Source organism: Myxine glutinosa, chromosome 8, assembly GCF_964187855.1.
Source record: "Myxine glutinosa chromosome 8, kmMyxGlut1.1, whole genome shotgun sequence".
NCBI classification, from domain to species: domain Eukaryota; kingdom Metazoa; phylum Chordata; class Myxini; order Myxiniformes; family Myxinidae; genus Myxine; species Myxine glutinosa.
This window is the reverse complement of record NC_136268.1, coordinates 120,732,389-120,976,642: the sequence shown is the minus strand read 5'-3', so window position 1 is coordinate 120,976,642 and position 244,254 is coordinate 120,732,389. Positions and strand designations below refer to the sequence as shown.

Sequence of the window (244,254 nt, the reverse complement as noted above, 5' to 3'; positions counted from 1 at the left end):
CCGCGTCTTATTCAATCTCCCGATTATTTATTCAATGCAAATGAGACGCCCTGCTCGTACTGTGGAGTTTCTACTATTTCTCACAGTTATATATATAGATATATATATATATATATATATTTATATACACACACAAGAAAAGTACAGTACAGTGAAAGAAAGTACAGTGAAAGTGGAAGAGAGGAAAGTACAGTGAGCTGGAGGCAGAGTGCCGGGAGAAGGGTTGGCGAGTTTCGTGTCAGCCATTTGAGGTGGGGTGCAGAGGGTATATTGGCAATTCCTTTTCTGCATTTCTTGCTCGGCTGGGTGTGTGGGACAGGAAGAAGGAGGATGTGTGACAAGGTGGCCCAGGTTGCCTTGAAAGGCTCATTTTGGATATGGAGGAAGTTTATGGAGGCACGTTGAATGGTGTGGGTTGGTTGTGTGGGGTTTTTTTTTTTTTTTTTTGTTACTATTATTATTTCTTATTTTGTGTATATGAGTGAGTGAGTGGGTGAGGGTGTGTGTTTTTGCATGAATTAATTTTTGCATGAGTGTGTGTTTTTGTATGTTCAGTGGTGTGTGTTGTAAGCGTAGGTGGTTGGTTGGTGTTGTATGTGTGTGTATGAATGATCTGGTGTGTTTTGTTGGTGAGTGGTGAAGGGTATAAAGGCGAGTGTTTGAGTGTTCCACCATGTTTGTTTGATGCTGTGGATTCTGAATGTGGAGGTGTTGGTGTAGTCTGCGTTCGCACTGGCTGGGGGTGGGGGTATGTATGCATCCAGGTGTAGTTGCTGCATGTGGATGTGTACGTGCCCCTGCTGGTCCACCTTAGCTGACCGTATCGAGGTTGAAGGGCCGAAACGGGATGATGCTGAGGACCTCGACTGAGGACCCGGTCAGTGCGGCACACTTGGGACCAGGTGTGTTTTGAACTTATGTTATGTATATATATATATCCAGTGACTCCAATTGTTCCTTTGCCCTTTGGTGTCAATAGAAAGCCCCTCCAAATAATCATTCGTTTTACTCCCACAAGGGCCGTGACTTTTTATTCAGAAAAGAAACCCCACGTCCCTTTTCTTCCAGGCTCTAGGCAGGGGGATCTTCAACCTCAATCGAAATGCAGACTATATTAATAATGAATTAAAGCAAGTCAAACATGCCTTCCAACCACTCCAGTGATAAATGTCCTCGAACCTGAGTGGCTTTTTGAGCCAAGCGCCGTGTTTCCTGAATCCAGGCAAAAGGTAGAAGTTTTGCATCGTTATACAAACAAGTCCAAGCCACGCTGTTTCAACATTAGAGGAGGTACAAGTCCATCACACAACCGGGCTTTTGTTTTATTCATGCAATCGATTCAGAAACCAGAATTAAGAGAAAATATTTTACAATTCATCCGGGATTGTAGTTGCCAGCTTAAACTAAGAGTGGGCTTTAAATGGGTCATTTTTTGTTTTGCTTTGGTGACAGTTTTTTTGTATTCCATTTGACCTATCTCAACATGAAATGACAAAATTTTCGGCCTGGGGTCCAAGAAAACAGTGTGCAGGGCAAAAATCCAAAATGGCCGCCGTTTTCCCTGAAAAATCACATTTTTAGCCATAACTTTGTCATTTCTGGGTCTTTTTACTTGGTTGTGGTGTCTAACCCTATGTTTATGGGGTCAGGCAATCCATTTATGCAATTAGAAGTCGTGTCAAACCTTCAGATGTTGAGTTAAGACATATTTTTGCTGTATGTTTTGAGTTAAGACATATTTTTGATGTTTTCGATGTTGAGTAATCATATTTTTATTAAGACATAAGTTATATTGTCTATTTTTGACACTACAATTTTTGCCCTGTACACTTTTTTCTTGGACCCCAGGCCGAAAATTTTGTCATTTCATGTTGAGATAGGTCAAATGGAATACAAAAAACTGTCACCTAAGAAGAATAACAATAAAAGTATTTTTGACCCCCGTATAGCCCACTCTTACTTAAACCGTGACGTTACACTCATGGTGTTGCAAAGTTAAAATCCCACTCACAATATCTTAACGCTTTGTGAGTGCTGCAGCAAGGGGGGGTTTTCCCAATCCAGTGTGAGTCAATAACATGGTTGAAAAGTGACTTTTAAGATTCTCATCATTGCACACAAAGTACACTAAAGGTGCGCCCAGCTGCCAAAAGACCGACTCGCAATGCCAACCAATTTGGTGCGACATCAAAGGAAATACCTCAAATCCTTTTTGTCTTTGACATAAAGGTCCATGTGAGCATTCTGCCTGGTTTCCATATTTGGTAATTTTGGCACAGGATCTTATATATACGAATTAAATAATTGTCCCAGGCGTTCACCTCGTTTGGACACGGATATAAACCACACGGTGATTTTTAATGTTGCGGTTCACTTTCATAAGATGGCAGACCAAAGGTTTCTGGAATGAATTCAGTCAATGAGGTGAGCACTTGAGTGGCTCCTTTTTGAAAGGCGTGATCCAGCTGGGAATCTGGAACCATCACGACCTGTGCGACAATGATTATGGAAGGGAGTTTATGAACAATTATGAACAGTGGAACTTATACAAACATAACATTCCCAATGCATCTCTATCTGTTTATTATTATTATTTATTATTATTATTATTTTTTACAGAGACCTAATCAGCTCATATAGGAGTAATGTGGTTGATATTTGTATACCTGCATTCCAGCAGCTTTAGCTCCTCCCACACCATTTGGTGCATCTTCAAACACCAGGCACTGCAAAATGAATAAAAGTACTTCATTGTCCGAGCTATTTCCTGCTGATGCCTTTGATATATCATTTAATGTGAAATAGACGTCTCCCTCCCTGCCACCTCCTCCCCTTCAAAACAAGGCCCGAGCTAACCCGGGCCAACACAGGTTGGAAGCATTTGTATGGGCAACCTCTTGAATCGAGCAGGGCCGCTGAATGGTAAGGGACTTTCAAGAAGATGGCATTGGTGGGACTTCCGAATGCAAAAATAATGCGTCGCAGCACATTTCGGGAACATTGGCTCTGGGGCTTGGAAACTTGTCAGGAACAAACAAGCAAACTCACATATACATATCTAACACTTGTAAAAATCCTTGTGACCCACTGCACACTGCGCCTTTTGTTTAGGTCGGGAATCAAAATGCCTCACGCCCTTCGTAATGGAATACTACGTGTCCATAAATGTCCATGGTAATGCTCTGGAAACCTCACCTTCCCTGGCTGGGCTGGTGGGATGAACCGCGATGCTGCCTTGAGGAATATGTCTGGTGCGGGTTTGCCGTGGCCTTCAACGAGTTCATCGCTCGTCACAACCACCTGCATGTGGTTGAAGAGACTTGCATGTTGCTCTCTCTTGCGCTGAAGACTTTCCCGAGATGAACCAGTCGCCACTGCCAAAGGCACTCCATGTGCAGCTAAATGTGTGACCAACCTCTCCACACCTGCACAAATATGACATTAGACCAACCGAAGTAGGAAATGTTACAAGTACAAGATTCAAGTAAGAGGCACTCATTTCGAATCCCCATAAATAAATAAAAAATACTAACAGCAGGAATCATAATGGACACAAATTATAGGCAGACGTGTGCAATAACGGAACTGGATTTGTTGGCATTGAGGAAGCAACAGTTGGGGAGGATCAATGATTGTAAAGCAGGTGATTGGGTGCTGGGAGATACGTGACAGGGCGGCAGTATTGAAGGTATGGGAAAGATATTTGAAGGAGCTGTTGAACCGGGAAGGAAGCAACGGCATGTTAGAGCTGCCGTGGGTTAATGGCGATCGCAGAGGTGATGGTGCTGACAGCATTAAAGGGGTTGAAGAAGGGAAGAGTGCCAGGCATTGATGAGGTGCGTACAGAGATGCTAGTTGCTGCAGGAGAAGCCGGAGTCAGTTGGATGAAGAAGTTGTTGAATGTATGAATGAGAGAGGATTTTATTCCAGAGGAATGAGAGAGGATGTACAAGGGAACGAAGCGAAGAGTTTTGGTTGGTCCTGAAATGGAGTTCAGTGTGAACATCATTTTGAAGCAGGAAAGCTCCCTCAGCCCACTCGTGTTTATAATGGTGATGGAGCTGGTAAGCCGGAGGGTAAATATGAAAGGTATTCTGGGGATTACGTTGCATGCGGTTGATCTGGCTGTTTTGGTGGAGAATAAACCGGAGATGCAGCAGGAAGTACTGGGGAGTAGAAGGAGGCGTTCTGGAAGCATCGACTGAAAATGAGTATGGAGAAAACTGAGGTGATGTGGGTTGGGCAGCAGAGAAAGGAAATTAACACCAGGTCAGAGAGGAAGGAGATCAGACATTAAATAAGTTTGAGTACCTGAGAGGGAGTAATGGCAGATTGAAAAATATCAAGGAAATTGAAAGGGAAGGTTCTGATGTCATGTGTAATACGCCAGCCTACCTTTAACAGTCTCTAAATGGTGGCACTGACGGAGAGGCTGCAACCGAGGCTGCAGTTCTCCGAGAACAATTGGGTCAGGAGGATTGCGAGAGGGTAGAAAGGAGGATGGATGAACTAAGGCAGGGGATTGGGGTGCAGGTGAGCTTGACGGGAGATTGGTAAAATGCCGGCTGAAATGGATTGGGCACTTGGTGTGCATGGACGAAGAGAGAATGGCAAAGAGAGCGGATAGGTTGAGGGAGCAAGGTCGAGGGAAAACAGGTAGACTGCGGTTGAGAAGATTGGTTGAGGAGTGATATCAATAAGGTGGGGTGGTTGGAGAGAGTTGCCTGAGGTCAGGTGGAAGTAGAGGAAAATTGTGGTTGAGGCAGGGCAGAAGCTTGGCACCAATGGACCTCACCCCAAGTTTTAAAGGGAAGAGAAGGAGAAGAAGAAGAAGCAGAGGATCACATTCCACCAAAATAATCCAACTTATTTTATCAGGTTCAATTATTTTTCAAATACCATATCCCATCCCTCAGATCGGCAGTCTGCAGCCTCCTCACTCTCTGCAGACCTGGACAATATCACAAACTGGTCAAACAAGTGGAACATGTCTTTCAATCTGAAACAAATCTCACACTCTCACTTTGCCTCTCCGAAAAGACCGTCTGGACGACCTTCCCATCTACTTTCTCAACAATCCTCTTGAAGAAGTTCTGTCACTCAAGCTTTTGGGTCTCACTATCTGCCATGATCTGTGCTGGGAAAACCACATTTCCAAGCTGGCCTCCAAAGCCAGTCGGTGACTGGGCATCCTCCGTCGTGCGAAGTCCTTACTTGGCACTTCTGAGCTCCTCGCCACATAAAAGGCTTTCATCCGCAGCTCAATGGAGTACTGCTCTCCCCTCTGGGTCGGTGCTCCTGCCTCACACCGAGTCGTCTTCACGCTGTTGAAACCAAAGCTTTCAGAATCATTGGAATCTCCCGCGATGAAGCTGATTCTGAGGGCCTCTCTCTCTCTCTCTCTCTCACCGCAGGCAGGTTGGTGGTCTTTCTGTCTTCTCCCGACTCCTCTCCGGCCTTGCTCCACCAGCTGTCTGTGCTCTGTCCCCCAAATATTCCTGCAGGTCGCACAAGAACTGCCAGCAACCCTCTTCTGGTGTAACTATAAAAATCAAGACTATCTGCTCAACTTCACTCCTTCGTTCCTCTTTTCTCCCACCTCTGGAACAAACTCTCCCACACTCTCTTCAATCCCTCTCCTCCCTCCAGGTCTTTAAAACAGTTGTTCACCACCATCTCTAATCTTCCCCCAACCAAAACCTTGATCTTTTCTACCCCGTTAAAACACCCCTAATCCACTTTTTAAATCCCCAACTTATTTCCTGAAATTCCTTGAAGTGTTCATTTGCTTTATACTGTGTACCCCTCCCTCCTTCCCCAGCCTTCCCTCTTCCACAGATCTACAGAAATCCCTGTTCTCTTTTGTTGTTGTGCTTGTGTGCTTCCCTCTCTCCCCCTCTTGTCTCCCGTTCCCTTCTTTGTATATTTTATGTGTCCGTGCATGTTTTCATGTTCAATGTGTTCGCTCTTACACGAGCCTCGATTCTGTAAACAAAAACAACAACTCCACAGTAAACGGGTGGTGGATTATTACAACAACCGACGACGGTTACCCGGCATCAATTGGGCAGAAGGGAAGCGCTCATGGAGACGACGAGCGCTCTCAACCAGCAGCTCCTCTGGATCCAATGGCAGGCCAACACGCCGACAGATAATGGCCGTGGCATCTCCGGCTGGGAGGCCCATGACGCTCGCTTTCACCGCCCACGTGTACTCCTTTCCGTATTCGCCGCATATTCCCTGGAATACCTCGGTGTAGATCCTCTCCGTGTCTGCAACGAGCCACAGCCAGTTTGCCAAAGATTGCCCAAGCACTTTTGTGAAAGTCCACGCTAGAAATAACAAGGAAAAATTTAAAACGACTACTGCAAATGAGTTTAAATATCTTGGGTCCATGGTAACATCTGCTGGGAAAACAAAACCCAAAAAACAGCGTGACAATAAGAAAGGTATGAACTGTGGCAGGTAACACTCTAAAGTCACTTTTGTGGAAAGCAAGATACATATAAGGAAAGTTACGAATACAGATATTCCATGCAATAGTTACACCAATTTTTATATATGCATCATCCACAAGGATCCCCTTACAAAAACAAGAGGAAGACTTTAACAGCACTCGGTAGAGCGTATACCTCCGCCAGGTTGAACAGTTTATGTTTTGTATCCACTGATAGGCCGGATCTGGATCAGGACCTGAACCAAAATCTAATCGGCTTGTTCTTGTTACTTAAACAACTCATCCACCAAGCTTTGTCATAACTCTTCCATAACTTTTTGAGACATCCTGCTATATATCGTTTTTGGCTGTATAACTCAATGGTGAAGAATCACTTAGAAATTAATAAATTAATCGCAGTACCGCTGTAATGACATCAGACGTAATCACATCACCCTGTCATGTGACCAGATCCTCAGCTCTGATTGGTATACGTTTGAGGAGACATACATACATACATGCATACATACAGACGGACAAATACTGTTCTAGACGGCTTTGCCTTATGGCCAATGCCGTAACAATAGCACCACTGGACCTGTAGCTTATCTGCGCCCTGGCCTCATGTTGTAACCCAAAATCGGCAGCGTTCTGACTGGTGGGTCTGGAGAAGATTTTAGACGGAATTTTTTAAGTCCGCCATTTTGACGTACTTAGTTACGTGACCGGAATGAGCTTTGCAATCCCTGTCACCAGTCAGGAGTGGAACGTTGCTGACAAAGTTCAGCTGGAGAAGTTGACAAAGAAGACGGATGGACGGTGCACAATGACAATACCTTATCTGGAATTCCAATTCAAGCTCAGCTCATAATATACTGAGGCAGGAGGAGCAGCAGAGCGTAGAAGGCCAGTGGGGAGACCAAGAAACAGATGGAAAGAAACAGTGGAGAAGGATCTCGTGGAAGTATGGAATCATTGTGGAAGAAGCACATCTAATCCAAGATAGGAAAGGGTGGAAAGATGTAGATTGGGACTTTTGCTACATAGATGAAGCTTTTGGGAGATATGGAGGACAATGTCTTTTAGGACCAATTTATTGCATGGAATGTGCTTTCTGTTCCTTCATGACTTCTCCAGATACCTCTAGGACCTAACCACGAGTAAGAATTGGGGGGCAGGGTGTGGAGGTCGCGGGAGAGGTGTGGAGGTCGCGGGAGAGGTGTGGAGGTCGAGGGAGAGGTGTGGAGGTCGTCAAAGGTGTTAACCCGGTGGGCAGAGACAACAATCTCTGCAACAATGGTCGAGTTGGTTAAATGAAGCATCAGTTCAACATTAAAGTGAATAATCGTGGAAATGAAAAGGACTTTCATTTACCTAGTGAAAAGTCAGACTAGTTTTAGGCCTTTTAAACATAACACGAATGTAAGTAGGTCTACGTGGGCGTGCTGGGGGCCATGTTGAACGCAGTTTTTGTGATTCTTTCATTGTCAGAAAGTTTTTGGTCATAAATATATTCATAATGAAGAGAGAATTGTGGTTCGTGGGAATCAGTGGGAATCATGGGGTTATTGGATTCAATGAAACCCATCATTTAATTAATAATTGGCAAACTTTCCTTCCATATTTCCCTTCATTCCCACTACTATGTATTGTTGCGAATATGGAATTTGGCCTCCATATCCGCTTGTAAATATTCCCCTATTTTCTCCAATACTCCCCAACTTTCCCCGATCCCCCATTCCCTAGTCCCATTGCATGTAAATAACAATCAGTAGAGCCGACCTTCCCCTTATTCCCCCATTAAATGTCGTGCCCAGGTCCACCGCACCACAGGTAGACAACTTTCGGACATTTTCCTAGTTATTCTTATTCTATGTCAGTTAAGGCCTCGTTTCCATTAATTATGACTCTTCGTTGCACCAGAATGTGATTATATGGCATCAGTAGTGAGTTTAGGACCTTTCCCATACCTCCTCCCATCTTCTTCCCCAAACAACAACAATAACAACAACTACAACAACAATTACAACAACAACAGAGGAGATGGCGGCGGAGCGGGGGAGGATGCGTCCTCACACCGGCTCGATTAGCTCCAGACCATGCGCTCCACGGGGTTACCCCGAAGGGGCTGGCTGTCAGCTCCTCGTCAGGGGCGGAGCCAGTAACCCCCCCCGCACGCACCCAATGAGAAGCAACGTGCCGATTCCACGAGGCGGAGCTAACGAGCCGAGGGCGTGTCACTCCCCGCCGGATATACGCAGCCGCTTGCCGGATGTGACGTGAGATGCGCCTCAGCTTGGAGAGAGAAGCCACCGCCACCCCCAGCGCGACGATACCTCCCCGCATCTTTGGACCGGACCGGACCGTACTGGACCCTGCTTTGAGCCAAGAGTGCACCTTGAGCCATCGATACCCGCTGTCCTTTTCATCAACCCCCGTGTGAGTCAGCCTTGTCCCGTTTGTCTGTAGTCTGTCCGGGGTTAATATAAGAGTGTGTCTAAGTGCCTGTCTTTCTGTGATTATAACTCTAGCCCCTGTAATCTGACCTTTCCGTACGAATATAATCTCCTCCGGAGGTCTTGAGAACTGAACCCTTGGTGTCGTATTGTGTTATTGTAATCCAGCCGGGTGTCTTCTTTTTCTTATTGAGCCAGCGTAACGCGACTAGTCAACGTTCGGGCACAATCGGGTAACTTGTGCAGACGTGGTCATACCATAAAACCGCTCGGTAAATAACATCCAAGCCACGTCTGTAACAGTATTATACTGGAACTTTAACATAGAATGTAAATACATGTAATACTGAAAAAGGCTGGGAGACCGAATTAATAACGTAGAATTACTCTCACTTTGTCTCTCCGAAAAGACCGTCTGGACAACCCTCCCATCGACTTTCTGAACAAGCCTCTCCATGAAGTTCTGTCACTCAAGCTTTTGGGTCTCACTATCTGCCATGATCTTTCCTGGGAAAACCACATTTCCAAGCTGGGCCCCAAAGCCAGTCGCCGACTGGGCATCCTCCGTCGTGTGAAGTCCTTCCTTGGCACACCTGAGCTCCTCACCACATACAAGGCTTTTATCTGCAGCTCAATGGAATACTGCTCTCCCCTCTGGGCCGGTGCTCCTGCCTCACACCTCACTCGGCTTCACGCGGTTGAAACCAAAGCATTCCAAATCATTGGAATCTCTCGCGATGAAGCTAACTCCGAGGGCCTTTCACTCACTCACCGCAGGCAGGTTGGTGGTCTTTCTGTCTTCTACCGACTCCTCTCCGGCCTTGCTCCCCCAGCTCTCTCTGGGCTCTGTCTCCCAAATATTCTGACAGGTCGCACAAGATCTGCCAGCAACCCTCTTATGGTGAAACTGCCAAAATCAAGACTCTCTGCTCACCTTCACTCCTCTTTTGTCCTGCCTCAGGAACAAACTCCATCACTCTCTTCAATCCCACTCCTCCCTCCAGGTCTTTAAAACAGCTGCTCACCACCATCTCTTATCTTCCCCCATCCAAAACCTTGATCTTTTCTACCCCCGTTAATAAACCCCAAATCCACTTTTTCCAAATTCCGACTTCTTTCCTGAAAGTCCTTGTACTTGTAGTGTCCATCTTGTTCCCCCGCCCTTCCCCCGCCCCTCCGCCCTCCCCCAACCCCTCTCTCCCTCCACAGATCTACCACTGTCCCTGTTCTCTACTGTTGTTGTGCTTTCCCCTCTCTCCCCCTATTCTCTCCCGCTCCCTTTATTACGTTTCTACGTGTTAGCTGTTACGAGAGCCTCGACTTAGTAGCTATACAAAAAAAATAGTGGATTTAGAGCAAAGCTTTTCCACAGAGTTTTCAAATGAAAACGAATCCAGGCACATCCGGGTTCTCCTAGCTCGGTTGCCCGGAATAGTGATGGCAGACAAGCTTTTTAATGTGGCTATCTGACTAATTGTACGCGCTGAATGGGGAGCGCGCACTCTACCTGGTGGGCCTAAGTCAATGATTCAGGTACATCATTACGCAAGTGAATAAACCACAGGTATTGCTGTTATTTAATGTATAAAAGGCCTACCTAGTAACAGACCGTCCACGTCGAAGATAACATGCGTCACCGGTTCAAACATAGAGATTCGATTGATTTTTTTACTGTATCTTCTCTCATACGAACACCACCGCATTCACTCATTCAAATTTCCTTCCTTCTCATTCATAATACCGGTGTATTCTTCTTTCTTCAATCTATGTCTTATTCTGACATTACGAATTGCAGCACTTTGTCCTGTTCCTCGCTGGACTATCTCCGCTTGGCTCGTTCAATTCCGGCTTCTTCATTTAATTTCGGTGTGAAATTAAATATAAATTATCTTGCTTGCGGTTATGACGTTATGACGCAAGGCGATATGACGCGACACGCAAGGCGATATGGCGCGACACGCAAGGCGATATGACGCGACGACGCAAGGCGATATGGCGCGATGACGCAAGGCGATATGACGCGACACGCAAGGCGATATAGCGCGATGACGCAAGGCGATATGGCGCGATGACGCAAGGCGATATGGCGCGATGACGCTACTTTTCAATACCGGTACATATCTTTTCTCTTTTTTCATCAGGATATTTGGAGAACGTTTTCTTTAGCATAATCATCATCATCATCATCGGGTCGACCGAAGTCAGATATTTATCATCTGACGGATATATCAGCCATGTGGATGAAGACGCACCACTGAGTTACTTCCGGTTAGCGACGGCCGCCGCCATTTTATCGCGGTGAAAGAAACACCCCAGCAACGAGATGGACGCCACTGCTTGCTGTGATTCTGTTCGTAATTTTTGTCATGTAGTCAGCCCAGATATCGTCCAATTGTCGAGAAAATTAGCCTGGTGTTGCCTTAACGGTTACGGTGGCCGGCTGAGGATCTTAGGGTCTTGAGTTCGAGCCCGTGTCTTGCTGTTAAATAACAAAAGGCAAAGGGGTGTGTGCAACAACCAATGAACTAGCACCTGCGAAGAGCGCTCGCCAAGCGGATTAAGCACTCAAGCAAGCACGTTAGTTTGGTAGATTGTGTTAGTTTGGCGGATAGTGTTAGAGTGGTGGATGTGTTAGTTTGGCAGATAGTGTTAGTTTGGCGGATATGTTAGAGTGGTGGATGTGTTAGTTTGGTAGATTGTGTTAGTTTGGCGGATATGTTAGAGTGGTGGATGTGTTAGTTTGGCGGATGTGTTAGTTTGGCGGATGTGTTAGTTTGGCGGATATGTTAGAGTGGTGGATGTGTTAGTTTGGCGGATGTGTTAGTTTGGCGGATGTGTTAGTTTGGCGGATGTGTTAGTTTGGCGGATGTGTTAGTTTGGCAGATAGTGTTAGTTTGGCGGATGTGTTAGTTTGGCGGATGTGTTAGTTTGGCGGATGTGTTAGTTTGGCGGATGTGTTAGTTTGGCGGATGTGTTAGTTTGGCAGATAGTGTTAGTTTGGCGGATGTGTTAGTTTGGCGGATGTGTTAGTTTCGCGGATGTGTTAGTTTGGCGGATGTGTTAGTTTGGCAGATAGTGTTAGTTTCGCGGATGTGTTAGTTTGGCGGATGTGTTAGTTTGGAGGATGTGTTAGTTTCGCGGATGTGTTAGTTTGGCGGATGTGTTAGTTTGGCGGATGTGTTTGTTTCGCGGATGTGTTTGTTTGGCGGATGTGTTAGTTTGGCGGATGTGTTAGTTTGGCGGATGTGTTAGAGTGGTGGATGTGTTAGTTTGGCGGATGTGTTAGTTTGGCGGATGTGTTTGTTTGGCGGATGTGTTAGTTTGGCGGATGTGTTAGTTTGGCGGATGTGTTTGTTTGGCGGATGTGTTAGTTTGGCGGATGTGTTAGTTTGGCGGATGTGTTAGTTTGGCGGATGTGTTAGTTTCGCGGATGTGTTAGTTTGGCGGATGTGTTAGTTTGGCGGATGTGTTTGTTTGGCGGATGTGTTTGTTTGGCGGATGTGTTAGTTTGGCGGATGTGTTAGTTTGGCGGATGTGTTAGTTTGGCGGATGTGTTAGTTTGGCGGATGTGTTAGTTTGGCGGATGTGTTAGTTTGGCGGATGTGTTAGTTTGGCGGATGTGTTAGTTTGGCGGATGTGTTTGTTTGGCGGATGTGTTAGTTTGGCGGATGTGTTAGTTTGGCGGATGTGTTAGTTTGGCGGATGTGTTAGTTTGGCAGATAGTGTTAGTTTGGCGGATGTGTTAGTTTGGAGGATGTGTTTGTTTGGCGGATGTGTTAGTTTGGCGGATGTGTTAGTTTGGCGGATGTGTTAGTTTGGCGGATGTGTTTGTTTGGTGGATTTGTTAGTTTGGCGGATGTGTTAGTTTGGCAGATGTGTTAGTTTCGCGGATGTGTTAGTTTGGCGGATGTGTTAGTTTGGCAGATAGTGTTAGTTTGGCGGATGTGTTAGTTTGGCGGATGTGTTAGTTTGGCGGATGTGTTAGTTTCGCGGATGTGTTAGTTTCGCGGATGTGTTAGTTTTTCGGATGTGTTAGTTTGGCGCATGTCTTTGTTTGGGAGATGTGTTAGTTTGGCGGATGTGTTGGTTTGGCGGATGTTTTTTTTTTTTTTTTTTTTTTGTATACAAGATCGAGGCTCGTGAAAGAGCGAACATTAATCACACAGAAATACAAACCGACACATAAAACATATTACATCGGGAGCGGTAGACAAGATGGGGAGAGAGGGGGAAGGACACAAACACAACATTTGAGAGCAGGGACCGAGAGACATCGAGAGATCTGTGAGAGGGAGAGGGCTTGGGGGGGGGGGGCATGGGAAGGTGGGGGGTGGTAGAGGTATAACACATATGGACTGCCTGGACTTCCAGGAAAGAAGTTGGAATTTCAAACAAGGTGGATCTGGGGTGAATTAGCAGGGGGTAGAAAAGATCAAGGTTTTGGATGGGGGAAGATAAGAGATGGTGGTGAACAGCTGTTTTAAAGACCTGGAGGGAGGAGTGGGATTGAAGGGAGTGAGGGAGTTTGTTCCAGAGGCGGGAGAAAAGAGGAATGAAAGAGTGAAGGTGAGCAGTGAGCCGAGATTTCAGCAGTTTAACCATCAGAGGGTTGCTGGCAGATCTTGTGCGTCCTGTAGGAATATTTGGGGGACAGAGCACAGAGAGTGCTGGGGTTGCAAGGCCGGAGAGGAGTCGGTAGAAGACAGAAAGACCACCTACCTGCCTGCGGTGAGTGAGTGAAAGGCCCTCAGAGATAGCTTCATCGCGGGAGATTCCAATAATTCTGAAAGCTTTGGTTTCAACAGCGTGAAGCCGAGCAAGGTGTGAGGCAGGAGCACCGGCCCATAGGGGAGAACAGTATTCCATTGAGCTGCGGATGAAAGCCTTGTATATGGTGAGGAGCTCAGGTGTGCCGAGGAAGGACTTCGCACGACGGAGGATGCCCAGTCGGCGACTGGCTTTGGAGGCCAGCTTGGAAATGTGGTTTTCCCAAGAAAGATCATGGCAGATAGTGAGACCCAAAAGCTTGAGCGACAGAACTTCCTGGAGAGGATTGTTGAGAAAGTAGATGGGAGGGTTGTCCAGTCGATCTTTTTGGAGAGACATAGTAAGAGTGTGAGATTTGTCAGGATTGAAAGACATGTTCCACTTGTTTGACCAGTCTGTGATTTTGTCCAAGTCTTCAGAGAGTGAGGAGGCTGCAGACTGCCGATCTGAGGGAAGAGGAATGGAGCGGCAGAGAGTGGAGTCATCAGCAAAGAGATAGAGAGGATTTTCAAGAGAGTCAGAGAGATCATTGATGAAGACCAGAAAAAGCACAGGGCCCAGAACACTGCCTTGGGGAACTCCAGCCTGAACAGGAAGAGGAGATGAGAGAAACCCATTCAGGGCCACACGTTGACGACGACCAGAGAGGAAGTCCGCCAGCCATGCGTGGAGATTTCCATGGATACCAAAGGAGGAGAGTTTGGTGAGCAGAGGGGGGTGCCAGACCGTATCGAAGGCACGTGATATGTCGAGGGAGACAGCTCTAATTTCCTGTTTGGCATTGAGGACCTCCATCCATTGTTGAGACAGCAGAAGCAGCATGTCCAGAGTCGAGTGACCTGGTCTGAAACCAAATTGATGATCAGATATCAAGCCATTGGAGAAGAGGAAAGATTTCATATCTGAAGAAATGATGGATTCCATGACTTTGCTGATCATTGGGAGAAGGCTGATTGGTCTGTAGTTGCTAGGATCTGTTTTTGCACCTTTTTTGTGCAAAGCGGTGATGTTGGCTGATTTCCAAGCAGATGGCAGTTGACCTTGAGCAAAATAGAGGGTGAAGAGAACAGAGAGAGGGTGAGATAGAGCGGCAGAGCAGGATTTTAGGACCCGTGGGCTGATGCCGTCGGGTCCAGTTGCAGAATCAGAGTCGAGGGTTGACAGAAACTTTTCCACCTTGTCAGGAGGAAAGGACACGGAGTCCAGGAGCAGCTGGGTACGAGTGGGTATGGTGGGTACAGAGAGGGATGGGTTTGGGACACAAGATCTAGAGGCAAACACAGAGTTGAGGCATTCAGCTTTTTCACGTGCGGAGTCAGCTGTGTAGCCGTTTGAGGTAAGGGAGGGGATGGAGGGGGAACAAACACCAGAAACGGATTTGACCAGACGCCACCAGGATTTGGAAGAGGGAGACAGATAAGAGAGTTCGGTCTTGAGAACGGAGAGATATTGTTTCCTGGCTCTCCTGAGGGTGGACACACACTTGTTTCGGGCTTTGTGAAAGGAAATGAGATTTCCTTCCGTTGGATTTGCTTTCCAAGAGACAAAGGCAAGTTGTTTCTGGGCAACATCCTCACCACAAGATTCCGTGTACCATGGACGGGAGGAAGGGTATGACAACTGAAGACGAGATGGGATAAATCTGTGCATGAGAGAGAGCAATTTACTTTGGAAGAATTCCCAGGATGAGTTGATGTCAGAGGCAGTAGAGATGGGAGACCAGTCCAGATGATTGATGGCTGCTTGAAGACCGTGCCAGTTGGCCTGAGTGAAATTCCAGACTCGCCGACGCTGAGCAGGCTCCCTGAGAATGGACAGAGAGATGTCCACTTTAACAAGGACATGATCAGATGATCCGATTGGAGCAGAAGAAGAGCAGCAGACATTTTCACGGAAGTTAGTCATAACCAAGTCCAGAAGAGAAGATGTTCCGTTGACTGAGATCCGGGTCGGGAAATTGACAGATTGTGTCAGTCCCAGTGAGTCGCAGAAGTCCTTTGCTGAGGAGCCATGGCTGGTGAGAGAGGTACCTACACCCAGCCAACTGGCATGATGACAGTTGAAATCACCACATATGAGGAAGAGAGAGTTGCGATGAGTAGATAGAAGTTGGTCCATATTATCAGACAGCGAGATGTAGATGGAGTCATCACTGTTTGGTGGACGGTACAACACACATATGAACAAGAGTTGGGAGCGAAGGGGAAGCCGTAGCCAGAGGTATTCATGGGGGTGAGGTGGAGAGAGTGCAGTGCAGGGCGAGTGAGGAGGAGAGTTTTTGATAAAGATAGCAACCCCACCTCCAGGACGAGGCTCAGGTCTATCATACCGGAGGAGGGAGTAACCCGGGAGAGATACTAAGGAATCAGAGATATCATGAAGGAGGAAAGTTTCTGTTAAGCAGATCACGTCTGGTTTGACAGAAGCAACCTGTATGGAGAGATCAGTTAAGTTTGAACGAAGGCCCCGGATGTTTGAGGTCCATACCGTTAATGAAGATGAAGGGGGAGAATCGGATACAGAACAGGGGGGAGGAGGGGTAGGGTAAGATGTGGAAGAGGTGGAAGAGGTAGGGAGAGCTGTTGAAGGTGTGTCAGAGATTTCAGAATAGCTCGGAGAAAGGGAAGGATGGAGCGGACAAAAGGTTTGATGGTGATTGGGTGAGGCACAATGAGGTGTTATTTGAGGAGGGGGAAGAGCGAGGCTGAAGGTTGGGGGAGATGGAGGTGAGAGCTGGAAGGGGGAAGAAGCGGGGAGGATGCTTTGAGGAGGGGGAGTGAGGGGGGGGGGAAATTGAGAAGAAATGAGGGTGGGGAGATTTGAAGGGGAGGGGCGAGGGGGGAGTTTGGAAGGGAAGGGACAAGGGGAGGGATTTGAAAGGGATGGGATATGGGGGAGATTTGGAGGGGAGGGGTGAGGGAGGAGTCTAGGAGGGGAGGGCCGAGGGGGAGTCTTCGAGGGGAGGGTTGAGGGGGTAGTTTAGGATGGAGGGGGCAAGGGGGAGATTTGAAAGGGATGGGTGATGGGGAGGATTAGGAGGGGAGGGGAAAGGGGGAAGATCTGAAAGGGATGGGTGATGGGGAAGATTTGGAGGGGAGGGGTGATGGGGAAGATTTGGAGAGGAGGGGTGATGGGGAAGATTTGTAGGGGAGGGGTTATGGGGAAGATTTGGAGGGGAGGGGTGAGATTTGATTTTAGAAAGTGTACGATTAATGGGAAACGAACATTTATTGCAAAATGAGTTTCTTGTGACCTTCGAGTTAAAAATTCGTTTAAGGACGCTGAATGGAGGATGGAGTGCAGGAGAGTTTAGGGAATGTAGAAAAAAGGCACTATAGGAGATGGAATTTTTTTTGGGGATGAATAGATTTGGTGAGCAAGTCGAAAGCAGCCTTTTAAAGAAGAAGAAGAAAAAGGTGTTATAATATATGACGGAATACATAACTTGAGGGGAAAGTGTAAACATTGAAGGTTAATAACAGTGAAAACTATCTGGGGAAATGGGGGAGAAACACGTGGTCGAAGAACGAACGAACTATTAAGAATGAATAAACGAATGAGAACAGAGAAGGAAATGTTTTTGTTTTTTTTGTTTTTTTGTTGAGATTTACACAAGGAAGTAGGCTATGGGGTGAAAAGACTGGGAAAACAGAGAACGAAAGTTATTGGATCACAAAGGACGGACCGCTGAGAGAAAAACAAAGCCTCAAGGTTGTACACTGTACAAGGCCTCAAGACACGACACGAATTAACACTATTTTCAATAAAGGTATGAAAGATTTGCACCGAAAATCTTCCTCGGGACACAATACACGTACACACACCATAAAATAAATAGTTATAACGAAAATACAAATGGGAACAATTACTTAACTTCGATTTCAAATCGCTCGCGACGCGGCAAAGGCCTTGCTCGCGACGTGGCAAACAGACGATTAATTTATGAAAGATAAACACCGAGAAACTTCCAAGGTGCACACTATAACTTCACACACCGAAAGATAAATACAGTTTCGACAAAATACAATTGTGAACAGACTTAATTTTGAAAACGTGGAGACCGTGTGGAGCTTCGAGAATCGCTACCGCCGTCTCCAAGATCTCGCGAGATCCATGTTGGTTTGGCGGATGTGTTAGTTTGGTGGATGTGTTAGTTTGGCCGATGTGTTAGTTTGGCGGATGTGTTAGTTTGGCGGATGTCTTTGTTTGGCGGATGTGTTAGTTTGGCGGATGTGTTAGTTTGGCCGATGTGTTAGTTTGGCGGATGTTTTTTTTTTTTTTTTTTTTTGTATACAAGATCGAGGCTCGTGAAAGAGCGAACATTAATCACACAGAAATACAAACCGACACATAAAACATATTACATCGGGAGCGGTAGACAAGATGGGGAGAGAGGGGGAAGGACACAAACACAACATTTGAGAGCAGGGACCGAGAGACATCGAGAGATCTGTGAGAGGGAGAGGGCTTGGGGGGGGGGGGGCATGGGAAGGTGGGGGGTGGTAGAGGTATAACACATATGGACTGCCTGGACTTCCAGGAAAGAAGTTGGAATTTCAAACAAGGTGGATCTGGGGTGAATTAGCGGGGGGTAGAAAAGATCAAGGTTTTGGATGGGGGAAGATAAGAGATGGTGGTGAACAGCTGTTTTAAAGACCTGGAGGGAGGAGTGGGATTGAAGGGAGTGAGGGAGTTTGTTCCAGAGGCGGGAGAAAAGAGGAATGAAAGAGTGAAGGTGAGCAGAGAGCCGAGATTTCAGCAGTTTAACCATCAGAGGGTTGCTGGCAGATCTTGTGCGACCTGTAGGAATATTTGGGGGACAGAGCACAGAGAGTGCTGGGGGTGCAAGGCCGGAGAGGAGTCGGTAGAAGACAGAAAGACCACCTACCTGCCTGCGGTGAGTGAGTGAAAGGCCCTCAGAGATAGCTTCATCGCGGGAGATTCCAATAATTCTGAAAGCTTTGGTTTCAACAGCGTGAAGCCGAGCTAGGTGTGAGGCAGGAGCACCGGCCCATAGGGGAGAACAGTATTCCATTGAGCTGCGGATGAAAGCCTTGTATATGGTGAGGAGCTCAGGTGTGCCGAGGAAGGACTTCGCACGACGGAGGATGCCCAGTCGGCGACTGGCTTTGGAGGCCAGCTTGGAAATGTGGTTTTCCCAAGAAAGATCATGGCAGATAGTGAGACCCAAAAGCTTGAGCGACAGAACTTCCTGGAGAGGATTGTTGAGAAAGTAGATGGGAGGGTTGTCCAGTCGATCTTTTTGGAGAGACATAGTAAGAGTGTGAGATTTGTCAGGATTGAAAGACATGTTCCACTTGTTTGACCAGTCTGTGATTTTGTCCAAGTCTTCAGAGAGTGAGGAGGCTGCAGACTGCCGATCTGAGGGAAGAGGAATGGAGCGGCAGAGAGTGGAGTCATCAGCAAAGAGATAGAGAGGATTTTCAAGAGAGTCAGAGAGATCATTGATGAAGACCAGAAAAAGCACAGGGCCCAGAACACTGCCTTGGGGAACTCCAGCCTGAACAGGAAGAGGAGATGAGAGAAACCCATTCAGGGCCACACGTTGACGACGACCAGAGAGGAAGTCCGCCAGCCATGCGTGGAGATTTCCATGGATACCAAAGGAGGAGAGTTTGGTGAGCAGAGCGGGGTGCCAGACCGTATCGAAGGCACGTGATATGTCGAGGGAGACAGCTCTAATTTCCTGTTTGGCATTGAGGACCTCCATCCATTGTTGAGACAGCAGAAGCAGCATGTCCAGAGTCGAGTGACCTGGTCTGAAACCAAATTGATGATCAGATATCAAGCCATTGGAGAAGAGGAAAGATTTCATATCTGAAGAAATGATGGATTCCATGACTTTGCTGATCATTGGGAGAAGGCTGATTGGTCTGTAGTTGCTAGGATCTGTTTTTGCACCTTTTTTGTGCAAAGCGGTGATGTTGGCTGATTTCCAAGCAGATGGCAGTTGACCTTGAGCAAAATAGAGGGTGAAGAGAACAGAGAGAGGGTGAGATAGAGCGGCAGAGCAGGATTTTAGGACCCGTGGGCTGATGCCGTCGGGTCCAGTTGCAGAATCAGAGTCGAGGGTTGACAGAAACTTTTCCACCTTGTCAGGAGGAAAGGACACGGAGTCCAGGAGCAGCTGGGTACGAGTGGGTATGGTGGGTACAGAGAGGGATGGGTTTGGGACACAAGATTTAGAGGCAAACACAGAGTTGAGGCATTCAGCTTTTTCACGTGCGGAGTCAGCTGTGTAGCCGTTTGAGGTAAGGGAGGGGATGGAGGGGGAACAAACACCAGAAACGGATTTGACCAGACGCCACCAGGATTTGGAAGAGGGAGACAGATAAGAGAGTTCGGTTTTGAGAACGGAGAGATATTGTTTCCTGGCTCTCCTGAGGGTGGACACACACTTGTTTCGGGCTTTGTGAAAGGAAATGAGATTTCCTTCCGTTGGATTTGCTTTCCAAGAGACAAAGGCAAGTTGTTTCTGGGCAACATCCTCACCACAAGATTCCGTGTACCATGGACGGGAGGAAGGGTATGACAACTGAAGACGAGATGGGATAAATCTGTGCATGAGAGAAAGCAATTTACTTTGGAAGAATTCCCAGGATGAGTTGATGTCAGAGGCAGTAGAGATGGGAGACCAGTCCAGATGATTGATGGCTGCTTGAAGACCGTGCCAGTTGGCCTGAGTGAAATTCCAGACTCGTCGACGCTGAGCAGGCTCCCTGAGAATGGTCAGAGAGATGTCCACTTTAACAAGGACATGATCAGATGATCCGATTGGAGCAGAAGAAGAGCAGCAGACATTTTCACGGAAGTTAGTCATAACCAAGTCCAGAAGAGAAGATGTTCCGTTGACTGAGATCCGGGTCGGGAAATTGACAGATTGTGTCAGTCCCAGTGAGTCGCAGAAGTCCTTTGCTGAGGAGCCATGGCTGGTGAGAGAGGTACCTACACCCAGCCAACTGGCATGATGACAGTTGAAATCACCACATATGAGGAAGAGAGAGTTGCGATGAGTAGATAGAAGTTGGTCCATATTATCAGACAGCGAGATGTAGATGGAGTCATCACTGTTTGGTGGACGGTACAACACACATATGAACAAGAGGTGGGAGCGAAGGGGAAGCCGTAGCCAGAGGTATTCCTGGGGGTGAGGTGGAGAGAGTGCAGTGCAGGGCGAGTGAGGAGGAGAGTTTTTGATAAAGATAGCAACCCCACCTCCAGGACGAGGCTCAGGTCTATCATACCGGAGGAGGGAGTAACCCGGGAGAGGTACTAAGGAATCAGAGATATCATGAAGGAGGAAAGTTTCTGTTAAGCAGATCACGTCTGGTTTGACAGAAGCAACCTGTATGGAGAGATCAGTTAAGTTTGAACGAAGGCCCCGGATGTTTGAGGTCCATACCGTTAATGAAGATGAAGGGGGAGAATCGGATACAGAACAGGGGGGAGGAGGGGTAGGGTAAGATGTGGAAGAGGTGGAAGAGGTAGGGAGAGCTGTTGAAGGTGTGTCAGAGATTTCAGAATAGCTCGGAGAAAGGGAAGGATGGAGCGGACAAAAGGTTTGATGGTGATTGGGTGAGGCACAATGAGGTGTTATTTGAGGAGGGGGAAGAGCGAGGCTGAAGGTTGGGGGAGATGGAGGTGAGAGCTGGAAGGGGGAAGAAGCGGGGAGGATGCTTTGAGGAGGGGGAGTGAGAGGGGGGAAATTGAGAAGAAATGAGGGTGGGGAGATTTGAAGGGGAGGGGCGAGGGGGGAGTTTGGAAGGGAAGGAACAAGGGGAGGGATTTGAAAGGGATGGGATATGGGGGAGATTTGGAGGGGAGGGGTGAGGGAGGAGTCTAGGAGGGGAGGGCCGAGGGGGAGTCTTCGAGGGGAGGGTTGAGGGGGTAGTTTAGGATGGAGGGGGCAAGGGGGAGATTTGAAAGGGATGGGTGATGGGGAGGATTAGGAGGGGAGGGGAAAGGGGGAAGATCTGAAAGGGATGGGTGATGGGGAAGATTTGGAGGGGAGGGGTGATGGGGAAGATTTGGAGAGGAGGGGTGATGGGGAAGATTTGTAGGGGAGGGGTTATGGGGAAGATTTGGAGGGGAGGGGTGAGATTTGATTTTAGAAAGTGTACGATTAATGGGAAACGAACATTTATTGCAAAATGAGTTTCTTGTGACCTTCGAGTTAAAAATTCGTTTAAGGACGCTGAATGGAGGATGGAGTGCAGGAGAGTTTAGGGAATGTAGAAAAAAGGCACTATAGGAGATGGAATTTTTTTTGGGGATGAATAGATTTGGTGAGCAAGTCGAAAGCAGCCTTTTAAAGAAGAAGAAGAAAAAGGTGTTATAATATATGACGGAATACATAACTTGAGGGGAAAGTGTAAACATTGAAGGTTAATAACAGTGAAAACTATCTGGGGAAATGGGGGAGAAACACGTGGTCGAAGAACGAACGAACTATTAAGAATGAATAAACGAATGAGAACAGAGAAGGAAATGTTTTTTGTTTTTTGTTTTTTTGTTGAGATTTACACAAGGAAGTAGTAGGCTATGGGGTGAAAAGACTGGGAAAACAGAGAACGAAAGTTATTGGATCACAAACGACGGACCGCTGAGAGAAAAACAAAGCCTCAAGGTTGTACACTGTACAAGGCCTCAAGACACGACACGAATTAACACTATTTTCAATAAAGGTATGAAAGATTTGCACCGAAAATCTTCCTCGGGACACAATACACGTACACACACCATAAAATAAATAGTTATAACGAAAATACAAATGGGAACAATTACTTAACTTCGATTTCAAATCGCTGGCGACGCGGCAAAGGCCTTGCTCGTGACGTGGCAAACAGACGATTAATTTATGAAAGATAAACACCGAGAAACTTCCAAGGTGCACACTATAACTTCACACACCGAAAGATAAATACAGTTTCGACAAAATACAATTGTGAACAGACTTAATTTTGAAAACGTGGAGACCGTGTGGAGCTTCGAGAATCGCTACCGCCGTCTCCAAGATCTCGCGAGATCCATGTTGGTTTGGCGGATGTGTTAGTTTGGCGGATGTGTTAGTTTGGCCGATGTGTTAGTTTGGCGGATGTGTTAGTTTGGCGGATGTCTTTGTTTGGCGCATGTGTTAGTTTGGCGGATGTCTTAGTTTGGCGCATGTGTTTGTTTGGCGGATGTGTTAGTTTGGCGGATGTGTTAGTTTGGCGGATGTGTTAGTTTGGCGGATGTGTTAGTTTGGCGGATGTGTTCGTTTGGTGGATGTCTCAGTTTGGCGCATGTGTTTGTTTGGCGGATGTGTTAGTTTGGCGGATGTGTTTGTTTTGCGGATGTGTTCGTTTGGCGGATGTCTTTGTTTGGCGCATGTGTTAGTTTGGCGGATGTCTTAGTTTTGCGCATATGTTTGTTTGGCAGGTGTGTTAGTTTGGCGTATATGTTTGTTTGGCAGATGTGTTTGTTTGGCGGATGTGTTTGTTTGACGGATGTGTTTGGCGGATGTGTTTGTTTGGCGGATGTGCTTGTTTTGTGCATATGTTTGTTTGGCAGGTGTGTTAGTTTGGCGTGTGTGTTTGTTTGGCGGATGTGTTTGTTTGGCGCATGTGTTTGTTTGGCGCATGTGTTTGTTTGGCGCATGTGTTTGTTTGGCGGATGTGTTTGTTTGGCGGATGTGTTTGTTTGGCGGATGTGTTTGGTTGGCAGATGTGCTTGTTTTGCGCATATGTTTGTTTGGCAGGTGTGTTAGTTTGGCGTATGTGTTTGTTTGGCGGATGCCTTAGTTTGGCGCATGTGTTTGTTTGGCACATGTGTTTGTTTGGCGCATGTGTTTGTTTGGCGCATGTGTTTGTTTGGCGGATGTCTTAGTTTGGCGGATGTCTTAGTTTGGCGCATGTGTTTGTTTGGCGGATGTGTTAGTTTGGCGGATGTGTTAGTTTGGCGGATGTGTTAGTTTGGCGGATGTGTTTGTTTGGCGGATGTGTTTGTTTGGCGGATGTGTTAGTTTTGCGCATATGTTTGTTTGGTTGTTGAAAAGGGACGGCTGGCTTGGCAAGCGATGGCAAGCTGATTGCTAATGGAACACAGCCCAGGCCCAGGTGGATAGACTCAACCTGCTTCCGCGGTCGGCAAAATGAGAACCAGCTTCTACTCTAAATGCATTTGGTGTGTGTTGTGTTGTGTTGTGTGTCATTCTTTTTGTGTCAATTAATTACGTACTATTCAAATGTACACTTTAACTCTTTAGACTGCTGAGACCCCTTCAACCTTTAAAAGACCCTTTAACACCCGTAAGATCCTCAAGTCCCAGAGGACCCAAAAGTCCCAGAGGATCCAACAGACCCCAAATCTGACCCTGATGACCCAGAAGACACAAAAGACCCAAACTCTGAGGACACAAAAGACCCAGAGGACCCACAAGACTCTGAAGATCCAAAAGGCCCCCGACTTCAGGAGGCAGGTATGCTACAATGCAGTGAAGACCAATGGACCAAGGGGCCACCTAGTGCTGGAATCGGGGTCCCCGAATCAGCGGAATAGTCGCGCTCCCAGCAATAATGGAACTAGCAGCCAGAGGCTGCATACAAAAAAGTTTTGGCAAAATGTCCAGTTTTCCATCAGTTATTAGCTTATTACACACAGAATCCCAAGCGGGACAGACTCATCGAGGATGTCGAAAGGTCCCACAGAAAAGCACTTCTGTTGCTTTGCAGCAGCAGCAACTACTTGAGAGACATCTGGTGGAGTTGGACGACAAGTCGTTTCATCTTCAGCAGAAGGTCTATCTACCGAAGAAGATGTGACCTCATTTGACGGGCTGAACCTCTGACACTTTCCAAGCTGAGAAATATACAGAATTGTGGATTAAGGAGGGTCACCACATCACTGAGGACAACCCTACATGAAAGACCGGGAAGGAGGACACCGTCTCCCACCATATCAATCGGTTTTGTTAGAATGATCCAGTATCTTGGCGAAATGGGTGAGTATATAAAAGCAATTTTAATTTGTTGTCTGACTTTGGTCAATAAAAATGTCAAACCTTGATTTAAGTGGTAATACATTTTGAATCTGTACATGTATTTAGTTCCAAGATTATTTTTTCATTCCTTTTATTTTCAGTGTGAGAAATGTATTTTTCAGTTATGTAAAGTTTGTAAGCTATAAAACTCAGAAATAACAAAACAAAACTCCATGGTGTCTGTCAATTTAATTCCCCCCACTGGAAAATTTTACAAACCTCACCCTGGAACAACCATTGTGCATTTGGGTGAGGAGGCGAGAGGGGATGGAGGGAAGTTGAATAATTAAGATGACAAGTGGAGTAAGAATTAAAGTATGAAATGCACATTTCAATAACACTAGCATAGTACCCACCCTCGGGTAGGTATACTATACATCACTTATATTAGGAGTAGCCTGGTGTTGCCTTAGCGGCTAGGGTGCGGCTCGGGATACTAGGATCCTGGGTTCGAATCCAGCTCGATCGCTGAATTAACACCAAGGGTTTTTTTTTGTTTGTTTTTTGTTGTTTGTTTGTTTGCTTTTTTTGTTACTTGCCGGAAAAAATTTTCCGGCAAGTATGTTGATCTGTTCGTTACTTGCCGGAAAAAATTTTCCGGCAAGTATGTTGATCTGTTCGTTTGTCTGTCTGTTTGTCTGTCTGTCTGTCTGTCTGTCTGTCTGTCTGTCTGTTTGCAGCACTGCGTCTACACCGTTGCACGGCGAATCGCCAAACTTTGCACACATATTGGTCTTGCCCTGGAATAGACTGTGCCCAATTGATGACGTCATCGGTGACGTGGTTCGGCCGCCATCTTGGAAAAACTGAAAAACCTTGCACCTCTATATCTCCGAAAGTACTGAACAGAAAAAATTGAGACATGGCTCATTGTAAAGAACTCTCCATGGGGAATAAAATATGTAAATGATGACGTCATCAGTCACGTGGTTCGGTCGCCATCTTGGAAAAACGGCAAAACGTTGCGCCACTATATCTCCAAAAGTGCTGAACAGAAAAAATTGAGACATGGCTCATTGTAAAGAACTCTCCATGGGGAATAAAATATGTTAATGATGACGTCATATGTCACGTGGTCGGCCGCCATCTTGGAAAAACGGCAAAAATTTGCACCACTATATCTCCAAAAGTGCTGAACAGAAAAAATTGAGACATGGCTCATTGTAAAGAACTCTCCATGGGGAATAAAATATGTTAATGATGACGTCATCAGTCGCGTGGTCGGCCGCCATCTTGGAAAAACCGAAAAACCTAGCACCTCCATATCTCCGAAAGTGCTGAATAGAAAAAATTGAGACATGGCTCATTGTCAAGAACTCTCCATGTGGAATAAAATATGTTAATGATGACGTCATCGGTCACGTGGTGCGGCCGCCATCTTGGAAAAACGGGAAAAAAATACACCTCCATATCTCCGAAAGTGCTGAATAGAAAAAATTGAGACATGGCTCATTGGAAAGAACTCTCCAGGGGGAATAAAATAAGTTAATGATGACGTCATCGGTCACGTGGTTCGGCCGCCATCTTGGAAAATCCGAAAAACGTTGCACCTCTATCTCCAAAAGTGCTGAACAGAAAAAATTGAGACATGGCTCATTGGAAAGAACTCTCCAGGGGGAATAAAATATGTTAATGATGTCGTCATCGGTCACGTGGTTCGGCCGCCATCTTGGAAAATCCGAAAAACGTTGCACCTCTATCTCCAAAAGTGCTGAACAGAAAAAATTGAGACATGGCTCATTGTAAAGAACTCTCCGTGGGGAATAAAATATGTTAATGATGATGTCATCGGTCAGGTGGTTCAGCCGCCATATTTGTCCTAAATGGCCGATAAAAAAGTAAATTCCGGCAAGTCCTCGGTCTCTGACCGATTTTTCATTTGTTACTTGCCGGAAAAATTTTCCGGCAAGTATGTTGATCTGTTCGTTACTTGCCGGAAAAATTTTCCGGCAAGTATGTTGATCTGTTCGTTTGTTTGTCTGTCTGTCTGTTTGTCTGTCTGTTTGTCTGTCTGTTTGTCTGTTTGCAGCACTGCGTCTACACCGTTGCACGGAGAATCGCCAAACTTTGCACACATAATGGTCTTGCCCTCTAATATACTGTGCCTCAATGATGACGTCATCAGTGACGTGGTTCGGCCGCCATCTTGGATAAACCGAATAAATTTGCACCTCTATATCTCCGAAAGTACTGAACAGAAAAAATTGAGACATGGCTCATTGTAAAGAACTCTCCATGGGGAATAAAATATGTTAATGATGACGTCATCAGTCACGTGGTCGGCCGCCATCTTGGAAAAACCGAAAAACTTAGCACCTCCATATCTCCGAAAGTGCTGAATAGAAAAAATTGAGACAAGGCTCATTGTAAAGAACTCTCCATGGGGAATAAAATATGTTAATGATGACGTCATCAGTCACGTGGTCGGCCGCCATCTTGGAAAAACGGCAAAACTTTGCACCACAAAATCTCCAAAAGTGCTGAACAGAAAAAATTGAGACATGGCTCATTGTAAAGAAATCTCCATGGGGAATAAAATATGTTAATGATGACCTCATTGGTCACGTGGTTCGGCCGCCATATTTGTCCTAAATGGCCGATAAAAAAGGACATTCCGGCAAGTCCTCGGTCTCTGACCGATTTTTCATTTGTCTGTTTGTCTGTTTGTCTGTTTGTCTGTCTGTTTGTCTGTCTGTTTGCAGCACTGCGTCTACACCGTTGCACGGAGAATCGCCAAACTTTGCACACATATTGGTCTTGCCCTGGAATAGACTGTGCCCAATTGATGACGTCATCGGTGACGTGGTTCGGCCGCCATCTTGGAAAAACCGAAAAAATTTGCACCTCTATATCTCCGAAAGTACTGAACAGAAAAAATTGAGACATGGCTCATTGTAAAGAACTCTCCATGGGGAATAAAATATGTTAATGATGACGTCATCAGTCACGTGGTCGGCCACCATCTTGGAAAAACAGCAAAACTTTGCACCACTATATCTCCAAAAGTGCTGAACAGAAAAAATTGAGACATGGCTCATTGTAAAGAACTCTCCATGGGGAATAAAATATGTTAATGATGATGTCATATGTCACGTGGTCGGCCGCCATTTTGGAAAAACGGCAAAACTTTGCACCACTATATCTCCAAAAGTGCTGAACAGAAAAAATTGAGACATGGCTCATTGTAAAGAACTCTCCATGGGGAATAAAATATGTTAATGATGACGTCATCAGTCACGTGGTCGGCCGCCATCTTGGAAAAACGGCAAAACTTTGCACCACGAAATCTCCAAAAGTGCTGAACAGAAAAAATTGAGACATGGCTCATTGTAAAGAACTCTCCATGGGGAATAAAATATGTTAATGATGATGTCATATGTCACGTGGTCGGCCGCCATCTTGGAAAAACGGCAAAACTTTGCACCACTATATCTCCAAAAGTGCTGAACAGAAAAAATTGAGACATGGCTCATTGTAAAGAACTCTCCATGGGGAATAAAATATGTTAATGATGATGTCATATGTCACGTGGTCGGCCGCCATCTTGGAAAAACGGCAAAACTTTGCACCACTATATCTCCAAAAGTGCTGAACAGAAAAAATTGACATGGCTCATTGTAAAGAACTCTCCATGGGGAATAAAATTTGTTAATGATGACGTCATATGTCACGTGGTTCGGCCGCCATCTTGGAAAAACCGAAAAACTTAGCACCTCTATGTGTCCAAAAGTGCTGAATAGAAAAAATTGAGACATGCCTCATTGTAAAGAACTCTCCATGGGGAATAAAATATGTTAATGATGACGTCATCGGTCACGTGGTTCGGCCGCCATATTTGTCCTAAATGGCGGATAAAAAAGTACATTCCGGCAAGTCCTCGGTCTCTGACCGATTTTTCATCTGTTTGTCTGTCTGTTTGTCTGTTTGTCTGTCTGTCTGTCTGTTTGCAGCACTGCGTCTACACCGTTGCACGTAGAATCGCCAAACTTTGCACACTTATTGGTCTTGCCCTGGAATAGACTGTGCCCAATTGATGACGTCATCGGTGACGTGGTTCGGCCGCCATCTTGGAAAAACCGAAAAACTTTGCACCTCTATATCTCCGAAAGTACTGAACAGAAAAAATTGAGACATGGCTCATTGTAAAGAACTCTCCATGGGGAATAAAATATGTTAATGATGACGTCATATGTCACGTGGTCGGCCGCCATCTTGGAAAAACGGCAAAACTTTGCACCACGAAATCTCCAAAAGTGCTGAACAGAAAAAATTGAGACATGGCTCATTGTAAAGAACTCTCCATGGGGAATAAAATATGTTAATGATGATGTCATATGTCACGTGGTCGGCCGCCATCTTGGAAAAACGGCAAAACTTTGCACCACTATATCTCCAAAAGTGCTGAACAGAAAAAATTGAGACATGGCTCATTGTAAAGAACTCTCCATGGGGAATAAAATATGTTAATGATGATATCATCGGTCACGTGGTTCGGCCGCCATATTTGTTCTAAATGGCCGATAAAAAGTACATTCCGGCAAGTCCTCGGTCTCTGACCGATTTTTCAACTGTTTGTCTGTCTGTTTGTCTGTCTGTCTGTTTGCAGCACTGCGTCTACACCGTTGCACGTAGAATCGCCAAACTTTGCACACATATTGGTCTTGCCCTGGAATAGACTGTGCCCAATTGATGACGTCATCGGTGACGTGGTTCGGCCGCCATCTTGGAAAAACCGAAAAACTTTGTACTTCTATATCTCCGAAAGTACTGAACAGAAAAAATTGAGACATGGCTCATTGTAAAGAACTCTAGATGGGGAATAAAATATGTTAATGATGACGTCATTGGTCACGTGGTTCGGCCGCCATCTTGGAAAAACCCGAAAATTTTCTATATGTAGAATCTTTCTATACGTAGAATAGCCAAACTTTGCACACTTATTTGTCTTGCCCTCTAATATACTGTGCCCAAATGATGACGTCATCGGTCACGTGGTTCGGCCGCCATCTTGGAAAAAATTTGCACCTCCATATCTCCGAAAGTGCTGAATAGAGAAAATTGAGACATGGCTCATTGTAAAGAACTGTCCATGGGGAATAAAATATGTTAATGATGACGTCATCAGTCACGTGGTTCGGCGGCCATCTTGGAAAAACCGAAAAAAATTTGCACCTCTATATCTCCGAAAGTACTGAACAGAAAAAATTGAGACATGGCTCATTGTAAAGAACTCTCCATGGGGAATAAAATATGTTAATGATGACGTCATCAGTCACGTGGTCGGCCGCCATCTTGGAAAAACGGCAAAACTTTGCACCACGAAATCTCCAAAAGTGCTGAACAGAAAAAATTGAGACATGGCTCATTGTAAAGAACTCTCCATGGGGAATAAAATATGTTAATGATGATGTCATATGTCACGTGGTCGGCCGCCATCTTGGAACAACGGCAAAACTTTGCACCACTATATCTCCAAAAGTGCTGAACAGAAAAAATTGAGACATGGCTCATTGTAAAGAACTCTCCATGGGGAATAAAATTTGTTAATGATGACGTCATATGTCACGTGGTTCGGCCGCCATCTTGGAAAAACCGAAAAACTTAGCACCTCTATGTGTCCAAAAGTGCTGAATAGAAAAAATTGAGACATGCCTCATTGTAAAGAACTCTCCATGGGGAATAAAATATGTTAATGATGACGTCATCGGTCACGTGGTTCGGCCGCCATATTTGTCCTAAATGGCGGATAAAAAAGTACATTCCGGCAAGTCCTCGGTCTCTGACCGATTTTTCATCTGTCTGTTTGTCTGTCTGTTTGCAGCACTGCGTCTACACCGTTGCACGGAGAATCGCCAAACTTTGCACACATATTGGTCTTGCCCTGGAATAGACTGTGCCCAATTGGTGACGTCATCGGTGACGTGGTTCGGCCGCCATCTTGGAAAAACCGAAAAACTTTGCACTTCTATATCTCCGAAAGTACTCAACAGAAAAAATTGAGACATGGCTCATTGTAAAGAACTCTCCATGGGGAATAAAATATGTTAATGATGACATCATCAGTCACGTGGTCGGCCGCCATCTTGGAAAAACGGCAAAACTTTGCACCACGAAATCTCCAAAAGTGCTGAACAGAAAAAATTGAGACATGGCTCATTGTAAAGAACTCTCCATGCGGAATAAAATATGTTAATGATGACGTCATCAGTCACGTGGTCGGCCGCCATCTTGGAAAAACCGAAAAACTTAGCACCTCCATATCTCCGAAAGTCCTGAATAGAAAAATTTGAGACTTGGCTCATTGGAAAGAACTCTCCATGGGGAATAAAATATGTTAATGATGACGTCACTGGTCACGTGGTTCAGCCGCCATATTTGTCCTAAATGGCCAATAAAAAAGTAAATTCCGGCAAGTCCTCGGTCTCTGACCGATTTTTCATCTGTTTGTCTGTCTGTTTGTCTGTCTGTCTGTCTGTTTGCAGCACTGCGTCTACACCGTTGCACGTAGAATCGCCAAACTTTGCACACATATTGGTCTTGCCCTGGAATAGACTGTGCCCAATTGATGACGTCATCGGTGACGTGGTTCGGCCGCCATCTTGGAAAAACCGAAAAACTTTGCACCTCTATATCTCCGAAAGTACTGAACAGAAAAAATTGAGACATGGCTCATTGTAAAGAACTCTCCATGGGGAATAAAATATGTAAATGATGACGTCATCAGTCACGTGGTTCGGTCGCCATCTTGGAAAAACGGCAAAACGTTGCACCACTATATCCCCAAAAGTGCTGAACAGAAAAAATTGAGACATGGCTCATTGTAAAGAACTCTCCATGGGGAATAAAATATGTTAATGATGACGTCATATGTCACGTGGTCGGCCGCCATCTTGGAAAAACGGCAAAACTTTGCACCACTATATCTCCAAAAGTGCTGAACAGAAAAAATTGAGACATGGCTCATTGTAAAGAACTCTCCATGGGGAATAAAATATGTTAATGATGACGTCATCAGTCACGTGGTCGGCCGCCATCTTGGAAAAACGGCAAAACTTTGCACCACGAAATCTCCAAAAGTGCTGAACAGAAAAAATTGAGACATGGCTCATTGTAAAGAACTCTCCATGGGGAATAAAATATGTTAATGATGATGTCATATGTCACGTGGTCGGCCGCCATCTTGGAAAAACGGCAAAACTTTTGCACCACTATATCTCCAAAAGTGCTGAACAGAAGAAATTGAGAAATGGCTCATTGTAAAGAACTCTCCATGGGGAATAAAATTTGTTAATGATGACGTCATATGTCACGTGGTTCGGCCGCCATCTTGGAAAAACCGAAAAACCTAGCACCTCCATATCTCTGAAAGTGCTGAATAGAAAAAATTGAGACATGACTCATTGTAAAGAACTCTCCATGGGGAATAAAATATGTTAATAATGACGTCATCGGTCACGTGGTTTAGCGGCCATCTTGGAAAAACCTAGCACCTCCATGTCTCCGAAAGTGCTGAATAGAAAAAATTGAGACATGGCTCATTGTAATGAACTCTCCATGGGGAATAAAATATGTTAATAATGACGTCATCGGTCACGTGGGTTAGCCGCCATCTTGGAAAAACCTAGCACCTCAATATCTCCGAAAGTGCTGAATAGAAAAAATTGAGACATGACTCATTGTAAAGAACTCTCCATGGGGAATAATATATGTTAATGATGACGTCATCGGTCACATGGTTCGGCCGCCATATTTGTCCTAAATGGCCGATAAAAAAGTACATTCCGGCAAGTCCTCGGTCTCTGACCGATTTTTCATTACTTGCCGGAAAAATTTTCCGGCAAGTATGTTGATCTGTTCGTTTGTTACTTGCCGGAAAAATTTTCCGGCAAGTATGTTGATCTGTTCGTTTGTTACTTGCCGGAAAAGATTCCGGCAAGTATGTTGATCTGTTCGTTTGTTTGTCTGTTTGTCTGTTTGTCTGTTTGTCTGTCTGTCTGTCTGTTTGCAGCACTGCGTCTACACCGTTGCACTTAGAATCGCCAAACTTTGCACACATATTGGTCTTGCCCTGGAATAGACTGTGCCCAATTGATGACGTCATCGGTGACGTGGTTCGGCCGCCATCTTGGAAAAACCGAAAAACTTTGCACCTCTATATCTCCGAAAGTACTGAACAGAAAAAATTGAGACATGGCTCATTGTAAAGAACTCTCCATGGGGAAAACAATCTGTTAATGATGACGTCATATGTCACGTGGTCGGCTGCCATCTTGGAAAAACGGCAAAACTTTGCACCACTATATCTCCAAAAGAGCAGAACAGAAAAAATTGAGACATGGCTCATTGTAAAGAACTCTCCATGGGGAATAAAATATGTTAATGATGACGTCATCAGTCACGTGGTCGGCCGCCATCTTGGAAAAACGGCAAAACTTTGTACCACGAAAGCTCCAAAAGTGCTGAACAGAAAAAATTGAGACATGGCTCATTGGAAAGAACTCTCCATGGGAATAAAATATGTTAATGATGACGTCATATGTCACGTGGTCGGCCGCCATCTTGGAAAAACGGCAAAACTTTGCACCACTATATCGCCAAAAGTGCTGAACAGAAAAAATTGAGACATGGCTCATTGTAAAGAACTCCACATGGGGAATAAAATATGTTAATGATGACGTCATCAGTCACGTGGTCGGCCGCCATCTTGGAAAAACGGCAAAACTTTGCACTACAAAATCTCCAAAAGTGCTGAACAGAAAAAATTGAGACATGGCTCATTGTAAAAAACTCTCCATGGGGAATAAAATATGTTAATGATGTCATATGTCACGTGGTCGGCCGCCATCTTGGAAAAAAGGCAAAACTTTGCACCACTATATCTCCAAAAGTGCTGAACAGAAAAAATTGAGACATGGCTCATTGTAAAGAACTCTCCATGGGGAATAAAATATGTTAATGATGATGTCATATGTCACGTGGTCGGCCGCCATCTTGGAAAAACGGCAAAAACTTTGCACCACTATATCTCCAAAAGTGCAGAATGGAAAAAATTGAGACATGGCTCATTGTAAAGACCTCTCCATGGGGAATAAAATTTGTTAATGATGACATCATATGTCACGTGGTTCGGCCGCCATATTGGAAAAACCGAAACCTCCACATCTCCGAAAGTGCTGAATAGAAAAAATTGAGACATGGCTCATTGAAAAGAACTCTCCATGGGGAATAAAATATGTTAATGATGACGTCATCGGTCACGTGGTTCGGCCGCCATATTTGTCCTAAATGGCCAATAAAAAAGTACATTCCGGCAAGTCCTCGGTCTCTGACCGATTTTTCATTTGTCTGTTTGTCTGTCTGTTTGTCTGTCTGTTTGTCTGTCTGTCTGTTTGCAGCACTGCATCTACACTGTTGCACGTAGAATCGCCAAACTTTGCACACATATTGGTCTTGCCCTGGAATAGACTGTGCCCAATTGATGACGTCATCGGTGACGTGGTTCGGCCGCCATCTTGGAAAAACCGAAAAACTTTGCACCTCTATATCTCCGAAAGTACTGAACAGAAAAAATTGAGACATGGCTCATTGTAAAGAACTCTCCATGGGGAATAAAATATGTTAATGATGACATCATATGTCACGTGGTCGGCCGCCATCTTGGAAAAACGGCAAAACTTTGCACTACTATATCTCCAAAAGTGCTGAACAGAAAAAATTGAGACATGGCTCATTGTAAAGAACTCCATGGGGAATAAAATATATTAATGATGACGTCATATGTCACGTGGTCGGCCGCCATCTTGGAAAAACGGTAAAACTTTGCACCACTATATCTCCAAAAGTGCTGAACAGAAAAAATTGAGACATGGCTCATTGTAAAGAACTCTCCATGGGGAATAAAATATGTTAATGATGACGTCATATGTCACGTGGTTCGGCCGCCATCTTGGGAAAAAATTGCACCTCCATATCTGAAAGTGCTGAATAGAAAAAATTGAGACATGGCTCGTTGTAAAGAACTCTCCATGGGGAATAAAATATGTTAATGATGACATCATCGGTCACGTGTTTCGGCCGCCATATTTGTCCTAAATGGCCGATAAAAAAGTACATTCCGGCAAGTCCTCGGTCTCTGACCGATTTTTCATCTGTTTGTCTGTCTGTTTGTCTGTTTGTCTGTCTGTCTGTCTGTTTGCAGCACTGCGTCTACACCGTTGCACGTAGAATCGCCAAACTTTGCACACTTATTGGTCTTGCCCTGGAATAGACTGTGCCCAATTGATGACGTCATCGGTGACGTGGTTCGGCCGCCATCTTGGAAAAACCGAAAAACTTTGCACCTCTATATCTCCGAAAGTACTGAACAGAAAAAATTGAGACATGGCTCATTGTAAAGAACTCTCCATGGGGAATAAAATATGTTAATGATGACGTCATATGTCACGTGGTCGGCCGCCATCTTGGAAAAACGGCAAAACTTTGCACCACGAAATCTCCAAAAGTGCTGAACAGAAAAAATTGAGACATGGCTCATTGTAAAGAACTCTCCATGGGGAATAAAATATGTTAATGATGATGTCATATGTCACGTGGTCGGCCGCCATCTTGGAAAAACGGCAAAACTTTGCACCACTATATCTCCAAAAGTGCTGAACAGAAAAAATTGAGACATGGCTCATTGTAAAGAACTCTCCATGGGGAATAAAATATGTTAATGATGATATCATCGGTCACGTGGTTCGGCCGCCATATTTGTTCTAAATGGCCGATAAAAAGTACATTCCGGCAAGTCCTCGGTCTCTGACCGATTTTTCAACTGTTTGTCTGTCTGTTTGTCTGTCTGTCTGTTTGCAGCACTGCGTCTACACCGTTGCACGTAGAATCGCCAAACTTTGCACACATATTGGTCTTGCCCTGGAATAGACTGTGCCCAATTGATGACGTCATCGGTGACGTGGTTCGGCCGCCATCTTGGAAAAACCGAAAAACTTTGTACTTCTATATCTCCGAAAGTACTGAACAGAAAAAATTGAGACATGGCTCATTGTAAAGAACTCTAGATGGGGAATAAAATATGTTAATGATGACGTCATTGGTCACGTGGTTCGGCCGCCATCTTGGAAAAACCCGAAAATTTTCTATATGTAGAATCTTTCTATACGTAGAATAGCCAAACTTTGCACACTTATTTGTCTTGCCCTCTAATATACTGTGCCCAAATGATGACGTCATCGGTCACGTGGTTCGGCCGCCATCTTGGAAAAAATTTGCACCTCCATATCTCCGAAAGTGCTGAATAGAGAAAATTGAGACATGGCTCATTGTAAAGAACTGTCCATGGGGAATAAAATATGTTAATGATGACGTCATCAGTCACGTGGTTCGGCGGCCATCTTGGAAAAACCGAAAAAAATTTGCATCTCTATATCTCCGAAAGTACTGAACAGAAAAAATTGAGACATGGCTCATTGTAAAGAACTCTCCATGGGGAATAAAATATGTTAATGATGACGTCATCAGTCACGTGGTCGGCCGCCATCTTGGAAAAACGGCAAAACTTTGCACCACGAAATCTCCAAAAGTGCTGAACAGAAAAAATTGAGACATGGCTCATTGTAAAGAACTCTCCATGGGGAATAAAATATGTTAATGATGATGTCATATGTCACGTGGTCGGCCGCCATCTTGGAACAACGGCAAAACTTTGCACCACTATATCTCCAAAAGTGCTGAACAGAAAAAATTGAGACATGGCTCATTGTAAAGAACTCTCCATGGGGAATAAAATTTGTTAATGATGACGTCATATGTCACGTGGTTCGGCCGCCATCTTGGAAAAACCGAAAAACTTAGCACCTCTATGTGTCCAAAAGTGCTGAATAGAAAAAATTGAGACATGCCTCATTGTAAAGAACTCTCCATGGGGAATAAAATATGTTAATGATGACGTCATCGGTCACGTGGTTCGGCCGCCATATTTGTCCTAAATGGCGGATAAAAAAGTACATTCCGGCAAGTCCTCGGTCTCTGACCGATTTTTCATTACTTGCCGGAAAAATTTTTCCGGCAAGTATGTTGATCTGTTCGTTTGTCTGTCTGTTTGTCTGTCTGTCTGTCTGTCTGTCTGTCTGTCTGTCTGTTTGCAGCACTGCGTCTACACCGTTGCACGGCGAATCGCCAAACTTTGCACACATATTGGTCTTGCCCTGGAATAGACTGTGCCCAATTGATGACGTCATCGGTGACGTGGTTCGGCCGCCATCTTGGAAAAACTGAAAAACCTTGCACCTCTATATCTCCGAAAGTACTGAACAGAAAAAATTGAGACATGGCTCATTGTAAAGAACTCTCCATGGGGAATAAAATATGTAAATGATGACGTCATCAGTCACGTGGTTCGGTCGCCATCTTGGAAAAACGGCAAAACGTTGCGCCACTATATCTCCAAAAGTGCTGAACAGAAAAAATTGAGACATGGCTCATTGTAAAGAACTCTCCATGGGGAATAAAATATGTTAATGATGACGTCATATGTCACGTGGTCGGCCGCCATCTTGGAAAAACGGCAAAACTTTGCACCACTATATCTCCAAAAGTGCTGAACAGAAAAAATTGAGACATGGCTCATTGTAAAGAACTCTCCATGGGGAATAAAATATGTTAATGATGACGTCATCAGTCGCGTGGTCGGCCGCCATCTTGGAAAAACCGAAAAACCTAGCACCTCCATATCTCCGAAAGTGCTGAATAGAAAAAATTGAGACATGGCTCATTGTCAAGAACTCTCCATGTGGAATAAAATATGTTAATGATGACGTCATCGGTCACGTGGTGCGGCCGCCATCTTGGAAAAACGGGAAAAAAATACACCTCCATATCTCCGAAAGTGCTGAATAGAAAAAATTGAGACATGGCTCATTGGAAAGAACTCTCCAGGGGGAATAAAATAAGTTAATGATGACGTCATCGGTCACGTGGTTCGGCCGCCATCTTGGAAAATCCGAAAAACGTTGCACCTCTATCTCCAAAAGTGCTGAACAGAAAAAATTGAGACATGGCTCATTGTAAAGAACTCTCCGTGGGGAATAAAATATGTTAATGATGATGTCATCGGTCAGGTGGTTCAGCCGCCATATTTGTCCTAAATGGCCGATAAAAAAGTAAATTCCGGCAAGTCCTCGGTCTCTGACCGATTTTTCATCTGTCTGTTTGTCTGTTTGTCTGTCTGTCTGTTTGCAGCACTGCGTCTACACCGTTGCACGGAGAATCGCCAAACTTTGCACACATATTCGTCTTGCCCTGGAATAGACTGTGCCCAATTGATGACGTCATCGGTGACGTGGTTCGGCCGCCATCTTGGAAAAACCGAAAAACTTTGCACCTCTATATCTCCGAAAGTACTGAACAGAAAAAATTGAGACATGGCTCATTGTAAAGAACTCTCCATGGGGAATAAAATATGTAAATGATGACGTCATCAGTCACGTGGTTCGGTCGCCATCTTGGAAAAACGGCAAAACGTTGCGCCACTATATCTCCAAAAGTGCTGAACAGAAAAAATTGCGACATGGCTCATTGTAAAGAACTCCATGGGGAATAAAATATGTTAATGATGACGTCATATGTCACGTGGTCGGCCGCCATCTTGGAAAAACGGCAAAACTTTGCACCACTATATCTCCAAAAGTGCTGAACAGAAAAAATTGAGACATGGCTCATTGTAAAGAACTCTCCATGGGGAATAAAATATGTTAATGATGACGTCATCAGTCACGTGGTCGGCCGCCATCTCGGAAAAACCGAAAAACTTAGCACCTCCATATCTCCGAAAGTGCTGAATAGAAAAAATTGAGACATGGCTCATTGTAAAGAACTCTCCATGGGGAACAAAATATGTTAATGATGATGTCATCGGTCACGTGGTTCGGCCGCCATCTTGGAAAAACCGAAAAACTCTGCACCTCCACATCTCCAAAAGTCCTGAATAGAAAAAATTGAGGTATGGCTCATTGTAAAGAACTCTCCATGGGGAATAAAATATGTTAATGATGACGTCATCGGTCACGTGGTTCGGCCGCCATATTTGTCCTAAATGGCCGATAAAAAAGTACATTCCGGCAAGTCCTCGGTCTCTGACCGATTTTTCATTACTTGCCGGAAAAAATTTTCCGGCAAGTATGTTGATCTGTTCGTTTGTTTGTCTGTCTGTCTGTTTGTCTGTCTGTTTGTCTGTCTGTTTGTCTGTTTGCAGCACTGCGTCTACACCGTTGCACGGAGAATCGCCAAACTTTGCACACATAATGGTCTTGCCCTCTAATATACTGTGCCTCAATGATGACGTCATCAGTGACGTGGTTCGGCCGCCATCTTGGAAAAACCGAATAAATTTGCACCTCTATATCTCCGAAAGTACTGAACAGAAAAAATTGAGACATGGCTCATTGTAAAGAACTCTCCATGGGGAATAAAATATGTTAATGATGACGTCATATGTCACGTGGTCGGCCGCCATCTTGGAAAAACGGCAAAAATTTGCACCACTATATCTCCAAAAGTGCTGAACAGAAAAAATTGAGACATGGCTCATTGTAAAGAACTCTCCATGGGGAATAAAATATGTAAATGATGACGTCATCAGTCACGTGGTTCGGTCGCCATCTTGGAAAAACGGCAAATCGTTGCGCCACTATATCTCCAAAAGTGCTGAACAGAAAAAATTGAGACATGGCTCATTGGAAAGAACTCTCCATGGGGAATAAAATATGTTAATGATGACGTCATATGTCACGTGGTCGGCCGCCATCTTGGAAAAACGGCAAAACTTTGCACCACTATATCTCCAAAAGTGCTGAACAGAATAATTGAGACATGGCTCATTGTAAAGAACTCTCCATGGGGAATAAAATATGTTAATGATGACGTCATCAGTCACGTGGTCGGCCGCCATCTTGGAAAAACGGCAAAACTTTGCACCACAAAATCTCCAAAAGTGCTGAACAGAAAAAATTGAGACATGGCTCATTGTAAAGAACTCTCCATGGGGAATAAAATATGTTAATGATGACGCCATCGGTCACGTGGTTCGGCCGCCATCTTGGAAAAATGGGAAAACTTTGCACCACTATATCTCCAAAAGTGCAGAATGGAAAAAATTGAGACATGGCTCATTGTAAAGAACTCTCAATGGGGAATAAAATATGTTAATGATGACGTCATATGTCACGTGGTTCGGCCGCCATCTTGGAAAAACCGAAAAATTGTGCACCTCCATATCTCTGAAAGTGCTGAATAGAAAAAATTGAGACATGGCTCATTGTAAAGAACTCTCCATGGGGAATAAAATATGTTAATGATGACATCATAGGTCACGTGGTTCGGCTGCCATCTTGGAAAAACCGAAAAACGTAGCACCTCCATATCTCCAAAAGTGCTGAATAGAAAAAGTTGAGACATGGCTCTTTGTGAAGAACTCTCCATGGGGAATAATATATGTTAATGATGACGTCATCTATCACGTGGTTCGGACGCCATATTTGTCTTAAATGGCCGATAAAAGAGTACATTCCGGCAAGTCCTCGGTCTCTGACCGATTTTTCATTTGTCTGTTTGTCTGTTTGTCTGTTTGTCTGTTTGCAGCACTGCGTCTACACCGTTGCACGGAGAATCGCCAAACTTTGCACACATATTGGTCTTGCCCTGGAATAGACTGTGCCCAATTGATGACGTCATCGGTGACGTGGTTCGGCCGCCATCTTGGAAAAACCGAAAAACTTTGCACCTCTATATCTCCGAAAGTACTGTACAGAAAAAATTGAGACATGGCTCATTGTAAAGAACTCTCCATGGGGAATAAAATATGTTTATGATGACGTCATATGTCACGTGGTCGGCCGCCATCTTGGAAAAACGGCAAAACTTTGCACCGCTATATCTCCAAAAGTGCTGAACAGAAAAAATTGAGACATGGCTCATTGTAAAGAACTCTCCATGGGTAATAAAATATGTTAATGATGACGTCATCAGTCACGTGGTTCGGCCGCCATCTTGGAAAATGGCAAAATTTTGCACCACTATATCTCCAAAAGTGCTGAACAGAAAAAATTGAGCTCATTGTAAAGAACTCTCCATGGGGAATAAAATGTTAGTGATGACGTCATTGGTCACGTGGTTTGGCCGCCATCTTGGAAAAAGTTTGCAACTCTATATCTCCGAAAGTGCTGAACAGAAAAAATTGAGACATGGCTCATTGTAAAGAACTCTCCATGGGGAATAAAATATGTTAATGATGACGTCATCAGTCACGTGGTTCGGCCGCCATCTTGGAAAAACCTAAAAACTTTGCACCTCCATATCTCTGAAAGTACTGAATAGAAAAAATTGAGACATGGCTCATTGTAAAGAACTCTTGATGGGGAATAAAATATGTTAATGATGACGTCATCAGTTACGTAGTTCGGCCGCCATCTTGGAAAAACCGAAAAACCTACCACCTCCATTTCTCCCAAAGTGCTGAATAGAAAAAATTGAGATGTGACTCATTGTAAAGAACTCTCCATGGGGAATAAAATATGTTAATGATGACGTCATAGGTAACGTGGTTCGGCCGCCATCTTGGAAAAACCGAAAAACGTTGCACCTCCATATCTCCAAAAATGCTCAATATAAAAAATTGAGACATGGCTCATTGTAAAGAACTCTCCATGGGGAATAAAATATGTTCATGATGACATCATCGGTCACGTGGTTCGGCCGCCATATTTGTCCTAAATGGCCGATAAAAAAGTAAATTCCGGCAAGTCCTCGGTCTCTGACCGATTTTTCATCTGTTTGTCTGTCTGTTTGCAGCACTGCGTCTACACCGTTGAACGGAGAATCGCCAAACTTTGCACACATATTCGTCTTGCCCTGGAATAGACTGTGCCCAATTTATGACGTCATCGGTCACGTGTTTCGGCCGCCATCTTGGAAAAACCGAAAAACTTTGCACCTCCATATCTCTGGAAGTGCTGAATAGAAAAAATTGAGACATGGGTCATTGTAAAGAACTCTCCATGGGGAATAAAATATGTTAATGATGACGTCATATGTCACGTGGTCGGCCGCCATCTTGGAAAAACGGCAAAACTTTGCTCCACTATATCTCCAAAAGTACTGAACAGAAAAAATTGAGACATGGCTCATTGTAAAGAACTCTCCATGGGGACTAAAACATGTTAATGATGACGTCATCGGTCACGTGGTGCGGCCGCCATCTTGGGAAAACGGAAAAAAAATTCACCTCCATATCTCCGAAAGTGCTGAATAGAAAAAATTGAGACATGGCTCATTGGAAAGAACTCTCCAGGGGGAATAAAATATGTTAATGATGACGTCATCAGTCACGTGGTTCTGCCGCCATCTTGGAAAATCCGAAAAACTTTGCACCTCCATATCTCCGAAGGTGCTGAATAGAAAAAATTGAGACATGGCTCATTGGAAAGAACTCTCCATGGGGAATAAAATATGTTAATGATGACGTCATCGGTCACGTGGTTCGGCCGCCATCTTGGAAAATCCGAAAAACGTTGCACCTCTATCTCCAAAAGTGCTGAACAGAAAAAATTGAGACATGGCTCATTGTAAAGAACTCTCCGTGGGGAATAAAATATGTTAATGATGACGTCATATGTCACGTGGTTCGGCCGCCATCTTGGAAAAAAATTGCACCTCCATATCTCTGAAAGTGCTGAATAGAAAAAATTGAGACATCGCTCATTGAAAAGAACTCTCCATGGGGAATAAAATAAGTTAATGATGACGTCATCTATCACGTGTTTCGGCCGCCATATTTGTCCTAGATGGCCGATAAAAAAGTACATTCCGGCAAGTCCTCGGTCTCTGACCGATTTTTCATTACTTGCCGGAAAAGATTCCGGCAAGTATGTTGATCTGTTCCTTTGTCTGTTTGTCTGTCTGTCTGTTTGTCTGTTTGCAGCACTACGTCTACACCGTTGCACGTAGAATCACCAAACTTTGCACACGTATTTGTCTTGCCCTCTAATATACTGTGCCCAAATGATGACGTCATCGGTCACGTGGTTCGGCCGCCATCTTGGAAAAACCGAAAAATTTTGCACCTCGATATCTCAAAGTGCTGAACAGAAAAAATTGAGACATGGCTCATTGTAAAGAACTCTCCATGGGGAATAAAATATGTTAATGATGACGTCATCAGTCACGTGGTTCGGCCGCCATCTTGGGAAAACCGAAAAACGTTGCACCACTATATCTCCAAAAGTGCTGAACAGAAAAAATTGAGCCATGGCTCATTGTAAAGAACTCTCCATTGGGAATAAAACATGTTAATGATGACGTCATAGGTCACGTGGTTCGGCCGCCATCTTGGAAAAACGGCAAAACTTTGCACCACTATATCTCTGAATGTACTGAACAGAAAAAATTGAGACATGGCTCATTGTAAAGAACTCTCCATGGGGAATAAAATATGTTAATGATGATGTCATTGGTCACGTGGTTCGGCCGCCATATTTGTCCTAAATGGCCAATAAAAAAGTACATTCCGGCAAGTCCTCGGTCTCTGACCGATTTTTCATTTGTCTGTTTGTCTGTCTGTCTGTCTGTCTGTCTGTTTGTCTGTCTGTTTGCAGCACTGCGTCTACACCGTTGCACGTAGAATCGCCAAACTTTGCACACATATTGGTCTTGCCCTGGAAAAGACTGTGCCCAATTGATGACGTCATCGGTGACGTGGTTCGGCCGCCATCTTGGAAAAACCGAAAAATTTTGCACTTCTATATCTCCGAAAGTACTGAACAGAAAAAATTGAGACATGGCTCATTGTAAAGAACTCTCCATGGGGAATAAAATATGTTAATGATGACATCATCAGTCACGTGGTCGGCCGCCATCTTGGAAAAACGGCAAAACTTTGCACCACGAAATCTCCAAAAGTGCTGAACAGAAAAAATTGAGACATGGCTCATTGTAAAGAACTCTCGATGGGGAATAAAATATGTTAATGATGACATCATCAGTCACGTGGTCGGCCGCCATCTTGGAAAAACGGCAAAACTTTGCACCACGAAATCTCCAAAAGTGCTGAACAGAAAAAATTGAGACATGGCTCATTGTAAAGAACTCTCCATGGGGAATAATATATGTTAATGATGACGTCATCGGTCACGTGGTTCGGCCGCCATATTTGTCCTAAATGGCCGATAAAAAAGTACATTCCGGCAAGTCCTCGGTCTCTGACCGATTTTTCATTACTTGCCGGAAAAAATTTTCCGGCAAGTATGTTGATCTGTTCGTTTGTCTGTTTGTCTGTCTGTCTGTCTGTCTGTCTGTTTGTCTGTCTGTTTGCAGCACTGCGTCTACACCGTTGCACGTAGAATCGCCAAACTTTGCACACATATTGGTCTTGCCCTGGAAAAGACTGTGCCCAATTGATGACGTCATCGGTGACGTGGTTCGGCCGCCATCTTGGAAAAACCGAAAAACTTTGCACTTCTATATCTCCGAAAGTACTGAACAGAAAAAATTGAGACATGGCTCATTGTAAAGAACTCTCCATGGGGAATAAAATATGTTAATGATGACATCATCAGTCACGTGGTCGGCCGCCATCTTGGAAAAACGGCAAAACTTTGCACCACGAAATCTCCAAAAGTGCTGAACAGAAAAAATTGAGACATGGCTCATTGTAAAGAACTCTCGATGGGGAATAAAATATGTTAATGATGACATCATCAGTCACGTGGTCGGCCGCCATCTTGGAAAAACGGCAAAACTTTGCACCACGAAATCTCCAAAAGTGCTGAACAGAAAAAATTGAGACATGGCTCATTGTAAAGAACTCTCCATGGGGAATAATATATGTTAATGATGACGTCATCGGTCACGTGGTTCGGCCGCCATATTTGTCCTAAATGGCCGATAAAAAAGTACATTCCGGCAAGTCCTCGGTCTCTGACCGATTTTTCATTTGTTTGTTTGTTTGTTTGTTTTTGTGTACAGGATCGAGGCTCGTGAGAGAGCTAACATTTATCACACAAAAAATCAAACAGACACACAAAACATATAATAAGGGAAGCGGTAGACAAGAGGGGGAGAGAAGGGGAAGCACAAACACAACATTTGAGAGCAGGGACATCGGGAGATCTGTGAGAGGGAGGGAGCTTGGGGGAGGAGGCGTGGGAAGGGGGGGAGGGGTGGGAGAAGTATAAAACACAAGGATAGTGCAAGGACTTCCAGGAAAGAAGTTGGTATTTCAAAAACGTGGACCTGGGGTGAAATTAGCGGGGGTAGAAAAGATCAAGTTTTTGGATGGGGGAAGATAAGAGATGGTGGTGAACACCTGCTTTAAAGACCTGGAGGGAGGAGTGGGATTGAAGAGAGTGAGGGAGTTTGTTCCAGAGGCGGGAGAAAAGAGGAATGAAGGAGTGAAGGTGAATAGAGAGTCTTTATTTTGGCAGTTTCACCAGAAGAGGGATGCAGGCAGGTCTTGTGCGACTTGTCGGAATATTTGAGGGACAGAGCACAGACAGAGCTGGGGGAGTGAGGCTGGAGAAGAGTCGGTAGAAGACAGAAAGACCACCAACCTGCCTGCGGTGAGTGAGTGAGTGAAAGGTCCTCAGAATCAGCTTCATCGCGGGAGATTCCAATGAATCTGAAGCTTTTGTTTCTACAGTGTGAAGCCGAGCTAGGTGTGAGGCAGGAGCACCGGCCCAGAGGGGAGAGCAGTATTCCATTGAGCTGCGGATGAAAGCCTTGTTTGTGGTGAGGAGCTCAAGTGTGCCAAGGAAGGACTCAGCCTGTCGTCCTTCCGAGGTCGGCAAATTGAGTACCAGTTCACTGGTAATTCCCTGTGTGTTGCAAGAGGCTACTAACAGGGTTGGCGGCAGGATGAGCATCCGGCCATAAAACATTGCTTCAAAAAGGAGACCAAGGTGCCCGGAAAAGGCCAGCCCCTGTGGGGAAAAATGGCCTCCAAAGGTGGTTCAATTATATTTTGAGTGAGTATACGTAACATCTTTGAAAATACATAACAGGGGGAATCTCTGAACGTTTCTTTGGTTGGAGTATAGTTTTGAATCCGACTATGATGGCCATTTTTGTTAACATAATGAAGCAGCTCTCTTAATTAATCGCCAAGCGGCTTACAAAGTGGATGACACGGAACAAATGGCTTGGAAAGCGATAGAAAGCCACTTGCTAACCGAACACACCAGTGGCGAGTTAATTTTTATGACCTGAAAGATAATGATGAGATATGATGTATTGAAAGAGGATGGAAATGAATGATGTGACGTTAATAAGATTTGTCTCTGGTACAATGTCTAAGATGTAGATGGTGCGACAACTTTTGGGATGACCCTCGCACATATATATATTTCTTTCCTTCCACACTTTGGAGGAAGCAGTTTTAAACCATTCATTCCCCACTAATACTTTTTAAATTCCCAAGTTCACTTGTACTGCCCAATGTTTAACGCAAGAGGGCACTGTTGACCATAAGTTGCACAAATTACACTGGAGCACAAAAATTGGAAAATGTAAGAGCTTCAACTACCCAATATCATTGTGAGATGATTTCAACCATTGAATTTGATTAGGAAGCCTAGTCTGCAAAGACTTGAATACCACACGAATGCCTCCTAGTTTGGAGGTGATGTGTTAGTGTAATTTATGCACATGACGTCAGTGTCATGTCATAAGGTTAGTGTGCTTCCTTAGTTAAATTTAATATTCCTGACTGCAAACCCCCTAATTGTTGTTGAGCAGGGCAGAGACAATGTGTCAGCGTGGTAGGCGACACTCGTTGCTTACAGGTTGTGCAGCAATTTCTGGGGTGAGACTCAATCTGTGCCTTACTTCCGAGTCAAGTTAGGGGGTTCAACCTGTGTATATTAATGGCTTAGATTGGTCACAAATAAACAATTTGTTGTATGTTGTCCTGGTGTGCTAGCGGCTAGGGTGCCGGCTTAGGATCCTCAGATCCTGGGTTCTGAATCCCGGTCGATCGCTGAATTAACGCCAGGGGGGTTGACTCAGCCTGTCATCCTTCCGAGGTCGGCTAATTGAGTACCAGTTCACTGGTAATTCCCTGTTTGTCGTTAAAGGTGGCAAAAAGGGTTGGCGTCAGGAAGGGCATCCGGCCGTAAAACATTGCTTCAAAAAGGGGACCAAAAAAACAACAACAACCACGGTTCCCGATAAATGCCAACCCCCGCTTTGCAGGGAAAAATGGCCTCTAAAGGTGGTTATTTTTATATATATATATATATAGTATGTTGTCCTGATGAGGAAAAATAAGCCCTCATCGGGACGGCATGGTGTTGAGTTTGTAGGGACTCACTCCTATGGAGGAGGGGTCCAAATGTATGACCATGCATTCTGGCCCTTTGGGGTCAGGATGCATGTGTTTTGATTGACCATGTCCTTCAGCCTGTTAGTGGCCTGCTCAACCGTGGGAGGGTTGAGGTGCATGTGTATGCCAATGGGACAGTCTTGATGGATGGTGTGCCTTGGCCGTGGGGTCAAGGTGCATGTCCAAGGCTGTTTAAATGTTTGATTTTTTACCTTTTTTATAATAAAAATGGCAGGCCTCATAAGGCCATGAAGACATGACATCTAAACACCATCAAGCAGAATTGCTATATTTAGGAGACTTCAATGTACACCACAGGGAGTTGTTGAAATCATCTCACATGGATGTTTGGTAGTTGAAGCTCTTACATTTTCCAGTTTTTGTTCTCCAGTGTAATTTGAGGAATTTATGGTCAACAGTGCCTTCTTGCAATAAAGTGCCTTTGAGCGAAAAAGTTATTAGAGCATGGAATGAAGGTATTGGAAAGGGTGTTGGAGAGGAGGATAAGGAAGAAAGTGAAGATCGACGAAATGCAGTTTGAATTTATGCCAGGAAGAGGAACGACAGACACGATTTTTATTGTAAGGCAGTTGCAGGAGAAGTATATGGAGAAGAGGAAGACGTTCTTTCTTCGGTTTGATGATCTGGAGAAAGCATTCGATAGGGTTCCACGTGAAGTAGTGACATGGGCATTGAGGAAGTTAGGAGTGGAGGAATGGTTGATCAGAGAAGTGATGGCAATGTACGAGAGCATGCGCATAGTTGTAAGGACGAAGGACGGGAACAGTGGTGAGTTTGAGATGAAGGTGGAAGTGCAGCAGGGGTCGGTACTAAGTCCACTACTATTTGTAGCTGTGATGGAGGTGCTGGCTCGGAACGTAAAGGAGGGTTTACCATGGGAGTTCTTGTATGCAGATGATCTGGTGTTGATTGCGGAAAGTATGGATGGACTGAAGGAGAAGATGAACAAGTGGAAGGAATGTATGGAGACAAAAGGTCTGAAGGTGAATATCAGAAAAACGAAGGTGATGGCAAGTGGTAAAGCATGTGGTGAGGTGGAAAGAACTGGGAAGTGGCCGTGTGCTGTGTGCAGGAAGGGTGGCGGAGTGAACTTCATTCAATGTACAATGTGCACTGTGTGGGTCCATCGAAAATGTAGTGGTCTGAGAGGGTCATTAACCAGTGTGGCAGCCACATTCAAGTGTAAGGTGTGCACAGAGGGAGCTGCAGATGGAGGAAATGTTGAGTTGGATCTTGGAGACGGCATGAAGCTGTAAGGTGTGAAAACATTTTACTACCTAGGAGACATGCTGAATGGAGAAGGTAGATCAGACTCGGCAACGGTTGTTGGAGTGAGGTGTGCATGGAAGAAGTTTTGGGAACTGAGTGAGGGAACTGAAGAACTGAGTGGGGGAACTGCGTGCTGACGAGGAGGGGAGTGTGGTTGAAACTGAAGGGAAAGGTGTATGCCACATGTGTGAGAAGCGTTATGATTTATGGAAGCGAGACATGGGTAATGAACGTAGAGCAGCAACAAAGGCTGGAAAGGGTGGAAATGCGAATGTTTCAGTGGATGTGTGGAGTATAGTTGAGAGAGAGGAAGACAAATGATGAATTGCGAAAGATGATGGGAATAGAGCCTGTGATGGATGCTGTGAAGAGAAACAGGTTGAGATGGTTTGGTCATGTGTTGAGGAAGGATGAAAGTGACTGGTTGAGAAGAGTGATGGAAATGAATGTAGAAGGAAGTAGAGGATGGGGTGGAGCAAGAAAGACTTGGCTAAAGGTGTTGGAAGAAGAAATGCGGGCAAGGGGGTTAACAAGGAGAGATGCAGAAAATAGGGCAGAATGGAGAAGATCGTCATGGGGCCCGCAAGGCTAACCCCCGCTCTAGCTGGGAAAATGGCTTTAAAATGCCTGTTGTTGTGTTGTTGTAGTGCCTTCTTGCGTTAAACAATAGGCAGTACAAGTGAACTTCGGAATTAAAAAAAGTATTTGTGGAGAAGGAATGGTTTAAAACTGCGGTTTAAAACTGTTTAAAACATGGCCTGAAAACCCATCGGACCTGTTTCCTGCGTCTCAGACTCCGACATTATGGGGGAGGGATTTCGAACGCTCGGGATGGGGGAGGTTCCAGCCCTACCCTTGTTAAAATCTACCCCCGACCCGCTTCCATGTCCCTCAGAACCCTCCATCTGCTCCTCGATTTGATGCACCTCTGCCATTCCATGCTGATGAGCAGTTTTCCCGCACGCGCTAAATTTACCTCAGAAAAAAAAAGAATTTCAATGTAGCTGCCTTGTCGCCTAAAAATTAAATTTCACTGTAGAGCTGCCTTGCGCTCTTTCCCAACACCAATCAACTAGAAATTTGGACACCCCGGTCACTACGATCACCTCCCCCCTGAGAGAAAAAAGACCGTGCAATTTGCACTCAGCGGGTGTCGCACTCGCACTACCTGACACCAGTTTGTTTTTTTCAGAGGGTTCAACTGTTGTCGAGGTATCAGAAAGTTCGTATCCTACTCCCGAACACCAGTTGTTGCGTCGCTGGGGATTAAGATCCCTGAGCTGACGGATAGCTGAGACAAGCTTTGACTCTGAGGCGTACTCCCAAACTGGAGGCAGTGACACGTGCGGGAAGGTTTGAGGCCTTATCTGATCGGAACCACACGGGGTTAATCGAAACCCACAAACACATAGACAGGACAGCAAAATCCACAATATAAGAAAAGTAAGATTCGACAAATAATGATTTAATGAAAATAAATGCAAATAACAATGAAAGGTAAAAACTAAAATTCCTAATTGAGACATATCTGCTCAGACTTGCATACAAACAAGGGGAAAAGATAATGAAAGAAAATCAATAATGTTTTGGTAATCAGCCAGTACTCAGCTTTGTTTCTCCAAATGGCTGGTAAGGCTTGCTGGTTGTCGCCTTGAACCACCGAGCGGGAAACGCACAAAATGGTGCTGAGTCATGCCCGTAGCCTGCCGCCAGCTTGAAGGAAGCAGGCAGGATCCCTCTTTGTTTGCACTTGCGTCCCCTTCCTTCTCCACAGAGCACCACCACTAACCAACACCTCCTCCTTCCACGTTACAAAAGTCTGAAAGCCCCGACACGTCTCCTCACCAGCGCACCTGGGACAACAGTGTCCACTCAAGACGAAAGCCAGAACGCGAGAGAGACCAAGATGGTGAGACTCGTCTTTTTTTTTTTTCTTCAGCTTTCGAATGTTCCACGCTGACGTCACACTCTGTACAATCACCGAGCTCCACCAATCATCCCATCGGGCCTCCACCAATCATGAAGGCCGGTGCGTGGCCTCCTTGTTTTGAGTCATCGGGGGGTGGAGTCCAGTCATCGTTCGGGAATGTTCAGATAACGTTGGGGTCGTGAGGCTGGATCTACGTGCCAATCGGAAAATGTGCTGGGTGTTGGTTAGCCCTGGCGGCGTTGTGAGCGAATGAGTCCATTTGTTATAGTTGTTGTTTGGTTGGCTTTTTAATTGTAAGAAAGACTGAGGGAAGATCACAGGGGAAAATTACACACGGGAATTATCCTTAAGCCCTACCTAATTAGCATAGCTCCACCCCTCATATGGAAACACATATACGATCTTCGACGGACAGACGGCCTACTTATGTACATCGTGATGGTTCTTCGCCGCATACGGACCATTATAATCTGCACGATTCCATCTCGACTACAGTATTTCATTGTTTAAATATTGTTTAAATTTCACTACATAAATATATATTGTTGCGGATCCCAGTTCTGTCGACATACTAAGGGGGGTGGGGGGGATGAAGATCCCATTCCCCCCACATCACCGGGTCCACGGGGTCGTCGATCGCGACTAAACTTGCGGTCGACGAGCTGCTAAGCAACTTCAAATGCCAATCCCCAAACCACGGGTGAAGGGTTATTGGTCACTACCCAAATACCTCGAGACCACGTGGTTAGAAAGACCGGCAAATGAATCCCCTTTCACTATTTCACACCTTATTCCAATCGAGTGCGCTGAGCGGTTTTATTGCACTGGTGTGAATCACGGTTATGCTGCGTGATTCATGGGCCTCATTAAAGAGTCGAATTTGGTTCGGACTATGCTGGGCCAATGGGGGAAAAGACGTCCACGAACAGGTTGAAAGGAAATGAAATGTACACGTCTTTTATTTAAAATTCACAGAAAAAGGACAAGAGGCAGACTTATCAATTCTAACCTATCTAAATCCCGACAGGCGCTAGCACACACACACTGGGAATGAATCACACAGGTTAAACTTGTACCGAGCAACGTGCAGCCATGGACTTTGGTTCGCCAGCTTCTGCGCGCAGCTCCCGGGCCGTTCAGGACACGCAGCTTGAAGAAGATCTGCAGGACGAGCCGCCGCATCAAAGTCAGCACGAACGACGGTCCAGGTCGGGGAACGATTCAGCACAGGCGACGACCCAGCTCGGATGAAGCACCACGAGGAACGAAGGTCGAGCGCAGGAAGGACAAAGCAGCACGGAGGACAGCCAGCTCGAAGGACCACAACGAGAGGGCAGCGAGAGAGAGCAGAGAGAACTCTAAGTCCGATGGGCACTGGTTTATATCAGGTGGAAAAGCTCCCTAGAATGTTCCACAGGCTCCCATTGGCCGAGGCAATACTGGTAGTTTGCTGGCGAAGTTTTCTAGGGAAGTGTCCACGACCTGATTGGTTGTTTGCGTGTCCACGATCTCTCATTGGTTGTTTGCGTGTCCACGACCTCTCATTGGCTGCTTGCTGGTGACGTGTCCACGCCCTCTCATTGGTTATGTGCTGGTGACGTGGGCGGTTCTTTTAGCCATGCCTACCACAGTCCCGGTTGATCACGTGGACTGTGCTTGTAGCCACGCCTCCTTGCACATGAATCAACGTCTTCCTTCAACTATACAAAGGTTTGAAATCCTGCCTAAACTCAACGCATATTTGCTTTAATTACTACACAATGGGAAGGGAGCTAATCTTTACATTTAATAAGAAATAACTGACTAGTGCAGGCTACATGTTGTCGTGTAATTAACTATAGGGGGAGGTAATCCTCATGTAATTAACTAATTAATTATTTATTGCAAAACCACAACTATATATATATATATATATACACGCACACACTGTATAAAGTATATATATAAATATATATGTATACGTATTTAACAATTGAAATCTAATAATGAAGATTAGGTATATGAGGAACACATTTTTGGACAGGTTTGGCCCTGCAGTAAGTATCACCAAAGCTTTAAAAAAAAAATGTTTTGACTATATTTAGTATTTAGCAATCATGGCAGTACAATTAGGACAACATCTTACGCCATTGGTCAAAATATTGCTTGGCCAGCGCTGTATTTTTAAACATGTTTCTCAGATTTCTTAGAAACACGCATTTCTTAGGGGATTTCCAAGGAGTAAAAAGAAAGAAAAAAACAAACAAACAAAGCAAATAGCAAGTTAGGTGAAACATTCATGCAACAGGGGGAAAATGATGCACAATTGTATTTTTGAAATCTTCAATCCAAAAGAAACAAACTAGAAAGCAGATTTTAAAATGTTGGGAAATGAAATGTGGGTGTGGGGTATGAGATGTTTTCAATATATAAAAAAGGAGTAACATGGCATCACAATCCTGTCTGTGATGTGTGAAGATTGGAGACAAATATTGAGTTTATCTTACGGTAGTTCATGAAATCCTCATCAGCAACTCCCTCTCAACCAATAAATAACTGTCACAGTGGAGCTGGTATGTGAGCATCGGGCTGCGATATTATATGCAAATGATAACCAGATTTTATGCTACTATATGGACAAAATAATGAATCATGAATCCTCTGGTGTGCCAATGACCTCGTGAAATAGCTACGGAATAGTGGCCTGACATTGGAAGCAGTGTAAGAATGGCAGTAAACTCATCACTTTTACAACTGAGTTAAAATGGGCTGCATTCCAAAGTGGTCAAAAGTCCCTTGCACTATCTTTGTTGTGAAAGGTCAGACATCATTTTACAGTACTTTGCTATTGACTGTCAATCCAATCCGATATGTACCATTTTACTGTGAATGAACATGTGCTAAATTTTACTATGAGAGAACATGTGGAGGTAATCTCAGTGCATTCCAAAAGTCCACAACAAGTGTGTGTCTCTCAGGTATGCCAGAAAACAACATCTGTCCAACTTAAAAAATGTACTTTCAAACCTGTGTCCCTCATCTAAAACTTGGTGGTGCCTTGATAAGTCTGCCTCTGGTATATGTTCCCCTTTCATCCCTTCCCTCTCTTCAAATGGCATTACAGCAGACTCCGATTGTGAGAAGGCCGAATGACTCAATTCTGTGTTTGCTTCCAAATCTTGTGTCCCAAACCCTCACTCTTCGTACCCATCCTTCCCTGTCGTACCCAACTGCTCCTGCACTCTGTGTTTTTTGCATCTGAGAAGGTGGAGAAGGTTATTTCAATTCTCGATTCTGAATCTGCTTCTGGACCGGACGGCCTCGGCTCACATGTCCTAAAAAACTGCACTGCTGCTCTTGTACATCCTCTCTCTGCCCTTTGCACCCTATCATTTGCACTAGTTCATCTTTCATCTGTCTGGAAATCTGCCAATTTCACTGCACTCCATAAACAGGTGAAAAAGGAGATCCCCTCAACTCCAGACCTATCAGGTTACTTCCAAACATCAGCGAGGTCATGGAATCCATTATCATAGTTGATATGAAATCTTTCCTTTTCTCTGTCAACCTCATCTCAGATTACCAATTTAGTTTCAGACCAGGTCGCTCCACTTTGGACATGGTGCTCCAACTCACCCAACAATGGATGGAGGCCCTCAATGTCAGACCTGAAATTAGGGACATCTCTCTGCACAGACAGTGGTCTGCAAAAGTATTTACACACCCCCCTCCAAAATTTTCACATTTTGATGCCACCTGAGCTTATTTCATGGTGCTTTCAAATCAAACTTGATAGAGAGTTTTCACAAACTACTCCAAAGTGATCAAGCGAAAAAATGTAGATGAAATGTGAATAAGTTAGATTAACAGAGAAAATCAGATGATTTTCAGTTGCATAAGTATTCAAAACCTTTTCCTAATTGACCCTGAATCACTTTTGGAGCAAATCATTTATTTGAAAGGTTACAAAATACGTGTAATAGGTTTCACCTGTGTCTAATCAGTGGTTTAAATGAAAAATTAATCTTCCCCACTTATCTAACGAGTTTTAAGGTGCAACTCACTTGGTCAATCAACAAGGCAAACATGAAGACCAAAGAGCTTCCCAAAGAAGCCAAACATAAAGTGGTGGAGAAGCACCGTTTCGGAGAGGGTTATAAGAAGATTGCAAAGTCCCTCATTACCACTTTGAGTACGGTTACATCTATCATTACGAAGAGTAAGACGCATCATACCACCCAGGATCTACCCAGATCAAGTCACCCATCCAAACTCAGCAGCCGAGCAAGCAGGAAACTGGTTTGGGATGTCACTGTAAATCCATCAATAACTTAGAAAGACCTGCAAATGCAAGTGTTTTATTTTTTTTAAATTATTATTACCAGTGAACGTAGCTGACACCTGTTCCAATGACATCTGTTCCAGTGAAATGACACCTGTTTCAATGGCTTTTTCCTGTAAAGGAAAAGATTTTTCCCAATGCATTTGTTACAAAGAACAGCCTTTTCCCATATAAATGTTTGTAATGCAGTAATCCCTGGTGTTGGGCTAGTGGCTAGGGTGCCGGCTTAGGATACCTAGGATCCTGGGTTCGAATCCCGGTCGATCGCTGAATTAACGCCAGGGGGGTTGACTCAGCCTGTCATCCTTCCGAGGTCGGCTAATTGAGTACCAGTTCACTGGTAATTCCCTGCTTGTCGTAAAAGGCGACAAAAAGGGTTGGCGTCAGGAAGGGCATCCGGCCGTAAAACATTGCTTCAAAAAGGGGACCAAAAAACAACAACAACCACGGTTCCCGAAAAAGGCCAACCCCTGCTTGCGGGGAAAAATGGCCTCTAAAGGTGGTTATATATAATGCAGTACATTTTGTCACAAAGGAAAGTCTCCATTACAGTAAAATTGGGGTAGACATTGATTCTGCCTCACCAATATTAAACCATCTTATGCTCACATTTTTTTCCTTTCTATGCAGAGTCGAGGCTTGTGGAAGAGCTAGAACTCAGAAGGGATCAGGCCACAAGATAAAATGAACAGCAGAAAGAGAAGAGGGAAATGCTAACAGCAGGGCCGATTTAGAAAATTGATGGAAACGGACAAACTGTGGATGCAGATTACAGTGAGGGGCAAGGGAGAACGCAACGGGTGGACAAGATGGATACGGAAGTGAAATTTGGGAATGAGGGGATAGAGTGGTGGGAGGGGTCGGGGGTTACAGCGGAAAAAAAATAATGGTTTTGGATTGGGGACAATCTCATTGTGCTGAACAGCTTTCTTGAAGACCTTGGGGGGAGAATGAGATTGAAGAGTGTGTGGAAGTTGATTCCACAGGTGGAAAAAAATATGAACAAATGAGTGTAGGTGAGCAGTGATTCTGGATTTTGCGAATTTCTCAAGGAGCTCTCAAGGAGAATTTCTCAAGGCTGGTGGACCATGTGTGTCCTGCATATACTTGTGGGGACAAAGCTGGGAGAGGGCAGAGGGTACAAGACCAGAAATGAGGCAGAAGTTGGCAATAAGACCACCGACCTGTCGACATGGCAAAGTGATAGGTCCATAGACCCATAGATTCATCATGAGAGATTCCAGTGATCTTGAAGGCCTTGGTTTCCATGGCATCAAGCTGAGAAACATGTGAGACAGGGGAGCTAACCCAGAGGGGAAAGCACGACTCCATCAAGCTGCGGATGAAAGCCTTGGAGGTGAATGGGAGCTCAGGTGTGCCAAGGAAGGACTTTGCATGATGGAGGATGCCCAGCTTGCTACTGGCTTTGGAGGCAAACTTTGAAATGTCGTTTGTCCAGGAAAGATCATGGCTGATAGTGAAACCCAGGAGTTTGAATGACTGAACTTATTTGAGAGGATTCTTGAGAAAGTAGATGAGAGGAGTTTGCCACATGGGCCTTTCGGAGAGAGAGCGAGAGAGGGAGAGTGTGGGCAAATGGTGGAATCATGAGCAAAGAGATAGCGAATTTTCCAGTCAGAGAGATCATTGATGAAGATTAGGAATCTTCTTCTTCATTTGAATGCAACACAAGGCTGTGGGGTAGCATCATTGGCTGAGGGTGTGGCTATGCCTCTGATGCAATGCAATCTGCAGATTAGGGCAGGAATTTGGCCATCGTGCTGGCGATGGCTCTATTACTCTTCGCAAAGGACACCAGGGGATATTTAACGTCCACCAACGAATGCTGGCAGACGGGACGCCCATTTAACGTGCATCTGGACGACGGCATACACATTGATGAATCACCCTGCCTGTAAAACACCAACATGACAGTTATAGGTGGGTTTGGGATTAGAACCCAGGCTAGACAGCTTAGAGGGGAATGTGCGTACCTCCAAGCCATCCTGTCAGCCAGGATTAGGAAAAGGACTGGGCCTAGAACACTGCCCAGGGGCACTCCAGCCTTGACAAGGGAGAGGAGGTGAAAGGATTCTGTTGAGAAGCACAAGTTGGCTTTGAGAGGAGAGGAAACTAAACCATGTGTGGAGTTGGCCTTGGATGCCATAGGCAGAGCTTGGAGAGCAAGGCAGGATGTGATACTCTGTCAAAAGCATGAGATATGTCCGGAGAGACGACTCTAATCTCATGTGTGACATTGAGGGCCTCCATCCATTGTTGGTCTTGTAGGAGCAGCAAGGCCAAGGTGGGGTGACCTGGACTAAACCCACATTAGTTATCTGAGATGAGGCTGTTGGAGAATCTTATAAACATTTGGCATCTTATTTTATCATTTCACATCTTCTAAGGTATCACTTGCCATATTATCAACCTGAGATTTAACGATATCCTTGTGTGAAAACAGGCTTCCCATATCATAGTCAGATACGCGGGGCATGGAAAATGATCCCAGAAGGAGAAACTCGCCATTGCCAAAGAAACACCAACCTCAAAAATGTTCGTACAGTTTTTACAATCACAATTATTTATTCTCCTTACTCATTATGTATAGTTGTATAATGAAAAATAAATAAATAAAACATTGGAGTGTCTCATCAAGCGAAACACTCCAGCAACCTAAAAATTGGTTTAATGTTCAACAAATTATGTTTGCTTTTCATAAATAGTGAAATAATTTTTCGTTTTGTGGGAACTCTGCAAGGCTGCACTTATTGTGTACTTCATCATACACATGGTTTGGTTTACACTAATTGGAGAAAAACAAACACCATTATTGAGCGTTTGTGAGCTCAGCTTCAAGAAGGTATCTATATAATAATACCGTAAGGACTCGACTTTGTTATCCCTTTTACGCTGCACCCAGTGACCCGATGCCCACGGCACTAATGCATTTTCCATCTAAGAACCGCGCTCTTTGTTTATCACGTACAGCCATACTCGAAAAATCTGAATTCGCCGACTTTGGGACCCAAAAGCATCCGATTATCGGCCGATACGACGCCATCTTACGACACCATCGTATTGGCGTCTGCTGGGCGAAGGCGATGCGAGCCGTCCGCTGATTCGACAGTCGAGTGGTGTGATGGGTGGTGTGAACCAAATGGTCTTTATATTCCCTTGAACATTTTAAATTAGGATATATAAGGAAACGTCTTTATCGTCATTTTAATGAAGTTAAATGGAGTGACGTTGCGATACTCGGGGTGCGTTGCATAAATCCTCGTAACTCAGAGAGGTGTAGCAGGTGGCGAGACGTAAGGAAGCTTTTTTATTCCCTTGAACATTTGAAATTAGGATATATAAGGAAACGTCTTTATCGTCATTTTAATAAAGTTAAATGGAGTGACGTTGCGATACTCGGGGTGCGTTGCATAAATCCTCGTAACTCAGAGAGGTGTAGCAGGTGGCGAGACGTAAGGAAGCTTAAAGATAACGAGCTGAAAACAGACGAACGATATCCCTTCCGTGGATGTTCCACGGGTTTCACGTCTTTATCGTCATTTTAATAAAGTTAAATGGAGTGACGTTGCGATCAGTGAGTTGTATACGAAGAGATAAAAGGATGGCATTGACTTCGAGACGGTACGTGATAGTTGGCTGCGGCTGGCTGATGCCACGTTTTTTTTTTCTAAGTGCCATGGATGCTGATGGACATAATAAAGGTATCGGCTGATCTCTCATCGTAATATTACCCGATGGAAATGAACTGTTTCTTTGTTTGTCATTTCCTGTGCAATAATGTCAAATTGATAAGTCAGACATCCTTTTCTATGGACAGCTGCTCTCCTTTTCGATGGCATCGTCTATTGATATGCATGTTCTTCTTTCATATAATTTTACACATTCACAATCAGTATTTCAACTCTTGCAGACATTGGAAAGGAAGTTGACTCACAGGCCAACTCTCTGGCTCAATCACAGGCCGACGCACAGGCGATGTAATTGTGAGTAGCATTTTTGCACAAGTGAAAATTGATCTTTCTTCCTAACTCTTACTCAGACAAGCAAATCCCCTATGCCATCCATAATGGTACACTCTATCCATACACCACATCCTCCCTTCCGTGGATGTTCCACGGGTTTCGGCTAGTAGAAAGTAATTCTCAACTCTTGACCTACAAGGCTTGGTTAAGTGTGAGCGCAAAGGCATGAAATGTGATAGTAAAGTACGGTATTTGCACAAGTTGGTGTAACAACTGAAACCCTAGAGTAAGATACCTGTGTGACACCTCTCCTTTTTAAAATTTATCTGCGACATGTCTGCAGGTTTACAAGAGCTTTGCGTTGCTGTTGTTGTTGTTGTTGTTGTTTTTGCGCTTCTTGTTGGGAGTCGATATTAGAAATTTCCCCCATTGGTTGGACAGCTTCCACACCACACCCACATCTATCACTTTGACTCCACCCACCACAGCACCGAGATGAAATGATATGGCCGCCAGTTTGTGGTGCCTGTGTTTTTCTTTTTCACAGGGCAGGTGTACGCATCTAGTGCTGTAGTTGAGTGCGATGTGGGTTACCACTCGTTGCTTTTAGCTACGGCTCCCGGATAGCTCTTTGAGCAAAAAGAAGGCTGGCTGAGTGTGTAAGCCCTTTCTTCCGGTACATAGCCTCTACCCTTGCCAAGACTTTCAGACTACCTCCTAGTGGTGCACCATGGTAACAGTGGTCTTGAGGGCACTGGCTAAATGCCTGGAGGATGTCGGAGTAGGTTGGTATCCTGGAGGTGTAGTGTGCATGGCCCTCCATGTGAGGACTTGCTGTGACGCTCACTAATCCAACCAGGGTAGGTGTAGATCTTCATCCTTCGTAGGCAGTTCACCTATGAGAAGGAAACTCTGATTGTAAATCCCCCTGCTGCCTTGCGGGGTATGTCTCTTTCGACAAAGGCACAGCTGATTCTGTTGTGGCATCAGGAAGGGCATCTGGCCCCAAAAACATGCCTCAAATATACCTTTTGGCGAAGCGGCCATTATGTGAATCACGACTTACATATGCAAGCATGGAAACCCGTAAAATGATGACGATGATTCTGATATGGGCCTGGTCCTATACCTACACTGCTAGGAAGAGGAATGGCAAACCATTTTTGAGAAGGTGGTACTAATTTTCCTTACCTTGGAAGGATGACAGACTGAGTCAACCCACCTGTTGTTATCTACCAGCCCGACAGGAGCTCAAACTCAAGACCCTGAGATCTTAAGCCAACACCAAGCTTAATTACTGGGCTGAAGGTAGATTATCCAGTTGCGGTCCAAGCAAAAAGACATGGGTACAGGAGACCATGGGTACATGAGACCTTGGGTACAGGAGACCTTGGGTACAGAAGACCATGGGTACAGAAGACCATGTGTACAGAAGACCATGTGTACAGGAGACCATGGGTACAGGAGACCAACATTGATTCAGACTTTACATTGGGCAGTTACTGGGGTTTGTTTTTAAAAGTTGCTTACAATGGAGTTTGACTTGGGCTTCATTCAAGAGCAAAATCATTGGTGAGCTGAGTGGCATATATGTGCTAATCACCAGGCTCAGGTGTTACCACCTCAGGTGCAGTGCATTCTGACACTCACTCTTCATTTATTTTCAGATCTTTGCTATCGGATGCTAAAATAAATGTGGGAGTTGCAAAGGTCACCTGGGGGTTAATTAAGGGTCAAATATGATAGTGGCACATGCTAAAGGTAGGCCACATAGTGTTTTGGGAATTAAGGAATCTGCAAATCCAGGTGCATCCTTTAAAGGAAACCGATATAAAGCGGAGCAGGGGAATAGAAAGTGAGTGAAGGAAAGGTGAACAGGTCTACGGTTAATCAGAACACGAATCGCTGGTGGCACGCAAGATGAATGGCTTTGCATTAAATTAATTTCTGCACAACGATGTTTCGCCCGGATGGAAAATGGACCAGAGCACCAACACGTACCACATGAGGTGGCAAGTTCAATAATTTTTTTTTAAAGACCTACATGTACGTACATTGTAAGACCTACATGTACGTACATTGTATGTTAACCAAATGTCATAACAGCAGCACATGGGTATCTTAAGGGTAGTAATACCGCACTTCCTGACCCCTCTCCCTTTCCAGAAACTGATCCCAAATTTGGGTGGATGGGGGTACTGTTCATTGGATATTTTCATTAAGCTGGATACGTCTATAGGACAGGGGAAGTCCTATATCTGTTTAGATGTTTGTTTGTGAACAGGAAATCCTAAAAAGTTGTGGACAGATTCGGACACAATGTGGTTGACAGGTTGGGTAATCGGGTATGCGACAAGGACGAAATTATTCGATTTTGGTGAAGATCCGGATCCGCACTAGAGAATTTATTTTAAGTGATTCTCACCATTGATAGATTGTGGTCTACCCCGCATTATGGGCTGGTTGTCACGATCCAGCTCATCACTGAACTGCAGTAATGACGTTTAGTGAAGTTGGCATGCTGAAGCCCCATCACAGTCAATCCCGATAAAGACATGTACATTTAACGTAGTTGGGACTATGTTGCTATTCCATCCTTTCTTTTCCAATCATAATCTTCTGTCTGATGTCCACTTTTCCCTCGGTATCCAATTGTACAATAAATGCTCGCTACTTCCAGATTCTCAATTGATCTATGCAAGTCAGCTGCTGCCAAATTAATTGATGATTGCAAAGTTCCTATATGACGTAGGTTCATCGTGGTGTGCTGCTCCTTTTGGTGCTCAAGAGATAACGGTCAGCCCACTAGAGGCTATATTATTTGCCCCGTTGGACTTATTATGGATTTGGTCCGTCCATCTATCCGTGCGTGCGTCCACAACCATATCTCAGAGATTATAGACGGATTTTGTTCATCCTTGGCACAAAGATAACAAGAAAAAGAGCAATCAGAGATTGCAAACCCTCATCAGGATGCATCTTCAGTGGTTTTTAAGGCTTTTGTGTTAAAACAAATATGGCGGCCGAACCACGTGACCGATGACGTCATCATTGTTTTTTTCGAAATTAATTTATTCCTAGATTATGCTCAAGAAATTTCATCTTGATCGGATGAAGTTTTGTACTTGTCGAATTATGACATCATAATGGAGGCACCTATGACATCGTCATTAACATATTTTATTCCCCATGGAGAGTTCTTTACAATGAGCCATGTCTCAATTTTTTCTATTCAACGCTTTCCGAGATATAGAGGCGCAAACTTTTTCGATTTTTCCAAGATGGCGGCCGAACCACGTGACCGATGGCGTCATCATTATTATTTTTTCTCCTCCAGTTTACGCTGACATGGCGCTGAAGAAATTTCATCTTGATTGGATGCAGTTTTGTACTTCTCGAATTATGACGTCATAATGGAGGCACCTATGACATCATCATTAACATGTTTTATTCCCCATGGAGAGTTCTTTACAATGAGCCATGTCTCATTTTTTTCTATTCAGCTTTCGGAGATATAGAGGTGCAAAGTTTTTGGTTTTTCAAGATGGCGGCCGAACCACGTGACCGATGACGTCATCATTATCATTTAAAAAATTATACAGGTGCAGTTGCACCTATGTTGAAAATTTCCTGCCAATCGGACCAACAGTTGCAGAGAAAATCATATTTATTCTGTGCAGACAAACAGACAAACAAACTCAAATGGAATACCCTCTCCTCTGGCGAGGGTAACAAGAAAAAGAGCAATCATGGATTGCAAACCCTCGCCAGGATGTATTTTCATTGGTTTTCAAGGCTTTCGTGTTAAAACAAATATGGCGGCCGAAACACGTGACTGATGACGTCGTCATTATTATTTTTTTTCTTCACCAATTTATTCCTAGATTATGCTCAAGAAATTTCATCTTGATCGGATGTTTTGTACTTGTCGAATTATGACGTCATAATGGCGGCACCTATGACATCATCATTAACATATTTTATTCCCCATGGAGAGTTCTTTACAAAAAGCCATGTCTCAATTTTTTCTATTCGGCGCTTTCGGAGATATCGAGGCGCAAATTTTTTCGGTTTTACCAAGATGGCGGCTGAACCACGTCACCGATGACGTCATAATTATCATTAAAAAAATTATACAGGTGGAGTTGCACCTTCGGTGAAAATTTCCTGTCGATCGGACCAACGGTTGCAGAGAAAACCATATTTATTCTGTGCGGACAAACAGACAAACGGACTCAAATGCAATATCCTCTCCTCGGGCGAGGGTAACCAGAACGGCACTCAGCAGAGAGCATACCTCCCCCAGGTGAACAGTTTACGTTTTGTATCCCAGAGTAGAGCAGAAAATCACAATACAGAATCAGATTTAATCTAAATCATCCGTCCACAACTTTTTGAAATATCCTGCTATGTATCGTTTTTGGCCCTATCCCCCAATGGTGAAGAATTACTTAAAAAATTATACTAGCCGGATCCGAATCCGGATCTTCACCAAAATTGAAAATCGAATCGTCCTTGTGAGACACTCAACCGGTCCACCAAGTTTCGTTCAAATCCGTCCATAACTTTTTGAGATATCCTGCTATGTATCGTTTTTGGCCCGATCTCCCAATGGTGAAGAATCACTTTAAAAATTCTAGTAGCCGGATCCGAATCCGGATCTTCGCCAAAATCTAATAATTTCGTCATTGTGACATACTCTACATCTCTGCCAAATTTCGCCCGAATCCGTCAACAACTTTTTGAGATATTTTGTTCACAAACAGAAAAACAGACAGACAGACAGGGATGAAAACATAACCTCCATACACATTTTGTGGCGAAGGTAATGAATGATGGCTTACATACGCACTTCATTTTCGTTCGAGATTAGATCCGATATGGCCGACTGGTGGCCATTTTGTTACTTAAATGTACCCCCAACCATTTATTGAGCATGCATGGTCTGATTTTGTTCAAACTTGGCACAAACACAGTACATGAGGCATACACGTGCACCTCGCTTTATTCTCTCTGTGGGTTCCTCGAAGACCCCAATTCTCTATATGTAAATGTGTATCACATCTAGTATTACAAATCATTGATTAATTAATTGGAATGATACATTGTGCATAGTGATACATGGACAGTACATAAACCGAGGGAGATGCACAGTTGTTTGCATAAACTCCCAAGAGGTTGCAAGGTGAATATGAGGATAACCTGGCAATGGAATTGTTCTTCATTCCACAGCCAGAACAAGCACCCCTGCTTTCAGGAGATAATTCCTCCCCCAAGCGATCCCTCCAGTAACAGTTTAAAAGTAAATTCCATTCCCAGAAAATGTGATGAGCCAAAAAAAACAAAAAACAAACAAAAAAAAAAACATTTTTTTTGCTTCTGTTGTTTTTGAAGGATTGACGTAGGATCGTGAATGGTGATCGTCGCGATTCCTCGAGAAGGGAAGTTGGCAGGGCTGTGATAATACACGAGGGATCGGTCTATTAAGTGTGCAGTGAAGATTCTCAGCAGGGTCTTGCTGAACAGAATCACTCACGATAATGCCCTGATGATACCATTTTTGGATGAGGATGCAATGATCAGATTTTCAAGTTTGAGAAGATCTACAAAATGGCTAAGGATCTATTATGTGCGCTTTGTAGATTTCAAACAGGCATAGGATTCTGTATGGATGATGATGGTGCGAGTCGTCGCTTTCGACGAATCTCTTCCCTTCGTTGGCGTGCTCACTAAGCATTGTGCATTGAGAGATGTCTGTATAGTCCAATGCGGGACCTTATATAGTCCGGCAGATATGTGAAGAATTGTGGTAGAATTGTGCCTTTGATGATACAAGCATGAAACTTGGCACACAGTTAGGGCATACCCTTACAGTGAAATTTGGATGTAGGGGCATTCCAGATTTCTCCTTGGCCCAAAATGGCGGCCATTTTACAAAATGGCGGCTAAGAAGGACATATTTACCTATTATTTCAGACTTGTCATTTGTGCTGCTATTGAAACACAATGTAATGAGCATATTATAAATTGTCATGTACATGAGTAGTGTAATAATGTTGCTTCTGGGACACCTCCGTTTAACATGTGAAATCCCTATCTAATGTCATTTACCCCCTTGTCTTTTTCAAAAATCATAAACACCTCTATTTCTCCCACCCTCATCTTTATGAACCTTTTGTCTGTAGTACCTATCCTTAATGTTGTTCATTAGACCACTCAAACACTACAAATATTTGTTTTCTCTTATAGACCTATCATCCTTCTTCTACATATCATCTGGCAGATTAATCTTTGACCCACTCAAACATTGACCCATTCACTTCCATATTAATTCTTTCCCTCCCTCATTGCCCCTAAACACCTATATTTCTCTCACCCTGTTCTTTACGAACCTTCTAACCTTTTGACATGTTATCCTTATTCATTAGACCACTTAAACACCTGTGATCCTTCTGACCTCATGGACCTTTTAACCTTTTACTCTTAATATCATCTGGTGAATATAACCCACTCAAACAACGACCCTACAAATATTTGTTTATGCGTGGGAAATAATTTAATTCTCCTACAACTCTCTTCACCATCTAATATATTAACAAAAAATATGTTTGAGTTTGGTTCTTTATTAAGATATTTTAACTGAGCTAAGATAAAATGGTAAACCTCCCTCAATGTTCTTGCTTGAGCGCCTCCAGTGCCACATACCATTTTTAAATTAAAGTATATATTTTCCTGACAACCATCAAAGTTTTCCGTCCACTCAAAAATATTTCCATCTTTTTTACCCAATTCACCGGTATTTAAATTAATTCTCTTATTTGTTTTGTGAACTTTTTTACCAGTTGCCTTTTCAATTATACCTATTTGATATTTTTCACATTCATTATGTTTTCCATTTATATACCAAGGTTGATTACACCTCCACTCTTTAGTCTGGTTGATACTTGGTTCTATCATTTATATAATAGTAAAAAAGGCGGCGGTAGCCCGTTAAAATCCCCAACCCCCCCCCTTTTTAACTTATCACTTATATATATCTTATCACTTATATATATCTTATCACTTATGTATATCTTATCACTTATATATATATCTTATCACTTATATACTTATATAACCATAAGGGAGACTATCAATTCCATTTTCTAAAATAAACCTCTTATCATCAAAAGCCCCCAATGCTTTCTTATTTATCTCTTCTGAATATAATTGATGTTTATAACTTCTTATTCCATTAATCTTTCTAAACTCTTCTTTCTTTGTTGTTAAACAGTTATAATAATCCTTAAAGTTTATTGTTTCTTTAATAACATTTTTCTTTACACCTTTTAACTTCTTATCAGTCTTTTCAACGTTATTCACAATGTATTTATAAGCATAAGCCTTTGACCTCAATCCCACAAATTCACTCATAACATTTCCTCCTAATTCATCCTTGAACTTTCCAATCACCTTTTTATTTTTAGAAGAGAACAACTCACTCTCTGGACTGTAATTACTCGTGTCATAGATATTAATGTCTCTTTTCATGTCTGAATAAACATCGTTGGTATTAATTTTCAAAATAAAACTATCTGTATCCATATAAAGTAGATTAACATCATTTTGATATTTCTTCCTCAAGTTATTATAAAAGTAATCATACATTAATGACTTTGATAAATCAAGAATTGTTGTTCCAATATAAATAGGTTTGTTCATTTCAATACTCTCTTTAATCAAATGGATCGCACAAAAGTTCTCAGTAAAGACCTCAGCTCGAGTAAAACTCGGTCTATTAATTAATTTTGATGCTTGTTCCCAAGATGTTGATAGTCTGATATTTTGTCTTTTCCTCACATTCTCCATAGTCTTACCAAAGACCGCATTATTCATCAATTTATAAAAGTCTTTCTCAAAATCTGTTTTTGACTCTGTTCTTCTTTGTGTATTAAAATCAATGTACCCCTTTAACCAATGACTTTGATTGAACTTTAGAACCCTATGGATCTTCTCTACTCTTAGACCTTTTGATAAATATTGTCGCAAATTTCTTTGGTGTAGAACATAATTTTTCTTGTTATATAATGTAGTAAGTAATTTTTCTGTTGATTCACCTATATCAAACGATCGTTGATAATCACTCAACCATTCTTTCTTTGGACTTGCTTTCTCACAAGCAAATGGGAGATCTTTGTGTAGGTTATGGAGTTCCTCTGGATATTTTAAATCAATTTCAAAATAATAACCAACTTTTTCTTCATCCAATTCTTTTTGTGTAGAGATACATACATCTTGTAAAACGTTTTTGTAGTCTTTTTCCTTTACCCATCTAAGTTTTCCATAAGGAAGAGCCTGAGACATTGCCCAGCCATACAGGTTGTTCGCGTCATAGTACATCAAGTAAGAACTCTCTTTCGTTGGATCATAATTTGGAAGATATTTGTTATTTGCTTTTGCGTATCTACTCGAGCAGACTTGTGAAATTCCACCTCTTTTTGCCTTTTCAATCATCAAAAGCATATCAACATCGGTTATCAAATCCAAATCTTGTTTTGTCATTTTCAACATCGCACTCCAGACCAATCCAGGTGCTGTGTAGTAGTGAGCAGGATCCAATCCATATCCAGTGCGACAAACAGATCTAAAGGCTTCAAATACATCGGCCAATAAAAGCACATCAGTTTTGAGATACAAATCGTGATACTCGCCAAGATTCTTGATGTTATATTTTTCCCAAACATTTTGTGCGTGTACATAATCTTTATCAGATATATGACTATTATTTAATTTGTTATAGAAATTTTCTTTTGAAGGAAGTTGTGTTTCATTGAATCTCTCAAATGAGTCCATATAGTCATAGGGGTAAATTCCCTTTTGTGTTAGAAAATCTTTATCTAAAAAATACTCTGAAAGACATGGAAACTCTTTTAGATTTTGAACCAAGTTAACCAATGGACTTGCCATGAATTTAAATGTATCAAGAAATCTGATATGAGTAATAGGAGATGTGTGAATTGTTTTTGTGAATGAAATGTATTTCTGATCCGTGTTTGGAATTGCTGAGATACTTCCAGAAGTCTTTGAGAGTTCCTTGATAAATAGATGTGTATCATAATGAGCGTTGTTATGAAGAAAGACAGGAATGAAAGAGGGGAGTTGATAATTAATATTACAACTTTGATGAGCCGGACCTCTATATTTACCAGTGAGATGACAATGGTCTCTAACCTTTAGACCTTTACCAATTTTCTCCTCACAAATATGACAGACATTGTTTTTTATAAATTCCCTTTTTTCTTTACTTGTTAAGGACATTGGTTTATTGGTTTCTCTCATTATCTTGGTTAATCGAACACAGTCTTTTTCTAGTCGTTTCACAAACTCCTCTGGGGTATTTGAGCCTCTATACATCTCTAACTTGTTATATTTATCACCAACAGATGATTTGATATAATAACAAAAACCACAAGGAGTATGTTTTTGATATTTATTTGTGTATGATTCTTTTGGATCTTGAGAAGCAGTATCAATTTTTTCTAAAATACTTTCAAAATCAGCATATATAACAAATGGATGTTTGATCTTTTTATTTTCATCTTTGAATGTGATCTTTGAGCCTTCTTTAGGCATATTGATTACCGTTGATTTATGTTCGCCACAATAATTTGAATGTTTATCTAATCTTTCTTGTGAATTGAAGAAGTTAAGACAACGCAAACAAATATATATTTTATTTGTTCTCTTACAGACTTGTGGTTTTATTAATTTAGCAATATCTTTGATGTATGTATAATGTGAATTTTCGTCTGAATTAAAATATAGAAGATTAATATGAGTTTGTTTACAATTGTCAGAAAGCTTTAAAACCTGAATGTTGTTTGTTTCTGTTAGACCATAAACATTAACTGATAAATTATTCATCTTTTCAAATTTAGGAATATCATTTAAAGTCATCGGAAACTTTAGATCTTTCGTATTTAATGTATTCTCATATTTTTTATAATGAGATACTCTTTCATCATGAAAATGTGGAGGATGTAAGTGTGCTAAAATAGACCAGAGAAAACATTTATTGTCTTTATTTTTGATATTGATAACTGCTTTTCTATTTTTGATAACACTGGGTAAATCAATGTAAGAAGAAGCTTTTAGAGGATCTGATTTAAGAATATGAATGTCTATGTAAATAATTTTTCCTATATTGAATCCACTTCCTACGATTGAATTATCCACATCTTGCTCTTGTTTAATAAGTTCATCATAGACTCCTGATGTTTTAAAATCTTGATATGAAGATATAAAGTGTGGCTCAGTTCTCATGTATGGTGCATCTATAACTCCTTCATCCTTTGTCATTTCTAATTTTACTCCCATATAAAATTTAAGTGGTTTCATTTCCTTTAGTGTTTTTTCAATCAACGTTTGAACAGCAGGTTTAACTATTTCTACAGCATCAACTATAGACTCTGGTTCAGGAGGTTTGAAGTTAAAGACTCTTATTTTAATATGTCCTTTGAATGCTCCATCAGAGTTTTTAGTTGTGATAAAATTTGATAAATGTAGATTTGTTTTAAGATGTATTTTGAAGCCTTTCTTGAGGATATTTTTATTACATGTAGAACAGTGTTTTGTTTCAGGTGGAAGAGGGGAAAGTTTGTTTAAAATGTTGTATGTATGTTTTGCGGTGAGAATATGTTGTTTATAATATTTTACTTCCTTCTCGCAAGTATCACAATAAACCATATTTATAGCGTGAGAAAACGTGGTGTTTTATATATATCACTGTGCTTAAAATAAAACACTTTTGAGCTTTACAGCTCCGTTTTATATATATCGCTGTGCTTAAACTAAAACACTTTTTCACTCAGAATCATCTAAGTCATAACTATCACATGAATACTCAGAATCATACTCAGAGTCATCAATAAAGCTACTCTCATAACTATCATTTGAGCACAAACTATTAGTATCATAACTATCATCTGTGTTCAATGAAATACTATCATCACCATCGTCCAAGTTCAATGAAATACTATCATCACTATCGTCTGAGTTCAATGAAATAGTAAAATCTTCACTGCTGTATTGACTCATATTTAATTAGCAAGAAAAATATTCCCATCAATATCTATATACTTTCTTTCATTAACAGATTCAATCTCTACAATTTTTATATCAAAAGTTATCTTTAAATAATCTCTAACTATCATAGAACGAAATGACATTTCACCAGAAATATTAACATCATTCATTTTACTTAGATCTACACCCTTTGGATTATTAAAGAAAATACAAATGTCTCCTCTAGAATTATTAATGGTCTTATCATTCTTTTTCAAAGTATCGTGGTCAATCACTTTTTCAAGCTTTGAATAAATTGCCAGGAGTAGAGGAGAAACTTTTGTTAGATTTACTTTAATGGATGTCTTTCCAGGTATAGTTAGAGCTCTTCCTTTAAATGAAATAGAGGGGCTCATGTTATTTTCCATAACTGGTTTTACCCAAAAATTTCCATATTTATCTTTGTTCAATTTAACATCTTTGACATATTTTTCTATATCTTCCACCGAAGTAGAGATTGATTGAAATTTGTCTTTTGTGCTTTGAAACATTGTATTTATTAATGAATAAACTTGCGTTTAGTTTAAGTAAAAATTTACCACATAAATATGATAAGTTCTGAAGGATATTTAGAATTTCCAGACTCTCCATATGATAAATTAGAGAATTGTCCGGCTTGTGATAGAGTGGGGCTTAATGATGAGGATTCATATAAACAATGTATTTTCTGTGATTTAATTTTAATTAATGATAATAAGAAATATAAAAAAATATATAACTCTTTTAAATTAGAACCAAAAATGAATTACTTTACAAGATTAATAAGAGAGATGAATGTTAAGTATTGTGATGATAATACACCATTTCTTTCAAGGGAAGAGACTAATTGTATTGAGGAAATGTATAAGGGTTTAATGATATTTATTATTCAAAATAATTTTAATGGAAATGTTAATACAAGATACTATATAAATAAAATAATGGATTATTTTGAAATTAAACCTGAACTCAGGATAAAATATAGAGTTTCTCAAATAGCTCAAAAAAAGTTGGATAACTTGTTTTCCAAATATATAAATGAATGATTTTTTACCCGTTTGGGAAAATAAGATAAAATTTAATAACCATAAAAACATTCCAAATTCATTGAGATGTCTAATAGTTGGTTCAAGCGGATGTGGAAAAACCTGTTTACTTTTAAAGATGCTCCTTGGTTCTAATTTTTTAGATTATGATAATTTAATAATTTTTACAAAGTCAAGTTTTCAACCCGAGTATCAACTACTCTCACAGGGTTTTAATGCGGGTCTTAAAAAGGAAGACATTATCGGTTTATTTAAACTTCAAAACAAACTAAATGATTATAATATTGATGATATAATACAATTATTTTGTGATACACAGAAATCAAAATCGAAACCCATAACTTGTATTCTCAGTGATAATACGGATGATATACCTTCACCTCAAGATTTAGATAAATCAAAAAAGAACCTTGTCATCTTTGATGATTGTGTTAATGAGAGAAACCAAACAGTAATGGATAGCTACTATACAAGAGGGAGACATTCTTCTTGTAATTGTATATATCTTAGTCAATCATATTTTCAACTCCCTCGACGCTCAATAAGAAACAATGCCAATACTTTTATTTTATTTAAGTTAAATTCAATAGATGTAAATAATTTTTGGAGAGATAATTGCTCTACGTTATGTAGTAAAAAAGAATTTGAAAATTATATGAAACACACGATTGGAAAATATAAATATATTGTTGTGAAACAAGATGAGATACTAAATGATATTTTTCAATAAATAAATACAGAAAATGAATACTGAAGAAAGAGAAAGAAAGTTTAAGGAACATCAACAATTAGTTTCAAAAGTTGTTAAACAACAGGAAGAGATAAAGAAGAAACGGAGACAGAAACTAACTGGTGAAGAAGCCTTTGAAAGAAAACAAGAGAAATTCTTTAAACCACTTTTGAAAACTCAACACCCTACAGTTCCCACGGTAGAATTTACTCCGAAAAAACTTCAAATGCTCAAAGATTTTAGTCAGATAACAAAACAAGAACTTGGTGAATTAGAATATGATGACGAGGGATTATTTCGGAAACTTGAGCAGGTAAATCAACCCCCTAATTATGTTGTGGAAGCTCTTCAAAACAATGAATATTCTGCGGGTTCAAAAACCAGAGCAGGTCTCATTCCAACAGAAGAACCAGCAGTGTTTCATCTTGTGGAAGAAAAGGTATTGATATTTAATGATGAATTGATGTTCTTGAGTTCTACTCAACCAAATGTTAAATTAACTCCAAGATTAATGTTTCTTCTAACAAACCCCGGATTCAGCGGTTCAAAATATTTTGAGGAACCACTTGATATGGAAAGAGAGGAAGATAGGGTATATATTGAGTTGTTAAATACACTTGATTATGGAGTTTCTGTTGCTGGTAAAAGTAAGAAGAATGAGAAGGAGAAACATATTATTGATGCTTTAAGTAAGCTTGGTTCGGGTGTTAGTTTTCTTCCAAATGACCCATCACAATTAGTTAATAGGCTATTATTGTTATTAGGTAGTAAGAAGGCTGGAAACAACAATTGTTTTAATGAATCCTCAGCCATTTTAGATCAGTTGATGAACATGAAAATAATTAATAAATGTCAATACAAAGATATTTTATTAGATATTAAATAAGATGAGAAGCACAATTCTTAGTTTTAATTTCACAACGAGCGATTACACAGCTTCATTCCCTTACCCACTACAACTTGACCCCCTTACCTCATATGAGGCATCTTTGTTGTCAATGGAAACTTACAATACCCTTTTTAATATCACAGAGAAAAACAACAAGTTTAGTTATAATCCAGGCACTGCCTACAAAACTATAACTGTTTCACCTGGAGCTTACGAGATTTCTCAAATATCTTCAGAAGTCTCTCGCCTTATGAAAGAAAAAGGTGATGAACCAAAAAATATTGTAATAGATATTCAAACACACACTTCAAAATCAACTATTAAACTGAAAAATAATTATAAAGTTGATTTCACGATTGAAAATTCGTTCAGAGAGCTATTGGGTTTCTCTTCAAAAAAGATTGAAAATAACGGGACGTTTTACAGTGATAATGTTATCCAAATATCCTCCGGTATAAATTCAGTATTAATTCATTGTGATTTGATTGATGGTGCTTATAACGATGGAATAAGAACAAATACAATATTTTCATTCAGTGCATACTCAACCCCGATTGGTTATAAATTTAATATGGAACCAAAAAATCTTGTCTATTTACCTGTGTCAGGAAAAACCATATACAGAGTAAATTTTAGGATAACCGACCAAGATAATCGTATGATATCCTTTAATGATGAAATTATATCCATCAGAATTCACCTACGTGAAGTTTTTCAATAAATAAATAATGGTTATTGTAAGAAAACACGAGTTGGGAAAATATAAAATAATTACAGGGGAGGGCATGTTCCTTTCACCAGACTATACAAGGTATGTGGGTAAAGGATACTATAAACCTAAGAGACAACGGGGTGTGGGTCATCAATTTCGAAATAAAGGAGATGGGATAATTGATACTCTAATGGGTATTGGTTCAACCATTCTTAAACATAAAGACCTAATTGGTTCAACTGCTTCTCTCATGGGAAATGTAGCAGGTGTTGTAAAGAGTATAAAAGATGCTCAAAAGGAGTCCCATAAATTACAAGCAATCAAAGAAATTAAAAAAGGTAAAACTCAACTATCTTCACAAGAACGACAAAAAATCATTAAAATACTTGGGTCAGGGTTTCAACAATTTTAATACTATATAAATACAAGTATGGAAGCGATTGATAGTATCTATGATTTGGATGATACGATTATCATTTCAAACTCTACTAAAAAGGAAGACTATTTTAAGGTAAATGCTATTACAGGAACCGACTGGAATTCAAACGGAACAAAAAGTTTTGAAATAAATAATCAACAAACTTACTTGAATATAGCTGATAGTTTCTTGCTGTGTAAATTTAAATTCACTAAGGCTGCGAATAATACTAATGCTACACTCGTAAATGATTTCTTCTGGAAAATGTTTGACAGTGTTCGCCTGTATATTGGAACACAAGAGGTTGAAGCGGTTGATTATGTCTCTGCTACATCTGAAATGATGAAATTTACACTATATTCGTTTGGTGATAGAATGGGTAAGGGAGCTGTTGAAGGCTTTATTCCTGATATGTCAACGGGAACAAACACAGACCCTGGTTATAGTCAAAGGAAGTCAATGTATAATGATGACGCAAAAGCTGAGAATAGTTTTACCGTAGCAGTACCTCTTAAAGGTATATTTGGATTTTGTGATTATGATAAAGTTTTGTATGGTCTTAAAATTAGATTTCAACTACAAAGGAATGATAATGTAAATAGATTGCTTTTTGGGGCTGAAAATGCTTTTGGCGACAATAATAAATTTGTTATTAATGATTTGTGTTGGTATATCAATGAATATACTCCTAATCTTAAAACGGAGGAGATGTTAAATAGAAGACTTAACTCAAAGAAACCGCTAAATGTATCATACCTTAAAAGAAGATGTCAACACGTTAAACTGGAACACACTACCTACACTTGGAATTTGGGTGTTCTTGAAGGAAAGCCACGATACCTATGGCTCATTTTTAAAAAACCAGATGGAGAGGAGGGTACTAATAAGAATAATGCGCTGAGTGATAATGCTAAGGTGAAACAACTTCGGGTTTCTCTTGATGGCACATTTTATCCGCGAGATAGATTGGAAATTGATTGGGAAAAAAATGATTATGCGGAAGCCTACAAGTCCTACCAAAAAGTGTGTGAAAGTAATGGTAATAATGATCCTATTTTGGATATGGTTGCATTTAAAGGTTTATATACAATCTATGCAATTGACCTGAGTTCTCAAAAGGAAACTATAAAGTCTAATCGAGTGGATACTTCTCTATACATTGAAAGAGGGGAGAATGAAGAAGTTGATGCTTATTGTTTGCTTTTGGAGGAAACAGAATTACAGATTAATACAGATAATGGTGTTATGATTAATATCACATAGGTTTTTTCTCATAAATAAATGGTAGGGGTATATGTTAATCAAATCAATCTTAATAAATTAACATCTTGTATTCAAAATCAAAAGCCTTGTATTATTAATGTTAATACAATTCAAAGAAAAGGAGCTGTAAGAATTGATGTTTTACTCACACACACACAAGTAAAAACACTAAATGATGTTGGATCACTTAAAATTAAAATGACGAAACCTATGTTAAAGAAATATTCAATAGACGAGTCAAGAGGAGGATTTTTCCCGTTTCTAATTCCTTTATTTGCTGGTTTAAGTGCGGCGGGAGCATTGACTGGTGGTATTTCAGCAGCGGTAAAAACTGCTAACGAAAGGAAGGCACAACTAAAAGCTCAAAAAGAATTGGAAAGACATAACAAGGAGTTGGAGAAACAAATTAGTGGAAGTGGTGTAATTGTAGATTTTGCTCAAAAACTTGAAAGTCTACCTGATAAAGCTAGATTGTTGGTTGGTGATATGCTTTCCTCTATCGCTCAAGCGGGTGTTAAACTAACTAAACGGGGTAATGGATTGTATCTTTCTCATAAATAAATGGATAAATGGTTTAAACAATTTGGAAAGAATACAACGTCAAATATAGAACTAGCCAAGTATTGTAAAACACTAAAAATTGATAATGTGGTAATCTGTATGAGAGATGAATTAATACATATAAATAAGAATACAAAGAATATTATTATGAATTTAGACACACAGAATGGTTCTCATTGGGTTTGTATTCATAATAGTCAGGATAAATATTATTTTGATAGTTATGGTATGCCACCACCTGTTGAAGTAATACAATTCTTACAGAATGGTGTTTATCAAACATTTCAAGTTCAAGAAATTAATTCTAAATGTTGTGGTCAATTATGTTTATATGTATTATTTCAACTCAACAATAATGAAAATTTTTATGATATCATTTTTAATCTAATATAAATGACTTATGTTGGAAAAGATGGTTCTATCTTTGGAAAATCCTCTCAGGATATTGATTTATCAAATTATTATACAAAGGCACAGGCTGAACGACAAAAATATAGTGTAAGTAAAAATATTAATATGAAGAATACTTATAAATTAATCAATTATCCAAACCCTACAGATGCGAATGACTTAATTAGATTAAGTGATTTATCACAATATATATTTTTAAAGAAAACAGCACGTTTTGTGAAAGAAGTAAAATTTACAACCACAACACCTGGTTATACTGACCATACACCTTTCCTCATTGAATTTAACTACCTGCTTACAATTGAATTTTATAAAGAAGGACATTTAGTTAATATGCGAATTAATAAATGGGGGTATGATATGCCTGATTTAGGGTATAATTGGTCTTTTTCAATAAACATAGAAGACCTACATGATTTAAATCAGTCTCGTAAAGAAGAATATTATCCACTTGGTGAGGATAAGGATTTATGTGGAAGTACAATTAGTAAACAACAAATACGTGATTTTAAGAAAAGAAAAATATATGATAGTATAGCGATGGTTCGCATGACAAAGAAGGAAGGTAATGAGATAAGGATAGAAAGCCGAGGAATACAAACCGATTTGGTAGTGGGAAGATGGGGTGGTATTACCTGTCATAATATTAATCTCACATATATTTCTGATACATAAATGGCAGGAAGAAGACTACAAGAGAATTATAATTTTTGTATTCAAGGATACCTACAAGAAAAGGGTGCTCGGTATTACATACCTTATGATTTGGAGCATATACATGGGAATTTTGTCATTAAAAACTGGCCTTATACTGATATTGTTAAACCCACAAATAGAGACTTGTTTAAAATATTAAATAAAAATGAACTTCTCAAAGTTATGAAATATAAAACTCTTTTAGAAATCGTCAACAAATCTTATTGGTATCCTATTATGAGAAAAATAATTATAGATACAAGAATATCTCAAAATCCAGATGAGTATATGTATAATATTCTTTGGGGTTCAAACTCAAGGGTAGCAAGGGATGAGGAAGGAGTTGAAGAAGAGAAGGAGGAAAGAGAGAAAAAGGAGAAGGAGGAAAGGGAGAGGGAGGAGAAGGAGGAGAGGGAGAAAAAGGAGGAGAAGGAGGAGAGGGAGAAAAATGAGAAGGAGGAAAGGGAGAAAAGGGAGAAGGAGGAGAGGGAGAAAATGGAGGAGGAGGAGAGGGAGCAAAGAGAGAGGGAGGAAAAATATAAAAAGATGGAAATCATTGAGATTCATAAAAGATTGAGTGTATTAAAGCAAATAAATCAATCTCAACGCACCGAAGAGGAAATTAAAGAATTAACAACTCTTATGAAGATAATGGTTTCAAAAATAAGAACGTCAATGTCTTCAATTTCAGGGAGGAGATTTAAACGAGAAAGTGGTGAAGAAGAAGAAGAAGAAGAAGGAAAAGATTATGTGATTGATGATGTTGGTGTCATTGACTTTAGTTAGTTTTTATTTGTAAATAAATGGAGGAGAGAGTGAAGGCATTCCTTAGGATTCTTTATGTTTTAAAAATAAAGATTGAAATGTATATGTTGAAAACCAAAAAGGTTTTGATACTCTGTCGGAATTTTTCTGATAAATAAATATGAGTTATTGTCTCAAATGTAAAAAGAAAACTAAATCTAAAAATATCTCTTATGTTAAAGCTAAAAATAATAGAGTTTATCAAAAAGGAATATGTCAAGTATGTGGCTCTAAAAAGTGCCAATTCATCTCTCCTAAAAGAGGAGGAGACATACAAAAGTTTCTGTCAGGAAGTAAATTTACAACAACTGGAATTCCAGGGGAATTACACCTTCCAGGGTATTCTTTCTGTGGTCCAGGAACAAACTTGGATAAAAGATTAGATGAGGCTGACAATCCTAAACCTTGGTCTAAACCTACAAATAGGGTTGACGAAGTGTGTATGAAGCATGATATTGCTTATGGGAAAACCACTACGTTGACTGAAAAACATAAAGCCGACAGCGAAATGTTGTATAATTTGTCTTTGATACAAAATCCAACGTTGAGAGAGAAAGTTGATAGGTTTATTGTGAGAAATTTGATAAATGCTAAATTGAAACTTGGTCTTGGTTATTCCTCAAAAAACTATTAGGCTCTAATGATGTCATCAAGACTGAGGAGCTTTTGGCTGAAGAATTACACAAACCTATAATCACAAAGTTTAAAAGAAGGAAGGTTTATTCTAAATACACTGACCACATATGGTCCGCTGATTTAATTGAATTGAATAATGACAGGGGATACAGGTATGCTTTAACCGTTATTGATTTGAGGAGTAGATTTGCCTGGGTTGTCCCTTTAAAAAATAAAAGGGGTGATACTTTAATGTTAGCCTTTAAGCTAATATTTGATCGGGATAAAAGGAAACCAAAGAAGTTATGGACTGATGAGGGAACAGAGTTCTATAACAAAATATTCATGAAATTTCTTAAGGGGAAGGGTATTAAATTATACAGCACCTTTAATGAAGGAAAGGCAGTTGTTATTGAGCGTTTTAATCGTACTTTAAAAGAGAAATTATATAAAAAATTCACACAACTCGGTTCTCAAAAATGGGTGTATTTAATTCAGGATATTGTAGATAATTACAATAATACAGTTCATTCATCAACACAATCAAAACCATCAGAAACATTTACAAAATTAGAATATGAAAAGGAGATTAATTTGAGAAAGCCCAAGTTTAAAGTTGGTGATATTGTAAGAATATACAAATGGAAAAGTCATTTTGAGAAAGGTTATACACAAAAATGGACTCGTGAATTATTTAAAATCATTGATGTAATGGATACAGTCCCTTGGACCTACAAATTATATGATTTAAATGGAGAAGAAATCTTGGGTTCATTTTACTCACAAGAATTACAAAAAGCACAAGTAAGCAGATAATACCCTTGAAAATAATAAATAAATAAATAAAATGTAATGGGGATACGTTTTTAAATCTGTGAACCCCAAACACAGAATCCCACAACTTTTTAGTTGGGGCTTAACTTTTGTGTGTGTATAATGGGGATACGTTTTTAAATCTGTGAACCCCAAACACAGAATCCCACAACTTTTTAGTTGGGGCTTAACTTTTGTGTGTGTATAATGGGGATACGTTTTTAAATCTGTGAACCCCAAACACAGAATCCCACAACTTTTTAGTTGGGGCTTAACTTTTGTGTGTGTATAATGGGGATACGTTTTTAAATCTGTGAACCCCAAACACAGAATCCCACAACTTTTTAGTTGGGGCTTAACTTTTGTGTGTGTATAATGGGGATACGTTTTTAAATCTGTGAACCCCAAACACAGAATCCCACAACTTTTTAGTTGGGGCTTAACTTTTGTGTGTGTATAATGGGGATACGTTTTTAAATCTGTGAACCCCAAACACAGAATCCCACAACTTTTTAGTTGGGGCTTAACTTTTGTGTGTGTATAATGGGGATACGTTTTTAAATCTGTGAACCCCAAACACAGAATCCCACAACTTTTTAGTTGGGGCTTAACTTTTGTGTGTGTGTGTATGTGCAAGTGAGTCATAATAATATACAAACCCTAACCCAACCCAAGCCCTAACCCAACCCCATCCCTAACCCAAACCCATCCCTAACCCAACCCATCCCTAACCCAACCCCATCCCTAACCCAACCCCATCCCTAACCCAACCCCATCCCTAACCCAACCCCATCCCTAACCCAACCCCATCCCTAACCCAACCCCAACCCTAACCCAACCCCATCCCTAACCCAACCCCATCCCTAACCCAACCCATCCCTAACCCTCACATTCAAAATCCCAACCCTAACCCAATCCCATCCCTAACCCAACCCCAACCCTAACCCTCACATTCAAAATCCCAACCCTAACCCAACCCATCCCTAACCCAACCCCATCCCTAACCCAACCCCATCCCTAACCCAACCCCAACCCTAACCCTCACATTCAAAATCCCAACCCTAACCCAACCCCATCCCTAACCCTCACATTCAAAATCCCACCCAAACCCTAACATAATCTTTCTTTTCTTCTTTTTTAAATACGTATTTCTTTTTTTTTTTTTCCTCTTCCTCCAATTCTGTCTTTCAAGGCTTTTAAGTTTGAAGAAGTAGAAATGGGAAGAAAGAATTTTCCAGCATTTTCTTCCTCGAACTTTCTTGATATTGCTTAAATCAAGCGTCATTAAATAAAGAACATTGTTCATTGCTTTAGAATCCAAAGAGTCTCCAAGAGGAACCCCACAGGTAGAGTCTCCAAAATAAAACCAACTTTCCAAGTTCCCAAGGTATAACCACATTCCTGTTGAGCCTCCAAGATAGGTATCACATTCCGAGTCATCAAAACAAAACCCCCATTCCGAGTCTCCAAAAATATAACCATCTTTCCAAGTCCCCAAGGTAAAACCACAATTTTCAGAAATATTGGGGGTTTCCGTGATAAGTCTCACATAGTATAACTGCGGACCATCAGGGAAAACTTCCCTTTCCCAATTTTTTAGGGTTTCTATGATGTGTCTCACATAGTATAACTGCGGACCATCAGGGAGAATTCCCATTTCACAATTTTTTAGGGTTTCTATGATGTGTCTCACATAGTATAACTGCGGACCATCAGGGAGAACTCTCCTTGCCCAATTTTTTAGGGTTTCTATGATGTGTCTCACATAGTATAACTGCGGACCATCAGGGAGAACTCTCCTTGCCCAATTTTTTAGGGTTTCTATGATGTGTCTCACATAGTATAACTGCGGACCATCAGGGAGAACTCTCCTTGCCCAATTTTTTAGGGTTTCTATGATGTGTCTCACATAGTATAACTGCGGACCATCAGGGAGAACTCTCCTTTCCCAATTTTCAGAAATTTGTGGGTCTCCAATGTATGACTTGTATTCTGGCTCATCAAGGTAGAACTTGTTCAGTGGGTTTTGTTTTGATAACTCACAACAAGTATCATCATGGTAAAACTCTTTTTCAGGATTTTGTGGATCTCCAAGGTATAACTCTTTGGCTGGGTCATCAAGGTAGAACTCGTTCTGGGGGTCTTGGTTGTTCAAAATGTCTTCAAACAAAAAAATAACTTCATCCCAAGTTGTGTTAAAAGCAGAATTTTCATTTCGTATCTCAGATACAATTTCCTGTGAAAGAAAACAATGTATTAATTTAATACAATATTTTTTATTTGTATAAATCAAGCTCTATGAATATTAAAATAAACTTTGTTAACTCTTACACGAGTCTCATCTTAAAAAAAAAAAAAAAAAAAAAAAAAAAAAAAATTAAATAAATAAATAAATAAATAAACAAACTTACCTCCATTGATAAGAGGTTCGAGTCCAGTTCATCAATCTGAAGGTTGAGTTCTACACAGGTAGTAGGACTCCATGGAATAGCAAAGTTATCCCATTCCATTTCGGCATAGTAGTCCATTCTCAAGTGAAGCAGAAAGCGTGTTTGAAAAAGCCTGTGTGGTCGGTGCCTTTTATAAGGACTGGGTGTGTCTTCCTGTGGAAATTCCCTGGGCGTGTCTTAACTGGAAATGATGTGATGGAAATTCCCTGAAAATGATGTAATGTATTACCTGGAAATGATACAATGCTGAAGAGTTTATAAAGTGGGTGGGACTTAGCAAAAGTGGGAGGAGCTTAGCAAAAGTGGGCGGGGCTTGGTAAAAAGTGGGCGTGGCTTAACAAAAAGTGGGCGGGCTTAGTAAAAAATGGGCGTGGTTTACCAAAAAGTGGGCGGAGCTTACCAAAAAATGGTATGTGGCACTGGAGGCGCTCAAACAAGAACATTGAGGGAGGTTTACCATTTTATCTTAGCTCAGTTAAAATATCTTAATAAAGAACCAAACTCAAACATATTTTTTGTTAATATATTAGATGGTGAAGAGAGTTGTAGGAGAATTAAATTATTTCCCACGCATAAACAAATATTTGTAGGGTCGTTGTTTGAGTGGGTTATATTCACCAGATGATATTAAGAGTAAAAGGTTAAAAGGTCCATGAGGTCAGAAGGATCACAGGTGTTTAAGTGGTCTAATGAATAAGGATAACATGTCAAAAGGTTAGAAGGTTCGTAAAGAACAGGGTGAGAGAAATATAGGTGTTTAGGGGCAATGAGGGAGGGAAAGAATTAATATGGAAGTGAATGGGTCAATGTTTGAGTGGGTCAAAGATTAATCTGCCAGATGATATGTAGAAGAAGGATGATAGGTCTATAAGAGAAAACAAATATTTGTAGTGTTTGAGTGGTCTAATGAACAACATTAAGGATAGGTACTACAGACAAAAGGTTCATAAAGATGAGGGTGGGAGAAATAGAGGTGTTTATGATTTTTGAAAAAGACAAGGGGGTAAATGACATTAGATAGGGATTTCACATGTTAAACGGAGGTGTCCCAGAAGCAACATTATTACACTACTTACATGCTATGCAATACCTTCATACTGGGTTCAAAATTGGAATCTACGGTGGCCTATAAGGGGCAGAACAAATGGTTTACCATTGCAATAGACAGGACTGGTCTAGCGGTTTAATTATTTAACTTTGCATGACTATCTGATTTCTCCTGGGTGTAATTTTGGTTCAATACCTTTATATGAACAACTTTGATGTAGCTTTATGAACTTTCCTATCATAGACTAGGTGACTATAAGGAACAATGCAAGGCTAGTGAAAAGTTACGAAAGCGAATTACTATATTTATGATAATAATGTATGTATTTCTTTTTCAGATGATAACTCGACTGCACTGCACCTTCGCTCATTGACTGTAGTAGCTACCTAGATTTGGTTCCCAATTTGTATATTGATTGGATGGTGGTGGTGGATAATGCTTAATTGACAATGGCCAACAAAAATTTCAAGCTATTAGACCCCCAAAGCCCTAGTACATCTGGAACAAACATGCCTTATCTGACAGATTGGGAGAAGTGTGTGTTATGTCAGGAGGTCACCGATGAGGCCCTTGCCTGTCCAGCTGATTCCAAGCGAACCACAGGGTCCGGATACCAAACTCTTGCAGATTATCTCCTCACCTTCAGCCAGATGGGCTGCCTGCCAAAATCTCTAGAACTGTCCCGCCTGGACGATGGTGAAGGTATCCAGTCAACCTTCCAGAGCCACAAGGCTAAGTGGCATGATTCATGCAGACTGAAATACAACAAAACTGAACTGCATCGGGCACAAAAAAGAGAAACGTCTAGTGAAGAAACCGCAAGTGTCTCAAGAAAGTACACCCGTCACAGAGTACATGTAGACCACACACAGCCACAGCCTGAAAAGTGTTTCTTTTGTGACAAACCAGCGGGTACTAATTCTCTGCGAAAAGCTTCCACCTTCGACCTCGATAAACATGTCAGGACAGCTGCCCTGAAACTAGGAGATCAGGCACTTCTTGCTAAACTGAGTGCAGGTGACCTTATAGCACAAGATGCACAGTACCACGTGAAGTGTCTGGTGTCACTTTATAACAAAGCAAGGGCCACAAGCACAACACTGAATGAACAAGATGATATCAATCACGGTATAGCACTTGGAGAGCTAGTGTCCTACATCGATGATGCCCGCACAGATGCTCTTGTGACACCAGTGTTCAAGCTGGTAGACCTAGCAAGACTATACACCACCAGGCTGGAACAGCTTGGAACAGTCTTGACCAGGCGTGTCCACTCCACCAAACTCAAAGATCGAATCATGACATATTTTCCAGACATAGAGGAGCACATGTCCGGTCGAGATATTCTGCTTGCTTTCAACCAGGATGTTGGCTCAGCCCTTCAGAAGGCATGTGATCACGACACTGACAGTGATGGAGTTTGTCTTGCTAGAGCCGCAAATATAGTTCGTAGAGACATGTTGAAAATGAACTCAACATTTAGTGGTTCATTTGAAGCCCACTGCCAAGAACATTCGGTACCTAATTCGCTTGTATCACTAGTTTCTATGATCTTGAATGGTCCTAACATCCAAGAGCAGTCAAGCCACTCGTCGGTATCAACACCTACTCTCACAATCTCACAACTCCTTATGTTCAACAGTTACTCACGCCGCAGAGAGAGTAGCAGTACTACCACGTCCACGAGGCACAGTCACAATCGGGAGACTCCCCTGCCTGTGTACCTGGGCACCCTTATCCACACAAAGACTCGAAAAAGAGACCTGGTTGATACTATGTTCAACCTGGGTCTCTCGATCTCCTATGACAGGGTGCTTAGCATCTCCACGGACTTGGGGAACAGAATCTGCCGTTTCTTCCAAAATGAGGGTACAGTTTGCCCCCCTGAGCTAAAAAGTGACCTCTTCACAACTGGGGCAGTGGATAACATTGATCATAACCCCAGTTCAACAAGTGCCCACGACTCCTTCCATGGCACTGGCATTTCACTTTTCCAGCACCCAAATAGCGATAGCCGTGGAGTTCAACGGGTAAACCCAGATGACACATCAACAACAGATGCACACCTGCCACAGTCATACACCATCGTACCTCCTGTTGTTCTGGGTAAATGTGACCCACCTGTACCCAAGCTAGCGGGTCCCAACAAAAGCAACTGCCAACTCATCCCTGAAGCAATGCAGATTGAGTACAGGTAACTGATTATTGTGTTTGAACTGTGGACAGTTATATGTGTACCTAAATAACCAAGACTTGTTAACTTGTGTGGACTTGTTTGTTCTTAATTGTGTTCATTATCTTGCATTTTGACAGGTGGCTGGAGCAGATGGAGAAGACAGTGCTATCTGACACACCACTTAAGGGAGACGAGACAGTATCATGGGCTGGATACCATGCCAGCAAGCAGTCTATTCCAGAAGAACCAGAGTGTAGTGTGGCCTTAACTTCATTGCTGCCTCTCTTCTATGACCAGGCAAAATCTGTGGCAATGATTCGTCACTCCATGGATGTCATCAAGAAAGCAATCGATATTCTGAATCCAGGTCAGATCCCTGTAATCACACTTGATCAGCCACTGTACACACTTGCCAAACAGATCCAATGGAGATGGCCAGAAACACACGGAGAAGATCACTTCGTCATGGTCTTTGGTGGACTCCATATTGAGATGGCAGCATGGAAAACCCTCGGTGACCTTCTGGATAGCAGTGGGTGGACAGGCGTTCTGATGCTTGCAGGGGTTGCTACAAGTGGTACTGCTGATTCCTTCCTGAAAGTGACCCATGTGACACGCACACGACGAGCACACCAAGTCACAGCCAGTACTCTCTATCTTCTCCTGAAGGAAGCCTACAGCCAGTACACCAGTGGACTAGATGAGGGACAGGATACGATACCACTAGATGACTGGTGCGGTGAACAAGCCAATGCAAGTCCACAGTTTCAGTTCTGGTTCCTAATTATGCAGCTAGAACTGGCAGTCCTGATCTATGTGAGATCCGTCCGTGAAGGAAACTTCCAACTGTACACTGATGCTCTGACCAAGCTTGTACCATGGTTCTTCGCCTTGGGACATACAAACTATGCCAGGTGGATCCCAGTTCACTTGCGCGACATGGTGACACTTGCAACAAAGCATCCAACTGTATACGCACAGTTTCTGGCAGGAAACTTCACCATGAAGAAGACTACACGTGCATTCTCTGCCATAGCCTTAGACCAGGCACACGAGCAAAATAATGCATTGGTGAAAGGTGATGGAGGGGCTGTAGGTCTTACGGAGAATGCTGCAGCTTTGCGCCGATGGATGGTGTCTGGTCCAGAGATGGCCAAACTGATCTATAAGTTCGAGGCCACAACAGAAAAAAGAATTAGGAAAACTGAACTAAAACACCATGAACAGACAAAGCACACGCAGGTAGCCTTTGCTCGAGATGTGAGAGCACTCACCCGTGTCATAGGAGAGATGGGGAACCCATTCTGTGACGACAGCAAAGATCTCTTGGTGCTAGACAGCAGAGACCTGGCAGACCCAGCAGTCATCAACACCCTTTACCAGATCGAGAAGCTGGGAAAAGAACAGTATGACACATATGTGAACGAGAGGCTTGTACATCAGACAAAGCCTATCACTGACCCAATAAAAAGAAACAATCTCCCTCTCTTCAGCCGACCCCCAGTCAGAGAGAAGTCAAGAACAGAGTTGAAGGTGGTATCTCTGAAGAATGACTGCGTTCTGTTCTCCAGGCTGTTTATTGCATCCCAGACACGGAATGGAGATCTTGATGAATTATTTGCACATGAAAACCAAGCTTGTCCCCCTGCATTGTCACAAATGGGCAAAATCCGGCTTGGAACCAAGTCTGATCTGGTTGGGTGCTTAGAAGATCTGATCACCTCACGGGAAAATGATGATGTAAGCCCCCCTGTTGAAGTCATGATCCTGGATGGAGCAGCCATCGTGAACATGCTGGCACCTCGTAATGCGAAGACCTTCTCTGAGTATGCATCACTAGTATTCTTGCCATACATCACATCTCAGATACAAAATAAGAGCAGGGTTGATATTATCTGGGATGAATATTTCCCAGACAGTTTGAAAGCCGACACCAGGAAGACGAGGGGTAAAGGCACCAGGAGACGAGTTGAGCCATCTAGTTCCATCCCTCGAAACTGGCAGGCCTTCCTTCGCATAGACGAGAACAAGGTGGAGTTGTTTGACTTTCTAGCAACGAGGATAGCAAACATTGAGACTGACAAGCAAATCGTCACCACAAACCACAAAGAAGTTTTTTGTACACAGCCACGAGATGTTACTGGTCTTTCCCCGTGTAGTCACGAGGAGGCAGATACAAGGATACTACTCCATGTCCAAGATGCAGTCAGACAGGGCTATACCAAGGTGTCAATCCGCACAGTGGACACAGATGTTTTGATCCTTGCAGTGGCAGCAACTGGATATCTTGACATCGATGAACTCTGGGTTGCTTTTGGCACAGGGAAGAATTTCAGGCACTTGGCAGCTCACGAGATGGCTGTGGCACTGGGAGCAAACAAGTGCCGAGGGTTGCCATTCTTCCACGCCTTCACTGGGTGTGACACCGTGTCCTGCTTCGGCGGAAGGGGGAAGAAAACAGCATGGGAAACATGGAAAGCCTATGATGAGGTCACCTCAGCTTTCTGCGCACTGGCTGCCACACCAACCATTTCAACTGCAAATGACAACATGGATCCACTGGAGCGTTTTGTTGTTCTGCTCTACGATCGAACAAGCAGCCAGGAACATGTTAACGATGCCCGCAAGCATCTCTTCACCCAGACTGGTAGATCAATAGAGGCTATCCCACCAACGCAAGAAGCCCTCAGACAACACATCAAGAGAGCTGCCTACCAAGCCGGCTTTTGTTGGGGCCAGATGATGATTTGCGCACCTGAGCTCCCATCGCCAAGTGAATGGGGTTGGAAACAGAGTAATAACGGCTGGGGGATATATTGGACAACCCTCACAGAGGCAACTGAGGCATGCCAACAATTGATTAGATGTGGATGCAAGAAGGGTTGCAGGAAACAGTGCAAGTGTGTTAAGGCCGCACTCCAGTGCTCAGCTCTGTGTCACTGTGCAGGGGAGTGCACACGATAGTATACAGGAGGAATAACACACCTGTTACATATACACAAACATGTGGAAGACTGTTTTGTAGACTGTTTTATAGTGAAAGTCACTTCCACAGCGTTAATGTGGCATTTTCACTTCATTTCCATTGTGTTTCTGGAGTTTGCTCAAAATAGCTCAAAAAGTAATTATTTTTGTAAAGAATAAGGACCAAATAAATGTTATGTGAGTTTGTTGACATTTAATTATGATCTTACAACCTGTTTACGTGAAAAAAACATCATAGGTGTGCTTGAGCAATAAGTAAATCTAGTTTTATAGACATCGGTACTGTGTATCTTATTATCCGTAAACGGCCATTTTTAAAATGGCCGCCATTTTGTCCCTAGGAAAAGATTTGAATGCCCCTATATCCAAAAATCTTCCTAGTAGTATGCTCTATCAGTGTTCAAAATTTCATGCTTGTATCACCAAAAGCACAATTTTTTCACATATCTGCTGGGCTAATAGCACTTTCTTTGATCAGGTACATCAGAAGTTGTATAGTCCACAATGCTGTATAGTCCACAGCATCTACCACACACATCACAGGTATAGACTAGTCCTTGCGGAGATGGGACGTTGGCAGGTTTTCCTTTCTTACCTCTGCTGTCTCTCGATAGCAAGTCTCCCACATTCAAAGTGCTCCAGGCCTTTGTGGCAAATGTTCCACCAAGCTGACCTGTTTGTGGCCTGATGTTCCCAGGTGACAACTGATATGGTACAAGACTTGCGTATAGACTTAAGACGTCCTTATAGCACTTTCTTTGTCTACCAATGTGACTGTTTACCAAATTTAAGTTGTCCATAGAAAAACACTCTTGGGATTCTATGGTCAACCAGCGAAGTTGGTCTCGCATCAGGAAATACAGAAGCTGAATCCTCTGTATGGAGGGAAGGACTTTTGAAGGTGCTCGAGCAATATGGTATTCCACAGATTTTAAGTGATCAGGTACATCAGAAGTTTGTATGAGGATATAGAGGCCTGTGAATTGGGGGAGTGACTTCACAATGGTTTTTGGTGAAGACTGGAGTAAGGCCAGAATAAATCCTTTCTTCCAGATTCTTTAATGTCTTATATTGGACAACATGTTTCATATAGTTGATAGAGAAAATCTAGTAGGGGAAGCAGTCCAGATTGAAGATCAGAAACTATTGGTCTTGGAATATGCTGATGATGTGGTTTTGCTGGCTGTGACGGTTACAGGACTTGCAACATTCCTCAGAAGGATAAGATGTTGTTCGAATGTTGGTGACAGAACATATTGTACATTTTATCATTGCATTCAAACTCTAATCCATTCCTCTTGGATGGTGTCAATTGGGCAAATAGGTCTGCTGCTACCCCGCTCCATGGCCTTGCAGACGATGGTGATGAGACTCGGTTGGAATGATCAGACAGGACAACAGAAGGTAGCTCATCTGGAACTAATGCTTGGACAAAGACAATTTTTGTCCTGTGATCTCATGAGCCACAATGTGATGAATTCCACCGAACTGGCCTTGGTCTGGTTGGTTTGGTTTCCAGTCATCAGGAGCTCAATTCCTCGACTTTGTTTCCATACACCTCGGGAGCGACGAACGCTCGGAGGATTTATACCAGCGACTCGCTGCATCCATTGAAGATTTCAATCAGCGACTAACTGTATTCATCGATGAAGTGCTTTCTACAGCACCTTGCTGAGATTGCTTCTGCAGATGTTGTTAAAGTCATGAGGTCAGTTGTGCCAAAGCCACCTCTTGAATCTTTCCAAACCCCAGTAGCAGATGTATCGACCTTCATCACAGCCAAATAGACCTACTGTCAAATGACCACCTCCATCCTGTCTCTTGTGCAAGGAGGCAGGTCATTGTGATGGTCATTTCCTAAATCGTAGTTAGTTTATCTCAGCTTCGGGCAAATCATTCTACTCAAGGGCTCATCGGATCGGTGGCATGGATGGCCACGATGAGCACTTGCCACTTGTGGACACTACTTCCAGCCACCTGTCTGTTTCCGCAAGGCGTGTGTATACCATCTTACTTGCGTTACGAGCTATTTACCCATCCTCGGGTGGATACAGAAGGGGAATTTCAAGTGGAGTACAATCTTTGCTGAAACTAAATTGATAGAGCCATAATTTCTGGATTTAAGGTAGTTTGCCACCTGTATGTGGCAAGAGGACCTTTACAACAATAACTACATTGTACTCCATATTCTATCCAATTGCACTTTTATCAGCCTGGTCATTGTAAATAAAAACATACACATCACCTTCGTTCAACTTGTGCTATTTACCTTCTGCTCAACATCTGGTAACCTTCCAGGTAGCATCCCGAGACCAACATTGGATTACAGTGTATTGGAGAACTCTGGTTCATAATGTAGGGCATTGGTGAATGTCTAGAAGCTCTTCATTGCGGGTGTTTGCCACCACATCCCATTTCACAAATCTTTGGAAGGTTCTTGCCTAAAATCCTGCTTTTTATGGATTTTTTCCAAAAGAAAACCAAAGGCACTGCACGTCCAGGTTGATGATGTAAAATTTATGTTCCTCATTGTAAAGTTTGTCTATTGTTTTTTTTATGAAAGACTCCTGGGCCTGAAGCAATACAGCCTCGGAAGTTTGTGAATTAACTCAGAATTCTATCGTTTTTATATGCAAAGTTTCATCTCAAAATCGGCCTTACGTTGGACCAAGCTAACAAAACAATGTTGGGCCAACGTTGGGGCATCGTCAGCCCAGTTTTTGGGGCAACGTCAAAAAACAACGCTAGGCCAACGTAATTTTGTCCCGGCGGCCACAACGGTGGATCGATATTGGAAGGGAGCACTGGCCAAACGTTGGACCGACATTAAACAGATGTTGGTCAGACGTTGGAATGAAGTGTTGGCCCAACGTTGGGACAACGTTAATCCGACTTTGGAAGGGAACGTTGGGCCAACGTCAGATAATAGACGTCACGTTTACAACCAATAAACAATGTCGCCCTGACGTCGGAAAATAGACGTCATGTTTACAACCAATAAACAATGTCAGGCTGACGTCGGAAAATAGATGTCACCTTTATAACAAATAAACGTCAGGCCAACGTCCGAAAATATACGTCACGTTTATAACCAATACACAATGTTAGGCTGACGTTGGAAAATAGATGTCATGTTTAAAACCAATAAACAACGTTGCCCAAAGTTGGAAAATAGACGTCACGTTTACAACCAATAAACAACGTTGGGACAATGTCAGAAAATAGACGTCGCGTTTACAACTGATAAACGTCAGGCCAACCTTCGTAAATTCACGTCACATTTACAAGCAATAAACAAAGTCTCCTTGATCCCTTGACATTTACAAGCAATAAACAAAGTCTCCTTGTCGTCGGAAAATAGATGTCACGTTTACAACTGATAAACAACGTCTTGACTGATAAACAACGTCTCCCTCACTCCCTTCAATCCCACTCCTCCCTCCAGGTCTTTAAAACAGATGTTCACCACCATCTCTTATCTTCCCCCATCCAAAACCTTGATCTTTTCTACCCCCGCTAATTCACCCCAGATACCTTGTTTGAAATTCCAACTTCTTTCCTGGAAGTCCTGGCAGTGTCCATATGTTTTATACCTCTCCCACCGCCCCCTTCTCATGCCCCCCCCCCCACCCAAAGCCCTCGCCCTCTCTCAGATCTCTCGATGTCTCCATGTCTCTCGGTCCCTGCTCTCAAATGTTGTGTTTGTGTCCTTCCCCCTCTCTCCCCATATTGTCTACCGCTCCCGATGTTATATGTTTTATGTGTCGGTTTGTCTTTCTGTGTGATTAATGTTCGCTCTTTCACGAGCCTCGATCTTGTATACAAAAAAAAAAAAAAAAAAAAAAAAAAAAAACCGTCAGACCGACGTCGGAAAATAGACGTCAGGTTTACAACCGATAAACAACGTCGCCCTGACGTCAACAATTCGCTTTGGACCAATCGACCAAATGCCAATTTTGGCCCATCATTTTTGCGTTAGCTGGGTAGCTCAGAGGTAGCACATTCCCCATTGATTTATTTAATCTGGATTTGATTCCCAGCCCGATAACTGTAAACTGTCTTCCTCAGAAGTTGCCCTCAACTTATTGTACTGTCCTTCTGAAGGGTTATTGTCCCCCGTCGCACCACGGAGCGATGCGTCCCCTCCGTCCGTTTTCCCCTCCGTCCATGCATGCGTCTGTGCGTGCGTGCGTGCGGGCGTGCGTGCAAACGTGCGTGCGAATGTGCATGCGTGCGTGCATGCGTAAGCGAAGGACCGAATTCTAATTTAGTGAGCGGGTGCAACCAACGTCAAAATCCAAGATGGCCGCCGCCATGTATGTCTGACGCCATGTATGTCTGAACCTTGTGAGCGAAATATCTTGAAAAAGAAACGAACTACTAACTTCTAATCTGGTGTGTGGGTGTATCTACGCATAAGGGAGAACGCTATTGAAAATTGGGTCGTCACGTCACAAATCCAAGATGGCCGCCTTGCGTCTGCCACTTTGTCAACTCACATCACTTCACCGACGGGGGACCTAGGCGTAACGCTTGTTAAACCTCATTTCATTTGCTCGTGGATGCGTATAAGATACTCATTCACCTGTTGAGAATAGTAAAACCACAGCTACATTCAAAATTCATGCTCTGATCAACAGGGGGCATAAGCAGCACATCCATTTCACATTGATGTAAACGAACAGTCAGGTGAAGCATACACAAAAATGAACGAATCCTTCAAATGACCTGAACATACTTGTGTGCGTTGTTTGACGACAAGCATTTTCTCATGGTGAGAAAGGTATGTGGCAGGGATATTTGTCAAATCTGAAGCAGACTGTTCTTACTCAGAACCACAGGGAACTCCTGAGCAGAGTGCTTGGAGCCAAGAGGTTGATAATGGGTCAAAGAGCACAGGTGAACTTCACCGTGGTAATGATGAGTAAATAGAGGCCCAGATGGCTAACCATCTGGCTCATCACAGGGAGATCCAAAGAAAGAAAAAAAAGGTGCAAATGGCTGCCCATAAGATTGAAGATTCAAAGCTGATGTGGTGTCAGAACTTGCACCAGTGTGATGGCCTGAGAGTGGATTGCTAATTTCTGTTGGAGGAAAGGATGGTCAGCTTGACTTCCTTCTACAAACCTTACAATTTAGGCATCATTAGTTAGTCTGAATTCCTTGGCAGAGTTTATTGGGATTTTGGGTTTTTACAGGTTTTTGCAGGTACAGTTAATTTCCCCTCTCTGATATATCATTGTGGTGCTTGGCTGTACCTAAAATAATAATTAAAAAACTAGAGCGGCACTCAGTGGAGCGCATAACTCCGCCAGGCTGAACAGTTTACGTTTGGTATCCCAATGATAGGTTGGATCTGCCTCCGGACATGAACCAAAATATAATCACCTTAAGTTAATCCGACACACCCAACACGCCCACCAAGTTGCTTTGGAATCAGTCCACAACTTTTTCATTTATCGTGCTATATATAGTTTTTGGCCCAATCTCTCAATGGTGAAGAATCACTTTAAAAGTTCTCATATCCAGATCCAGATAAGGATCTTTACCAAAATAGAATCTAGAGTAGACCAATATGTCTCCTTTCCATCGCATTCTTCTCAAGGAGACCAATTATATGTCTTTTTCCATTATGGCCTGTCCTTGTCACACAGCCAACCTGTCCAAGTTTTGTCCAAATCCATCCATAACTTTTTGACTTATCCTGCTCACAGTCAGACAGATAAACTTGGCTGAAAACACAACCTACCTCCACCTTCGGTCTTGACTTCTTTCTTTGTGCGAATATATTTTGCTCCATCTTCTTGACTCTCAATGGTTTTCCACTTTTTATATGCATACCTTTTCTTTGCTATTACTTCTTGTGCAATGGAACTTCACAGCCTCGTCTCGCTCCCATATTGCCGTTTACCCGTATTAACTCCACATACAGCATTTTGATCATACTTTTTCATGCCTCTCTCAAGTCTTCCCCTTAATTACCAATCGCATTTGAATTCACTGTATCTTTTTATTTTGGAGGCTTCTCCTTTATAATTTGGTCCTTAAGTTTAGATACTGATATTTGTGGGTTCCTTTTTTTTCTTCTTACACTTGCATTTATTCATCATTTTCAAGTCTGCTGTAATGAATCTTTGTTTGAGGTTTCCCCAGGAATGACTCTTGACATCAACTACTTTCCTCTGACCCTTTGGTACGAACAATAAATCATTCCTGCTCTTCGATTCACCACTCCCAGGTCACTAGATGCTTCTTCCTCTTTCTAAAATCTGTATCGAGTAACTGTGCCGATATATGGAAATTATAAAGTGATGTGTGGACTTTATGGAGGATGATTTACACCTGCATTTCTGTTGTGGTCATATTTGTTTTGTGAAGGCAAGCATTATTGAGCAGTCATGCCATGTTGCAGCACACTTGGCTGTTGGCTGTGTTGGCTGTGGCCAAACGTTGGACCGACATTAAACAGATGTTGGTCAGACGTTGGAAGGAAGTGTTGCCCCAACGTTGGGCCAACGTTAATCCGACTTTGGAAGGGAACGTTGGGTCAACGTCAGATAATAGACCAAATGGACCAATAATTACAACCAATAAACAATGTCAGGCTGACGTCGGAAAATAGATGTCACCTTTACAACGGTCTGACTTCATTGCATAACCAGTCACTGAAGGTCTGTGTATTGATGGTTTTGCCTTGTTCAATAAATCCAGTGAATTAAACCGTCAGGCCAGAAAACACGAGTGGGAACCAAGATGTCTCCTTTCCATTGTGGCTTGTTTTGACCCTGGCATGGAATGACTGACCATCATCGCATGGTGTGAGTAGTGAGTCCTGAGCATCGAAGACATGCACAATTTCGTATCGACCCTGGGTTGAAAAGTTCTCCAACATCTGAGGACAGTCTTTGCTCTAATATCCTCTGCTGTGATGTAACTGTTCATGTTGCTGTCCCGGAGATAACAGATTAACGTTCATGTCTCATACAACATTGCACAAAGGCACGTGAGAAATGTCTCTCCAGAAAGAGAGCTTTAGAGAATATGAGTTCACGGAGGAAACTTTCATTATTGGAGTTCTTCACCTTACTGCTTACTGGTATTTACTGCCAGGCATGCAAAACATTCGGGTAAAAGTCAGAGAGTGAGGACACGCCCACCAGTTGCAGCTGCAGCTCCATCAAGACAAGCTCTCTGTTGTAGCCAAACATGGCAACTTGCTTCAACAAGCAGCCTGCAGTATATATCCAGGGCAAGGCCTCAAGGAACGGGAAACAATAAGCAGGGTCATTGTGTTACGAAATGCCATCACTCGACATGCACTGTTGGTAAGTCCATGGCTTTTTGCCATTGAAAGGTGAAAAACTACCGGTCTAAGGCAATGTTTACCCCCTTTTGTAGAAGAAATGAAGCAGGCATTTTTTTAAATTATAGACAGCAGTACTGCAGAGGAGACAAGGCATTCATCTTGTGCCACAGCAAATAGGCTATCAAATTGTTACTTATCAAGGCACGACCTCTAAAGGACAGAGTGCTGCATTTACTGGGTTTGTTTTAAATTTTGTAGGTCATACCATCATAATTTTAAACCACAAAATCAGGGGTGCCAGAGGTCGATCCAGACCTTTGGTTTAGGATTGGGTACTGGGAAAGGTGTTTTAATCCACCTTCACACTAGGTTAAATGTTAAATGGGTGAATGCTGTAGCTGTCTTATGTTAGAGTGCTGCTCGAGATTATCGAGTGGTCTATCTGAGGATTTTTTGTATACATAGACGAGGCTCGTGGAAGAACTAGTACTAGCTAGTACTCTGAACAGATAAGGATGCAACAGGCCAATAGGAACAATTCAGAGAGGGGGAGAACACCAACAGCAGAGCTGAGGTCCAATATAGACGCAGAGTTGGATATGGGGAGGAATAAGGGCAGGAGGGGATGCATGGGGTGGACAAGATGGATACAGAAGGAAACTCAAGAGGGAATTTTGAAGCAGGAGGGATAAGAGTGGGGATTGCGGGGGGATGGGGAGTGATGTGGAAATAGGATGGCGGTTAACGAGGATATAAAATATCATGGTTCTGAATTGGGACGATCTGAGATGGTGGAGAGTAGCTGTCTGGAAGTTTTGGAGGGAGGAATGAGATTGAAGAGAATGTGGAAGTTGTTGTTGTTGTTGTATAGCCCTGGACAGTTCTCTTGGACAAGCCTGCAGCCTGAAAACAGCTGATCGATCGATCTCTCAGGAGTGACCCAGAGCTCCCCCACATTCAAGATGGTGTAACTCCGCCTTCACAAAGTTAGGGCCACAACAGAGTGAGAGAGTGAAAGAGAGAAAGAAAGAGAGAGAGAGAGTGAAAGAGGGAGGGAAAGAGGGAGAAAAGGAGAGAAAGAGAGAGAGAAAGAGTGAGAGACAAGAGGGGAAAGAGCCTGTCCAGGTGGACTAATCGGCACTCTGTGAACACGCTGCCCTGACAAATCCAGGCATCACGGAAGAATGGGGAAGATTTGGCCCTCGATTTGCGTTGGGGATTACAACCACCATGAAAAGGCATCCCCGATAGTAGAATTTGGAAGTTGGATCCACAGGTGGGAAAAAAAGGAACAAATGAGTGGAGGAAAGTAGTGATCCTGGATTTAGGTAGTTTCACCAAAAGGGGGTTGATGGTGTACTATCTCTGCTCTACAGAAGCCTGGGGGACAAAGCACAGAAAGACCAGAGGGTGCAAGACCAGAAGGGTGGCAGAAAAGACCGCCAACCTGCCTGCGGTGAGAGAGTGAAAGGCCCTCAAAATCAGCATCATCGTGGGAGATACCATTGATTCTAAAAGCTTTGGTGTCTACAGCATAAAGCCAAGCTAGGTGTGAGGCAGGAGCACCAGGCCAGAGTGGAGAGCAGTATTCCATCGAGCTGTGGATGAAAGCCTTGTATGTGTGGCTGGATGTGGTTCTGCACTATTTATATCAAAATTGGATTCAAAATAGAATTAAAACCACCACTGGCAGCATGATTGAAGCTGTAGTCGTTGCAGAAAATGAAAGGATTTGATAAAAAGTCCACTAACCATAATTATATTGCCCGGTGCATAGATAATTACAATGACAATGTGTTATACATAATCCTCACAGAAGCGAAATATGCAACAAATTCCTAAAAAATGGGAGGAAACACACATGTGTACCAAAACAAATTACCAGCTCTTCCAAAAGTCATGTTACTGGAAAAATAAAAACCAAGTGCCCTTCAGTTGTTGCTGCCAATCTGCCATGCACTCTTCGGTGGCAAACGATTTCTGCATACATCTGGGGAGGATATATTTTTTTCACTAAGCTAACTAACTGCACAGGAACAGGATTTACGCAAGGAACTGCACCCACCATTAATATTTAGGCTTGTAAGTTGATAATCACGTGAGATAAGAGGATAAGGTGAATCAGAAGGCATCTCAAATTCAACTCACTCTTTGCTCGAACAACGTAGAGTTCTCAGAAACTGGAAAAGCGTCAGATTTTGTCACAATATTCTGAGCCCCATAAATAAATGAAGTTCGATTGGAAAAAGAATCAAGAATTTTTTACTCCATTTTTACCTCCACCACCGAAGGTGGACTTTGTGCATAGAAGGTGGATCGCGGTTATGTTTTCACCTCTGTCTGTTTGCCTGTGAGCAGGATATCTCAAAGTTGTGGTTGGATTCAGATTCAATTTGGTGGACGACAGGTTATGTGTGTGACATGCAAGAATTGATTCCATTTTGGGGAAGATTCAGATCCGGATACAATAAAAAAAATTAATTTCTAAAGTGATTTTTCACCATGGAGTAAAAGGCCAAAAACGATATATACCACGATATCTCAAAAACGTGTGGACGGATTATGACAAAAGTTGGTGGATGAGTTGAGTAGGTGACAAGAACAAGCGGATTCGATTTTGGCTCAGCTCAAGATCCAGATCTGGCCTATCGGTGGCATGCAAAACCAAAATGTAAACTGTTTTGTCTGGCGGAGATTTGGTGGAAACTTATGGAGATTTGATGAAGGATTTAGGGCAATCCACCTCACAACAGACTCAGCTGTTACTTTGCTGTCCAACTTAGACTAGACCCGTGAGCTGCAATTTGTCATATGCAGGATTCGAGTGCTGCTCGAGGTTGAGCGAGTGTTTCTTTTTCGTTTGGGTGCTGTGGAGCCCTCGTCATCTCCTTCAAGCTTTACATTATTGACAGTATTTGCATTGGAAACCTGTTGTTGAGTCGCGTCTCAGATAACCTATCCGCTAAGTTTTTGTTTTTGGGCAAGACTTCTTCAGATGGACATATTGGTCACACTCATGACAGACTAAGGATTCCGCAGAGGCAAACATACATTTTGTAAGTATCCCCTTCGATGTTGTTGGGCAATACTGCACTTAGCGATGTGATGTCTCTTTTCTCTCTTCTCTTTTTAGAGAGAGAGGGAGAGAGGGAGAGAGGGAGAGAGGGAGAGAAGGAGAGAGGGAGAGAGAGAGGGAGAGAGAGAGGGAGAGAGAGAGAGAGAGAGAGAGAGAGAGAGAGAGAGAGAGATAGATAGATAGATATGAGTAGAGGAATGATGGACTAAAATTATTTTGCACAGTTTGTGTATTATGTGTGATAATCCTCTTCGTTGTACAAAATAATGTACTTTGCCGTAAAGAGTACTACTACATGATTTTCTACTTTTGTCAATTCTTTTTTTTATATTACTACGACAGCGTCATAGTTATTTGAGATGAAATAGAACCCATGAAGAACCACCTTTGGAGGCCATTTCCCCCCGCAGAGCAGGTGTTCGCCTTTTTCGGGCACCGTGGTCCCCTTTTTGAAGCAATGTTTTATGGCCGGATGCCCTTCCTGTCGCCAAACCTGGTGGTCGCCTCTTGCGACACACAGAGAATTACCAGTGAGCTGGTACTCAATTTGCCGACCTCGGAAGGATGACAGGCCGAGTCAACCCCCCTGGTGTTAATTCAGCGATCAACCGCGATTCGAACCCAGGATCCCAAGCCGGCACCCTAACCGCTAAGGCAACACCAGGCTCGAAATAAAACCCATGCAAAGAGGAAATTTCTAAATAGCCTCTGTTGCTAATGATGTGATCTGTTACCAAAATGGAAGCAAAATGGGTCAATAACCTGGCGGGGCCCTCATGGTGTCTGAACTAACTATATCTGTGCAACAAATACTTGAGGATATATCACGTTGGTGAATGTAATTTCAGTTTGTCCCCCTAATATTGACATTGTGGCTGCAGTTGCTAAATCTGATAAAATGATTTTCTTGTGTTCCATTTTATGTTGGCCCAACTAGTTGAAACAAGAGCGATGTTTTCGACTGCGAAAATGTCAAAACCATCCATTCATTCATTCACTGCAATAACAGCTTCCAGTGTCCTTGTAAAGTAACTGGAATTGCAGTCACTTTATGTTTTACCCTTGTAGTCCCTATTTAGCGAAGCCACATGGATAGTCTTAACTAAATGGCATTTTTACAGACCTTTTCTGCCCAGGTGCCGACTTTGCGTGGCAGGCAAAGGGTTAAAGAGTCGTGGATGATGAATGCTTTTCAATCCACTCTAGAGTGGGTTCGACCCCTTTCCGGGCTACACGCCATCCGTCAAAGCCTGACCCCCGTCTCACTGCCACCCCTCCACCTGACATCGCCCCATCTTGAGCTCTTGCGCAAGGTGACTTTGCAGGGAACGCTGCTCGCTCGCAGCCCTTCTGGTGCATGTTGTTGCAAATGTGATTTTTTTGATTTTTTTTGCACATTGATCCAACAAACTGTTTTTGTTTAGTGGTTGATATTGGTGAGAGTGGAGCTTCGTGGAACAGGGTGTTCCAATTCACCGCACAGTGCCTCTTTTATCATTGTGTGCAGCCATTAACACCAGCAGGGTAGGGCATGCAACACTGCTTGCTACCAGCTTGCTATGATACATTTAGCATCATTTGAGTTGCAAGATATTTAATCATGTCAGTCTTGAATGGATTCGTTCATAAGTGTAGCATTGAATTTGTTGCAAAAAGTGACAAACCAAGCCATGCTTATTCAGGAGGATTTTTTTTAACCTGCGCCACCGAAGATGGGCGGAGGTTATGTATTCACTGGTTTGTCTGTTTCTGAGCGGGGTATTTCAAAAAGTTATTAACGGATTCGGATGAAACTTGGTGGAAGGGTTTGGGTGTGTGACAATGATGAATTATTTACATTTTGGTGAAGATCCTGATCAGGATTCCGATACTAGAATTTCCAAAGTGATTCTTCACCATTGAGAGATATGCCCAAAAACGATATATAGCACGATATCTCAAAAAGTTGAAAACGGATTCGGATGAAACTTGGTGGAAGAGTTGGGTAGGTACCAAGAACAAGCCGATAAGATTTTGGTTCAGGTACACATGCAGTTCTTGCCCAGCAGTAGCTACCGTTATCGTTAAAACATACAGTCACGTGAAAAAGTAAGTACACCCGTGTAAAGTTTTGACTTTTTCAACATATTTCAACATACAGCTATTTGATCTTCATTTCAACAATATTGAGAGATAAAGGTGATATAATATAACAAATATGATGAAACATTGACATTTTGTAGTCCATTGTATAATTTAAAAAAACAAAAATGCACATTTCACATGTGGAAAAAGTAAGTACACCCCTACATTTATCACTACTTCAAATACCTAAAATTAGAATCAGGTGCACCAGCTCAGGTGGAAATGATTAGAACAATCGTTAGAGAAGATCTTGGAGGAACCTGTCTTATTTAACCCTCAGACATTTAGTTTGGTTTGCTCTTTGTTGTTGAAGTGTGCGGCGTCACCATGCCGAGATCAACAGAGCTCTCTGAGGCCTTCATAAGGAAGGTTATAGATGCCTACGAGTCTGGGAAGGGATTTAAAAAGATCTCCAAACAATTTGAAATCAATCATTCGACTGTCTGGAAGATCATCTACAAGTGGAGGAGATTCCAAGCAACTGCCAACTTGTTCAGACAAGGCCGCCCCAGCAAGTTCAGCCTGAGAGCAGACCGCAAAATGCTGATAGAAGTCTCGAAGAACCCCAAATGTCATCACGGGACCTACAGGTAGCTCTTGCCACTGTTGATGACAAAGTGCACGAGTCTACCATTAGAAAGAGGCTGCACAAATTTGATCTACATGGGAGGTGTGCCAGGAGGAAACCTTTGCTGTCCAGAAAGAACATCAGGGCAAGACTAAAGTTTGCCAATGAACACCTAGGCAAAGACAAGCACTTCTGGAACAATGTGCTCTGGACAGATGAGTCAATGGTAGAGCTATTTGGCCACAGTACCAGAAGACATCTTTGGTGAAAACCAAAGACAGCATTTGACCACAAGAACCTGATACCAACTGTAAAGCATGGTGGTGGAAATATTATGGTTTGGGGCAGCTTTGCTGCATCAGGGCCTGGGCAGCTCACCATCATCGAATCCACGATGAATTCTTCATTGCACCAGAGGGTGCTTGAGGATAATGTGAGGCCATCTGTCGGAGAGTTGAAGCTCAACCAAAGGTGGACCTTGCAACATGATAATGACCCTAAACATACCAGTAAATTCACCAAGGAATGGATGAAAAGAAAGAAATGGAGGCTCCTGGAGTGGCCAAGTCCAAGTCCAGATCTAAATCCCATTGAGATGTTGTGGGGGATTTGAAACGAGCTGTGCATGCAATAAACCCCTCAAACATCGCACAGCTGAAAGAATTCTGCATGGAGGAGTGGGCAAAAAATTCTCCCAGTCGATGTCAGAGACTGGTAGACAGTTATAAGAAACGCCTACTTGAGGTTGTTTCTGCCAAAGGGGGCAATACCACCTATTAGAGCCAAGGGTGTACTTACTTTTTCCACATGCGGAATTTGCATTTATGTTTATTTAAATTATACAATGGACTACAAAATGTAAATGTTTCATGATATTTGTTATATTATATCACCTTTGTCTATCAATATTGTTGAAATGAAGATCAAATAGTTGTATGTTGAAATATGTTGAAAAAGTCAAAACTTTACATGGGGTGTACTTACTTTTTCACGTGACTGTAGATTCGGACTACTTAAGGTCGTATTTCCTTGCACATTATGAATGTCTAATTTCTGTAATTTCTGAAGAATAGCAGTTGAAACTCTGATGTCCATTGTTTTCCATTGGCCACAACATCATTTTACAACAAAACTCTCATACGATCCTAAACTAAGTATACAAAAAAACAAAAAAAACAAGACAGTTCTACTGATTCTTAACACTATTCAAGAAAACTAGTATCATTTCAGTCAAAGTGCAGCATGTAGTTCCGCAACGAGACGTTCGGTGGCAATAGTGTTGCATATAGCACTGCAGAAAAATAATGACAAAGCACTTCTGATTACTCATTGTACACAATATTTGTCACCATTGTGTATCAAAGCCACATTTACGAAACTGCATTCAGAGCATTTTTGCTATTTGTTGTGAAAGATGTTTCCATGGAGATTGAGTGATGTTGCATGCTTCGCATCTGTGCAAGACATCAGTGGAATGACTTGTGCTCTGCTTTTAATTTGCTACATCAGCTCGATTGTGCGTCCATTAAATATCACATCAACCAACACTCAAAAGAAAATGGAAGTCATCATTTTACAACATATTCCATACATTTTGAAAGAAGAACACTTCCGTGGTCATGGCTACAGCATTATGCAAAAGTTTTCAGTGAAGAACAAGGAACTCTGATTACAACCCAAGAACCAACAAATAATTTTCGACCGACAAATAATTTTAATTATTTCTTGCAATGAAATGAACACCCTTGTACGAGTGTCAAAATGCAAAATGAAACTGGAATGGCACTCAATAGAGAGCATATCTTCACCTGGTTGGCCATATCACTCAATGGTGAAGAATCATTAAAAAAATTAAATAACTCATATCCAAATCCATATTCAGATCTTCACCAAAATCAAATCTATTCTTCCTTGTCACTCAAACAACCTGTCCACCAAGTTTCGTCAAAATCGGTCCATAATTTTTTGAGATATCCCGCAATGTATCATTTTTGGCCCTATCTCCCAATGGTGAAGAATCACTGAAAAAAAAAAAATTTATCATATCCGAATCCAAAATCAGATCTTCACCAAAATCGAATATATTTGTCCTTGTTGGACACCCAACCGGTCCACAAAGTTTCGTCCAAATCCATCCACAACTTTTTGAGATATCCTGCTGTGTTTCGTTTTTGGCCCGATCTCCCAATAGTGAAGAATCATTTTAAAAAATTATACTAACCGGATCCGAATCCAGATCTTCACAAAAATCTAATCATTTCGTCCTTGTCACATACTCTACATCTCGGCCAAATTTCGTCCGAATCCGTCCACAAATTTTTGAGATATTTTGTTCAGAAACAGACAAACAGACAGGAGTGAAAACATAACCTCCATCCATCTTCGGTGGTGGAGGTAAAAATAAATAAAAACAAGCGTTACGCCTAGGTCCCCCGTCGGTGAAGTGATGTGAGTTGACAAAGTGGAAGACGCAAGGCGGCCATCTTGGATTTTGACGTGGCGACCCAATTTTCAATAGCGTTCTTCCTTATGCGTAGGTACACCCACACACCAAATTAAAAGTTAGTTGTTCGTTTATTTTTCAAGATATTTCGCTCACAAGGTTCAGACATATATATGGTGGTGGCCATCTTGGATTTTGACGTGGCGACCCAATTTTCAAAAGCGTTCTTCCTTATGCGTAGGTACACACACACACCAGATTAAAAGTTAGTTGTTCGTTTATTTTTCAAGATATTTCGCTCACAAGGTTCAGACATATATATGGTGGTGGCCATCTTGGATTTTGAGGTGGCGACCCAATTTTCAATAGCGTTCTTCCTTATGCCTAGATACACCCACATACCATATTAGAAGTTAGTAGTTCATTTATTTTTCAAGATATTCCACTCACAAAGTTCCGACATATATATGGTGGCGGCCATCTTGGATTTTGACGTGGCGACCCAATTTTCAATAACGTTCTTCCTTATGCGCAGATACACCCACACACCAGATTAAAAGTTAGTAGTTCATTTATTTTTCTAGATATTCCACTCACAAAGTTCAGACATATATATGGTGGCGGCCATCTTGGATTTTGACGTGGCGACCCAATTTTCAATAGGGTTCTTTCTTATGCCTACATACACCCACACACCGGATTAGAAGTTGGTACTTCGCTTATTTTTCAAGATATTCCGCTCACAATGTTCAGACATACATGGCATCAGACATACATGGCGGCGGCCATCTTGGATTTTGACGTGGGTTGCACCCACACACCAAATTAGAATTCGGTCCTTTGCTTACGCACGCACGCACGGACGCGTGCACGCACGTTCGCACGCACACCCGCACGCACGGACGCAGGGGAAAACCATAGTCCCCCTTTCGCTCCGCGGTGCGACGGGGGACAATTAGAAATGGGCTGTTCACTCCTATCATGACAATTATACAGTATATTGCACCCGGAACAACACCTAATTAAATATATTATGCATCAGCGTTACTCTTGCTAAATGCACAAACACAGCTGCTGGCAAATGTCCATTAGGCTGGCTGCCCTCTGCAAATGATGCGAAGTGTCACCTTCATCAGGCTCTGAGAGGCGGCGACCAAGTGGCATCCCTGCTCCATTGGCGCTCCATGCTATTGCCCGGTGTGCGCTGTTTCTCGTCCGGATGGCATTTAAACGTGGATCCTGGTTGGAATCTCGCTCCGTTCCCCATCGACGGAACGCCGCTCGGCGGGGCAATCGAACGAACCTGCACTTGTCAGCTTTTCGCACTATGAAAGGCTGATGTTGGATGAAAAGACAAGCGATCCGTTTAATAAACATGCAGCTTATTCGGCTTGAAGCATAAACACAATCGCATTGTCTGTCTGAAAATAGGAGGAGCACTTTTACATGAAACGCATTCCATTTTTCAAAGACAAATCACGTAACGGACTTCTGAGAGCTAAATTGCACTTGAAAGTAGAATGGCACTCAGTAGAGAGCATACCTCCACCTGTTTGGCCATACCACTCAAAGGTGAAGAATCACTTTTAAAATTATACTAGCTGGTTCCGGATCTTCACCAAAATTGAATCGATTCTTCCTTGTCACACACACAACCTCTCCAACAAGTTTCATCCAAATCCGTCCATAACATTTTAAGATATCCTGCTGTTTCGTTTTTGGCCCCATCACTCAATCGTGAAGAATCACTGAGAAAATTCTACTAGCCGGATCCGAATCCGAATCTTCACCAACATCGAATCTATTTGTCCTTGTCAGACACCCAACCTGTCCACCAAGTTTCGTCAAAATCCGTCAACAACGTTTTGAAATATCCTGCTATGTATGGTTATGGCCCCATCTCCCAATGGTGAAGAATAACTTAAAGAATTAAATAATTCTCATATCCGAATCCGTATTCAGATCTTCACCAAAATCAAATCGAATCGTCCTTTTCAGACACCCAACCGGTCCACCAGGTTTCGTCAAAATCCATCCACAACTTTTTGAGATATCCTGCTATGTATCGTTTTTGGCCCTATCTCCCAATGGTGAAGAATCACTTAAAAATCTACCAGTCGGATCCGAATCCCGATCTTTACCAAAATCTAAGCATTTCGTCCTTGTGACATACGGTACATCTCTGCCAAATTCTGTCCGAATCCGTTCACAACTTTTTGAGATATTTTGTTCACAAACGGACAGACAGACAGGGGTGAAAACTTCACCTCCATCCACCTTTGGTGTCGGAGGTAACAAGCATCAAAGTGCTGTAATTACATATTGGTAGAGTCGCTGCACTCGTATATCACACATCAAATTCGGAATCTATTCAACTCAGAGATATAAGGAAAATGTTTGCGTTCACGATACATAATTATACCGACTGCATCATCTGTACTTTATCCGCTGTATTGTGACGCGGTCGCCTGGAAATCTCTTCCAGGTAAAGTGACCCAGAGTAGGCCACCACAGAGCAGGAAGCCAATGAAATATGGAAACAAGTGAGTCGGAGTTTATAGGGTTAACAGTAAGCCTGGTGATGGCTTAACGGTTAAGGTGTCTGGCTTGAGATCTTATAGGATCTTGAGTTTTAGCCCCTGTCGTGCAGTGATGCAATGATTCCAGCAATGATGCAACCAGCAGCCATAGGCGGCATCCAAAACAGCAACAACACCAACAAAGGTTAACAGTTTGAGCTCTGGGTGGAAGATGCAAAATGGCGTCGGAGAGTTCTCTGACAATTGAGCTCGACCGATATTCTATCTCATTATTCCCAGGTGTTCTCCCCAACCAGCTTCCAGCGGGAGCTCGGTCTCGGACAAGTTGCAGAAATATACGGCTTACTACTCTTCAGCCATGCACCTTAAAGCCGTTCAGGTGTATATTATGTGAACCAGGTAGATTTGTAACGGGGCTGCCAATTTGCCTCAAAGCCAAAGACGCTCGTGTTTGGGAAATGGAATGCCACATTGAACCTGTCTTACACGGATGGCAAAACACCCATGTGTGCTTTTAATGATAAGTGAAATGTTTTTTTCTGGTGTCAGGCCCACCATGCTTAGCTTCCTTGAGGGTATACGGTCCAATAGTAAGTCATTAAAATAGTATGGAGGAATATTTTGCAAAGGATGCCAATTGAAAGCTGAGTGTTGTACTGCACTACTTAAATATTCAGTTTCAAACGTGTCACCAAAATGTGGGTTGAACTCTCATTTCAGTTGCTCTCATCATAACCAAGTTCAGGATAAAAAATTTAGTGCTTCTAAAAACATCTCCTTACTTTGATTGTTTCTGCTCTGCATGACTTGGTTTTAGCTGTAACGTTGAGAATTTATCAATTCACAATAATGTATGAAAATAATACTAGTACATGTGGAAGTGTAAAATTTATCAAATCAAGTGATTTCTATGAGCTCCAACCTGCTCTCCTCGTGTGCAAGTGTTTTTTGTGGTTTCCATGCAGAAGTTGGGATTTCCTTCAGGAGGCGAATAATCTCCGACACTCTGACCAAGTTCGTTTGCTCGAGAAAAGTAAATTCTTAGTGGAGGCAATGGTGGACCACATATTGTCATGGCAAAATCATTTTATGACTGAGGGTAATATGATTACAGATAGGGTGTTTTTTGGAAATAATGTAATGTTAGATCGAGTATGTCTTACTGAAGTTCCATAAGCAAATTGAAGCAAAAGGTATTGTTTTCTTGGTAAATAATTAAATAATACAGCTAGTTCCACAATGTCTGACCAGCTGTCTGAAGTAATTAGCATCCACTGAACTGCTTTCAAAATCCCATTGTGTTTGGTAAACTAGTAAATAATTGACTCAGTACGAGGTCGAAGCTATGCAAAATACATGGTAATTATTTTGCAGAGTTGAACAATGGGAGTGGATAAGTCGCTCTGCGCTGGCTGATGGAGGATAAGCTAAATCCTATAAAAAATCCATGTAAGCTAGCTCTCTCTGGCTCTCTGATCCAATATCTTCTCAGTAAAGATCTTTTTTGTGGGATTGCAGTATATAGGTTCATACCTCTTATATATGATTTTGACTTATGAGGGAAAAGATGAGTTTGCAGATTGAAAAAGGATGTGGTTGTCATAGCTACTGAGTGACCTATTGATTAAATAAGGACTTTTTAATTGCATGCCTGTTTTGAAGTTTTAACATGACTTATTAAAACTCATGTTACTAGTGTGTTAATTTGCAATATTGTGTGATAACCCTTGCATCAAACAATAAATGAATTACAGATAAAACCACAGAATAGTAAATCATTTGGTATAGTTTTAATAATAAAGGCACTGTAATTATTTAATTATGACTAAGGATAATATTGTTAAAGATGTGCTTTGAAATAAAGTAAGTGGTCTTTGTTCTTGTCGTGTCGAAAATGAGTAAAAGATATATCCACTTCGCTGAGAATGACCTTCAAATGTTATTGAAGTCTTCATACAGGATTAGAGGGAAGCTGGCTCCGAAATGTCTGGCAGGAGACAATGGGAAAACAGAAAACCGCATTAAAGAATTTGAAATGCAGACCTGCTCTCAGCGGGGAGTACTCTCATCTCAATATTTCACTCGACCGATCACATTGTATCCCCCGATCCTTGCTCCCTCCCACCCAAACTTTGCCCAACCAATCCTACTGCTCTCCTCCCCTCTATTCGCTCTTCCCCCTCCACTTTCTCCTCCCTTCTCAAACTTGTATAAAAATCAGGACTGATGTCCAAATAGTAGGATTATCACTGGATTTGTAAGATGTTGGTTTGTTATACTTTAGGATTTTCACTAGGTTTGTAATGCTGTAAATGTTGTACTTAGGATGTTTTACTTGGCTGGTCGATTCTGTATGGTTACACTGTATGTTGACTGTATACTGTGCATGCTACTGTATCTCTATGATGTTTCCTTTTATGTACATCTCTACTGTACCAGGATTTCACTTGGGACCTTCTGTGAATTTTGCAATGTAATTTGTGAATTGTAATATGCTCTTCTATGGTTTGATAAAGGTTATTGTTTCTTGCTGTGTATTTCCTTGCAGACAGAAAGTGTTGTCCTCCTCGGGAATTAAAATGTGTGATTCTCTTCTGACAAGTTTATGGACATTGAATTTTTGGTTCATCTATTACATACTACTGTAGAAAATATCCCTATCCTACCCTACTGCAAAGCCGCAATGAGCCGGCGAAGCCACGGCCTCTTGCCACTATTTTACCCATCACTATGGCATCAGTACATTAGGTAGTTGGTAGTAGGTAGGTGCAGTAGGTACCGTACATAGTTCAAAATGACACTATTTGCATTCTGGATGAGATTAAAATTGATAAAATTTCCTTCTTGATTAATTCGGTGAATTCCGTCTCAACTTCGGATATTTCCGGCCGTGAAAAACTATCCCCTACAGCCGCGAGATTTCTAAAAAAATAATTATTCGTCAATTTTAGAATATTTGATGCCGTTTTCAGCCTCCGAAATGCGGTAATAAGCTTTTTTGAAATATTTTTTCAAATGCTCGAGTCTCATTGGTTCCGGTGTTTGGTGACGATTTTCGTTGAAGATAACCAGGGCCCTTGTGGGCCCGGGGAACGAGGTTGGTCTTAAAGTATTTTAATTACAAATTAGAGGTGCATAAGATTGTCAATCAAAAAAAGACGGGTGAAACAAACTCCTATTGAACTTTTTCGCAATTTTTTATGCATACTTCCGCATCCGCAAGATGGCGGCCTCCATGGAGCGATTTTGTTTTTGAAATATTTTTTCACATGTTCGAATCTCATTGGTTCCGGTGCTTGGTGACGATTTTCGTTGAAGATAACCAGGGCCCTTGCGGGCCCGGGGAACGAGGTTGGTCTTAAAGTATTTTAATTACAAATTAGAGGTGCATAAGATTGTGAAACAAACTCCGATTGAACCTTTTCGCAATTTTTTATGCATACTTCTGCATCCGCAAGATGGCGGCCTACATGGAGCGATTTGGTGCGTCAAAGGTTCGAAATTCTCAAAGGATTCAACAAAATCTGGCTTTTCAACATAATACGTACGCGTTCATCTAGCAACCGTTGTCGAGTCTGATCCACCTTCTCCATTCAGCATGTCTCCTCGGTAGCAAAGTGTTTTCACACCTTCCAGCTTCACGCCGTCTCCAAGATCCGACTCAACATTTCCTCCATCTGCAGCTCCCTCTGTGCACACCATCTGCAGCTCTGGAACAGGACATAACAGAACAACGAAAAAAAAAACAGTGGAAAGGAGGGTTAGGGGCACACACCCCAGAGTGTGGAGTTGTCATCCTCTTAAAGACTTAATCAGCAGGGTATAGGGACAAAATAGAGGGAAACCTGGAGGAATAAAGGACATTGGGGTGAACGAGAGCAAGGGCAGGGCGAACAAGTTGGATACAGGTGCAAGTTCCCAATCACAGATGTAGAAGGGAAAACTGTGGGAGAAGCAGAAATGGAACAAAATTTACAAGGATGGTGAGGGAGCAGGAAGAAACTTTATAATCTGGAAAACCAGCAAGTGGTGGCCTTGAAGAGGGTTAATGAGGGTAGAAAAGGTCATGGGTGTGGATGGGGTTGACCTAAGATGGTGATGAACAGCTGCCTTTAAGCCCTGGAGAGAATAATGACATTGACCAGACGGAGGGAGTTTGTTCCATATGTGGGAGGAAAAAAGAGGACGAATAAGTGGAGATGAGCAGTGAGTCTGGGGACACTGCTCTGGGGCACGTCAGCCTTGACAGAGAGAGGAGGTGATCATATTGAGAGCCACTCATTGGCTACGAGAGTGGAGGAAGTCAGTATTCCATGAGAGAAGGTTACCTTGGATGGCAAAGGCAGAGATTTGGAGAGCTAGGTGGGGTTCGAGAATATATCAAATGCTTGAGATGTGTTCAGAGAGACTAGCCTTATCTCATGTCTGAGATTGAGACCTCCATCCATTGTTGGGGGAACAGAAGCAGCATGTCCAGAGTAGAGTGACTTGGGTCTGAATCTGAACTGATGGTCTGAGATCAGGCCGCTAGAGAAAAGGAAGGATTTGATTTCAACTGCGATGGAGGAATCGATGACTGACCTTGCTGATGATTGGAAGCTAACTGGTCTGTAGTTAAGAGGGTCTGTTTTTGCACATTTCAATGTAATAAAGTGATGATGGCTGACTTCCAAGTGGATGGAAGATAACCTAGGGCAAATTATATTGTGAACACAGTAGAAAGTAGAAGTGCAAGAGTGGATGAGCAGGTTTTTAAGACGCATGTGCTGATCTGTGTCTTGGCCGTGTCCGGGCCAGTTGCAGAATCATGATCTGGACACGTGTCCGGGCCAGTTGCAGAATCAGACTCGAGAGTTGCCAGAAATTTCTCAACCTTATCAGGTGAGCAAGGCACATGTTCCAGGAGCAGTTGCATGCGACTTGGTCAGGTGGGTGCAGAGAACGATGGGTTGAAGACACAAGATTTGGAAGCAAATGCAAAATTAAGACATTCCACATTCTTTTGAGTAGAGTCAGTTGGGTGCCATTTGAAGGTGATGGGAGGGATGGATGGGGAGCATACCTTAGAGACAGACGTAAGAGGATGTCACCAGGTCTTTGAGAAAGGAGAGATGTTTGAAGGTTCAGCCTCGAGGTTGGCAATGTGTTGTTTTCTGGCACTCCTGAGAGTAGACATACACCTGTCGCAGGCTTTGTGGAATGATCTGAGATTGCCTTCCAGGAAGAGAAGGCAAGTTGTTTCAAGGCAACTACGTTACTGCAGGATTTGATCTCGGTGTAGCATCGGTGAGAGGATGGGTATAACTGCATACGAGATGGGATGAATCTGCGCATAAGAGAGAGAGCAGATTTATATGGAAGAATTCCCAGTGGCAGGCACAGAGATGCCAATTTTCTGGCTGTGTTCATTAGCATAAGCAGAAATGTTTTTCTGTTTGGGCTTAGCAAATGCAGCCCAAGCTGATGGTCAAAAAGCTTCCTTAGCCCTCGCCTACCTCTTCGGAGATTAAAAGCACGGTGATGAGTTTTTCTTGAGCCGATCGTTTTCTCCACATTTGCCCATAAAAGCTTTTTAATTCCCCACATAGCTCATGAGACTGACATGATGTAGCCAATGTTAGGCTGTAAATCAATCCCAGGCCTCTTCCACAAAGTTGCAGTGGAAACACAGCATGTGAAAGGTCATTCATGGGTGACTACTGATAGTCCCTCCTCCTTATTGTTAAATTTTGAAACACTTAAATACTTTTAATCAACTGACGCGTTTGTTCGACAGGTGAATCTGATTCTGTGCAATTTTTTTTATTTCATGAGGATGAACCATTAACAAGACTAATTAAACAGTAGCTTGTGATATTTAACTTGGAAATAGTTTGAAAGTGGTTTTTGAGGATAGATGAAAGTGAATTGGTCATCATCTTTTGACTATTTTACAAACAAGAGTACTATGATTGAGATATTAATTGTTTTAGTTGTGTCTTCATGGTTTATATAATTTTAATCTTGTACAAGCAAGCATTGATGTATGACAGGATGGTGTGATGGCATTTAATTTTAAGCCGTCTATAGTCACCACAAAATAAACCATCAATTGAATGGACAGTACGCTGGGAGTCCAGTCCGCTAGTATTGGGTTGTAGATGGTAAAATCCCACGGTGTCTTTTGCAAAGAGAAGGCGAGATATTCTAGGCATCCTGAAAAAATGAATAATTCTTGCCCAAATCAGTTTCAGTCAAATACTAGTCCTGCTAGCCAGCCAGTTTGTGAAAGACTTGGCTCAAAAAACTTTCACCTGCGAACCACACAAGGTCAGATGAACTGCGGCCATTCATTCAGAAAGACAGACAGACAAACTGAGTCAAGTAATGAATGACTGCAGAGACTCCATTGTAAAAGTCTCACAAACATAGAATACCATTCTCTTAAAAAGGAAAATATAACTACCATATCAAACAAACTATCAGTTTGTGGGTTTGTACAGATGTCTGTCCCTCTTCATCAGGGTAGGTTTAAAGGCCAATGTTTTAACACTATGGTGTGTTCACTACGGTCTATTTTTGAGGATAAAACAAAGTCGAAGCACATTTTCCATAAAAGAGTAATTATGTCTCTTCTTTAGGAATTGTAGGTGGTGGCTTGAAAACCAAGGCTCAATGGCGGTGTACAGAAGCTTAAAAACAACAAACAATAAATACAAGGCACAGGGAGCTGAAATTCATTGCACGTTATGTGCAGCGTCCGGAGTAAAACGAGTGTTTATTTACATCGCATGATGTGTCATAAATAAAGAAGATTATAAGCACATCCGCCACTATAGGCCGAGGCTTCAGACTTTGGCACGATGGCATGGCTGTCCTGTCAAATGAACTGTTTCGACTCATCATTTTTGAGGGGCTTTTTCGGAGTGTATTATATAAAAACAGTGTATATTACAGAGTTGTCTCATAATTACCTCCGCCAGTGTAGGTAGATGGGGGTTATGTTTTCACCCCTGCCTATTTGTCTGTTTGTTATGATGAAAATTTTACATTTTCGTCATATGTCGGTCTCTCTCGTTTGTTTGTTTTTCTGTGTGTGCGATAACTGGCGGATGCTTTCATCTATTTTTGTCAAACTTTACCAGAGGATTCCGAAAGACAAAAGTGAGGCTGTCAATGTTTTTTGACTATATAGGTCAAAGTTCAAGGTCAAAGGTCAAGGTTCTCTCGTTCGTCGATATCTCGACCATCCTTTGAGCTAGGAAGTGGAAATTTGGGCTCAATAGTGAACAAGTTCCCGCCTCTGGAACAAACCCCCTCACTCTCTTCAATCACACTCCTCCCTCCAGGTCTTTAAAACAGCTGTTCACCACCATCTCTTATCTTCCCCCATCCAAAACCTTCATCTTTTCTACCCCCGCTAATTTCACCCCAGATCCACTTTTTTGAAATACCAACTTCTTTCCTGGAAGTCCTTGCAGTGTCCTTGTCTTTTATACTTCTCCCACCCCCCCACCCCCCAACGACCCATCCCCCCAAGCCCTCTCACAGATCTCCCGATGTCCCTGCTCTCAAATGTTGTGTTTGTGCTTCCCCTTCTCTCCCCATCTTGTCTACCGCTACCCTTATTAAATGTTTTGTGTGTCTGTTTGATTTTTTGTGTGATCAATGCTAGCTCTTTCACAAGCCTCGATCCTGTATACAAAAAAAGAAAAAGAAAAAAAGTGCTTTGGCAAAAACAGTATTTATTTATTTTTTGATTAATCAATTAATTGATTCATTACTTGATTATTATCAATTTATTAAGTACTTATATATTTTCTTTCACATCTGGGCAATATCCCAAGCACCTTTTGAGCTGGGAAGCTGATATTTGGACAAAACAGTGACCAAGTGATTTGGCTGTAAAGGGTATTTTTCATATATTGATTAATCAATTCATTGATTAATTATTTAATTTTTCTTTGAATTACATTATTCATTACTTTTCCAAAAGTTACAGATTCGGATAAAACGTGGTGGTTTAGGCATGCTATTAGCTTCTTGATTAAGGAATTAATTATTTCACGATTATTATTTATTCATTTAAATTATTAATTGCTTATTTATTTTCTTTCTCATCTGGGCAAAATTTCAGGCAAATTTTGAGCAAGGATGCTGATATTTGGACACAACAGTAATCACTGCCGTAATAATATCCACTATAATATTATCTGCCGTAATAATAACTGCAGTAATAATATCTACCGTAATAATATCTGCCATAATAATATCTGCCATAATAATATCTGCCGTAATAATATCTGCCGTAATAATATCTGCCGTAATAAAGTCTGCCGTAATAATCTCTGCCATAATAAACTCTGCAATAATAAACTCTGCCGTGAAAATCTCTGCCGTAATAAACTCTGCCGTAATAAACTCTGCCGTAATAAACTCTGCCGTAATAAACTCTGCCGTAATAAACTCTGCCCTAATAAACTCTGCCGTAATAAACTCTGCCGTAATAAACTCTGCCGTAATAAACTCTGCTGTAATAAACTCTGCCATAATAAACTCTGCTGTAATAAACTCTGCCGTAATAAACTCTGCCATCAAAAACTCTGCCATAATAAACCCTGCCGTAATAAACTCTGCCGTAATAAACTCTGCCACAATAAACTCTGCCGTAATAAACTCTGCCGTAATAAACACTGCTGTAATAAACTCTGCAATAATAAACTCTGCCGTAATAAACTCTGCTGTAATAAACTCTGCCACAATAAACTCTACTGTAATAAACTCTGCTGTAATAAACTCTGCCGTAATAAACTCTACCCTAATAAACTCTGCCATGAAAATCTCTGCCATAATAAACTGTTCCGTAATAAACTCTGTCATAATAAACTCTGCCACAATAAACTCTGCCATAATAAACACTGCCATAATAAACTCTGCTGTAATAAACTCTGCCATAATAAACTCTGCTGTAATAAACTCTGCCGTAATAAACTCTGCCATAATAAACTCTGCCATGAAAATCTCTGCTGTAATAAACTCTGCCATAATAAACAATGCCATAATAAACTCTGCCATAATAAACTCTGCCATAATAAACTCTGCCATAATAAACTCTGCTGTAATAAACTCTGCCACAATAAACTCTGCTGCAATAAACTCTGCTGTAATAAACTCTGCAGTAATAAATTCTGCTGTATTATACTCTGCCGTAATAAAGTCTGCCATCATAAACTCTGCCATAATAAACTCTGCCGTAATAAACTCTGCCACAATAAACTCTGCTGTAATAAACTCTGCCGTAATAAACTCTGCCGTAATAAACTCTGCCGTAATAAACTCTGCTGTAATAAACTCTGCAATAATAAACTCTGCCATAATAAACTCTGCCATAATAAACTCTGCCACAATAAACCCTGCTGAAATAAACTCTGCTGTAATAAACTCTGCTGTAATAAACTCCACCGTAATAAGCTCTGCCATGAAAATCTCTGCCGTAATAAACTCTTCCGTAATAAACTCTGCCATAATAAACTCTGCCACAATAAACTCTGCCACAATAAACTCTGCCATAATAAACTCTGCTGCAATAAACTCTGCCGTAATTAACTCTGCCATAATAAACTATGCCACAATAAACTCTGCCGTAATAAACTCTGCCGTAATAAACTCTGCCACAATGAACTCTGCTGTAATAAACTCTGGTGTAATAAACTCTGCCATAATAAACTCTACCGTAATAAGCTCTGCCATGAAAATCTCTGCCGTAATAAACTCTTCTGTAATAAACTCTGCCATAATAAACTCTGCCATAATAAACTCTGCTGTAATAAACTCTGCTGTAATAAACTCTGCCATGAAAATCTCTGCCGTAATAAACTCTGCCATAATAAACTATGCCATAATAAACTCTGCAATAATAAACTCTGCCATAATAAACTCTGCCATAATAAACTCTGCCACAATAAACTCTGCCATAATAAACTCTGCTGCAATAAACTCTGCCGTAATTAACTCTGCCATAATAAACTATGCCACAATAAACTCTGCCGTAATAAATTCTGCTGTAATATACTCTGCCGTAATAAACTCTGCTGTAATAAACTCTGCCGTAATAAACTCTGCAACAATAAACTCTGCCGTAATAAACTCTCCCATAATAAATTCTGCCATAATAAACTCTGCCATAATAAACTCTGTCCTTCATAAACTCTGCCGTAATAAACTCTGCTGTAATAAACTCTGCTGTAATAAACTCTGCCATAATAAACTCTGCTGTAATAAACTCTGCCGTAATAAACTCTGCCACAATAAACTCTGCTGTAATAAACTCTGCTGTAATAAACTCTGCTGTAATAAACTCTGCCGTAATAAAATCTGCCATGAAAATCTCTGCCGTAATAAACTCTTCCGTAATAAACTCTGCCATAATAAACTCTGCCACAATAAACTCTGCCATAATAAACTCTGCCATAATAAACTCTGCTGTAATAAACTCTGCCATAATAAACTCTGCTGTAATAAACTCTGCCGTAATAAACTCTGCCATAATAAAATCTGCCATGAAAATCTCTGCCGTAATAAACTCTGCCATAATAAACTATGCCATAATAAACTCTGCCATAAAAAACTCTGCTGTAATAAACTCTGCCGTAATAAACTCTACCGTAATAAGCTCTGCCATGAAAATCTCTGCCGTAATAAACTCTTCTGTAATAAACTCTGCCATAATAAACTCTGCCATAATAAACTCTGCTGTAATAAACTCTGCCGTAATAAACTCTGCCATGAAAATCTCTGCCGTAATAAACTCTGCCATAATAAACTATGCCATAATAAACTCTGCAATAATAAACTCTGCCATAATAAACTCTGCCATAATAAACTCTGCTGTAATAAACTGCCATAATAAACTCTGCTGTAATAAACTCTGCTGTAATAAACTCTGCCGTAATAAATTCTGCTGTAATAAACTCTGCCGTAATAAACTCTGCAACAATAAACTCTGCCGTAATAAACTCTCCCATAATAAATTCTGCCATAATAAACTCTGCCATAATAAACTCTGTTCTTCATAAACTCTGCCGTAATAAACTCTGCTGTAATAAACTCTGCTGTAATAAACTCTGCCATAATAAACTCTGCTGTAATAAACTCTGCCGTAATAAACTCTGCCACAATAAACTCTGCTGTAATAAACTCTGCTGTAATAAACTCTGCCGTAATAAACTCTCCCGTAATAAAATCTGCCATGAAAATCTCTGCCGTAATAAACTCTTCCGTAATAAACTCTGCCATAATAAACTCTGCCACAATAAACTCTGCCATAATAAACTCTGCCATAATAAACTCTGCTGTAATAAACTCTGCCATAATAAACTCTGCTGTAATAAACTCTGCCGTAATAAACTCTGCCATAATAAACTCTGCCATGAAAATCTCTGCCGTAATAAACTCTGCCATAATAAACTATGCCATAATAAACTCTGCCATAAAAAACTCTGCTGTAATAAACTCTGCCGTAATAAACTCTACCGTAATAAGCTCTGCCATGAAAATCTCTGCCGTAATAAACTCTTCTGTAATAAACTCTGCCATAATAAACTCTGCCATAATAAACTCTGCTGTAATAAACTCTGCCGTAATAAACTCTGCCATGAAAATCTCTGCCGTAATAAACTCTGCCATAATAAACTATGCCATAATAAACTCTGCAATAATAAACTCTGCCATAATAAACTCTGCCATAATAAACTCTGCTGTAATAAACTGCCATAATAAACTCTGCTGTAATAAACTCTGCTGTAATAAACTCTGCCGTAATAAATTCTGCTGTAATATACTCTGCCGTAATAAACTCTGCCATCATAAACTCTACCATAATAAACAAAGCTGTAATAAACTCTGTCCTTCATAAACTCTGCCGTAATAAACTCTGCTGTAATAAACTCTGCTGTAATAAACTCTGCCATAATAAACTCTGCTGTAATAAACTCTGCCGTAATAAACTCTGCCACAATAAACTCTGCTGTAATAAACTCTGCTGTAATAAACTCTGCCGTAATAAACTCTCCCGTAATAAACTCTGCCATGAAAATCTCTGCCGTAATAAACTCTTCCGTAATAAACTCTGCCATAATAAACTCTGCCACAATAAACTCTGCCATAATAAACTCTGCCATAATAAACTCTGCCATAATAAACTCTGCCATGAAAATCTCTGCCGTAATAAACTCTGCCATAATAAACTATGCCATAATAAACTCTGCCATAAAAAAAACTCTGCTGTAATAAACTCTGCCACAATAAACTCTGCTGCAATAAACTCTGCTGTAATAAACTCTGCAGTAATAAATTCTGCTGTAATATACTCTGCCGTAATAAACTCTGCCATCATAAACTCTGCCATAATAAACCCTGCCGTAATAAACTCTGCCGTAATAAACTCTGCCACAATAAACCCTGCCGTAATAAACTCTGCCGTAATAAACTCTGCCGTAATAAACTCTGCTGTAATAAACTCTGCAATAATAAACTCTGCCATAATAAACTCTGCCATAATAAACTCTGCCACAATAAACTCTGCTGTAATAAACTCTGCTGTAATAAACTCTGCCGTAATAAACTCTACCGTAATAAGCTCTGCCATGAAAATCTCTGCCGTAATAAACTCTGCCATAATAAACTATGCCGTAATAAACTCTGCCATAATAAACTCTGCTGTAATAAACTCTGCCACAATAAACTCTGCTGCAATAAACTCTGCTGTAATAAACTCTGCCGTAATAAATTCTGCTGTAATATACTCTGCTGTAATAAACTCTGCCATCATAAACTCTGCCATAATAAACCCTGCCTTAATAAACTCTGCCGTAATAAACTCTGCCGTAATCAACTCTGCCACAATAAACTCTGCCATAATAAACTCTGCCATAATAAACTCTGCTGTAATAAACTCTGCCATAATAAACTCTGCTGTAATAAACTCTGCCGTAATAAACTCTGCCATAATAAAATCTGCCATGAAAATCTCTGCCGTAATAAACTCTGCCATAATAAACTATGCCATAATAAACTCTGCCATAAAAAACTCTGCTGTAATAAACTCTGCCGTAATAAACTCTACCGTAATAAGCTCTGCCATGAAAATCTCTGCCGTAATAAACTCTTCTGTAATAAACTCTGCCATAATAAACTCTGCCATAATAAACTCTGCTGTAATAAACTCTGCCGTAATAAACTCTGCCATGAAAATCTCTGCCGTAATAAACTCTGCCATAATAAACTATGCCATAATAAACTCTGCAATAATAAACTCTGCCATAATAAACTCTGCCATAATAAACTCTGCTGTAATAAACTGCCATAATAAACTCTGCTGTAATAAACTCTGCTGTAATAAACTCTGCCGTAATAAATTCTGCTGTAATAAACTCTGCCGTAATAAACTCTGCAACAATAAACTCTGCCGTAATAAACTCTCCCATAATAAATTCTGCCATAATAAACTCTGTCCTTCATAAACTCTGCCGTAATAAACTCTGCTGTAATAAACTCTGCTGTAATAAACTCTGCCATAATAAACTCTGCTGTAATAAACTCTGCCGTAATAAACTCTGCCACAATAAACTCTGCTGTAATAAACTCTGCTGTAATAAACTCTGCCGTAATAAACTCTCCCGTAATAAAATCTGCCATGAAAATCTCTGCCGTAATAAACTCTTCCGTAATAAACTCTGCCATAATAAACTCTGCCACAATAAACTCTGCCATAATAAACTCTGCCATAATAAACTCTGCTGTAATAAACTCTGCCATAATAAACTCTGCTGTAATAAACTCTGCCGTAATAAACTCTGCCATAATAAACTCTGCCATGAAAATCTCTGCCGTAATAAACTCTGCCATAATAAACTATGCCATAATAAACTCTGCCATAAAAAACTCTGCTGTAATAAACTCTGCCGTAATAAACTCTACCGTAATAAGCTCTGCCATGAAAATCTCTGCCGTAATAAACTCTTCTGTAATAAACTCTGCCATAATAAACTCTGCCATAATAAACTCTGCTGTAATAAACTCTGCCGTAATAAACTCTGCCATGAAAATCTCTGCCGTAATAAACTCTGCCATAATAAACTATGCCATAATAAACTCTGCAATAATAAACTCTGCCATAATAAACTCTGCCATAATAAACTCTGCTGTAATAAACTGCCATAATAAACTCTGCTGTAATAAACTCTGCTGTAATAAACTCTGCCGTAATAAATTCTGCTGTAATATACTCTGCCGTAATAAACTCTGCCATCATAAACTCTACCATAATAAACAAAGCTGTAATAAACTCTGTCCTTCATAAACTCTGCCGTAATAAACTCTGCTGTAATAAACTCTGCTGTAATAAACTCTGCCATAATAAACTCTGCTGTAATAAACTCTGCCGTAATAAACTCTGCCACAATAAACTCTGCTGTAATAAACTCTGCTGTAATAAACTCTGCCGTAATAAACTCTCCCGTAATAAACTCTGCCATGAAAATCTCTGCCGTAATAAACTCTTCCGTAATAAACTCTGCCATAATAAACTCTGCCACAATAAACTCTGCCATAATAAACTCTGCCATAATAAACTCTGCCATAATAAACTCTGCCATGAAAATCTCTGCCGTAATAAACTCTGCCATAATAAACTATGCCATAATAAACTCTGCCATAAAAAAAACTCTGCTGTAATAAACTCTGCCACAATAAACTCTGCTGCAATAAACTCTGCTGTAATAAACTCTGCAGTAATAAATTCTGCTGTAATATACTCTGCCGTAATAAACTCTGCCATCATAAACTCTGCCATAATAAACCCTGCCGTAATAAACTCTGCCGTAATAAACTCTGCCACAATAAACTCTGCCGTAATAAACTCTGCCGTAATAAACTCTGCCGTAATAAACTCTGCTGTAATAAACTCTGCAATAATAAACTCTGCCATAATAAACTCTGCCATAATAAACTCTGCCACAATAAACTCTGCTGTAATAAACTCTGCTGTAATAAACTCTGCCGTAATAAACTCTACCGTAATAAGCTCTGCCATGAAAATCTCTGCCGTAATAAACTCTGCCATAATAAACTATGCCGTAATAAACTCTGCCATAATAAACTCTGCTGTAATAAACTCTGCCACAATAAACTCTGCTGCAATAAACTCTGCTGTAATAAACTCTGCCGTAATAAATTCTGCTGTAATATACTCTGCTGTAATAAACCCTGCCATCATAAACTCTGCCATAATAAACCCTGCCTTAATAAACTCTGCCGTAATAAACTCTGCCGTAATCAACTCTGCCACAATAAACTCTGCTGTAATAAACTCTGCCATAATAAACTCTGCCATAATAAACTCTGCCATAATAAACTCTGTCCTTAATAAACTCTGCCATAATAAACTCTGCCGTAATAAACTCTGCTGTAATAAACTCTGCCATAATAAACTCTGCTGTAATAAACTCTGCCGTAATAAACTCTGCCATCAAAAACTCTGCCATAATAAACCCTGCCGTAATAAACTCTGCCGTAATAAACTCTGCCACAATAAACTCTGCCGTAATAAACTCTGCCGTAATAAACACTGCTGTAATAAACTCTGCAATAATAAACTCTGCCGTAATAAACTCTGCTGTAATAAACTCTGCCACAATAAACTCTACTGTAATAAACTCTGCTGTAATAAACTCTGCCGTAATAAACTCTACCCTAATAAACTCTGCCATGAAAATCTCTGCCATAATAAACTGTTCCGTAATAAACTCTGTCATAATAAACTCTGCCACAATAAACTCTGCCATAATAAACACTGCCATAATAAACTCTGCTGTAATAAACTCTGCCATAATAAACTCTGCTGTAATAAACTCTGCCGTAATAAACTCTGCCATAATAAACTCTGCCATGAAAATCTCTGCTGTAATAAACTCTGCCATAATAAACAATGCCATAATAAACTCTGCCATAATAAACTCTGCCATAATAAACTCTGCCATAATAAACTCTGCTGTAATAAACTCTGCCACAATAAACTCTGCTGCAATAAACTCTGCTGTAATAAACTCTGCAGTAATAAATTCTGCTGTATTATACTCTGCCGTAATAAAGTCTGCCATCATAAACTCTGCCATAATAAACTCTGCCGTAATAAACTCTGCCACAATAAACTCTGCTGTAATAAACTCTGCCGTAATAAACTCTGCCGTAATAAACTCTGCCGTAATAAACTCTGCTGTAATAAACTCTGCAATAATAAACTCTGCCATAATAAACTCTGCCATAATAAACTCTGCCACAATAAACCCTGCTGAAATAAACTCTGCTGTAATAAACTCTGCTGTAATAAACTCCACCGTAATAAGCTCTGCCATGAAAATCTCTGCCGTAATAAACTCTTCCGTAATAAACTCTGCCATAATAAACTCTGCCACAATAAACTCTGCCACAATAAACTCTGCCATAATAAACTCTGCTGCAATAAACTCTGCCGTAATTAACTCTGCCATAATAATCTATGCCACAATAAACTCTGCCGTAATAAACTCTGCCGTAATAAACTCTGCCACAATGAACTCTGCTGTAATAAACTCTGGTGTAATAAACTCTGCCATAATAAACTCTACCGTAATAAGCTCTGCCATGAAAATCTCTGCCGTAATAAACTCTTCTGTAATAAACTCTGCCATAATAAACTCTGCCATAATAAACTCTGCTGTAATAAACTCTGCTGTAATAAACTCTGCCATGAAAATCTCTGCCGTAATAAACTCTGCCATAATAAACTATGCCATAATAAACTCTGCAATAATAAACTCTGCCATAATAAACTCTGCCATAATAAACTCTGCTGTAATAAACTGCCATAATAAACTCTGCTGTAATAAACTCTGCTGTAATAAACTCTGCCGTAATAAATTCTGCTGTAATATACTCTGCCGTAATAAACTCTGCTGTAATAAACTCTGCCGTAATAAACTCTGCAACAATAAACTCTGCCGTAATAAACTCTCCCATAATAAATTCTGCCATAATAAACTCTGCCATAATAAACTCTGTCCTTCATAAACTCTGCCGTAATAAACTCTGCTGTAATAAACTCTGCTGTAATAAACTCTGCCATAATAAACTCTGCTGTAATAAACTCTGCCGTAATAAACTCTGCCACAATAAACTCTGCTGTAATAAACTCTGCTGTAATAAACTCTGCTGTAATAAACTCTGCCGTAATAAAATCTGCCATGAAAATCTCTGCCGTAATAAACTCTTCCGTAATAAACTCTGCCATAATAAACTCTGCCACAATAAACTCTGCCATAATAAACTCTGCCATAATAAACTCTGCTGTAATAAACTCTGCCATAATAAACTCTGCTGTAATAAACTCTGCCGTAATAAACTCTGCCATAATAAAATCTGCCATGAAAATCTCTGCCGTAATAAACTCTGCCATAATAAACTATGCCATAATAAACTCTGCCATAAAAAAACTCTGCTGTAATAAACTCTGCCGTAATAAACTCTACCGTAATAAGCTCTGCCATGAAAATCTCTGCCGTAATAAACTCTTCTGTAATAAACTCTGCCATAATAAACTCTGCCATAATAAACTCTGCTGTAATAAACTCTGCCGTAATAAACTCTGCCATGAAAATCTCTGCCGTAATAAACTCTGCCATAATAAACTATGCCATAATAAACTCTGCAATAATAAACTCTGCCATAATAAACTCTGCCATAATAAACTCTGCTGTAATAAACTGCCATAATAAACTCTGCTGTAATAAACTCTGCTGTAATAAACTCTGCCGTAATAAATTCTGCTGTAATAAACTCTGCCGTAATAAACTCTGCAACAATAAACTCTGCCGTAATAAACTCTCCCATAATAAATTCTGCCATAATAAACTCTGCCATAATAAACTCTGCTGTAATAAACTCTGCCGTAATAAACTCTGCCATGAAAATCTCTGCCGTAATAAACTCTGCCATAATAAACTATGCCATAATAAACTCTGCAATAATAAACTCTGCCATAATAAACTCTGCCATAATAAACTCTGCTGTAATAAACTGCCATAATAAACTCTGCTGTAATAAACTCTGCTGTAATAAACTCTGCCGTAATAAATTCTGCTGTAATATACTCTGCCGTAATAAACTCTGCTGTAATAAACTCTGCCGTAATAAACTCTGCAACAATAAACTCTGCCGTAATAAACTCTCCCATAATAAATTCTGCCATAATAAACTCTGCCATAATAAACTCTGTCCTTCATAAACTCTGCCGTAATAAACTCTGCTGTAATAAACTCTGCTGTAATAAACTCTGCCATAATAAACTCTGCTGTAATAAACTCTGCCGTAATAAACTCTGCCACAATAAACTCTGCTGTAATAAACTCTGCTGTAATAAACTCTGCTGTAATAAACTCTGCCGTAATAAAATCTGCCATGAAAATCTCTGCCGTAATAAACTCTTCCGTAATAAACTCTGCCATAATAAACTCTGCCACAATAAACTCTGCCATAATAAACTCTGCCATAATAAACTCTGCTGTAATAAACTCTGCCATAATAAACTCTGCTGTAATAAACTCTGCCGTAATAAACTCTGCCATAATAAAATCTGCCATGAAAATCTCTGCCGTAATAAACTCTGCCATAATAAACTATGCCATAATAAACTCTGCCATAAAAAACTCTGCTGTAATAAACTCTGCCGTAATAAACTCTACCGTAATAAGCTCTGCCATGAAAATCTCTGCCGTAATAAACTCTTCTGTAATAAACTCTGCCATAATAAACTCTGCCATAATAAACTCTGCTGTAATAAACTCTGCCGTAATAAACTCTGCCATGAAAATCTCTGCCGTAATAAACTCTGCCATAATAAACTATGCCATAATAAACTCTGCCATAATAAACTCTGCCATAATAAACTCTGCTGTAATAAACTGCCATAATAAACTCTGCTGTAATAAACTCTGCTGTAATAAACTCTGCCGTAATAAATTCTGCTGTAATAAACTCTGCCGTAATAAACTCTGCAACAATAAACTCTGCCGTAATAAACTCTCCCATAATAAATTCTGCCATAATAAACTCTGCCATAATAAACTCTGTCCTTCATAAACTCTGCCGTAATAAACTCTGCTGTAATAAACTCTGCTGTAATAAACTCTGCCATAATAAACTCTGCTGTAATAAACTCTGCCGTAATAAACTCTGCCACAATAAACTCTGCTGTAATAAACTCTGCTGTAATAAACTCTGCCGTAATAAACTCTCCCGTAATAAAATCTGCCATGAAAATCTCTGCCGTAATAAACTCTTCCGTAATAAACTCTGCCATAATAAACTCTGCCACAATAAACTCTGCCATAATAAACTCTTCCGTAATAAACTCTGCCATAATAAACTCTGCCACAATAAACTCTGCCATAATAAACTCTGCCATAATAAACTCTGCTGTAATAAACTCTGCCATAATAAACTCTGCTGTAATAAACTCTGCCGTAATAAACTCTGCCATAATAAAATCTGCCATGAAAATCTCTGCCGTAATAAACTCTGCCATAATAAACTATGCCATAATAAACTCTGCCATAAAAAAACTCTGCTGTAATAAACTCTGCCGTAATAAACTCTACCGTAATAAGCTCTGCCATGAAAATCTCTGCCGTAATAAACTCTTCTGTAATAAACTCTGCCATAATAAACTCTGCCATAATAAACTCTGCTGTAATAAACTCTGCCGTAATAAACTCTGCCATGAAAATCTCTGCCGTAATAAACTCTGCCATAATAAACTATGCCATAATAAACTCTGCAATAATAAACTCTGCCATAATAAACTCTGCCATAATAAACTCTGCTGTAATAAACTGCCATAATAAACTCTGCTGTAATAAACTCTGCTGTAATAAACTCTGCCGTAATAAATTCTGCTGTAATAAACTCTGCCGTAATAAACTCTGCAACAATAAACTCTGCCGTAATAAACTCTCCCATAATAAATTCTGCCATAATAAACTCTGCCATAATAAACTCTGCTGTAATAAACTCTGCCGTAATAAACTCTGCCATGAAAATCTCTGCCGTAATAAACTCTGCCATAATAAACTATGCCATAATAAACTCTGCAATAATAAACTCTGCCATAATAAACTCTGCCATAATAAACTCTGCTGTAATAAACTGCCATAATAAACTCTGCTGTAATAAACTCTGCTGTAATAAACTCTGCCGTAATAAATTCTGCTGTAATATACTCTGCCGTAATAAACTCTGCTGTAATAAACTCTGCCGTAATAAACTCTGCAACAATAAACTCTGCCGTAATAAACTCTCCCATAATAAATTCTGCCATAATAAACTCTGCCATAATAAACTCTGTCCTTCATAAACTCTGCCGTAATAAACTCTGCTGTAATAAACTCTGCTGTAATAAACTCTGCCATAATAAACTCTGCTGTAATAAACTCTGCCGTAATAAACTCTGCCACAATAAACTCTGCTGTAATAAACTCTGCTGTAATAAACTCTGCTGTAATAAACTCTGCCGTAATAAAATCTGCCATGAAAATCTCTGCCGTAATAAACTCTTCCGTAATAAACTCTGCCATAATAAACTCTGCCACAATAAACTCTGCCATAATAAACTCTGCCATAATAAACTCTGCTGTAATAAACTCTGCCATAATAAACTCTGCTGTAATAAACTCTGCCGTAATAAACTCTGCCATAATAAAATCTGCCATGAAAATCTCTGCCGTAATAAACTCTGCCATAATAAACTATGCCATAATAAACTCTGCCATAAAAAACTCTGCTGTAATAAACTCTGCCGTAATAAACTCTACCGTAATAAGCTCTGCCATGAAAATCTCTGCCGTAATAAACTCTTCTGTAATAAACTCTGCCATAATAAACTCTGCCATAATAAACTCTGCTGTAATAAACTCTGCCGTAATAAACTCTGCCATGAAAATCTCTGCCGTAATAAACTCTGCCATAATAAACTATGCCATAATAAACTCTGCCATAATAAACTCTGCCATAATAAACTCTGCTGTAATAAACTGCCATAATAAACTCTGCTGTAATAAACTCTGCTGTAATAAACTCTGCCGTAATAAATTCTGCTGTAATAAACTCTGCCGTAATAAACTCTGCAACAATAAACTCTGCCGTAATAAACTCTCCCATAATAAATTCTGCCATAATAAACTCTGCCATAATAAACTCTGTCCTTCATAAACTCTGCCGTAATAAACTCTGCTGTAATAAACTCTGCTGTAATAAACTCTGCCATAATAAACTCTGCTGTAATAAACTCTGCCGTAATAAACTCTGCCACAATAAACTCTGCTGTAATAAACTCTGCTGTAATAAACTCTGCCGTAATAAACTCTCCCGTAATAAAATCTGCCATGAAAATCTCTGCCGTAATAAACTCTTCCGTAATAAACTCTGCCATAATAAACTCTGCCACAATAAACTCTGCCATAATAAACTCTGCCATAATAAACTCTGCTGTAATAAACTCTGCCATAATAAACTCTGCTGTAATAAACTCTGCCGTAATAAACTCTGCCATAATAAACTCTGCCATGAAAATCTCTGCCGTAATAAACTCTGCCATAATAAACTATGCCATAATAAACTCTGCCATAAAAAACTCTGCTGTAATAAACTCTGCCGTAATAAACTCTACCGTAATAAGCTCTGCCATGAAAATCTCTGCCATAATAAACTCTTCTGTAATAAACTCTGCCATAATAAACTCTGCCATAATAAACTCTGCTGTAATAAACTCTGCCGTAATAAACTCTGCCATGAAAATCTCTGCCGTAATAAACTCTGCCATAATAAACTATGCCATAATAAACTCTGCAATAATAAACTCTGCCATAATAAACTCTGCCATAATAAACTCTGCTGTAATAAACTGCCATAATAAACTCTGCTGTAATAAACTCTGCTGTAATAAACTCTGCCGTAATAAATTCTGCTGTAATATACTCTGCCGTAATAAACTCTGCCATCATAAACTCTACCATAATAAACAAAGCTGTAATAAACTCTGTCCTTCATAAACTCTGCCGTAATAAACTCTGCTGTAATAAACTCTGCTGTAATAAACTCTGCCATAATAAACTCTGCTGTAATAAACTCTGCCGTAATAAACTCTGCCACAATAAACTCTGCTGTAATAAACTCTGCTGTAATAAACTCTGCCGTAATAAACTCTCCCGTAATAAACTCTGCCATGAAAATCTCTGCCGTAATAAACTCTTCCGTAATAAACTCTGCCATAATAAACTCTGCCACAATAAACTCTGCCATAATAAACTCTGCCATAATAAACTCTGCCATAATAAACTCTGCCATGAAAATCTCTGCCGTAATAAACTCTTCCGTAATAAACTCTGCCATAATAAACTCTGCCACAATAAACTCTGCCATAATAAACTCTGCCATAATAAACTCTGCCATAATAAACTCTGCCATGAAAATCTCTGCCGTAATAAACTCTGCCATAATAAACTATGCCATAATAAACTCTGCCATAAAAAAAACTCTGCTGTAATAAACTCTGCCACAATAAACTCTGCTGCAATAAACTCTGCTGTAATAAACTCTGCAGTAATAAATTCTGCTGTAATATACTCTGCCGTAATAAACTCTGCCATCATAAACTCTGCCATAATAAACCCTGCCGTAATAAACTCTGCCGTAATAAACTCTGCCACAATAAACTCTGCCGTAATAAACTCTGCCGTAATAAACTCTGCCGTAATAAACTCTGCTGTAATAAACTCTGCAATAATAAACTCTGCCATAATAAACTCTGCCATAATAAACTCTGCCACAATAAACTCTGCTGTAATAAACTCTGCTGTAATAAACTCTGCCGTAATAAACTCTACCGTAATAAGCTCTGCCATGAAAATCTCTGCCGTAATAAACTCTGCCATAATAAACTATGCCGTAATAAACTCTGCCATAATAAACTCTGCTGTAATAAACTCTGCCACAATAAACTCTGCTGCAATAAACTCTGCTGTAATAAACTCTGCCGTAATAAATTCTGCTGTAATATACTCTGCTGTAATAAACTCTGCCATCATAAACTCTGCCATAATAAACCCTGCCTTAATAAACTCTGCCGTAATAAACTCTGCCGTAATCAACTCTGCCACAATAAACTCTGCCATAATAAACTCTGCCATAATAAACTCTGCTGTAATAAACTCTGCCATAATAAACTCTGCTGTAATAAACTCTGCCGTAATAAACTCTGCCATAATAAAATCTGCCATGAAAATCTCTGCCGTAATAAACTCTGCCATAATAAACTATGCCATAATAAACTCTGCCATAAAAAAACTCTGCTGTAATAAACTCTGCCGTAATAAACTCTACCGTAATAAGCTCTGCCATGAAAATCTCTGCCGTAATAAACTCTTCTGTAATAAACTCTGCCATAATAAACTCTGCCATAATAAACTCTGCTGTAATAAACTCTGCCGTAATAAATTCTGCTGTAATATACTCTGCCGTAATAAACTCTGCTGTAATAAACTCTGCCGTAATAAACTCTGCAACAATAAACTCTGCCGTAATAAACTCTCCCATAATAAATTCTGCCATAATAAACTCTGCCATAATAAACTCTGTCCTTCATAAACTCTGCCGTAATAAACTCTGCTGTAATAAACTCTGCTGTAATAAACTCTGCCATAATAAACTCTGCTGTAATAAACTCTGCCGTAATAAACTCTGCCACAATAAACTCTGCTGTAATAAACTCTGCTGTAATAAACTCTGCTGTAATAAACTCTGCCGTAATAAAATCTGCCATGAAAATCTCTGCCGTAATAAACTCTTCCGTAATAAACTCTGCCATAATAAACTCTGCCACAATAAACTCTGCCATAATAAACTCTGCCATAATAAACTCTGCTGTAATAAACTCTGCCATAATAAACTCTGCTGTAATAAACTCTGCCGTAATAAACTCTGCCATAATAAAATCTGCCATGAAAATCTCTGCCGTAATAAACTCTGCCATAATAAACTATGCCATAATAAACTCTGCCATAAAAAACTCTGCTGTAATAAACTCTGCCGTAATAAACTCTACCGTAATAAGCTCTGCCATGAAAATCTCTGCCGTAATAAACTCTTCTGTAATAAACTCTGCCATAATAAACTCTGCCATAATAAACTCTGCTGTAATAAACTCTGCCGTAATAAACTCTGCCATGAAAATCTCTGCCGTAATAAACTCTGCCATAATAAACTATGCCATAATAAACTCTGCAATAATAAACTCTGCCATAATAAACTCTGCCATAATAAACTCTGCTGTAATAAACTGCCATAATAAACTCTGCTGTAATAAACTCTGCTGTAATAAACTCTGCCGTAATAAATTCTGCTGTAATAAACTCTGCCGTAATAAACTCTGCAACAATAAACTCTGCCGTAATAAACTCTCCCATAATAAATTCTGCCATAATAAACTCTGCCATAATAAACTCTGCTGTAATAAACTCTGCCGTAATAAACTCTGCCATGAAAATCTCTGCCGTAATAAACTCTGCCATAATAAACTATGCCATAATAAACTCTGCAATAATAAACTCTGCCATAATAAACTCTGCCATAATAAACTCTGCTGTAATAAACTGCCATAATAAACTCTGCTGTAATAAACTCTGCTGTAATAAACTCTGCCGTAATAAATTCTGCTGTAATATACTCTGCCGTAATAAACTCTGCTGTAATAAACTCTGCCGTAATAAACTCTGCAACAATAAACTCTGCCGTAATAAACTCTCCCATAATAAATTCTGCCATAATAAACTCTGCCATAATAAACTCTGTCCTTCATAAACTCTGCCGTAATAAACTCTGCTGTAATAAACTCTGCTGTAATAAACTCTGCCATAATAAACTCTGCTGTAATAAACTCTGCCGTAATAAACTCTGCCACAATAAACTCTGCTGTAATAAACTCTGCTGTAATAAACTCTGCTGTAATAAACTCTGCCGTAATAAAATCTGCCATGAAAATCTCTGCCGTAATAAACTCTTCCGTAATAAACTCTGCCATAATAAACTCTGCCACAATAAACTCTGCCATAATAAACTCTGCCATAATAAACTCTGCTGTAATAAACTCTGCCATAATAAACTCTGCTGTAATAAACTCTGCCGTAATAAACTCTGCCATAATAAAATCTGCCATGAAAATCTCTGCCGTAATAAACTCTGCCATAATAAACTATGCCATAATAAACTCTGCCATAAAAAACTCTGCTGTAATAAACTCTGCCGTAATAAACTCTACCGTAATAAGCTCTGCCATGAAAATCTCTGCCGTAATAAACTCTTCTGTAATAAACTCTGCCATAATAAACTCTGCCATAATAAACTCTGCTGTAATAAACTCTGCCGTAATAAACTCTGCCATGAAAATCTCTGCCGTAATAAACTCTGCCATAATAAACTATGCCATAATAAACTCTGCAATAATTAACTCTGCCATAATAAACTCTGCCATAATAAACTCTGCTGTAATAAACTGCCATAATAAACTCTGCTGTAATAAACTCTGCTGTAATAAACTCTGCCGTAATAAATTCTGCTGTAATAAACTCTGCCGTAATAAACTCTGCAACAATAAACTCTGCCGTAATAAACTCTCCCATAATAAATTCTGCCATAATAAACTCTGCCATAATAAACTCTGTCCTTCATAAACTCTGCCGTAATAAACTCTGCTGTAATAAACTCTGCTGTAATAAACTCTGCCATAATAAACTCTGCTGTAATAAACTCTGCCGTAATAAACTCTGCCACAATAAACTCTGCTGTAATAAACTCTGCTGTAATAAACTCTGCCGTAATAAACTCTCCCGTAATAAAATCTGCCATGAAAATCTCTGCCGTAATAAACTCTTCCGTAATAAACTCTGCCATAATAAACTCTGCCACAATAAACTCTGCCATAATAAACTCTGCCATAATAAACTCTGCTGTAATAAACTCTGCCATAATAAACTCTGCTGTAATAAACTCTGCCGTAATAAACTCTGCCATAATAAACTCTGCCATGAAAATCTCTGCCGTAATAAACTCTGCCATAATAAACTATGCCATAATAAACTCTGCCATAAAAAACTCTGCTGTAATAAACTCTGCCGTAATAAACTCTACCGTAATAAGCTCTGCCATGAAAATCTCTGCCATAATAAACTCTTCTGTAATAAACTCTGCCATAATAAACTCTGCCATAATAAACTCTGCTGTAATAAACTCTGCCGTAATAAACTCTGCCATGAAAATCTCTGCCGTAATAAACTCTGCCATAATAAACTATGCCATAATAAACTCTGCAATAATAAACTCTGCCATAATAAACTCTGCCATAATAAACTCTGATGTAATAAACTGCCATAATAAACTCTGCTGTAATAAACTCTGCTGTAATAAACTCTGCCGTAATAAATTCTGCTGTAATATACTCTGCCGTAATAAACTCTGCCATCATAAACTCTACCATAATAAACAAAGCTGTAATAAACTCTGTCCTTCATAAACTCTGCCGTAATAAACTCTGCTGTAATAAACTCTGCTGTAATAAACTCTGCCATAATAAACTCTGCTGTAATAAACTCTGCCGTAATAAACTCTGCCACAATAAACTCTGCTGTAATAAACTCTGCTGTAATAAACTCTGCCGTAATAAACTCTCCCGTAATAAATTCTGCCATGAAAATCTCTGCCGTAATAAACTCTTCCGTAATAAACTCTGCCATAATAAACTCTGCCACAATAAACTCTGCCATAATAAACTCTGCCATAATAAACTCTGCCATAATAAACTCTGCCATGAAAATCTCTGCCGTAATAAACTCTTCCGTAATAAACTCTGCCATAATAAACTCTGCCACAATAAACTCTGCCATAATAAACTCTGCCATAATAAACTCTGCCATAATAAACTCTGCCATGAAAATCTCTGCCGTAATAAACTCTGCCATAATAAACTATGCCATAATAAACTCTGCCATAAAAAAAACTCTGCTGTAATAAACTCTGCCACAATAAACTCTGCTGCAATAAACTCTGCTGTAATAAACTCTGCAGTAATAAATTCTGCTGTAATATACTCTGCCGTAATAAACTCTGCCATCATAAACTCTGCCATAATAAACCCTGCCGTAATAAACTCTGCCGTAATAAACTCTGCCACAATAAACTCTGCCGTAATAAACTCTGCCGTAATAAACTCTGCCGTAATAAACTCTGCTGTAATAAACTCTGCAATAATAAACTCTGCCATAATAAACTCTGCCATAATAAACTCTGCCACAATAAACTCTGCTGTAATAAACTCTGCTGTAATAAACTCTGCCGTAATAAACTCTACCGTAATAAGCTCTGCCATGAAAATCTCTGCCGTAATAAACTCTGCCATAATAAACTATGCCGTAATAAACTCTGCCATAATAAACTCTGCTGTAATAAACTCTGCCACAATAAACTCTGCTGCAATAAACTCTGCTGTAATAAACTCTGCCGTAATAAATTCTGCTGTAATATACTCTGCTGTAATAAACTCTGCCATCATAAACTCTGCCATAATAAACCCTGCCTTAATAAACTCTGCCGTAATAAACTCTGCCGTAATCAACTCTGCCACAATAAACTCTGCCATAATAAACTCTGCCATAATAAACTCTGCTGTAATAAACTCTGCCATAATAAACTCTGCTGTAATAAACTCTGCCGTAATAAACTCTGCCATAATAAAATCTGCCATGAAAATCTCTGCCGTAATAAACTCTGCCATAATAAACTATGCCATAATAAACTCTGCCATAAAAAACTCTGCTGTAATAAACTCTGCCGTAATAAACTCTACCGTAATAAGCTCTGCCATGAAAATCTCTGCCGTAATAAACTCTTCTGTAATAAACTCTGCCATAATAAACTCTGCCATAATAAACTCTGCTGTAATAAACTCTGCCGTAATAAACTCTGCCATGAAAATCTCTGCCGTAATAAACTCTGCCATAATAAACTATGCCATAATAAACTCTGCAATAATAAACTCTGCCATAATAAACTCTGCCATAATAAACTCTGCTGTAATAAACTGCCATAATAAACTCTGCTGTAATAAACTCTGCTGTAATAAACTCTGCCGTAATAAATTCTGCTGTAATAAACTCTGCCGTAATAAACTCTGCAACAATAAACTCTGCCGTAATAAACTCTCCCATAATAAATTCTGCCATAATAAACTCTGCCATAATAAACTCTGTCCTTCATAAACTCCGCCGTAATAAACTCTGCTGTAATAAACTCTGCTGTAATAAACTCTGCCATAATAAACTCTGCTGTAATAAACTCTGCCGTAATAAACTCTGCCACAATAAACTCTGCTGTAATAAACTCTGCTGTAATAAACTCTGCCGTAATAAACTCTCCCGTAATAAAATCTGCCATGAAAATCTCTGCCGTAATAAACTCTTCCGTAATAAACTCTGCCATAATAAACTCTGCCACAATAAACTCTGCCATAATAAACTCTGCCATAATAAACTCTGCTGTAATAAACTCTGCCATAATAAACTCTGCTGTAATAAACTCTGCCGTAATAAACTCTGCCATAATAAACTCTGCCATGAAAATCTCTGCCGTAATAAACTCTGCCATAATAAACTATGCCATAATAAACTCTGCCATAAAAAACTCTGCTGTAATAAACTCTGCCGTAATAAACTCTACCGTAATAAGCTCTGCCATGAAAATCTCTGCCGTAATAAACTCTTCTGTAATAAACTCTGCCATAATAAACTCTGCCATAATAAACTCTGCTGTAATAAACTCTGCCGTAATAAACTCTGCCATGAAAATCTCTGCCGTAATAAACTCTGCCATAATAAACTATGCCATAATAAACTCTGCAATAATAAACTCTGCCATAATAAACTCTGCCATAATAAACTCTGCTGTAATAAACTGCCATAATAAACTCTGCTGTAATAAACTCTGCTGTAATAAACTCTGCCGTAATAAATTCTGCTGTAATATACTCTGCCGTAATAAACTCTGCCATCATAAACTCTACCATAATAAACAAAGCTGTAATAAACTCTGTCCTTCATAAACTCTGCCGTAATAAACTCTGCTGTAATAAACTCTGCTGTAATAAACTCTGCCATAATAAACTCTGCTGTAATAAACTCTGCCGTAATAAACTCTGCCACAATAAACTCTGCTGTAATAAACTCTGCTGTAATAAACTCTGCCGTAATAAACTCTCCCGTAATAAACTCTGCCATGAAAATCTCTGCCGTAATAAACTCTTCCGTAATAAACTCTGCCATAATAAACTCTGCCACAATAAACTCTGCCATAATAAACTCTGCCATAATAAACTCTGCCATAATAAACTCTGCCATGAAAATCTCTGCCGTAATAAACTCTGCCATAATAAACTATGCCATAATAAACTCTGCCATAAAAAAAACTCTGCTGTAATAAACTCTGCCACAATAAACTCTGCTGCAATAAACTCTGCTGTAATAAACTCTGCAGTAATAAATTCTGCTGTAATATACTCTGCCGTAATAAACTCTGCCATCATAAACTCTGCCATAATAAACCCTGCCGTAATAAACTCTGCCGTAATAAACTCTGCCACAATAAACTCTGCCGTAATAAACTCTGCCGTAATAAACTCTGCCGTAATAAACTCTGCTGTAATAAACTCTGCAATAATAAACTCTGCCATAATAAACTCTGCCATAATAAACTCTGCCACAATAAACTCTGCTGTAATAAACTCTGCTGTAATAAACTCTGCCGTAATAAACTCTACCGTAATAAGCTCTGCCATGAAAATCTCTGCCGTAATAAACTCTGCCATAATAAACTATGCCGTAATAAACTCTGCCATAATAAACTCTGCTGTAATAAACTCTGCCACAATAAACTCTGCTGCAATAAACTCTGCTGTAATAAACTCTGCCGTAATAAATTCTGCTGTAATATACTCTGCTGTAATAAACTCTGCCATCATAAACTCTGCCATAATAAACCCTGCCTTAATAAACTCTGCCGTAATAAACTCTGCCGTAATCAACTCTGCCACAATAAACTCTGCTGTAATAAACTCTGCCATAATAAACTCTGCCATAATAAACTCTGCCATAATAAACTCTGTCCTTAATAAACTCTGCCGTAATAAACTCTGCCGTAATAAACTCTGCTGTAATAAACTCTGCCATAATAAACTCTGCTGTAATAAACTCTGCCGTAATAAACTCTGCCATCAAAAACTCTGCCATAATAAACCCTGCCGTAATAAACTCTGCCGTAATAAACTCTGCCACAATAAACTCTGCCGTAATAAACTCTGCCGTAATAAACACTGCTGTAATAAACTCTGCAATAATAAACTCTGCCGTAATAAACTCTGCTGTAATAAACTCTGCCACAATAAACTCTACTGTAATAAACTCTGCTGTAATAAACTCTGCCGTAATAAACTCTACCCTAATAAACTCTGCCATGAAAATCTCTGCCATAATAAACTGTTCCGTAATAAACTCTGTCATAATAAACTCTGCCACAATAAACTCTGCCATAATAAACACTGCCATAATAAACTCTGCTGTAATAAACTCTGCCATAATAAACTCTGCTGTAATAAACTCTGCCGTAATAAACTCTGCCATAATAAACTCTGCCATGAAAATCTCTGCTGTAATAAACTCTGCCATAATAAACAATGCCATAATAAACTCTGCCATAATAAACTCTGCCATAATAAACTCTGCCATAATAAACTCTGCTGTAATAAACTCTGCCACAATAAACTCTGCTGCAATAAACTCTGCTGTAATAAACTCTGCAGTAATAAATTCTGCTGTATTATACTCTGCCGTAATAAAGTCTGCCATCATAAACTCTGCCATAATAAACTCTGCCGTAATAAACTCTGCCACAATAAACTCTGCTGTAATAAACTCTGCCGTAATAAACTCTGCCGTAATAAACTCTGCCGTAATAAACTCTGCTGTAATAAACTCTGCAATAATAAACTCTGCCATAATAAACTCTGCCATAATAAACTCTGCCACAATAAACCCTGCTGAAATAAACTCTGCTGTAATAAACTCTGCTGTAATAAACTCCACCGTAATAAGCTCTGCCATGAAAATCTCTGCCGTAATAAACTCTTCCGTAATAAACTCTGCCATAATAAACTCTGCCACAATAAACTCTGCCACAATAAACTCTGCCATAATAAACTCTGCTGCAATAAACTCTGCCGTAATTAACTCTGCCATAATAAACTATGCCACAATAAACTCTGCCGTAATAAACTCTGCCGTAATAAACTCTGCCACAATGAACTCTGCTGTAATAAACTCTGGTGTAATAAACTCTGCCATAATAAACTCTACCGTAATAAGCTCTGCCATGAAAATCTCTGCCGTAATAAACTCTTCTGTAATAAACTCTGCCATAATAAACTCTGCCATAATAAACTCTGCTGTAATAAACTCTGCTGTAATAAACTCTGCCATGAAAATCTCTGCCGTAATAAACTCTGCCATAATAAACTATGCCATAATAAACTCTGCAATAATAAACTCTGCCATAATAAACTCTGCCATAATAAACTCTGCTGTAATAAACTGCCATAATAAACTCTGCTGTAATAAACTCTGCTGTAATAAACTCTGCCGTAATAAATTCTGCTGTAATATACTCTGCCGTAATAAACTCTGCTGTAATAAACTCTGCCGTAATAAACTCTGCAACAATAAACTCTGCCGTAATAAACTCTCCCATAATAAATTCTGCCATAATAAACTCTGCCATAATAAACTCTGTCCTTCATAAACTCTGCCGTAATAAACTCTGCTGTAATAAACTCTGCTGTAATAAACTCTGCCATAATAAACTCTGCTGTAATAAACTCTGCCGTAATAAACTCTGCCACAATAAACTCTGCTGTAATAAACTCTGCTGTAATAAACTCTGCTGTAATAAACTCTGCCGTAATAAAATCTGCCATGAAAATCTCTGCCGTAATAAACTCTTCCGTAATAAACTCTGCCATAATAAACTCTGCCACAATAAACTCTGCCATAATAAACTCTGCCATAATAAACTCTGCTGTAATAAACTCTGCCATAATAAACTCTGCTGTAATAAACTCTGCCGTAATAAACTCTGCCATAATAAAATCTGCCATGAAAATCTCTGCCGTAATAAACTCTGCCATAATAAACTATGCCATAATAAACTCTGCCATAAAAAACTCTGCTGTAATAAACTCTGCCGTAATAAACTCTACCGTAATAAGCTCTGCCATGAAAATCTCTGCCGTAATAAACTCTTCTGTAATAAACTCTGCCATAATAAACTCTGCCATAATAAACTCTGCTGTAATAAACTCTGCCGTAATAAACTCTGCCATGAAAATCTCTGCCGTAATAAACTCTGCCATAATAAACTATGCCATAATAAACTCTGCAATAATAAACTCTGCCATAATAAACTCTGCCATAATAAACTCTGCTGTAATAAACTGCCATAATAAACTCTGCTGTAATAAACTCTGCTGTAATAAACTCTGCCGTAATAAATTCTGCTGTAATAAACTCTGCCGTAATAAACTCTGCAACAATAAACTCTGCCGTAATAAACTCTCCCATAATAAATTCTGCCATAATAAACTCTGCCATAATAAACTCTGTCCTTCATAAACTCTGCCGTAATAAACTCTGCTGTAATAAACTCTGCTGTAATAAACTCTGCCATAATAAACTCTGCTGTAATAAACTCTGCCGTAATAAACTCTGCCACAATAAACTCTGCTGTAATAAACTCTGCTGTAATAAACTCTGCCGTAATAAACTCTCCCGTAATAAAATCTGCCATGAAAATCTCTGCCGTAATAAACTCTTCCGTAATAAACTCTGCCATAATAAACTCTGCCACAATAAACTCTGCCATAATAAACTCTGCCATAATAAACTCTGCTGTAATAAACTCTGCCATAATAAACTCTGCTGTAATAAACTCTGCCGTAATAAACTCTGCCATAATAAACTCTGCCATGAAAATCTCTGCCGTAATAAACTCTGCCATAATAAACTATGCCATAATAAACTCTGCCATAAAAAACTCTGCTGTAATAAACTCTGCCGTAATAAACTCTACCGTAATAAGCTCTGCCATGAAAATCTCTGCCGTAATAAACTCTTCTGTAATAAACTCTGCCATAATAAACTCTGCCATAATAAACTCTGCTGTAATAAACTCTGCCGTAATAAACTCTGCCATGAAAATCTCTGCCGTAATAAACTCTGCCATAATAAACTATGCCATAATAAACTCTGCAATAATAAACTCTGCCATAATAAACTCTGCCATAATAAACTCTGCTGTAATAAACTGCCATAATAAACTCTGCTGTAATTAACTCTGCTGTAATAAACTCTGCCGTAATAAATTCTGCTGTAATATACTCTGCCGTAATAAACTCTGCCATCATAAACTCTACCATAATAAACAAAGCTGTAATAAACTCTGTCCTTCATAAACTCTGCCGTAATAAACTCTGCTGTAATAAACTCTGCTGTAATAAACTCTGCCATAATAAACTCTGCTGTAATAAACTCTGCCGTAATAAACTCTGCCACAATAAACTCTGCTGTAATAAACTCTGCTGTAATAAACTCTGCCGTAATAAACTCTCCCGTAATAAACTCTGCCATGAAAATCTCTGCCGTAATAAACTCTTCCGTAATAAACTCTGCCATAATAAACTCTGCCACAATAAACTCTGCCATAATAAACTCTGCCATAATAAACTCTGCCATAATAAACTCTGCCATGAAAATCTCTGCCGTAATAAACTCTGCCATAATAAACTATGCCATAATAAACTCTGCCATAAAAAAAACTCTGCTGTAATAAACTCTGCCACAATAAACTCTGCTGCAATAAACTCTGCTGTAATAAACTCTGCAGTAATAAATTCTGCTGTAATATACTCTGCCGTAATAAACTCTGCCATCATAAACTCTGCCATAATAAACCCTGCCGTAATAAACTCTGCCGTAATAAACTCTGCCACAATAAACTCTGCCGTAATAAACTCTGCCGTAATAAACTCTGCCGTAATAAACTCTGCTGTAATAAACTCTGCAATAATAAACTCTGCCATAATAAACTCTGCCATAATAAACTCTGCCACAATAAACTCTGCTGTAATAAACTCTGCTGTAATAAACTCTGCCGTAATAAACTCTACCGTAATAAGCTCTGCCATGAAAATCTCTGCCGTAATAAACTCTGCCATAATAAACTATGCCGTAATAAACTCTGCCATAATAAACTCTGCTGTAATAAACTCTGCCACAATAAACTCTGCTGCAATAAACTCTGCTGTAATAAACTCTGCCGTAATAAATTCTGCTGTAATATACTCTGCTGTAATAAACTCTGCCATCATAAACTCTGCCATAATAAACCCTGCCTTAATAAACTCTGCCGTAATAAACTCTGCCGTAATCAACTCTGCCACAATAAACTCTGCCATAATAAACTCTGCCATAATAAACTCTGCTGTAATAAACTCTGCCATAATAAACTCTGCTGTAATAAACTCTGCCGTAATAAACTCTGCCATAATAAAATCTGCCATGAAAATCTCTGCCGTAATAAACTCTGCCATAATAAACTATGCCATAATAAACTCTGCCATAAAAAACTCTGCTGTAATAAACTCTGCCGTAATAAACTCTACCGTAATAAGCTCTGCCATGAAAATCTCTGCCGTAATAAACTCTTCTGTAATAAACTCTGCCATAATAAACTCTGCCATAATAAACTCTGCTGTAATAAACTCTGCCGTAATAAACTCTGCCATGAAAATCTCTGCCGTAATAAACTCTGCCATAATAAACTATGCCATAATAAACTCTGCAATAATAAACTCTGCCATAATAAACTCTGCCATAATAAACTCTGCTGTAATAAACTGCCATAATAAACTCTGCTGTAATAAACTCTGCTGTAATAAACTCTGCCGTAATAAATTCTGCTGTAATAAACTCTGCCGTAATAAACTCTGCAACAATAAACTCTGCCGTAATAAACTCTCCCATAATAAATTCTGCCATAATAAACTCTGCCATAATAAACTCTGTCCTTCATAAACTCTGCCGTAATAAACTCTGCCGTAATAAACTCTGCTGTAATAAACTCTGCTGTAATAAACTCTGCCATAATAAACTCTGCTGTAATAAACTCTGCCGTAATAAACTCTGCCACAATAAACTCTGCTGTAATAAACTCTGCTGTAATAAACTCTGCCGTAATAAACTCTCCCGTAATAAAATCTGCCATGAAAATCTCTGCCGTAATAAACTCTTCCGTAATAAACTCTGCCATAATAAACTCTGCCACAATAAACTCTGCCATAATAAACTCTGCCATAATAAACTCTGCTGTAATAAACTCTGCCATAATAAACTCTGCTGTAATAAACTCTGCCGTAATAAACTCTGCCATAATAAACTCTGCCATGAAAATCTCTGCCGTAATAAACTCTGCCATAATAAACTATGCCATAATAAACTCTGCCATAAAAAACTCTGCTGTAATAAACTCTGCCGTAATAAACTCTACCGTAATAAGCTCTGCCATGAAAATCTCTGCCGTAATAAACTCTTCTGTAATAAACTCTGCCATAATAAACTCTGCCATAATAAACTCTGCTGTAATAAACTCTGCCGTAATAAACTCTGCCATGAAAATCTCTGCCGTAATAAACTCTGCCATTATAAACTATGCCATAATAAACTCTGCAATAATAAACTCTGCCATAATAAACTCTGCCATAATAAACTCTGCTGTAATAAACTGCCATAATAAACTCTGCTGTAATAAACTCTGCTGTAATAAACTCTGCCGTAATAAATTCTGCTGTAATATACTCTGCCGTAATAAACTCTGCCATCATAAACTCTACCATAATAAACAAAGCTGTAATAAACTCTGTCCTTCATAAACTCTGCCGTAATAAACTCTGCTGTAATAAACTCTGCTGTAATAAACTCTGCCATAATAAACTCTGCTGTAATAAACTCTGCCGTAATAAACTCTGCCACAATAAACTCTGCTGTAATAAACTCTGCTGTAATAAACTCTGCCGTAATAAACTCTCCCGTAATAAACTCTGCCATGAAAATCTCTGCCGTAATAAACTCTTCCGTAATAAACTCTGCCATAATAAACTCTGCCACAATAAACTCTGCCATAATAAACTCTGCCATAATAAACTCTGCTATAATAAACTCTGCCATGAAAATCTCTGCCGTAATAAACTCTGCCATAATAAACTATGCCATAATAAACTCTGCCATAAAAAAAACTCTGCTGTAATAAACTCTGCCACAATAAACTCTGCTGCAATAAACTCTGCTGTAATAAACTCTGCAGTAATAAATTCTGCTGTAATATACTCTGCCGTAATAAACTCTGCCATCATAAACTCTGCCATAATAAACCCTGCCGTAATAAACTCTGCCGTAATAAACTCTGCCACAATAAACTCTGCCGTAATAAACTCTGCCGTAATAAACTCTGCCGTAATAAACTCTGCTGTAATAAACTCTGCAATAATAAACTCTGCCATAATAAACTCTGCCATAATAAACTCTGCCACAATAAACTCTGCTGTAATAAACTCTGCTGTAATAAACTCTGCCGTAATAAACTCTACCGTAATAAGCTCTGCCATGAAAATCTCTGCCGTAATAAACTCTGCCATAATAAACTATGCCGTAATAAACTCTGCCATAATAAACTCTGCTGTAATAAACTCTGCCACAATAAACTCTGCTGCAATAAACTCTGCTGTAATAAACTCTGCCGTAATAAATTCTGCTGTAATATACTCTGCTGTAATAAACTCTGCCATCATAAACTCTGCCATAATAAACCCTGCCTTAATAAACTCTGCCGTAATAAACTCTGCCGTAATCAACTCTGCCACAATAAACTCTGCTGTAATAAACTCTGCCATAATAAACTCTGCCATAATAAACTCTGCCATAATAAACTCTGTCCTTAATAAACTCTGCTGTAATAAACTCTGCCATAATAAACTCTACCGTAATAAGCTCCGCCATGAAAATCTCTGCCATAATAAACTCTTCCGTCATAAACTCTGCCATAATAAACTCTGCCACAATAAACTCTGCCATAATAAACTCTGCCATAATAAACTCTGCCGAAATAAACTCTGCCGTAATAAACTCTGCCGTAATAAACTCTGCCGTAATAAACTCTGCCGTAATAAGCTCTGCGGTAATAAACTCTGCCGCAATAAACTCTGCCATCATAAACTCTGCCGTAATAAACTCTGCTGTCATAAACTCTGCCATAATAAACTCTGCCATAATAAACTCTGCCATAATAAACTCTGCCGAAATAAACTCTGCCGTAATAAACTCTGCCGTAATAAACTCTGCCGTAATAAACTCTGCCGTAATAAACTCTGCCGTAATAAACTCTGCCGTAATAAACTCTGCCATAATAAACTCTGCCGTAATAAACTCTGCCGTAATAAACTCTGCCATAATAAACTCTGCCATAATAAACTCTGCCATAATAAACTCTGCCGTAATAAACTCTGCCGTAATAAACTCTGCCACAATAAACTCTGCCATAATAAACTCTGCCATGAAAATCTCTGCCGTAATAAACTCTGCCATAATAAACTCTACCTTGAAAATCTCTGCCGTAATAACCTCTGTTGTCATAAAGCCCCTTTTTTTTCCTTTTTCTTTTTTTTCTTTTTTTCCTCTTTGAAAAACTCTTTTCCATAAAACTCACTCTTGGTCGAAAAATTATATGCCGTAAAATATTCTCTTGATTCCAAGGCCATGCAGATTGCAGATTTAAAAACAACGTTGTTTGCAAGGTATTACAGAATTCGTAATTTATGAAGGAAAACAACCTATAACAATCATTTTAACAGCTAAGAAAGAATGAACGTAGCCTCATGTTCCATGTCTAGGGCTGACCCAGAGAGAAAGGCCAGCCTCCCGGGCAGCCTCCTGTTTTAGTTATAACGCAAATCCTGAGAGAAAAACTCGAAAGAAATTTGACTGCATCGCCAATAGCAGCCATCGCCAATTTCCGCATAGTTACTGCCAGTGACAACGGGTAGATGCCCTCGTTGACTGTCCTAAAAAAAATGTTTGATCTAAATCCCTTCAGCTGTTCTCAAGTGGTACATTTTTACCAGACATGACAGGTTTCACATCGATCGGTGAAGCGGTTTCGGAGAAGGGTTTTTTTTATATATATTGGCTTTCAAGCTTATATTGCTGCCAAAGCACATGACATGTGACATCAAAAATGTACATCCTGTATATGTATGGGTAGGAGATCATGTTTGTGAAGTTTCATGTTGATGGGATAAGGTTCGTTTTTCTATCCAAGATGGCTGACAAACCACGTGACGTACGATGTCATCATTTTCAAACAATATGCAGCAATGGTGTTATATGACATTTATAAAGTTTTGCATCGATTAGGTAAGCGGTTTCTGAGATATAATTATTTAATATTTTACTTCAATCCAATATGGCTGCAACACCATGTGACCGATGACGTTTTTGTGGTAAACTTTCAATCGGCGTGCCTAGTTTGGAGTGCCCTGGGCTGAAAGGATCGAAACTTCGTGGAAGAACGGTGACCGGTTGATGATCCGTGCAGTCAGGAAACTAGTCAATTGCTTACAGGTTAAGGTTTGATTTTGCTAACATGTTTTGAGGTTTACAATTTAAATAAAGTTGAATATGGGATGTTGTGAAATCAGCATCATTTACAGCAATCATTTAAATTACTAGGGCGTGCCCGTACGTGGGTGCAAAAAAACATGCGTACAAACAACAACAACAAAAAAAAACTTTGAAACCACGTGGCAGTAACGACCACAGAACCCCCCCCCCCTCTATTTACATGAAATGGTTTGGTGGGTGCAAAAAAACATACGTGCAAACAACAACAACAAAAAAAAACTTTGAAACCACGTGGCAGTAACGACCACAGAACCCCCCCCTCTATTTACATGAAATGGTTTGGTCCATTCGCAAAGCCAAAGCGAACGGCTTGCGAGTACGGTAGAACCCCCCCCTCTATTTACATGAAATGGTTTGGTCCATTCGCAAAGCCAAAGCGAACGGCTTGCGAGTACGGTGACCATACCTTGGGAACCACTTGTCCGATTAATTTCAAACCTTGAAAAGGCACATCCTCGGGTCCCCAGCAATATACCTGGCAAGTTTCAAGTATATCGGACCCGTGGTTGTCGAGAAACAGCGGTCACAGACAAACACACAGACACACACACATACACACACACATACACACAGAGATTACTGGAATTATAGATAGACTAGGGCGTGCCCGTACGTGCGTGCCTGTGCGTGCCCGTTAACATCCAGAGAGGCTGTGTATAGGCCAATCCCCCCCCTCTATTTACATAAAATGGTTTGGTCCATTCGCAAAGCCAAAGCGAACGGCTTGCGAGTACGGTGACAATCCCCCCCTCTATTTACATGAAATGGTTTGGTCCATTCGCAAAGCCAAAGCGAACGGCTTGCGAGTACGGTGACAATCCCCCCCTCTATTTACATGAAATGGTTTGGTCCATTCGCAAAGCCAAAGCGAACGGCTTGCGAGTACGGTGACAATCCCCCCCCTCTATTTACATGAAATGGTTTGGTCCATTCGCAAAGCCAAAGCGAACGGCTTGCGAGTACGGTGACCATACCTTGGGAACCACTTGTCCGATTAATTTCAAACCTTGAAAAGGCACATCCTCGGGTCCCCAGCAATATACCTGGCAAGTTTCAAGTATATCGGACCAGTAGTTGTCGAGAAACAGCGGTCACAGACAAACACACAGACACACACACATACACACACACACATACACACAGAGATTACTGGAATTATAGATAGACTAGGGCGTGCCCGTACGTGGGTGCAAAAAAACATGCGTGCAAACAACAACAACAAAAAAAAACTTTGAAACCACGTGGCAGTAACGACCACAGAACCCCCCCCCCCTCTATTTACATGAAATGGTTTGGTCCATTCGCAAAGCCAAAGCGAACGGCTTGCGAGTACGGTAGAACCCCCCCCCCCCCTCTATTTACATGAAATGGTTTGGTCCATTCGCAAAGCCAAAGCGAACGGCTTGCGAGTACGGTGACCATACCTTGGGAACCACTTGTCCGATTAATTTCAAACCTTGAAAAGGCACATCCTCGGGTCCCCAGCAATATACCTGGCAAGTTTCAAGTATATCGGACCCGTGGTTGTCGAGAAACAGCGGTCACAGACAAACACACAGACACACACACATACACACAGAGATTACTGGAATTATAGATAGACTAGGGCGTGCCCGTACGTGGGTGCAAAAAAACATGCGTGCAAACAACAACAACAAAAAAAAACTTTGAAACCACGTGGCAGTAACGACCACAGAACCCCCCCCTCTATTTACATGAAATGGTTTGGTCCATTCGCAAAGCCAAAGCGAACGGCTTGCGAGTACGCTAGAACCCCCCCCCCCCCCTCTATTTACATGAAATGGTTTGGTTCATTCGCAAAGCCAAAGCGAACGGCTTGCGAGTACGGTGACCATACCTTGGGAACCACTTGTCCGATTAATTTCAAACCTTGAAAAGGCACATCCTCGGGTCCCCAGCAATATACCTGGCAAGTTTCAAGTATATCGGACCCGTGGTTGTCGAGAAACAGCGGTCACAGACAAACACACAGACACACACACATACACACACACATACACACAGAGATTACTGGAATTATAGATAGATGTTCAAGTTGAGGAACAACCGATACTGTACAATTATTTACATGCATTTTTAAATAAGAATTGAATAAGAGAAATAGGAATTGAAAATCACAAGAGATGAAATTGTGAGGAACAAAAAAAAACAAAAAACAAGATTGTGTATGTGCGCGTCTGTGTGTGTGTGTGTGTGTGTGTGTGTGTGCGTGCGTGTGTGTGTGTGTGTGTGTGTGTGTGTGTGTGTGTGTGCGTGCGCGAACATGAGTATGTGTGGTTTGACACATAGATTCTTTTGTAACGCACTTTCTATATTATCTTTTTTCTGTATTGCTCACCCCTACATGTTTAGTACAATGTCGTGGTGGTTCGTATGCAGCCAGTCTGTGGCTGCTGGTTGCATCATTTTCTGGGGGCACGGCTGTACCGTTAATTCAGTGCCCCCCACTACCAGTCAGCTCGTACTCATTATGTCGACCTCGGAAGGACGATAGGCTGAGTCAACCCACCTGGGGTTAATTCCACAGCATGACAAGGGCTCAAACTCAGGACCCTAATCGATCTCAAGCCAGCCATCTTAACCGTTAAGCCAACATCAGGCTTATGTAATGGTGATGCAACAGCATATTGTATATTAGATGCATCCACATAGACCTGTAATGCCATTTGTATTACTTCAATACTTCATGCACATTTTAATTGGAATATAATACATGCACGAACTGAAGTACTTCAACACATGCCTTCCACTTGACAATTGAACCACAATTTATCACGTTATACTATATTAACACAAACCATCCATAATTCTGCCCTTTCCTCACTCCTCAAAAATAAAACAACCGAGTCTAGAAATCATCTGAAAATGCAAATCCCGTCCGCATCCAATTTGTATTCAAAAGTATTATTATTCTTCTCCGTATATTATACGAGCAGAAGTACCCGGCATTGCCGGGCGGGGGAGGGGAGGGGGAAGGGGAGGGGAGGGGAACGGGGGGGAGGGGAGGAGAGGGGGGGAGGGGAGAAGAGGGGGGGAGGGGAGAAGGGGGGGAGGGGGGAGGGGAGGAGGGGTGGGAGGGGGGAAGGGGAGGGGGAGGGGGGAGGGGGGAGGGGAAGGGGAGGGTGAGGGGGAGGGGGGAGGGTGAGGGGGAGGGGGGAGGGCAAGGGGGGAGGGGGGAGGGAAGGGGTAGGGGGAGGGGGGAGGGGGAGGGGAGAGGGGGAGGAGGAGGGGGAGGGGGGAAGGGGTATGGGGAGGGGGAGGGGGAAAAGGGAGGGGGGAAAAGGGAGGGGGAGGGGGAAAGGGAGCGGGAGGGGAAAAAGGGAGGGGGGAGGGGGAAGGTGAGGGGAGAAGGGGAGGGGGAAGGGAGGATGGAGGGGGGAGGGTGGAGGGGGGGAGGGGGGAAGGGGAGGGAAGGGGAGGGCCAGTCAACAATGACGTTGCAGTTCTCATGGTCGGAGAGCAGCACAACAATTGCGACATCGTCCTGCATCTTCGCAACAGCACGAAGCGGATGTTGTAGACTCACCGATCCTGTGACGCCCTCCAGTACTGGCGTTGCCGGGCGGGGGAAGGGAGACCCGTACATTACACACATTACAACATTACACACACACAAACTGTGTTTTATGTTCAATGGTCTGGCGGCGGGGATGGAACATCACGTGATCGCTCTGAGCGAATCAGCGCGCTGCTCTGCCCCCGCTCAGATTCCATGTATAATATTCCTCGCTGAAATGCGCTGAGGTAAATATGAATAAAAAATATGGATCTCGTCAAATATTTTTAGGTCGGCCATGTCCTTCCCAGGCTCGATGGCCATGTCTGTGCCAAATATCAAGTACGTGAGCCTCTCTGTTTAGGAGTCTATCGGTAACATTACACACACACAAACTGTGTTTTATATATATAGATTCTTCTCCGTATGCTAAACATGACTAGAACAGCTTAAAAATACAAAATGAAAATTGAAGATTTTATGCAGCCTTGAACTTTGTTTGACCTTTTGTTCTAAAAAATAATCAGCTTCAAGCTTTTGATTGGTGAACGAATTATGTGACCAAATATGCAAATTCTTAAAATGTCATGTCAATCGGACGAAAATTGACGATTTTATGCAACCTTTGACCTTTTGATTGTTTTTTTTTAATGCACGGTCTAGGCTCGTTGAAGAGCTAGGACACGAAACAAATCAGAACACAACATAGGAAAGGGAACAGCAGGAGAAAGGGAAAACGCCAATAGCAGGGCAGACAGAGAAAGTCGACGGAGAGGGACAAACAGGAGATGCGGGTAACGATGATTGGTAGGAGACAAAGCAAGGGATGAACAAGATGGATATTGTTATGAATTTTGGGGTAGTGACATATATAGAGTTAGGTAGATCCGCATAGGTAGGTGTTCCGACTGTCGTGAAGAAGAAGAACCATCTAGATTAAAATAAGTTGAGGACCTGTCTAACCCGTATGTCGGATTAAGTGTATATTTGAGGTCATACAGGGATGGCCTTGTGATAAGTAGAATAGGGATTAAGCTAATTCCCCTGTGTGTGAAACCTGTGATCATTCCATTGTCCCGTATGGCAACGCACATAGACATTAGTTAGGAATCCACCCCCATTAGCACACACACTAATTAAATCCCCCCTAATAATAAAACTCACCAGAAGCCAGTTCGGGGCACTGCCGGTGGAGCCACAGCCAGCTACAACACCAGCTGGCATAGCAACACTCATCACACGAGGCAGGATGAAGGCCGCCAATTGGCAGAGCAAAGAAGGACTGGTGATTGGCTAAGGTAGGGGCAAGAAGCTTCCCTCAGATTGGTGGAACGAAGGGAGCAGGAAGTGGCATACTGGTTGGCCACCGACAGATGACTTGAGAATGAGAGCGCGAAGTGCTCGGCCAATGGTAAAGGACCACGGGGAAAGAACATTCAATAGGTCGAGACAACGGACCGATTGGTAGGGAGGGCCGGTGACGTCACGGGACGGCCGATAAGACAAGGAGCTGACCGACATTTTCTTCTCTTGCCTTTCCTGCGTTTGGACCTTCTGCTTGCCCTGGACTCTTCCTCTTCTCTTACCTTCTTGCGTTGGACCTCTTCCCGTTTGGACCCTTGCTTGTTGGGCGACGACGGACGGTGGAGAGACAGACGGTGGAGCGCTGATGATCCTCCTTCCCTGCGTTCGCTTCCGGGACCTCGCTTGCAAGCGACGAGCATGCTAACGAGGCTTGCCGCACAGCGGCGTACGTTGGCCTAGCAGCGCGCGAACAAGGGCGCGTCGAGGCCTTCCTCCCACTAACACCGGAGCCGCGTTCGGACGACGTGCTCGAGCCTGATGATCCCTGACACACTGTAGCCATTGAGATAAGCCCAGCACACACCCACACGACGCGGTTCCTTTCGTAAATTCACCCTTGTATTTGTTTTAGACGTCTGGTGTGAGGGATCCCGATTTAGAACATTTATTTACCGGCGCGTTCTTGTTATCGGGTTCCGTTTAATAAATCTGTTTATTTTTGTAAACTTTACCACCCGTTTTTGTGAGTTTATTTCCTGCAGGATCGAATATTGCTTGGATCGCGTCAGGTAAAAGTTGCCACTGCTGCTTCCTCTCTTTCCCTCCCATGCATATACACTACCAGTCAAAAGTTTTAGAACACCTCAATTTTCCCAGTTTTTATTGAAATTTACGCAGTATAATGTCTCAATGTACTCTGAAATTAAGCATAGAACCAATAAACAATTGGAGATAAAAAAGAAATCATAGAATCATTTTGTTTAACAAAATTTAATTTAAATTTTTGACTCAGCAAAGTAGCCACCTTTTGCAGATATAACCGCCGAACACACTCGTGGCATTCTTTCTCCAATGGAAATCAAATATTGCTCAGGAGGTTCTTCCCAACACTGTTGCAGAAGTTCCCACAAATGTGTTGCACTTGTAGGTTGCTTTGCCTTCACCCTTCTGTCCAGTTCATCCAAAACCAGCTCGATGGGGTTTAAGTCTGGAGACTGTGCTGGCCATTCCATGATTTGAAGCCTACCATCTTGTTCTTTTCCTCGAAGGTAGTTTTGACATAGCCTGAAGGTGTGTTTAGGGTCAATATCTTGCTGTAGGATGAACCCCTGACCAACTGGGCATATACCAGAGGGTATTGCATGGCGCTGCAAAATGCTGTGGTAGCCCTTTTGATTCAGGGTGCCAGTCACTCTGTGCAAGTCGCCGACTCTGGATCCAGCAAAAGAGCCCCAGACCATCACGCTTCCTCCTCCATGTTTCACAGTTGGTGTCACACACTGAGGAACCATCCGTTCGCCTACTCGATGGCGTACGAAAACCCTGCGTGATGAACCAAAGATTTCAAATTTTGATTCATCGGTCCATAAGACCTTCTTCCAGTCTTCAGTAGTTCACTGGCGATGCTTCATGGCCCAGGCAAGCCTCTTTTTCTCATTTTGCCATCTTAGCAATGGCTTTCTTACTACCACTCAACATGTCAAACCTGCAGCTCGAAGTCTTCTCTTCACATATGATTGGTAGTATGACACCTTCACATTGGTATGACATACCTTCACATTGGTATGACAATTCACAGTTGAAACTGAGACTTGCTTACTTCGACCAGTGTTAAGCTGTGCTTGAAGCTGTTGTCCTGTGAGCCGCCTATCACGCAAGCTGTTGACTCTCAGAAACTTGTCTTCTGATTCTGTTGTGGCTTTGTGTCTGCCAGACCTCTTCCTGTCAGAGTTTCCTCCAGTTTCCAAGTGCCTTTTGATGGTGTAGGAAACTGTACTCACTGACACCTTGGCTTTCTTTGCAATTTCTCTAAAGTACAGACCTACACTTTTAATCCAAGAGTGGAACACGTTAAAGACCTAAACTTTTAAGGGTTATAATGGTCTGTCTGTCTTCCTTTTTAAATTGCCTTTTTCTCACCATTATGATAGCAATATACTACTTCCTGCAGTGCAATATTGTCCAAATAATGCTTCAGAGGGTGTAATAACAGTCTGTTCCAATACTGCTTTTATACAGACAGGGGGTTAATAATCAAGTAATCAGCAGAGGTTGGGACACCTGTAGGAATTGTTTGCATCAACTTCCAAGGCTTAATTTACTTACATTGCTGCAGAACAGCTGTAAGTTGTTAACCCATTACTTGTTCCCTGAAGAAGGCGTTTTTTTTTTTTTGCAATATAACTGTGTGATTTACATTATTTTCCCGTTTTTGCTAACCCAAACTTTTATTTTTTTAACCTCGAGCAGTTTACTGCTTACCTTTGTGCCATTTCAGGTTATTCCCTAGACTTGAATTGCTTAAATTTCAATAAAAACTAGAAAAATTGAGGTGTTCTAAAACTTTTGACCGGTAGTGTATGGTGAGTCCGTATTTGATCGTCGCATCAAATTAACGCTCGAATTGCCATCCGTGATTTCCCGGTCTTCACCGAGGGAAATCACACGACAATATGTAAGCAAGGTTTTGAGAGAGGGGTGAGGCGTGGTTTAACGTGTGTCGAAAGGATCTTGGTTTTGGATGGGGGATGACTTGAAATTGTGGTGAACATCTGTCTTGAAGACCGGGAAGGAAGAATGAGATTGAAGAGAGTGTGGAAGGTTGTTCCACAAGCGGGAAAAGAGGAATAAATGAATGGAGGTGATCAGTGGTTCTAGATTTAAGTAGTTTCACTCGGACTGGGTTACTGGTGGATTGCGTCTGTCCTGCAGATACATGGGGGGCGGGTACAAAGCATGGAGGGCGCAAGACCAGAAATGAGACAGAAGAAGACAGAGAGACCACCAACCTGCAAGCGATGGTGATGTGATCGGCCCATAGACTCAGCTTCATCACGAGAGATTCCAATGATCTTGCAAGTCTTATTTCCAAGGCATCTAGCTGAGCAAGATGTTTGACATGGGAGCTAGCCCAGATGGGAAAGCAGTACTTCATCAAGCTGATGAAAGCCTTGTAGGTGGATAGGGTTAAGGTGTGCCAAGGAAGGACTTAGCATGATGGAGGATGCCCAGTCGCCGTTTATCTTTGGAGGCCAACTTTGAAATGTGACTTGCCAAAGAGAGAACATGGCTGAGAGTGAAACCCAAGAGTTTGAGTGACTGAACCTCTTGGAGAGGGTTGTTGAGAGAGTAGTTGGGAGGATTTGCTGTGCGGTCCTTTTGGACAGAGAGAGACAGAGAGAGAGACAGAGACAGAGACAGAGACAGAGACAGAGAATGGGATTTCTCAGAATTGAATGACATATTCCAAGTGGTTGACCAGATTGTACTTTTTTAAGGTCTGAGGAGAGGGAAGAGGCTGCTTTCCTGTCTGTCAGAAGGATGAGGGATGTCATGGCAGAGTTGATTCATCAGCAAAGCGATAAAGAGGATTTTCCAGAGAGTCAGAGAGATCATTGATGAAGATTAAAAATAAGATGGCGTCGAGAGTACTGCCTTGACAGGGAAAGGAGAGAAAAGGCTTCCTTTGAGAGCCATATGCTGGCTGCAAGAGTGGAGGAAGTCAGTAATCCAAGAGTGGAGTTGGCCTTGCATTCCAAAGGCAAACAGCTTGGAGATCTTAATAAAAAAACATAGGGGCAATACCCCTGGCGCTCACCTGGTAGAATAAACAGTATACTGCACTGACTAAAGGTATTTTAAACCAATTTCAGTGGTTGCTAGAACACAGGGCAGCATGTAGAATCGTACTAACATAATCATAAGGCCTTAAACAAACAACAAAAAAATACATTTTTGGGGGGGGCAAACCCCCCCCCCCCTCTCCCAACCCCGTATACCTCCTCAGACCCCATTTTTTTTTTAAATTCCGTGAACAAACATTGATACATCACGGGTGGTGACGGTTGTGGTAAAGTTTCATGGTGTGTGTAGTTTCTGAGAAGAAAGCAAATACCTATTTTGGGGGGTTAATCCCGGACCCACTTTGACCCCCCGTATATCCCCTTAGACTTCGATTTCTTCGTGCTGTGAACAAACTTCGGTACATCACAGGTGGTGAAGGTTGTGGTCAAGTTTCATCGAAATCGTATGTGTAGTTTCAGAGGAAAAAGCAAATTCCTATTTTGGGGGAGGGAGGGGGAGCAAGGGGTTAAATCTGCATCCAATTTGACCCCGGAAAAAACACTTAGACCCTGATTTTTTTTTTAATGCTGTGAACAAACTTTAGTCACAACACAACAAATATAATTTGTGTCAAGTTTGGTCAAAATCCCTTCAGCGGTTTCGGAGAAGAAGTTGCAAGTGTTTACGGACGGACGGACGGACGACGCATCATCACATCAGCTCACCTGAACTTCGTTCCAGGTGAGCTAAAAAAAAAACAAGACTGAAAGTCTAACAGTGGTGTAGCCGGGCTTGTTTGATACCTTAGTTGAAGAGGACAGTATGACCTGGGTGGAGATACCTGTTAGCAAATAATGTAAGTATTAAATTATTTTTAAGTACTCTTAGTCTCTAAGCTGTCTGTCACCATGGAAGTGAAGACACTGCTTTGAGACACTGGTTACCTGCACCACCAAAGGTTGATGGAGGTTATGTTTTCACCCCTGTCTGTTTGTTTGTTTGTGAACAAAATATCTCAAGTTGTGGACGGATTTGGACGGAATTTGGGAGGGATGTAGCGTATGTCACAAGGACGAAATGATTAGAGTTTGGTGAAGATCCGGATTCGGATCCGGCTACTAGAATTTTTAAAGTGATTCTTCACCATTGGGAGACAGGGCCAAAAACGATACATTGCGGGATATCTCAAAAAGTTAGAGATGGATTTGGACGAAACTTGTTGGACAGGATGTGTGTGTGACGAGGAAGAATCGATTCAATTTTGGTGAAGATCTGAATATGGATTCGGATATGAGAATTATTTAAATTTTTAAGTGATTCTTCACCATTGAGTGATATGGCCAACCAGGCGGAGGTATGCTCTCTACTGAGTGCCGTTCTAGTTTCTTGCGGAATAGATTCCGGCAGGTATGTTGGTTGGTTGGTTTGTCTGTCTGTTTGTTACTTGCCGGAATAGATTCCGGCAAGTATGTTGGTTGGTTGGTTGGTTTGTCTGTCTGTCTGTTTGTCTGCCTGTTTGTGCGCAGTACTACATCTACACCGTTGCACATAGAATCGCCATACTTTACACACATATTTGTCTTGCCCTGGAATAGACTGTGCCCAATTTTTAACTCTCTGGGCCCAAGGCCTCCATTATGACGCCATAATTCGATAATTCGACAAGTACCAAACTTCATCCAATCAAGATGCAATTTCTTGAGCGCCATGTCGGCATAAACTGGTGGAGGAAAAAAAAATGATGACGTCATCGGTCACGTGGTTCGGCCGCCATCTTGGGAAAACCGAAAAAATTTGCACCTCTATATCTCCGAACGTGCTGAATAGAAAGAATCGAGACATGGCTCATTGTAAATAACTCTCCATGGGGAATAAAATATGTTAATGCTAATGTCATAGGTGGCTCCATTATGACGTCATAATTCGACGAGTACAAAACTTCATCCGATTAAGACGAAATTTATTGAGCATAATCTAGGAATAAATTAGTTTAGAAAACAAATAATGATGACATCATCGGTCACGTGGTTCGGCCGCCATCTTGGATAAACCGAAAAACTTTGCCCCTCTACAATCTCCGAAAGTGCTTAAATTTTGATCCAAAATGGCCGATAAAAAATATACATTCTGGCAAGTCCTCAGTCTCTGACCGATTTTTCATTTGTCTGTCTATCCGTATGTCAGCTGCCTTCAGGTCACAATTTTCAACCGATCTTCACGAAACTTCCCCAAGTTGTGGAGGTCTTCACAATTGAGAAGCCTATTGATTTTGAGGTCAAAGGTCTGTTGGTCCAATTTCTAAAATCGCCATTTTTAATCCGATTGACTTGAAAATTGAACAGCATTTGTATATTGAATCAATAAATTGGGAAACCAACTATTTTTGAGGTCAAAACGTCAATAGGCAATTCAAGGTCAAACTTCTATCCTTCGATTTTAATCTCAGATTCTTAGAGTTTAATCTTTAACCTTAGAATCAAAATTATGAATTTTAATCGGAAAAACTGTCAATTTTCATCCAATTGACTTGAAATTCTAAGAGGATTTGCATATATGGTCACTCAATTCAATCACCAACTATTTTTGAGGTCAACATAGGCCGAGTTTCTAAAATCCTCATTTTTCATCGGATTGACTTTAAATTTGAAGAGGATTTGCATATCTGATCACTGAATTCAACCCCAACTATTTTTGAGGTCAGCATAGGCCAAAAGGTTGACATAGGCCGGATTAGTAAAATCCTTAATTTTCATCCGATTGACTTGAAATTTTAAGAGGATTTGCATGTCTAGGTACTGAATTCAACCACCCTGTATTTTTGAGGTCAACACATAAGCCAACAACTTATTTTAGGGATTTTGCAAGTATCGTGCTATGCATGTCATATTTCTTGTTTGTCTGTTTGTTTATTTATCCGCACAGAATAAATATGCTTTTCTCTGCAACCGTTTGTCCAAATGACAGTAAATTTTTTCATCCAATTGACTGAACATTTCCAAGTGTTTTCAGCTCGTTTCAGAAGCCTTGTGAGCCATTTTAATTATCAATACTTATCTCCGAGACACAATATACTTTATGATGCCCTGAGTGCCGACATCTTCTTCGGTTTCTGTGCATGCGTGCTGATCATTCTACAGGATGAGTCATATGTACCAAGCACTGCTTATATAAGATTTGTTTATAACATTTATTTATACTTGGTGTTTTTTTCAGATAATACACTACTCACAATAAGTTAGGGATATTGTGGGAGTGAGTTTAATTTTTTTTTATAGGGGTCAGGGTTATGGTATTGAAATCAAGAATGCTGTCTTTTTTCACACTCATTAATAACCATAGATTTAGGACCAACAACTTTTTTCAACATAATTAATACACAAAATCAACCACACTGAAGAACCTGCCAATATCCCTAAACTTATTGTGAGTTGTGTATAAATAATACATGAAACCAAATGACAGACATCGGTCCATTTACAGTGGAAGAGAGGCTGGTAGCAGTGGTGTGGTACCATGAAAGGAGAAATAATAATAATAAATCTTTATTGTCCCATATTCAGGGAAATTATTATTTGGGGACACCATGTAATTTACTAATAGTAGTGTATATATGTTGCTTCTGGGACACTCTCATTTTTCCCATTGACTTACATGTTAATTTTTCCCCTCCCTCATTGCCCCTAAACACCTCTATTTCTCTCACCCTGTTCTTTATGAACCTTCTAACCTTTTGACATGTTATCCTTATTCATTAGACCACTTAAACAATGGTCCTTCTGTGTGAACCTGTGATCCTTCTGACCTTATGGACCTTTTAACCTTTTACTCTTAATATCATCTGGTGAATCATCTTTGGCCCACTCAAACAACGACCCTACAAATATTTGTTTATGCGTGGGAAATAATTTAATTCTCTTGCCACTCCCTTCACCATCTAATATATTAACAAAAAAGATGTTTGAGTTTGGTTCTTTATTAAGATATTTTAACTGAGCTAAGATAAAATGGTAAACCTCCCTCAATGTTCTTGTTTGAGCGCCTCCAGTGCCACATACCATTTTTAAATTAAAGTATATATTTTCCTGACAACCATCAAAGTTTTCCGTCCACTCAAAAATATTTCCATCTTTTTTACCCAATTCACCGGTATTTAAATTAATTCTCTTATTTGTTTTGTAAATTGTTTTACCAGTTGTCTTTTCAATTATACCTATTTGATATTTTTCACATTCGTTATGTTTACCATTTATATACCAAGGTTGATTACACCTCCACTCTTTAGTCTGGTTGGTACTTGGTTCTTTCTATCATTTATATAATAGTAAAAAAGGCGGCGGTAGCCCGTTAAAATCCCTAACCCCCCTTTTTAACTTATCACTTATATACTTATATAACCATAAGGGAGACTATCAATTCCATTTTCTAAAATAAACCTCTTATCATCAAAAGCCCCCAATGCTTTCTTATTCATCTCTTCTGAATATAATTTATGTTTATAACTTCTTATTCCATTAATCTTTCTAAACTCTTCTTTCTTTGTTGTTAAACAGTTATAATAATCCTTAAAGTTTATTGTTTCTTTAATAACATTTTTCTTGACACCTTTTAACTTCTTATCAGTCTTTTCGACGTTATTCACAATGTATTTATAAGCATAAGCCTTAGACCTCAATCCCACAAATTCACTCATGACATTTCCCCCTAATTCATCCTTAAACTTTCCAATCACCTTTTTATTTTTAGAAGAGAACAACTCACTCTCTGGACTGTAATTACTAGTGTCATAGATATTAATGTCCTTTTTCATGTCTGAATAAACATCATCAGTATTAATTTGCAAAATAAAACTATCTGTATCCATATAAAGTAGATTAACATCATTTTGATATTTCTTCCTCAAGTTATTATAAAAGTAATCATACATTAATGACTTTGATAAATCAAGAATTGATGTTCCAATATAAATAGGTTTGTTCATTTCAATACTCTCTTTAATTAAATGGATCGCACAAAAGTTCTCAGTAAAGACCTCAGCTCTAGTAAAACTCGGTCTATTAATTAATTTTGATGCTTGTTCCCAAGATGTTGATAGTCTGATATTTTGTCTTTTCCTCACATTCTCCATGGTCTTACCAAAGACCGCATTATTCATCAATTTATAAAAGTCTTTCTCAAAATCTGTTTTTGACTCTGTTCTTCTTTGTGTATTTTTTTTTTTTTTTTTTTTTTTTTTTTTTTTGTATACAAGTTCGAGGCTCGTGAAAGAGCGAACATTAATCACACAGAAAGACAAACCGACACATAAAACATATAACATAGGGAGCGGTAGACAAGATGGGGAGAGAGGGGGAAGGACACAAACACAACATTTGAGAGCAGGGACCGAGAGACATGGAGACATCGAGAGATCTGAGAGAGGGCGAGGGCTTTGGGGGGGGGGGGGGCGTGGGAAGGGGGCAGTGGGAGAGGTATAAAACATATGGACCCTGCCAGGACTTACAGGAAAGAAGTTGGAATTTCAAACAAGGTGGATCTGGGGTGAATTAGCGGGGGTAGAAAAGATCAAGGTTTTGGATGGGGGAAGATAAGAGATGGTGGTGAACAGCTGTTTTAAAGACCTGGAGGGAGGAGTGGGATTGAAGGGAGTGAGGTAGTTTGTTCCAGAGGCGGGAGAAAAGAGGAATGAAAGAGTGAAGGTGAGCGGAGAGCCGAGATTTCGGCAGTTTAACCATCAGAGGGTTGCTGGCAGATCTTGTGCGACCTGTAGGAATATTTGGGGGACAGAGCACAGAGAGAGCTGGGGGTGCAAGGCCGGAGAGGAGTCGGTAGAAGACAGAAAGACCACCTACCTGCCTGCGGTGAGTGAGTGAAAGGCCCTCAGAGATAGCTTCATCGCGGGAGATTCCAATAATTCTGAAAGCTTTGGTTTCAACAGCGTGAAGCCGAGCTAGGTGTGAGGCAGGAGCACCGGCCCATAGGGGAGAACAGTATTCCATTGAGCTGCGGATGAAAGCCTTGTATGTGGTGAGGAGCTCAGGTGTGCCGAGGAAGGACTTCGCACGACGGAGGATGCCCAGTCGGCGACTGGCTTTGGAGGCCAGCTTGGAAATGTGGTTTTCCCAAGAAAGATCATGGCAGATAGTGAGACCCAAAATCTTGAGCGACAGAACTTCTTGGAGAGGATTGTTGAGAAAGTAGATGGGAGGGTTGTCCAGTCGATCTTTTCGGAGAGACATAGTAAGAGTGTGAGATTTGTCAGGATTGAAAGACATGTTCCACTTGTTTGACCAGTCTGTGATTTTGTCCAGGTCTTCAGAGAGTGAGGAGGCAGCAGACTGCCGATCTGAGGGAAGAGGAATGGAGCGGCAGAGAGTGGAGTCATCAGCAAAGAGATAGAGAGGATTTTCGAGAGAGTCAGAGAGATCATTGATGAAGACCAGAAAAAGCACGGGGCCCAGAACACTGCCTTGGGGAACTCCAGCCTGAACAGGAAGAGGAGATGAGAGAAACCCATTCAGGGCCACACGTTGACGACGACTAGAGAGGAAGTCCGCCAGCCATGCGTGGAGATTTCCATGGATACCAAAGGAGGAGAGTTTGGTGAGCAGAGCGGGGTGCCAGACCGTGTCGAAGGCACGTGATATGTCGAGGGAGACAGCTCTAATTTCCTGTTTGGCATTGAGGACCTCCATCCATTGTTGAGACAGCAGAAGCAGCATGTCCAGAGTAGAGTGACCTGGTCTGAAACCAAATTGATGATCAGAGATCAAGCCATTGGAGAAGAGGAAAGATTTCATATCAGAAGCAATGATGGATTCCATGACTTTGCTGATAATTGGGAGAAGGCTGATTGGTCTGTAGTTGCTAGGATCTGTTTTTGCACCTTTTTTGTGCAAAGCGGTGATGTTGGCTGATTTCCAAGCAGATGGCAGTTGACCTTGAGCAAAAGAGAGGGTGAAGAGAACAGAGAGAGGGTGAGATAGAGCAGCAGAGCAGGATTTTAGGACCCGTGGGCTGATGCCGTCGGGTCCAGTGACTGCCATCTGCTTGACTGCCATCTGCCATTCCAGTATTAAAATCAATGTACCCGTTCAACCAATGACTTTGATTGAACTTTAGAACCCTATGGATCTTCTCTACTCTTAGACCTTTTGATAAATATTGTCGCAAATTTCTTTGGTGTAGAACATAATTTTTCTTGTTATATAATGTAGTAAGTAATTTTTCTGTTGATTCACCTATATTAAATGATTGTTGATAATCACTTAACCACTCCTTCTTTGGACTTTCCTTTTCACAAGCAAATGGGAGATCTTTGTGTAGGTTATGAAGTTCCTCTGGATATTTCAAATCGACCTCAAAATAATAACCAACCTTTGAATCATCCAATTCTTTTTGTGTAGAGATACATACATCTTGTAAAACCTTTTTGTAATCTTTTTCCTTTACCCATCTAAGTTTTCCATAAGGAAGAGCCTGAGACATTGCCCAGCCATACAGGTTGTTCGCATCATAATACATCAAGTAGGAGCTCTCTACCGATGGATCATAATTTGGAATGTACTTGTTATTTGCTTTAGCATATCTCTTTGAACAGACTTGTGAAATTCCTCCTCTCTTTGCCTTTTCAATCATCAAAAGCATATCAACATCGGTTATCAAATCCAAAGCTTGTTTTGTCATTTTTAACATCGCGCTCCAAGCCAATCCAGGAGCAGTGTAATAGTGAGCAGGATCCAATCCATATCCAGAATGACAGATTGTTCTGAAAGCCTCAAACACATCAGCCAACAAAAGCACATCAGTTTTGAGGTACAAATCGTGATACTCACCAAGATTCTTAATGTTATATTTTTTCCAAACATTTTGTGCGTGTACATAATCTTTATCAGATATATGACTATTATTTAATTTGTTATAGAAATTTTCTTTTAAAGGAAGTTGTGTTTCATTGAATCTCTCAAATGAGTCCATATAGTCATAGGGGTAAATTCCCTTTTGTGTTAGAAAATCTTTATCTAAAAAAGACTCTGAAAGACATGGAAACTCTTTTAGATTTTGAACCAAGTTAGCCAATGGACTTGCCATGAATTTAAATGTATCAAGAAATCTGATATGAGTAATAGGAGATGTGTGAATTGTTTTTGTGAATGAAATGTATTTCTGATCCGTGTTTGGAATTGCTGAGATACTTCCAGAAGTCTTTGAGAGTTCCTTGATAAATAGATGTGTATCATAATGAGCGTTGTTATGAAGAAAGACAGGAATGAAAGAGGGGAGTTGATAATTAATATTACAACTTTGATGAGCCGGACCTCTATATTTACCAGTGAGATGACAATGGTCTCTAACCTTTCGACCTTTACCAATTTTCTCCTCACAAATATGACAGACATTGTTTTTTATAAATTCCCTTTTTTCTTTACTTGTTAAGGACATTGGTTTATTGGTTTCTCTCATTATCTTGGTTAATCGAACACAGTCTTTTTCTAGTCGTTTCACAAACTCCTCTGGGGTATTTGAGCCTCTATACATCTCTAACTTGTTATATTTATCACCAACGGATGATTTGATATAATAACAAAAACCACAAGGAGTATGTTTTTGATATTTATTTGTGTATGATTCTTTTGGATCTGGAGAAGCAGTATCAATTTTTTCTAAAATACTTTCAAAATCAGCATATATAACAAATGGATGTTTTATTGTTTTCTTTTCATCTTTGAATGTGATCTTTGAGTCTTTTTTAGGCATGTTGATTACCGTTGATTTATGTTCACCACAATAATTTGAATGTTTATCTAATCTTTCTGGTGTATGGAAGAAGTTAAGACAACGCATACAAATATATATTTTATTTGTTCTTTTACATACTTGTGGTTTTATTAATTTTGTAATATCTTTGATGTATGTATAATGTGAATTTTCGTCTGAATTAAAATATAGAAGATTAATATGAGTTTGTTTACAATTGTCAGAAAGCTTTAAAACCTGAATGTTGTTTGTTTCTGTTAGACCATAAACATTAACTGATAAATTATTCAACTTTTCAAATTTAGGAATATCATTTAAAGTCATCGGAAACTTTAGATCTTTCGTATTTAATGTATTCTCATATTTTTTATAATGAGATACTCTTTCATCATGAAAATGTGGAGGATGTAAGTGTGCTAGAATAGACCACAGAAAACATTTATTGTCTTTATTTTTGATATTGATAACTGCTTTTCTATTTTTGATAACACTGGGTAAATCAATGTAAGAAGAAGCTTTTAGAGGATCTGATTTAAGAATATGAATGTCTATGTAAATAATTTTTCCTATATTGAATCCACTTCCTACGATTGAATTATCCACAGCTTGCTCTTGTTTAATAAGTTCATCATAGACTCCTGATGTTTTAAAATCTTGATATGAAGATATAAAGTGTGGCTCAGTTCTCATGTATGGTGTATCTATAACTCCTTCGTCCTTTGTCATTTCTAATTTTACTCCCATATAAAATTTAAGTGGTTTCATTTCTTTTAGTGTTTTTTCAATCAACGTTTGAACAGCAGGTTTAACTATTTCTACAGCATCAACTATAGACTCTGGTTCAGGAGGTTTGAAGTTAAAGACTCTTATTTTAATATGTCCTTTGAATGCACCATCAGAGTTTTTAATAGTAAACAATTTTGACAAGTGTTTGTTAGTTTTAAGATGGGCTTTAAACCCCTTCTTGAGGATGGTTGTTTTACAGACCTTACAATGTTTTGTTTTAGGTGGAAGAGGGGAAAGTTTGTTAAGAATGTTGTATGTATGTTTTGCGGTGAGAATATGTTTATAATATTTTAATTCCTTCTCGCAAGTATCACAATAAACCATATTTATAGCGTGAGAAAACGTGGTGTTTTATATATATCACTGTGCTTAAAATAAAACACTTTTGAGCTTTACAGCTCCGTTTTATATATATCGCTGTGCTTAAAATAAAACACTTTTGAGCTTTACAGCTCCGTTTTATATATATCGCTGTGCTTAAACTAAAACACTTTTTCACTCAGAATCATCGAAGTCATAACTATCACATGAATACTCAGAATCATACTCAGTCATCAATAAAGCTACTCTCATAACTATCATTTGAGCACAAACTATTAGTATCATAACTATCATCTGTGTTCAATGAAATACTATCATCACCATCGTCCGAGTTCAATGAAATACTATCATCACTATCGTCCGAGTTCAATGAAATAGTAAAATCTTCACTGCTGTAATGACTCATATTTAATTAGCAGAAAAAACCTTTCCATCTATACCAATATACTTTCTTTCATTAACGGATTCAATCTCTACATTTTTAATATCAAAAGTTATCTTTAAATAATCTCTAACTATCATAGAACGAAATGACATTTCACCAGAAATATTAACATCATTCATTTTACTTAGATCTACACCCTTTGGCTAATTAAAGTAAATACAAATTTCTCCACGAGTATTGTTGATGGTCTTATCATTCTTTTTCAAAGTATCATGGTCAATCACTTTTTCAAGCTTTGAATAAATTGCCAGGAGTAGAGGAGAAACTTTTGTTAGATTTACTTTAATGGATGTCTTTCCAGGTATAGTTAGAGCTCTTCCTTTAAATGAAATAGAGGGGCTCATGTTATTTTCCATAACTGGTTTTACCCAAAAATTCCCATATTTATCTTTGTTCAATTTAACATCTTTGACATATTTTTCTATATCTTTCACCGAAGTAGAGATTGATTGAAATTTGTCTTTTGTGCTTTGAAACATTGTATTTATTAATGAATAAACTTGCATTTAGTTTAAGTAAAAATTTACCACATAAATATGATAAGTTCTGAAGGATATTTTAGCCCAGCGGCATAGTAAAAAATACGAAACCAATTGTTCAAATTGTTCTAAAAGCACCAAAATTGGCACACATGTAGATTAATACTTTCTGAACAATTTTTTATATGGAGGCATTCAAGATTCTCTTTTCATTTTTTTTTTTTCTTTTCTTTTCTTTTTTATTTTTCTTCTTTTTTTTCTCTTTTTTTTTTCTTTCTCTTTTCATTCATTCAAGATTCATTCAAAATGCACTCTTCCAATGTTTCATGCCATCACAGGGTGTGATACTGTGTCAGCCTTCGTCGGACATGGGAAGAAATCTGCCTGGGCAACAAGGAACACGCTGCCAGAACTCACTGATGCCCTGCTGAGTCTGGCAAATGCACCCACAAGCATCCAAGAGGATACAATGCATGTCATCGAGAGGTTTGTATCTGTTAAACTAAATATCTGTTAAATATCTGTTATTTAACAGATATTTAAATTTAACAGATAACAGATATTTTGTATCTAAATATCTGTTAAACACTTATTGATGTTAATTCTGATGTAAAAAAAAGGAATTTTGGCCCATCTAGCACCATACTAACGACACATAATGAAGTCTATGTAATGACGCTAATGGTAAATGGTGGCCATTTTGAACAATGGCCGCCATGTCTTCCACAGGGCTAATCTTGAATGCCTCCATATCCAAAAATGTTTAGAATATATTAATCTACATGTGTGCCAATTTTGGTGCTTTTAGAACAATTTGAACAATTGGTCTGCTATGCCGCAGAACTATTTAGAATTTCCAGACTCTCCATATGATAAATTAGAGAATTGTCCGGCTTGTGATAGAGTGGGGCTTAATGATGAGGATTCATATAAACAATGTTTATTCTGTGATTATATTCTAATTAATGATAATAAGAAATATAAAAAAACATATAACTCTTTTAAATTAGAACCAAAAATGAATTACTTTACAAGATTAATAAGAGAGATGAATGTTAAGCATTATGGTGATAATACACCATTTCTTACAAGGAAAGAGACTCTTTGTATTGAGGAAATGTATAAGGGTTTAATGATATTTATTATTCAAAATAATTTTAATGGAAATGTTAATACAAGATACTACATAAATAAAATAATGAATTATTTTGAAATTAAACCCGAACTCAGGATAAAATATAGAGTTTCTAAAATAGCTCAAAAAAAGTTGGATGACTTGTTTTCCAAATATATAAATGAATGATTTTTTACCCGTTTGGGAAAATAAGATAAAATTTAATAACCATAAAAACATTCCAAATTCATTGAGATGTCTAATAGTTGGTTCAAGCGGATGTGGAAAAACCTGTTTGCTTTTAAAGATGCTCCTTACCCCCAACTTTTTAGATTATGATAATTTAATAATTTTTACAAAGTCAAGTTTTCAACCCGAGTATCAACTACTCTCACAGGGTTTTAATGCGGGTCTTAAAAAGGAAGACATTATCGGTTTATTTAAACTTCAAAACAAACTAAATGATTATAACATTGAGGATATAATACAACTATTTTGTGATACACAGAAACCTAAACCAAAACCCATAACTTGTATTCTCAGTGATAATACGGATGATATACCTTCACCTCAAGATTTAGATAAATCAAAAAAGAACCTCGTCATCTTTGATGATTGTGTTAATCAGAGAAACCAAACAGTAATGGATAGCTACTATACAAGAGGGAGACATTCTTCTTGTAATTGTATATATCTTAGTCAATCATATTTTCAACTCCCTCGACGCTCAATAAGAAACAATGCCAATACTTTTATTTTATTTAAGTTAAATTCAATAGATGTAAATAATTTTTGGAGAGATAATTGCTCTACGTTATGTAGTAAAAAAGAATTTGTAAATTATATGAAACACACGATTGGAAAATATAAATATATTGTTGTGAAACAAGATGAGATATTAAAGGATGTATTTTTATTTTAAACATAATTACATATATAAATGACAACAATTATTATTAACCTTGTGGGTAAATCTGCTTCTGGAAAGAACTTTCATAAATCTAAACTCTTGAATAGTAAAAATGAAAAGATTGTAAGTTTTTTTTAAAAACACCCTATGATTCGTTTTGTGAGTACTACAACCAGAGCAAAGCGACCAGGAGAAGTAGAAGGGAAAGATTATTACTACATTTCAATGGAGGAACATATGCGATTGAGGAACGAAGGGCAAATATTTGAGGAGGTCTCTCTTGGTTCTACAAAATATTCACATTGTAAGAGTGAGTTAAATAAAGTAAAATCTAATGGTCTTGGGATTTTAGAAACTAATCCTGAAGGAATGAGACAAATTATTAAACAATTGTGTGGTGATGGAGTTAAGATTTTATCATTCGGTTTTGATATCGATGAGGAGACTCAACGCAAACGTATGAAAAGCAGAGATACAAGTATTAGTGAAGAAGAAATAACAACTCGTATTAATACCAATAAAGAATTTGATGAAATATTTAAAGAAAAAGATTTATTTCAACACATTTACTATAATGATGAAGAAAAGGAAAATTTTCCCATTGACCTTTACAATTCATTAAATGATATTTTTCAAAACTAAATGAATGCTGAAGAAAGAGCAAGAAAGTTTAAGGAACATCAAGAGTTGGTTTCAAAAGTTGTAAAGCAACAGGAAGAGATAAAGAAGAAACGGAGACAGAAACTAACTGGTGAAGAAGCCTTTGAAAGAAAACAAGCGAAATTTTTTAAACCGCTTTTAAAAACTCAACACCCTACAGTTCCCACGGTAGAATTTACTCCGAAAAAACTTCAAATGCTCAAAGATTTTAGTCAGATAACAAAACAAGAACTTGGAAAATTACAATATGATGATGAAGGATTATTTCGGAAACTTGAGGAGGTAAATCAACCACCTAATTATGTTGTGGAAGCTCTTCAAAACAATGAATATTCGGCGGGTTCAAAAACCAGAGCAGGTCTCATTCCAACAGAAGAACCAGCAGTGTTCCATCTTGTGAAAGAAAAGGTATTGATATTTAATGATGAATTGATGTTCTTGAGTTCTACTCAACCAAATGTTAAATTAACTCCAAGATTAATGTTTCTTCTAACAAACCCCGGATTCAGCGGTTCAAAATATTTTGAGGAACCACTTGATATGGAAAGAGAGGAAGATAGGGTATATATTGAGTTGCTAAATGCACTTGATTATGGAGTTTCTGTTGCTGGTAAAAGTAAGAAGAATGAGAAGGAGAAACATATTATTGATGCTTTAAGTAAGCTTGGTTCGGGTGTTAGTTTTCTTCCAAATGACCCATCACAATTAGTTAATAGGCTATTATTGTTGTTAGGTAGTAAGAAGGCTGGAAACAACAATTGTTTTAATGAATCCTCAGCCATTTTAGATCAGTTGATGAACATGAAAATCATTAATAAATGTCAATACAAAGATATTTTATTAGATATTAAATAAGATGAGAAGCACAATTCTTAGTTTTAATTTCACAACGAGCGATTACACAGCTTCATTCCCTTACCCACTACAACTTGACCCCCTTACCTCATATGAGGCATCTTTGTTGTCAATGGAAACTTACAATACCCTTTTTAATATCACAGAGAAAAACAACAAGTTTAGTTATAATCCAGGAAGTGGATATAAAACTATAACCGTTTCACCTGGAGCTTACGAGATTTCTCAAATATCTTCAGAAGTCTCTCGCCTTATGAAAGAAAAAGGTGATGAACCAAAAAATATTGTAATAGATATTCAAAAACACACTTCAAAATCAACTATTAAACTTAAAAATAATTATAAAGTTGATTTCACGATTGAAAATTCGTTTAGAGAGCTATTGGGTTTTTCTTCAAAAAAGATTGAAAATAACGGGACGTTTTACAGTGATAATGTTATCCAAATATCCTCCGGTATAAATTCAGTATTAATTCATTGTGATTTGATTGATGGTGCTTATAACGATGGAATAAGAACAAATACAATATTTTCATTCAGTGCATACTCAACCCCGATTGGTTATAAATTTAATATGGAACCAAAAAATCTTGTCTATTTACCTGTGTCAGGAAAAACCATATACATACAGAGTAAATTTTAGGATAACCGACCAAGATAATCGTATGATATCCTTTAATGATGAAATTATATCCATCAGAATTCACCTACGTGAAGTTTTTCAATAAATAAATAATGGTTATTGTGAGAAAACATGAGTTGGGAAAATATAAAATAATTACAGGGGAGGGCATGTACCTTTCACCATACTATACAAGGTATGTGGGTAAAGGATACTATAAACCTAAGAGACAACGAGGTGTAGGTCATCAATTTCGAAATAAAGGAGATGGGATAATTGATACTCTAATGGGTATTGGTTCAACCATCCTTAAACATAAAGACCTAATTGGTTCAACTGCTTCTGCCGTGGGCTCCGTTGCGGGTGCTATAAAGAGTATAAAAGATGCTCAAAAGGAGTCTCATAAATTACAAGCAATCAAAGAAATAAAAAAAGGTAAAACTCAACTATCTTCACAAGAACGACAAAAAATCATTCAAATACTTGGGTCAGGGTTTCAACAATTTTAATGCTATATAAATACAAGTATGGAAGCGATTGATAGTATCTATGATTTGGATGATACAATTATCATTTCAAACTCCACAAAAAAGGAAGACTATTTTAAGGTAAATGCTATAACAGGAACAGACTGGAATTCAAACGGAACAAAAAGTTTTGAAATAAATAATCAACAAACTTACTTGAATATAGCTGATAGTTTCTTGCTGTGTAAATTTAAATTCACTAAGGCTGCGAATAATACTAATGCTACACTCGTAAATGATTTCTTCTGGAAAATGTTTGATAGTGTTCGCCTGTATATTGGAACACAAGAGGTTGAAGCGGTTGATTATGTCTCTGCTACATCTGAAATGATGAAATTTACATTATATTCGTTTGGTGATAGAATGGGTAAGGGAGCTGTTGAAGGTTTTATTCCTGATATGTCAACGGGTACAAACACAGACCCTGGTTATAGTCAAAGGAAGGCAATGTATAATGATGACACAAAACCAGAGAATAGTTTTACCATAGCAGTACCTCTGAAAGGTATATTTGGATTTTGTGATTATGACAAAGTTTTGTATGGTCTTAAAATTAGATTTCAACAACAAAGGAATGATAATGTAAATAGGTTGCTTTTTGGGGTTGAAAATGCTTTTGGAGACAACAATAAATTTGTTATTAATGATTTGTGTTGGTATATCAGTGAATATACTCCTAATCTTAAAACGGAAGAGATGTTAAATAAAAGACTTAACTCAAAGAAACCGCTAAATGTATCATACCTTAAAAGAAGATGTCAACACGTTAAACTGGAACACACTACCTACACTTGGAATTTGGGTGTTCTTCAAGGAAAGCCACGATACCTCTGGCTCATTTTTTAAAAACCAGATGGAGAGGACGGTACTAATAAGAATAATGCGCTGAGTGATAATGCTAAGGTGAAACAACTTCGGGTTTCTCTTGATGGCACATTTTATCCGCGAGATAGATTGGAAATTGATTGGGAAAAAAATGATTATGCGGAAGCCTACAAGTCCTACCAAAAGGTGTGTGAAAGTATTGGTAATAATGATCCTATTTTGGATATGGTTGCGTTTCAAAAACTTTATACAATCTATGCAATTGACCTGAGTTCTCAAAAGGAAACTATAAAGTCTAATCGAGTGGATACTTCTCTATACATTGAAAGAGGGGAGAGTGAAGAGGTTAATGCATATTGTTTGCTTTTGGAGGAAACAGAATTACAGATTAATACAGATAATGGTGTTATGATTAATATCACATAGGTTTTTTCTCATAAATAAATGGTTGGGGTATATGTTAATCAAATCAATCTTAATAAATTAACATCTTGTATTCAAAATCAAAAGCCTTGTATTATTAATGTTAATACAATTCAAAGAAAAGGAGCTGTAAGAATTGATGTTTTACTCACACACACACAAGTAAAAACACTAAATGATGTTGGATCACTTAAAATTAAAATGACGAAATCTATGTTAAAGAAATATTCAATAGACGAGTCAAGAGGAGGATTTCTCCCGTTTCTAATTCCTTTATTTGCTGGTTTAAGTGCGGCGGGAGCATTGACTGGTGGTATTTCAGCAGCGGTAAAAACTGCTAACGAAAGGAAGGCACAACTAAAAGCTCAAAAAGAATTGGAAAGACATAACAAGGAGTTGGAGAAACAAATTAGTGGAAGTGGTGTAATTGTAGATTTTGCTCAAAAACTTGAAAGTCTACCTGATAAAGCTAGATTGTTGGTTGGAGATATGCTTTCCTCTATCGCTCAAGCGGGTGTTAAACTAACTAAACGGGGTAATGGATTGTATCTTTCTCATAAATAAATGGATAAATGGTTTAAACAATTTGGAAAGAATACAACGTCAAATATAGAACTAGCTAAGTATTGTAAAACACTAAAAATTGATAATGTGGTTATTTGTATGAGAGATGAATTAATACATATAAATAAGAATACAAAGAATATTATTATGAATTTAGACACACAGAATGGTTCTCATTGGGTTTGTATTCATAATAGTCAGGATAAATATTATTTTGATAGTTATGGTATGCCACCACCTGTTGAAGTAATACAATTCTTACAGAATGGTGTTTATCAAACATTTCAAGTTCAAGAAATTAATTCTAAATGTTGTGGTGAATTATGTTTATATGTATTATTTCAACTCAACAATAATGAAAATTTTTATGATATCATTTTTAATCTAATATAAATGACTTATGTTGGAAAAGATGGTTCTATCTTTGGAAAATCCTCTCAGGATATTGATTTATCAAATTATTATACAAAGGCACAGGCTGAACGACAAAAATATAGTGTAAGTAAAAATATTAATATGAAGAATACTTATAAATTAATCAATTAACCAAACCCTACAGATGCGAATGACTTAATTAGATTAAGTGATTTATCACAATATATATTTTTAAAGAAAACAGCACGTTTTGTTAAACAAGTAAAATTTACAACCACAACACCTGGTTATACTGACCATACACCTTTCCTCATTGAATTTAACTACCTGCTTACAATTGAATTTTATAAAGAAGGACATATAGTTAATATGCGAATTAATAAATGGGGGTATGATATGCCTGATTTAGGGTATAATTGGTCTTTTTCAATAAACATAGAAGACCTACATGATTTTAATCAGTCTCGTAAAGAAGAATATTATCCACTTGGTGAGGATAAGGATTTATGTGGAAGTACAATTAATAAACAACAAATACATGGTTTTAAGAAAAGAAAAATATATGACAGTATAGCGATGGTTAGCATGACAAAGAAGGAAGGTCATGAGATAAGGATAGAAAGCCAAGGAATACAAACCAATTTGGTAGTGGGAAGATGGGGTGGTATTGCCTGTCATAATATTAATCTCACATATATTTCTGATACATAAATGGCAGGAAGAAGTCTACAAGAGAATTATAATTTTTGTATTCAAGGATACCTACAAGAAAAGGGTGCTCGGTATTACATACCTTATGATTTGGAGCATATACATGGGAATTTTGTCATTAAAAACTGGCCTTATACTGATATTGTTAAACCCACAAATAGAGACTTGTTTAAAGTATTAAATAAAAATGAACTTCTCAAAGTTATGAAATATAAAACTCTTTTAGAAATCGTCAACAAATCTTATTGGTATCCTATTATGAGAAAAATAATTATAGATACAAGAATATCTCAAAATCCAGATGAGTATATGTATAATATTCTTTGGGGTTCAAACTCAAGGGTAGCAAGGGATGAGGAAGGAGTTGAAGAAGAGAAGGAGAAAAGAGAGAAAAGAGAGAAGGAGGAGAGGGAACAAAGAGAGAGGGAGGAGAGGGAGATGGAAATCAGAGCGATTAAAAAAAGAGTGGATGTATTACAGCAAGAAGATCAATCTCAACTCACCGAAGAGGAAAATAAAGAAAGAATGAATGCTGTGAAAATATTGATATCAAAAATTGCTAAGATAAATGAGGAAGGAGTTAAAGAAGAGAAGGAGGAAAGAGAGAAAAAGGAGGAGGAAAGGGAGAAAAAGGAGGAGGAGAGGGAGAAAAAGGAGAAGGAGGAGAGGGAGAAAAAGGAGGAGGAGAGGGAGAAAAAGGAGAAGGAGGAGAGGGAGGAAAGGGGAGCAAAGAGAGAGGGAGGAAAAATATAAAAAGATGGAAATCAGTGAGATTCGTAAAAGATTGAGTGTATTACAGCAAATAAATCAATCTCAACGCACCGAAGAGGAAATTAAAGAATTAACAACTCTTATGAAGATAATGGTTTCAAAAATAACAACGTCAATGTCTTCAATTTCAGGGAGGAGATTTAAACGAGAAAGTGGTGAAGAAGAAGAAGAAGAAGAAGGAAAAGATTATGTTGTAGCGGCTGCCGCTGGGTTTTCACAATCGCCTTGCACCTATCAAGGACGCGGAGCGATCACCATGCCGGGCTCGTCCAGGACGCCCGGGCAGGCCCGCGCTCAACTTGCCAGGCCTCGGTCGGGACGCCCGGGCATGCCCGGGCATGCCCGGGCAGGCTCGCCCTCAACTTGCCAGGCCGCAGCCAGGACGCTGGGCCATGCCCCCTGGCGCCGGGCCTGGGCAAACCCCCTGGGTTAATCGATATATATTGCTGCCCGATAAACGGGTTTTCAGAGTGCCTGAGTGTTTGATTTCATTAAAGCAACTCGGACGAATTCTAGCTTTTTGTCGCGTCCATTCTTCCGATCGACGTGGGAGCCCCAGCTCCTTCATTGGTGACCTATCGACATGGACACGGCAGTCGCCCTTAAACTGCCTACCTTCTGGGAGGCTCACGCGGCGGTTTGGTTCGCGCAGGCGGAGTCCCTGTTCGCCCTGCGAGGCGTCACGGCCGACGACACCCGCTTCCACCATGTGGTAGCTGCGCTCGGGTCGGCTACCGCGGCCCGCGCCCTGAGCCTCCTCGAAAGCCCGCCAGCCGCTGACAAATACGGCGCGATTAAGAAGCTGCTCCTCGATGCTTTCGCCCTCCCATCGGCGGAACGCGCACGGCACCTGCTCGAACTGCCTGAGCTCGGCGACACGCGCCTTTCCGAGCGAATGGATTACATGCTTTCACTGCTCGGCGAGCACTCTCCGGCATTCCTGTTCCGGGAGCTGTTCCTCCGTCAGCTGCCTAACCCGGTACGCCTCGCCCTGGCAAGCACGACGATCACAGATCCCCGGGCCCTTGCCAGAGAAGCCGACAAGATCTCCGCCGCAGGGCAGCGCATCGCAGCGGCGACATGGGACCCACCGCCGTCCGACGCAACACCCATGGCGCCCGAGCACCCGGCACGGTCGACGGCCGAACTGCCGACGCAATTGGCGGCCGCTCTACCGAGCCGACCACCTCTAGCACGACGACCGAGGCCTCCACCTGACCAAGCGTGGTGTTACTATCATGCCAGGTTCGGACAGAAGGCCCGGACATGCCGACCCCCGTGCACCTTCGGCAGGCCGGGAAACGGCCGGGCCGGCGTTCATTACCAGCCATGAGCGCCGGCCACACGGGCAACTTACTGTTCATCACGGATAAAGCGTCCGGACGGCGCTTCCTGTGCGACACCGACGCCCAACTGAGCGTCATACCCGCCTCTGACCAGGACAGGCAATCCGCGGTTTGCGGCCCCTCCTTGGTTGCGGCCAACGGATCGACTATCCGCACCTTCGGCCCGCGCAACGTCACCCTCTGCTTCGGCGGCCAACGCTTTGCTTGGACGTTTGTAACCGCCAACGTGCCCATGGCTCTGCTAGGCACCGACTTCCTCTGCGCACACGGACTGCTGGTGGACGTCCAACGGCGTCGTTTAATCAACGCTGAAACCTTCAGCTCCCTGGTATGCACATTGAGCAGCTCCGCGCCGACCGAGCTGGCATGCACCGTCCCGGCGGCGAACGAGTTTGCTCGCCTGCTCACGGAGTTCCCGGCCCTCACGCGGCCGACGTTTTCGGCCGTCGCAGTACGGCATGGGATCGAGCACCACATACCAACCACGGGCCCGCCGGTCTACGCCAGGGCCCGCCGCCTCGACCCAGCCAAGCTCGCCGTAGCGAAGGCCGAATTCGACGCGTTGGAGCACCTCGGCATCGTGCAGCGCTCCGATAGCGCGTGGGCCTCGCCACTGCACATCGTGCCAAAGCCGGGGGGTGGATGGCGCCCGTGTGGCGACTACCACCGTCTCAATGACGCTACCACCCCCGACAGGTACCCGATCCCGCATATCCAAGACTTATCCGCCCGTCTGGCGGGACGGGTCATTTTTTCGAAAATTGATCTGATACGGGGATATCACCAGGTACCTGTCAGGGCGGCCGACGTCCCTAAAACGGCAGTCATCACGCCGTTCGGCTTATTCGAATTCTTGCGGATGCCGTTTGGTCTCAAGAAAGCGGCTCAGGCGTTCCAGCGCTTGATGGACGGCGTGCTGCGTGACCTGCCGTTCCTTTTCGTTTACCTGGATGACATCCTCGTCGCCAGCACGTCCCGGGCCGAGCACCTCCTCCACCTCCGAACACTGTTCGGGCGCCTCAGCGAGCACGGCCTCATCGTCAACCCGGCCAAATGCCACTTCGGCACGACGGCCGTTGATTTTTTGGGCCACCACATCACCAAGAACGGGGCCGTGCCGCTGCCAACCAAGGTCGAAGCCATCACCACGTTCCCGCGTCCCCGCACCATAAAGGCCCTGCAGGAATTCCTGGGAATGGTGAATTTTTATCACCGCTTCGTGCCCCGCGCTGCTCAACTCATGCGGCCCCTCTACGAAGCCCTCCGGGGCAAGCCGGCCAAGCACGACATCGCCTGGTCCGCAGCAATGGATGCGGCCTTCCAACGCTGAAAGCGGGCCCTCGCCGACGCAACACTGCTCGCTCACCCGGTGCTCAACGCTCCCATCGCCCTCACCACGGATGCCTCCGACTACGCGGTGGGCGCCGTACATGAGCAATGGGTGAACGGGGTTTGGCAGCCACTCGCTTTTTTCAGCCGGCAGCTCCGGCCGAACGAGCTCAAATACAGCACGTTTGACCGGGAGCTCCTCGGTCTACACCTGGCCGTCCGCCATTTCCGCCACCTCCTGGAGGGCCGACCTTTCACGGCGTTCGTCGACCACAAGCCGTTGGTTTACGCCATGGCCAAGGTCACGGAGCCATGGTCAGCCCGCCAACAGCGCCACCTCCCCGCCGTGTCGGAGTTTACCACGGACATCCGGCACGTCGCCGGCAAAAACAACGCCGTGGCCGACTGTCTTTCCCGGGCCAGCGCGAACGCGGTCCACCTGGGCGTGGATTTTGCGCTTATGGCGGCGGACCAAACCACCGACACCACGGTGCAAGCCCTCCGGGCGGCGGACGCGGGCCTCCGCCTGGCCGACATCCCCTGCGCGGACACTGTCCTGCTCTGCGACGTCTCCCAAGGCCAGCCTCGCCCCATCGTGCCCGTCACCTGGCAACGCCGCATCTTCGCCTCCCTCCACGGCCTTTCCCACCCGGGCCGGAAAGCTTCCCAGAAGCTGGTGTCGGCGCGTTTCGTCTGGCACGGCCTTCGTCGGGACGTCCGCGATTGGACCAGCACCTGCACGGCCTGCCAACGGGCCAAGGTCCACCGACACACCCAGGCCCCGCTGGCACCTTTCACCGTGCCCGAACGACGTTTCGACCACGTCAACGTGGATCTGGTGGGCCCCCTCCCCCCGTCACGGGGGTTCACACACCTGCTCACCATGGTGGACAGGACCACCAGGTGGCCGGAGGCCGTTCCCCTCGTCTCCACCACCACCGCCGACGTGGCGCAGGCTTTCATCGCCACCTGGGTCGCCCGCTTCGGCGCACCGGCGGACATCTCGTCAGACCGCGGACCACAGTTCACCTCCGAGCTGTGGGGCACGGTCGCCCGCAACCTGGGGGTCAAGCTCCACCGTACTACGGCCTACCACCCCCAAGCAAACGGGTTGTGCGAGCGATTCCACCGCTCCATGAAGGCCGCGCTCATGGCCGGCCTTCAAGACGGCGGTTGGGCCGACCGGCTGCCGTGGGTCCTTTTGGGCCTTCGCACGGCCCCCAAGGAGGACCTCCAGGCATCCACCGCCGAGCTTGTCTATGGCCAGGTTCTACGCGTCCCGGGCGAATTCGTGCCCGACGCTACCAGTCCCTGGTCCGCAGCTCACCAGCGCTCGGACCTCCAGGAGGCCGCCCGACGGTTTGCCCCCATGCCAACATCCCACCACGGTGACCCCCAGTCCTACGTCCCCCCAGCACTCCGCACAGCGGAGTATGTTTTTGTGCGTCACGACGCACATCAGTGGCCACTCCAGCCGCCGTACGACGGGCCCTTCCGGGTGCTGCGACGGGACGACAAGTCGTTCGTCATCGACATCGGCGGCAGGTCGGACCGGATTGCAGTGGACCGCCTCAAGCCGGCGCACGTGGACGTCGACCACCCACCACGGGTGGCCCTTCCGCCGCGGCGAGGCCGCCCCCCGTCCACGGTGCCCCCCACTCGACCGCCCACCACCTCACCGGACCCCCTCCCACGACCCGCCAGGGGTCGCTTCGGCCGGGTCATCAGGACCCCCCTCAAATTGACCCTGCCGGTGCAAGTCGATTCTGGGGGGACGTGTGTAGCGGCTGCCGCTGGGTTTTCACAATCGCCTTGCACCTATCAAGGACGCGGAGCGATCACCATGCCGGGCTCGTCCAGGACGCCCGGGCAGGCCCGCGCTCAACTTGCCAGGCCTCGGTCGGGACGCCCGGGCATGCCCGGGCATGCCCGGGCAGGCTCGCCCTCAACTTGCCAGGCCGCAGCCAGGACGCTGGGCCACGCCCCCTGGCGCCGGGCCTGGGCAAACCCCCTGGGTTAATCGATATATATTGCTGCCCGATAAACGGGTTTTCAGAGTGCCTGAGTGTTTGATTTCATTAAAGCAACTCGGACGAATTCTAGCTTTTTGTCGCGTCCATTCTTCCGATCGACGTGGGAGCCCCAGCTCCTTCAATGTGATTGATGATGTTGGTGTCATTGACTTTAGTTAGTTTTTATTTGTAAATAAATGGAGGAGAGAGTGAAGGTATTCCTTAGGATTCTTTATGTTTTAAAAATTAAGACAGAAATGTGTATGTTAAAAACCAAAAAGGTTTTGATACTCTGTCGGAATTTTTCTGATAAATAAATATGAGTTATTGTCTCAAATGTAAAAAGAAAACTAAATCTAAAAATATCTCTTATGTTAAAGCTAAAAATAATAGAGTTTATCAAAAAGGAATATGTCAAGTGTGTGGCTCTAAAAAGTGCCAATTCATCTCACCTAAAAGAGGAGGAGATATACAAAAGTTTCTGTCAGGAAGTAAATTTACAACAACTGGAATTCCAGGGGAATTACACCTTCCAGGGTATTCTTTCTGTGGTCCAGGAACAAACCTGGATAAAAGATTAGATGAGGCTGACAATCCTAAACCTTGGTCTAAACCTACAAATAGGGTTGACGAAGTGTGTATGAAGCATGATATTGCTTATGGGAAAACCACTACGTTGACTGAAAAACATAAAGCCGACAGCGAAATGTTGTATAATTTGTCTTTGATACAAAATCCAACGTTGAGAGAGAAAGTTGATAGGTTTATTGTGAGAAATTTGATAAATGCTAAATTGAAACTTGGTCTTGGTTATTCCTCAAAAAACTATTAGGCTCTAATGATGTCATCAAGACTGAGGAGCTTTTGGCTGAAGAATTACACAAACCTATAATCACAAAGTTTAAAAGAAGGAAGGTTTATTTTAAATACACCGACCACATATGGTCCGCTGATTTAATTGAATTGAATAATGACAGGGGATACAGGTATGCTTTAACCGTTATTGATTTGAGGAGTAGATTTGCCTGGGTTGTCCCTTTAAAAAATAAAAGGGGTGATACTTTAATGTTAGCCTTTAAGCTAATATTTGATCGGGATAAAAGGAAACCAAAGAAGTTATGGACTGATGAGGGAACAGAGTTCTATAACAAAATATTCATGAAATTTCTTAAGGGGAAGGGTATTAAATTATACAGCACCTTTAATGAAGGAAAGGCAGTTGTTATTGAGCGTTTTAATCATACTTTAAAAGAGAAATTATATAAAAAACTTCACACAACTCGGTTCTCAAAAATGGGTGTATTTAATTCAGGATATTGTAGATAATTACAATAATACAGTTCATTCATCAACAAAATCAAAACCATTGGAAACATTTACAAAATTAGAATATGAAAAGGAGATTAATTTGAGAAAGCCCAAGTTTAAAGTTTATGATATTGTAAGAATATACAAATGGAAAAGTCATTTTGAGAAAGGTTATACACAAAAATGGACTCGTGAATTATTTAAAATCATTGATGTAATGGATACAGTCCCTTGGACTTACAAATTATATGATTTAAATAGAGAAGAAATCTTGGGTCCATTTTACTCGCAAGAATTACAAAAAACACAAGTAAGCAGATAATACCCTTGAAAATAATAAATAAATAAATAAAATGTAATGGGGATACGTTTTTAAATCTGTGAACCCCAAACACAGAATCCCACAACTTTTTAGTTGGGGCTTAACTTTTGTGTGTGGATAATGGGGATACGTTTTTAAATCTGTGAACCCCAAACACAGAATCCCACAACTTTTTAGTTGGGGCTTAACTTTTGTGTGTGTATAATGGGGATACGTTTTTAAATCTGTGAACCCCAAACACAGAATCCCACAACTTTTCAGTTGGGGCTTAACTTTTTTGTGTGTGTGTATGTGTGAGTGAGTCATAATAATATACAAACCCTAACCCAACCCCATCCCTAACCCAACCCCATCCCTAACCCAAACCCATCCCTAACCCAAACCCATCCCTAACCCAACCCCATCCCTAACCCAACCCCATCCCTAACCCAACCCCATCCCTAACCCAACCCCATCCCTAACCCAACCCCAACCCATCCCTAACCCTCACATTCAAAATCCCAACCCTAACCCAATCCCATCCCTAACCCAACCCCAACCCTAACACTCACATTCAAAATCCCAACCCTAACCCAACCCCATCCCTAACCCAACCCCAACCCTAACCCTCACATTCAAAATCCCAACCCTAACCCAACCCCATCCCTAACCCAACCCCATCCCTAACCCTCACATTCAAAATCCCACCCAAACCCTAACATAATCTTTTTTTTCTTCTTTTTAAAAAATATGTATTTCATTTTTTTTCCTCTTCCCCCAATTCTGTCTTTCAAGGCTTTCAAGTTTGAAGAAGTAGAAATGGGAAGAAAGAATTTTCCAGCATTTTCTTCCTCGAACTTTCTTGATATTGCTTAAATCAAGCGTCATTAAACAAAGAACATTGTTCATTGCTTTAGAATCCAAAGAGTCTCGAAGATGGACCCCACAGGTAGAGTCTCCAAAATAAAACCAACTTTCCAAGTTCCCAAGGTATAACCACATTCCTGTTGAGCCTCCAAGATAGGTATCACAATCCGAGTCATCAAAACAAAACCCCATTCCGAGTCTCCAAAAATATAACCATCTTTCCAAGTCCCCAAGGTAGAACCACAATTTTCAGAAATATTTGGGGTTTCCGTGATAAGTCTCACATAGTATAACTGTGGACCATCAGGGAAAACTTCCCTTTCCCAATTTTTTAGGGTTTCTATGATGTGTCTCACATAGTATAACTGCGGACCATCAGGGAGAACTGTCCTTGCCCAATTTTTTAGGGTTTCTATGATGTGTCTCACATAGTATAACTGCGGACCATCAGGGAGAACTCTCCTTGCCCAATTTTTTAGGGTTTCTATGATGTGTCTCACATAGTATAACTGCGGACCATCAGGGAGAATTCCCATTTCACAATTTTTTAGGGTTTCTATGATGTGTCTCACATAGTATAACTGCGGACCATCAGGGAGAACTCTCCTTGCCCAATTTTTTAGGGTTTCTATGATGTGTCTCACATAGTATAACTGCGGACCATCAGGGAGAATTCCCGTTTCCCAATTTTCAGAAATTTGTGGGTCTCCAATGTATGACTTGTATTCTGGCTCATCAAGGTAGAACTTGTTCAGTGGGTTGTTTTGATAACTCACAACAAGTATCATCATGGTAAAACTCTTTTTCAGGATTTTGTGGATCTCCAAGGTATAACTCTTTGGCTGGGTCATCAAGGTAGAACTCGTTCTGGGGGTCTTGGTTGTTCAAAATGTCTTCAAACAAAAAAATAACTTCATCCCAAGTTGTGTTAAAAGCAGAATTTTCATTTCGTATCTCAGATACAATTTCCTGTGAAAGAAAATAACAATGTATTAATTTAATACAATATTTTTATTTGTATAAATCAAGCTCTATGAATATTAAAATAAACTTTGTTAACTCTTACACGAGTCTCATCTAAAAAAAAAAAAGAAAATAAATAATTAAATAAATAATTAATTAAATAAATAAATAAATAAATAAATAAACAAACTTACCTCCATTGATAAGAGGTTCGAGTCCAGTTCATCAATCTGAAGGTTGAGTTCTACACAGGTAGTAGGACTCCAAGGAATAGCAAAGTTATCCCATTCCATTTCGGCATAGTAGTCCATTCTCAAGTGAAGCAGAAAGCGTGTTTGAAAAAGCCTGTGTGGTCGGTGCCTTTTATAAGGACTGGGTGTGTCATTTCCTGTGGAAATTCCCTGGGCGTGTCTTAACTGGAAATGATGTGATGGAAATTCCCTGAAAATGATGTAATGTATTACCTGGAAATGATACAATGCTGAAGAGTTTATAAAGTGGGTGGGGCTTAGCAGAAGTGGGCGGGGCTTAGTATAAAGGGGGGCGTGGCTTAACAAAAAGTGGGCGTGGCTTACCAAAAAGTGGACGGAGCTTAACAAAAAGTGGACAGAGCCTACCAAAAAGTGTGTGGCACTGGAGGCGCTCAAACAAGAACATTGAGGGAGGTTTACCATTTTATGTTAGCTCAGTTAAAATATCTTAATAAAGAACCAAACTCAAACATCTTTTTTGTTAATATATTAGATGGTGAAGGGAGTGGCAAGAGAATTAAATTATTTCCCACGCATAAACAAATATTTGTAGGGTCGTTGTTTGAGTGGGCCAAAGATGATTCACCAGATGATATTAAGAGTAAAAGGTTAAAAGGTCCATAAGGTCAGAAGGATCATAGGTTCACACAGAAGGACCATTGTTTAAGTGGTCTAATGAATAAGGATAACATGTCAAAAGGTTAGAAGGTTCGTAAAGAACAGGGTGAGAGAAATAGAGGTGTTTAGGGGCAATGAGGGAGGGGAAAAATTAACATGTAAGTCAATGGGAAAAATGAGAGTGTCCCAGAAGCAACATATATACACTACTACTAATTGTTCTCAATTGTATTTTTGTCGAAACTGTATTTATCTTACGTGTGTGTATCTATAGTGCATCCCTTGGAAGATTTATCGGTGTTAATCTTTCATACTTGTATATAATAGTCGAGTATTTCGTGTCACGATATTTTGTGGCCGAGTTCGAGAAGCTTCCTACCTTGAGGCTTGTTTTCTCCCAGTGGTCAATTGTGGTCCTTCTACTCTCGTTCTCTCAGTTTTTCTCAGTCATTTCACCCCAAACTTCCTTGTTTAAATTCTTATAAATAAATAAATAATAAAAAAAACATTTCCTTTTTTGTTCTTTTCGTTCGTTCGTTTTTTCGACCATGTATTTCATCCCCATTTCACCCACCATTTTCATGCCATTCCCAGATCTGTTTGCCCTGTTCTTTTTGCTGACATATTTTGCCCTGTTCACATGACTCGTGGTTGTCCCTCTAGGCACTCTATCCAGGGCCGGCGCCAGACTATTTTGCGCCCTAGGCAAGGCCAGCTACTTGCATCCCCTCCCTCCCCCCACCCCCCCCAAATTTTTTTTGCCAACTTCGATTATTAAAAACAGATGTCTTGTTGAAAAAATAAAAAGCAGAAAACTTGAAACTGCTAAATTTATTTTAACTTGCAAGAATAAGTACCGTAAGATGCCAACAGCACCAATATTAAAGGCGCAATATCCATAAATATGGCAGTGGCCCTGTTACCCCATGCTTTGGGGCAAATGGGCTTTCACTTAAAAAAAATATGACACTACACGTGGTTTTCAATGCAAAATAAAGAAAGTGGTCCTTTTATGAGTGTGTGAATGGAAATTACAGATAAACAAAACAGTTTTTGGTTTGAGCAATAAGTTTTAGATATGCAAAATCCAAATTTTAAATAATCAATCTTTGATTATCTTTCGCAAATACAAAAGAAAATATTTTGGCACAAAAATCATTTTGAACTAAAGGGCACTCGGTATACTGTGACCAGTCTTAAAACAATAATTTGTATAAAACTATGACCCTTTAAGGTTCAGTAATGCGCCCTTCTGATGTCTGCGCCCGAGGTGGCTGCCTAGTTGGCCTAATGGTAGCGCCGGCCCTGTCTCTATCCCCATTGGTATTTTTGTGAATATTAGATTGTTCTTCACGGTTCTGTTTAAATATGTTTAAACTTTCCCCTGCAGTGTTTTATTCAGTGGTATATTACAACACGCTGTTTTTCATCCTATTTAAAAGGCTCTATTCAATTTCCTATCCAACTCATTCCACTTCAAAAAAAAATTCAACCTCTTATAATTCTAAATCACGACATGCTCTAAATTCACATTCATTCCATCCCTCCTCCATCGTTCTTAAATGGATCGCTAACTTGAAAATCACAATAAACCCAATTTGTTACAAATGTTCGTCTTTCATGAATCATCCACTTTCTAAACACCCCCCTTGCCCCTCCCCTCCAAATCTCCCCCCTTTCCCCTCCTCTCCTAAACTCCCTCCTTGCCCCTCCCCTCCTAAACTCCCCCCTAACCCCTCCCCTTCAAATCTCCCCCATACCATCCTTCTCCAATTCTCCCCCCTCCCACATCCTTCTCAAAGCTGCCTCCTTGCCCCTCCCCTCCTAAACTCCCCCCTAACCCCTCCCCTTCAAATCTCCCCCCCCCCCCTACCGTCCCTCTCCAATTCTCCCCCCTCCCACATCCTTCTCAAAGCTGCCTCCTCCCCACTTTATCTCCCTTTTATCTCATACCTCCACCTCTCCCAACCTTCTACTTTCCTCTGCCCCCCTCAAAGAACCCCTCACTGTGCCTCATCCCATCACCATCAAACCTTTCGTCGTCCTCATCCTTCCCTTTCTTGTAAATCTTCTGTAATCTCTGACACAATATCAACTGCTCTCCCGACCTCCCCCTCTCATTCTTCATCTGAACCGACCCGACCCTCCCCTCTCCTGCATCCGATGCTCCCCCTCTCTCCTCATTAACGATTTGGACCTCAAACATCCGGGGCCTTCGCTCAAACCTGATTGATCTCTCCATTCAGGTTGCTTCTGACAATCTAGACTTTATCTGCTCAACAGAAACTTTCCTCCTTCAAGATGTCTCTGATTCCTTAATATATCTTCCTGGTTACTCCCTCCTCGAGTATGATAGACCTGAGCCTCGTCCTGGTGGTGGGGATGCTATCTTTATCAAAAACTCTCTTCCTCACTCTCCTTGCACTGCCCTCTCTCCACCCCACCCCCAGGAGTACCTCTGGCTATGGCTTCCTCTCCGCTCCCACCTTTTGTTCATATGTGTTCTGAACCGTACTCCAAACAGTGATGACTCCATTTACATGTCGCTGTCAACATAGACAAACTTCTATCAACTCATCCCAACTCTCTCTTCCTCATATGTGGCGACTTCAACTGTCATCATGCCAGCTGGCTGGGTGTGGGTTCCTCTCTCACCAGCCATGGCACCTCAGCAAAGGACTTCTGTGACTCATTGGGACTGACACAATCTGTCAATTTCCCGACCCGGATCTCAGTCAATGGAGTATCTTCTCTTCTAGATTTGGTTATGACAAACTTCCCTGCAAATGTCTGCTGCTCTTCTTCTGCTCCAATCGGTTCTTCTGATCATGTGCTTGTTAAAGTGGACATCTCTCTGGTCATTCTCAGAGAGCCTCCTCAGCGTCGACGAGTCTGGCATTTCACTCAGGCCGACTGGCACGGTCTGCAAGCAGCCATCAATCATCTGGACTGGTCTCCCATCTCGACTGCCTCTGACATCAATTCTTCCTGGGAATTCTTCCAAAGCAAACTGCCCTCTCTCATGCCCAGATTTATCCCATCTCGTCTTCAGTTGTCTTACCCTTCCTCCCGTCCATGGTACACTGAATCTTGTGGTGATGCAGTTGCCCTGAAACAACTTGCCTTTGCCTCTTGGAAAGCAAATCCAACAGAAGGCAATCTCAGTTCCTTCCACCAAGCTCGGAACAAGTGTGTGTCTACCCTCAGGTCTACCCTTAAGTGGGAGGAAGCACCATCTCTCCACACTCAAGAATGAACTCTCAAACCTGTCTCCTTCCTCCAAATCCTGGTGGCGTCTGGTCAAATCCGTTTCTGGTGTTTGTTCCCCCTCCATCCCCTCCCTCACTTCAAACGGCTACACAGTTGACACCGCACATGACAAAGCCGAATGCCTCAACTCTGTGTTTGCCTCAAAATATTGTGTCCCAAACACATCTCTCTCTCTGTTCACACCTTACCCAGTCGAAACCAACTGCTCCGAGACTCTGTGTCCTTCTCTCCTGACAAGGTGGAGAAGTTTTTGTCAAACTTCGACTCTGATTCTGCAACTGGACCAGACGGCATCAGCCCACGGGTCCTAAAATCCTGCTCTTCCGCTCTATCTCACCCTCTCTCTGTTCTTTTCATACTGTCTTTTGCTCAAGGTCATCTGCCAACATCTTGGAAATCAGCAAACATTACCGCTTTACAAAAAAAATGTGCAAAAACAGATCCTTGCGACTAAAGACCAATCAACCTGCTCCAAATTATCAGCAAAGTCATGGAATCCATCATTGCTTCGGATATCAAATCCTTCCTCCTCTCGAATGGCTTGACCTCTGATCATCAATTTAGATTCAGACCAGGTCATTCTACTCTGAACATGTTGCTTCTGCTGTCTCAACAATGGATGGAGGTCCTCAATGTCAAACAGGAAATCAGAGCTGTCTCCCTTGACATATCACGTGCCTTTGATACGGTCTCGCACCCAGCTCTGCTCGCCTAACTCTCCTCCTATGGTATCCATGGAAATCTCCATGCTTGGCATGTGGACTTCCTCTCTGGTCGTAGTCAACGTGTGGCCCTGAATGGATTTCTCTCATTGCCCCTTCCTGTTCAGGCTGAAGTTCCCCAAGGTAGTGTTCTGGGCCCTGTGCTTTTTCTGGTCTTCATCAATGATCTCTCTGACTCTCTGGAAAATCCTCTCGGTCATTTTGCTGATGACTCCACTCCCTGCTGCTCCATTCCTTATCCCTCAGATCGGCAGTCTGCAGCCTCCTCACTCTCTGCAGACCTGGACAAAATCACAGACTGGTCAAACAAGTGGAACATGTCTTCTTTCAATCCTGACAAATCTCACACTCTTACTATGTCTCTCCGAAAAGACCGACTGGAAAACCCTCAGATCTACTTTGTCAATAATCCTCTCCAAGAAGTTCTGTCGCTCACGATTTTGGGTCTCACTACTGCCATGATCTTTCTTGGGAAAAACACATTTCCAAGCTGGCCTCCAAAGCCAGTCGCCGACTGGGCATCCTCTGTCGTGCGAAGTCCTTCCTTGGCACACCTGAGCACCTCACCACATGCAAGGCTTTCATCTGCAGCTCAATGGAATACTGTTCCCCCCTCTGGGCCGGTGCTCCTGCCTCACACCTTGCTCGGCTTCACGCTGTTGAAACCAAAGCTTTCAGAATCATTGGAATCTCCTGCGATGAAGCTAACTCCGAGGGCCTTTCACTCACTCACCGCAGGCAGGTTGGTGGTCTTTCTGTCTTCTACCGACTCCTCTTCGGCCTTGTTCCCCCAGTTCTCTCTGTGCTCTGTCCCCCAAATATTCCTACAGATCGCACAAGATCTGCCAGCAACCCTCTTATGGTTAAACTGCCAAAATCAACTCTCTGCTCACCTTCACTCTTTCATTCCCATTTTCTCCCGCCTCTGGAACAAACTCCCACACTCCCTTCAATCCCACTCCTCCCTCCAGGTCTTTAAAACAGCTGTTCACCACCATCTCTTATCTTCCCCCATCCAAAACCTTGATCTTTACTACCCGCGCTAATTCACCCCAGATACACTTTTTCAAAATACCAACTTCTTTCCTGGAAGTCCTTGCAGTGTCCATATGTTTTATACCTCTCCCACCTCCCCCCAAGCCCTCTCCCTCCCACAGTTCTCTCGATGTCCCTGCTTTCAAATGTTGTGTTTGTGTTCTTCCCCCTCTCTCCCCATCTTGTCTACCGCTCCCCTTATTTTGTGTTGTATGTGTCGGTTTGTGTCGGTTTGACTTTTTGTGTGATTAATGTTAGCTCTTTCACGAGCCTCGATCTTGTATATAAAAAAAAAACAAAAAAAAAAACAGAAAACCGTAAGTTAACCAGCATAAAAACCATTAAACACAAAGGGAGTAAGAAAACAAAATAAAAAGATATAAAATATAAAATAAATAGAAAATATGGTGGATGGACTAAACATCAAAATGGCTCGGAATTTGCTTTTGAATTTAGCATTTGAATTGCACATGGTACAAATGACTTTTGGAAAATGTTCTTCTTCTTCATCCTGACATGAAAGTGTCTCCGTGATGGCAGTTTTTCAAAAAGTCCGTTCAAGAAATGACTTTCATCGGTACACACCTGCACCGGCAAACACGTACAAAAATGATGCTGAAACAGGTGCAATTCAAGGAGCGTTTTGGAAAGTCAGCACCGTCAAAATCAAATCTTAATCTTTGGGGAAAACAGACATTACATACTGGAAGTTTACTCAACAGCAAGCGCAGCAGAAGACCAAAAATTCGTGATTTGGGGATTCAAAACATTAAAACATCCGTTCTCACATCTCTGAAATAATCATTGCAGAAACGTTCTGCAGAGTTGGGTGTTTCGTATTCATCGTTATTTCGCACAATGAAAGAAGACCTTCTAATGAAACCAGATAAACCAACTGTCATTTGTCAATTGTCAGATGCAGATCATGAAAACAGGTTGACAGCTTGCGACAGACTGCTGCAGCACTTTGATACAATTTGTAAACGTCATCCAAATGCACTCGATATCGAAAAAGGAAGTAAAGTAATTGCTGTATTTATGTAATGTTATTAATCCTGGGGCTTATGGCTCATCCTGGTAGATGGTATAAACAAATATTGTACGAAGCAGGTAACACTGTGTCCTGGTATTTATGACACCCTGTAAGGTGGAACAAGCCATTTTGAAAGAGCTGTGTTGTGTGTGTACCCTGGATTAGAATAGGTACACCGTATCCCTGCATGTCGTAAGAGAGGACTAAGAGGGTTGGCGTCAGGAAGGGCATCCGGCCATAAAAACATTGCCTCAAAAAGAGAACCATGACAATTACAACTACATATGGGCAGAGTGCAGCCCGAAGTGGAGATCGGTTTCTGAGGTTTGGGACATGGAATGTAGGGACAATGACAGGGAGATCAGGAGAAGTGGTGGAAGTATTGGTCAGAAGAAGAGTGGACATATGTTGTGTGCAAGAGACGAGATGGAAGGGAAGTGGTGTGAGAATGGTGAAGGGTAGGCAGGGACAGAAATACAAGTTTGTGTGGCAAGGGTGCATGGAGGGCGTGAATGGTGTTGGTGTCCTGTTTTCTGCGGAGTTTGTAGACAGTGTGGTGAGTGTGACTAGAGTGAGTGGTAGGTTGATGATGGTGAAAATGATGATTGGAAAGCTCTTGGTGAACGTCATCTCGGGATATGCTCCGCAGGTTGGTCGGAGCGATGAAGAGAAGGACGATTTCTGGTGTGCGATAGAGGAGCTGATGGAAAACATGAAAGATGAGGAAGTTGTTGTGGTAGGAGACCTAAATGGACATGTGGGAAGGAGTATGGATGGTTTTGAGGGAGTTCATGGGGGTTACGGATATGGTGTGAGAAATGGAGAAGGTGAAAGGATTTTGGAGTTTGCTGATGGAGCTGATTTGTTGATTTGTAATACTCAGTTCCAGAAAGAGCTTGTTACATACACGTCAGGTGGGTCGACGACAACCGTTGACTAGCTGATGGTGCGTAGGCGAGATAGGGGTTCACATCCGGGACACAAAGGTGATCCCGGGGGAGGAGGCTGTTTCACAGCACCACTTGGGTGTCTGCAACATAAGGGTGAAAGGTGCGAGGAGAGCTCGGTGGGTGAAGTACCAACCGAGAATAAAGGTGTGGAGGTTGAAAGAGGTGAGAGTAAGGGAGGCATTAAAAGAGAGGCTGAGTGTGGTAGAGGATGATGTGGTTGAGCTTGAAAGTGGTTGGATGTCATTGAAAGCTAGTCTGTTGGGAGCTGTTGGTGAGGTATGTGGATGGACAAAAGGACCACCGAGGCACTCGGAAACATGGTGGTGGGATGAAGTTGGAAAGAGGATGGACGAGAAGAGGAAGAAGTTCAAGGAGTGGCAGAAGGCGAAGGGTACGGGAACAGAAACAGCAGAGCATGAAAGTTATAAGGCAGCCAAGAAGGCTGCAGAGAAAGAGGTAGCAAAGGTGCAGGAGGCATGAAGGTAAATGTTCGCAGAACGCTTGGATTTGGAAGAGGGTCAGAGAGCAGTATTCAGGATTGCAAAGCAGATAGCGAAAGAGAGGTGTGATGTGATGGGGGTGAGTTGCTTGAAGGATGAAGTGGGACAAATCGTTGTGGACCCAGATGGAATTAAAGGAAGATGGAAAAGATATATGGAAATGCTGTTGAATACAGAGAATGAATGGGATGGCAACATTGAGAGTAACCCAGTTTTAGGACCGGCAGAGAAGTTAACTGAGAAGGAAGTTGAGGAAGCGATAAAGGCAATGAAGAGTAGAAAAGCGGGAGGGCCGACGGGAGTTGTGGGAGATATGTTGAAGGCAGCAGGAAATTGGGGTGTGAAGAGAATGACAGAGATCTGTAATCTGGTGGTGAAAGAAGGCCGCATTCCAGTGGATTGGAAACTGAGTACCCTCGTCCCTCTATACAAGGGGAAAGGTGACCCTCTGGAGTGTGGCTCATACCGAGCGATAACGTTATTGGAGCATGGAATGAAGGTATTGGAAAGGGTGTTGGAGAGGAGGATAAGGATGAAAGTGAAGATCGATGAAATGCAGTTTGGATTTATGCCAGGAAGAGGAACGACAGATGTGCTTTTTATTGTGAGGCAGTTGCAGGAGAAGTACATGGAGAAGAGATAGAAGTTGTTTCTTGGGTTTGTTGATCTGGAGAAAGCATTCGATAGGGTTCCACGCAAAGTATTGACATGGGCATTGAGGAAGTTAGGAGTGGAGGATTGGTTGATCAGAGTAGTGATGGCAATGTACAAAAGAGCACGCACAGCTGTAAGGACGAAGGACGGGAACAGTGGTGAGTTTGAGGTGAAGGTGGGAGTGCATCAGGGGTCGGTACTAAGTCCACGACTATTTGTAGCTGTGATGGAGGTGCTGGCTCAGAACGTAAAGGACGGTTTACCGGGGGAGTTGTTGTAAGCAGATGATCTGGTGTTGATTGCGGAAAGTATGGATGGACTGAAGGAAAAGATGAACAAGTGGAAGGAATGTATGGAGACAAAAGGTCTGAAGGTGAATATCGGAAAGACGAAGGTGATGGCAAGTGGTAAAGCATGTGGTGAGGTGGAAAGAACTGGGAAGTGGCCCTGTGCTCTGTGCAGGAAGGGTGTCGGAGTGAACTCCATTGAATGTACAATGTGCGCTGAGTTGGTTCATCAAAAATGTAGTGGTCTGAGAGGGTCATTAACCAGTGTGGCAGCTACATTCAAATGTAAGGTGTGCACAGAGGGAGCTGCAGATGGAGGAAATGTTGAGTTGGATCTTGGAGACGGCGTGAAGCTGGAATGTGTGAAAACGTTTTGCTACCTCCGAGACATGCTGAATGGAGAAGGTGGATCAGACTCGGCAATGGTTGCTGGAGTGAGATGTGCATGGAAGAAGTTTCGGGAACTGAGTTGCGTGGTGATGAGAAGGGGAGTGTCGTTGAAGCTGAAGGGAAAGGTGTATGCTGCATGTGTGAGAAGTGTTATGATTTATGGGAGTGAGACATGGGTACTGAACGTAGAGCAGCAACGAAGGTTGGAAAGGGTGGAAATGCGAATGGTTCGATGGATGTGCGGAGTATCGTTGAGAGAGAGGAAGACAAATTATGAATTGCGAAAGATGATGGGAATAGAGCCTGTGATTGATGCTGTGAAAGGAACAGGTTGAGATGGTTTGGTCACGTGTTGAGGAAGGATGAAAGTGACTGGTTGAGAAGCGTGATGGAAATTAATGTAGAAGGAAGTAGAGGACGTGGAAGACCGAGAAAGACTTGGCTAAAGATGGTGGAAGAAGAAATGCGGGCAAGGGGGTTAACAAGGAGAGATGCAGAAAATAGGGCAAAATGGAGAATATTGTCATGGGGACTGCAAGGCTAACGCCCGCTCAAGCAGGGAAAATGGCTTTAAAATGCATGTTGTTTGTTGTTGTGTTGTTGACAACCCTGATGACTCAGTCAATTCAAATCAAATGACAGTCGTTTCAATTCAGACGACTTTGCCAATTCAGTTCAGATGATTCCACGACGTCGTCTCTCATTCTGGTCATAACTCCTACCTGCAGTCACAAGATGTATAGATTACACTGTCGTTTAAATATGTATTATTCTGCATTTTGTTCAATTTGACAAAATGACTGACTTGGCAATGCTTACATGCATTTGCTGTGGATGTCTTTATTTTCTTTCAATTGTCAAATCTTCAAATTGTCAAATTGTCAAATTGTCAAATTGACCCTGGTGTTGGGCTAGCGGCTAGGGTCCCGGCTTAGGATAACCTAGGATCCTGGGTTCGAATCACGGTCAATCGCTGAATTAACGCCAGGGGGGTTGACTCAGCCTGTTCATCCTTCCGAGGTCGACTAATTGAGTACCAGTTCACTGGTAATTCCCTGCTTGTCGTTAAAGGCGGCAAAAAGGGTTGGCGTCAGGAAGGGCACCCGGCCGTAAAACATTGCTTCAAAAAGGGGACCGAAAAACAACAACAACCACAGTTCCCGAAAAAGGCCAACCCCCGCTTGCGGGGAAAAATGGCCTCTAAAGGTGTTTTTTTTTTTTTTTTTGTCAAATCTTCAAACAGTTTGGCTTTCTGTGCTGCTGTAAAAATAAATAAATAAGAAGTTGCAATTTTTTTTTTTGCCTTCTCAAGAGTAAGTGGGGGCTGATGTTACAATTTTCCCAAAATCTGATTGTGGGGAAGAGGGGTGGGGATGAGGGGATGGGAGAGTGGGGAGTTGGGGGGGGGGAAGGGAAGGAAGCCATTTACATAAATATAACCCACCCCTTTCCACCACACAATCCTGTGCCCCAATGGTGGGTCCTTTCCTTGATGTTATAGCCAGTTGAACACTGACCATCTTGTGTTGGCCGGTTGAGATGGCTGGCTTAATTAAGATCTTAGGGTCTTGAGTTCGAGCCCCTGTCATGCCGTTGAAATAACCCCAGGTGGGTTGACTCATCCTGTCACCCTTCGGAGGTCGGCAAAATGAGTACCGGCTTTGTGGTAACAGGAGCACTGCATCAGTGGCACAGTCCACGCTTCCAGAAAATGAAGCAACCAGCAGCCTCAGGCTGTATACAAACAACAACAACGACGATGACGACTTAGAAGTCTCATTGGGCCTTTGGGGTGATTTTTATACCACAAAAGGTCCTAATAAGGTAAAATAATAAACCAGGTAATTAGGAGTTTGGCCAGATTCCTGCCCCAAAAGTGTACTGTTGGTTCAAGTTACCATGGAATTGTTAACCTCTCCTGAATTGTAGATGGCACAGTTACTTCGAAGCTCCCTCTTGAGGGATGGCGTTCTCTTCCTCACGACGCATTGATTGATTGTTTCTGAGAGCGTCCCATGTATATGTTTCCATGAGCAGATGGCTCAGAGGCCGACACACTAATACCGAGTTGTCTTGCCTGGGGGTAAATGTTAAAATGGTAAAAAGGAGTGGGATCGGAGAGAGATCGTATCTGTGCATTGCTATTCTTGCCTGCTGAGAATTGTTATCGCTTGAAACCATTAAGATTGTAATAATACGAAACAAATCTTGCAATTTTACACAAGGATGTACAATAATTGTCTATGGTATTTGACAGAGACCTGAATTTCACAGGAAACATTCAGTTCAGCCATTCCACTGCTGTGTCCGCCAGAGGTAGTCGAGAGATATGTGCGAGTACATTCTCCCTCCGAGTTGTCTATCCTGGGTTTAAATCCTTATCCGGCTATAAACGGTCGCCCTGGTTTTTCCCATACCGGACGAGACGTCAACATATGTACAATCCTTCAAAGGGACTTCAAAAGCGGATATCTCATCTGCTGGTATTAGTTGGTAGACAATAAAGATCTCAGTGCCTTTCGCAAAGTTGAGGCGACTTATTTCCGGCACTCTGAACTAACAACAAAGTTCCTGCATTAATCGGTAGGGGGCACATCATCAGTGGCATAGACGTGTCTCAGTAATGATGCAACCAGTGGGATGAATTCAGGATTGAATCGCAACCTAATCTGCATCCATGTCTTGTTTCTCAGAATCATTCCAACTATTTCCTGATGCCCCAATGATGCTTTTGTGGACAAAGTCCGCTCTGAAACAATTGTAAGTATATTACAACCTTTGAACCTCTTTTCCACCAGCTTATAATTTATATACAGAGACAAAACGATGAGTGATTGTGCTGGACATTAAGGGGTTTATAAAATTATTGTTAATAAGGCCAAATGATGGTCATGATCGATTGTAATTTTTCTTTTGAAGAAATGAGGAAAATACGACGAAAGTTGTAGATTATGTCATGTTAAATTATTCGTGCTTGCATGTCATGTCGACAAACGTGGATGTAAATTCAACAGCATTTGCTTTATATACATAGTCGAGGCTCATTGAAGAGCTAGTGTTAGTACAACGAACAGATCAGGATGTAACAGAATAAAAGGAACAACAGAGAGGGGGGTAAACACCAACAACAGAGAGGGGGGTAAACACCAACAGCAGAGAGAGGAGGTAAACACCAACAACAGAGAGAGAAGGTAAACACCAACAACAGAGAGAGGGAGTAAACACCAACAGCAGAGAGAGGAGGTAAACACCAACAACAGAGAGAGGAGGTAAACACCAACAACAGAGAGAGGGGGGTAAACACCAACAACAGAGAGGGGGTTAAACACCAACAGCAGAGAGAGGGAGTAAACACCAACAGCAGAGAGAGGAGGTAAACACCAACAACAGAGAGAGGGGGGTAAACACCAACAACAGAGAGGGGGTTAAACACCAACAGCAGAGAGAGGAGGTAAACACCAACAACAGAGAGAGGGGGGTAAACACCAACAACAGAGAGGGGGTTAAACACCAACAGCAGAGAGAGGAGGTAAACACCAACAACAGAGAGAGGGGGGTAAACACCAACAACAGAGAGGGGGGTAAACACCAACAGCAGAGAGAGGAGGTAAACACCAACAACAGAGAGAGGGGGGTAAACACCAACAACAGAGAGGGGGTTAAACACCAACAGCAGAGAGAGGAGGTAAACACCAACAACAGAGAGAGAAGGTAAACACCAACAACAGAGAGAGGGAGTAAACACCAACAGCAGAGAGAGGAGGTAAACACCAACAACAGAGAGAGGGAGTAAACACCAACAACAGAGAGAGGGAGTAAACACCAACAGCAGAGAGAGGAGGTAAACACCAACAACAGAGAGAGGGAGTAAACACCAACAACAGAGAGAGAAGGTAAACACCAACAACAGAGAGAGGGAGTAAACACCAACAGCAGAGAGAGGAGGTAAACACCAACAACAGAGAGGGGGGTAAACACCAACAACAGAGAGAGGGAGTAAACACCAACAGCAGAGAGAAGAGGTAAACACCAACAACAGAGAGAGGAGGTAAACACCAACAGCAGAGAGAGGAGGTAAACACCAACAGCAGAGAGGGGGGTAAACACCAACAGCAGAGAGAGGAGGTAAACACCAACAGCAGCGAGAGGAGGTAAACACCAACAGCAGAGGGAGGAGGTAAACACCAACAGCAGAGAGAGGAGGTAAACACCAACAGCAGAGAGAGGGGGTAAACACCAACAGCAGCAAGAGGAGGTAAACACCAACAGCAGAGAGAGGAGGTAAACACCAACAGCAGAGAGAGGAGGTAAACACCAACAGCAGAGAGAGGGGGTAAACACCAACAACAGAGAGGGGGGTAAACACCAACAGCAGAGAGAGGAGGTAAACACCAACAGCGTTCGAAGATGTCGAAGCTATAAAAGATGTCTATAAAATGTCTATAAAATGTCTATAAAAGATGTCTATAAAAGAAGCTATAAAAGAAAAGATGTCGAAGCTATAAAACCTCTCTTCCTCACTCGCCCTCCACTGCCCTCTCTCCACCTCACCCCCAGGAATACCTTTGGCTACGGCTTCCCCTTCGCTCCCACCTTTTGTTCATATGTGTGTTGTACCGTCCACCAATCAGCGATGACTCCATCTACATCTCACTGTCTGATAATATGGACCAACTTCTATCTACCCATCCCAACTCTCTCTTCCTCATATGTGGTGATTTCAATTGTCACCATGCCAGTTGGCTGGGTGTGGGTACCTCTCTCACCAGCCATAGCTCTTCAGCAAAGGAATTCTGCGACTCACTGGGACTGACACAATCTGTCAATTTCCCGACCCGGATCTCAGTCAACGGAGCATCTTCTCTTCTGGATTTGGTTATGACAAACTTCCCTGAAAATGTCTGCTGCTCTTCTTCTGCTCCAATCGGCTCATCTGATCATGTGCTTGTCAAAGTGGACATCTCTCTGACCATTCTCAGAGAGCCTCCTCAGCGTCGACGAGTCTGGCATTTCACTCAGGCCAACTGGCACGGTCTTCAAGCAGCCATCAATCATCTGGACTGGTCTCCCATCTCTACCGCCTCTGACATCAACTCATCCTGGGAATTCTTTCAAAGTAAATTGCTCTCTCTCATGCACAGATTTATACCATCTCGTCTTCAGTTGTCATACCCTTCCTCCCGTCCATGGTACACGGAATCTTGTGGTGAGGCTGTTGCCCTGAAACAACTTGCTTTCGTCTCCTGGAAAGCAAATCCAACGGAAGGAAATCTCATTTCCTTTCACAAAGCCCGAAACAAGTGTGTGTCCACCCTCAGGAGAGCCAGGAAACAATATCTCACCATTCTCAAGACCGAACTCTCTTATCTGTCTCCCTCTTCCAAATCCTGGTGGCGTCTGGTCAAATCTGTTTCTGGTGTTTGTTCCCCCTCCATCCCCTCCCTCACCTCAAACGGCTTAACGGCTGACTCCGCACATGAAAAAGCTGAATGCCTCAACTCTGTGTTTGCCTCTAAATCTTGTGTCCCAAACCCATCCCTCTCTGTACCCACCGTACCCAGTCGTACCCAGCTGCTCCTGGACTCTGTGTCCTTTCCTCCTGACAAGGTGGAAAAGTTTCTGGCAACCCTCGACTCTGATTCTGCAACTGGTCCTGACGGCATCAGCCCACGGGTCCTAGAATCATCTTCTTCTGCACTTTCACTCCCTCTTTCTGTTCTCTTCACCCTCTCTTTTGCTCAAGGTCATCTGCCATCTGCTTGGAAATCAGCCAACATCACCGCTTTGCACAAAAAAGGTGCAAAAACAGATCCCAGCAACTACAGACCAATCAGCCTTCTCCCAATTATCAGCAAAGTCATGGAATCCACCATTGCTTCAGATATTAAATCTTTCCTCTTCTCCAATGGCTTGATCTCTGATCATCAATTTGGTTTCAGACCTGGTCACTCTACTCTGGACATGCTGCTTCTGCTTTCTCAACAATGGATTGAGGTCCTCAACACCAAACAGGAAATTAGAGCTGTCTCCCTTGACATTTCACGTGCCTTCGATACGGTCTGGCACCCTGCTCTGCTCTCCAAACTCTCCTCCTTTGGTATCTATGGAAATCTCCACGCATGGCTGGCGGACTTCCTCTCTGGTCGTAGTCAACGTGTGGCCCTGAATGGGTTTCTCTCATCTCCTCTTCCTGTTCAGGCTGGAGTTCCCCAAGGTAGTGTTCTGGGCCCTGTGCTTTTTCTGGTCTTCATCAATGATCTCTCTGACTCTCTTGAAAATCCTCTCTATCTCTTTGCTGACGACTCTACTCTCTGTCGCTCCATTCCTCATCCCTCAGATCGGCAGTCTGCAGCCTCCTCACTCTCTGCAGACCTGGACAAAATCACAGACTGGTCAAACAAGTGGAACATGTCTTTCAATCCTGACAAATCTCACACTCTTACAATGTTTCTCCGAAAGGACCGACTGGACAACCCTCCCATCTACTTTCTCAACAATCCTCTCCAAGAAGTTCTGTCGCTCAAGCTTTTGGGTCTCACTATCTGCCATGATCTTTCTTGGGAAAACCACATTTCCAAGCTGGCCTCCAAAGCCAGTCGCCGACTGGGCATCCTCCGTCGTGCGAAGTCCTTCCTTGGCACACCTGAGCTCCTCACCACATACAAGGCTTTCATCCGCAGCTCAATGGAATACTGTTCCCCCCTCTGGGCTGGTGCTCCTGCCTCACACCTTGCTCGGCTTCACGCTGTTGAGGCCAAAGCTTTCAGAATCATTGGAATCTCCTGCGATGTAGTCAACGCCGAGGGCCTTTCACTCACTCACCGCAGGCAGGTTGGTGGTCTTTCTGTCTTCTACCGACTCCTCTCCGGCCTTGCTCCCCCAGCTCTCTCAGTGCTCTGTCCCCCCAATATTCCTTCAGGTCGCACAAGATCTGCCTGCAGCCCTCTTCTGGTTAAACTGCCAAAGTCTAGGCTCTCTGCTCACCTTCACTCTTTCAATCCCCTTTTCTCCCGCCTCTGGAACAAACTCCCCCACTCCCTTCAATCCCACTCCTCCCTCCAGGTCTTTAAAACAGCTGTTCACCACCATCTCTTATCTTCCCCCATCGAAAACCTTGATCTTTTCTACCCCCGGTAATTCACCCCAGAGTCCTTGCAGTGTTCATATGTTTTAATCCTCTCCCACCTCCCCCCAAGTCCTCCCGATGTCCCTGCTCTCAAATGTTGTGTTTGTGTCCTTCCCCCTCTCTTTTGTGTCCTTCCCCCTCTCTCCCCATCTTGTCTACCGCTCCCCTTGTTTTTTGTGTTTTGTGTGTCGGTTTGTCTTTTTGTGTGATTAATGTTAGCTCTTTCACGAGCCTCGATCTTGTATACAAAAAAAAAAAAGAAAAAAAAGAAACAGCAGAGAGAGGAGGTAAACACCAACAGCAGAGAGAGGAGGTAAACACCAACAGCAGAGAGAGGAGGTAAACACCAACAGCAGAGAGAGGAGGTAAACAGCAACAGCAGAGAGAGGAGGTAAACACCAACAGCAGAGAGAGGAGGTAAACACCAACAGCAGAGAGAGGAGGTAAACACCAACAGCAGAGAGAGGAGGTAAACACCAACAGCAGAGAGAGGAGGTAAACACCAACAGCAGAGAGAGGAGGTAAACACCAACAGCAGAGAGAGGAGGTAAACACCAACAGCAGAGAGAGGAGGTAAACACCAACAGCAGAGAGAGGAGGTAAACACCAACAGCAGAGGGAGGAGGTAAACACCAACAGCAGAGAGAGGAGGTAAACACCAACAGCAGAGAGAGGAGGTAAACACCAACAGCAGAGAGAGGAGGTAAACACCAACAGCAGAGAGAGGAGGTAAACACCAACAGCAGAGAGAGGAGGTAAACACCAACAGCAGAGAGAGGAGGTAAACACCAACAGCAGAGAGAGGGGGAAAACACCAACAGCAGAGAGAGGGGGGAAACACCAACAGCAGAGAGAGGAGGTAAACACCAACAGCAGAGAGAGGGGGAAAACACCAACAGCAGAGAGAGGGGGAAAACACCAACAGCAGAGAGAGGAGGTAAACACCAACAGCAGAGCCAAGACAGAGGAAGCTGGAAAAACAATGGGGGTGAGGAGGAATGAGGGGCAGGAGAGGTTGAATGCATCGGGTGGACAAGATGGACACAGAAGGGAACTCCCAGGAGGGAACAATAAACTGGACGGAGTAGGATTTGGGGGATGAGGGGGTAGGGTTAACTAGGGTATACAAGATCAAAGTTTTGGATGGGGACGATCTGAGATGTTGGTGAACAGCTGTCTTGAAACCTGGAGGGAAGAATGAGATTGAAGAGGATATGGAAGTTAATTCCACAGGTGCCCTGCAGAAACCTGAGGGGGGTTGGGGTGTGGAGAGCACGGAAAGAGCAGAGGGTGCAAGATCATAAAGGACGTCGTAGAAGACAGAGAGACCTCCAGGATTTGTGATATAACAAAGATGTCGAAGCTAGTACCCTTGCCTTTTCCATGAAAGACCACTGATGTGCTGTGGTATCACTAATTGTACATGACTGGGGATGTCACGAGTACAAATGTTGTGATACCCATTTGGTAACACGTTAAATAAGGCGCGCAATCTGCGTCACTTCCTTTCTCCGAGGACTTTTAGCTGATACGTTTGAGTTTATTTTGACACTTGAGAAGAAGTTAAACAGTTCAAAAGAGACAAATTAATCCATCAAACGATGCATGGCAGGTGCAGAATATACCATTTAAATTCCTGGATGTCCATTGCACGAGCCGTGCTCCTTGATGACTCGGAATAGCCAAAAGTTGTAAATCATGGGACTCTAAGATGAGCTCAGGCCTCAGGATATCCAAACGACTCATCACTCAACGTCGTCGAATATACCAACAGGTGCCTCCACTCCTGCTGCCCGACACTTTCCAAAGGGAGCAAAGCGAGTGGCTTTTCTTGTCGCTTGTCCCACACCTTTGTAATCCCGGGTCTCATCGCCCTTGCTTATTGATTAACCTGCAGCAGGCCTCACTCACCGTGGATTCGCCGTCGCCTCTAATGAGATAGAAACGTCACTTAGGCGCTGGGGAGTCCAAACCTGCTGTCAGGCCTGTCCCTAATTAACGCGTGGCTGGGTTCCCTCTCCTTCCCTCCGCAATCTGCACCCACAGGCCATGTCTGCCAGAGAGATTGTCCTATTAATTTATTTGCATCTAACCTCGCTCCTTTGTAGTTCAGCTCCGCGTACAAACTCGTTGAAATGCAGGCTTGAAATTGCTCGCCGAGCTGGGAGTCGTTCGATCAACAAGCTCTCTCCATCTTTTACCTGCATGCCGGGTCCACACGTCATGTTATTATTGTTTTCCCGCCTCTTGGTTAGTCCTCGTACCCAAACATATGGGCCACCGGCTCCGGCAATATGGCCGCGGCATTGCTGCTCGGCCAAAAGAAACAACTGGCTCATGATAATGGCCATTCGTTGCCTCGTTCTGGGCAAAGGGAAGTTTAATGAGGCTTTGCCTTCAAAGCTGCCTCCTCCTAAATTTCCGAGCACGATTATCAGTAAACCTCTACTTTTTCAATGTCCTCGTGTAATGGGCCGAGGCAGCCAGGCGTGGAGCTGGCCACTTGAAAGCCCAATCTCCCTCCCCATCATTTCACATCCCCTCCTGTGTGCAATGGCCCAATGCCAATTTTGCCCTGTTCTGCATTTTTTGCCTTGACATACCGATAGAGCTCTTGTTCAACTGCAGGGACGAGCGGTTGCTTCAGTCGACAGGCACACGAAGACCTTCATAGCATATTGTCACAAGTACAAATGCCCCTCATGTTGTTATTATGCTTTTCTGCATAGAGTTTTATTGGGCACGGTAATGTGTTCTACACAGTTAAATTTTCATATAATAACAGTTTAATCAGTGATTCAGCAATAAATTATTCCAATAACAACTGAGTCCTCTTGGGGGTAAGGAGAGGGGGGTGCAATAACAATAAGTGATATTTCTAGCGAGTACCCACATTATGAAAAGTACATTTCTCAGCACGGAGTAGATTCCGCCCAGAAAATGAACTGATACGTTGTTCCGTAAGGGAGTATATACCTCGAGCATTTAGTAACTGGATGGTGACCATGAATTTCGGTGCATGCCAGTTCACTTTATGGGGGAAATCCACTTCACACTGATTATGGCTTTGGGAGTCAGAAATGCATGAGTGGATCATTTCCTTTCCCCCCATGGTGTTGGCTGACGATCTTGCCAAAAAGTAGTTATGTGTTTTTCACAGACTGAAACGGACCATTTCCCCCATTTAATGTTGATATTTATTATCCCGGCTGCAACTTGAAGTTCTTATTAACTGGTAATGGGTACCTAAACAGGGTGGCTGTGAGACGGGCAGCCTTTGTTGGTCAGAAACCCTGCAACAAGTTCCGGTGAGGTACAATCATTCATAGGCACCATTACATTTCATATATACACTACATGACCAAAAGTATGTGGACACCCGCACATCAAACCTCTCATTCCCAAATCATGGGAATTAATATGGAGCTGGTCCCCCCCACCCCCCACCCTCCCTTTGCTGCTATAACAGCCTCCACTCTCTGGGAAGGCTTTCCACTAGATGTTGGAACATTGCTGTGGGGATTTGCTTCCATTCAGCCACAAGAGCATAACTCCTCAGTCACATTTGCTCTACGGCTAGGATACGGCGGCCGTACCCCCCCTAAATTGACAGAAACGTGCGGCGGCCGCAGAGTTTCTGAGGTGGCCTCAGGGTGGCCCTAGGTCGTATCGCTATCTTTTACAGGCCGTAGGGGTCGCCGTGGAATTATAGCGCGGAGTTATAACTTTTTTCATTTCTAGGGTGGCCGTAGCAATTCGACAAGCCGTAGCCATGACAACTGTAAGTGCTGTTATACATATGAAAAAGAACTGGTATATATACCCACTCGTTACCGTCCGTCTGGCCGCACGTTCGCCTTAGGGCCCCCCTGCGGTCACCTTGCGGGCACCTTGAGGCTACCTTGCGTCTGCCTTGAAAATTATATGGCCGCCGCAGGGACGCCCTAAGGTCACCGTGCGACATCAAATCAAAGACCGTACGGCACCCCCACGTTTTCGGTCTCCACAATTTCTAAATACCCCGTGCGGCTACCCGAAAAAACAAACATATGTGACTGCTACATTGTGTGACCGTGGAAATACTGCGGCCGCCCTATAATTGCTAGTGGCTGTAGATTTTTTAGACCCTACGGCCGCCGAACCAAATGTGACTGAAGTATAAAGCATCAGTCACATTTGCCCTATGGCTAGGATACGGCGGCCGTACCCCCCCTAAATTGACAGAAACGTGCGGTGGCCGCAGAGTTTCTGAGGTGGCCCCAGGGTGGCCCTAGGGCATATGGCTATCTTTTACAGGCCGTAGGGGTCGCCGTGGAATTATAGCGCGGAGTTATAACTTTTTTCATTTCTAGGGTGGCCGTAGCAATTCGGCAAGCCGTAGCCATGACGACGATATACATATGAAAAAGAACTCTTATATATACCCACTCGTTACCGTCCGTCTGGCCGCACGTTCGCCTTAGGGCCCCCCTGCGGTCGCCTTGCGGGCACCTTGAGGCTACCTTGCGTCTGCCTTGAAAATTATATGGCCGCCGCAGGGACGCCCTACGGTCACCGTGCGACATCAAATCAAAGACCGTACGGCACCCCCACGTTTTCGGTCTCCACAATTTCTAAATACCCCGTGCGGCTACCCGAAAAATAAAAACATATGTGACTGCTACATTGTGTGACCGTGGAAATACTGCGGCCGCCCTATAATTGCTAGTGGCCGTAGATTTTTTAGACCCTACGGCCGCCAAGCCAAATGTGACTGAAGCATTAGTGACGTCGGGCACTGATGTTGGGCGATTAAGCCTGGCTCGCAGGCGGCATTCCAATTCATCCCAAAGGCGTTCAATGGGGTTGAAGTCAAGGCGCTGTGCAAGCCAGTCAAGTTCTTCCACACCGATCTCGACAAACCATTTCTGTATGGACCTCACTTTGTGCACAGGGGCATTGTCATGCTGAAACAGGAAAGGGCCTTGCCCAAACTGTTGCCGCAAAGTTGGAAGCACACAATAGTCTAGAATGTCATTGTATGCTGTAGCGTTAAGATTTCCCTTCACTGGAACTAAGGGGCCTTGCCCAAACCATGAAAAACAGCCCCAGACCATTATTACTCCTCCACCAAACTTTACAGTTGGCACTATGTATTCGGGCAGGTAGCGTTCTCCTGGCATCCGCCAAACCCAGATTCGTCCGATGGTGAAGCGTCATTCATCACTCCAGAGAACGCGTTTCCACTGCTCCAGAGTCCAATGGTGGTGAGCTTTACACCACACCAGCTGACTCTTGGTATTGCACATGGTGATCTTAGGCTTGTGTGTGGCTGCTCAGCCATGGAAACCCATTTCATGAAGCTCCCGACGAACAGTTTTTGTGCTGACGTTGCTTCCAGAGGCAGTTTGGACCTCGGTAGTGAGTGTTGCAACCGAGTATAGATGATTTTTACGTGGTATGTACTTCAGCACTCGACAGTCCCGTTCTGTGAGCTTGTGTGGCCTACCACTTTGCGGCTGAGCTGTTGTTGCTCCTAGACATTTCCACTTCACAATAACAGCACTTCCAGTTGACCAGGGCAGAAATTTGATGAAGTAACTTTTTGGAAAGGTGGCATCCTATGACGGTGCCACGTTGAAAGTCACTGAGCTCTTCAGTATGGCCCATTCTATTGCCAATGTTTGTGTATGGAGATTGCATGGCCTTGCGCTTGATTATATGTACCTGTCAGCAATGGGTGTGGCTGAAATAGCCGAATCCACCAATTAGAAGGGGTGTCCGCATACTTTTGGTCATGTAGTGTGTGTCTATATATATATTAGCAGGAGTACCAAGCATTGCCCGGTGATGTTATAATCCTGTTGGCATTTTGAAGAATTCAATTTGTTTTTTTGCTAATTTTGTGTGTGCCTAAAACACTCTGGGGCAGATAAAGAAAAGAAAAGATTTTAGGTTGGCCAGCACTCAGCTTTGGCATTCGAACTGGCCTTGAGGAGCCCGGTGGTCGTTGAATGAGTCCCTGAGTCATCGCGCGAGTAATGCACAATATGGCGCGAAGTCGCACCCATAGCAGCCACCGACCCGTGGAGCGGCAGCCAAAATCCTTCCTCTTTGGTGTCCTGGCTGGCCTGCACCACACGGCTCCAGCGCGTCCAGAGGGCACTATCACTCGGTATCACATTCCTCCTGCGATTGTCAACGCTCCACAGGGCCCGAAAACTCGCTTAGCTAGCCCGCACTATATGAAGTGCAGCCGTCTCAGTCAAAGGCACTGAGAGCGAGAGACAAAAGCGACCACCTCCTATAAAAGCCAAAACCAGAGAGAGCGAGCGACGGATTCTTCTTCCTTTTCGCACCGAGCGAGCTTGCTCTGACGTCACCCCTGGCCAATCGCCTGAGCGCTGTTTGTCGCCTCATGGCTCCTTAACCAATGACGAAGCTCGGAGCGTGGTTTCTCCGTTAAGAGCCTTCGGAGGTGGAGATTAATCTCTATCGGCAAATTTGCTGGGTTTTTTGTTTGCCCTGGTGGCGTTGTGGGCGAATGGAGCCCATTGCATGGCTGGCTAAGTGCATGTAAAAACTAGAACGGCACCTCAGTAGACAGCATACATCCACCTGGTTGGCCATATCACTCAATGGTGAAGAATCACTCAAAAAATTATCTGATCCAGATCCGAATTGCAATGTTCACCAAAATTGAATCAATTCTTCCTTGTCACATACCCAACCTGTCCACCAGGTTTCATCTGAATCTGTCCACAACTTTTTAAGATATTGTGTTCACAGACAGACAGAGAAACAGACAGAAACTAGAACGGGCACTCGGTAGAGCGCATACCTTCGCCGCAGCTACTGTTCTGTACTTGGCATGGGAGTGTAGGGAACAGAACAACAAAAATACGATTTTGACCTTTTCGTGACCTTGACCTTGACCTTTGACCCGATTGCTCCCAAAATCTAATCAAATGTGTCCCGTATAATAACCAATCATCCCACCAAATTTCATGCAATTCGGTTGAATACTTTTTGAGTTATGCGAATAACATACACACACACACACACACAGACATACAAATAAATACACAGCGATCAAAACATAACCTTCCGCTTTTGCGAAGGTAAAGAAGGCATCATGCCTGACAGATATGACGAAAATCGTGAATAAATAATATGATTGATCAATTGAATCATTGCGTAATTAAAATAAATAAATAATAATCGTATCATAATTAATTTGTTAATCAATTGGCTAATAGCATACCTAAGTCACCACTGTTTCATCTGAATCTGTAACTTTTCGAAAATTTAATAATTTGAAAAATAAATAAATAAATAATTGATTAATTGATTCATTAAAAATACACTTTACAGCCAAATCACTTGGCCACTTGGTCACCCAGCTCAAAAGGTGCCTGAGGTATTGCCCAGATGAGAAAGGAAATAAATAAGTATTTAATAAATCGATAATACTCAAGTAATTAATCAATTAATTGATTAATCAAAAATTAAAAAATATTATTTTTGCCAAAGCATTTGTTCACTATTGTGCCCAAATTTGTACTTCCTATCTCAAAAGATGGCTGAGATATCACCCGGACAAACGTGACAAACTTGATCTTTGGCCTAAATAGTGAAAAAAAACATTGACAGCCTCACTTTTGTCCCTCGGAATCCTCTGGTAAAGTTTGACGAAGATAGCTGAAAGGGTTCGCGAGTTATGGCACTCACAGACAAACCAACGAGACAGACCGACATATGATGAAAATTCTCCATTTTCATCATAACAAACAGACAGTGGTGAAGCACTCCCACCCTTTTGAAAGGCCCGCCTTCAGTGGGAAATGTGCTGTGGCACAGTCTTGAAATGTACTTTCCAATTTTTGTCACTTTTGAAAGAAATTTTATGAATCACAACATATACTTCATATCCTAAGTCCTAAGACAGATTTTGATTTGTAATTCCGGCTACTACCAAAGGTGGCGCTATTTCTGCCACGAGTCAATTTTGGAGTTTCGGCGACATCCCCGTTTGCTCCATTATTGTACGATTCATGTTTGTGTTGCTGTGTTGTAGTGCTGATCGTGTGTGATCAACGGTCGTGCTTTACCTTTTTCCGAATTTTCATTCAAACCCCAAATTGCCACCACTGTACAGGTGATAGTGCAACTCACTGTGCATGAACCTGATAGCGTGCATCTTGCCCCACCATAGATTTGCATTGTCCATACTATTGTCCTGTTCTAAAAGCAGTAGAGCTGGTGTTTGTCCATGGAGCAGTTCTGGTGCAGGAAATGGCACCTTGATTGACAAGCCATACGCGTGTGTTTTACTCCCTCTCCCTGTCAGTTATTTACTTCCTTTTGGGCAATCTTTTCTGTCCTTGGTCCATACACACATTTCTGGATTTGCAACTGCCCTTGTAATTTATGCTTTAAAAAAAAAAATCTGCCGCTTCTCTTTTCCATTGTTTTCTTTCATTCTTTGATACAATTCCTGTTTATGACCTCTTCACTTTGATACTTGCATCCTGCCTCTGTAGCAGGATCTGAAGGGAAAAAGTGTGTGCTGTTGAGCGTTAACCAGAGTGAAAAAATGTGGGCACTGCACAGGATTGAGATACGGCTTGAGGTGGTGATGGGTCTTGTTGCTTGCACATAGAAATTTAAAGGTGCGGGTATGGGATGTAGTGCCTTTGTGTTATTCCTGTTAGTTTGCTGTCGACATGGCCTCGTATCATACAAAACCAACACCTAGCGCGGAAGAAAGGAAGACCGTTTCGCATCCAAAAATTCACCAGCGTTTCTTCGCATCACCACCTCTCACAGTGGAATCATGCTTTTGCTGTTGAAATTACGTTCTTGCGAAAATTATACTTTTTGCCTGAGCCATCTCCAGCCATGATTCTCGACATCAACAACGGCATCAGTGACACGACCCAAATTGTCCACCTGCTAGTTTTGACGAAAATGCCACCTTCGGTTCCTCTGGGTGGCTCTTTGATGCCTTTTTTCCCCTTGTCTTCCTTAAAATGATTGCCATGGACTGGCAATTTGAAGGCCACAGATGGGACATGGCATATGTCATGGAGAAACGGGAGAATCATTGTTGCCTCCCCCAAGCCAAACCCTTAACCCTTTTACTTGCTGCTTTCCTGCGCTCCGCTGCAGTGTGCTTTGTGGAATCTTGTCCAAGAGGGCAATGGCTCGGAAGGTCGGCCATGGCACCAGGATGGAGGGCCTTAATAAATCCCGATTGGATGCCTTGGGCTCCGTGCTGACATGCCATTGCATTCCACTGGAAGATGAGACGGCTTAGGGCTTGGTGGCGCATTGGGCTTTATTGAGATATGTATCCCCTGGCTTACAACCAGCTTTATCAAGTTCCATTGAACAAAACAGATTGCTGAGAATCCTCTTAGAATGTATTATTTCAGTTAAAAACGACATTGTAATGATTTAGGATGAATCTAAATATGCGGAGTTGTTGTGCTTGTGTGAAGATACTAAAAATAGTGCCATTTAACCATCGGATTTTGATGCTACCATTCAGAGATGTATGATGGCTGGAAAGATTAATTGCCTATTAAAGTTCTGGTTCGGGCTGCCAGTAGTGGCAGCTTTCAATCGTGGCTAGGAATCGTAATGCGGGCAAAGGCTTGTGGCAATATTTTCACATTGACAGTGGGTATCTTTGTATTTCGTTTGCTCTTGTCCAACAGTGGCGTTGTTTTCACAGCGAGAACGGTTGCAGGCCTGGTTGTGATTTTTAAACAGCACAGCCCAAATGAATGGATCACCTGACCGAAGTTTTGTCAATCAAACGGATTTGTTTGCATAAATCTACGAATAGGCTCGTCTGTCTTTGCTCACCGAGTGACGACGAACCTTCTACAGATTTCGTGTATTCAAAATGGAGGCATTTTTGGCAATAACTCTTTCCCCTCTTGCCCTGCGTTTTCTCACATGTAATATGTAGACGGTGCATAATGTATTACCAGATTTGCAAAGTTGCATTATGTTTTCTATTAAACCAGGGTATAAGATTATTAACATCCCTAATATTTTACGGTTTCTTATTTTCATGAAAAAGCGTCATGCTAAGAACCACCTTTGGAGGCCATTTTTTCCCCGCTGAGCAGGGGTTGGCCTTTTTTGGGCACCGTGGTCCCCTTTTTGAAGCGATGTTTTATGGCCGGATGCCCTTCCTGCCACCAACCCTGTTAGTCGACTCTTGCGACACACAGGGAATTACCAGTGAGCTGGTACTCAATTTTCCGACCTGGGAAGGATGACAGGCTGAGTCAACCGCCCTGGCGTTAATTCAGCGATCGACCGGGATTCGAACCCAGGATCCCAAGCCGGCACCCGATCCGCTAAGCCAACACCAGGCTGAAAAAAGCGTCATGCTAAGCTCAGGCTGAAATTGATAAGGGCATAAAAACCTTTATTTATTTATTTCTACAGAGTTCAAGGCTCATGGATTAACAAAATCTTGCTCCACTTGCTGCCTGCGGTACACAAGGCAACCTTCATTCTTGGATTTCTGACTCACACAGTCAACATGTTGCTATCAACAGAATTCTTTCCTTTCCCCTCCCAGTGGAGGCTGGGTTGTTGTCAGGCCATGCCAGCCTTATTCTTCATGCAGAAACGACGTCTTGGCGCTCTGGAAAACTGTCTTCCTTTCTCAAGGTATATCAAAATGATTCCGTCTGGTACCCGCACTCCACCTACAGACAGGCAACGGTCGCATCACTCTCCGCTGATCTGGAATTGATTAGATCCTGATCTGACAAATAGAGCATGTCTTTCGAACCTGGTAAACCTCAGAGTCATCTTGTCAGACCGGAATGAATTGACAAATGAATCCACCGATGTATTTCTATGCTCAGCCACTGGAAGAGGTTCATTCCCTTGAACCTCTGAACTTCCCCATTAACCATGACCTCTCCTGGGATTATCATGCATCAAAACTGGCTTCCAAAGTCAGCTGTAGACTGGACATCCTCCATCGTTCAAAATGATTATCTGAATTTGTTTTTAGAACGACCGGCGCTCATAACCAGTTTAAGAGGCCATTGGAGCGTAGCGCGATGAAGTATTGCTCTCCTCTATGGGTTGGCGCACCATTCTTGACATATTTCTGTCCTGGATTATATGGAATCTAGAGCTTTCAACATTATTGTCATTTCATGAGAAGAAACAGAAGCCCAATGTCTGATGGTGTCACTTTGCAGACAGTTTGGTGGCCTCTGTTTTTACCGCCACTGCACATATCTTGCTTTCTATGCTTTCACAGTCCTCTGACCTTAACCAATTTCTCCATTTCTTTTGTGGAACACCATTCCTGAGGCAGTTTTATCCAACTCTTTCCTCCAGGGCTTCAGATTTGTGCTACATCACCATCACATGTCGTCCTGTACCATCTCATGCCATCATCTGTCCTCCAAATATCCCTACAGGCTGCACAAGATCTGCCAGCAACTCTGTTATCGTTAAACTGCCAAAATAAAGACTCTCTATTGACCATCACTCTTTCATTCCTCTTCTCTCCCACCTCTGGAATAAACTCCCTCACTCTCTTCAATCCCACTCCTCACTGCAGGTCTTCAAAACAGCTGTTCACCACCATCTCTTGTCTTCCCCCATCCAAAACCTTGATCTTTTCTACCCCCGTTAATTCACCCGAGACCCACTTTTTTTTTATTCCGACTTATTTCCTGGACAGCTGTCCTTGCAGTGTCCACGTGTTTTATACCTCTCCCACGCCCCTCCCCCCTTCCCGTGCCTCCTCCCCCCAAACCCTCTTCCTCCCACAGATCTCCCGATGTCCCTGCTCTCAAATGTTGCACTTGTGTGCTTCCCTCTCTCTCCCCATCTTGTCTACCGCTCCCTTTATCTTATGTTTTATGTGTCAGTTTGACTTTTTGTGATTAATGTTAGCTCTTACACGAGCCTCGATCTTGTATACAACCAAAAAAAAAATAAAAATAATAATAATAATAATCTATCCCTACCTTGGTGTTTTTTTCTTCCCTTTTTAAACCCCCCTAATATAACCCTTTTTCCTGAAAGTTAGTGTTTCCTCCTATTCTCTCTCTCTTTTATTGTTCATTAATTTCCTTCCTTTCCATGCCATGGGAAGTGACATCACCTCCCCCAAGCTCTGTGGCTGTGTTTGTTTCGTCTAACAGTCATGTGTTGTGTCTCATCTATTTGTCTGCATGTCCATCTGTGAGTGTGGCAGCTCCAGTATGAGCCTTGGATCCTGTAAAAATAAAAATAGATACATTTAGAATGTTTGCTTCCGCTACAGCCCTTGCTGACAATGAAAATAGATTGCAGATCTGCAATCACTGTATATTGTCCTGGTCGATTATATTTGGTGAAAACAAATGGGTCCGATGAAAGAAGAAGAAGAATCCATATATATTACCGGTACTGAGTGGACAGGAAATCTTACCGACTTTTTCTGGCTTAATGTGGTTGCCTTAGCAATTCCTCTGGAACGTGAAGATTGGATGTGGGGTTTCAAAATGTTTCAAAGTCTGACTGATGTCATCATTGAACGTGAACAGGTGCTCAGGAATTTCCAGAGTTCTTGAAAATCCTCATTCACAAACATGTCGCTGCATTGCACGAAGAATTTGCGTCCCACTTCCCCGATATTCCAGGAATTGAATGCACAGGTAGTTCGAAACACCTTTTCCATTTGGTGACCCGATGGAGCCACCTGATGCTGTCCAAGCATCTCTCTTTGATCTCGAGGATAATTCTGCAGCCCGGGATATCTTTGAACAGCATAATGATTCAGACTTTTGGTGTGACGTGCTGAATCCATAGCAAGTGGTTTCAACATTGGCTGTTTCTGCCCTGATGGTGTGAACATCGATATGTGATGGAAACGCCAATTTAACCCATCAAGTTGCGTTCTGTAAGGCCGGAATTCTCAATCCTCTTCGTGATGAAACAAACTTCAAGCAACACTGCAACTTGACGATGACCTTCGATGTGTTCTGTCGGAAACTAGAACTCATGTTTGATAATCTGGTTTATAATATACAGTCCGAGTGTCCACATTAAGATGAAAATTAGTAATATGGCAAAATATACATCTCCGAAATAACAATTCATTCTCACGACGAAACTCCTTTCGCAGTGATCTACCCATAAAATTAAAAGTGGTGAATTTTTATTATACTTACGAGCAAAAGCTGCCGGGTAACAATTTTTTTTTTTTTTTTTTACAAGATCGAGGCTCGTGTGAGAGCTAACATTAATCACAAACCAAAGCTGTCTACACCAATTCACGCTGTACAAACCAAAGCTTTCAGAATCATTGGAATCTCCCGCGATGAAGCAGATTGTGAGGGCCTATCTTTCTCTCACCGCAGGCAGGTTGGTGGTCTTTCCGTCTTCTACCGACTCCTCTCCGGCCTTGCTCTCCCAGCTCTCTGTGTGCTCTGTCCCCCAAATATTCCTACAGGTCGCACAAGATCTGCCTGCAACCCTCTTATGGTTAAACTGCCAAAATCAAGACTCTCTACTCACCTTTACTCTTTCATTCCTCTTTTCTCCCGCCTCTGGAACAAACTCCCTCACTCTCTTCAATCCCACTCCTCCCTCCAGGTCTTTAAAACAGCTGTTCACCACCATCTCTTATCTTCCCCCATCCAAAACCTTGATCTTTTCTACCCCCACTAATTCACTCCAGATCCACTTTCACATAGCAACTTCTTTCCTGGAAGTCCTAGCATTGTCCATGTGTTTTTTTTTTACCTCTCCCATCTCCTCCCCCCAAGCCCTCTCCCTCCCACAGATCTCCCGATGTCCCTGTTCCCTGCTGTTGTACTTGTGTGCTTCCCTCTCTCTCCCCATCTTGTCTCCCACTCCCTTTATTGTGTGTGTTTGTGTGTCCGTTTTTATTTTTTTTGTGTAATTAATGTTAGCTCTTACACGAGCCTCGATATTGTATACCAAAAAAAAATAAAAAAATCCCGATCTGGATCTGGATCCGTGAATTTTTTAAGTGATTCTTCACCATGGATAGATAGAGCAAAAACGATATATAGCACGATATCTCAAGAAGTTGTGGACGGATTCAAGCGAAACTTGGTGGATGATTTGGTTTGGTGACAAGAACAAGCCGAATAGATCTTGGTCCAGGTCCGAATCCAGATATGTCCCTCTGAACGGGATACAAAACGTAAGCTATTCAACATGGCGGAGGTATGCTCTCTACTGAGTGCGTTCTAGTCTTCATAATATAATGGTACCTTCTCAAAATTATGATAAGGAGTATGATCTGCCGTGATCAATAAAATTTCTTTCAAAAATGACAAAAATTAAAAAGTGCATTTCCAAGCATGTGCAGCAGCACATTGAGTCAGAGGTGGTTTTAATGGCTGGAGAGGATAGAACAAGGCACACAGTGACCCCACAAATATCCAAGCCAACTGTTCTTCTGTATTTTGCTCGACAATTTCATAGTTATATTTTGTTGAATCCCAAACGCTGATGGAAGACGTGTTTTTAACAATCCATAAACAAAATATGATACAAGGCAATTGTCTTTACTACCTACTTTATCTGGAGAAATTGCTCATTTACATATTTAAGTTTCTGCTGTCATTGCAGGAACGTTTGTTTCATCCATTATCTTGAATGATCTTCCATAACAAAATATAATGAGCCCCAGATAGAGAAACACCCACCATTGGGATAGCAAATTGGGTCTTGCTGGGTTGTCTTTAAGATGGGTATTTGTGCACAATTTGGTTTCACTTTTTGTGTAATTTGCATTCGCGTCTGTATTCATGAGATATCTGATTGACCATGTATAGCAAATTGTAGAGCAACTTGTATAGCAACTTAACAGCAGCCCTGCTGATTTTTCTGTAAATTTTACCTTAATTTGACTTTCCCGGCTTCTGGATATCAGGTGGGAGATGTGAAACGGTGTGTCATGCTGGTGAGACTAATGCGGCATTGTACCCAGGCAATGAAGGCTATGAGCAACAGGTGGCCATTTCACCCATCATGCTTGTGCTGTATCACACCCCATCAATTTAATCTATCAAGTTTGCAATCAAATTGCTTCTCTTGTATCTACAAATTCCATTCTTACCGCTCATTTCATCAAACTTAACATCCATATCCCTTTATAATTAACATATTTTTTTTCTTTAAAACACAATGGCCTTTAGAGAGAGAGACAGAGGAGGGAGTGAATGAAGGGAGACACCATGGGATCTTCATCAACAACGTAAATGCAGACAAGAGTAGCACGATTTTCATCTCCAATTGGAGGACTGCATGTTCTGAGATTCTGACAACGTCCCATGCTGGCATTACACCAGGATGGCTGTTTGAGACTGATTTGACTCCACTGGAGCAGAACACATCCTTATCAGACAGCTCAGAGGTAAGGGTGCCAGCAACTGGGATAGCCTGCTGTCTTTCAGGCAACAACACCCACCATTGGCTGCATAACATATTGTTGCGGATATGGGATTTGGATCCATCCATATCCGCTTGTAAATATTCCCCTATTTCCTCAATACTTCCCACCTATCCCCAATCCCCCATTCCCTAGTCCCATTTTCTGTAAACAACACTCTGTAGACCCGACCTCCCCCTATTTCCCCCATTAAATGTCGCATCCAGGTCCACCGCATCTCACGTAGACAACTATAGGACATCTTGCTAGTTATTCTTAGTCTATGTCAGTTAAGGACTCGTTTCCATTAATTCTGACTCTTCGTTGCACCAGAATGTGATTGTATGGCACTGTTAGGAAGTTTAGGACCTCCCAATACCTCCCCGCAGCTCTTCCTCACGGTTCAACAACAACAACAACAACAACGGCGGCGGCGCGGGGAGTGTGCGTCCTCACTCCGGCTTGGTTGGTAGGGGGTGTTGGGAGTGCACCAGGCCTTTCCAACGAGCCGCCATCGAGCATATGCTCGACGGGGTTACCAAGTAGGGGCTCGCTGTCAGCTCCTCGTCAAGGGCGGAGCCCGGTAACCCCCGCACCCAATAGAAGCGGCGGACCGATCCCATCTGGGGCGGAGCCAACGAGCCGAGGGCGTGTCACTCCCCGCTGAGCATGCGCAGGAAGAGGGAGGTGACGTCAGATGCGCGCTGAGCTTGGAGAGAGAAGGACGCCACCTCCGAGCGCTGTGACACCTCCCCGCATCTCTGGACTGGACCGTGCTTTATCCTGTCCCTGAGCCAAGGTGCACCTTGTGCTATCGACTGCCTGTCCTTCCCTGCCATCAATCCCTGTGTAAGTCAGTCTTGTTCCGTTTGTCTGTGGTCTGTCGGGGATAAGATAAGACTGTAACTAAGTGCCCATCTCTTCTGTGTCTTTACCTCATTACCTTGTAATCTACCCCTTTTCTCCACCACTAATTATATCCTCCCCCGGAGGTCTTGAGAACTGTACCCCTTGCGTCGTTTCATCTATCCCAGTCGTTGTGTCCTTTCCAATCATTGATTTAGCGTAGCGCGATTTGGTCAACGTCGGGTGGAATCGGGTGAGTTGGGGGTAATCGGGTAAACTGTGCGAACACGGCGGCCATTCCGCTCGGTCAAGCAACATCTGAAGCCGTGTCCGTAACAATTGGTGTCGAGGAGTGAGATTGGACCCGAAGCGCGCTTAACGCGCTCAAAATTACAAGCAGTGTGAAATTTGTTTTGTTTTAAAATAAAAACCCGAATTTTGAAAGTCGCGCTATGGCAGATCAAGACGGCTGGGTTCCGGTAGAGGAGAGTGAGGCAGGGTCGATCCAGGACCAAATTGAGGGACAAGAGGAGAGCGAAGCAGTGAGGGCGGCAGGTTCGCAAAATGGCGTCCTCGCGCACGAGGCTTCAGGCGCGCAAAGTGGCGTCCTCGCGCACGTGGGTGTAGCGGCACCAAATTTTGCCGCGCCCGTGACCGTAGCAGCGGCCGCAGCACCAATGAACTGGGGCCTATTCATGCAGCAGATGCAGGCCTTCATGGTCAAGGCGGATGAGGAGAGGGAAGAGAACATGGGGATGAGAAACCAAATTTTAGGAATGGGGAACCGGATGGATGCTCAGAGTGAGCAATTGGGGGTAATGAGGGACGAAGCGAGGGGTACCGGTGAGGCATTAGACAATGGGATAAAAGAGGTAAAGAATGGGTTAATGGGGGTAGAAAACAGAATGGCCGCTCAAGAGAATCAAATAGAAGGGGTGAAACATGGGTTAACGGGGGTAGAAAACAGAATGGCCGCTCAAGAGAATCAAATGGAAGGGATGCAAAAGGGGTTATAGGGGTTAGAAAACAGTATGGAAGGCAAATTGAGGGACATGAGGGACCAAGCGGAAAGGGAAGTTTAAAAATGGGGCAGCAGATAGAGGGGGTCAGAATGGGGGTAGAAACTAAATTGGATGCTCACAGGGAGGAAATGGAGCAGATGAGGGTGGCATCTGGGCAGGAGATGCAAGTGATGGGAGAAGAGATCAGAAGAGGTGTGAGTGAGGAAGTCGGAGGAGTGCGCGAGGAGGTGAGGCACTGTAAGGAGCGCATGGAGAAGGAGGTGAGAAAGGGGACTGTAAAATTGCAAGGTGGTATAGAGGAGTTGACGCTGGAAGTGGAACAGCTGACGGAGGGACAAAAAGAACTAACGGAGCAGGTTCAAAGGAACACTGCGGTACTAGGAGGGTTAAGAGCGACACAAAACGACATAAAAAATGACTTGATAGCGACACAGAGGCAATGTCAGATGGTACGTGAGGGACTGACAACGAGGTTGGACGAGGTGACAGAGGTAATGGAGACGAAGGACCGGCAGGTGAGGACGCACATAGAAACGGTCATGGTAGCCTTAGAGGACGAACCTGAGGAGACGCATCGGGAAATAAAAGAGGTGAAGCAGAAATTAGAAGAAGTGGAAGAAGGGGTAAGCGAAATTAAGAAGCGACGGAGAGAGGATAAGAAAGAGATAAAGGAGGAAGTAAAATAATTGGTCCAAAGTCTGTGTTCGGATCGTGATGATGTGCTCATTAACCGGATGAGGGATTCGCAGGTGATGGAGGAGAAGCGAAGAGAAAGAGGACCCGGTGTAAGTGGTGACCAATATGGTCGTGCGTATGATGCGCCAGGTGATTTAATAAGCTTGGGGGTTGAGATGGACCCGGGTGTTCGTGAGAGGCCGTTGGTGAAGTGTGCGATAGGTCTGGTGTGTGAAAAAGGAGGTGTGCGAGAACGTCCGACTCTGGGGTGTGTGAGGAAAAAGTGCGTGCCAAGGAGTGAGGGTGCTGTCGAGAGTGAGTCGGTCGTAGCGCGTGTGCGAGGGAGCACATGGAAGCGCGTAGTGAGGAGTGTTACGGAGGGTGTAAAGGGAGAATGCACGCCTGTGGTGAGTGTTACAGAGGATGTAACGGGAGAGGGTGTGCGAGAAAGATGTGTGACGGACAGGTGCATGGGGAAAGAGTGCGCTGTCAAAAGTAAGGAAGAGTGTACACCTGTGGTGAGTGTTACAGAGGGTGTAACAGGAGAGTGTGCACGAGAAAGGTGTGTAACGGACGGGTGCATGAGGAAAGAGTGCGCTGTCGAGAGTAAGGGTGAGTGCGCTGTCAAGAGTGGAGGTGAGAGTAGTAAGAGTGACACGGAGCGTGAGTTGGTTGTGACAGGTGAGAAAGGATGTACACCTGGAATGGAAGGATGCACACCTGGAATGGTAGAGCGTGTGTGGGAATGCACACTTGAGTTGGTCGTGAGGCACATGGTTGGGTGTGCGAGTGAAAGCACACCTGTGATTGTCACAGAGGAGGTGACCGAGGAAGGGGCGCGAAGAGGTGTGTTGGTGAGGTGTGCGACCAACGAATGTGTGCCAAAGTGTTCGGTGGTCAGGTGTGTGCCCAAGGCTGTGAGTGGAATGAGTGTACCTGGGTGTGTTAGAGAAGGTACGACGAGGAGCATGGGAACAGCTGGATGTATGGGCAAGAAAGGGGTAGCGTATGCGTGTAAGCATGCAGGTGAGGCATCGACGGTAACCGGGTTAGCGGTTAGAGCGACTTATAGCCGAATCGGGCCCTCGGTGCGTGCCGGGCTTCGCGTGCCGCGAGAACCAGCGGGGATCCGAGCCATGGCGGATTCGAAAGGACCGCCGTACGCGATCCACGCTGGGCCTCGCTTTGAAAGGCCGCGTCCGTGCTCCACTAGGCGGAGCGGGCAGCCCGATAGGAAGGGTCGTCATGGCGACCACTTTTTGTTGAGGCATTCCGGCAGGTCGAGATCGGGCCATGGGATGGCTCCGTGCCGAGATGGTGCGTGGGACCTCGGCCCGGGTAAACCTCCTTCCCTGCACCGAATGCGGGACGTATCCAGCCGCTGGCACAAAACAACCCGCATTCATTGCTCGGCTGTACGAAGCCGAGCTTTAGAAGGGAATTGGCGCACCGAGAGGCATTAGTAAGTAGACTGTAATGATGAGGTTAGTGTTTTGGACCCAAAATTAGAAAAAAACAAAATTTGATGATTGGCAAAGGATTGGCAGTAATGATTGGCAGATGATGAGTAGTGATTGGCAAATTTTTGATTTGTTGAAATTTGATGTGCAAAATTGGTAGTGGGAGATGCCCGATGTGGTGGGATGGCAACTCTGTCATCCCTCACAAACGGTGGGGGGCAAATGCGCAATAGTTTATTGGGTGTATGGCAGTGAAAACTAGCCCGGGTGGGTTAGGATATTGTGTGTAGGGATCTCGCGAAGATGAAATTAGGTAACGTTAAGGTTAGTTAGTGACAAGGATACCTGTAGAGGGGACGCAGGTAGATTAGAGTGGATGATAATGACGAGGGAGCGCAATAGTTTAAAGGGACGACTGGGAAGCGCAAGTTTCAGAGGGGAGTAGTAAGATGAGATGATGCTGTGTGAGAACTGGACAGGTGTGTGGAGCAGTGTATGAGTAGTGAGTGTTGTGGATCAGCGCGAATGCGCTTGGGGGAGAGAAGGGTGCAGGCGGCACCAGGTATGAGAGCACAGGTGTGCAAGTGCAGGTGTGTGGAATACATGGAGTATTGGAATGAGTGGTGTGGAGAGAGTTGGAGTAAGTGGTACGGAGTGGTGTGCATGGTGCGAAGGTGTGGATGGGGGAAGAGTGGACCCCTTTCACGAGTACCCGGGGCGGGTAGTGTAAGTGTTAGGTAGAGGGTATAGGTAAATTGTGGTTGGATATTGGCATCTGTGGTGCGGGTGGAAGAATGGTATTTGGATGGGTGCATTAGTGTTGTGGAAATGGCTGGGCGTGTAGCCTGTTAGTGTGTGTAGTTGGTTTGGGCACTCCACCACTGTGAGGATGTCGGCCATGTGAGGCCGCAGGTGGGCTCTGGGAGCCGGTAGTTGTGGTTGGGGCCCGAGGATCCGGAGGACGGACCCGGGTAGCCCAGTGCCAGAGGGCACCGAGTGGGGTGACAGAGCCAGGAGGGGCCTTCCCAAATTAGATAGGTTAGGTAAGGAGCAGGTAAGCTCGGGTGGCAACTACAGTGGTGGAGGTGTGCAGGTGGGTAGACCTGCTGGGAGAGCTACACGTCACAGCCCAGAAATTGGGCAAGGGCACCGGGAGATGAATCGGGGGAGTGAGACCCCAAATTGAGAAGCACCACAGTTTGGTCAATGGGAATTGGTTTTTAGAACCCATAGTGTAAGTTGGCCAATGGATTGGCAGGGAAAGACCCCGGGTAATGTAAAGTTGTTAAAGTCATTTAGGAAATAGTTAGGATTGATGAACCTGTCGCACCATACGCAGCCACTTACCTGAGGTGATGATGATGACTCCACACCTGTGTTCCTTTGTTCTGTGTTGCAGGAAATGAGAATTGCTGTGTGGATTTGTGAGACGCATCACGACGTGGATGAGACATTGGGGTGATTCCATCTCTCCCTCCTTAGGAGGGACTGATGATGAATTGGTGATGGCAAATTTTGATGTTGAGTTGGAGATGGCAAATTTTGATGTTGAGTTGGAGATGGCAAATTTTGATGAGAGTTGGAAATGGCAAATTTGATTGGTTAGGAGGGAGAGAAGACGAATTTGGTTTATGGGAGGAACGGGGAAGACAGTAGGGACGTTTGGTTGATGTGTAAAGTAGATGTTTATGGGTAGTGTTGTGTTTTGTGGATACAGTAAGGGGTAAGGGAGGGGCAATGTAGGTTACCTGTTGGGGGGGGGGGGGCGTACGGTAGGAACGTACCTGTCTCACCTGGTTCCCATGTGCCCCCAGTGTGCATTACCTTGCATTGCGTGCACTTTTGCGCCCTTACCACCTTACTCACTTGTCTTCTTTTGTCTCCCACCTCCGAGGATCTGGCTTTGGGGCAGAGAGAGAGGAGAGAGAGGTGCTGGCTCTGCAGTTGTGGGCCTGTACTTTCGCTGCTTGCTGCCTGGATCGATACACCATAGGGACCGCAATTTTTGTGGCCGCCCACAATGGACCGCAGTTCTTTTGCGGGCAAGCACCACCCGTTGATGGACCTCTGGGTCAACGTGGCACCTATGCCATACAGGTGAACCACTTTTAGTTGGCCCCCATGACGGCCACAATTTAGAAATGGACGCGGTTGGCGCCTTTCTTTATTCCTAAAGAAGCCAGAAGGCCAAGTGCACTCCATGAAGGCAAGACCAGCGGCAGAACATCGGCCGGCTGCGACACCACCGGTGACCATGGACACTTAATTGTGCATTTATTACTGAACACTTTATTGGTGCACCGGATGGTGCTGACTGTGTGTATGGGGTGGTGCTTTTGGTGCTTGGATGGGGTGCTCTGCACATTATTAAAGGCCGTAGGGCCACAGGGCACTCATGGGTTGGTGTATCGATGCTGGCATGCGTGCTCTCTCTCTATGCATAACATCTGCATGTGTTCCTCAAAGAACAGGTCCTGGATCGTAGTGTAAATATCAGTCTTGTATAAATAATGCTCCCTACCTGCTGTATGTTTAGTTTGAGGATGCTTTCCGCGATTCGGTTATCCTGTGGGTGTGTTTCTGTGAGGAGAAGGGTGCAACGTCGCAGGGGGACATATTTACTCATTTGTGAACATCTGTAAAACTGTCGCACTCAGGGTTGAGTTAATAGTAGAGGGAACTACATCTGAGTGCCACACTAACGTAGGTAAAAATTTATCGGGTCGGGACGCCCCGAGGTAGAGAAGGGTGCAATGTTGCGGATATGGGATTTGGATCCATCCATATCCGCTTGTAAATATTCCCCTATTTCCTCAATACTTCCCACCTATCCCCAATCCCCCATTCCCTAGTCCCATTTTCTGTAAACAACACTCTGTAGTCCCGACCTCCCACTATTTCCCCCATTAAATGTCGCATCCAGGTCCACCGCATCTCACGTAGACAACTATAGGACATCTTGCTAGTTATTCTTAGTCTATGTCAGTTAAGGACTCGTTTCCATTAATTCTGACTCTTCGTTGCACCAGAATGTGATTGTATGGCACCGTTAGGAAGTTTAGGACCTCCCAATACCTCCCCGCAGCTCTTCCTCACGGTTCAACAACAACAACAACAACAACAACAACGGCGGCGGCACGGGAGTGTGCGTCCTCACTCCGGCTTGGTTGGTAGGGGGTGTTGGGAGTGCACCAGGCCTTTCCAACGAGCCGCCATCGAGCATGTGCTCGACGGGGTTACCAAGTAGGGGCTCGCTGTCAGCTCCTCGTCAAGGGCGGAGCCCGGTAACCCCCGCACCCAATAGAAGCGGCGGACCGATCCCATCTGGGGCGGAGCCAACGAGCCGAGGGCATGTCACCCCGCTGAGCATGCGCAGGAAGAGGGAGGTGACGTCAGATGCGCGCTGAGCTTGGAGAGAGAAGGACGCCACCTCCGAGCACTGTGACACCTCCCCGCATCTCTGGACTGGACCGTGCTTTATCCTGTCCCTGAGCCAAGGTGCACCTTGTGCTATCGACTGCCTGTCCTTCCCTGCCATCAATCCCTGTGTAAGTCAGTCTTGTTCCGTTTGTCTGTGGTCTGTCGGGGATAAGATAAGACTGTAACTAAGTGCCCATCTCTTCTGTGTCTTTACCTCATTACCTTGTAATCTACCCCTTTTCTCCACCACTAATTATATCCTCCTCCGGAGGTCTTGAGAACTGTACCCCTTGCGTCGTTTCATCTATCCCAGTCGTTGTGTCCTTTCCAATCATTGATTTAGCGTAGCGCGATTTGGTCAACGTCGGGTGGAATCGGGTGAGTTGGGGGTAATCGGGTAAACTGTGCGAACACGGCGGCCATTCCGCTCGGTCAAGCAACATCTGAAGCCATGTCCGTAACAATATATTTTAAAGAAAAAGAATTTACTTTTAGACAAATGTGTTGATAATTTAAGCTGGAAATCTGTACACATTGTTGCAATGAGGTATGTGATGTATTTCAGAAATAAGGATTGCTTCCTTTGAAATTTTAATGAAATACTGGAATTGTCACTTGGCCAGATAAAATTGTTATTATTGCATTTCCTATTAACTTTTTCATAAGAGGTGGGTGAGTAAGAGTTGCACTTGATTGCAGAAACAAAAGCTGTTTGATTAAGCAGTATATTCAAATTGTGAAATGTCAATTTGTATACAATAGACAGAAATTGTGATCTCACTCTTGGGGTTTGCCATTATAGATTAATATTGAGAATTCCTGTAGATGACAACAATCAGACACAATGAAAAAAAGAAATAGGGGCATCTATATACCTGGGTGCTCACCTGGTAGAATAATGCAGCATATTAAATCGACTAAAGGTATTTTAAACCAATTTTAATGGTTGCTAGAAGACAGGACAGCATGTACAATCATACTAACATAATCATAAGACTTTAAACAAACAAACAAAAAAATATCTATTTTGGGGGGCAAGCTCCCTCCCCTGCAGATTCCCTTAGAGCCCAACTTTTCTAGTGCCGTGAAACATTGATACACCATAGTGTTACGTGCTCCTCCCCAAACCCCGGTCACGGTGTACCTCCGAGCCTCGAAAGGAGTCATGGCAGAAAGATGTCTTATTCTGTGTCTCAATGACCAATGGTGAAACCACACCAATTGTTACCAAAAAACAAGTATTGTATTAATGTCACACAAGTATAACAGCACAAGTACAATATTAATCAATTGTACAACAAATATTATATCATTCCTATGATGGTACCATCAGTTTCTTATTCAGTAACTCACTGTGCTCCAAGTGAGCGAAAAGAACATTCCCAAACTCACTGTCCCGGCACCAAGCCAAAGTCGATCCACGCTCCAGTGATTGCAAGAAAAATGTTGTATCGAGACCAGAATCCAGGTCGGCTGACAGTCAACGCTGCCAAAGAGGCACAAAGGTGCACCCAAAAGGCGACTGGGAAATCACACCTTCGGATATGAACGTTCAACGGCTCCCAAACGGCAAACCGCATATTCCCACTCAAAATCCATGTTACACACGCAAACCAGGCTAACGGCTGGGTGCGGTGAAATGGCTGGGGCGAGGTGAAAAGGCTGGAGCGATGCGAAATGGCGGGAGTGAGGCGAAATGGCGGACAGGCCCGTAATGGAGGCGTACCTGCTCTCCAACAACGATTCTCTTCGGAATCAACCGCAAAACCCGACATGCAGGTTTATCTGTCACAGCGATAACCACTCTGTCACAGGAATCCCTTTCCCGGGAAACCCAAAGTTCGCTCGTGACCCCCGTTCGCCAGCGTCTCCTCGAGACCTCAAAGCAGCTCGGCTTTTCTTCCCGACCTCCTTGCTCTGCTTTCTGCCTCCTCCTCTTCCTCTTCCGGTTAAAACACTAATTTTTTTACCTTTTGAAAACAGTTATCTCCATTTCACTTAAACGATAACAATAATAGTACATGGAACCAAAAATGCTTACAGTGGATGAAAACCACAATGACGGAAGTGACGAATCTGTAACAATAGGTAATGGAGGGTTGTCATGAAGTTTCATCAAAATTGTGTGTGGTTTTGGAGAAGAGAGCAAATACCGATTTTAGGGGTCAAATCCGCCACACCACTTTAAACTGACTTTTTTATGCCATGAACAAATGTTTATGCATCACATGTGATGAGGTTTGTGGTTAAGTTTCATTAAAATTGTGTGTGTAGTTTCTGAGAAGAGAGCAAATAACTACTTTGGGCGACTCAATCATCCCCCCCCACCCCCACCCCAACCACCCATAGACTTCCTTAGACCACCCTCGATTTTTTTTTAATACCATGTACAAACTTTGGTACATCATGGGTAATGAAGGTTGTGGTCAAGTTTCATCGGAATTGTGTTTGTAGTTTCAGTGAAGTAAGCAAATACCTATTTTGTGGGGCAAACACAATTTTGTGGGGCATGATGTACAAACTTTGGTACATCATGGGTAATGAAGGTTGTGGTCAAGTTTCATCGGAATTGTGTTTGTAGTTTCAGTGAAGTAAGCAAATACCTATTTTGTGGGGCAAACGCCCCCCCCCCCCCCCACAAACCGCCTTAGACCCCAATGTTTTTAATGCCGTAAACAAACGTTGGTACATTACGGATGATGACTGGAATGCTGTGGTCAAGTTTCATCAGAATTGTATGTGTAGTTTCTCAGAAGAAAGCAAATACTATACCTACTTTTGGGGGCAGCCCCCTCTAGATCCCCTCAGGGCCAGATTTTTTTTTTTAATTCCGTGAACAAACTTTGGTCCATCATGGGTGATGAAGGTTGTGATCAAATTTAATTAAAATAATGTGTGTAGTTTCAAAGAAGAGAGCAAATACCTATTTTGGGGGGAGGCGAGCGCATCAAAACTGGACCTTACTTTGACCTCCCCTTAAACTTAATTAGACTTCGATTTTCTTAATGCCATGAACAAACTTGAGTTGCATCATACCAGATATCATTTCTGCCAAGTTGGGTCACAATGCCATCAGCAGTTTCGCAGAAGATGTTGCAAGTGTTTACAGACTGAACTACGTTCCAGGTGAGCTAAAAATGTAACATATTGGAGTAGGACTCAACAATGAGCAATAGTGAGTAAGATACCTTAAAGAGTGGGACAAGAGGTCCATTCACAAAAGAGGATATTAACAACAGACGTATTATTGAAGTATTAACAGTATCAGCAATAAACAGATAATTGAAGATCAAAGACAAATTGGCCCACACAATTGTCGATGACAAGAGGAGTGTTTGTCCACCATAGTATTATCGACAACCCAATGTATCAGAATTATTAGAAATTCGTTAACTATTCGCTGCATAAAGAATTGTTCATTCAGAATTTGAGTGCAGACTTTGTCTCAGCTCACCCTGCTGTCTTAATTCGCCTTGAATATTGGTATTCAGTAATCTGGAAAGTTTTGTGTGGCTAAAGTGAACAGGGTAACAAAAAGAGCAAGTGGTGCAAGACCAAACTCGAATGGCACCAGGTAAAGCGCGTACCTCCGCCAGGCTTAACAGTTTACGTTGAGCGAAGAGGCCACTGAAAGGCCGGATCTGCATCTGGACCTGAACCAAAATCGATTTCGCTTGTTCTTGTTAACTACACACTCATGCATTTAGTTTTGTCATAATCCATCCATAATGTTTTGCGATGTCGTGATATATATTCTTTTTAGCCCTATCGATCACTCAATGGCTGAAGAATCATGCAAATAATTGTTATAATCAAAGACCTCGTTACCCGGGTCTTTAAAACAGCTGTTCACCACCATCTATCTTCCCCCATCCAAAACCTTGATCTTTTCTACCCCCGCTAATTTCACCCCAATTCCACTTTTTTGAAATACCGACTTCTGTCCTGGAAGTACTTGTGTTTTATACTTCTCCCTCCCCCCTTCCCACGCCTCCTCCCCCCAAGCCCTCTCCCTCCCACACATCTCCCTGCTCTCAAATGTTGTGTTTGTGTGCTTCCCCTTCTCTCCCCATCTTGTCTTCCGCTCCCTATTTATATATATTTTGTTTGTCTGGTTGATTTGTTTGTGAAGTAAATGCTATCTCTTTCACGAGCCTCGATTCAGTATACAAAAAATATATATATAATATTTTTTTACCAAAATCTTCTTCACCAAAAGCTAAATAATTGTCCTTGTCAAAGACACACCCTGTCCACCAAATTTTGTCAGAATCCGTCCATAACCTTTTGAGATATCCTGCTCACAGACAAACAGGGCTGAAAATACAACCTCCGTTCACCTTCGTTGGCGGAGGTAACGATGGATGAAATCAAGAGGATGTTGGTTGAGGTACGATAGCCAGCATGGGAATCAAGGAGAAACTGATGTTTTGGTCATTAGCCCTTCGTCAGAGCAAACATCGTTATAAGCGATAGTGTATAAATATGTTAGGGAGACAAACGAGGGAATTGAACACTGTATCCCGTATATCCATATTGAGCAATATTTCTGTTCGACATGATGGTTGGAGGTGTTACCCCTTCAGATCTAGCATGTCTCAGGATTTTCGAAATGACTTGGCTGAAGGCTTTTATGTGGGGTTCAGGGAGAGGTTGAGGGAAATCTGGAATCTTGGATAGTTGGAGTGGAGACTACAGAGGTAACTAGAACGGCACTTGATGGAGAGCATACCTCTGCCAAGCTGATCAGTTTACGTATTGTATCCCACTGATAGGCTGGATCTGGATCTGGACCTGAACCAAAATCTAAATGGCTTGTTTTTGTCACCGAACAAACTCATCAACCAAGTTTTGTTTTAACCAATCCACAACTTTTTGAGATATCGTGCTTTATATTGTTTTTGATATCGTGCCATCCCTCAGTGGTGACGAATAACGTAAAAAAAAACTCAAAAAACCCTCGTAACCGGATCCAGATTCGGATCTTCACCAAAATGGAATCAATTCATCCTTGTCACACATCCAACCTGTCCACCAAGTTTCGTATGAACTTGTCATTAACTTGTTGAGATATCCTGATCACAGACAAACAGACAGACTGCGGAGAAAACATAACCTCCGTCCACCTTGGGTGGTTAGGTAAAGATTCGATTCTGTGCAATGCAAAAGAGGTAATGATGGATGTGTCATGCAAATGAAGGAAAAGGGGAAGAAAGGGTGGAAATGGCCTTTAGACTCAAAGAAGATCCAAGCTCGAGTTTGGGAATTTGTCTGATGTATCCATCATAAGGTTTTTGACTTTCATGGAAATTGTGCATCAGCTTATCTGAGTAGGAGATGCAAGCGTAGTAAAGAAAAAGCTTTTGGAAGGACAGCTCATTTCATTTTGGGTTGACTGGTTCTGATTGTTCAATCTCTTATTAAATTGGATCCACTAAAACTGCTGCTGCGGGAAGTACCAGCAGGTGGCATAGTATCTTGGGCTTTATACCATAATACCGCATTGTAGAAGTTGATAAAATTCCCCTTTTTTTTTTTTTTTGCAAATAGGGGTCTTTTATTATTATTATTAAAAAAAAAAATTATACAGGTATTGAGGATTATGGAAGAGCAAAATGACAGTGGGCAATGCCTCAGTAGACAAATTGTGGCAAAGAGAAAACAGTGGGTTGACAACATGCAGGTGCACTGTATCACATGGAAAAAACATTGGAGGAAACGGGTGATAAGAAGGTCTTGGGGCTATAGTACAGCGAGCTATAGTACAGCTCAATTTGGGAAATTGGAGGAACTACGAAGTGGTGGGGGGCAGCATCAAGTTGAAATCATGTAGGAGAGAATTCATGACTATGGAATCCACAAGACAGTTCCACATATGAGGAAAGAGGGGTATGAAAGAATAGAGGTGGGAGTTCAGTTTTTACTTGGGAAGGGTTTCTGACTGAGCATGTCTCACCTTAAGGTGGAGGAGTTGGATGGAGAGATGAGAGGACACAATAAGCAAGAACAGAATAGAGCCTGTAAAAAAAGAAAAAATAACCTCATGTTTACAGTGAGTTGGAAGCAGATCTTGAGACTCAGCTTCCTGATCCAGTATTTCAATGACAGAGGGCCTTAAGTTATAGGGCCTGAAGGAAGGAAAGATGGCAAACAGCAGTAGGCCACAATGTGGAGACTTATTCCATGACACTGTATTAAGGCTTTTATCACTGATGACATACCTGCAGCCTGCCTGGCAGAGGGGTGTGACACCATTCTACACAGAATGGAGTCATCTGTAAAGTTATCTAATGGATATTCCAGTGACAAAATCACTTCACAGGAGTATCATAGGTCAAAATAATGTGTAAATTGTAAAATAATAAAATCATGTTAATATCTCTTTTTTCTTTTTTTCCGGCCACAATTATTTCCACCTTCTCGCGGGGTCGCTGGGGAAAGATTTTGGCCCATGTCTTTCACAAGAACTGGCTGATCCAACCTGATGTTCAACTCGGGAGGTAAGAGCAGAAATTTGTATTTTTTTTTGAGGTGGTGGCAATTGCTCACCTACTCTTCGCGAAGGACACCATGGCATCTTTAATGTCCACAATCTAATGCTGGCAGACTGGACGCCCAGTTTAACATCCAGCCGAGGGGCGGCACACACATTGATAATTCATGCTGCCTGCGAAACATCAGGATTACAGTTTATAGTTAGGTCGAGATTCAAAACCAGGCTTGACAGCTCAAAGGTGAGTGTGCATACCTCTTATCCATCTTGTGAATATGTATGTGCATACCTCTTGGCCAGCCAGCCACATGTGGATATGTATTCTTTATTATTAGCTCCTGTTGGACTTGGTCCGAAATGGAAGCTTATGGATTGGATCTCCTTGGTCCGTCCGTGTGTGCGTCCGTCTACAACCATATCTTGGGGATGTATGGATCGATTTTTGTTCATACTTGGCACAAAGACAATACCTGATGTTACACATCTATGCACATCATTTTGTTTCGCAATGCAATCAAAGATGGCCGACTGGCGGCCATTTTGGTTGTAAAAACCCAATGTTGGGTCCTCAACCATTTCTCGGACATGCTTTTACAAATGTTGTTCAAACTTGCCACAAAGACAACACATGAGAGTATACATATGCAGGTTTTATTTTGTAATCCGACCAAAGTAATATAAAGTATAATCTTGTAAATATAGGCGAGCCTTTTTACCTCCATACAGCAAAATTACGAAAACCATGTAGTAGAGGACCTGGCTTAGACATGTATGCACATAATTAAGGAGAGGATAACAACTGTTATAGGCTAATATGACCCCAAGGAACAACTTGGGATGTGTGCCAAAATCTCTATCCGGGACGAAAAGCCAGAAAATGACCACGCCCTTTTAAAAATGACCACGCCCTTTTTCATCAGAAGTGCTACTTCCGACATAGCTGTATCTTCGAAACCGTTGGAGCTACAGATTTTCTGAGGTGCTCAAAATGTTCAGAATGGCCATGTTTAGGGGGATCATAGAAGAGTGTAAAATTTCTAATTTGATATTTTACGAGAAAATGGCCAAAAACCGTTCGGTCAACTTATTACCATACAACTACCTACATACTGGAATTGCCATATATTTATAACAGTTGAGTTATCCTCTCCTAATTATGTGCATACATGTCTAAGCCAGGTCCTCTACTAATTAATATAATCATTCAATTATAAACTAACAAGACTGCTTCATAGCACCAGTGCTACAAGATCCGGAGAGAGTGAAACAGTGAGAGACGGCGTATCCATTCAGTGTCACAGAGATAATATCTCACTGAAGTACAGCGAAATGGTAAGACAAGCTTTAATTTATTTACCTAGTCTTATATCTGTGGCTTCTGTGGGTTAGAAAAGTAGAAAGGCACCACGCCACGGCAAAGGGAGGATGCAGTTAAAGGAGACGCATTTTGCAGTTTGCGCATGTTACAGTGCAGTGCACCCAGTACAGTTGTGGTTCCACCTCTACCGTGGATTAGAGGCCAAGAGGGGTCTTTTGTTTGAGGTGGAAAATATTTGATGGTAGAGCAAACTTTAGTCTTAGCTTTGCCTAGCAATCTAATAGTAGTATAATTGTATTGGTGATAGTGATATCCCATGCCGATCGAGAATTTGAAACATGTTTATTTTATATTCAGGATGAGGTACCTCTCGCTGCTCCTTGTGCTACACCGAAGCCGATCAAGCCGATCAATCTCGAGGAGTGCATCCTATGCCAGAAGAAGAAGCGATCCGAGTACCTCTCGCTGCTCCTTGTGCTACACCTAAGCCGATCAATCTCGAGGAGTGCATCCTATGCCAGAAGTACAAGCGATCCAAGTACCTCTCACTGCTCCTTGTGCTACACCTAAGCCGATCAATCTCGAGGAGTGCATCCTATGCCAGAAGAAGAGGCGATCCAAGTACCTCTCACTGCTCCTTGTGCTACACCTAAGCCGATCAAGCCGATCAATCTCGAGGAGTGCATCCTATGCCAGAAGTACAAGCGATCCAAGTACCTCTCACTGCTCCTTGTGCTACACCTAAGCCGATCAATCTCGAGGAGTGCATCCTATGCCAGAAGAAGAGGCGATCCAAGTACCTCTCACTGCTCCTTGTGCTACACCTAAGCCGATCAAGCCGATCAATCTCGAGGAGTGCATCCTATGCCGGAAGTACAAGCGATCCAAGTACCTCTCACTGCTCCTTGTGCTACACCTAAGCCGATCAATCTCGAGGAGTGCATCCTATGCCAGAAGAAGAAGCGATCTGAGTACCTCTCCAGTGGTGAAATCGGCAGGGGGTATATTGTTTCGCTTGCCAAACAAACAGAGAGTAATGACACTCGAGCTGCTAGGGTTCTTCGACTGACAGTGCAAGAGCAGGGTATCATAAAATACCACACCTCATCTTGCTACAGAAGTTTTCAAAGGGATATGGCTAAGACTGGCAGCATAACCCAACCATTAGAACAATCAGAACCATCTCAGCAGCGGCTTATTAATGATACATCTGAGCGACGCAGCAAGAGATTCAAGTCCAGTGTAACTACAAATGTCTGTATCATTTGTGCTGCAGGTTGCAAGACAGTTAAACAGAATAAAATACACACATTGTTCAGAATCTGTGAAAAGCCGATGGCCCAAAAACTACTAAATGCGGCCATGTTGTTCAAGGACCAAGTGTACACTGAAACAGCGGCAATGTGTGAGCCAGATGATGTTTTTGTGGTTGATATCCGATATCACGACCATTGTTGTAATGGCTATTTCAATAAATATCACACAAAAATTGAGGAAATACTGAAAAACCTCGAAATGGAGGATTCGGTAACAGCCGGAGGCGAGTCCCTCAAGGCTAGATTTTTAGCCCTTGGGCTTGATTTTAGTAGGTCAGCACACAGTCTGACTTCCATCAGAGACAGGCTAAATGAAGATTCAGCTGGAATAGTGTCAAACAGAGCTGTGAAGGAGCTAATCATCGAGCTGTATGGAGACACCGTCTGCTTTACATACCCAAATAACAAACAAATATCCCAGATGGTACTTTGTACCAAGAGTTCTCCAGAGGCCTTGGTAGAGTCCCTGAGAGTTTCACCTGTCAAAGGGGTTGCAACTGAGCTGCCGCAGGAGCTGAAAGAATACAGGTTTGGACTGCAGATGAGCTTCTGTGAGCCCCAAGACCTCCAACTGTCCATGGACAGATTCATTAAGAACCCACCACCAAGATGGGAGGAGTTTTGCTCCTATATTTTCAAGGGGAAAACAACCTCTCAGCTGAAGACTGATGTAGTCTTTCAAATGCTGCACTACATCCTGACTGATGGCAAGGAACCAACACCTTTCCATGTCATGGTGGCTCATGGAGTGCACAGTCTGACACGATCAAAAGAGCTAGTGACCGCTCTTAACCAAGTGCCTCAAACCATCAACAGACCTGAAGACATTTGACGACCTGCGTCTCGCTGCATTTGATAGCAATGCCCTCAAGATGGACTTTGAGAGAACCACTTGCACCTCAACTAATGCAAGGAAACATATCCATAGAGGCTATCACCAACAGCAACTGTGGGTCCAAGCCCCATTTAGAGACGCCACCTTGATTATGAATGCCGAGTCATGGTTTTGTAAGAAGGGGCAGTTTATTAGTCCCTGAGATTGTGATCTCAAAACCCGAAAGCCTGCCAGATCCCTGCACGTGTGGCAAATGTGCTCGCAAGAATGGGTGTCCCTGCAGGGTAGCTGGGATCAAGTGTTGCAAGTACTGCAAAAATGCAAGGGAGGTGATTGTTGTAAAAACCCTATCACTGAATGAACGCTGCTCATCATCCTCATACCTGGACTCTGTTGTGTTACTCCATGTTCCTGACCCTGTTTTACATGACACATAAACAGTACTAATGTGGTGTTAAAAGTTGTATTGTTCGCTGTTGGACAATTTCCCTGCTGATCTTTGAAACATTTCAGCTCTCGAGATACTGCTGCCTACTAAAGTAATAAGTTTTGTTTTTTATTTTTTATTTTAAGTTCACATTCCATTGATAATAGTATGTAATGATTGAAAATAGTATTTCTTTATATTAAACAAATGCTCGCTTTCTTTCTTTTTAAAAAATCCCTTTCATTGTTCAAATTCCAAATTGTCAGTTCAACTCTAGTAGATGACACAAATGTTCTAACTTTGCTCTAAGTCCGGAAAGTTTAAGTTAATAAATATATGGCAATTCCAGTATGTAGGTAGTTGTATGGTAATAAGTTGACCTAACGGTTTTTAGCCATTTTCTCGTAAAATATCAAATTAGAAATTTTACACACTTCTATGATTCCCCTAAACATGGCCATTCTGAACATTTTGAGCACCTCAGAAAATCTGTAGCTCCAACGGTTTCGAAGATACAGCTATGTCGGAAGTAGCACTTCTGATGAAAAAGGGCGTGGTCATTTTAAAAAGGGTGTGGTCATTTTCGGGCTTTTCGTCCCGGATAGAGATTTTGGCACACATCCCAAGTTGTTCCTTGGGGTCATATTAGCCTATAACAGTTGAGTTATCCTCTCCTAAATTATGTGCATACATATCTAAGCCAGGTCCTAGACTAATGGGGGCTGTGACATTTTATGTCTTTTTCTCCTTGTTATACTGCATATAAAGTGTCTTTTTTTCTCGCAGATATTTTACTATAGAGACAGGAGGGAGAGAAGAGAAAAGAGAGAGAGAGTGAAAGGTGAGAGAGAGGGGTGAGTGAAGAGAGGAGAAAGAGAGAGGAAAGAGAGAGGCAAGAGAGGAGGGAGAGGAGGGAGAGAAGAGAAAAGAGAGAGTGAAAGGTGAGAGAGAGGGGTGAGTGAAGAGAGGAGAAAGAGGAGAGGAAAGAGAGAGAGAGATAGAGTCAAGAGAGGGGGGAGTGTTTGGGAGAGGAGGGAGAGAGGAGAGAGCCAGAGAGATAGAGAGTGTGTGTGAGAGAGAGAGAGAGAGAGAGAGAGAGAGAGAGAGAGAGAGAGAGAGAGAGAGAGAGAGAGAGAGAGAGACTTTGACTTTTGTGTCCTTTTATTATAAAAGTATAAAACCAAAAGTATTCCAACTCCACTTTACATACAAATCACAACCTCATTTCCAATGCATTTGCACAAAACACCCCCCCATGTCCCATAACTCTTCAAACAAAAGAAGGTTCCCCATGTTTACATGACAAGCATGTTCGAGCTATATACATGCTGACACCATCCCTATAAAACAAAAAAGTGCATTTTCATTTTTTCCACTACCTAATCTGGCTTTCTGGTTTTATAAATTGCAAGCTTAGCAATTCCAAGAAAAAAATTAAAAAGCCAAATCACAGCGTTTTTCCTAGTATTACATGCAAGTCTGTAAACAAAGATTGTAACAGAAAAAAACAATTTTGAATTTACAAAAGATTCGGCTCAGATACAGAAACAGAGATGACAATCTCTTGCACTCAATAAACGCATGATACAAATTTTCAACATTACCACAAAAAGGACATAAATTAGACACAGCAGGGTTAAACTTCTGAACTAACACCTGTGTGGCCAGGGCGTGATGGACCAGTCTCCAATTTACGTCTCCTGTACGTCCGACAGTAGGACACCTCTACATTTCATCCCAATTTGGAGTGAGAAATGCTCCTGCAGGTAAAAACTCTTTCCACTTGTTTCTTAAGGGTGCTGCACAGCCCGGTAAGCACACCTCTAGATAAATTCTATACGTTGCCCTTTTCCCCATGATGTGGAACACACCGCATTCTTCGCTGTTCGAGGAAAACCCACCATGTTGTTCCTTCAAATCCACAAGGAAAAGTTCCCGGTCATAGTCCATTCCACCTACTTGCCTGAGCAAGGTATTCGTGAGAGGACGCCAGGGCACAACCTCGCTGTATAGCAGACGTTTTATTGTCATTAGCCGAAAAGCTATTATTCGACTAGGGATGTGCACCAGGTTTTGACCACCTGAATTACGTGGTCTGCACAACACATCTGGCTTAAGCCAGTGGTGGCCTCCCCAGAAAAAGTCAACTAGACCCCTCTGAATGTTGGTGATCAGAGCTTGAGGAGGCTGGAGTGCTATGATCTTATGCCATACGATTGGAAGCACCAGGTTGTTTATTATCGTTACCCGTGCCTTAAGTGACAAGATATGGAGCATCCCTTTCCACTTTGATAGTTTCTGCTTAATGTTATCTAAGAAACCATCCCAGTTTTTCTACATATAGCTTGTAGTTCCCAAATGGATGCCTAAGAATTTAAAAACCATCCGTTTTCCATAACATTCCTCCTGGAAGAGTTGGGGGAACCATATGTGAAGTCTGTGACACAGATAGGGTATCTGGGTACAGAGAAAGAGCTACGCTCTTGTTCCAATTTACTCTTGCTGATGAAGCAAGTTCAAATTTGGCAAAACACCGGGATAGCTCAAAAACATCTTCCTGGTTTTTAACCACAACACACAGGTCGTCTGCATATGCTGGCGTAACAATTTTGGAATTGTTTGACAAGGACAAACCAGATAAGGTGGTACGAAGGAGAGCCAGTAAGCGTTCGATGGACAGTGTGTACAACATGCCTGACAGTGGACAGCCCTGAAGGATGCCATGCTGAAAGGGGAAAGGATGATACAGACTGTTATTTACTTTTAGCAGGCATGATACATTGTTGTATAAAAGTTTTATGCAAGAAATGAATTTTTCTCCAAATCCTGCTTTAGTAAGAACTGCAAACAAAAATGAGTGATCCACACTGTCAAAAGCTTTCTCCTGATCAAGGAGTAATAACCCAAAAGCGTGCGATGCAGTTTGACCGATAGTAATCAAGTCTCGAACCAAGAAAATACTGTCATACATGGATCGTTCAGGTATGCAATACGTTTGGTCATTCCCAACTAAGAACGAGATGACCTTTTGAAGACGCATTGCAAGCATTTTTGACACAATCTTATAGTCAGTATTTAACAATGACACAGGCCACCAGTTTGTAATCTGCTGCAAATCCCCTTTCTTGGGAAGAAGACATAAGACAGCTCTTCTGCAGCTCAGGGGCAATTCCCCCTGATTTAGGCTCTCGTGAAAAATCTCAATTAAAGCAGGACCCAGAACATTTCAAAAAACTTTGTAAAATTCAGCAGGAAGTCCGTCAATTCCAGGGGCCTTGGCGACTTCGAGTTGTTTCACTGCTGTTGTGACCTCCTCCAGAGAAATGTCACATTCCAGTTGGAGTTGCTGCTCTTCAGAAAGAGATGGGAGAAGTTCAATCATCTCATTTGCCGTCGTTTTAGCCACAGTTCTTGGAGTAAACAAGTTTGAGTAAAACTTGCAGTGATTGTTTAATGTCACTCTGGCAAGTCAGAACACCGTCGGAAGAGCGTAGACTCTGAATCTGCCGAGAAGTGTTGGCAACCTTCTGCATTTTGAAGAAATCTTTGTTTGGAGTCTTGAGGTGTATCCTGCTCATCCGCTGGTGAATCATTGCTCCAGCCGCACGCTCTTTGACCAGTTCGGCCAGCAGGGTCTTTTTTCTATCAGCTGCTGATATTGGTCACTTCCCCAAGATGTTCCAGCTTCTTGTTCATATTTGAGTACATCTGCTTTTGGAGCACTTATCAACCCAGACGTATTACTGGTGGCATATGAGCAATATTGTTGGCAGAAAATCCGAATTTGTGATTTGGTGCAGTCCCACCACTGTCGCATATCGACATAGGAACACTTTTTCTTTTCTAATCCCTCCCATACCAGTCTGAAGGCATTTTAAAAATGTTCATCTTGTAACAATTTCATAATTCCAGTGTACACTCGTACAGCAATGGTAGGGTAACATACATTCCATTGCAATCATATGGTGTTCAGAAAAGCCAGATGGAGTTATACATGTTCTCTTAACCAGATTCACCATTCCTTGGTTCACGTACAATCTGTCCAGTCGACCCATGGTTAACTGGTTTTTTGCACAGCACACCCATGTATATTGACGGGTGTTTGGATTTTGTAATCGCCATACATCTCTAAGTTTGTATTTTTTCACAAGTTGTGCCAAGGACTTTGCACTGGGTGGATGTGGCTCAGGAGTATTCCTGTCCAGTCGAGGGTTGAGTGTGCAATTATAGTCTCCCCCCATACAAATTAAACAAGTCAAATCAACAGTGCTTAAACAATCCGCTAATTTTGGAAGAAATAGAGCCCTTTCAGCGCTGTCACTGGGGCAATACACATTAATAATGCTAACCTTTTGATTGCTGCTAATAAAATCCAACCACCATCAAGAAACCCTTACAAATCTCAATAGTGAATCTCGGATGGTTGAAGGCGAGGATGCAAGATTATTGCCACCCCCGCTTTAGCTTCTTCAACCGCACTGGAGAAAACATGGCACCCTTTAAACATTCTGCGCCACTTGTCTTCACAAGATTGGTTGATGTGTGTCTCTTGTAACATGAAAATATTGTTACGCAACTGTGATTAACACCACAGTTACGGATGGCCGATTTGCGAGACTTTAACTCCCGAGGCGAACACTCAATGGCGGACTCAAGTTCAACACAAACGCGCGGAATGGCGGGACACAGCGAAGGCTCCGCAACCTTACCTATTAAAATCAAACACCCAGGAAAACTGCGTTCAGATATATATACAGAAAATAATATAAGGATTTATTATCGAATAGTAATACAGTGAAAAAGCCGCGCCGGTAAATCTAATAACTCTAAATCGGGACGTCCCCACACGACTGACAGCAAACACGATACGAGGGAGATTATGAATACAAAAATAACACGTCACGTCGTTCAAATGTACGCGGATGCGGCTTATCTGTCTTTTGGTTGTCTTGGTGGCGGCCGTCCACACCGCTCCTTTTGGCCCGATCGCACACCACCAGGTCCTTCGCTCCAAGCTCCACGAGGCCCCGCTCCAAGCACCACGCGTCCGACGCGTGGCCAGCAGCTTCACACGAGGACGATCTCCACAAGGCCCGTGCACCAATGGTTCAACGGAGGGCTCGACTTGCAACGAACTGCTGCGAACTGCCGCGTGCTCTGTGGGCTTGGTGTGCTCGGTGTGTGAACGAACTCTCCACCAACTGCCTTCGGGGAGCTTTTCCACCAACTGTCTTCGGGGAGCTTTTTCCACCAACTGTGTCTCCGCGTCGACTGTGTGCTCCAACGAACTCCCTGTGTACTCTCTGGTGTCTGCCTGCGTCTGCCACGAACTCCACTCCTGAAATGGCGTCCGACCGTCGCATATATTGGTGGCCGATGACGTCACATTGGCGCACTCCTCAGCCAATCATAGCCTCCCAACTCGCCCAGGTCACGCCCTCTGCGGCATGCGACTCCTGACATCTCCCGTCCGCGACCCCCCCCGCGGTCGTTGGGTAACACGTCCCAGGCGAGGTTGGTAGGCCTTTGAGGTGCGAACGGCGGCGGCCAACCGTGGCGGTGTTTTTGGCCTGGTTTCCTGTCTATTTATTACGAAGTCAATGTCAGGGAAAGGGAATTATTTAATGTTGCGCTAAGGACCTAACTAATGTTTATGTGGTTTGCAGTGCCATAATGGACAGAGGTTTGACTACCAGGTGAGACTCACAGGGGCGTTACCTTTAATCCCTCACTATTTAACACTCGGACCTCCAGGTAGATCCACAATCATACATCTTACCCCGACAAACGCCTAAACATCAAGAACTTATTACATGTAGAGTCCCTGTCACGACAGCCGAATACCTACCTATTCAGATCTACCTAGCTCAAGATATTGCTCTACCTAATTCATAACACAGCCCCCCCCCTGGAACCGTAGCTCCTGCAAGGTTCACCGCAGGCGCTACCATTCCAGCCTTAACACTTACTGTCACACACTTAATTAACCTATGAAATAAATCAGGAAGGGCTGTGGGAAGTGAGTCGGACTACCTACCTACACTTCCTTAACATGCTGAACCCCTTAACCATCATGCAAGTATGTACATTTTCTTCGTTGTTCCTGTGGAGGGAGGAAACAACAACACACAACACTAACTTAACCACAAAACTTAACCATCTTTCCAAACTCAAAACTCTAACCTTTGTACATACCCCGGTCTACAGACCGCGTCCCCCGGTGGATGCCACAAGACACAACCTTACCTGCGGGGCCATCCCCAATGCATCCCCCTAAATTTTCCACGGCCCTGTCCAGATGTTACAGGTGAGTGACACGGCTCGGTGGATTTCGCCCACATTCATGCAACACAGACCCCTTAACCACTCATTCTCATTCCATAGGTCATCAAGGCATTTCAAAAAATCAACAAAGCACTTATTTCAATACACCCCCTGCAGGACCATGGCATTGATGTCATTCACGTGGGTGTGCATTCCTCAACTAGGCAGCGGGGAGGTACCGCACAAAAAGATGGTGGGGGCGCATCAGGCTGTGGTGCCCGCAGTCCCAAAAACAAGTCAACCGACTTACAAGTTCATTGCCCCCCCACCTTTACCTCTTGGCCCCGTGACAGCCCAACAGCCCCTTTCCGCCGTTACCTCGCCGGTGAGGGTCTCCACACACACCAGGCTCCTTTGCCTCCTGCTTTCGCGCAGCAACACGGGTCACCGGGGGACTTCCTCACCCCGCGGCGCCCAACCAGACCCTCCACCGACGAGCTCCAATTTCCAGTTACCACCGGCTGCCAGGGGTAATTGCCGCAGAGGGGGGCCCGCAGGCATCGCTCCTCAGAGCTTGCTCCGTACCTGCGGACACACACACCTTCCCCACCCACAAGACCCCAAAACACACTTCCTCCCCCGCTGCCATTCAATTCTCCACACAACTCAGCACAATTCAGTACAATTCATAGATGGTGTAAAAGGTGTTACAAGGCTTGCCATGGCCTGTCAATGTGAAATCCCATTCACAGTTCGAATCATTGAATCCTTACACATTTCCATTAGCACATTTCCAAAAAGCACAATTATCGCCCCTCATTATCTCCAATAATCATCACTCACTCTCCAGGTTCCACTCTCACGACCACATCAAAACACCTAACCACAACACAAAAACATACGCCACCCACAAGACACTGTGGCTCCCATTCCATCCCCTCACCGGCCATGTCATCACTCGCTCTCACCTCCCAACTCCAATTTACATGTCCCCAATTTCCAAAGCAAATCCTGAAGCCTGGGACAGTACTCCTCAAAACACTCACCTCAAGTGCAGGTAGTTGCAGGTTGGTCAGGTTCAAAGGTGCCATCCACCCATACAATTCCCAAAATTTCACATTGGGCCAACCAAATACTTCCAATTTCTCTTTTGTCCCCACTACACTGGCAGGTATGTGGATCCGCATCCAACGGTGATCATCACTACACAACTACCTGTGGCCACGACAGCTCTGCACCTCTACCGTGCAAGGGTCACCGGGACAAGGTGAGCAGTCAAAACGCCAACATGGCCCATGAGTGTCCATAAGGGCGCGACCCACCATCCATCCTTCGGCCCCCCTGCGAGGAACACAGCTGCAGCAGCCCCAGCTGGCCAATGTGGTGAGCACTTGCTGCCAAAACACACACTACCGCACACACAACCTCGGCCCTGGGGGGCACGGTCGCAGTGCGTGGCATCCCTACAGCCACGTCCCCTGCACCTCCCCATCATCCCCCAGTCCGACTACAGAACTGCAGCCCCCCAGTGCTCACCCACACTTGACCACACCAAGGTCCAGTCAACAGCCATGCTCCACCAGGAGACCCACCCAGAAGCCATGGTCCACACACCTCGGACACGCACAGCACCACGTTGACCCTCAGGCTACACAACTACATCCCCATCATCCCGCGTCCCAAATATCAGCACAGTTGCCCCCGCAACCAGTTGAAAGCTGTGTCTTGCTACCCTATTAATTTTATCACAGCCTCCAACACTTTGGTCTACACACCTGGATCAATAATGGCGTCACTGTACAGTGTCCACCATGGCATTTCAAAATCCACCCTTAAATTTCCATCTAACCCACAGATTACCCATGCTAAACATTTATCACATTTCACTAACCTCACCAAAGAAGGATGCTTTGCCATACACATGCCAGCCGAGCATGGCCCATATGCTCGGCTCGTTACACATCTCCCGATTCACATCCCCATGGCTCTCTTCCCAACCCGAGAGTCCATAAATCATAACGGAGCATCTGTGGAAGGTCACTCACACCATCACGTTCCACAGATGCCCCAATGGTTGTCCGGCAGGCTATCTCCATCCCTGTCCATTCGGTTTGACCCGCGTCCATCGACCAACACGGCATGGCAGGTCATCACATGCCAGTTGTCCCAGAGTCTCAGGGAGAGGGTGTCAGGTCGCATGCCCGGGTGATCACTACATCAGGCCCAAGCTGGCCATCTGCGGTGCCACCACCAAAGCGCGACCCACAACACCTCCCCCTAGTGGTCCTCAATATTTGCCATCCCAGGCTTGAGAAACCACCTCGGACCTCCCTGGAGGTCTTAACCCCCACCAGGGTCCGGTGACCCTGCCGGCCCGAGCCACCAGCTCGGACGGCGCCCCGATGGACAAGGGACGCCACACTCCACCAGACCCCCCGTGGGACCCAGGTCGTACCTCGACACCCAAGGCTGGACCCCACGTCCAAATCTCGCCATCACAGCCCCCCAGCTGGCTGGCATACCCAAATTTTGAAAGGGGCAACTTTGGCCCGAGGCCATCACCCATGACCTCGCCATGTCCAGATCCCGCAGCCCGGGGACCAATCCCCACCATGGCTGCTCCAAATCAATTTCCCATTGTAATTTTATTTTAAATTTTCTTTTACAAATTTTCATTCCCACTGCCAAACCGCAGCTGCAGGGAACAACCTCTACCACCGGTTGTTCTGCCCCTCCCTGCAGTTGATCCAAATTCCCTACAGGGACCAAATCTCCAGAAGCTCTATCTCCCGATCCTCCAGGATCCAAATCCAGCCCGGAGCCAACACACTCCCCCAACTGGTTGTCCAATTTTGGAGCCTCTGTTTCCAAATAGCAGTGTACAATGAGCGTCCCCTCGGTCATTCCAACCACCTCCTCGGACCAACTCACCTCATCTCCCAGGCTCCTTTGGGCCTGAACAAGCTCTACCTCCATGGGACTGTCACAGGTCTCCAGCCGCTGGATCAAATCATCCTCATCATTTCCACAAATCATTCCTGGCCCCGCCAGGCTTTGATCAATATCCCCAATAAATACCTGGTCCGGCTCCATTGCACGGACCCCCAAAAACTCTACCCCCTCTTGCTCCGCACCACCGCCCTGGTGCTGCACAATTCCAAATTCATCCCCTGGTTGGGGTGTTGTGACATCCACACGGTCCCGATAGCCTTCCAGGTCCCCATTTGCTTTATCAATTCGAGCATTTGTGGCACCAATCTGACCCTCCAACTTTTCCCCCATTTGGACAGCCTGCGTCACGCCCTCCTCTATTTTTGACATTAATTCTTCCCGTTTCAATTCAATTTCCACCCCTATGGCTTTTTCCATCTCCCCCATTTGAGTTTCTACTTTACCCTCAAATTTCCCCAGTCTGTCCGTAATTTGGTTTTGCACTCTCCCTTCTATGCCATCAATTCGTTCCCCCAGCTGCTGTGCCATTTCCCCAATTTTTCCTTCCAATTGTTCATTCCTTTCCTTTATTTCATTCCTCCATTCCTTCCCCTGGGACTCCATTTTATTTTCCAACCCACTTTTCATTTGTCCCATTTGTTCCTCCAATCGATCACTCATTCCCTTCATTCCTTCCCCTGGGACTCCATTTTATTTTCCATCCCACTTTTCATTTCTCCCATTAATTCCTTTAAAAATTTCATTAAAGCCTGGTCGTCTCTCGCTCTCGGGGCCGTCCCATTTGTTCCCGACTCCCCGGTAGGGGAGGGGGATAAGTTGGTGCTCGGGACGAGGGAGGTTCCAAGGCTCACCTCTGCATCAAATTCCCCTATTTCCGGCTCACTCCCGACGCTGACGGAGGCCTCGCTGCGTACTTCCATCTCATCAATTTCCGACATCCGCTTTCCGGAAGATTGTTTCCCGCGCGCGTATTTATTTTAATAATTCCTGAAACAATTTAAATTTGACGAAGACGCGATATCGCGCTCCGTTTGCCCGATTGATTATTAAATTTCTCCGCCTCGACTATAAAAATTTTGCGTTCGAACGTCGGGCGCAATGTACGCCCGACCGTGTCGATGTCTCCCCGCGGACAAAAAAATTTGTCCGACCGTGTCGATGTCTCGCCGCGGACAAAAAATTTGTCCGACGGGTTCAAATCCTACACTCCTGACACCACTTGTTACGCAACTGTGATTAACACCACAGTTACGGATGGCCGATTTGCGAGACTTTAACTCCCGAGGCGAACACTCAATGGCGGACTCAAGTTCAACACAAACGCGCGGAATGGCGGGACACAGCGAAGGCTCCGCAACCTTACCTATTAAAATCAAACACCCAGGAAAACTGCGTTCAGATATATATACAGAAAATAATATAAGGATTTATTATCGAATAGTAATACAGTGAAAAAGCCGCGCTGGTAAATCTAATAACTCTAAATCGGGACGTCCCCACACGACTGACAGCAAACACGATACGAGGGAGATTATGAATACAAAAATAACACGTCACGTCGTTCAAATGTACGCGGATGCGGCTTATCTGTCTTTTGGTTGTCTTGGTGGCGGCCGTCCACACCGCTCCTTTTGGCCCGATCGCACACCACCAGGTCCTTCGCTCCAAGCTCCACGAGGCCCCGCTCCAAGCACCACGCGTCCGACGCGTGGCCAGCAGCTTCACACGAGGACGATCTCCACAAGGCCCGTGCATCAATGGTTCAACGGAGGGCTCGACTTGCAACGAACTGCTGCGAACTGCCGCGTGCTCTGTGGGCTTGGTGTGCTCGGTGTGTGAACGAACTCTCCACCAACTGCCTTCGGGGAGCTTTTCCACCAACTGTCTTCGGGGAGCTTTTTCCACCAACTGTGTCTCCGCGTCGACTGTGTGCTCCAACGAACTCCCTGTGTACTCTCTGGTGTCTGCCTGCGTCTGCCACGAACTCCACTCCTGAAATGGCGTCCGACCGTCGCATATATTGGTGGCCGATGACGTCACATTGGCGCACTCCTCAGCCAATCATAGCCTCCCAACTCGCCCAGGTCACGCCCTCTGCGGCATGCGACTCCTGACATCTCCCGTCCGCGACCCCCCCCCCGCGGTCGTTGGGTAACACGTCCCAGGCGAGGTTGGTAGGCCTTTGAGGTGCGAACGGCGGCGGCCAACCGTGGCGGTGTTTTTGGCCTGGTTTCCTGTCTATTTATTACGAAGTCAATGTCAGGGAAAGGGAATTATTTAATGTTGCGCTAAGGACCTAACTAATGTTTATGTGGTTTGCAGTGCCATAATGGACAGAGGTTTGACTACCAGGTGAGACTCACAGGGGCGTTACCTTTAATCCCTCACTATTTAACACTCGGACCTCCAGGTAGATCCACAATCATACATCTTACCCCGACAAACGCCTAAACATCAAGAACTTATTACATGTAGAGTCCCTGTCACGACAGCCGAATACCTACCTATTCAGATCTACCTAGCTCTAGATATTGCTCTACCTAATTCATAACAATATCAATCTTTTCTTTCTCAAATAGTTGTAACACCTCCAGACGCCGCATACAGCTGCGGCCTCCGTTTATGTTGAGAGACGTTACCTTCATTTATTCTTTACTAGCAGAAGTACCCGGCATTGCCGGGCGGGGGAGCGGAGGGGAATGGGGGGGGGGGGGGGAGCGAGCCCCTTGGCAAAGCGAGCGATTTTTTTTTTCATAGCGTCATAGCATTTCATAGCGTCATAGCGATTTTTTTTTCATAGCGTCATAGCGTCATATCGTTCATAGCGTTTCATAGCGTCATAGCGATTTTTTTTTCATAGCGTCATAGCGTTCATAGCGTCATATCGTTCATAGCGTCATAGCGTTTCATAGCGTCATAGCGATTTTTTTTTTCATAGCGTCATAGCGGTCATAGCGTTTCATAGCGTCATAGCGATTTTTTTTTCATAGCGTCATATCGTTCATAGCGTCATAGCGTTCATAGCGTCATAGCGTCATCACGTGATCGCTCTGAGCGAATCAGCGCCCACCTGCTCTGATTCCTTTGATTCCGTGCGCTGAAATGCGCTGAGGTAAATATGAATAAAAAATATGGATCGTCAAATATTTTGAGTTCGGCCATGTTCGTCCCACGCTCAATGGCCATGTCTATGTCAAATATCAAGCACGTAAGCCTCTCCGTTTAGGAGTCTATCGGTAACATTACACACACACACACACACACACACACACACACACACACACACACACACACACACACACACACACACACACAAACTGTGTTTTATATATATAGATTAATTTTCCTCCTCTTGGAGTTCTTTTCCTGCCTTAGTGGCACACTTCCTCAACCGCTGAAATTGAGGTTCTGAGATCCCAACTTGCTGGGGTTCACGAATCATGTTTCTAGTAGTTTTTAGAAAACATGTAGGTTTGGGAAATAATCCTGAATTCTGACATTCCTTTTCCTGAAGGATTCATCGAGGAATTTTTAAACTTCATCTTCTGTAACTACAGTGTCCCCATCCTCATCCTCTTGGGCACAAAACCCACTACCTGACGGGGTAGAGTAGGGTTCATCAAAATCAAACGCATCATCTTTGTCATTCTCTTCCTGATGCAAATTTATTTCTGAGGCACAAATCTCCCCAGGATCAGAAACATGGATTATCGTTTTCATTCCTGTTTAGCTGCTCATCGTCACATGCAGCTTCCTTCTTATAATCCCTTTTATTTTGTTTGAAACGTGTAGGCTCACAGGTTTCCTCTGAGGGGCTGTCTGACTTATCTGTTTTATCATTACACCTGGTCATCCCTGCGCCCACCTCTGTGACCATTACATTAATGTCATGTAAGACATCAGGGTTATCAATATCACTTCTTGTGTCCTCCTGAGATGCACGAGGTTTCTCGATGTCTATATCACACTCAGATCCCTCAAACAGTTCGGCAAGTGGTGCAAACGAATTGCTTAGATTTAAACCCGGTTCCGGTTCAGTTTGCAATCCCAAACAGGGATTCTCTACACGAGCTCCATCTTGCAAGCTCGGCGACACATTTGACACAACCAGTACCTTACTTTGTACTGTGCTTGCATCCTTCACGATGGGACATGAACGTTTATGTCCTTTTTTATGAGACACTGTTACAAACCCTTCCATATCGTCATCCGTACAGTCCTGTACAGTAGGAGAGGGATCAACCACTTTTATCACACCAGCAGGTAGGGAGGAGTGGTCTACTGTTTCCCGTTCACACATTGGTTGTAGGGAGGGGTCTACCATTCCACGTATCTCAGTAGGTGAGGGGGGGGGGTCAACTGTTTCCCGATCACCATTAGGTCGTGGGGAGGAGTCTACAATATCAACCGCCCCATTATGTGGGGAGGGAGGAGAATCTGCAATCACCTGGTCTCGATTTTCTAATGGTCTCACCAAACCGGGACAGGAACTCTCTTTACGTGTCCGTAAGCTCCACACCCATAGCACGTCATGACGTCCGTGGAGGCATACATTCTATAAGTATGGCCATTAATCTTTGCATGCAAAACTACATTTAGCTTTTGCACATTTTCGGGCAATATCATGTAAACGACCCTTTTAAAAGTCATCACGTGTCGAAATTCACCCCTTGCCGAGTTTATCGGCACCATTGTCACTTTAGATACGATCGTACCGAACTTGCTCAATTGAGCACACAAGCCCTCACCTTTAACAAAGGGAGGGACATTAGACACATTGACCTTCACCGCAGGTGTATCCAGTG

The 244,254-nt window shown here is 42.4% G+C and overlaps 2 protein-coding genes and 1 long non-coding RNA gene across 5 annotated transcripts; 2 read left to right on the top strand and 1 right to left on the bottom strand.

The window, feature by feature from the left end:
• Window positions 1–1,301: 1,301 nt before the first annotated feature.
• On the bottom strand, window positions 1,302–10,719 carry PUDP (pseudouridine 5'-phosphatase). Of its 3 annotated transcripts, none has more exons than XR_013624391.1 (6): window positions 10,490–10,719; window positions 6,054–6,272; window positions 3,196–3,425; window positions 2,667–2,726; window positions 1,908–2,489; window positions 1,302–1,473 (listed from the first exon to the last, which is right to left on the bottom strand). XR_013624391.1 is itself a non-coding variant. In XM_068125199.2 (5 exons), exons 1-5 carry the CDS (start codon window positions 10,593–10,595, stop codon window positions 2,358–2,360), a joined length of 747 nt encoding a protein of 248 aa, XP_067981300.1. In that variant the 5' UTR covers window positions 10,596–10,719; the 3' UTR covers window positions 1,302–2,357. The 3 variants fall into 3 exon arrangements, 1 of the variants encoding a protein (XP_067981300.1); XR_013624392.1 differs by having other exon boundaries at window positions 1,940–2,489; XM_068125199.2 differs by having other exon boundaries at window positions 1,302–2,489.
• Window positions 10,720–23,330: 12,611 nt separating this feature from the next.
• Window positions 23,331–192,588, top strand: LOC137432892 (uncharacterized). Its single transcript, XR_010985592.2, has 3 exons — window positions 23,331–24,658; window positions 58,539–58,611; window positions 192,568–192,588. It is a non-coding gene; the product is annotated as an uncharacterized LOC137432892 (long non-coding RNA).
• LOC144893327 (uncharacterized) lies at window positions 71,418–168,259 on the top strand. The gene is made up of 2 exons (XM_078783713.1): window positions 71,418–73,195; window positions 168,086–168,259. The coding sequence occupies exon 1, from the start codon at window positions 71,462–71,464 to the stop codon at window positions 72,332–72,334; it is 873 nt and encodes a 290-aa protein (XP_078639839.1). The 5' UTR covers window positions 71,418–71,461; the 3' UTR covers window positions 72,335–73,195; window positions 168,086–168,259.
• Window positions 192,589–244,254: the final 51,666 nt, after the last annotated feature.

Excerpts from the sequence above, each read along its gene's own strand:
- LOC144893327 (XM_078783713.1), top strand. The coding sequence starts at position 71,462 with ATGAATACTGAAGAAAGAGAAAGAAAGTTTAAGGAACATCAACAATTA.
- PUDP (XM_068125199.2), bottom strand. The coding sequence starts at position 10,595 with ATGCGGTGGTGTTCGTATGAGAGAAGATACAGTAAAAAAATCAATCGA. Across the intron at positions 6,273-10,489 it reads CGTGGACGGTCTGTTACTAG|ACACGGAGAGGATCTACACC; the intron begins GTAGGCCTTTTA and ends GGCTCGTTGCAG. Across the intron at positions 2,490-2,666 it reads CTAAAGCTGCTGGAATGCAG|GTCGTGATGGTTCCAGATTC; the intron begins GTATACAAATAT and ends ATTGTCGCACAG.